This window comes from Eschrichtius robustus, chromosome 8 (assembly GCF_028021215.1).
Source record: "Eschrichtius robustus isolate mEscRob2 chromosome 8, mEscRob2.pri, whole genome shotgun sequence".
Classification (NCBI taxonomy): Eukaryota; Metazoa; Chordata; class Mammalia; order Artiodactyla; family Eschrichtiidae; genus Eschrichtius; species Eschrichtius robustus.
Genome location: NC_090831.1, coordinates 6,748,430 through 7,036,787, shown reverse-complemented (window position 1 = coordinate 7,036,787; position 288,358 = coordinate 6,748,430). Strand labels below are relative to the sequence as shown.

Here is a 288,358-nt window from a genome sequence, read left to right as displayed (position 1 = left end):
ATCTTTTTTTTGGGGGGGGGGGGTCTGTATACCAAAATGATCTAGAAGCAACAAACACCAGATCTTGTTTTTTCTTTTAATTGAAGTATAGTTGATTTACAATAATGTGTTAATTACTGCTGTACAGCAAAGTGATTCAGTTATACAATATATACATTATTTTTAAAACAGTTTTTTCCATTATGGTTTATCATAGGATATTGAATATAGTTCTCTGTGCTGTAGAGTAGGACCTTGTCGTTTATCCATTCTGTATATAAAAGCTTGCATCTGCTAATCCCAACCTCCCACACCATCCCTCCCCCACCCCCTCCCCCTTGGCAACCACCAGTTTGTTCTCTATATCCGTGATTCTGTTTCTGTTTCATAGATAGGTTCATTTGCGTTATATTTTAGATTCCACATTAAGTGATATCGTATGGTATTTGTCTTTCTCTTTCTGACTTAACTTCACTTAGTGTGATAATCTCTAGTTGCAAGAGCTTGTTTTCTAAATCCCATTTCTTACAAAAAGGAATCAGGACTCCTTGAAGAAATATCTGAAGCTAGGCCTGGGACTGGGGGAGTCTGAGGTGAGCCTGGGATATCATCTTGTTTTACCAGAAATCAAGGAAGAATTCAATGAAGGATAAATAGGGTCAAAGGACACAGGATTTGCTTTTCTGTATTTATTGTATACCTCAATAACACTTACCAAAAAAACCCAAAAAACCAACAAACACATGGTCTGGAAGAGGCTCCCACTGCCCCAGAATGGGTCAGTTTGTCAAAAAGAATAATGATGATAATAAATCATAACACTAAAAAATTGCATGAGTCCATATAAAATTCAAAAGCAAAAAGAAAGAAAAGGCAGAAGAAGGCAAGCTCTTACTTACAAATGGCAGCAAATAAATTTAGAAAGAATGGTAGAATTTTAAACAGCACCCGTAAGTGATCATTGATTGCTGATTGATCAGTGATCATTAGATAGATGATAAAACGATGAGATAAAATGTTGTGGGAACAGGATGTTATACACAAAAACCCTCATCCCACAGATTACTTACAGATTACTTAGGTTAATTACTAATTAGATAGGGGAAGTTGTGGTTTTAGAATTGAGAGGCTGGTTGGTTCCTTATCCAAGTGACCTAATTTAACAGCGCCAACAGTGAGAAAATCTGACATTTTGGAATTCCTGACGTGGTACAATAAGAAATATTCAATATCTTCTATTTATACTCTTACCAAAAGAATTTGGCTTGAATCTCATCACAAGGAAACCATCAGACAAATACAGAATGTGGTTAATTTAAGAATCTGGCCCAGATTCTTAAAAAACAGTCAATTATCATGAAAAGGAAGAAAAGGCAAGGGGTAAGTTTTAGACTAAAAGAAACTAACATTTAACAGCTTCGATGTGTGAACCAAATTGGATCTGGGGTGGGGCAGTACTTTAGATGACATCTTGGAGACCGTTGGGGAATCTGAAAATGATTTCTCTCTTAGAGGACATTATTGAATTATCTTTGTAGCTATGAGAATGGTATTGTGGTCATGCAGGAGAATGCCACTCTTAAGAGAAGAATGCTGAAGTGTTTAGGAGTGAAGTGACATAACATCTGCAACTTACTTTCAAATCATCCAGAAGTTTTATATACATACTTATGTACACATACAGATAGATACATACATATGGTTAATGAAAACCCGGCAAAACACTAACAGCAGATGGAGTTAGGCAACTGTATGCAGATGTTTGATGCTAGCTAGAGAAGATTGAAATGTTGAGCGCTACCGGGAAATACAACTAGTCCCACAGTTCTTGGGAAAACAAAGAAAACAAAGTAAAAGGTAAACTTTCCATGGGAGATGCTCTCAGGATACTTCCCGGGTCCCAGACTAGCCCCCTGTCCTGAGAACTCAGCTTCCCTGCAGGCGCCTCTACAGTGGGAACTTCCACCACCTTCTAGAGAAACTCCATCCCCAGCTCCAGCCATTGTCTTGGAGCCCTCACTTCAGGCCTTGGGCTCTCCAGGTTACAACCAGCAGTGGCTCTCAGACGCCCTGCCTCAGGGCTTGCTGTGAAGGCCTAGGAGGACACTCAGCCCCTGCCCAGGAGCAGTGGAGCTAATGCCCCTGGGGGCAACCCAAGCCTCAGGAAGGTGGAAACCTGTGGACAGATGTCCCCATCTTCCTGTGAGGCCTTTCTGAAGCATTTTCCCCCAGGCTCTTCAGAGGCTCCCAGGTGAATGAAGCGCCACTCGCCTCCAGCAAGTACAGCTCAAAATATAGCCTCTGTTGACTTTTCTCCCTTCCCTGCCTCTGCCCACTCACTTGCATCTGCTTCCTGAGATCCTCTTTCCAAATAAACCGCCTGCACCTATGAAATTGCATTTTGGGGAACCCAGACCAAGTTACCTACTCTGGGTGTTGGATTTATTTCCTCACCCACCGGCACATTCCTATCCCACTGGTACATTCTTATTGTATAATAACCACTTTAGCGTGCTTCCTAAAGTCTGATTTAATCAAACTATACCAATATCAAGTTGCAGAGGAGGAACTGTCAGTAAAACATTGCTAAAGCACATGGGCTTCAGCACTTTAGTCAAAGACCTTGAAGCTTTTCCCATTAGAGTAAAAGCCTTTCCATTATTCCCAGTCTTCCAACAGAAGATGATTTGCTTAAACACACACAGACACACACACACACACACACACCCCCCATATACACACACCCCGTATACACAATCTCCCAAGGCCAAACATTAATTTTCAGAGATTATTGTCAGAATTCATATTCGGGAAAATAAATCATTCCCTGAATACAAAATCAACTGCAAAGACCCAAATAAAGTTGCATCTGTTTTACAGCTACAAAGGAAGAAGATCACACTGTCACATTAAAGACTAAGTGCTAAGTTTTGGTGGTCTGAGCATCTGTATACCAAAGATGTCCATGGCCCCTTCCAAGGGAGGCTGCCCTTCATGAGAGGGAGGCCAGCTGACGAGATCAGGATAGATATTGGACTCAAGGAGACCATCCTTCCAAAGAAGATGTAAACTTGCTGAATTGCCCTCTGCCTGGAGGACAGGGATGACTCCTGGTTCCCCTCAGCCTCTAAATACCTGTGGGACTAAACCTCCAGCACCTGACTAGACCAGCTCCATCTCCCACAAGAGAGATTTGAAATAGACTCTCTGGATCCAGCCACGTACAAGGACAATGTCAGATCACTTCTAAGGCCATAGTTTGAATTTTATCTTACTCAACCCACCACTTCCCCCCAATCTGCAGGAAAAATTACTGATGCTTGAGATGTCTTTACATAAAACTTTTCAACCTATACTTACACTAAATAAATGGGTTAAACTGTAAATGTCCAAGAGAAGTAATAGTTTAACATATTCACACTAGATTGAAATCGCTCAGTTAAATAAGTACACGGATGGATGAATGCATCAGCTTTTTATCTTTTACTGAATTATATAAACATGGTTTCAAAGCAAAAAAGACCTTCCAAAGGACTAGTAGGCCTTGGCCTGGCGGTCAAAGATGAGCTATGCCATTCTGATTCCACTCCAGGGATGCTGAAACTGAGACACTGAAAATCTGACAGTTTCTGTGGATCATAAGACTGAGATTCATTTATCCTTGGGGGGTGAGGTGGCCATTTTTAGGCATTTGCCAGAGGAGGAAGCAGAGAAAACTGGGGAGGGGAGCACAGAGGCACAGAAAGAACCAACCAGAAGCAAGTAAATCCCTAAGACAGGGCAGAGAGAGCAGCCATGGTTTCTGGTTTCCCAATTTTCTTCTCTACTCCCTGTGAGTTCCACATGTGTATCCCTTTCTTTCCACCTATGTCAATGAGGCTGCTGTTTATTAATCCCACACTCTTCCTTTATACGCTTAGTGTGAATGCGTCTCTATTGATATCAGTAGGGTTTTCAAATAAATGTACTCACATGGATTGAATTCGGGTTCTCTTATGCATTAATTTATGACATCCAGAGATCCAGGTAGTCAAGGCAGGAACTTCAGCAAGACAGCTCGTTAGCTTAGTGATAACACCAAAGTGACATTCTCCCACACACCGAAGTGACATTCGTACATTGTTGAACCTGGAGTTACTTGTGAATCACTAAAACTGCAAATGATTAACTCGTGAATGCCAAGATTTCAGCATGTGTGTATATGTGTGTGCGCGCATGTATGTGTATATGTATTATGTCAGTGTTATATTACAGTAATCACTGGTGGTAGGATTTTGATCCACCAGATTTCTTAATTTTTTAAACTTTTGATGATTAGCATTTATTATTATTATATGTATTTTTAAAACAACAGCTATCTTATTCAAGAAAGAAAGTAGGGCTTCCCTGGTGGCGCAGTGGTTGAGAATCTGCCTACCAGTGCAGGGGATACGGGTTCGAGCCCTGGTCTGGGAAGATCCCACATGTGGCGGAGCAACTAGTCCCGTGAGCCACAAATACTGAGCCTGCGCATCTGGAGCCTGTGCTCCGCAGCAAGAGAGGCCGCGATAGTGAGAGGCCCGCGCACCGCGATGAAGAGTGGCCCCCGCTTGCCCCTCGCGCAGAAATGAAGACCCAACACAGCCAAAAATGCATAAATAAATTAATTAATTTTTTAAAAAAAAGGAAAGAAAGAAAGTAGATGGGACTTAATTGGAAAATCTATACGATTAATGCTTAGAACCTGGGTTGATTAAGAAAATGGGTAGCTGTAATTTATTTAAAATATCTATGATTTTACCCTGAAGTCTGCGTGCAATGCCACATGACAGCTTTCTTTCGTAAATGCCTATGTGCACGTAACCCTGGAGGGAACTGCAGGAGAGCAGAAACGGAGGAGAGGGTAGTGGCCAGGAGCAGACTTCCTGCACGAGCCCTCCCGGAGGGCATCCGCTTGCTGGCTCGGCGTACTCTAGCCAGCACTCTTAGACTTACACTGAAATGTTACGTAGCACAGCTAGCATAAAATAATGAAAATTAGCATCGCTCGACATTCTCTGTGATCTGCGGGGATCAGGAATTCTCCTCTATGAGCTCCGTGCTTGGTGATTTACTAAGAGCACAAAGGTAACAAGGCCTCCCTCTACTCCAGGTTGTGAAAAATTTCCTCTTCGTCTTCTGTTATGCTTTGTAAGTCTAGTCCAGAGGAAAATAATATTTTAGAATATTTTATTCTCAGGTCTGACTTTCTTGGCTAACAGATGTCCTGTTGGGCCCTTAGCCACCCGCTTCCTAGCTCTCCATCTGTGAACCCTTATACGCTGGCTTCGGTCACGGACCATCCCGATATTTGCTTTAGCAAGATGGTTTTGGATGAAGGAAACCCCACTAACTACTATTTTATATTGAATTTTCAAGCAACTTTCAAGTTCCGCAACTTTCAAGTTCCTCAACTTACATTTTTTCCTTCGGCCGAGGGTCTAAGAAAGGACAACAGAGCAAAGAGGAATGGACCTTCCTCTCCTTCGTAACAAGACCAGTAACTACTGGAACCCCAGGCCTCCCTCTTTCGGTCACTTTTGTTTCCTGGTAAAGCAAGAGGAGATGGAGCTGAGTTGGGGGTGCAGGACCCACAAACTATTCGTGCTGCTCAAAGAGTGTCTAGGGTTCTTAGATGTCTGCTGATTATGGGTTTCTGGAATTTGCCGCCAACACCTTTTTTTTTTGGGCTGTGTTGGGTCCTTGTTGCTGCGCGCGGGCTTCCTCTGGTTGCCGAGAACTGGGGTTACTCTTTGTTGCAGTGCACGGGCTTCTTATTGCGGTGGCTTCTGTTTGTTGTGGAGCAAGGGGTCTAGGCGCAAGGGTTTCAGTAGTTCTGGCACGTGGGCTCAGTAGTTGTGGCGCACAGGCTTCAGTAGCTGAGGCACGCGGGCTCTAGAGTGTAGTCTCAGTAGTTTTGGCTCACGGGCTCAGTAGTTGTGGCTCGTGGGCTCTAGAGCGCAGGCTCAGTAGTTGTGGCACACGGGCTTAGTTGCTCCGTGGCATGTGGGATCTTCCCGGACCAGGGATCGAACCCGTGTCCCCTGCATCGGCAGGCGGATTCTTAACCACTGCACCACCAGGGAAGTCCCTGCCAACACTTCTTGGAGCCAGAGTCTGCCAGCTGCTCTGGGCACTGAATTACTGCTGCCCCCCTCCACCCAAGTGCCCTGTGGAGGGTGTGCCTCCTAGCCCCACCCCACTGCTGGCCTCAGCGAAACCCTGGGGCCTGAGCGCTGCAGCTGAGTCTCCAGGCCGCGCTGTCTGCGCATGCTCACTCAGCAACCGCATGCAGGCTGAGGCCCCATGGCTCGGTTTCCCTCAGGAATATTTTTTATTTTAGAATTCTGAAGAGTACAGTTAACACAATCCTCATATCACATTAGCCGTTATGTGATGGCACAGAGTCAGATGTGCCCCCGCGGCCAGTGAGGGTCCCTGTGTCGTTTCCTCATCTTCCCAAGTGCTGACCAATCTGTTTATTCCACTGCTGTGGTCCTGCTTTCTGCCATTGCTGTGTGTTCATCTGAGTGGTTCTGATCCGTGTTGGTTGACAAAAGGCACTCTAGTGGTGTTGCTGTGTGTGCCCACCAGGTGCATGCCAGGGCCACTTGAAATGCAAGTGAAAATGTAAGTTTCATGGCACATTTGTGGAGCTACTGGAGTGATGAGTTAGCATAAAATCGGAAATATAGGATTGTTGGAAGTTGGACTTTTAACAAATTTTTATTTTATATTGGAGTATAGTTGATTAACAACGTTGTGTTAGTTTCAGGTGTACAGCAAAGTGGAAGTAGCTTCACTTTTGAGAGGGATTCTCATTCATCATACAACCTGTGAAGAAGTGACTGACAATTGTCTGGGTAGTAACCGGAAGAAGCTATGGGGATGTATGTCCTTACTGCAGGGGATTTCAAGTGAAGGAGATACTGGGGAAGCACCTATGCTCCAGTGACCAATTTAGTAAGCACTCTCACTTCCGGCAGAGCAGTGCCTGGCTTAAAGGGATGTTTCCTGTAGTCAGAGCACATCTGTTGTCTGTTCTGAACTGCCAGGAACGGCACATCACCTCTCGCTGATGACCCCGCCCACCAGGTCAGCACCACCTCACTCAGCAGGGCTCCACCCCCGCTGGCAGGCGCCTTAAGTGGTCTTCAAACCAGCGAACTTCCTGCCTTTCTAATCTCTTTCTGTCTTTCACGCTTCCATAAAAGGATTTTGAAAAATTCTCCATACCTTTAAGTTGATATCTAATACTTTTCAATTTAGGTTTAAATAGTTGCCAAGGAAGTAGTTTCCTAGGTACTGTAAATATTGACATGATTTATTGACTCTTTGACCCCTGAGTCAAATAAGTGTGTTGTTGATCTTCCAGTTGTGTGGTATCTTTTCATTATTTATTTCTAATTTATTTGCACTGTAGTCAAAGAATATTATCAGTCCTTTGACATTCCTTGAGATTTGCTGACTTTTCATACAGTAATTTTTCTTAAATGTTACAAATGTGATTGTAAAGAATATACCTTCAGGCAAATACATAGAGACAGAAAGTAGATTAGGAGTTGCCAGGGGCTGGGTGGAGGGAGGAGTAGATAATGACCACTAATGATTATAGGGTGTTTTGGGAGAGGTTATAAAAATGTTCTGGAATTAAATAATGGTGATGTTTGCACGATTTTGCGAATATACTAAAAGCTACTAAATTTATGCTTTATAAGGGTGGATTTTATGCCTGTGAATTATATTTCAATTAAAAATATATTTTCTTCAATTATGGATGTAAGCTTGTTATTTTTCAAATCTTCTATTACCTTCTGATTTCATGATCTATCAATATCTTTAAATTTGTGATCATCATGACACAAACACAAAAGAAACTTCGCTGATCACAGTTGCAGAATGCTAGTGAATCACCTCATTATTTTGAAAAGTGGTACATTGAAAATGATACATAAGGGAAGAAATCAAACATTTGACCTACTTTTCCTCTATGAACTATACCAATGGGTAACCAGAGAGTAGAAGAGGGTGGTTTCTTTCTGTGGATGTAGTTTAGCTAACAGATAAAGAAGGAAAGACTGAATCAGAATGTCACCTTTTCACAACCAGTGATGAATGAAGAGAACTAGGCTTTGAATATTTAAATAGTAAATGGCAGATAACTTCAGAGAGACAGAGAGAGACAGAAAAAGAGATGGAGAAAGAGATAACCTCCTGGAAGTAGACAGCACCCCCTGTGAAGAAGTTTTCCAGAAAAAGGTGGATCAAGTCCCCATTACCAGTTTGTAGGAAACACAGAGGACAGAGAAATAGGTTCAATGACATCTCAGGATTCAATCAGAAAAATCCATACTATGGTAAACTCTACAGGACAAATGACTTGGTTTCCTCAACAAGCAAATTGCAGGGAAAAAAATAATGTAGAAGGGGAAGTTATAGATTTAAGAGATATGTCAACCAATCCGAGGGTGTAGACCTTACTTGGATCCTATTAATTCAAATAAACCAAAAACAGATTTATGACGTTTATGAGATCAAGGGACATTTAAACATTGATTGGGTATTTGATGCTACTGGAAAATTAACTCTTTCTTAGGTATGAGATTGGTAATGTGGCTATGTTTAAAAAAGAGTTCTGATCATTCAGAGAGTCATACTGAACATTTCTAGATGAAATACTGTTAACGATTAGGATTTGCTTTAAAATAATATGAGAGAGGGGAAAGTGGATGTTGAAATAAGGTGGGCCATGAATTGATAATTGTTGTAGTTGAGCAGTGGGTCCATGGGTGTTCACTATATTATTCTCTCTACTTTGTATATGTTTAACCTTTTAAATAATATTTTTAAAAAATTAAAAAAAAATTTTTTTTTAAAAAAGTATTCATTTATTTATTTATGGCTGTGTTGGGTCTTCGTTTCTGTGCGAGGGCTTTCTCTAGTTGTGGCAAGCGGGGGCCGCTCTTCATCGCGGTGCGCGGGCCTCTCACTATCGCGGCCTCTCTTGCTGCGGAGCACAGGCTCCAGACGCGCAGGCTCAGAAATTGTGGCTCACGGGCCCAGCTGCTCCGCGGCACGTGGCATCTTCCCAGACCAGGGCTCGAACCCGTGTCCCCTGCATTGGCAGGCAGATTCTCAACCACTGCGCCACCAGGGAAACCCAAAGAAAATCAATTTTATGTAGGAGTCTTATTACTATTCTCTGGCCTGATCTTAAGTAAACTTAGTGCCCCTATGTCTCTCTTATAAAAAGGAAGATAATATTTACACCCACTTATCAAATATGACTATTGTGAATCTTAAAAAGTATTCATGTAATAATGGCCTAGAAGAGCTCTGAGCCATCTGGAGTAGGCCAGGCATGTGACTTCTGTATTTATTCAGACTTTTCTAACGAGTGACTAAAGATGACATCCGAGGAGCTGCGACTTGCCGTGGAGCTCTAGGCTGGAGTCCAGACCAGGCCCTGTGGGTGTGTACCTCTGAAGACCAGCGCGTGCCTGCTCTTCCTCGGGACAGCTGGCCTTGCTGTCCATGCCCCTGCCTCTCTCCCTGCCCAGCAAAACCAGACCGAGTTGAGGCCTGAAAAGATAGGTTTTCGAAGGCACTTCTGACCACAGAGTTTCAACCCGTTTCTTAGCTTTGAAAAGGCTAAGCCTGGGGGTAGGGTCAGCCCGGTTGGGAGAGCGAAGACATTAAAACAGCACCGCTCCTGGTCTCTCTCTCTCTCTCTCAGTTGTTTCCGGACTTCTCCAGTCTTCCTCGCAGTCTTTGTGTCTGACACGATGGCACGTAACTTTTAAGAAGGTGCCGCTGCCTGAGTGTCCCTCTCCCTGGTTTCGCTTCCGACCCGAACGGAATCAGCTCAGAATGCTGGTTCCATGGCACGCCTAACAGGTCCGACAGGACCCCTGGCACCTGAAGGACAGTCCTCTTGACTCCCTGGGAACCCATCCTTAGGGAACAGAATGAACGCGAGCACCGTGTGGGGAGTGAGAGGCTCTGCTTTCGCCCAGGATTAAAGGGTAGGGCGTGAGGAGGAAGGTGGCGCCAGGACACAGACCTCCTTGATTCTCATCGCGTTTGCTGCAGGTTCAGTGCCAGCTTTACGATGGGAAACTAGCTGCCCTGAGCCGAGAGGAGAGTCAGGAGGCACCGAGGGAGGGTGTCGGGGTCTCTCAGAACAGGAGTGCTGTCATTCCCTGCCTGGGTCTCTGGCTGCCCCGGAGGGGACCTGCTCTGCCGTCTGAGGAGGACCTTCTCTTCAGTATAAAGAGTAAGTGACCACAGCTGGCAACGGAGTCACCTAGAAGGACACCACTTTATGCAGGCACTTCCCATCCTTTCTGGAACAAGGAGGGACCTACTGAACCAGTGAATAAACACATTAAAATAATTCTTTTAGGAGGCTGAAGGTCCAATTTCAGACTGCTCCACAGTACAGCTGTCAGATTTAGTAATAAAAATACAGGGTGCCCAGTTGAATTTCAATTTTATATAGGCGATGCCTATCTTTGGTTTTTTTTAGCGTAAGTGTGTCTCATGCAATATTTGGGACATAAGTATACTAAACACTTGGCTGTTTATCTGATATTTAACTGAATGTCCTGTATCTTACCTGGCAACCGTACTCCACGCACAACGTTTTAGTTTTTTCACTTTTCAATTCAGTTGTGACCACGGGACAGAAGAGACAGTGGATGAGCCATAGCGGTTATTTTTTGGATTGATGAAAAGGGATGAGGTATAGTCTTGGTTAATAATGGGGGAAGCATTTTTCTTCTTGGAAATTTTTATTTTTTTTTATTTTTGGCTGTGTTGGGTCTTCGCTTCCGTGCGAGGGCTTTCTCCAGTTGCGGCGAGCGGGGGCCACTCCTCATCGCGGTGCGCGGGCCTCTCACCGTCGCGGCCTCTCTTGTTGCGGGAGCACAGGCTCCAGACGCGCACGCTCAGTAGTTGTGGCTCACGGGCCCAGCCGCTCTGCGGCATGTGGGATCTTCCCGGACCAGGGCTCGAACCCGTGTTCCCTGCATTGGCAGGCAGATTCTCAACCACTGCGCCACCAGGGAAGCCCCTCTTCTTGGAAATTTTTAAACTAAGTTTTCAAATTGACCTATTTTCATCTCCATTTCGTACACGTTGCCAGCTTGCCGCATTTTACCTGTTTATTTCATCCCTTGAAACGCCCTGAGCAATGTCTGCAGCGTAAGGAGTTCCCAGAGCCTCACAGAACGGGGTCGGCGCCATGGCGCTTGCAGTTCAGTTCAGCGGAAGTGCTGGAAACCTGCACTAAGAGTTCACGGAAGACGAGGCCTGGCCGGGCTACGTGAGCGGCGAGGTAGCGGCTCAGCATCCCTCCGCGTGCAGCCCCGCCCCGCGGCGCCGGCCGGAAGCGGGTCCCGGGGAGGCCCCGGCGCTGGCGCCGGAAACGCCCCTGCTCCCAGTTTCGGCATCGCGCAGACCCTCCGTCTCCCCGCCCGGACCCTGGCTGCTTACACGTGGAGACTGGAAGTCCGAGGTGTAGCAGGGCGGCGGTGGACATGGTGAGATGTAGGCAGCACCCGGCTCAGAACCCGGGGGGAGGCGTGGGGAGGGCGATTGTTCCAAGGACCACTGCTGGGGCCCCACTTCGCCCTGAAACAGGCCAGGGGTCTAGGAGCCTGGGGTCAGTGCGCTCGAGGCTGCTGCCGCTTGCCTGTCTCCCTCCCACACCTCAAACTCGCCTTTCCTAAGCTCACGCTAACATCTCCCACGCAATCTAGTTCTCACCCTGAAGTCTCTGTCAAGCGGAGGGGTCCCATATTGCACATGTCCTGGTGGTGTTACCTGCTGCTCCAGCCGGAGGTCATGCTGGAGCAGCCCATCCTCTCGCCCCTACGGCCAGTCGGTCTGAAGTCTTGAGGACTGGACCTCGGGAGACGTCCTCAGCTCACCCCGTCTACAGTTTCACTGTCTTAGCAGAGGTCCTCATTTCAGCTGCTCTGCACCTTCTCTGAGTTCATTACGCTGCTCCCTGCTGCACGGATTGTTCACATTTGCTTTCCTCTTCCCTTCTCTGTCTCTAACCGGTTTCTTTAAAGCCAGCCTTTAAAAGCCACCCTGAGGTTCGTTTCTTTAAGAAGCCACCCTTGGCCTCCCTCTCCAGTTACACCTGGTTGCGTCTGTGTGTGTCTCACTCCCGGCCACTCAACGTGAGCACAAGTTAACACAGTGTTCGACCCGGTGCACTGCACTCATTAATGTATTTGTCAGTCTCTCTAGATTCTAAACTCCTGGAAGACAGGCACTTTGTTTTTCTTTGCATTCCTTGCAGGTCTTAAGAGACACTGTACATTCCACATACCCCAAATGGAACTCTTCCTTCAAACCTGGTCTTCTTTTCATGTTTTCTATCAGTGGGTGCCATGCCATCCACTGGTAGCTTAAGTTAGAGTCATCCCTGACCCCATGCTCTGTCCATTTTCAAACCCATCATTAATTTCTTTTATTCTAGTTCTTACTTTTTTATTATTATTTATTATTTTTATTGAAGTATAGTTGATGTGCAATATTATGTAAGTTACAGGTGTACAATTTTTAAAGGTTACACTCTATTTATAGTTATTATAAAATATTGGCTATATTGCCTGTGTGGTTCAGTATATCCTTGTAGCTTATTTTATACATAATAATCTGTATCTCTTAATCCCCTACTCCTATATTGCCTCTTCCCCCGTCCCTCTCCCTACTGTTGACCACTAGTTTGTTCTCTATATCTGTGACTCTGCTTCTTTTTTGTTATATTCACTAGCTTTTTGTACTTCTTAGATTCCAGTATAAGTCATATCATACAGTATTTGTCTTTCTCTGTCTGACTTATTTCACTTAGCATAATGCCCTCCAGTTCCATCCAGGTTGCTGCAAATGGCAACATGTACGTTGTGTATGTATATGTGTGTGTGTGTGTGTGTGTGTGTGTGTGTGTGTATATATATGATGTGGTATATATACCACATCCATTCATTTGTTGATGGACACAGGTTGCTTTCATATCTTGGCAATTGTAAATAATGCTGCTATGAACACTGGGGTGCGTATATCATTTCTAATTAGTAGTTTGGGTTTTTTGGATATATACCTGAGTGGAATTTCTGGGTTTCTGGGTCATATGGTAGTTCTATTTTAAGTTTTTTGAGAGACCTCCATACTGTTTTCCACAGTGGCTGGAATTTACTTTCCCACCAACAATGAATGAGGATTCCCTTTTCTCCACATCCTCACCAACATGTGTTATTTGTGTTCTTTTTGATGATAGCCACTCTGATGGGTGTGAGGTGATATCTCATTGAGGTTTTGATTTGCATTTCTCTAATAATTAGGGATGTTGAGCATCTTTCCATGTTCCTGTTAGCCATCTGTATGTCTTCTTCGGAAAAATGTCTATTTAGGTCTTCTGCCATCTTTTAATTTTTTTTTTAAATTGATACTGAGTTGTATGAACTGTTTATATACGTTGGATATTAACCCCTTGTTGGTCATATCATTTGCAAACATTTTCTCCCATTCCATAGGTTGTCTTTTCAATTTGTTGATGGTTTCCTTTGCTGGGCAGAAGCTTTTAAGTTTAATTAGGTCCCATTTGTTTATTTTTGCCTTTATTTCTTTTGCCTTTGGATAGAGATGCAAAAAATATTGCTACGATTTATGTCAAAGAGTTTTCCGCCCACGTTCTCTTTTAGGCGTTTTATGGTTTCAGGTCTTACATTTAGGTCTTTAATACATTTTGAGTTTATTTTTGTATATGGTGTGAGGGAATGTTCTAATCTTATTTTTTTTAATGTAGCTGTCCAGTTTTTCCAGCACTACCTATTGAAGAGACTTTTTTCCATTGTATATTCTTGCCTCCTTTGTTGTAGATTAATTGACCATAGGTGTGTGGGTTTATTTCTGGGCTCTCTATTCTGTTCCACTGATCTATGTGTCTTTTTTTTGTGCCAGTACCATACGGTTTTGTTTACTTTAGATTTATAGTATAGTCTGAAGTCAGGACGCGTGATTCCTTCAGCTCTGTTCTTCTTTCTCAAGATTGTTTTGGCTCTTTGGGGTCCTTTGTGGTTCCATACACATTTTAGAATGATTTGTTCTAGTTCTGTGAAAAATGCCATTGGTAATTTGATAGGGATTGCATTGAATCCATAGATTGCATTGAGTAGTATGGTCATTTTAACAACACTGATTCTTCCAATCCAGAAACACAGTATATCTTTCCATCTGTTTGCGTCGTCTTTAATTTCTTTCATCAGTGTCTTGTAGTTTTCCGAGTACAGGTCTTTTACCCCCTTGAGTAGGTTTATTCCTAGGTATTTTACTCTTTTTTAATGCATCCATCATTAATTTCTTTTGATTCAGCTTCAAGAAGCTACATCTTGAATCTCTCCACATTTCTTCACCTTCCTTGTCACCACTTTAGTCTAAACCAGTGGTTCTCAACTATGTGTGACTTTCCTCCCCAAGGGACATTTGACAATGTTGGGACGTTTTTGATTGTCATGACTAAGGGAGGGTGCTACTGGCATCTAGTGGATGAAGGCCAGGGTTGCTGCTAAGCATCCTGCAACGCACAGGACAGTCCCACAGCAAAGAAGCATCTAGTGTAGAATGCCAGTGGTGCTGCTGCTGATGAGAAACTCAGCACTTCTTTTTTTTTTTTTTTTAATTAATTAATTTATTTATTTATTTTTGGCTGCGTTGGGTCTTCGTAGTGGGGGCTACTCTTTATTGCGGTGTGTGGGCTTCTCATTAAGGTGGCTTCTCTTGTCGCGGAGCTCAGGCTCTAGAGTGCAGGCTCAGTCGTTGTGGCGCGTGGGCTCTAGAGCGCAGGCTCAGTAGTTGTGGTGCGTGGGCTTAGTTGCTCCGCGGCACGTGGGATCTTCCCGGACCAGGGCTCGAACCCGTGTCCCCTGCATTGGCAGGCGGATTCTCAACCACTGCGCCACCAGGGAAGCCCTAACCCTGCACTCCTTGCCTGCCCCACTGAGCTAGCCTGATCGCTGACCCACGGCACCTGCCCTTCCACGCCTCTGACCTTTCTTCACATAATGGCATGCTGAACTTTAGGAATGCTAATTTGATCATATCACCATCCTGCTTAAAACTCTACTGGTTTACCAGTGCTTTTAGGGTAAATCTCAGAATTCTTAACAGGGTCCACCAGCTCTAGCTGGTGTGGTCTTTGCCCAGGTCGCTGGTCCCACTCTGTGCCTCCCCTCTCACTGCTTGTGCTCTGTGTGTGCTGCACTGGCCTTTTTCAGTGCCTTGAAGTCAAGGGCTCCTTCCCTCCTTAGGTCCTTGGCGCTTCCTATTCCCTTTTCTCTTACTTCACTTCACTATTCTTCCAACTCCTGCAGATTTCAGCTCAAATCTTACCTCACCAGGGGGGTTTTCCTTACTTCCCAGACTAGTTGTCGGGAACTAGATGTTCGGGAACACCTAAGTTGGGGAGCGGACTGCGTTTTCTTTTTGCAGCACTTATAATTAACTACTTTGTGTAATTGGTTGTTGAAAGTCTGGCTCTTCTGCTAATACGTAAGCTCCAAAGTTTGGGCTACATCCCAGAGCCTAATGTGGTGCTTGCACCTAGTAGGCCCACAAAAGAATATTAACGATTGGATGAAACTGTTGGTACCCACCTAGCACAGTTTCTGGCACATAGTAGGCACTTAGTACATACCTGATGAATTACTGGCTTCGTGAATGTCCTTGAATCTAAATGCTCTCCTGCTTTACTGGGCGAGGTTTTAGGAGTCTGTGTGCAGTTCCTGCCCTAGTAATTCAGGTCAAAGACACCATGCTCTTCTGAAACGTGTTTCTTCACTTTCCTTCAATTTCAGGTTTATTTACAACGACAAGTGAAAGTGCTGAAACCACTTACTCACCAGATTGCAGTGGTGACCCTCTAACCCTCTGACTTCAGAAAGTCAATTTAAAACTTCCCTGACTCATAAGGAGTAATTACCATTCTCATCCACGCTTCATTTTCCCAGACCATTTACACACAGTTTTATCAGACAGTTTTATTGGTAAGCATTCTTAGTGGTGTATCCAAAACAATGTGACTTCATTTGTTTAACAGATTCCTGTTTCCTGAAGCCCACAGAGAACGTGAGCTAAGAAGACATGGGGGGAGTCATACTCAGATGGGCTCCAGTTTAAAAGTGGGCAAACACAGACCATGAGAGAAGGGAGACTGAAGTATCACAGAGCTGGAAGAATAGTGTCTGGGGGGCTAGCACCCTAACCCCCAACTATGCTGAGGCTAGCCCAAAATGTTGAGGTCAAGAAAAAAAAAAACCAGTCTGAATATTAGGTTCAGAGCAGAAGACATCCGTAGTGTAAGGGTTAGTTGAGCAGAAGATGTAGACACGGCAGTTGACTAAGAGCTCTGAGCCTCAGTGTCTCCACCTGTAAGGGGGGGTGGGGATGATAGCACTTTGCACACGGGGTTGTTCTGAGTGTGACATGAACTAATAGTTCAGTGTCTGTGGTGCCTGGCAGGCGCTATGTTGGTATTTGCCATTGCTCTCAACTCAAATTTTGCATCTTAGTTCTCATCTGGGGCGTATTAACCTCAGATAGGAAGATTGTAACCGGAAGGCGGAAACTGAGTCCAGGGTGAATGTGGAAACTCTAAATCAAGGATCACAAATGCCACACCAAGAGGGGCCGGGAAGCCAATATGAAGGAGCAAGTGGGTCAGGTGGAGAGGCAAACTAGAAACACGTGCTACCCCAAGGCACCCGATGTACCATGTGGAAGTGAGGGCCCAGGGGTGTCATAGCTTCCAGATTTTCAAGAGAGGCCAGGAATCCTGATTTTATGTGATGTCTTCAGTGTTCAACATTGGCAACTAATTCAAAGTTTTTAAAACCTTGTTTGAGTGAATCACATACAGCTGTGGTCTGGATATGGCCAAGGTCTGCTGGTTGGTGAGCTCTCCTGAGAGATTATCTGGTTGTCCTATAGGTCTGAGCCAAAGGAACTTCAGAGCAGCTGAGCTCAGCAAGTCACAGGTATTTGGAGTATGTAAGAAGAACAAAGATGAAGAGGTGCTTCCATTTTCTCCAAGGGAAAGAAGGTACATCCTACATTCTATAGACTGTAGTCTTGTAGAATAGGTTAGCAAATGAATTGCTCGTCTATACTTGCACAAGCAAGAGGTGACTAGAATTTGGCAGTAGGTTCAATTAAAAACTATACTGAAGTAGCTTCATTTCCTTTTTTGATCCAGTTATAAAATTGAGAGATTGGCAAAGTGGTCAACGTTGCTACTGAAATCTAGCAAGGCATATAATTTTTTTTTAAATGTATTTATTTATTTACTTTTGGCTGTGTTGGGTCTTCGTTTCTGTGCGCGGGCTTTCTCTAGTTGCGGCAAGCGGGGGCCACTCTTCATCGCGGTGTGCGGGCCTCTCACTATCGTGGCCTCTCTTGTTGCGGAGCACAGGCTCCAGACGCGCAGGCTCAGTAGTTGTGGCTCACGGGCTTAGTCACTCCGCGGCATGTGGGATCTTCCCAGACCAGGGCTCGAACCCATTTCCCCTGCATTAGCAGGCAGATTCTCAACCACTGCGCCACCAGGGAAGCCTTGGCATATAATTTTTTAAAAAACATTATCCATTTGGATAAGAGGAAAATGCAGGTTAAATGCTAATGCAATTAGGTGTAAGCGCTGAGTACTGATACCTGATGCCTGATTATTTAAAGACATATCTTCCTATTTAATGGCCAAGTAACATCAGGAAAAAGTACAGGGGAAATTGCTCTCAGTGAAGTGAGATTTTAGAACGAAATGGAGAAAACTACATAGAAGGGGAATTCAAAGTGAAGAGGATGAGAGTGGTGTGGCTGCAGGTGGGTGTTGTGACCCTATCTCAGCCCGGTCCTCTTCTGCTCTTTCACTGGGGGCTTCAGTGATGGCACGGATATCTCATTTCCCAGTTTCTGCCTTCTCCGTTACTTGCAACTGTCTCCTGCTGGATTCATCCCCAGCACCACCCCCTTTCATCCCAGCCTCCAAACCAATCCTGTCCAGGCAGGTCCATCAGCAAGTTGTCACTCCTGGATTCAGGTCAGGAAGTGCTGTTCCTGCCCCCATGCCCTTGCTAGGCCTGGGTTTCCATTGTGCTTCTTGTACTGTTCTTGCTAGATCTACTTCCAGGGACCAAGCCTTTTCTTTGCACATTCCAAATAATTGTAGCCCTTCGGAGAGCTTCCCTGGACCATGGCTTTTTGCCAATCAGATTCTCAGTCCCTTCCATTGTAACCCCCCAGAACAGGATTTCACTATCTTCACTATCTTAGCACCAGTGGCCAGATTCAAGGCTAAGTTGGTTGTATCCTTTAGCTGGTCGTACCCTGCTTGCCCCTGCAGGCACAGCATTCTCTGCAGAGGCTCCTTCTACCCCTTTTACTCTCTCGATAAAGGTTATCTCAGGTCCTGGCTCCCTCTTTGATCTCACCTGCTCCAGGGTGCTGTAAGGAAGCATCATGTCTCATCCCAATCCTGCAATATGACACAAAGAAGGCACAGTTTTCACACTTGTAGATTACACTGAGCTGTGGAACAGAAATCAGGACTCAGAAAAATCTTGACAAGTAGATGTTAGGAAAAGTCCTGGTCTTGATCCATATACCCACTTGCTCAAATGCAGAATGTGGACTATGGAGTTTTGTGGCATCTCCTGTTAAATAGACTTTTGGATTTTTAGTGCCTGTCTTAAAATGTTGTCGCAGTGTGAGTCATCAGTTTGTGAAGTGACTGCCAAAAAAATCCACAAAAAACAGAAGCCCTAGAATGAGCTCAGACTGCATTAATAGAAGTCTAGAAGTTGGGAAGAGGAAAGTGATAGGCCATTTTACTCTGTGCTGGTCAGCCACACCTGGAGTAGTGTGTTCATTTCTGAAAGCCACATGTTTGGAAAACTGTAAATAATCTGGAACATAGACGCAAGAGTCGGGATGATGACGGGACTAAAAATGCACCCAAATGAGAATTTATCCAGGGACCAGAGAATGGCAGCCTTGTGCATATGCAAGATGGGAACCCGTGTCTCCAGGGTGATCCTGGAACCAAGAATCTTCAGTCTACAGAACTCAAAGAATAAACATGCTGCCACCAGAGCCTTTTATGAAGCGAGAAGTCCTTCCATGGCGGAAAAATCTGGCTTCCAGCAGCATGAGTAGCTTATATGGACTGATTCAAGACTAGCCAATCAGCTTCCAAGTTTGAAATTCCCCTAACTCCTTTGTCCCTAACTCCTTTGTCCCAACCCTGGATTGGGAGAGAGATTTGAGCCTTGCCTCCTGTCTCCTTGCTGGTCGACCTTGCAATAAAGCTCTTTCTTTTCTCAAAAGCCAGTACCACGATATTGTCTCCTATGCATGTCAGGCGGCGAGCCTTTGCTCCGTAACACTTGTAGAGTGAATAGCCTTGGAAAATAGAGAACTCGTGTCCTTCTGGAGCAGAGAGGAGGGTTTTGTTTGCTGTCTGGTATAATAATGTCTCCCTTCAAGGTAAAAGTCAGACAGGTTTGCTAGCAGCCTGTATAATAAATAAAAGATGAACAAACAAATAAAAGATTAATGAAATATTTTGGTTTCCTAAGCTTGGTGTTCCTCAGTCGTGGTACAGATGTCTAAGGCATTTGGACTTGTGACCCCTCTTGTGATTTTAGGTTGGTCTTTCTCATTCCAAGGATGTGTTTAGAGCTTTCCTCATGACTTTGGAAAGACAACACAGATAACTTCTTCCTTCTCTTTACTTTTTTTTCCTCTTTCCTCCTCCTCCTTGTCTGAATCTTTTTTCTCTTAAATTTTTAACAGCTTTATTGAAATATTATTCCCTTACCATAAATTCCTCCATGTAAAGTGTACAATCCAGTGGTTTTTAGTTTATTTACAGAGTTGTGCAACCATTACCACAGTTTAATTATAGAGCATTTTCGTCACTCCCGAAGGAAACCTTCTACCCGTTAGTAGTCACTCCTAATTCCACATCCCCCCACTAATCTCCTTCTGGCTCTGAAGATTTGCCTATTCTGTAGATTTAGTGTAAATGGGCTTATACATAAGGTAGTTGTTTGCATCTGGCTTCTTTCATGTGTTCAAGATTTATCCATGTTGTAGCACGTCAGTACACTATTCCTTTCTATTTATCCGCGTTGTAGCACATAAGTGCTTTTATTCCTTTTCATTGACAAATAATATTCCCCTGTATGGATCTAACACATATTATTCATACATTCATCAGTTTACAGACAATTTGGGTTGTTTCTGCCTTTTCTCTGTTATCAGTAATGCAGCTGTGAACATTCACCTGCAAGCCTTTGTGTGGACATATGCTTTTCATGTCTTTTGGGTGTATAACCAGGAGTGGAATTAACTGGATTGTATGGTAACTTTATGTTTAGCCTTTGAGAAACTGTTACACCGTTTTCCAAAGTGGCTGCTCAATTTTATATTCTCAGTAGCAGTGTATGGGGGTTTCAGTTTCTCCACATCTTCATCTACATTTGTTATTATCTATCTTTTTTGATTCCAACTGTCCTAGGAGGCGTGAAGTGGTTTTGTTTTGCATTTCCTTAAAGACTAAATGATGTTAAACATCTTTTCATGTGGCCTTGTATATATTCTTTGGAGAATTGTCTGTTCAAACCCTTTGTCCATTTTTGGTTGGGTTACTTACAACTCTTACTTGAGTTGTAAGAGTTCTTCATATATTCTGAATCAGAGTCCCTTCTTAGATAACACGATTTACAAATATTTTCTCCTTTTTTTGTGAGTTGTCTTTTTACTTTCTTGATTTTATCATTTGTGGCACAAAAGGTTTAATTCTGATGAAGTCTAATTTGTCTTTTTTTTCATCACACATTTCTGGTGGTATACCTAGGAAACCGTTGCCTAACCCAGGGTCATTTTCTTCTAAGAGTTTTATAGTTTTGTTCTTACATTGATGTTTATGATCCATTTAGAGTTAACTTTTGTGTATGGTGTAAGATAAGGGGTCCAAATTCATTCTTTTGTATGTGAATATCCAGTTGTCCCAGCAATATTTATTGGAAAGACTATTGTTTTCCATTTTATCTTGGCACCCTTATTGAAAATCAGTTGGCCATAAATGTAAAGGTTCATTTCTGACTCTTAATTCTATTCCATTGATTTATATTTCTATCCTTATGCTGGTATCACACTCTCTTGATTTCTGTAAACTTATAGTATAAGTTTTTGTTTTTGTTTTTGTTTTTCACACACCAACCTTCCCTTTATTTGAATTACTTCATTATCATTACTTTAGAGTTATGTACACTCATAAAAGTTCATTTATTCTGAGTTGAGAAGTCCATTTTATCATCATGTGTATTGTGCTTACATTTTAAAATCAGAAACAACTTCCCCAAGATAAAACTGATTCTTCATCTCTTTTGGTTTTACTATTCCAAAATAGATTAGGTGACTTGGGGTATTATTTTTACCCTATGTTGATTTGCCTACCTTGTAAAGGAGCAAGGAACTTTTCCTTCAACCCTTATTTTCCTAGTGATTTGTTTAAAATGAAAGGTAAATATGTGTTTGTGGGCATATAAGTGTGTGTGTGTACAATCATTTTTATATAGAGATTTATTATCTCTCAATTTATTTTGTACAAGAGGTTTGTCTCAGAAAATCAGTGTCTTCTTTTTTTTTTTCCACGATTCGTATCTTTAATACTCTCTGAGAGGCAAGTGAAAAGCAACAATGGATTTTTAAAAGGACCATGTCTGACACATGTCTGACAACACTGAGAGTGGGGGAGGAGGGAAGTTAACCAGCTAGCACAGTGCCTTGCATGTAGTAAGCACTGCAACATTTGTTAAATTGCAATGACTTGAAGTTGAAGATCATGATATATATATATATATTTTTTTAGATTTTTAGAAATTTCATGTAATGTCTGAAACATTTATATTAACATATTTCCATACAAATAACCCAATGAAAGTTTAGTATTAGTTGTTTTGTTTGTTTCTTTATACTGCAGGTTCTTATTAGGCATCAATTTTATACACATCAGTGTATACATGTCAATCCCAATCGCCCAATTCAGCACACCACCATCCCCACCCCACCGCAGTTTTCTCCCCTTGGTGTCCATATGTCCATTCTCTACATCTGTGTCTCAACTTCTGCCCTGCAAACCGGCTCATCTGTACCATTTTCTAGGTTCCACATACATGCATTAATATACGATATTTGTTTTTCTCTTTCTGACTTACTCCACTCTGTATGACAGTCTCTAGATCCATCCACTTCTCAACAAATGACTCAATTTCGTTCCTTTTTATGGCTGAGTAATATTCCATTGTATATATGTACCACAGCTTCTTTATCCATTCGTCTGTTGATGGGCATTTAGGTTGCTTCCATGACCTGGCTATTGTAAATAGTGCTGCAATGAACATTCGGGTGCATGTGTCTTTTTGAATTACGGTTTTCTCTGGGTATATGCCCAGTAGTGGGATTGCTGGGTCATATGGTAATTCTATTTTTAGTTTTTTAAGGAACCTCCATATTGTTCTCCATAGTGGCTGTATCAATTTACATTCCCACCACCAGTGCAAGAGGGTTCCCTTTTCTCCACACCCTCTCCAGCATTTGTTGTTTGTAGATTTTCTGATGATGCCCATTCTAACAGGAGTGAGGTGATACCTCATTGTAGTTTTGATTTGCATTTCTCTAATAATTAGTGATGTTGAGCAGCTTTTCATGTGCTTCTTGGCCATCTGTATGTCTTCTTTGGAGAAATGTCTATTTAGGTCTTCTGCCCATTTTTGGATTGGGGTGTTTGTTTCTTTAATATTGAGCTGAATGAGCTGCTTGTAAATTTTGGAGATTAATCCTTTGTCCGTTGATTCATTTGCAAATATTTTCTCCCATTCTGAGGGTTGTCTTTTCGTCTTGTTTATGGTTTCCTTTGCTGTGCAAAAGCTTTGAAGTTTCATTAGGTCCCATTTGTTTATTTTTGTTTTTATTTCCATTACTCTAGGAGGTGGATCAAAAAAGATCTTGCTGTGATTTATGTCAAAGAGTGTTCTTCCTATGTTTTCCTCCAGGAGTTTTATAGTGTCCAGTCTTATAGTTAGGTCTCTAATCCATTTTGAGTTTATTTTTGTGTATGGTGTTAGGGAGTATTCTAATTTCATTCTTTTACATGCAGCTGTCCAGTTTTCCCAGCACCACTTATTGAAGAGACTGTCTTTTCTCCATTGTATATCTTTGCCTCCTTTGTCATAGATTAGTTGACCATAGGTGCGTGGGTTAATCTCTGGGCTTTCTATCTTGTTCCATTGATCTATGTTTCTGTTTTGGTGCCAGTACCATATTGTCTTGATTACTGTAGCTTTGTAGTATAGTCTGAAGTCAGGGAGTCTGATTCCTCCAGCTCCATTTTTTTCCCTCAAGACTGCTTTGGCTATTCGGGGTCTTTTGTGTCTCCATACAAATTTTAAGATGATTTGTTCTAGCTCCGTAAAAAATGCCATTGGTAATTTGATAGGGATTGCATTGAATCTGTAGATTGCTTTGGGTAGTATACTCATTTTCACAATGTTGATTCTTCCAATCCAAGAACATGGTATATCTCTCCATCTGTTGGTATCATCTTTAATTTCTTTCATCAGTGTCTTATAGTTTTCTGCATACAGGTCTTTTGTCTCCCTAGGTAGGTTTATTCCTAGGTATTTTATTCTTTTTGTTGCAGTGGTAAATGGGAGTGTTTCCTTAATTTCTCTTTCAGATTTTTCATCATTAGTGTATAGGAATGCAAGAGATTTCTGTGCATTAATTTTGTATCCTGCAACGTTACCATATTCATTAATTAGCTCTAGCAGTTTTCTGGTGGCAGTTTTAGGATTCTCTATGTATAGTATCATGTCATCCGCAAACAGTGACAGTTTTACTTCTTCTTTTCCAATTTGTATTCCTTTTATTTCTTTTTCTTCTCTGATTGCCGTGGCTAGGACTTCCAGAACTATGTTGAATAATAGTGGTGAGAGTGGACATCCTTGTCTCGTTCCTGATCTTAGAGGAAATGCTTTCAGTTTTTCACCATTGAGAATGATGTTTGCTGTGGGTTTGTCATATATGGCCTTTATTATGTTGACGTAGGTTCCCTCTATGCCCACTTTCTGGAGAGTTTTTATCATAAATGGGTGTTGAATTTTGTCAAAAGCTTTTTCTGCATCTATTGAGATGATCATATGGTTTTTATTCTTCAATTTGTTAATATGGTGTATCACATTGATTGATTTGCGTATATTGAAGAATCCTTGCATCCCTGGGATAAATCCCACTTGATCGTGGTGTATGATCCTTTTAATGTGTTGTTGGATTCTGTTTGCTAGTATTTTGTCGAGGATTTTTGCATCTATATTCATCAGTGATATTGGTCTGTAATTTTCTTTTTTTGTAGTGTCTTTGTCTGGTTTTGGTATCAGGGTGATGGTGGCCTCATAGAATGAGTTTAGGAGTGTTCCTTCCTCTGCAATTTTTTGGAAGAGTTTGAGAAGGATAGGTGTTAGCTCTTCTCTAAATGTTTGATAGAATTCACCTGTGAAGCCATCTGGTCCTGGACTTTTGTTTGTTGGAGGATTTTTAATCACAGTTTCAATTTCATTACTTGTGATTGGTCTGTTCATATTTTCTATTTCTTCCTGATTCAGTCTTGGAAGGTTATACCTTTCTAAGAATTTGTCCATTTCTTCCAGGTTGTCCATTTTATTGGCATAAAGTTGCTTGTAGTAGTCTCTTAGGATGCTTTGTATTTCTGCGGTGTCTGTTGTAACTTCTCCTTTTTCATTTCTGATTTTATTGATTTGAGTCCTCTCCCTCTTTTTCTTGATGAGTCTGGCTAATGGCTTATCAATTTTGTTTATCTTCTCAAAGAACCAACTTTTAGTTTTATTGATCTTTGCTATTGTTTTCTTTGTTTCTATTTCATTTATTTCTGCTCTGATCTTTATGATTTCTTTCCTTCTGCTAACTTTGGGTTTTGTTTGTTCTTCTTTCTCTAGTTTCTTTAGGTGTAAGGTTAGATTGTTTACTTGAGATTTTTCTTGTTTCTTTAGGTAGGCTTGTATAGCTATAAACTTCCCTCTTAGAACTGCTTTCGCTGCATCCCATAGGTTTTGGGTTGTCGTGTTTTCATGGTCATTTGTCTCTAGGTATTTTTTTATTTCCTCTTTGATTTCTTCAGTGATCTCTTGGTTATTTAGTAACGTATTGTTTAGCCTCCATGTGTTTGTCTTTTTTACGTTTTTTCCCCTGTAATTCATTTCTAATCTCATAGCGTTGTGGTCAGAAAAGATGCTTGATATGATTTCAATTTTCTTAAATTTACTGAGGCTTGATTTGTGACCCAAGATGTGATCTATCCTGGAGAATGTTCTATGCGCACTTGAGAAGAACGTGTAATCTGCTGTTTTTGGATGGAATGTCCTATATATATCAATTAAATCTATCTGGTCTATTGTGTCATTTAAAGCTTCTGTTTCCTGATTTATTTTCATTTTGGATGATCTGTCCATTGGTGTAAGTGAGGTGTTAAAGTCCCCCACTATGATTGTGTTACTGTCAATTTCCTCTTTTATAGCTGTTAGCAGTTGCCTTATGTATTGAGGTGCTCCTATGTTGGGTGCATATATATTTATAATTGTTATATCTTCTTCTTGGATTGATCCCTTGATCATTTTGTAGTGTCCTTCCTTGTCTCTTGTAACATTCTTTAGTTTAAAGTCTATTTTATCTGATATGAGTATAGCTACTCCAGCTTTCTTTTGATTTCCATTTGCATGGAATATCTTTTTCCATCCCCTCACTTTCAGTCTGTATGTGTCCCTAGGTCTAAAGTGGGTCTCTTGTAGACAGCATATATATGGGTCTTGTTTTTGTATCCATTCAGCCAGTCTATGTCTTTTGGTTGGGGCATTTAATCCATTCACGTTTAAGGTAATTATCGATATGTATGTTCCTATGACCATTTTCTTAATTGTTTTGGGTTTGTTTTTGTAGGTCCTCTTCTTCTCTTGTGTTTCCCACTTAGAGAAGTTCCTTTAGCATTTGTTGTAGAGCTGGTTTGGTGGTGCTGAATTCTCTTAGCTTTTGCTTGTCTGTAAAGCTTTTGATTTCTCCATCAAATCTAAATGAGATCCTTGCCGGCTAGAGTAATCTTGGTTGTAGGTTCTTCCCTTTCATCACTCTAAATATATCATGCCACTCCCTTCTGGCTTGCAGAGTTTCTGCTGAGAAATCAGCTGTTAACCTTATGGGAGTTCCCTTGTATGTTATTTGTCGTTTTTCCCTTGCTGCTTTCAATAATTTTTCTTTGTCTTTAATTTTTGCCACTTTGATTACTATGTGTCTCGGCGTGTTTCTCCTTGGGTTTATCCTGTATGGGACTCTCTGCGCTTCCTGGACTTGGGTGGCTATTTCCTTTCCCATGTTAGGGAAGTTTTCGACTATAATCTCTTCAAATATTTTCTCTGGTCCTTTCTCTCTCTCTTCACCTTCTGGGACCCCTATAATGCGAATGTTGTTGCGTTTAATGTTGTCCCAGAGGTCTCTTAAGCTGTCTTCATTTCTTTTCATTCTTTTTTCTTTAGTCTGTTCTGCAGCAGTGAATTCCACCATTCTGTCTTCCAGGTCACTTATCCGTTCTTCTGCCTCAGTTATTCTGCTATTGATTCCTTCTAGTGTAGTTTTCATTTCAGTTATTGTATTGTTCGTCTCTGTTTGTTTGTTCTTTAATTCTTCTAGGTCTTTCTTAAACATTTCTTGCATCTTCTCGATCTTTGCCTCCATTCTTATTCCGAGGTCCTGGATCATCTTCACTATCATTATTCTGAATTCTTTTTCTGGAAGGTTGCCTATCTCCACTTCATTTAGTTGTTTTTCTGGGGTTTTTTCTTGTTCCTTCATCTGGTACATAGCCCTCTGCCTTTTCATCTTGTCTATCTTTCTGTAACTGTGGTTTTTGGTCCACAGGCTGCAGGATTGTAGTTTTTCTTGCTTCTGCTGTCTGCCCTCTGGCGGTTGAGGCTATCTAAGAGGCTTGATGGGAGGCTCTGGTGGTGGGTAGAGCTGACTGTTGCTGTGGCGGTCAGAGCTCAGTAAACTAGTATAAGTTTTGAAATTGGGAAATGTGACTCTTCCAACTTTGTTTTTCTTTTTCAAGATTTATTTTCGATAATTTTTGATCCCTTGAGTTTTCATATAAATTTAGAATCAGCTTATCAAAATTTCCAGCTAGGAATTTGATAGGGTTGACATTGAATCTGCAGATCAGTTTGGGGAGTGTGGCCATCTTAGAGTCTTCTAATCATGTACATGGGGATTTTTCTACTTATTTAGATCTTTACTATCTTTTAAAAACGTTTTACAATTTTTAGTGTACAATTCTTGCACTACTTTTAAAAATTTATTCTTAAATATTTTATTCTTTTTGGTACTACTATAAATGGAATTGTTTTCTGAATTTCATTTTTGGAATGACCATTGCTAGTGTATGGAAATGGGCTTTTGTGTATTAACCTTGCTGTGATGGTTAACTTTATGTGTCAACTTGGCTAGGTTTTGGTACTCAGTTGTTTGGTCAAACACCAGTCTGGATGTTGCTGTGAAGATATTTTTTAGATGTTATTAATATTTAAATCAGTAGACTTTGAGTAAAGTGGATTACCCTCCACCATGTGGACTGCCTCATCCAGTCAGTTGAACACCTGAAAGAAAAAGACTGAGGTTTCTCAAGGGGGAAGGAATTCTGCTTCCAGACTGCCTTGACTCAAGACTGCAACATTAACTCGTCCCTGCTGGCCTGTCTTGCAGATTTTGGACTTGTCAGTCCCCACAATCTTGTGAGTCAATTTCTCATAAATCTCAATCTTTCTCCTCTTTGTTCTGTCCTCTCTCTTCTCCCCTCTCCTCTCTTCTGCACCCTGCCGCCCACGTTGGTCTTGTTTCTCTTGAGAACTCTGACTAAATACATGTGTTGAACTCATTTATTAATAGTTTCTTAGTGGATTTATTAGGGTTTTCTATATACAAGATTATGTCATCTATAAATAGGGATTATACCCTTTCCTTTCCAGTCTCTATGACTTTTATTTCTTTTTCTTTCCTAATTGCCCTCCTAGCACCTCCAATACAGTGTTGAGTGGAAGTGGTGAGAGCAGACATCTTTGTCTTGTTCCTGATCTTAGGGGAAAACCATCTAGTCTTTCATCATTAAGTGTGATATTAACTGTTTTTTTCATAGATGGTCTTTATCAGGTTGAAGAAGTACCATCTATTCCTAGTTTGTTGGATATTTTTATCATGAAAGGGTGTTATATATTTTTCTTTTTTAAGTTTTATTTATTTATTTATTTATGGCTGTGTTGGGTCTTCGTTTCTGTGCGAGGGCTTTCTCCACTTGTGGCAAGCGGGGGCCACTCTTCCTCGTGGTGCGCGGGCCTCTCACTATCGTGGCCTCTCTTGTTGTGGAGCACAGGCTCCAGACGCGCAGGCTCAGCAGTTGTGGCTCACGGGCCTAGTTACTCCGCGGCATGTGGGATCTTCCCAGACCAGGGCTCGAACCCGTGTCCCCTGCATTGGCAGGCAGATTCTCAACCACTGCGCCACCAGGGAAGCCCCGAAACGGTGCTATATTTTGTCTAATGCTTTTTCTGAATCTATTGAGATGATCATGTGGACTTTGTCCTTCATTCTATTAATATGATCTATTATATTGAATGATTTTCATATGTTAAACTAACCTTGCATTGCTGTGACAAATTCCACTGGATCATTGTATATAATCCCTTTTAAATGTTGCTGGATTTGATTTGCGGTTGGTTAGCAATGTTGAGCATCTTTTCATGTGCCTGTTGGCCATTAGCCTTCCCTCTTTGGAAAAATGTCTATTCAGTTCTTTTGCCCATTTTTTAATTGTTTTTTTTTTTTGATGTTGAGTTGTAAGAGCTATTTATATATGTTGGATATTAACTCCTTATCGGTCATATCATTTGTTCTTTTTTCCTCAGGATGGCTTTGGAAATTCAGGGTCTTTTATGGTTTCATATAAATTTTAGGATTATTTATTTTAGTTCTGTGAAAAATGTCATATTTTGGTAGGGGCTGAGTTAAATCTGTAGATAGCTTTGTGTAAGTACACAGTAGTAATTTTAACAATATTAATTTTTCTATTCCAAGAGCACAGGATATCTTTCCATTTCTTTGTATCACGTTCAGTTTCCTTCATCACTGTTTGACAGTTTACAGAGTATAGGTCTTTCGCCTCCTTGGTTAAGTTTATTCCTAGGTATTTTATTCTTTTTGGTTTTTTTTTTTTTTTTACTTTTTGGTAGTTCATTATTATTGTATAGAAATGCAGCAAATTTCTGCATATTAGTCTTGTATCCTGCGACTTTGCTGATTTCATTTATTAATTTTAATTGTTTTTGGGTGGAAACTTTAGGGTTTTTAGATAAAGTATCATGTCATCTGCAAATAGTGACTGTTTTTTACCTCTACTCTTCCAATTTGGATGCCTTTTATTTCTTTTTCTTGTCTTATTGCTGTGGCTAGGACCTCCAATGCTATGTTAAATAGAAGTAGTGAGAGTGGGCATCCTTGTCTTGTTCCTGAATTTAGAGGAAAATCTTTCAGCTTTATTTTTTTAAAAAAAATTTATTTATTTATTTATTTGGCTGTGTCAGGTCTTAGTTGTGGCACTTCACGGGTCATAGTAAATGGGAGGTGGCAGCAGAATCTAGGACTAAGGGAGAGGCAGGTTCTGGGGAGGCCGTGGAGACTCCGGGAACGTCAGGGCTGCCTGGGCCCCGGGCGCGCTCTCCTCCGGGTCCTACCGCAGCCCGGCGCTCAGAGGGGGACGCAGCCCGCTGAGCCCACAGAGCTGCTGGGCGACCGGGCAGGGCCCTGAGCTGGCTCTGAGGCCCCAGGCCCTGCTCCTGACACCTGCTTGGCTCAGCCAAGCCTGGTCCCTGGGTCCTGCCATGTGGAACCAGCTCCAGCCCTTCTGCCCTGCTTGGCGGCTATCTAGAACGTTAAAAAAGTCGATAATACTCCTCTTCTTCGGAAAGGGAGCTGCAGGCGACGCTGTCAGTTGCTGTCCCATTGTCCTGGCTATGATTCTGTCAGGTCGTCCTTGTTCTCTGGTGGAACTGAAGGGACTGAAGCCCAGCGCAGGTTGGCGCCTTGGTGGAGGTACCAGGCACACGGTGGCACCACTAAGGCGCGGGCCGGGAGTGGCCTGAGGCCTGGCGGGGGATGGAGGGGGACTTTGGTCCTCAAGAGGGCCTCTGTCCTTCCTTCCCGCAAACCCACCCGCACGCGGGAAGGAAGGTCCGTGGCGTCCAGTGCACGAGCAGGTGTCCCTTGAGCCCTGTGCTGCTTTGAGTTCCTGTTTTCTGATCACGTGCTGCAGTGCAGTGCAGAGTCTTTGGACCAAGAAAGGACTGTTTCTTATCCTGGGCCCACCCATCGCTAGGAGCCCCCCACCCAGCTCAAGAACACCCAGGCCCTCCCCTGCGCCAGCCCTCAGACTCCCGGCCTGGGATTCTGGGATCCTGGGGTCCCTCCCTGAGTTGTAAGCGTCCTCCTCCCCCCAGTCCAGGCTTTGACTCTCCCTCCAGCGCCCCTCCTCCAGGCCACCAGGGGTCACGGCAGTCTGCGTGGGACTCTTGAGGTTGTGGCCTCCTGCAGAGTTTGGGATCTGATCCACACCCAGTGATCCGGTGAGGGTGGGGTGAGGGCTGTCAGGGTGGATGGTCTCCCTAAGCCAGCTGAGAACATTGTCGGGAGGTCAGGCATCTGGGCAGAGTTTCCCTCAGCTCCCTGAGGGGTGTGGGCACAGGGGTTCACATTGACAGCACAATACTTGTCTTCCAGTTCCACCCCATGGCCCAAAAGTGAGGGCAGCGGTGGGAATGTTTCTTGGGGGCTTCACAGGGTTAAACCCCTCTGTTACAAAGGCAAATCTGGGATGCGTGCAAGCGGCTTTGCTCTGTGGGTTCAAACCTTGTTCCAACTACCTTCTTATGGGTTGTGGAAACTTGGCAATTCCTTAAACCTCTTTAAAACTCAGTGCACTGGGTTGAAATCCATGTTCAGCGGAGCCTGAGAACATGCTCTTATTTGGAAATTAGGTCTTTGCAGATGTCATTAGCTAAGGTGAGGTCCTCCTGGATGAGATGGGCCCTAACCCAACGGCAGGTGTTCTGAGAAGAGGAGGGGGGTCAGGAGAGGTGCACCCAGAGGAGACACGGCAGGAGGCGGGGCATGGGGTGGGGTGGGTTAGGGGAGACAGGCAGGGCCTGGCGAGGTGCGTCCACAAGCCTGGGAACGCCAAGGACCGTAGGCGCCACCAAGAGCCAGGTGGAGGCTTGGAAGGGTCCTCCTTGAAGCCTTCAGTTGGAGCAGGCCCTGCCCACGCTGGGAGAGAACACCTTGCTCAGTTTGTGGTCGTTTCTTACAGCAGCACAGGAGAGGAATACACTGTTTCTTCAGATGCAGAGTGGAGATGACATCACCTCAGAGGCTGCCGGGAGATTGATGGATACGATGTCTAATGAATGGCTGTGTGGGCCCATCTGACAGCCAAGCCACAGCCCTGGACGGGCCCATGCTTTGGCTTCTTGCCAGGCATATAGTAACCCCTTGAAACAGTCATCACTTGGGCTGCTTCTTTGCTCTTGGGGGTCCTCGTGGTGACATCCTCCTGATCTTTGGGAATCCCCTCCCACCTCACCTCAGGTCACCTTCCCTGTGACCTTGTCATGCTTCACCCAGTTAGCAAATCCCTCTGGCTGACACCTTGATGGCAGCATTAGGGCGCTGTGTCCTGCTGCCCTAGCCACAGCCGAGGTTGCACCCTCCACCCCGTGGACTTCCTCCCATCTGCCCTCCCAAGTGACGCTAGTTTAATGGACTCAAGAACAGAGTGGCCTGTGGAAATTCCACGTACATTGTACTCTTGTTGTGAGGGCTGGAGGAGCCCCTGGGAGCAGTGCCCAGGGCCGGCACCTCTAGCGAGCAGCTGACGTCTGGTCGCAGAGCCAGGCCACAGCAGCTGAAGGGCTGTAGCAGCCTTGAAAAGTTTGCCTGCGTTCCAGTCCCACTGTGTCTTGTCATCCACATCTGAAACGAATTCCAGCATCTCAGCTCCAGCCTAATCCCCCTCACAGATTCCCACGCTGTCTCCTCAGAGCAGAAATCTATCCTGATAACTACTTATAAACAGTCTCAGCCCTCTGCTGCTTGCTCCCATCTCTGTCACTGGGCGGCAGGTGGACACCTTGTCCACATAATGTCTTCTGTTCTCTCTTTTTTTAAAATTAATTAATGTTTGGCTGCGCTGGGTCTTTGTTGTTGTGCGCAGGCTTTCTCTAGTTGCAGAGAGCGGGGGCTACTCTTGTTGCGGAGCACGGGCTCTAGGCGCGCAGGCTTCAGTAGTTGTGGCACGTGGGCTTCAGTCGTTGTGGCTCGCGGGCTCTAGAGCGCAGGCTCAGTAGTTGTGGTGCACTGGCTTAGTTGCTCCGCGGCATGTGGGATCTTCCCAGACCAGGGCTCGAACCCATGTCCCCTGTATTGGCAGGTGGATTCTTAACCACTGCGCCATCAGGGAAGCCCCACTTAATGTCTTCTGTTTCCCAACAGGCAGACCAATGCCAGACATAGGATGGAGATGATTCAAACCCAGGGCCTTTCAGTTGGGCTCTCAAGGCTGTGACTGAGGTGGTAATTGAGAACCGAATTCATCAGTTCACCAAGTGTTTATTCTTCACCTCCCATGTGCTAGGCAGAGCACATGTGTTGGAATTTTTAAAATAAGTGAGAATCTCCTCTGTTGCTTTCCTGGTGAGACCACCAAATCAACCTCCATTCCTCCCATTTCTGCTAGAAAGGGTCTGGGAGCTGCAATTCCAGGAAATCTGTGGATTACAAAATAGTTCTACTGCTGATCGTCTATAAAATCCCAGAAACTTCTCAGCTTTAGACTCACCGGCATGAGGCTTGGTGTATCGTAGAGGTGTTGTTTATGTCCATCCTATTTTAGGTGCTTTTAAAATATGCTTGCAAGTCCTTTGACACTCTTCCTAACAAGAGGTGGAGTCTTTTGTCTTAGTCTGCTCAGGCTGCTATAACAAAATACCATAGACCAGGAGCTTAAACAGCATTTATTTTCACAGTTCTGGAGACCGGAAGTCTGAGGTCAAGGTGCCAGTGTGTTTGGTTCTGGTTAGGGTCTTCTTCCTGGCTTGAAGATGCCCTCTTCTTGCTGTATCTTCACACGGCAGAGCCAGAGAGAGAGAGGGGACAAGCTCTCTGGCATCTCTTACCAAGGGCACTAATCCCACCATGGGGGCTCCACCCTCATGACCTCATATAAACTAAATCACCTCCCAAAGACCCCATCTCCAAATATCATTGGGGGTTAGGGCTTCAACATATGGATTTTGGCGGCGGGGGGGGGGGGGGGGACACAGTTCAGTCTGTAGCAACTTTATCTTGTGCCTTCGTGACTACGTTGATGATAAGATGTGGTGACGCTGCCCCACTCTCACTTCTCTTCAACACAGTATTGGAAGTCCGAGCCACAACAATCAGACAAGAAAAAGAAATAAGAGGTATCCAGAAGGGAAGAGGTAAAATTGTCACCATACGCAGATGACATGATAACTATATATAGAAAGCCCTAAGGACTCCACACAAAAACTACTAGACCCAGTAGGTGAATTCAGCAGAGTAGCAGGATACAAGATTAACGTTCAGAAGTTGGTTGCATTCCTTTACACTAACGATGAAATATCAGAAAAAGAATGTAAAAAAACAATACCTTTTAAAATCTCACCAAAAAATAGTACCTAGGAATAAACCTGACCAAGGAGGTGAAAGGCTTACACACTGAGAACTGTAAAACATTTCTAACGGAAATTAAAGAGGATTCAAAAAAAATGGAAAGCTATCCCATGCTCTTGGATTGGAAGAATTAATATTGTTTTAAAATTAATAAATTAATAAAATTAATTAAAATTGTTAAATACTAAGAATTAACATTGTTAAAATTTGGGGGTACTACCCAAAGCAATCTGCAGATTTAATGTGATCTCTATCAAGTTACTCAGGACATGTTTTACAGAACTAGAGCAAATAATCCAAAAATTTATAAAAGACCCAGAATTTTTAGAGCAATCCTGAGGAAAAAAAACAAAGCAGGAGGCATAACTCTCCCAGACTTCAGACAATACTACAAAGCTACAGTAATCAAAACACTGTGGTATTGGTACAAAAACAGGCATATGAGTCACTGGAACAGAATAGAGAGCCTAGAAATAAACCCACACACCTACAGTCAATTAATCTTTGACAAAGGAGGCAAGAATGTAAAATGGGTAAAAGACAGTCTCTTCAGCAAGTGGTGCTGGGAAAGTTGGACAGCTGCATGTAAATCAGTGAAGTCAGAACACACCCTCACACTGTGCACAAAAATAAACTCAAAATGGCTTAAAAACTTAAGTATAAGACATGACACCATACAACTCCTAGAGGAGAGCATAGGCAAAGCATTCTCTGACATAAATTGTACCCATGTTTTCTTAGGCCAGTCTCCCAAGGCAATAGAAATAAAAACAAAAATAAATGAATGGGACCTAATCAAACTTACAAGCTTTTGCGCAGCAAAGGAAATCATTAAAAAAAAAAAATCCACAAAAAAGCAACCTATGGAGTGGGAGAAAATATTTGCAAATGATGAGATAGACAAGGGTTTAATCTCCAAAATACATAAACAGCTCATACCATTCAACAACAAAAAAACAAACGACCCAATCAAAAAATGGGCGGAAGACCTTAATAGGCATTTCCGACGTACAGATGGCCAGTAGGCACGTGAAAAGATGCTCAACATCACTAATTATTAGAGAAATGCAAATCAAACAATGACGACGAGGTATCACCTCACACCGGTCAGAATGGCCATCATTAAAAAGTCTACAAATAACAAATGCTGGAGAGGGTGTGGAGAAAAGGGAGCCCTCCTACACTGCTGCTGGGAATGTTAGTTGGTGCAGCCACTATGGCAAACAGTATGGAGGTTCCTCAGAAAACTAAAAATAGAATTACCATATGATCTAGCAATCCCACTCCTGGGAATATACCCAGATAAAACTATAATTCAAAAAGATACATGCACTCCTATATTCATAGCAGCATTATTCACAATAGCCAAGACATGGAAACAACCTAACTGTCCATCGACAGATGAATGGATAAAGAAGATGTACATATATATAGTGGAATACTACTCAGCCATAAAAAGGAACAAAATAATGCCACTTGCAGCAACATGGATGAAACTAGAGATTATCATACTAAGTGATGTAAGTCAGAAAGAGAAAGACAAATACCATGTGATATCACTTACATGTGGAATCTAAAATATGGCACAAATGAACCTATCTACAAAACAGAAACAGAATCACGGACATAGAGAACAGACTTGTGGTTGCCAAGGGGGAGCGGTGGGAGGGAGAGGAATGGACTGGGAGTTTGGGGTTGGTAGATGCAAACCTATTACATTTAGAATGGATAAACAGCAGGGTCCTAATGTATAGCACAGGGAACGATATTCAGTATCGTGTGTGGTAAACCATATGGAAAAGAATGTTAAAAAAAAGAATGTCTCTATGTGTATAACTGAGTCACTTTGCTGTACAGCAGAGATTGGCACAGCATTGTAAACCAACTATATACTTCAATTAAAAAAAAAAAAGAAAAAAAGATGTGGTGACGCTGCATGACTTCCAAGGCTGGCTTAGAAAAGGTCCAGTAGCGTCTGATGGTTTCTTTTGTGAAGCTTACTTTTGGAACCGGCCACCATGCTGTGAGGAGGTCCAGGCCACATGGGAAGCCTGCATGTAGATGTTCCACCAACAGCCCTATACGAGATTCAGCTGATAGCCAGTGTCAACCATCGTGTGAAGCAGTCTTAAGAGAGGACTCCAGCCCAGCCACTGTCTGACTGTAACTACGTGAGAGTTCAGTAAGCACCGTCTAGATGAATTCCATCGATCCCAGACCAAGCATGATAATTACAATAAACGGTTATTGCGATTTATGCCACACAGCTATAGATAACCAGAGCAGCAATCCTCATTGGCTATTTGTTCAATTATTACCCTTCATGGGAATTCCGTGGCGATTCGGTGGTTAGGGCTCTGCACTTTCACTGCCGAGGACCCGTCTTCAATCCCTGGTCGGGGAACTAAGATCCTGCAAGCTGCGCAGCTTGGAAAAACAGCAAACAAACAAACAAAAAACAAAACCAAAAAACCAACCAAACAAAAACACACAAAAAAACAAACAAAAAACCCCCCCAAACATACTAAAAAAAGATTATTGCCCTTCAGAAGACCCTGACTTTAGTGTGCATGGTCCCAGCGCCCCTGCATACTGGGCTGCATTAGAACAAAGGTCCACAGTTTCCTGCCCACCCTTGCTGCACATATATTTAGCCCGGCTCTAGGAAGACGCTGAAGCTCTTTATCTACAGCAGTCGTCCTCAGCCAGAGCTGCATATCAGTCACCTGGAAAGATTTTAACGTTACCCATGCCCAGGCTACAGCCCAGACCAGTTAAATCAGAATCTTTGGGAATATGGCCCAGGAATCAATATTTTTTAAAGCTCCTCAGGTGATCTTCACATGCAGCCCAGCTGGAGACCCGTGGACGGCGTCAGTGAGGATCCAGGCCAGCTCCTCACAGAGCGTCGTGATGGCAGCTCACCCCCCAGCCCCCGCCCCAGGTCCCGGAGGGGTCCTGTCACTGTCACTGGGAAAGCAGGATAACTTGGGCCCAGGGATAAGGGATTAGTTTATTCTCCTCTATTTGACTTTCAGTGAAATAGATCATTCCGGACCTAGATTACTCTTTAACCTAATGCCCTGCCCTTCTCTTCTTATCAGAGCCCAGAGTCCAATTTCCTTCACAAAATGTCCTGATCATTCCAGGCCTATTAATTTTCTCTTTCTGCTTAACACATCACTCTAAAACTCAGCAGGTTAAAACAACAATAAACGTTTATTATTTCATACTATCTTGTGGGTCAGGAATTCAGGAGTGGCTTAGCTGGGTGGTTCTGACTTGGAGCCTGTCTCATGAAGAGTCATTGTGTCAGGAAGGCTTGACTGGCACTGGGGATCCACTTCCAAGACGGTGCACCCACGTGGCTGCGCTTGCTGTTGTCAGGAGGCCTGGGTTCCTCTCCACGGGGGCTCCTCTGTAGGGTTGCTTGAGTGTCCCTGTGACATGATGTGTCACATCAGTAATCCTGAGAGAGTGAGGAGAAAAGCCGTGATGTCTTTTATGACCCGGCCTCAAACCTCACAGCACCATTTGCACTGTCCTGTTGCAGGACACTTGTCCCAGGTTAGGCCTATGCATGGCAGGAGGCGCCCCAGGGAGGAGCTCCCATCAGACAGTGGGGATCTCTGGGAGTCAGCCCGGAAGCTCGCCATCACACCAGGCCCCAAACCCCTCTGCCTTCTTCCACTCTGCACCAGTGGTTCTCAAACCTGGATGAGCTCATCTGAGAAGCTTCTAAAAGTAAAGATTCTCAGATGCCACCTGAGATGTTTTGCTTCATTCAGGCCTAGAGATCTGTCTTTTCAGTCTTCCAAAGCAATTCCTGTGATCACGCTGGGAACTTATGGCCTGTTCGATGTGGGCACTTAGTTTTTCTGGTAGAGGCGGGCCCCTTTTAGATTTTGTTCCCACGAGCCAGGCCACAAGGAGGACCCTGCAATCCAGGAAAGGAGCCCCGTGTTAGTTCAGGAACCGCCTCTTTATGCGTCACTCCTTCCCTGGACGCTCCCGTTATCCTCACCCCTGCTGCACCGCTTGCCCAGCTGGCCACTTTCATGGACCCAGACCTTTAACTAGACCCTCATCCCTGGAGTAGAGTGTTTTTGAAGACCGAAAAAATGGCCTCGTGACCGCCCACACCACGGATGGCCCGTGTCCGTGGGAATGTGTGGGTGGGGTTTGAATATGTCCAACTCTCTCCAGCTGGGCAGTTCTTCAGGTGAGCCAGACACTCTGCATGTCCAGTCCTCGTCTGTATTTTAGAGCCCAGACTTTGGAGCCAGATTTCCTAGGTTCAAATCCTGCCTCTTCTACTTACTGTCTTGTGATTTTGGGCAAGTAATGACCGTTTCTGTGGCCCTGGTCCTGAGTGTAGTAGCTGGTGGGGATGTCCCTTGTCCCTGCTTATCTTTCACCACCCGTCCTGCCGCAGGGGCTGCGGCGCCCATGGCCTGGCGGCTGTCAGCACAAGAGCTTAGAGAGGGGCCCCAAGCTGGGCCCCTGGGGCTGGCAGGCCCTGGTAGGGAGGGGTTGGATTCGGGATTCATGAAGGAGTGAGTATGACCCGCTGATGAATCCCAGAGTACGTGGGAAAGAGGACTTAGTGAGGATTCCTGGGGTTTTGATTTGAAAATGCGAGCAGTGTCCGTGCCGTGTGCTGAAATGGGCATCTGCAAGTTTGAGGGGCGTTGGGAAGAGTGTTGTTTTGATTGTATGAATTTTTTTTTTTTTTTTTTAAATTTTTATTAGCCTTGTGAAAACAAGGCCTCAAAAAATTGACGAGGAACTCGCAATTGTTTCTCTCCACGGAAATCTTTAGTAAAAGGCGAAAGATCTATGCGTTCTGAAGAGAAACCAGAGTATGAGTGTATGAATTTTGAGACGCCTACTAGACATCTGAGTAAGCACTGAGATATTTGAGCTGGGATCTCAGGGAACATGTTGGGGCTGGAAATAGACATTTAGCAATTATGAGCATTTTGGTGTCACTGAAGCCATGGGACGGGCGAGCAGCTGCATATGGTAGAGAGAAGAGGCTCAGTGCAGAGGGCAAGGGGCCGGCGCCGGGGGAAGCAGCAGCTCAGGGGGGACATGCGTCCTAGAGAGAGAAGCTTCTAAAAGGAGGGAGATCCTAGAACATGCTGTACGTTTATGGTGATAATCCAGGAGACAAGGGTAAACGGCTGATGCCAGAGGGAGAGGAGATAACCACAGGAGAAAAGGCCTTGAGTTGACATGAGGGGCTGAGGTCCTGAGCACAAACGGAGGGCAGGGGTTGCTTTAGAAGGAGCAGGGTCAGCTCACCACCTGCCACGGGGCGGACAGGGAACTGGTGGTTCTCGGTGCAGGGAGTTTTTTTTAAAAAAATTATTTATTTATTTATTTATTTATTTATTTATTTATTTCTCTCTTTCTCTCTTTCTCTCTTTCTCTCTTCCTCCCTTCCTCCCTTCCTCCCTTCCTCCCTTCCTCCCTTCCTCCCTTCCTCTCTTTCTCTCTTTCTTCGCTGGGTCCTCGTTTCTGCGCGAGGGCCCTCTCCGGTTGCGGCCAGCGGGGGCCACTCTTCATCGCGCTGCGCGGGCCTCTCACCGTCGCGGCCTCTCTTGCTGCGGAGCACGGGCTCCAGGCGCGCAGGCTCAGTAGTTGCGGCTCACGGGCCCAGTCGCTCCGCGGCGTGTGGGATCCTCCCAGACCGGGGCTCGAACCCATGTCCCCGGTGCAGGGAGTTTTGCAGACAGGCTGTGGGAGATCGTTGCCTCTGTGTCCTCAGGGAAGCAGAAGGGGAAGCTGTGGGTGGAGAGTGAGGGGGGAGGGGGGGGGGCGGGGTGTGGGGTGTTCCAGCCAGGAGAAATCGTGAAATCACCTCCCGGGGAAGGGAGAGAGCAAAAGGATTCCAGAAACGTGCTGGGATCACTGGGCGAGGCAGGCCCCCGTCTCCTGCCCGGGATGGTTGTTGAAATGGAGCAGGACCCTGTGGTCCTTCCCCACCGTGTCCTCTGCCTGCCTGTTGTCCATATAAAAACTTTAGTCACAGAATACGTTTAATCAGAGAAGTGGGAGAATGCAGAAAGAAAGGACAACAGTCAAATGAGACCAAATAATAATAGCGTAATCATTAAGCAGAGTCAAGGACCTTTAGTTCCTCCTCAAGGGCTACAGACAATACTCTTGAGCCACATCCTGTGAGCTGTCTCATAGACACTGAAACCGCCACCAGGTGGAAGGAGTGAACTACACGATGACTAGACTGTAGCCGTGACATAAGCTGCCACGATTCTGAGAATCGGTCTCCCGGAAATGGGAACAAACCAAGCCTGGAACTGAAGACTAACTGTCCTTAAGGCAATCACGATGACGCTGGTCAGAGCACCGCAGGACCAATTTCAGGATGACTGTCAGAGCCGACTGTGCTGTTTCTATGTGTAGCCCCCTCCCTCCGCCTACACACCCCTGAAACTCTCCTGACAGTTGGTGTGGAGTTGGCCTTTGGACACGAGTCCGCCCTCCCCGCCAGCTGCGGGGCTCTGGAATGAAGCAGTCTTTCTTTCCACCGACCTTGCCTCTTGAGTACTGGCTGTCGAGGGACGCGCAGGCGGACCCCGCTTTCGGTAACATCGTGAAGGGGAAGAGGCAGCGGACGCCTGGGCGCGCGATGGATCTCACCTGCCGCCCAGCCCCTCTCCCTGATGGACGGCTGTGCTGCGGAGCAAGGGTGGAGCCGAGGCAGGGGGTTTCCTCCGCTCTGAAGGCCTGGGGAGAGAGCCGCAGGGTGGGAAAACCGGGCTGAGTATCCAGGGCAGACGGCCCCGTGGTGCTCAGAAGCAGCCGCCGAGATGGCAAGGAGAGGGGAGCGGCTGGGCGCTGTCCGTGGGCCCCAGCACTTCCCCTCGTCCGGGAAAGAGCTGCCCCGCCGGGTGCCTTCGTCCATGCTCAGCACAGGGCGAAGGTGGGCACGGCCAACACGGCCCTGCCCTCCCCGGGCTCGGAGCCCAGGGAGACTGTTTTCCACACTGTCCAGAGTGGCTGCTCTGCTGACCAGTCGTCAGGAGGGGGCCCCCGCCACCTGGCCTCGGATGCAGCTGAAGCATCTGGAATTGGAAGGCCCGCTTCATTCCGTGCCCACTCAGCGTCCAAACCGCGGGGCCAGGTGACTGAGCCCTGAGCCAGGACTTTGCCTGACCCCTCACTTTCTTCAGGGTTATGCGGCAGCCCTGACCTCCTCAGTGAGGAAACGGAGCTCCCGGCCAAAGTCCACCCTTTGGGTCTGTAGGCTCCACGGCCCAGCCGTGCTGGTCATCAGGGTCGTGGAGCTCCGAGCAGCTGCCCTGTCCTTCAGCACGTGGAGCTCAGCCTTACCGAGGCTTTGTCCAGAAAACCACAGGGTCAGGCCGGTGTCCTATCTACCCAGAGATCTTCCCGGTCCTCATCTTAGTCACCTCAGGACAACGAAGCAAATGCCACGGACCGGGGGCTTAACAACAGAAAGTTCTCCCTCCCCAGTTCCGGAGGCTGCGGAGTCCAGATTTAGGTGCTGGAGGATGTGATTTCTGATGAGGACTCCTTTCCGGGCTTGCAGACGGCTGCCTTCCCACCGTGCGCTCGCCAGAGATCTCTGGTGCCTCTTCCTCTTTGACGAGGACATTGGTTCCATGGGCTTTGGGCTCCACCCTTATTACCTCACTTAACCTTAATCGCCTCCTGAAAGGCTCTGTTTCCACTACAGCCACGTGAGGGATTAGGGCTTCACCATATGAATTTTGAGGGGGCACAGTGCTATCCAGAGCAATCCAAGGGCCCCGCCTGGACCTGGCGAGTCCCTTCCAGGGTCCCAAACCAGGCTGCAGCCAGGCACGTTCAGTGTGGCTCTACCAGGATTGCCCAGTCCCAGCTCTGGAAACAAAAAGAGCCAGTGAAGGTGGTTCCTGGTGGTTTGCACCCTGGAGGAGGAGTTTCTGACTCAGCGGCATCTGGACCAGCCTCCCTCTAGGGTCAGGGATTTTGCACCAGAGTGAGTGTGTGCTGCTACTCAGAGTGATGTGCTCGGGCCCGAGGGCCCAGGCCCCTGGTCCTGAGGCTGCGGCCCCTTTGGAGGAGAACAGGCTTATTTCTGCTCTCCTGGCTGTCCTGACACGCTGTAAGGTCACTGCCTCATCTTGGGCTCAGCTCTGGTGGGAGCCGCGCTTCTTGAAGGCTCTCTCTCCCTGATCCCTCCCGGGTCACACTGTTCAACGGGCACTGGGGAGGGGCAGGGGGCCCGCTGCTCAGTGTCTGTCCTAGTTTTAGGTATAGGCTCAGCCAGTTTCCCTTTGTTCTAGCTGGGAAGAGAGGTAGAAGCCCAAGTACAGTCTGCTTAGAAACTCAAGGGACTTCATTGACTCAGGGCGAGGAGTCATGCGCGTTTCCTCAGCAATGGCAGGCTTCTGGTCCTCGGCCCCTGCTGTCGGGGCCACTTCCTCTCACCTGCAGGTCTGCGTTGCACCTGTGAGGTGGCAGGGACGATGCCGTCCAGGGTCTCCTGGTCACAGGATTCCTGCAGCTCAGAATTTGGTAAGGAAGAGCTCTCGTCTCCCAATGTCCTCTTCCATCTCCCTGAATATTCTGATTGGCTTTGCTGGGATCGTACCTCCCCCTTAACCCCCCACAGTATCTGGAGGGATGGGGCAATGATCGGCCAGCCTGGTCACGGGCGAGGCTACAACCTTCCGTTCTTGGCTCCGACAGCATTACATATATCGAGCGCAGAAGTTTCTGTAAGAAAGCACGTGTGGCAGCGTCAGTACACCTCCACTGCACACCCCGAGGTGAAGGCATGGCGGGGTGTGTTGACCCACACAAGAGCACCAGGACGTGGTCACACCCGCTGCACTCAGGACGGCAGGGGTAGAGGGGGCCACTCTGCTCCCCTCCGCCTGGTTCTCAGAGTCTCCATTCAGAAGAGAGCTCAGCTTTGTTTCTCATCCTTTGTTCATCCTATTTCTCCTGGTCTCCGTGCCGCCTTTGGGTGTGGGTCAGCTCTGTCCTGAACAATGGGCCGTACAGGAGGAGGCTCCGGGCACCGCATCTCCCACACGCCAGAGGGCTGTGCTTGTGGGCTATGATCTTAGAGTGCTTACCACAGGCTGGCCTTCTGCCAATGCATTTTTTTTTTTTTTAATTATTAGCACCTTTAATTATTATTTATTTATTTTTTGGGCTGTGTTGGGTCTTCGTTTCTGTGCGAGGGCTTCCTCCAGCTGCGGCAGGCGGGGCCACTCTTCATCGCGGTGCGCGGGCCTCTCACTGTCGCGGCCTCTCTTGTTGCGGAGCACAGGCTCCAGACGCGCAGGCTCAGTAGTTGTGGCTCACGGGCCTAGTTGCTCCGCGGCATGTGGGATCTTCCCAGACCAGGGCTCGAACCCGTGTCCCCTGCATTAGCAGGCAGACTCTCAACCACTGCGCCACCAGGGAGGCCCCTGCCAATGCATTTTTGATTTCCTGGCATTCTTCCTTGATTTACCCTTTTTCTTTTCACATGTTCCCCATCATATCCCCCACCCCCTCCCCAGATTCTAGCCCACCCAGCAAAGGCAGCCCAGGTGGATGGCAGCTGGGGTGGCTTGGTTTGTTTGAAATCTCGTCCTTGACTTCATGGAGCTTGAGGAGAGGTTTTTTGGATTTTAAATATTTTTTGCTCTTTGGATGAAAACCCAGGGTCCCCCGAGTGTTCATCATATCCCCCCAAAAGAGGGATAGTGTATGTCTTCTTTGGAGAAATGTCTGTTTAGGTCTTCTGTCCAGTTTTGGATTGGGTTGTTTGTTTTTTTGATATTGAGCTCCATGAGCTGCTTGTAAATTTTGGAGATTAATCCTTTGTCAGTTGCTTCGTTTGCAAATATTTTCTCCCATTCTGAGGGTTGTCTTTTCGTTTTGTTTACGGTTTCCTTTGCTGTGCAAAACAAAATGGTTCTGAAGAACCTAGGGGCAGGACGGGAATAAAGATGCAGACGTAGAGAATGGACTTGAGGACACGGGGAGGGGGAAGGGTAAGCTGGGACGAAGTGAGAGAGTGGCATGGACATATATACACCACCAAATGTAAAATAGATAGCTATTGGGAAGCAGCTGCATAGCACTGGGAGATCAGCTTGGTGCTTTGTGACCACCTTAGAGGGGTGGGAGGGAGACACAAGAGGGAGGAGATATGGGGATATATGTTTATGTATAGCTGATTCACTTTGTTATAAAGCAGAAACTAACACACCATTGTAAAGCAATTATACTCCAATAAAGACGTTAAAAAAAAAAAGAGGAATAGTGTAATGCATGAATAGTGTTTGTGAAAATAATTTTAAGACTGTTGCAAGTTCAACAAGGTGATTATGGGAATGTGGCAATGAGTGATCGCCTTTAAGAATCATGGGGGGAAGGAATAAATGTTCTTCTGTCAACCACCTGGAGTGACAGTGATGCTGGGACAAAACACGGTCGAAGAGGTGCGCTGAGACAGGAGTGAGGGGCCGTGCTGGTCTCCCCGGGCGGGTGTGTGGTTCAGGCTCGGATGTCTGGGGGGCAGGCCGGCCCGCGGGGGCAGTGGTCTCAGCTCTGGCGCATGAGTGCAGGATTCTGAAGGCAGGCCCCCGCGTTAGCGCTCAGCTTCCAGAGTCCGTGAGACCCAGGGCGACACGGGGACAGTGGTGGCCGGGACTGCACTGGACAGCACGAGACAGACCCCGGAGGAACCGCCAGGAATACTTGGGCACGTTTTGAAGCGTGTTAATTTCTAAACGGAAGTGCCCCTGTGATGAGGGCCAGACACGTCTGACCATCATGTTGGTCATTCTCTGTTTTTCCCTGTTTAATCCTTCTCCTCTGGCATTCAGCTGTTTATCTTTCTGGCTTCCAAATTACGGCTTTGCTTCTGAAACTCTAGTTCGGTCTTTCCCAAACATGGTTAGTGGTAGGCTTTGGGAAAAGAAGCCAAACTTCTCTGGGCTCCAAGTGTCAGTTGATGAGCACGCAGCCTCAGGTGCCAATGAGAGGGTGACTTCTAGCTTCTGCTACATAGCGTCGTGGAAGTTATCATTGCACGGGCGGCTGTGAGTGCTTCCTGAGTATGTACGTGAAGACCACCCACGTGAAAACAGGCTAAGGCTATTTATGCAGAGCCGGCTGCAGCAAGGGCGGCGACCACCATCACCTGGTTGGTCAGAGACTCAAAGACAAGCAGAGGAGTGGGAAAGCTTCATGCTGGAAAAAAAAAGGGAGGTTTCAGGCGTGCCCTGGCTGGAGGCGGCTACTAGACGGGGACATCCTATGCGATTTGTGAGAGGGACATATTTGGCTTCCTCTGGTTGGTCCTAAGTTGGAAGTAGGGACAAAAGTATGCTGTCAGTCGTTCATCAGGTCCTGGGCATTTGGGGCTGAATGTTGCAGGGGTTACTGTTTGGCTTTCTGCGTTGTCACTAGAGACAGCAGGCTGATTCCTGTGGATGACTGTGGATGAGAGGTCGGTTCCCTGTGCGGGCTGCAGCAGGTGGGGGGTCAGAGCTCTATTCTTATATATGGTCTGGCCATTGTCTCTTTGTGTATTCTGCCTCTCAAGTGCTTGGACATAGTAATAGGCTTCTAAAAAGTAGCTGTTATTATTATCGTCACCTCCGTGGAGGGTGCCCAGATTGTTCACCTGGATGGTCTTAGAACCAGGTCCTGTTATGTCTGTGGCTTCTCTGAAGCGTGCCCGCCCTGGGCCATTTCCAGATCTGGCTGACCGGCTTTGTGGTCTGGGCTTTCTAAGGCAGCTCAGCTGGGGGTGTTGGCGGTGTGGTCAGAGCCATGGGTGCAAAGAGTTGCTGAATACACTGCTGGCCGCTTTTCCTAGAGGCTCAGGGTTCCACAACTGGTTTTACGGGCTTTGTGTTTTAGATTCTTTCATATTATAATCTTCCCCAGGCCAGCACGCGCGTCCTCTGCAGGGCGGCCACCGTAGGCATGCTTATGCTCTCTCCTGTCGCATTGCTTGATTTCTCTTTCCCCCTTTCTCCCCCTCCCTCATTTCCTTTGGTCTTTTCCCTTGAACTCTAGTTTTTCATTATTTTTTGATTATCCTTCTGATTGTTTCCTCATTTTCACAGCTTCCAAAATATTTCCAGACGGGGAAGTTATATTAGTTTTCCTATTGCTGCTGTAACAAATTCCCATAAACTTAGTGGCTCAAAACAACACAGATTTATTATCTCACAGTTCTGGAGGTGGGAAGTCTCCCTGAGCTAAAGCCAAGCGTCAGCAGGGCTGTGTTCCTTTGGAGGCTCTAGGGGAGAATCCATGTCCTCGATTTTTCTGGTTTCTGGAGGCACCTGTGTCCCCGCGGCCCCTTCCTGTGTTCAGAGCCCGTGGAACCTACCCCGGGAAGTCTGTCTTGTCTCCCTTTGGCTTTTGCTTCTGTTGTCACACCCCCTTCTCTGACCCTGACTCTTCTGCCTCCTTCTAAGGACCCTGTGAGTACAGTGAGGCCACCTGCATGATTCAGAATGAACCACCCCCGCCCCCTCACCAGATCCTTAAATTAACTTAACCACACCTGCAAAGTCGTTTTGCCATGTAAGGTAACACTCACTGGTTCTGGGGATTAGGACATGGACATGTGTTACAGGCTGAATTGTGTCCTCCAAAACACATATGTTGAAGCCCTAACCCGCAGTACCTCAGATCGTGACTGTTAATTAAGCTAACATGAAGTTTTTAGGGTGGCCCTAATGCAATCTGACTGATGCCCTTATAAGGGGAGGAGATCGGGACACAGACACACAGAGAGGGAAGGTGATGCAGAGATCCGGGGCGGGGAGAGGGGGAAAGACCGCCTCTGCAGCCAAGGGGAGGGGCCTCAGGAGAAACCTGCTCTGCTGACACCTTGATCTCGACCTCCAGCCTCCAGAACTGTGAGAAAATAAATTCTGTTGTGTAATCACCCACTCTGAGATACTGTCTGTGTCCCAGTCTGGGGTATGGAAGCCTTAGCAAACTAGGACAGCATCTTTGGGGGGCTATTATTCTGTCGGCCAGAGGTTTAGTCTAAATTTTGCCTAAGTTTAGTCTATTTTGGGAGCAGTAATATTTCTCATTTTACTCGAGACACATAAGAAACCAGAGGCCTACCTGCAGGTGATATGCCTCTCTCAATAACTGAAAGGCTCTGAGTTCAGAATCTGCCATGGACACTTTCAAAGACAGCTGAGCCAGCAGGAATGTTTGGTGAACAGGACCAGGGCTGAGTTAAGGGTTTTGAGCACTGGTAGTTTGTCCACAGCAAAGAAACTGCGGACCCAACTGGAGATGGTGGTAGAGAGGTAGCTGCGCGGGGACGCGGTAGGGACACAGCCCACCCGGCACACACTGTATGGGGTGTACTGCCTCAGAGAGTCTACGGACAGTAGTGCAAAGGACTGAAGTCCGCATGCTTTTTATAATCACCTCGGGTTGGAGATTCTACACAATGTCAGAGATAGGGCTCCTGCCCCCTGCTGTGGGGCTTGGGTGGGACCACCGTGGATATGATCACATGGTGTTAGAGCCGATTGGGAAGCAAGAACATGGAAGAAAAGAGGTTGTGTTACAGGATCACAAAAATATTTGTGTGGTTTTTTTTTTTTAATTAATTAATTAATTAATTAATTAATTTTTGTCTGTGTTGGGTCTTCGTTGCTGCACACGGGCTTTCTCTAGTTGCGGCGAGCGGGGGCTACTCTTCGTTGCGGTGCACGGTCTTCTCATTGTGGTGGCTTCTCTTGTTGCGGAGCGCAGGCTCTAGGCACGCGGGCTTCATTAGTTGTGGTGCATGGGCTTAGTTGCTCCGCAGCATGTGGGATCTTCCTGGACCAGGGCTCGAACCCATGTGCCCTGCATTGGCAGGTGGATTCTTAACCACTGTGCCACGAATGAAGTCCCTATATTTTAAATTATCTTACAGCAGTTAATGCAGGTCATTATTTAATGTATGACAAATACTTTCTGGATATCTTTACTGATAGTAACACTATTTGGGGAGTAGATGAGAATTTACCCAAATGTGGATGAGATTAGCACCTCTCTCCCTCTCTCTCTCTCCCCCTCCATAAATCAAAGGAAATAACAATCAAATGACATAAAATTTGATAATCTGGTCCACCTTCTTGTGTTATGGCACTCATTTCTGTGGGTCATGTAGATGTAAACTTTGAGTTCATTAATGAAGCATCTTAAGTTTTACTTCCCCTCATTTTTCTTAGGCTCCAAAGAGAGACTTAATTTTATGGGTACAGCTTGGCTTGGTTTTTAATTTATAGTCATGACATGATTATTTATATAGAAAAATCCTAAGGAATCTACAAAGTTACTAGAGCTGATAATAGATTGCAGGGTATATGGTTAATATACAAAAATCAACGGGTACTTAATATATAGCAGTACACAGTTAGAAAATGAAATTAAAAAAAAAACTATATACCATAACAACAGAAACATACAATACTCTGCAATAAATCAACAAAAACATGCAATACTTCTATAGTGAAAATTGCAAAATGGTGCTGAGATAAATTAAAGAAGACTTAAATGAAGGGAAAGATATACCCTGTTTGTGGGTTGGAAGAAAGTATTATTGAGATATCAATTCTCCCCAAATAGATATTCACTGCAATCTCAATCATAATCCCAGCAGGGCTTGTTGTAGAAGTTGACAAAATGAGTCTGAAATTTACATGGAAATGCAAAGGACCTAGAATATCCAAAGCCATCTTGAAAAAAAGAAAAGAACAAAATTGCAGGGCTTACATGGCCCAATTTCAAGACTCACTAATAAAGCCACAGTAATCAACACTGTGTGGTACAGGCGTGAGAACCCACAAACAGGCCAAAGGAGCACACGGGGAGCTGAGTACTGGGCCCACGCCTGTATGATCACAACGCGACTGGGGAACAGTGGTTCTTCTGGTCCTATATTCAGTGTTCTCAGGACAAGGAAGTGTGTGCTGGCTGAAAAAAGACCCTGATTTGTAGAATAAGATGCAGCACATGGTGATAGTGAAAGTTTAGAGCCGTTCACTCTATTCACCGATGGAACCATCCTTCTCCGTCCTCCTTCAGCCTGTGTAATAAGTAAGAATTATATGACAGATGGGAATCTGACATTCCAGGCTGGGTCAATTGTTAAGACAATTGATCCCATTTTCTCATGCATTTCTTATGTCATCTATGCATCCTACATGTTCTATGGCAGTCCTGAGTTCAAATAGTCTGTCCTGTGATTCTTACTGTTATACTTGTCAGATCGTTAGTCCTAATTTGAGGTTCAGAATATCAGTATGAGGTGGCGGCCTGGGTCCTTTCTTAGGTGGCACTGGTGCATGCAGTATCTTTCCTAGTGACCTGGAGCCAGAAGGAATGCTCCCATCACAGATGGTGATTATAGCACATGTATTAAACCCTCTTGTGCCTACTTACAGATAAGCACTTTGTATACATTGGGCAATTTAGTCCTAAAGCAACCCTAGTTGGTAGGATTATTTTGACTGCTAAGTTACTGACAACGATATAAACTAAAACTAGATTGAACTAATTCCTTCTGAAGAGACCAGAGACATAGGAGCCACTCAGACTGGAATTTTTTTTGTAGATTTTGATACAGGTTTACAAGTATCAAAATTCTGCAATTCTGAAATCCAAAACAGCTCTAAAAATTGAGCATTTTTAGTAAGAAATTTGGCAGCAAAATCGGACAGGCATTGTGAATCTCCCAGGAGGGAATAAAGCCCATGCAATCTTTTTTTCCCCTTGGAGCATCTCAAGGGAGTTTTATTTTGAGAAATCATGCCCTGAGATAATCTTGCTATTAGTTCAAGACCTCCTAATTTATTTTTTTGCATAAATTTGGATTTTCCTTTTCAGTTGCCGTCGATTCATTCTCTACTACCTAACTATGCCAGGTTGTTTTTTGGTTTTTGTTTTTTTAATAAATTTATTTATTTTATTTTTGGCTCTGTTGGGTCTTCGTTGCTGCGCGTGGGCTTCTCACTGTGGTGGCTTCTCTTGTTGCGGAGCACGGGCTCTAGGCGCATGGGCTTCAGTAGTTGTGGCATTCCGGCTCAGTAGCTGTGGCTCGCGGGCTCTAGAGCGCAGGCTCAGTAGTTGTGGTGCACAGGCTTAGTTGCTTCGCAGCATGTGGGATCTTCCCGGACCAGGACTCGAACCCGTGTCCCCTGCATTGGCAGGCGGATGGATTCTCAACCACTGCGCCACCAAGGAAGTCCTGCCAGGTTGTTATTTGATGGCTTCACAGCCTAATGATCACATCTGTGTGCGCAGTTCTTCAGGGTTGATGAGGCAGTTTTGTATTCATTTCTCCTCTGGTCCTCAGTAAACCCCTATTTTTCAGCAACGCAGGAGTGGAGACACAGGACCCAGCTGGAACGTGGCGGAAGCAGAGGTGGAGCCTGACTCTGGCCTCTGGCATCACCATGCCCCTTGTAGAGACTAACCCCAGTGCTGTCTCCAGGACAGCTTGTCAGTGACCCTCACCGGCAGTGGGTCTCAGGTTTTAGATAACGCACAACCCGCCCACTTGTAAGTGAAACAAGTAAAGGGCAGCAGTGGGCCAGCCGTGGCCGAGGGAGGGGAGTGGGACTGCGGGAAGGACTGGGGGTGTGCCGGCCGCACGTGAGCTGGACATCTCAGCAGCTCTGTCTCTGCCCCAGGTTCTCTCTGCTCTCGTACGAAGTTGAAAAGTCAAGATGAAGTAGGTGATGTTTTACTGACCAGAGGTTATGGTGGTTCAGGGACTTCTGTTGCTTCTATGCCAGGTTGTGAAAGGGTCCGGTTCCCAAACCTTGGATTGGCTCTCCTGCTCTCCAGGAACGTAGGAATGTGGAAGCACCGGCTCAAGCTCTTCATTCCAGAACAGACCCCCGAGGCCCAGGAGGGGCAATCACTTACACGATGTCAGTTAGTCAATCGGCAGAAGAGTTGGGGCTGGAATTCAGCTTCTTCACTGGAGAAGCGAGCGCTGTGAATCTCAGCATCCTTAGACTGCGGCCTGGATCCCTTGTGCTGCACTGCTGCGCTCCACCAGCAGAGGGCACCATTAGTCTGTGGGTGTTTTCAACAGCTTTGGTTTCTAGTTCAGGCATTATGGAGAATGCGTTAAGATTGAATACCATATAATATGGGGATACTGCCTTCACGGATTGTAAGAACTATTTGAAGACGCTGGCTTTTACAAAAGGATATGAAATGAAACATCACGATGTGCCCTAGTGCGGAGATAGATAGAGCCGGGGCAAGGGGGAGCTCTTTTGAAAACCAGATTTCGAGAAGCGTCAGTGTTGGCTGAGCTCCTCGGGGGTCACTGAACGTTCTGTCCTTGTCATCCAGGCACAACAGCTCACTGCCCTCTGTGCCGAGATAAAACAGGTGGAACATGCCGGGCTCACTCCCTCTCTAGAGCAATGCATCACATTAAAACAGGGCACTGCTTCCACGCAGCAACCAGGGCAGGGCAGCAGACAGCTGGGGTGAAACTCTGCCCTGCGCCTTCTAGCTTCTCGGTTTGGTGACAATGAGACCACCTTGCAGGGCTGTCACGGGAACAAGACGAGACTGCGTGCAGATGCCCAGCGCGACGCCCACAGCAGGGAGGACCGAGTGAAGGGGACCTGTGCTCAGGTGAGGGCCTTTAGGGCCTAGCTTGGGTTGGAGGCGGCCAGTCCCCTGGGGTGTTTGACAGATTATGGGAATGTGGTCTCGGAGTCAGGAGGCCCAGCGCCTGGACCGCGGGAGACCTGCTGGGCACAGTCTTGTGCTTGATCAGGAGGGCCCCCCATCAGCCGAGGGGGGCCAACAGGGCAGTGCAGGGGTCAGCGACCCGGCTCCAGAGCCCAGCAGCCGCCCTCGGGCTCTGTGTGGGGTGAGCACACAGAGGGAGCGAAGACCACTTCCCGTTCACACTGGGCCTCGGGACCAGAGGCGGACCTGCGGGTGGTGCTGTCGGTTGGGATCCTGTCACGGTGGAGATGGGCGATGAGGACCCGGATACCGAATGGGTCCCAAAGGGCACTGTTGGCAAAGGGGGCGTGGCTTCCATTAAAAACAAGGAATTCCATTCATCTTTTCATTTGAAAAGACATCTTAGTTTTAAGACGTCTTCAGTGTCTTTTCTAGGGACTCTGCCAGTATCAGGTAGTTGGATTGAAGTCTGATGACAGGTAGGCAAACTTTTGAAGCCACTGTTGATCTTCAAAAAAATTTTCGGATGGATAGAGGAATTGAAATGTGAAGTGTTCAAATGGTTACATTTCTAAGGTCACACTATTAGGTGAGGGTTCTTTTTTGAATATACATTTCAGGAAGCCTGAGCTGTCAGGGCAGCTGCCAGGAGAAGGTTTTCTACGGCAGCTCCTGAGGTCTTTGAGAAACGGCCCGGGGGTTGTGAGGACCCACAGTCAGGGTTCACAGGCATTTGATGTAAGATCCATGGACACGGGTGGGGCAATAAAAGCTGCTTTACCCTTGGGCGTGAGGGAGAATCTCTAGGAATACATGGAATTTCATGGATCTCATCCAGGAATACCAGCTTTTGAAAAGAACACTTAGGAAACATGATGGTGACACTTAGGTGCTATCAGCCCAACCCCAGTGGGCCTTAAGTTCTTTCACAGAAAGGACAGCAGACTGGAATACAAAGCTACCTTTCAAATGCCTGAGGTCACTTGAAGATTTGAAGCCTGGGTGGGAAAGCTCCCCTGTAACCCCCGTGGGGAAGTGGAGGAGATGCTGGGGGAGTCCTGAAAGGCGATTTCTTATCTGGGCCTCTTCAGTTCCTTCCTGCCGGCTTCTCAGAGCAGCCTTGCTTCTTTTTTTTTTCCAAAGTGAATCAGTTATACATATACATATATCCCCATATCTCCTCCCTCTTGCGGCTCCCTCCCTCCCACCCTCCCTATCCCACCCCTCTAGGTGGTCACAAAGCACCGAGCTGATCTCCCTGTGCTATGCGGCTACTTCCCACTAGCTATCTATTTTACGTTTGGTAGTGTGTATATGTCTATGCCACTCTCTCACTTCGTCCCAGCTTACCCTTCCCCCTCCCCATAGCCTCAAGTCCATTCTCTAGTAGGTCTGTGTCTTTATTCCCGTCTTGCCACTAGGTTCTTCATGACCTTTTTTTTTTTTTCCCCTTAGATTCCATATATATGTGTTAGCATACGGTATTTGTTTTTCTCTTTCTGACTTACTTCACTCTGTATGACAGACTCTAACTCCATCCACCTCACTACAAATAACTCCATTTCGTTTCCTTTTATGGCTGAGTAATATTCCATTGTATATATGTGCCACATCTTCTTTATCCATTCATCTGATGATGGACATTTAGGTTGCTTCCATGTCCTGGCTATTGTAAATAGAGCTGCAATGAACATTTTGGTACATGACTCTTTTTGAATTATGGTTTTCTCAGGGTATATGCCCGGTAGTGGGATTGCTGGGTCGTATGGTAGTTCTATTTTTAGTTTTTTAAGGAACCTCCATACTGTTCTCCATAGTGGCTGTATCAATTTACATTCCCACCAACAGTGCAAGAGGGTTCCCTTTTCTCCACACCCTCTCCAGCATTTATTGTTTCTAGATTTTTTGATGATGGCCATTCTGACCGGTGTGAGATGGTATCTCATTGTAGTTTTGATTTGCATTTCTCTAATGATTAATGACGTTGAGCATTCTTTCATGTGTTTGTTGGCAATCTGTATATCTTCTTTGGAGGAATGTCTATTTAGGTCTTCTGCCCATTTTTGGATTGGGTTGTTTGTTTTTTTGTTATTGAGCTGCATGAGCTGCTTGTAAATCTTGCTTCTTCATTATTATCATCATCATCGTCACCCAGGGAAGCAGCTGAAAGACCTCCCCTCCACCTGCCGTGTCCACCGTGGTCCCTCGTGTCCCTGCCCCTGCTCTCCCTTGCTTTCCCGAGGCAAAGACAGCCCCAGGGATTGCATTTCACCCCACCGCCTCCTCTGGCTGACTGTTAAGAGAGGGATGTTTGTGCTGAACTTTCAGGCCAGAGCAGCCCGGGACCTTGCAGCCTTTAGATGGACTTGGCCCTTGCTCTAAGGCAAATCCCTCAGACACACTGCAGACTTCCTCGTGTGGCTCCAAGGCCCTAGACACGCTTGTCTTGGATTTGTGATGAGGTTCCCGTGCTCCTTCCCTGCCTCTTCTCCTTCTGCACCCCTGGGGCCAACATCATTAGCTAATCAACGTGTCCTTTTTCACAAGCCTCAGACCCTTGAGGGCAGCTGCTTCCAGCTGATGAGCTGGCACCTGAACAGAGCCTTAGATCTTTCTAGACTTGCCTTTTACTGCACCCCATGTCCTCCCTTTGCTCTTAATTCCTGATTTGGGGCTTTGCCTTCCTAACTCCATTTTCTCGTGTTGTTATTTCCGCCTAGAATGCTCTCCCCACAGCCCAGCAATTCCTGCCCTCAGGCTGTGGGATGCCCGATGAACAACACAAACGCGCTTTCCTTTCTTCTCATAGGAAACTCGTGAGCATCCACGACAGACAGAAATGGACAACAGCTCTATAGGGTGATAGCAAAAGAAGACCCTACCCCAATTTCCCGGGGAACTTTGACTCACATCACTGTTAAGAAAGGCCAGTTAGGAAGTTAGTTCTGAATTGTGTGTCCTTCCCCGGCCCCCACCGCCCCGCGTCTCAGCACAGGAGGGAGGGGTGGAGAGTACGGGGGTTCATACCGCCGGCTGCCTGTAGCGGGACGGCGGCCACACCCACCAGGATGCCAGGCAGTAGCCCCCTCCGGTGCTCGGGAGCCCCGTGCCCGACCAGAAGGAACCTCCCAACACACGTGTGGACAACGTGGGCTGCAGACATGCTCCGTGCCCTGTTTTCATCACGGGGACCAGCCCTCGAGAGAGCTCTCCACTCAAGGATCTCTGCCTGCACGTGTCCAGCACCCTCTGCAAGAAAACCTACAGACTCTGGTGTTTCCAGCAGCTGTGCTTTGCTGCACCCTCCCAAAAAGCAGGATGTGCTGCTTCTCCCAAACAGGTCCGGCTCCACTCCGTGTCAACACTTACGGCGGTATAGAGAGTTTACATGGCAACCCCCTCGCTACAAAATCCTCTGCCTTTTCTCTTTTTCTCCCTCTTGGAGTCAGCAGCCTCATCTTCCCACCTAGAAGTCAGCGTGTCCGGGCCCCTCTGGCTGGGCTGGCTTCAGCCCTGTCTTCCCAGACTTCTTCACACCATCTCTTTACTTAATGTAGCGTGATCTCCATCATTTGTATCCTCATTTTCATCCCTTTGCTGATTTAAAAAGGATTCTCCTTGGAATTTACTCCCCGTACCAGATGCTGTTGGTACTATCCAAATGTCTGTTCTCCCATTTTTCTACAGTAAGTGAACTCAGGGTGTTTAGCGGGACACATGGCCACCACAACAGACCCCATCTCCCAGCGAGTGCGGCTCTGTGAGGACGGGGCACCAGGGGCTGTAGGCGAGCGTGGACACATCTTCTGTGAGGGGTCCTCCAAGACAGGAGGCACACCCTTTCCTGCCTTTGTCTCCTTTTTGCCTGGAATGTGGATGTTATGGCTGGAATTAGAACAGCAATCTGGGACGAAGAGTTAAAAGCTGTGTGCTGAGGACAGCAGGTGCCACGAAAGAGAAAAAACGGACCCCAACAGACGATTAAAACTTCTATTTAAATGAAAACAATTTTAAGTTTTCTTTTCAAAACAAAGTTTAATAATATGTATACATAGGAGAGACCCAGGAAAACTAACTCCTAAAATTTTCTTTATCGTATTTTTTCCTACATACGTTATGTTTACGATTGGAAAAAACCTTAAATTCCATGATTTGAGGCCTATTTAAAATTTTAGTTTCTCTCAAGACTTAAGAAAATAAATAAAATAATTGATAATTTGATTCTTAAAATATTCCACTGTTTTGATAAAAAAGGTTATTGGAGTATTGGCAGCAGAGGTCAGATTCGGACACCTCATTTGTCTCTAGATGTTCAGATCTTTAACTGAGCCTTCCGTTTAACTGCTCTCCTGTAAAATAGCTGCACTCTGAGACTTCCCTTGACAGCAACATGTGAGGAGCAAAGGAGACAGAAATTAGGGTGGAGGGGCGCAGGGGGTATTCCCAGAGGGAGAAGAAAGTCAGTTCTTTTCCATGGTCGTGCTTTTCCGAAAGCGGATAAAATGTTTTTGTCTGGGCAGAACGCAGTTGCTGGCTTTCTACTCATTCCTGATCAAACTTAGACAAAACAACGAGACAGGCCTGGGCCCAGCCCCTTGGACGGGGTTCAGAGTGCAGGCCAAGGGCTCCTGCCTGTGGGGGTGGGACTCGGGGTGGGAAGACAGACTCTCCTTGGCTGGCCTCCAAGTTCTGAGGCCTAAAGCATTTGGAACCATCTTGGGGGCGGGGGGGGGGGGACGACGGCTGCGGTCCTCGACGGTGCCGGCCAGCCCCCAGTTTCTACGATCTGCGGGCTCCTTTCACTTAGTGGGGTGAGGAGTGATCCCTCTGCCTCACCCTCCTCCCTTAACCTTAACCTTGGGTCACGGACTGAGAGGAGGCAGCTCTGCAATCATACTTGATCTGGTACAACCAGAGTAAAAGGCTCTTCCTAACCCAGCTTTTCTGGTGTTCTGAAATTCAGAGATGCAAAGCCTTAGCAAACCCAAAATATAATCAGGCCTCTATTACAAAAAAAACATGCAAGGTTCTAGTTCTCTGGCTCTCCTAGACCTTTTTTACCCAAGGAGGTTCTGTTCTTTTCACAGAACCATCTCTCTTCCCAGTCTCTCAAACTGAATGGTAACTATTATGTAATGTACAACCCACTGCGCTCACAGCTGGGTGCAGGGGCTCGGAACCCAGGAGAGACAGCTAAGCTAAGAGCTACACGCACACACCCAGGAGGGCCCGGCTAAGTGAGAGGTTTATTTGGCATGGGAGGGGGGTGTGTGCTGCTTCTGTGAGAACTTGAGAGAGAAGGTGGAGTGTGAGTTAAATCCTACAGGGTGGAGCGGGGTGAAGGTCATCCCAGGCAGAGCACAGCTTCTGGAGGCCGTGAGTGAGCAGGGATTGGAGTAGGAGATGGTGTGGGCGGCGCTGGTGGGAGGGATGGTGTCACACAGATCTAGATACCAGACGGGGGCTACTTCCTATAGGCAATATTCTGCATGCAGAGGGCAGTTTTGTATAATTTTGGAAGAAAAAAGTGATGGATGAGCTTGTGTGTGTCAGAAGAAAGAGCAAAATACAAAGGTGCTTTAGGAGTGACAGGACCCACATCCTGTCGGTGACGTGAGGAGACCACAGCGCAAGAGATGCTGAGGGAGAAGAGGGTGGGCGTGAGCTGGGGCAGCGCGTGCTGGCTGGTGAAGGTGAGGCAGGGCTGGGGGCCCCGTGGGAGGACGCAGCTTCCTGCCTGATTGTGCGCAGTGATTTCTGGAAGTGAACTGGACGGTCAGCCTCAGGGCAGTTCCCTAAGGAAAGAATCTAAAGTCCCATCGCAGGCTGCCCCTGTATCACAATCAGAGCAAGCCTTCCTGCAGGAGAGGGGTCAGGGCGATTTCCAGATTGACTGGACACCTCCAGGGTAGAGAACCCAGCACAGTGAAAGGAAAGAGCCTCATACAGCCCACGTTACTGTGAAATTTAGGAACTCACACGACGAAAGAAGATATTAATGGCTTCCAGAGTAAAATAAATACCAACAATAAGAACGAAATCCCACCACCCGGTGGCCGGATTCAAAATATTTAACACTTGGTATGGCCTGGGCACTGGCCCATCAGAATGGATGCCGCTGGAAGTAGCTCTCAAGTGGGGTCTTGCTCTACTGGGTATTAGCCCTTTAGCTGTTTGGATGGTGGAAAGGTCTAAAGGTCCAAGAGGAGAGTCTGCAGGATGCTGGGACATTGCGGGGCTAGGGCCGGGGCTGGGGGTCATAGGATGCTGACCGTGTACCAACTGGTGCAAAAGAATTTCTGTATTTTAGCAGCAGGTGTGGCTGTGTTTCGTGTGGCCCAGCTGACTCTCCGTCCTGCCTGCTTCCCACCCCACTCCAGCAAAGCAGGGAAACGAATCAAAATGGTACTCTCAATACTGATTCAGTGCCTTTGGGTATCTGAGAAACAAAAATTCAAACTAGAATTTTTTACTTAGCCGCATTATCTATCAAATACAAGTTATTTCCAGAATTGCAAGGGTTCAGGAAAGGTACCTGCAATGCAGTGATGGGTTCAGGTTTGGTGGGGCGTGAAGCCTGTACAATCTGGGGGGCCTCTCTTTCAGAAGAACATTAAAAATTAACTACTATATAATTAGATACAAAGTGAATAGTTATTTAGAGTCATACGAGAAATCACAACTAAATACAAAGATTAGCCTTAAATATTATAAAATCCAGAAAAAATTTGATTCACTGACTGATTTCTATTATACTTTGATCCTGTATTTTCCCTATACTTTTTGGGTGCTTCTTCATATGACAACAGTTTTATAGTATTTTTGTGGAGAGAGGAGAAGCATTCAGTCCTTTCTCTACTACGGTTGGTCAAAATTTGTTATTTCTTATCGATAGTATAGGAAACTCCGTGTTCATATTGGGATATGACCTCAGGGCCTGCAGGGGCGCGGCCTGTTGGGGAGAGAGGCGACACGGTGAGTGGGGTGGCTCGTGGAAGCCGTTCTTCTCTGGCTTGGCAAGAACCCAGCTCTGCGTGGGGATGGCGGTGCCGAAGCTCAGTGTGTTCCCCACTCAGCTTCCCCTCAGCCAGATTACAAACACGCGCTGGGGCCGCTTCACTGCCACCCAGCAATGTGGGGAATGTGACCAAGGGCAGGCGGGAGAGAGACGTTGCCTTAAACGGTTGCTGTTGAAGGGTCTGATTTTTGAAGAATTTATAAAAACACACAATCATGTGACTCTAAGGCAGAGGCCCTTCCTTTCCAGGCCCTTGGAAGAGGCTCATTAACAGCGCAGTAAATCCCCTTTAACTCCTCTGTGTCTGTCCTGGGAAACTACTGCAAGGCTGTACTCTAGCAAAAACAAGGAGCAAATAAAAAAAGGGAGCTGAGGGGTCTAGGAAACCGTGGGTCCAACTCAGGAGCGCTCTGAAGAGAGTTCCTGGGAGACAGCAATTCTCAGTCCTAGAAAGAGCACGTCTTCACAGATTTGGAAGAAGGGGGCTCCGGGAGTACTCGCATACATTTCTCCAAAACGCAGGCCGTGGATGTCGTGAAGATGCCCAAAGGGTTCCCTGAAAGGTCCCAGCCATAGATGGCCAGTCTATGCATATGCTCACAGCACTATGATAATGTACACTTTGCAGCAGACTTAGAAAAACACCATCTCCGACAGCTAGGAATCCTAATTTATAAATCAGAGCAGATGTATTTCCCATTTGACCTTGATTAATACATGAGCATTGGCGATGATGTTTTAAAAAAGAAATACCACCTGTCTATAATTAATGAAGAAAGAAATAGAGATGTAAGGATGCAACTTAAAAATTATAAAGGCCACAAATAGATAAATTGAACATACACCTATATTTCATATACATATGTATGTATGTAGTAGGTGAATGTGTTGTGGGGAAAGATACTGAGGGTGTAAGCAAACTAAACCATCGTTCAGCATAACAGCGGATAATGCGTAGAGCTGATAAATCCAGAAATAGCTCTGTGAGCTTGTTACTGGGAACTTCAGAGGCAACCGCAGAACCAAATCAGAAATGATTGAATCAGGTTGCTCTGGAGAGCAGGGCTGAGGGTAGGGGTGCAGGCAGGGACAAGTGGCTTTCTTTATCAGTGTCTCTCCTTAGTTGATGTTTAGAAAACGTGTACATGTTATTCTGATTGAAAATACATTTAAAACATTTGGAAAAGAGCTCAGGTTAGAAGGCTTACTTGAGTGGGGACCACGGGGCTCACGTACGTAACTGCACGGCACTGCCAGGCTTCCTTAGCTGTGCCGCCTTGTCGTAGGTGTGTGTGTCTTTGTCAGCTCAGGCTGCTATCGCAAAACACCACACTTGGGGGGCTGCAACAATAGACGTTTGTTTCTCACAGTTCTGGAGGCTGGAAATCCAAGATCAAGGTGCCAGCAGATTCGGTTCCCTGTGAGGCCTTCTACCTGGCTGGCAGATGGCTGCCTTCTGGCTGTGTGCTCACGTGTAGGGGAGAGGAAGCAAGCCCTCTGCTGTCTCTTCTTACAAGGGCACTAATCCCACCATGAGGGCCCCACCCTTATGACCTCATCTAAACCCAGTCATCTCCCAGAGGCCCCGTCCCCAAATGCTACCACATTCAGGGCTAGGGCTTCCACATATGAATTTGGAGTCCAAAGCCACATGCAAGTGGGAATGTTGACGTGCCACTGTTACAGGGTGTTAGGTTTGGATTTAGAAAGTGTTTGGGTTTGACCGAGGCCACATGGCAAGTTCATGGCAGAGCCTGGGTTCCCGTCTCCAGGGCTCTTGGCTGTGGAGAGATGCCCACACGGTGCAGTGGTGTCCATGGGGTCAGATAAGTCCGAACAGTGCTAAATAGCCCATCTCTCTCTCCCGGCGCCTTGCAGAGTTCCAATTCATTAGCAGTTTAATGTTTTTGAGGAATCGGCAAGAAAGAAAACACCTTTTCCCCAAGCATACTTTTTCCCAAGGTAGCAATTCTTCAGCTTTTTAATTTCAGGACTCCTTTTCATTCTTAAAAAGTACTAAGGGCTCCAAAAAGCTTTTGTTAATGTGGTTTAGATCTATCAATATTTATTGAAGAAGAAATTAGAGGTAGGAAACTTTAAAAGTATTTACTAATTCATTTAAAAATAATAATAAACCAAATACATGTTAACATAAATGAACAATTTTATGAAAAATAATATTTTCAGAAGAAAGTTTAGTGAGAAAAGTGGCTCTGTTTCATATTTTTACACACCTCTGTGATCTGTTGGAGTATGGTCTCATGGTGGAAATGTTTGCAGAAAATCCACAAAAAGGAGTATTTAAATATCCACTTTGGATAATTATGGGTCTTCTTTTTGATACTACACCAAAACTCAACAATAGTAGTTTCTTAAAGGTTAGTTGCCATGTGGAATTTGAAACATGTCAATTAAATTTTCATACTCTGTTACATTAAAATCCATTGTTCTATCTTGCAGTTTGGATAGATGTTTTATCTGTGTATTAATTTTGTCACATTTTGTGACATTAGCCATTTGGAAAATACTGGATCCTTGAGTTGTGAAATTTATCAAATGTTGACACATGTCATTATACAGTGCCGAAAAATCACATCTGTTAGTATCACCACTGATCTCGTTATAGAAGTTACTAGGTCATGGGAAACGGTCAAGCTCATGGTGGCAGATTCAAGTTTTCCAAATTCTAGTTTTTGTTAAAAAGCTTGAATTTTCTCATTGGCAACACTTACTCTCAGTTATTTCCTTGAAGCATCGGGCTTGGTTTGTCCATTTTTGAGAAAATGTCTGCCTAATACCCATGTGTGAATAACATATTTGTCTCTCAGTTGTTGTTTCAAGTAAAACTGGTGTCCGTGAGAAAGCTGACAAGCTCCGCCCACAAAACCCATCCAGCACCTGGGTCCTCGGTGCCCTGACCGTCACCCTTCAGCACACGGCACACTCGCCTTCTCATTTCATCTCACACAATAGTAAAAGGACATATATTAATGGGCCAAGATTTAATGAAATGAATAGTTTTTTTTTTAACCAATTTATCTAGAACATTCTTAAGAGAAACCGACATCACTTGTCGCTGGTGTTAACGTTTCTTTATTCATGACTGTGCGTGCCTGGCGGGGAGAGCGCATGGCTGCTGGCAGTTTGCAGCCGGTGCGTTGATGCGTGTGAAGACTCCAGCAGGCTTTAGGCGCACTGCGTTTGCACTCTCAGTGTGAGTGTCAACGCTGTGAGGTTTCCATCTTTATTTTGTATTTTGAGTTGGCGCTCTACTTTAACGAAGAGCTTTCACTTCTCCTTATTTATGTGTCTTACATGGCTATGGACTCATGAACTCCTATTGATTCAATGAGTTATAATCTGTTATGATCATCACTTATTTTGTTGTTCAAATTGTTATAGCTTTGGAAATCTCTTGAAACTCGTTCTCATCTGCTTCTTCCTGCCCCACACTCCCATCACACATGGTCTTAGTGTCCTGTGCCTGTCACCACTAGCCCTGAAACTGCAAGACCATGTGGACTCTGGGCCATGACAAGTTCTCCTCGCATTTCAGCTTGAAAGTGATGTCTTTTTCTCTGTCACTTACGGCATTTTTTCAGCCTTCAGCTTCACGTGGCCTTTGCCTGGAAGGGAATTAGTTTGTAATGGAGTCTTTTCATTTCAGGAGATACATCAATATTTATATTATTTTGGAATTTCAGCCCAGGTACTACTAAAAAGTTTGTTTCCACAGATTATTGACTCAACACGAGATCTGGATGCTTACCTAGAAGAGTTTCTTTTGCAGAGGTGACGTTTCTAAATTCTCCTTCGTATTGACATTAGACCGGGTGTTTATAATATATTAATGGCTATGTTGGCCAAACCAAATGAACCAGTCACTGTCTTCACAGAGTGTAAGTTGCGAAAGAGACATGGCAGATACACCTAAAGAGGGGAGCTTTTGGTTAATGCATTTTGTTCTTTTTTGTTTGTTTTTCTTTATTATTTAGTTTTCATTGACATCTGAACATGGACAAGGGTGAAGAAGTAATGACAAACTAGGAAAGTAACAGGTCCCGGCACCTGCGAGTACAGACAAGGTCCTGCTCCGGGCCCTTCACATGCACTACACCTGCCAGGTGTGTGCTGGTGGCTCCCGGCTTATGACGGTTTTCCATCACAAAGAGGAGCCCCCGCAGCACGGATAAAGCTGGACGGGCACTGGCACGGGGCCAAGGCCTGTGGCGCTGGCTGGCATCGGGCCGATGAGCCAGGCCGCCGAGCACAGGTGGCAACGCCGGGCCGTTCTGACCCGGGCGGCCCTCGGCCGGCACTGTCTGTCCCTCGTGCTCCAGGACAGCCGTGAGGACGCCACCGGGCCATCCGGGGAGCGGAGAGCGGTGCAATCGCTTCCGAAGGAGGAGCGGCCGGGCGGCCAGGGCAGCAGTGGCCGCGGGAGGCCGCTGCCATCCGCAGCGAATGGCCACAGCTCGTGCCGCGGCCGTCCGTGTCTGTTGGAAGCGAGGAGCGCGCGCTGAAATGCGTAACGAGCGGCTGCGAGCGCACGTCCCCCGTGGGGCTGCGTCAGGGTTCCAGCCCCCACGTGTGCCCGGCGATCTCTCCTCGCGGCCGCCCCGATGCACGTGCTTCTGGAAGGAGAGGAGGGCTGAGCGTGGCGGGGGGAGGGGCCGTGGGGAAAGCCTGAACTAGGGAGCCCGGGTGGGTGGGAAAAAAGGGCAAGAAGTTGTCTCTTCTGAGAAAGCTCCTCTTCACCCACAAACCCGCCCTTCGGCACCAGTCCCCGCGGCCTCTCGTGGGCCGCGGGCCTCAGGCTGGCGGCTGGAGGCCTTGGCCGGGGTCCAGGGAGGCTGAGCGGCCGCCAGCGGGCCTCCCTCGCCCGCTCTTCTCCACGGACAGAGCCACCTGGCTCTCCTGTCACCTCGTCGAGACGCTTTTGCCTTCAGGAAATCAGCTAAGGACACTCAGCCTTGGTCCAGAATCCCAGCTGGAGCCCTGGGCTTTGGTCTGGCACCCGCTGGAAGCCCGGGCTGAGCCCTGGCCCGCCTCCCAGGCCCGCGTCTGCGGCTCTGCCCGCTCCTGTGTGTCTGTGATGGCCAGACGACAGGGGAACAAGGGAGGGGAAGGGAAAGCAGGGCAGGCAGCCATCGCCTCTTATTCTTCTCAATTTTGACTCACTGTTCTGCTGTCATAACTTAGTTATCACTTTTCACCAGAATGTGAGTCATCCTGGAAGACATTTGTTTCCCGAAATTGACATTCAGATAGCTATATGTTCTTTCAACTTGTACATCTTCCGAACTTACAGGAAGAGAATCTCATTTTACATAATCCTGTACGTAACATTGGGGTCCCCTTACAGCGTATGGCTTCCTCATGTTTGGGAACAGGCATTCTATAAAATACTTACTTTGAATCGCTGAGAAAATAATTGTGCTTGTAGATTAAAAAGCCCGATTTTCTTGGAGATGAGTCCTTTAAAAATGATAGAGCACATTTCCATAGAATCATTGCACTTTTGTAGAAGCACCAAGTCTGCCTGGCGTTTATTTCACATAAGCTTGTAAGTCATGTTAATGGCTACTTTGAGGCTCTCACTGCCAAGAAAGTGGCTCCTGGGGTTATAACCCAAGCAGGCTTCCTTCCTTTTTCCAGAGAATATAAAACAAGGTAAGCAAAACAGTGCTTTCCCACCCTCTGTGTGAAGTCCTCAGCTCCTTCTTCCCTTGTACTTTTTAAAAAAAATTTATTTATTTTATTTTTGGCTGCGTTGGGTCTTCGTTGCTGCATGCAGACTTTCTCTAGTTGTGGTGAGCGGGGGCTACTCTTCCTTGTGGTGTGCGGTCTTCTCGTTGCGGTGGCTTCTCTTTGTTGCAGAGCACGGGCTCTAGGCGTGCAGGCTTCAGTAGTTGTGGCTTGCAGGCTCTAGAGTGCAAGCTCAGTAGTTGTGGTACTTGGACTTAGTTGCTCCACGGCATGTGGGATCTTCCCCGACCAGGGCTCGAACCTATGTCCCGTGCATTGGCAGGTGGATTCTTTTTTTTTTTTTAGCATCTTTATTGGAGTATAATTGCTTTACAATGGTGTGTTAGTTTCTGCTTTATAACAAAGTGAATCAGCTATACATAAACATGTATCTCCATATCTCCTCCCTCTTGTGTCTCCCTCCCACCCTCCCTATCCCACCCCTCTAGGTGGTCACAAAGCACCGAGCTGATCTCCCTGTGCTATGCAGCTGCTTCCCACTAGCTATCTGTTTTACATTTGGTAGTGTATATATGTCCATGCCACTCTCTCACTTTATCCCAGCTTACCCTTCCCCCTCCCCGTGTCCTCAAGTCCATTCTCTAGTAGGTCTGTGTCTTTATTCCCGTCCTGCCCCTAGGTTCTTCATGACCTTTTTTTTTTTTTTTTAGATTCCATATATATGTGTTAGCATACGGTATTTGTTTTCCTCTTTCTGACTTACTTCACTCTGTATGACAGACTCTAGGTCCATCCACCTCACTAGAAATAACTCAATTTCATTTCTTTTTATGGCTGAGTAATATTCCATTGTATATATATGCCACATCTTCTTTATCCATTCATCTGTCGATGGACACTTCGGTTGCTTCCATGTCCTGGCTATTGTAAATAGAGCTGGCAGGTGGATTCTTAACCACTGTGCCACCAGGGAAGTCCTTCCCTTGTACTTTTAAAGTGGGAGGACAGGAGAGACGCTGGCGTCCAGCACAGGGGCTGTGCTGAGACAGTTTGCGGACCCCATGAAGAGCGGAGCAGCTCTGTGCTTTGTCTCCCGGCAAGATTGTGCTGTGTTTGCACAGCATGCACTGTGTAGCAGGCCTCTGCTCGAATCCCGGCACTGACGTCCAGTAGCTGTGTGTCAAGTAATTGAATCCTTAAGAAAGTGACCTACTGTATTTCAGATGCAGTTTCCTCATCTGTGAAATGGGAACAACGTCACTGAGGTGCTGACTTTGGCAGGATGTATAAGACACAAGGCCGGCATCCAGGACAGGACAGAAGCGCAGTGAAGCTCCAAGATGCAGAGGAAGGTAACATCTGGATCCAGATTTCTTCTTCTGTACTTTGAACCCTCTCCAAAAACAGGTATCCACACTTGTTTGTTTTATTGTAGACAGACTGTCTGATCTTGGGACTTCAGAGGTGGTAGACCTTAAGGACCCTCTAACCCAGCCCCTCATTGTAGGGTGGATGCGGGTTCACGCAAGGTCACACCCAGCGGTGTGTAGCAGAGCCCAGGTGAGCCCCTCGGAGAAGGAGGGGAAGGTGTGTTCCTTGTCCATCCTGGAGATAAAACCACGCTCACTGATGAAATAGGTGCAGAGATTTCTTTTGCATTCTAATTTTAGCATCTGTAGAGTCAGCGTGAGCTCATACTTTTGAAGCTGCCTTAAAGCTCCTTTGTTACTGGAAAATGCATATGGATGGGTTGGACTCAGACAGGGGATTTTGTTGTTTTGTTGGGAAGAAAGGCAGTCTGAAGCTCCTATCACCTGCAGCTAGTCTTGGTCTACCTCCAACCCAGACTCGGGCTTGGTGAAGCACGTTAGTAAAGGGATGGGGCATCTCTGGCTGCTGAGAACACGTCGGGGAACGTGCAGGAGGAGCAGGCAGTACAGCGTAAACACTTCTCTCACCCTGGAGTTTGCCAGTAATGTTTCTGCTTTCTTGGATTTTTCCTAAGTTAAAGGATGCTAGAATTGTGGAGCCAGAGAGGACCGTGTGGTCCAGCTTCCTCCTTTCAGACACGGGCAGACTGTGTTCACAGAGGAAAACCCGCTCAAAGGCACACAGGGAATGGCTCGCAGGCTCCGGGCCAGACCAGAGCTTGTAGCTCCTGTTGCAGGTGACACTCCACACCTGCAGTGCCACCAGCGCTCACGTTTCTTGCTGAAGTTTGTTTATTAAGACCATATGGAAGGCGATTTGAGGCTGAAGTCACATGCATTCAAGATCAAGAGAAATGTGTCTCATCATGAGACCCGTGATGTGATAGGCTGTGATGACGTCATTTTAGAACCCACTAAATGCACTCTTCAGAAACAACATGACCGTTTCAGTTTTCTGCAGAGCAATTTACAACCAGAGGAGCAATGACATCATTTTTGACTTACAAAAATTGCTCCTGTCTCTCCTAGCAAACCTTATGCACGCAGCAGCCCTCACCTACCTGGCCGGGAAATACCCTGACGCTATGCAGTGTGATGGGATTAGCCATCACCAAGTCCGTCGTGGAGGACAGAAAGCCACTCAGGCTGAATGCAGGAGGAACAGGGCTGTACTTCTCATCAACTCTTGCCTGGATGTAAAAGGAACTACAGCACTGAAAATGAATTAACAAACACGAGCAATCTTACCAACATAATGTAGAATGGAAAAAGCAGCCCCAGGAGACCACCCAAATTAGAGCAGTAAAAATCAAGCAAAATGAGATAATATACTGTTTAGAAATTCATTCATTTGTGATCAGACTACTTCTTTAAAAAGCAAGAAGATGGTTAAAAACACAATTCCGGATGGTGCTTACATCTGAGAAGGCTGCAGGGGGATGTGATGGGAAAGACGCAAGAAATTGATGATGTTCTTATTTGTAAGTTGGGGAAAAGCCAGGGAGGGGTAAGATATTAAGCCAACTTCTGGACAGAACCTCTGACTTGGTAGCAGTCTTTACTAAGCAAGATGTCTTATTCCAACAATCTCAGACAGTTTACTAGCAAGAGGATGCTCTTTATTCTATATTGTTTAGGAATGAAAACTCCAAAATACATGAGGCCATGGGCACAGTGCCTCCTCGTTTCTTGTTCGGTAGTAAATGGTCATCATAACTACTCATGCTGTGTTCTGTTAGATGGAGTAAGTTGGGGAGACTAAGAGGTAGAGAGTGAAAGCTGAGCTGCAGTACTCAAGAGATGACAAAGTCACAAGAGGAAGTTTGTTTTTAAGTTTGTTTTTAGTGAATAAATGCATTAAGGTGCTTGACAAGATGGCTGTTGCACCTCCAGGCAGCAAGTCAGAATTCCAGGTGGGAAGTGGGCCCAGCCGGCTGGGGCCTGAAGCACAGACAATTTGCGGACTCTAGTGGATGGAGCACTCCTGTATGGAAAGAGGCAGGAATAACCCAGAGGGTACCCAAGTCTGGCACAACTGAGTAGAATTCAAACCCAAGTCAAGAGAATGGGAAGGGAGCCAAAGAAGGGAGGGTCCTTCTTCTTGACCTTTCCTCTAGAACCACAGACATAGAGAAGCACCTGGGCAGGGAGGTGGAGGGGGTGGGGCTGTCTGCCCCATCACAGGGATGGATGCAGAGGAGGCTGATGAGCAAGCAGAGGTGAGTAGGAGCCGTGAGGACCGTGTTAGCCCCTCTTCCCCAGGCTGCAGGCTCCCCTTCCAGCCATGTTGCCTCAACTGGGGTCAGCTTTGACAGGACCTGGTCACGTCCACCAAGGGCGGGGTGCTCTAGAGAGACTCACCCCCACCCCCAGGGTGGAGGCTGGACTTAGTTTTCCTCCTCTGAGTCTTGCTCTCAGAATTCCTGGAGTATACCTGGAGGCAGTTCTGGGTCACTGCGTGTCTCCTAAGTCCCAGCTTTCCTCTCTGATGCTGGCTGCGTCTGCCTGGGCCATGCAATCAGCTGTGCCTTGGTTTCTTGGCTGCCTTCTAGCTTCCTCCTGAGGCTGCTGCCTAGCCCTGCACTTCTTTGACCCACGTAGCTGGGCCCACACACCCTGTTCCAGTTTTCCTGTCCCTGCTCTATGGGTTGGACTCTGCTCTTCATTATCACCATTAGCTTTCCAGGGTTCTGCTCCACACTGGGTAGAACATGCTGGGTAACTGTAGGATTCCAACATCCCTGGCATCCCCAACATTCTGGGAACACATCCCAGCCATTGGGCACTCCCTACATCAAGCCTCCATTGCCACCTGGCCTGATGGAGTTGTGATGAGACTCCTGGTCACCGCCCTGTTGAATTTGTACCTTTCCCATTGTCCTGTTTCCCCACAGATTTCTCCTTGTTGTGTGCACTGGCTATTATCTATCTGACAGCATCTCCTCTCTCTTATTTTCTGCTATAGTAGCCCAGTTGTTTTGGTGGCAGAGATTCCTTGATCCTGGGAGGGTGAGCGACTACTCCAGCCCAAATGGATGAAACAAGATGGCCCTAGAAAGGTCTTGGCACTCTTGCTGCCCTCGGTCAGTGTTCTGACAGATGATATACAATCAAACATCTAGACTTTCTGATCCAAAGGCACTTATTTGACATTCCTGTTTACCTATTTACCCTTTCCCCACCTTCTTTCCTGGAATTGTGACTTGCCATCTGGAGGTATAGCAGCCATCCTGCAAACTAGGATGATAATGAAAGCCAACACCGTGAGGATCATTGTTGTTGGAAGGGAGAGTCTGGTGCTCCTTTTTGTTTGAGGCCTGGAAGTCTTGGAATTTAGGTTGTTTTCTGACAAAGGGGAAGACCTTCGACAGAGGGGAAGGTGTCTCCTGCTGAAAACGTGTGGTGGTCTGAAGCCTGCGCGGCTCCGGGGAAGGGGGACCCTGATGGGCTTGGCAGGCACTCGGGGTGTGGGGCACTTTTCCTCTGGCCCCCGGAGGAGAAGACACGGTCGTGTGGGTTGATTCTCTAGTCTGGAGGCGGCTCAGTACCACCCTGGCAGCCAACAGAATCCATGAGTTCTTCTCGGAAAGATGGCCCTGGCTATGGCAGAACCTGCCAAGATTTTTCAGAGCCCTCACTGCCACCGCCTCCTGCTGATTTGTATGGGGATGTGTTAGTCTGCCAGGAAAACCAGAGAAGCATTTTTAAGGCTTGTTAAGAATCCCATGAACCTCCTACCACTTAAGTCCCAGGGCTGCTCCTTGGGTTTCCAGGCTCTGTGGGTGGCGTGGGAGGTGTTTCATCACTGGGGCCATGAAGTCAGGACCAGGAAACCAAAAGCGGCAGGGCCACTCAGAATGTTTCCCTCACTTATCTCACCAAGTGCTGGGACTTTGGGTGCACTGGGAGGTTGCAGGGCGGATGTGAGCAGCCGGTGATGAGGGCAGTGGACCTGATGGGTGTGCCTTAGCCCCAGAAGTGCCAGCTGAGGAGCGTGCGGCTAAGGAAACTGCCTCATTGGGAGGATGTGTGGTCCAGCACCAGAGAGGGAGCTATGCTGTTGAAACTCATAAAGCTGAGGGTAAAAATACCCTGGAGACAGACAAAAATATGGGAAAACATTTTTATGTCCTTAGGGAAAAGGAAGACCTAAAATAAGATGCAACCATAAAGAAAAAATAAATTTGTATAAACAAAGTTAAAATTATGTTTACCAATGGTAATAGTTACCATATAAAATGTATGTGATTAGAAAATTGAAAATGAGAATCCAGGGTATGTAATGAACTCCTAAATGTCAATAAAAAGAAGACAGACAACCCAATAGAAAAAGGTCGCAAACAAAATTTGAATGTTTAATAAAATAAGAAAAATAAATATATATATTTTCTAATGTTTGTTTACCTTTATATGTTACCTTTATATGTTTTACTTACAATAAGCGTTTTATATACAGATATAAAAATTTAAAAATGCCCGTCGTCACTAGGAAAATGCAAAACCACAAACAAAGAAAGCAAAAACAAAAACAGGACTTCCCTGGTGGCACAGTGGTTAAGAATCCGCCTACCAATGCAGGGGACATGGGTTTGGTCCCTGGTCCAGGAAGATCCCACATGCCATGGAGCAACAGGGCTTGTGTGCCACAACTACTGAGCCTGCGCTCTAGAGCCTGCGAGACACAACTACCGAGCCTGCACGCCACAACTACTGAAGCCCGTGTGCCTAGAGCCAATGCTCCACAACAAGAGAAGCCACTGCAATGGGAAGACTGCGCACCACAATGAAGAGTAGCCCCCGCTTGCCGCAACTAGAGAAAGCCCACGCACAGCAATGAAGACCCAACGCAGCCAAAAAAAGAAAAGTAAAAAACAAAAACAAACCAGCTATTTAATGTTCACTGAATTGACACAAATGATAAAGTTTGATAATATTAAGAATTGGCAAGGATGTTAAGAAATAGGCCCCTCATATTCTTCTGGCAATTTGACAGTATGTATTTAAATTAAAATATCCCATGATCTGACAAAGCAATTCCCTGTTGCCGTACCCCTGAGAGAGCCTTGCAGAGGTGCACAGGAGGGCATATAAAATAATGTCCATTGCAAAATTGTTTGTAATAGTGAAAGACTGAGGGGCTTCCCTGGTGGTGCAGTGCTTGGGAGTCCGCCTGCCAATGCAGAGTACACAGGTTCGAGCCCTGGTCCAGGAAGATCCCACATGCTGCGGAGCAACTAAGCCCGTGCGCCACAACTACTGAGCCTGTGCTCTAGAGCCCGCGAGCCACAACTACTGAGCCCACGTGCCACAACTACTGAAGCCCATACACCTAGAGCCCGTGCTCCGCAACAAGAGAAGCCACTGCATTGAGAAGCCCGCGCACCGCAACGAAGAGTAGCCCCCGCTTGCCACAACTAGGGAAAGCCCGCACGCAGCAACAAAGACCCAACTCAGCCAAAAAAAAAAAAAAGTGAAAGACTGGAAACAAGCTACCAAAGGGCTATCAACAAAGGGACAGTGGCTTTAAAAAAAAAAACGGTATGGTTACACTATGGAGTACTATGCAATATTTAGATAGAATTGGCTGAATTTCTATGTCATCATGGAGAGAGTTTTCCAAAACATATTGCTGAGGGAAGAGAGCAAGCTACTGAATTATAAATAGAGGAACTACCCCTCCTCACCAAAAAAAAAAAAAAAAAAGAAAAAAAATCCATTTCCATCGGCAATATTTTACTCTTTTAAAAGAGGGATGAATTCATATTACCTGGGTATAGTATTAAAGGCTGTCTACCAGAATTGCAGCGTTTATTCAGGGACAGGAGTGCAGTGACACAGCAGTCACAGCCCTGTAGGGGCTGGTAAAAGGGAAACTCAGGAGGTTTCAGGGGTCCTTAGAATAAGTAAATACGCCCCCCCCACCGAGACAAGGGAGCCACCTGAAGAATCCACTGTGGCTGTCCTGGGAATTCCTGGGGGCCTTCAGATTTAGGTATTTTAAAATCATCTGTGTCATCACAGGAAAAGGGGGGACATGAGAAACAAGCTGTATGCTCTGGGGGAGAGCAGGGCCCTGTTAGCTTTGCTCCCATCACATTTCCAGGGTCCAGAACAGTTCCTGGCCCATGGTAGGTGCTCAGTAATGTTTGTTGAACAAATGAATGAATGAATGAATGACAACTTCCTAGTGGTAAGATCTGAACAAATAGTTTCGACCCGGCTAATACAGGATTTATTTAAAATGCACTTCCCTTTCCTTTGGGACGATCCTTTTATTTTTTTCAAAGGATGCTCTGCTTCTGTATCTCCTGCGTTCCAGTCTGTACTTTTTAGACTAAAGAATATCATCTTAGCTCCCACGTTGGTTGTTTTGTTTATTTGCTTGCCCTTTGTCAGGCTGTGTGGTTTCACCTTGGCTGTAACCGTTCAGGTTGTCAGAATGTCCTCTGGCAGCTGAGGGCGAGGCGTCCCCCTGTGTGGCTTCTGGCCAGCTTTCTGATGGTATGGCATTGCCGATGGCAATGGATTTTTTTTTTTTTTTTTTTTTTTGGTGAGGAGGGGTAGTTCCTCTTTTTATAATTGGGTAGCTTGCTCTTTTCCCTCAGAATATGGTTTGGAAACCTCTCTCCATTATGACATAGAAATTCAGCCAATTCTATCTAAATATTGCATAGTATTCCATAGTGTAACCATACCTTTTTCTGATGGTATGGTCCCACACGTGTGCGCGTGCACGCGCGTGTGTGTGTGCGCGTGCCTTCAACTTTACTTGCTGTGGGACACCAGCCTTAGTGTCTTCACAGCTCTCAACACCTTCCTTGGCACAGAGTAGAGCCATAAATTTTAGCTGCAATGAGCCAGTGTCCTTCATTGCTGGTGTATACTCTGTGGGCCTGTCACTCTCAGGGGGCCCAGAATGACCGTATCCCAGGGTTGCTTGCTTTGACTTTGTGTCTGGAGCCCAGGCAGTGTGCAGCTGACCCCCAGGAGACACCCCAGCTCTGTGGGCTCTGGTCCCAAACAAGGCTGATGTGATTTTTCCTATGTCCAAAACAGTAGTATAATGCAGCATTTTAAGTGTTTCTTCATCTGTAAAATGGGAAAATCATTTTTCTCTCTTAGTGTAGATATGCACTTAGCACAGCATCTGATCTATGTTAAAAATCAATATATATTACCAATGATTATTGTTTCTTTAGCTAATTCTTTCATTAGTCCAAGTATTAATTAGCACTTTACTAGTGTGTTCCTTTTGGTTAGTGTAATGGATGAAGCTTGGAATCCTCTTTTACTCTTGGATGTCAGCAGGCCTCTTTCAACTTGGGTACCTAGAGAGAATTTAGCTCTATAGGAAGAAATCTAAGCGATTATTGTCTTGATTCTCCCAAGGATGGTGCATAACTGCACAATTCTAGAAGGGCAGGGAGAAGTTTTTTGTTACATATAGTGGATTCCTTCATTAAGGCTAAATTCTTTTGTGGAACTGGGTTGAGACTGGCTTTGGGACGTGCTGCTTGAAGTGAATATATTTAAGGAAACTCTTCCTAACATCCCCCTGCTCCAACTCACTTTTTAAAACACATTCCAAATCTTTCTGTTGCCAGTTCCTGTAGCCAGTAAACTTAAAAATATGGTTCTGTTTCTTAAGCATTAAAAAGTTATGTATTGAAACTTTGACCTATAATGGCAAAGCCTTGGATACTTAGATCAGTATCTCATTTAAAGAAACAAGATCCAAACAGAAATTCCGGAGCATACTTGGATCTCACTTAAACTGTAGAGTACATGTGCTCTCACTAAAGTCTTCTATCCTGCCCGAGCCTCTTGCATCCTAAAGTGAAGAACGTTCTCTGTTATAGACTGAATGTTTGTGTCCCCCCGCCCCAATCCATACATTGAAAGCCTGACCTCCAGTTACGACGGTGTTTGGAGAAGGGGCCTCTGGGAGGTAGGGTTAGGTCAGGTAGTGAGGGTGGGGCCCTTGTGATGGGATTAGTGTCCTTATAAGAAGAGGCACCAGAGAACTCACTCTCTCCCTCTGTCTGCCTCATGAGGACACAGTGAGGAGACTGCTCTCTGCAAGGCCAAGAAGAGGCCTCTCTACCTTTGCTTTGATCTTGGATTTGTCAGCCCCAAGATCTGTGAGAAATAAATGTCTGCTGTTTAAGCCACTCAGTCTGTGGTGTGTTTTTATGGCAGCCCAAGCTGACTAAGACGCCCTCACTGTGGAGGGGCTCTGTCACCCCATCCTCAGTGATCCAGGAACCTGCGTGCTCAGCCCAACTCCCTGCTGGCCACATCCTCCCGCTGCCCGCAGCGCCCCAGCACTGCTTTCTCCTTCCGCTGACCTGTTCCCAGGAGACAGTGCCACAAGGATTTTGTTCTGGGGAGAGAGAGCAAGGAGAAGAGAAAACAAAACAAAAAATTGCTAAATGTTTTGTTGTGAGTGGAGGGAAGGGAACTGACATACATTAAATTTTATCCCAACACCACTGCCAAAGTAATATATATTCATTATAAAAGCCAAATAACACAGAAATATAGAAAATAAAAAGTGAAATTCCCTCCTTGCCACTTTATTATTCCACATACTGCTCCCTACTCACCACCCGTCTCCACCATTAATGGGCTGACACTAATATTTCCAGACGGTTTCCAGATTGTGTGCACACACACCCACATACACACACACTCAAAGGTAGGTATGTACACTAACATAAGCTTTTAAAAATAACAAAAATGTTATTCAGCAATTTGCTTTATTTCATTTAGAACTATATATCATGAAGATTTATCCTTTTCTTTGTTACAACTGCACAGAATTCCATACTATGGATGCTCCATGATTTATCTAATAATTTCCCTTTTGATGGATAAAAAGCATTAAAAAAATTTTTTTTTCTCTATTACAGATAATGTTTTAGTGAACACTTTCATTCCTCTATCTTTGTATAGTTGTTTGAATATTTGTCTTAGCTCAGACAGCCAAAACAAAACACCGCAGACTGGGGGCTTAAACAACAGACATGGATTTCACACAGTTCTGGAGGCTGGGAGTGTGAGATAAGGGGCCAGCGTGGTCAGGTTCTGGTGGGAACTCTTCCCGGTTTGCAGACGGCTGCCTTCTCGCCGTGTCATCATGTGGCAAAGAGCCACATGTGAGCTCTGGTCTCTCTCCTCTTGTAAGGACACTAATCCTGCTATGGGGTCTCAGCCTCCTGATCTCACTTAACCCTGACTACCTCCCAAAGGCCCCATCTCCAAATTCCAGAACGAGAGCTTCAACATGAATTTTGGGGGGGAGAGATGTTCAGTCAATAACAGTATTTTAATAGGGTTTATTTCTACAAGTGAAATTGCCGTATCAGAGGATATACACATTTAAACTTTTTATTGTCTTACAAAAAGTTTATGACACTTCATATTCCTACCAAAATGTGTGGTGAAAAGGGTTTATTGTTTCATTTTAATTGGCATTTTCTTGACTGTTAGTGAGGTTGAGTATATATTTTCATAAGTGTTATGAGTCATTTGTAATTTCTCCATGAATTGTCCATTTATACGCTGTCAAAGTTTTAGTAGGGTGTTTAACTATTTTTTTTGAGTCCATTGGAATTCTTCATATTTTAAGATATTAATCCCTGATATATCTCAGTTTTTTCTCCTTATATGAATTTTGATTTTTTTACTGCTATTTCTTTCTTTAAAAACTAAAAAAAAGGGGATTCCTGCCCCCAGCATGCACCTCCCCAGAAGGGTGCCCTGCCAACATCCCCAACAGATGTTTTCTGCATCCTCTGGGACCTGCAGGGTTGAGGATTCCCCAGAGTCGGCCCAGGTCCACGCAGTCCATCCTCTTTGGCTGCAGCAGCACGAAGTCTGTGGGGTTTTACAAGGCCAGGACCTGGCTGTGGATGTGGGAAGCCAGCCCGTCAGAACACAAGAAGTATTTAAAGCATGTGATGAAGATAACAAAGGCTATCTAAGCAGAGAGGTCTTTAAAGTTGCTGTTGTAATGCTGTTTGTGTACAAGCCCTCCAAGCCGTGTGGCTGACAGGGTCTTGGTGCTCTGGCTGGTTATCAGGCCCGAGCCTCTGAGGTGGGAGAGCCGAGTTCAGGATATTGGACCACCAGAGACCTCCTGACCCCACGTAATATCAATCAGCGAGAGCTCTCCCAGAGATCTCCGTCTCAATGCTAAGACCCAGCTCCACTCAATGACCAGCAAGCTACAGTGCTGGACACCCTATGCCAAACAACTAGCAAGACAGGAACACAACTCCACCCATTAGCAGAGAGGCTGCCGAAAAATCATACTAAGTTCACAGACACCCCAAAACACACCACCGGACACAGTCCGGCCCACCAGAAAGACAAGATCCAGCCTCATCCAACAGAACACAGGCACCAGTCCCCTCCACCAGGAAGCCTACACAACCCACTGAACCAACCTTACCCACTGGAGGCAGACACCAAAAACAACGGGAACTACGAAACTGCAGCCTGCAAAAAGAGACCCCAAACACAGTAAGTTAAGCAAAATGAGAAGACAGAGAAGCACGCAGCAGATGAAGAAGCAACGTAAAAACCTACCAGACCAAACAAATGAAGAGGAGATAGGCAGTCTACCTGAAAAATAATTCAGAGTAATGATAGTAAAGATGATCCAAAATCTTGGAAATAGAATGGGGAAAATATAAGAAACGTTTAACAAGGACCTAGAAGAACTAAAGTGCAAACAAACAATGATGAACAACACAATAAGTGAAAAAAAAATTCTCTAGAAGGAATCAATAGCAGAATAACTGAGGCAGAAGAATGGATAAGTGACCTGGAAGATGAAATAGTGGAAATAACTACCACAGAGCAGAATAAACAAAAAAAGAATGAAAAGAATTAAGGACAGTCTCAGAGACCTCTGGGACAACATTAAATGCACCAACATTTGGATTATAGAGGTCCCAGAAGAAGAAGAGAAAGAAAAAAGGGACTGAGAAAATATTTGAAGGGATTATAGTTGAAGACTTCCCTAATATGGGAAAGGAAATAGTCAATCAAGTCCAGGAAGCACAGAGAGTCCCATACAGGATAAATCCAAGGAGAAACGTGCCAAGACACATATTAATCAAACTATCAAAAAATAAATACAAAGAAAAAATATTAAAAGCAGCAAGGGCAAAGCAACAAATAATATACAAGGGAATCCCCATAAGGTTAACAGCTGCTCTTTCAGCAGAAACTCTGCAAGCCAGAAGAGAGTGGCAGGACATATTTAAAGTGATGAAAGGGAGAAACCTACAACCAAGATTACTGTACCCAGCAGGATCTCATTCAGATTCGACGGAGAAATTAAAACCTTTACAGACAAGCAAAAGCTAAGAGAATTCAGCACCACCACACCAGCTTTACAACAAACGCTAAAAGAACTTCTCTAGGCAGGAAACACAAGAGAAGGAAAAGACCTACAAAACCAAACCCAAAACAATTAAGAAAATGGTAATAGGAACATACATATCGATAATTACTTTAAACGTGAATGGATTAAATGCTCCAACCAAAAGACATAGTCTGGCTGAATGGATACAAAAACAAGACCCCTGTATATGCTGTCTACAAGAGACCCACTTTAGACCTAGGGGCACATACACACTGAAAGTGAGGGGATGGAAAAAGATATTCCATGCAAGTGGAAATCAAAAGAAAGCTGGAGTGGCAATTCTCATATCAGACAAAATAGACTTTAAAATAAAGACTATTACTAAAGAAAAAGAAGGACACTACATAATGATCAAGGGATCAATCCAAGAGGAAGATATAACAATTGTAAATATTTATTCACCCAACATAGGAGCACCTCAATACATAAGGCAAATGCTAACAGCCATAAAAGGGGAACTTGACAGTACCACAATAATAGTAGGGGACTTTAACACCCCACTTTCACCAATGGACAGATCAACCAAAATGAAAATAAATAAGGAAACACAAGCTTTAAATGATACATTGAACAAGATGGACTTAATTGATATTTATAGGACATTCCATCCAAAACCAACAGAATACACTTTCTTCTCAAGTGCTCATGGAACAGTCTCCAGGATAGATCATATCTTGGGTCACAAATCAAGCCTTCCTAATTTTACAAAAATTGAAATTGTATCAAGTATTTTTTCCAACCACAACGCTATGAGACTAGATATCAATTATAGGAAAAAAAATGTAAAAAATACAAACACATGGAGGCTAAACAATACGCTACTAAACAACCAAGAGATCACTGAAGAAATCAAAGAGCAAATCAAAAAATACCTAGAAACAAATGACAATGAAAACATGATGGCCCAAAACCTATGGGATGCAGCAAAAGCAGTTCTAAGAGGGAAGTTTATAGCAATACAATCCTACCTCAAGAAACAAGAAAAATCTCAAAAAAAAAAAACCCAACCTAACCTTACACCTAAAGCAATTAGAGAAAGAAGAACAAAAAACCCCCCAAGTTAGCAGAAGGAAAGAAATCATAAAGATCAGATCAGAAAGAAATGAAAAAGAAATGAAGGAAACAATAGCAAATATCAATAAAACTAAAAGCTGGTTCTTTTGAGAAGATAAAAAAATTGATAAACCATTAGCCAGACTCATCAAGAGAAAAAGGGAGAAGACTCAAATCAATAGAATTAGAAATGAAAAAGGAGAAGTAACCACTGACACTGCAGAAATACAAAGGATCATGAGAGATTACTACAAGCCACTATATGCCAATAAAGTGGACAACCTGGAAGAAATGGACAAATTCTTAGAAAAGCACAACCTTCTGAGACTGAACCAGGAAGGAATAGAAAATATAAAGAGACCAATCAAAAGCACTGAAATTGACATTGTGATTAAAAATCTTCCAACAAACAAAAGCCCAGGACCAGATGGCTTCACAGGCGAATTCTATCAAACATTTAGAGAAGAGCTAACACCTATCCTTCTCAAACTCTTCCAAAATATTGCAGAGGGAGGAACACTCCCCAACTCATTCTACGAGGCCACCATCACCCTGATACCAAAACCAGACAAAGATGTCACAAAGAAAGAAAACTACAGGCCAATATCACTGATGAACATAGATGCAAAAATCCTCAACAAAATGCTAGCAAACAGAAGCCAGCAGCACATTAAAAGGATCATACACCATGATCAAGTGGGGTTTATCCCAGGAATGCAAGGATTCTTCAATATCCGCAAATCAATCAATGTAATACACCATATTAACAAATTGAAGGATAAAAACCATATGATCATCTCAATAGATGCAGTAAAAGCTTTTGACAAAATTCAACACCCATTTATGATAAAAACTCTACAGAAAGTAGGCATAGAGGGAACTTACCTTAACATAATAAAGGCCATATATGACAAACCCACAGCCAACATCGTTCTCAATGGTGAAAAACTGAAACCATCTCCACTAAGATCAGGAACAAGACAAGGTTGCCCACTCTCACCACTACTATTCAACATAGTTTTGGAAGTTTTAGCCACAGCAATCAGAGACAAAAAAGAAATAAAAGGAATCCAAATCAGAAAAGAAGAAATAAAGCTGTCACTGTTTGCGGATGACATGATACTATACATAGAGAATCCTAAAGATGCTACCAGAAAACTACGAGAGCTAATCAATGAAATTGGTAAAGTTGCAGGATACAAAATTAATGCACAGAAATCTCTTGCATTCCTATACACTAATGATGAAAAATCTGAAAGAGAAATTAAGGAAACACTCCCATCTACGATTGCAACAAAAAGAATAGAATACCTAGGAATAAACCTACCTAAGGAGACAAAAGACCTTTATGCAGAAAACTGTAAGACATGGATGAAAGAAATTAAAGATGATACAAACAGATGGAGAGAGACACCATGTTCTTGGATTGGAAGAATCAACAGTGTGAAAATGACTCTACTACCCAAAGCACTTGGGTACAGATTCAGTGCAATCCCTATCAAACCACCAATGGCATTTTTCACAGAACTAGAACAAAAAATTTCACAAGTTCTATGGAAACACAAAAGACCCCGGATAGCCAAAGCAATCTTGAGAAAGAAAAAAGGAGTTGGAGGAATCAGGCTCCCTGACTTCAGACTATACTACAAAGCTACAGTAATCAAGACAATATGGTACTGGCACAAAAACAGAAATGTAGATCAATGGAACAGGATAGAAAGCCCAGAGATAAACCCACACACATATGGTCACCTTATCTTTGATAAAGGAGGCAAGAATATACAATGGAGAAAAGAAGGCCTCTTCAATAAGTGGTGCTCGGAAAACTGGACAGCTATATGTAAAAGAATGAAATTAGAACACTAACACCATACGCAAAAATAAACTCAAAATGTATTAAAGACCTAAATGTAAGGCCAGACACTATAAAACTCTTAGAGGATAACATAGGCAGAACACTCTACGACATAAATCACAGCAAGATCCTTTTGGACCCACCGCCTAGAGAAATGGAAATAAAAACCAAAACAAGCAGATGGGACCTAATGAAACTTAAAAGCTTTTGCACAGCAAATGAAACCATAAACAAGATGAAAAGACGCCCCTCAGAATGGGAGAAAATATTTGCAAATGAAGCAACTGACAAAGGATTAATCTCCAAAATATACAAGCAGCTCATGCAGTTCAATATCAAAAATCAAAGAACCCAATCCAAAAATGGGCAGGAGGCGTAAACAGACATTTCTCCAAAAAAGATACACAGATTGCCAACAAACACATGAAAGGCTGCTCAACACCACTAATCATTAGAGAAATGCAAATCAAAACTACAGTGAGATATCACCTCACACCGGTCAGAATGGCCATCATCAAAAAATCTACAAACAATAAATGCTGGAGAGGGTGTGGAGACAAGGGAACACTTTTGCACTGTTGGTGGGAATGTAAATTGATATAGCCACTATGGAGAACAGTATGGATGTTCCTTAAAAAACTAAAAATACAACTACCATACGACCCAGCAATCCCACTACTGGGCATATACCCTGAGAAAACCATAATTCAAAAAGAGTCATGTACCACAATGTTCATTGCAGCACTATTTACAATAGTCAGGACATGGAAGCAACCTAAGTGTCCATCGACAGATGAATGGATAAAGAAGGTGTGGCACATATATACGATGGAATATTACTCAGCCGTAAAAAGAAACGAAATTGAGTTATTTGTAATGAGGTGGATGGACCTAGAGTCTGTCATACAGAGTGAAGTAAGTCAGAAAGAGAAAAACAAATACCATATGCTAACACGTATATATGGAATCTAAATAAAAAATAAAAAATGGTTCTGAAGAACCTAGGGCAGGACGGGAATAAAGACACAGATGTAGAGAATTGACTTGAGGACATGGGGAGGGGGAAGGGTAAACTGTGATGAAGTGAGAGAGTGGCATGTACATATTCACACCACCAAATGTAAAATAGATAGCTAGTGGGAAGCGGCCGCATAGCACAGGGAGATCAGCTCAGTGCTTTGTGACCACCTAGAGGGGTGGGATAGTGGGGGTGGGAGGGAGATGCAAGAGGGAGGGGCTATGGGGATATATGTATACATATAGCTGATTCACTTTGTTATACAGCAGAAACTAGCAGAACGTTGTAAAGCAACTATACTCCAATAAAGATGTTAAAAAAAAAAAAACACCTAAAAAATATTTAGGTGGCCGTGTTGCCAGTCGTTTTCTTCATGGCTTTGGAGTTACGTTGTTATGCGTCAACATCACGTTTCCTGAGATTCAAGAATATCCACATACATTTTACCGAATACTTTGATTGTTTTGATTTTTTATCTTTAGATCTTTAGTCCATCTGGAATTTGAAATAGAGCTCTAATTAATTTTCTAATTAATTTATTTATAATTAAATGTATAAAAGTTTTCTCCAAAATCATTCATTGGGGAGCCTTTTATTCCTCCACTATCTGGAAATGTCATCACTATCACATGCTATACTTCCATGTACACGTCTGTTTCCAAAAATTCTAATTTTTTTCCATTAATTATTTCCTGTAGCTACATTGGTCCTATGCAGCTTTAATTATTTTAGTTTTATGTAGTGTATTTTTATATCATTGATATCACTACTCAATTGTTTTCCAAATGTTCCTGGCTACTGTCGTGCGTTTTCTTTTTTGGATTCCACGTTCTAAAACTTCTACTTCCCAAAATAATGATTGAAATTTTCAATTGACTTTATATAATAATTAGGAGAGAATTGGTATTTTTACAAGATTAAGTCCTCATAACCATGAATACAATATATCTTTTAAGTCTTCTTTTATGCCTCAGCAAAGTTCTGTAGTTTTTGTTTTCATACTGTTTTTGCACATTTAAGTTTATATCCAGCTGTTCTGTAGTTTTAGTGCTATTTTAAATGGGATTCTTTTCCATTACATTGTCTAATTAATGATTGATGGTATGTAGGATTAATGACACAGATGGCCACCCTACTGAGTTTTCTTTTTTTTTTTTTTTTAAACATCTTTATTGAAGTACAATTGCCTTACAATGGTGTGTTAACTTCTGCTTTATAACAAAGTGAATCAGTTATACATATACAATATGTTCCCATTTCTCTTCCCTCTTGCATCTCCCTCCCTCCCACCCTCCCCATCTGAGTTTTCTTATTTTGTTAATGTTTGTTAATAATGTTTTCAGCCAGTTGTTTGGGGTCAGCAAACTTCTTCTGTGAAGGGACAGATAGGAAATATTTTTGGCTTTGCAGGTCATAGGAGCCCTGTTGCAGCTACTCAAATCTGCCACTGCAGTGTGGAAGCAGCCGTAGGCAATAAAGGAATAGATGAGACCATGTTCCAATAAAACTTTATTTACAAAAACAGGCTGCTGGCTGGATTTGACTACTGGGCATGGGACAGGGTTTGCTGAATATTCTAAGGATGCAAATATATTGTATATGAATAATATGCTTTTCCTTGTCTCCAAAACAGTGGATTTCAGAAGAGTGTTGAATAATAGATATGATAAAAGTCACTTTTGTCTTGTTCTTATTTAAGGTGTTGGTATCTCACCATTAAGTTCAATGTTTCTTATTAAATTTTTGGTAGATATTTTTACCCAGTTAAAAGTGTTTTCATCTATTCCTAGGTTACTAAGAGATTTTACAGCAGTGTGATTGAATGTTAGCAAATGCCATGTATCTCTTAATATTCACATTTTCCCTATTACTTCTTCATGAATATAAACAAAATATCTTATAATGAACTGTCCTTGAATTCATGGAAGAAATGATTCCATTTCCTATATTTCATTAAGGATTTCTATATCTACATTCATAAATGAAGCCATAATTTTCTTTCTGTAATATTTCTTTGATTTTTTTTTTAGTACTGTTCTAACTTCTGTAGAATGAATTGGGAAACTTCCCATCTTTTTTTATGTTCTGAAATACTTTAAATGATATCAAAGTTAACTATTCTTTGCAGGTTTGCTGGAACACCCAGAAATTATTTGGGTGTAGTGAACTTTTTCAGTGACGGGCTCTGCCATTTCCATCTCCTCTGTTATTTGGTCCTCCCAGCACCTCTTTGTCCCTGATGGCTAAAGCCTGTGTGCTGCGTGGGATCCATTCCACTTAGACTTGCTCTTGTGGAAACTGGTCCGCTGAGTGGATGTGAGAGCAGAAGAAACCTGTCATAGGTTAAAATGTCTCCCCCATTTCTGCTTGAGTTCCGGAATGGTTAAATTATACAATAAGGAAAGACAGAGGAGAAGCAGAAAAGGCAGAAAAGGCAAGCTCTTTAGAGATAAAATAACTGGTAAGGAGAGGTCCTGAGCTGCTCCGGAGTAGAAAAGAGGGCGGGTACCCCTCCAACTTCTACTTCCACCCAGAGGGAGCAGGGCTGGCTTTTTTTTTTTTTAATTAATTAATTTATTTATGACTGTGTTGGGTCTTGGTTTCTGTGCGAGGGCTTTCTCTAGTTGCGGCAAGCGGGGGCCACTCTTCATCGCGGTGCGTGGGCCTCTCACTATCGCGGCCTCTCTTGTTGCGGGGCACAGGCTCCAGACGCGCAGGCTCAGTAGTTGTGGCTCACGGGCCTAGTCGCTCCGCGGCATGTGGGATCCTCCCAGACCAGGGCTCGAACCCGTGTCCCCTGCATTGGCAGGCAGACTCTCAACCACTGCGCCACCAGGGAAGCCCAGGGCTGGATTTTTTAAGGGCATCATTGGTTCAAGGAAAGAAGGGATTTTGCACTTTGGAAAATTTGATGGGCATTTAAGGCTCTTGGAAACCTTGGGCTTTCCACTCCCTGCTGAGTTGTCAGGTCCCCTTTGCTGGGGCCACACCAGCTTCAGCTCCAGGTGTTGGGGACCCTGGGTTGTAGCGTTCTCTAGCTCCCTCCGCCTCACCACCCTCGGACCCCTGGATACATCCTTTCCTGGGGGCGGGGTAGGAGGTAGGCAGAGCCCCCCTGCAGCCTGCCCTCTCTCTTCATGCTCAGGTGCTGGGACCCTAGGGATTCCTTGCCCAAGCGGCCCGGCCGACAGCACCTTCACGGTGCAGACCACCTGGAGAGGTGGGGGGCCGCCTGCTGTGCGTGGGGCTGAGCCACAGGTGAGACAGAGTGGCTCCCATCTGTCCTGCCCTGCGACCTGCACGTGTGATGTGCCTTGACGGGACAGCTTTGTGCTTGGGCTCATCAGGGCTAACTTTCAGGAATGGAGTAAAAGATGTAAAGGATGTATTTTTGTTTTCGTTAGAACCTAGTGTCCAGGTTTTCTAGCTCGGTGTCCAGGGCAGGAGGAAGAGGCTGCAGGCAGAACCAGTGGCGGGGCCTCAGCGTGGACCCGGCCGTCCTTGCACTGTTGAGTCTCCCAGGGCGCCATGCCTGCCTGGTGGGCCGGAGGGCGAGGCTCCTTCAAGGCACACATTTACAAACTACAAATGGATGCCCACGGGCTCTTTATTATATCTTGTTTACTGTGTTTTTGAGGCCAGGGCAAAAATTAGATGTGATCTTAACGGCTTTTCTACCCAAGTTTTTAAACGGCCTTTCCCGGGTGTGAAGGAAGGAACGGGATGGCCTGGAGGACGAGCCAGGATACGACACAACCTGGAGAACTGGCCTCAGGAGGACCTGCCCACGCCCTGAACAAGAGGAAAACCCAGGGAAGAACCGTCTACCCATCTTTTTCAGACCCTCCTATTCTTGGGAAAGCTTTTCTCTCCCCAGAGAGCTGTGATGACTTGGCCTTTGTGATTCCAAAGGCAGAATCCCTTCAAGCTGAAACCCCACGTGCGCTGAGCTTCAGCTAGGGTTCCGGGGCGGGGTGGGGGGAGAGCGGGGTGCTGCTGCGTTTGCCCTGAGGCGGGGATGGAAGCCACGACCTTCCCTTGGGGGCGACATTTCAGGCTCCAGGCAGCCGGGGCCCCAGCACTGTCCCTGTCTGCCTCACCCTTCTCTCCGTGAGGGTTCAGCCCTGATGGAAGGCTGGGAGTTCTAAGAGGCTCACCCCTCCCAGGGCACCGAGCACACCAGGGGCTGGGGGCTCTGGAGGCCAGGGAGGCCTGGGGGTCCCACAGCGACCCGGAGAGGTCCCTGGACCCGCTTCTGCTTCCGGAACCTGAAGTCCTGCTGCCACCTGAATGACAGATCCCCCTCAGCCTGTGTTGCACGTAGGTGATAAATGATCTTCGGGATGCACCACACCAAACAAAGCTGCGCCTCCCCTGGGAGTGATGGGCGTCTACGCGGCCAGCATTAGGGAGCTTGTGACACAGGGGGGGGCCTGGGCGGTGGCCTCGGGAGGGTGGGACGGCTCCAGGTGACTGCCGCCTCCTGCCTGGGTGCTCCCTCCCAACGCCCTCTGCCCCTTACGGCCAGTTCAGATGACAAACCTCCTCCGATTCCCTGAGCCGTTCAAGGATTTAATCTCAACACAGCCTCTTCCCTCAGCGCTGCTGGTTTCCTGCACGGGCGAGTGAGCAAACGGCTCAGGGCGGGCGGGCAGGTCTTCCCCGTGGTACGGGGGGTGACGGGGAGAGAGTGGGAGCAGCTGGGCCCGACGCCCTAGCACAAGGTTGTGGTTCGTGAACGTCTCTGACTTTCAGTGTTTATTACGGCAGAGTCACAACCACAAACTTCTGGTGTCCTGAGGAAACGCAACCTTGCTACGGACTCTTCCACAAGGAGGCCTGTCTCTTGGAGGACATCTGGGAAGGGGAGATCTTGGGAGGTGTGCCCTGCCCAGCACGGCATTGAGACGGCCCCACTCGCTGAAGCGTATCAGGCCCTACGGTGTGGACGGCGGAGCGGGGAGCCAGGGGACCAGAGGGCATACGGTAACTCTCCGCAATTTCTCCTCAGTTTTGCAGTTGTTGAAACTAAAACTGCTCTAAAAATAAAGTTTATTAATGAGCGTTAAAAAGTTGCCAGGAAAGAACATCCACAGTAGGTCAGATATGATTAATAACTAATATCAACACTGCATTAACAAGAATGCGATATTATTTTTTATAAGGTAAGTATGAGTAACGAACAGTGAATAGTATACATCTAATTTTTTAATACTCCATATACAATCAACATGTTTTGATCAACAGTGTAAACCATATAAAAGAAAACCTTGCTTTCCATTTGTACAAATATTGCTTTCATCATAGCAAAACTTTACAATGTTAAAACGTACCATATATAGAGGCTATAAAAAGTATTGCTTGTTTCAAAACGAAGTTATTGGTGTCCGAGGCTAATCAGTTACATCATCACCTCTAATATCAGTCATCAGATCCATAGCATGTCTTTGTTTCCAAGAGTTTATATTATACAGCAAGATTACTCTAGCCAAATTAAGTCAAAAGGGTTTCTTTTTTTAAAAAAAACAAGTAAACGCAGCTAAAAATGTGTAGTTTTATCTACCAGGTGATAGGGTGGGGATTTTTAGTACTTCTGCTGGCAATTCAGATAGGAATGTGTAATCTCGGAAGGCATACTGTGCTTGTGGAAGAGAAAATAGTACTAACTGCTTCAGTTTTTATCCCAGATATAATATATATAAAAAGAAAAAATAAGACGTGTTTCTTAAAGCAAGCATCCTCTCGTTGGCTCTGGTTTTTACAAACGCCATCCAACTACTCATGCAATCTCCTTGCCGGCTCCCTCTGCGGCTAACTGCTTCCTTTCTCCCTGGGCAATAAAGGATGCACAGCGGCTCCAGGCAGGGCAGCCAGCTGGTTGCACAAGCAGCAAGGGTGCTCACGATCAGCCCACTTTTAATGGAAGACATGGAAAACGGGGGTCTGTTCTGTATTTCCTCTTCATCGATTGGTTTGGCCCTCTCCCCTCTAGTGCTTGGGCACGTGCCCTGGACCCTCCCCGTCCATCCAGGTTCCTGACGCTCAGCGAGTGATGCTGGGTTTTTAAAAAAATTAATTTATTTAATTTATTTATTTTTGGCTGCGTTGGGTCTTCGTTGCTGCGCACAGGCTTTCTCTAGTTGCGGCGAGTGGGGGCTACTCTTCGTTGCAGTGCGCAGGTTTCTCATTGCGGTGGCTTCTCTTGTTGCCGAGCAGGGGCTCTAGGCTTGTGGGCTCAGCAGTTGTAGCTCGCGGGGTCTAGAGCGCAGGCTCAGTAGTTGTGGTGCACGGGCTTAGTTGCTCCGCGGCACGTGGGATCTTCCCGGACCAGGGCTCAAACCCGTGCCCCCTGCATTGGCAGGTGGATTCTTAACCACTGCACCACCAGGGAAGTCCAATGCTGGGGTCTTTGTGCTTGGACTTCTCTCAATCCTCAGGTGTCTACAACTGCAGAATCTGCCTGCAAGTCCACACACCTGTGGCTAATCCCTAGGCTGGTGGTTCTCAGCCTTGGCTGAACATCAGAATGATTTTAGGAGCGTTACGAAGTATAAATCCTGGGTTTTGCTGGCCTGAGGCACGGCTGGGCCTCAAGATTTTCAAAAGCTCCCCCCACGATTTCACTGTGCAGCCGGCGTTGACAGCCCCATCCCTAGGGTGCGGGAACGGCTTAGTTTGGAAGACCGTTGGTGGCATTCATCTAACATGCTAAACATTATTAGGGCTCTGCTGGTATTTCTAGTCTATATTGTAATCGCATATCAATTGTAAATACAAAAATAAAATACTTTGCATCAAAGTCAGATTGGGATAGATAAACCAACAAAGTGCTCCGCTATTGTTTTTCTCACATTTACAGGGTCCTGTTGGCAGATGGGTGGAGTATGGCATGCAGTTGAAGTTGTGTCAGTTGTAACAGTGATTCTTTCCCACTGAATTGCGCCAGAGTCAAATGAACCTCCTTCAGACCAAGAAACTATATGTGCTTTCCACCTTTTTCTCACTTTATAGATATAAAAACGAGTCTCCTCTTCATCAAGACGACCTAACCTAGCTCTGCAATGATGTTGTGCCTTTTTATGAGAAAGAAGAGAATTTTCTCTTGTTTCATTCAAATCCCTTTAAAAAAAATTTCAGTTTCAAATTTTGATTCTCTTGCAGTTTTTCTAAAGTAAGCTATTTCTTTTAGTAGAAAAGTGAGTTTTCCTATAAATATACCTTACAAAGTTCAGTGCTCAAAAAAGTTACAAAAATAGGCTTACATTTAAAAATCTTGTTGGAATGTGTCTTCAATAGTAAAAAATCTGTGCTCCTGATACAGCCGGTGTGATTGGTGAAAGAGGTAGGGGTTTCTATTCACTAAGGTTCTACAGCCCCAGCAAAGAAAAAACAAAGATCATTACATTGTAATAATGCGCTCGTCACCAGGAAAGAAATGCAGAATAGATGTTAAGGGCAATTTCAACAGCTGTCACTCTGGGTGAGCAGCTCATTCCCTGCAGCGGGAGATGGATTTCTCTAATACGTCTTAGAAAATGAAACTGTCCAGGGCTTTCTCAAGGCTCAGATTTGGGTATCTGCCACTTTCAGGATGAGTTAGCTGCTGGTGACAAGGAATTAGAGGCTTCTGGAATGGCCACCAGTGGCTGGGTCTGCAGGCACACCAGGGACCGCGGGGTCGTTTTGGCCCTGCCTCAGGAATCTCTTCCACACACACAGTTTCTCTGATTCTGCCCTGAGTTGCGGGCACGGTGTAGACGCCTAGGCTTGTACAAGGGAAGGTGACCTTAGAGATGAGGGTTTCAACTCTGGTTGCCCATTAGAACCACATGGGGAGCCCGTAGAATTCCCATTCAGTTGGTCCTTTTGAGCTCACAGGCCGTCCTGGCGGGCAGCAAGGGTGAGAACCGCGAGTCACTGAAACCCAACAGCCGCATCCTACACGCTGAGTGCGCCGTGAGCGGGAGGCTGTCAGCCCAAGGCTGAGTCTCCCCTGCAGAGCCTTTCCTTTACACGGCTGCTCCCCAAACTCTGGTGCTCGTCAGAGTCACCTGGGGGAGCTCTGAAGATCCCTGGGCCCAGGCTGCACCTGAGACAAATTCAGACCCTTTTTGGTTGGGACCCAGGAGACTCCCAAGGGCAGCCAGCCTGAGAACCACTATCGTTGTGCTTCTGCAGTTCACGGTTCATGTATGTCTGCAGTTTGGGCGGGGGAGGGCTAAAGCTCAAAAGTAAGAACTTTCAACAAATACCTAAGCCTTATCGTCAACTGGAATGCAACCTGCTGTCTCCGCCACTGTGCTCCTAGTTGTAAAATCAGTGACAACTTGGACCAGAGCAAACCTAGAGTTTGGAAGATTCATCTCTGTCTTCCTGAGGTGACAGAACAATTTTTCGTAGAGTGTGCCTACGGGGACTCCTTAAAGATTATGTGAGAAGATGTGTGTAAGGCCCACTGGACAGCTGACCCTGGAATGACTCAGGTTGGGGCGCTGACCCTCTGAGCAGTGGACCCGCCAGTAACTTTAGTAAGTCGGCGCTCTGGAGCCTCCGGTTCTTTATCTGAGGATTCAGCCAACGGGGGCTCGTGTAGAACTGTCACGTTCACTAGTGAAAAAATCCACGTCTAAGGGGACCCGCACCCATATGTTGTTCAAGGGTCAGCTGTAAATGTTAGCCTCTAACTCTTACTTCCCCCTGACCTGTTTCCAAAGGCCTGGTCTGGGGCTGGGCCATGGGGAAGGGTTCCAGGGACGGCTGGGGAGGAAACAGAGGACAGGCTCTCTGTGGGACCTCGGGGCCTGGTGTCAACTAGGAGGAACCAAAGGGGTGAGCGTTAAGCTTTGAGGTCCAGCCAGTCAGAGCCAAGACGTGGGAATCCTGGAGCCCTGGGAGCCGCCCTCCTGACTGCCCAGGGACCCCCGGGCTGGACTCAGGCTCTCTTGGGCTCTGAAGCATTTACAGGCCCCCCTGCACCTCCCTGGACAGACACAGTGAGACCATTTTGGGAAACACAATCTTTAAGAGAATTTAGCAACTACATTTTACGCAGGAAAACTGAAATACAAAGAAGAAAAAACTTGAATAGTTCTCGCTGTTTTATTATGTTAAAGTATTTCAAATTACAAAAATACTAGGATTTTACTGCTACAATTGGACCAGCATGTCGTGGTCCTCCCTCACCATCTGTTTCCTGACAAATAAGTGACAGCAGAATGTGAATCGTTCTGTTTCTCAGTGCTGGATAAATAGTGGGCTAAAGTATTTATGTTCTGAGGTGAATAAATAAAGTGGTTTACTGACAAGGACATAAAATTTCAGACTCTTAAGAGATGTTGTTTAATCTTTCCTCGAATCATTTTCAAATCCCCCGTGGGGACGGACCCGAAGGGCCCCTGGGGAACGTAACTGCCAGGCCGGAAGGGGCAGTGGGCCTGTAGACTGGCTGCATGAGTGGTTCCTGTGGCAGATGCTTTCGTGGGTGACACTCCCTCTGCTGGCAATGCACTTTCCATTTTCCAGTGGCTGACACCCTGGGGGGTCTTTTAACCCAACTCCACCACGGCTCCTCCAGGACCCGGTCCCCCCTTACGCCCTGCTTTGTGCTGTCACGGTGCTGGGCTGACATGTCATGTCTGGCATCTGTCATATCGTTTTAAGGCTGGTATCTGTGAGTCAATTTTCTTCGCTAAATTGTGAATTTCGTGGAATCACGGATTATGTTTTATTTATCTTCAGTACCTATGCCAGGCTGGTAAGGTGTTCAAGGGTATTTAGAACACGATGTGATGGAATTGAATATAGTTTATATTTCCATTGAGACAAAATAAAATACTTTGGTAACAAAAACTGGGGCCCTGATCCATCTGAGTCAATAAATAAAAGCTAAAGGAAAATCGTGGATGTGGGATGTGGGATGGGCGGCTGAAAATACTGTCTGAAGCATTTCTTCCTGGCTGCGGTGGATGCTAAGAGTGTTTATAACACTGTCTACAAAGAAGTGTGTTAACAGTCAGGGTGCGGGGACACAGCTGACAAAATGCTGGTGTCCTAAGCAGCAGGTCCTCCAATTACAGGGAGTTATTTTAAGGGGAAATTGTTTTCTTCTTCTCACATGCCTATAGATGGTATGAAGGCAGTTATCATCAAAGTCAAATTTCATATTTACCACCTGAATGCCACACGACACAAAATGCTGTCTCTAGTCTAAAACGTGCCAGCAGTGGTGAGGGTGAGACGTGTCTGCAGAGCTGCCCCAGAGCCTGGACCCTGCAGCTCACCAAGGGCGAGGAGGAGCTTCGGTGGGGGGCGGGGGGGCAGCTTACCAGTGAGGAGCAAAGTACCCTTGGAGTAAAAAACCCTTGAAGTGAAATAAAAAGAAAACTATCTTCCATGAGTAGCTTAAACAATTTTTTTTTTTGTCGGGGGGAGCTCAAAGTTTTAACCGCAGCTTCGTTTTTGCACTCTCCCGATACATGCCTGTCCCCCGACCCCCAAAGGACTTGACGTATTTCCTCTGGGACTCAAATTTGGGGGGTTTGTTCCTTTTTTGCACTGTCATTCCATCTCAATTAAAGGCAACTGGTCTGAATGCTGACGAATCAAATATGAGCTGATCTTGGTTACCGTCTCCTCCTGCTGACAGGGAAAGCATACTGAATTTCAAAACAATGGAATGGAAAAGAAACAAATCTAATACCTGTAATTAGAAAACACTGGTCAACCAATGGAGAGTTAAGTACCATGGAGACATTTATATAAAAGTAAGTCTGAGGAATTCTACCCCCTCTGTTTCTTCCTTGCCCAGGAAGAATTCAAAGTGGCTTATCCTCTTGCACCTGCCGTGATTTGATATAGTACCAATCGGGCCTGCTTAGGAGCCAGAGGACTGGTTCGTTATTCAACTGTCTTGCAATGGAAGAGTCTCCAAGCAGAGCCAAGGGAATCAAGTGTTCGCTGGAAGACTGACCCTTGCTTCTTGGTCACAGGTGGGCCTGGGTCAACTCAGTGCCACAGGTGCTACGAGCAAGATTTTCCCTCATTGGAAAAGTCCATTAAGAGCAAAATCAATGACAATTAAAACCGCAGAGGTCCCCAAGCAATAAAACTCCTTAAAACGTATTTAGTGTTTTTCAAATATACCTCATTGAAAGGTGAACTTCTGCCCAAACGGACAACATTCTTTCTGGATGCCTTTTGTGGAAGCCTCACAGTTTGAAGACAAAGGAATGTCCCTGCAATTCCCCAAAGTGCATCCGAGTCGGGGGCACTTGTTGGCTGAAAGATGGGCTGATCACGGCAGATGTGGCCAAACCAGTCCACGGGTCCAAGAGTGAATGTGAGTATGGCTGGCAGGATGGAGTAGCTGCCGTGGCTTGGTCCTGGGGGCTGAAGGGGCTGGAATTTTTAGGGCTGAGGCCGTCCTCCGTGGTCAGGCCCCGGTAAGGTCACTGCCTGCCGGCGCTGCCCTCAGGTATTCCGCATTTTCGGCGGCGGGACCCTTAAAGATGCCGTTTGACTTGGCGTCCTTGGGAAGGAAGGCCTGCTGGTAGTCAGGGTTGTCCAGGTTAATCTGGTGACCGCCTTTCTGCGCCCAGAGGGCAGGGCCGTCGAGCACACCGCTGGCGCAGGCGGGCTGGGCGGTGTTGAGATACTCAGGGTTGCCCACGGCACTGCTGTGGGAATTCTGGTAGTGAGGGTCTCTGCCTGGAGCCGGGTTTAGAGGCTGATTGTGATAGACGGGGTTCTGGACAGAGCCCGCGGGCCTTTTGGGAATCGACTGGTTTACGTATTCTGAAATTGAAAAGAAATCAGACGTAATCAGCAAAGCATCGTCCTAATAAGCAGGATTCCACGGCTCATTCCGAACCCGTGAATATTCTTCAATGAGGCAACGGATGACAGAAGCGGGGAAGCCTGGGGAGACGACTCTCTGGCTAAGATAAATTGTGTTCTTTTCTGTCCTTCTCAAAGCGATGGGCACGTTTATCTTTTGCTAATTTAAAGTTCTCAGAGGACAGCCTCCCTTGAGGGTGTGTGTGTGTGTGTGTGTGTGTGTGTGTGTGTGATGGTTGGGTCTGTCTGGGGATAAAGCTTAGATTAGGCAAATACACGTTTCACAGGCCAAGAACGGAGCCAGGAGAGAGAACAGAGATCAAATGTGTCACACACCCACCCACACATGCTCACACACTCACACATGTATATCTCTGCTGTTTGCTTCAAATTCTAGAAAATGTGCAGATTCATTCTAAAGACAACCTGGACACGCCTTGAGCCCCTCAGAGACCCGTGCGCCTGCCTAGCGGTTTCTGTTGATCGGCCTCTTCCTCCATCCATCGTGTCTGCACGCGTGCCACGGGCCCCACCTCTGGACCAGCTGGAAAGCAGCAGCTGGCCGGGGCGCCGGGGACGGAGGCCGAGGAGCATGACCGCTTCCAGGGCGAGGCACTCACCGGCCGCTGAAAGGAAGGCGTCATCGATGCTGTCCTCGGTCAAGGTGCCAGTGGGGTCTGAGCTGTACCGCTGCAAGAAGCTGTCTTCCTTGAGGGGGTAGCTCTGCTGGGAGGAGATTAGGCAAGGTTACTGCAGCCAGCGCCGCTCGCTTCGGCGGGGATCAGGACCCCCTGACAGTCAGCTCGTTAACCTGCAGATTCTGATTCAGCAGGTCTGGGAGAGGACCCGCTCCACCCACAGGTGGCCCGCAGACCACAGGGCAGGCGGCACGGCCCCGGCCGGGGCCGTCCAGCGGGGCTTTCCGCGATGACAGACATGTTCTGTAATCTGTGCTCTTCTGCGTGGCGGCTACTAAGCACAGGTGCGAGGAACTGAATTTTAGATTTTAACTTAATTAACGAAAATGTAAATTTAAGCAGCCGCATGTGGCTAGTGGCTGCTACATTGGTGAGTGTGGGTCTAATCAAGGCTTCACACGTCAAGCCACAGCGTCACCTGGAAGGTGGGCTCAAGTACAGACGGCCAGGCCCCTCCCCGCAGATCCTGAGTCAGGAGGTGTGGGGTGCTGGCCCGACAGTTTGCATTTCTAACAGACTGCCAGGTCCATGAACTGCATGCTGCTGCTGGTCTATCAACTGTATTTTCAATAGCGTTTTGATAAGCGATAGCTAATTGCTGGCCGTAGGGTAGGGATGAAACAATACAGGAAGGAAAATCACAGCTTTCTGGGTTAGGGTGGGCATTTTTCATGTCTAATAGAGCCATGGTACAGAGCTGTGATTTAATTCTGGTTTCTAGGAGCTGGTACCTACCCCGTTTCTATCAACGCAAGCCACAGTGGGAGTGCTGCTGGTGGCGCTCTGAAAAAGAATCGCAGCTGTTTATGGTGCACGTGGACGCTCACCCAGCCCCACTGAGAGCAGGACGGGGGGCCTCCGGGAGTGGGCACAGTTAAAGGGGCCTGATTTCGTCTTGACTCATTAGCTTTAGAAAAACCAGGTTTAGTTCTGATTTAACTCTGTTCCTTAGTGGACCAAAAAAGATTATGATCCAGTTGTTGCAAGGCAGTAAGATAAATAATAACACTGAATTGATTCATTCTGATTTTGGCTTTACCATCTGCTTAACGTTTACTTCTTTGTCTCTACCTGAGTTCCACAAGATGGGTATCATTTTTTTGCTAAAACTCAATCTGTTCAAACCAGGAGGCAGAGCCTGAGCAAGAGTGACTTTGGTACCAGGGAACTGAGGAGGGGCGTCCGGGAAGTGGTGGGGCTGTGGAAGAAGCCCTGCTGGGGGATGAGGTACTCATCGGCGTCCACGACATCCTCCATGTCCTCTTCGTCCATCAGGGTGCGGTAGAAGTTGGAGTCCGTAGGGCTTGGCAAATGCATCCTCTCGTCCCCCTGGCGCAGAGATTGTGAGACCATCAGAAAGGTCCGGCGAGCTGCCGTTCCACCCCCTGGCTATCGAGGCGGGTCTGCTGTCAGCAGGTGCTTGGGTGTTTGCCAGTTGGGTTCTAATACACTCGTCCCCCCTCCCCCTGCCCGGTTCTGGGAAGTACAGTTCCTCCTTCCATTTCCCCCGACCTGGAATTAAGACACTGAAAATTCCCTGATGTCTCAAAGTCCTCAAAGGAAATGCAAACTGCTCAGGAGGAAAAAGGAAGGGCCAAAGCCACAGCATTTACTGAGTGCTGTGCTGTGTACAATGAGAAATACACATTTGGTCTTCTTCCCTGCTCCTGGCACAGAGCTCCTAAACCCTTGGAATTCCCTATGTGTCTCTTATGTTAATGAGGAGACTTCTGGAAGCACCGAAAGATGGGGGCTGGTGGCCAGTGGAGCCAACCATGTGATTACACGGTCGGAACTTTCAGTCTCACCCCTAACCTCCAGGGAGGGCAGGGGGACTAGGGGTCGAATCCATTGCCAATGACCAATGATTTAATCATGCCTATGTAATGAAGCCTCCATAAAACCCCGAAAGGACAGGGCTCAGAGCTTCGGGGTGGTGAACCCCTGGAGATCCGGGGAGAGTGGTGCACCCAGACAGCACGGAAACTGCGCCCTTCCCCAATGCCTTGCCCTGTGCATCTCTTCCGTCTGGCTGGTCCTGAGTTATATCCTTCTATAGTAAACCAGTGATCCAGTAAGTAAAAAGATTTTCTGAGCTCTGAGAGCCACTCTAGCAAATTAATGGAACCCAAGGAGGGGGTTGTGGGAACCTTCCGCCAGATGGTCAGATGCCCAGGTAACAACCTGGACTTGGGACGGGCATCTGAACTGGGGCGGGGGGGGGGGGGGAAGCGGTCCTGGAGGACTGTGGGATCTGACGCCGTCTCCAGGTGGACAGTGTCAGATTGAGCTGAACTGAAGGACATCAGCTGGTGATGGAGAATCGCTTGCCTGGTGGTGTGGGGTCCCTCCCCTCCAACACACACACCCTGCGATTGCTGAGCAGAACCTTTAGGCGCTTTGCAAAGTATTTTGCATATATTATTTCACTGAATCTTTAAAGCAGCTCTGCGAGCTGAGTTTTGTTAACCTCACGTTGTAAGTACAGGGTCAGGGATCTGAAGCCAGGTTTGCCCGACACCAAAGCCCCGGTTCTCCATGAGAGCAACATAAGGCTTTGGCTAAGGGGACCATGAAATGACGGGGGCCGAGTGTGAGGGGCTCACAGGGATGGCAGATGGAGCTGGGGGCCCCATGGTGCGCTCCAATTAGTCCACAGCTTGGGCTGTGCTTCTTCTAACGCACTGAGGGTTAGTGGTGTGACCTGTGAGACGGGGAGGCTGTGTCGGCACCGGACGGAGCATAGTGACGTTTGATGCTTATTAGAGGGATTTTCCCAGTGGGTGTACAGACTGGGAGCTGGTACCTGGATGACAAGGTAGCGCTGGGGGTCTCGGGCCATTTTGGAGAATTCAATGATCAACTCACGGAACTTTGGGCGACTATCTGCATCAATCATCCAGCCTGGGGAAGGAAGGAGGAAAGTCAGTGCAATTAGAACCCTGAAAGAAGTGATAAAGATGGCATCGCTGAAAGAAAGCACTTACAGTGAGATTCTTTTAGACAAATAAATGAGGACGAAACCTAATCTTCGTGACAGGTTGTTCAGTCTTGGCAAACCAGCACTGATTACTGTTTAAAGACCCTGATGCCATCACATATTTGAGCCAGAATGGCAATAACATGCTCTAATTTTCTGCACCTCCCCTTCCAAGGGCCAGCATTCTGGTGTCATCGCCTTAAGTGACCCAGCAGCTGTACGATATGCACTGCTTTCTGTGAACTGCTCTGACTGCAGGGCGCCCTGGGTCCAGTCTCTCAGTAAAGTCCTCCCTTGACATGCACCCTCATCCATATTCACTCGGCAGTCTAGTAAGCTGGAAACCAGATTCGGTTTAGGGAAAATTAGGGACTTTCTTAAGAACCTCGGCGTTTGGGAACTCCACACCCTGGTGCTTTCACTGTATTACACACTCAAGCTATCACATGTGCACGTGACAGGGGTGCTTCAGTGCCTTTCCTGGGGGGGGGGGGATACTTCTGTCAACCATGCCAGTGCATTTGAGTACACAATGATCCAAGTCTAGATTAAACATGCTGGAGGAACAGCTATTGACTGGAAATCCTCATGATTCCTGAGGGTTCTTATTTATTTTCTATCAGCAGGATGTCAGGCTATTTTGGGCCAGACTGCTATGTGACCTTAGACAAATCATGTAACCTCTCTGGATCCCAGCTTCCGCAACCTAAAGCAAGGACGTTAAAACTGATTAACTCTGTGGTCTAAAGTTCAGAAAGGCTTAATATTTACATTAACTCTGTCACATTCCCTGTGCTCCCTTCTGTATAAATGCTCATCATACATGTAATGTTACCCCCAGAGCCTACTGAATTTGTGATTCTGATGGCATGGTAGTGTCACAGTCAAGCTACACACTCTTACTTGGATTAAAATGTTTACTTGCTACACTGCAGAAGTCCTCACATAAATCCACTATCTGAAAAGGTTGACGTCAAAGCAGAAATGCCGATTCTATTAACCTCTTGTGGTTACTCGTTGTTAGGCATTTAAAAAGTTTCTCTGGTAACAGGCTTCAAAAAGTGGGGCAGCTTTTTTTTCATTGAGCAACTCAGAGAGAAGAGTATTTTGGTGTAATGGCTTATGGAGGACTTTGATTTTACTCGTTTGCTTGTGAACATGGGCAAACGTCAGCTCACAGTGTTCAGTGCGTCAGGTAAGTGCTTTCAGAAGTGTCTGAGGGGGTGTTTACAGATGTGCCTGCCTACGGACTGTGACAGCATGTCTTCAGGGCGTCGAAGGCCTGGGGTGCTTGGCTCAGGGCAGCCCAGGGCCAGGTGCAGCCGGCCACTTACACTTGACCATGATCATGTAGACGTCGATGGTGCAGATGGGCGGCTGAGGCAGGCGTTCTCCCTTCTCCAGGACGGTTGAGATCTCACTCGCGGGGATCCCGTCGTAAGGCTTGGACCCAAAGGTCATCAACTCCCAAACGGTGACTCCTAAGAGGAAGAAGCGTTGCTGTATGAGTCAATAATAATCACAGCACCTTGTCTTTAGTCATCGTTGTTGACATACTGTGTCTAAGGTTTAAAAACCCATGTTTCTGTGGCCTTGGGCAATTTGCTTGATGCTGGAAGTCTCAGTTCAGCTCCCTGTAAAGGGGGGTGATGACAGCGTCTGCCTCATAGGACAGTTGTGAGGATCAAACAAGAGAACACAACTGCAATGTTCAGACAATCCCAGGCAAACAGTAAGTGGCCAATAAATAGTAAACTTTAGTAATAACAGCAAAGAGAATACCACCACTCTGAAACATAACGGATTACGGTCTGTGGAGCTGGAGTTACACACCCAGACATCATCGGCCGCAGATGACTTACCGGCAAGGTTATAAGCCTGTGTTTTTAAAGAATAAAAAAATTGGAAGAAAACCCCCCTGTGTTCCCTTTGATAAATATAAAAACCCCATACTTTTAATTTCAACATCAATCAATCATCGTGATTAAAAAAAATCCAAGCAGGAGTAATTTTAGAATTGGTGTTTTTTAAGACTGTTCCGAAGTTCTGATGGTCCTTCCATCTCCGTGCCTCCCTTGATGGGAGTTCTCTGCTCCAGAAACACACAAATGCCGTGGGGAGTATGCCCCCAGACCAGACAGGGAGGGACCAGACACAGGAACCCGGGGCCTTCCTGGTCTCCAGCTAGTCTAACCACCCCTTTTCTTGAGATTGGCTTCTAAATGCGTATCACCACACATCTGCTTAGATTTTCCAGAGGTCATTCCCAAACCAAATGACCTGAATTAACAGGCAAAATGCAAGGCTGAAGAATGAAGAAGAGCAGTGGTCCAGGGACAAGAAAATAGATTCTTCTGTCCTGCCCACCACGGAATCAATATTGACTTGATGAAAGAAAGAAAATCTCATGTCCAGATCTTTAAAGTCGATTGGTCCTGCTCTAACTAGGTTTAGACATTGCGTTTAAACACACACAATGAATTCCTGCGGGAAGGCAGCTTTTCAGGTTTCGGAACAAACGGTGAAAGAGGGCGGTGTGTGTACCTGGTTGTGGGGTATAAGTGGGGCTGGAAGGTGCTATGAGTTCTCTCTCTTTTCAACTCCTAAGTGGAACACGTAGGTCCCTAACTGACTAAAATATTTTGCCTTGACTGGAGCCTAGAGAGTGGAGTAACAGGATATGTTTTTAGACTAAAAACTCAGGTTCATGTTGTAACAGGTCCGGTGTACTGCCAGGACAGCAGATTGGAACCACTGACAACACGATTTCCACTGAGACGAAAGACACAGCCCCCGTGGTGATGCTGGCTTTCTGATGCCGGTTGTAATCATTCACAGGGATTAAGTCACTGAGCCGGACCACTCAAGATCACCACTGCGAGAGACCACTCTTGATCCTATTGATCACGGTTAGGGGTTCAGGTTTTATCTGGAACATATATGGAAAACCAAAGAAGGATGTTAAACAGAGAAGCGAACGTCTAATGTGGTTTAAAGATATATTTTCCTGCTGTTTGGAGAATAGATGAGTGGGTGCAAAACAAGCCCAGAGAAGACCCAGGAGGAGCCCCTGCTTGGTGTCCTTGGGGGTGGGGGGTGGGGGTGGCTTGGGCTGTGACAATGACAATGACAGCTCTGGGCAGGACCACAAATGGGAAAGCGGCGTTTCTTCCCATCCCTCTGGGGGAGTAGACATTTCTTGAACATGACTGAAAATAAGGCATCAGAATAGCTTTATTTCCTTATCTAGTTCATTCATCGTGAGCAGCTAGCTCACAGGTATAAATGAAAATTCACTTATTCTATTCACAGAGATCTCCGTCTCTGTAAAGCTTACGTTACAGCAGAAAAGACAAAGACCCATGAAATTTTTAAAAATGCATTTGGAATATTAGGAAGTTAATAATGCTCTGAAAGAAATGCTAAATGGACAATATCCTGAATGATTTTGTTTTTGTGATAGTGACTAAATTCCTCTCGGAGATTCTTTTTACTATTGCTCTCCCCAAATACGCGTTTCTATGGAGGTGGGTGACTCCTTCCCTTCACCTCCGTTGGGTTGATAGCTGGGATAGGCTGATAATGCATAGGTCAATGCAGATCAGGTGTTCTGCAACCTTTGGGCTGATTCTGGGTGACAGGGAGACTGCCTGCAGTAACATAGGCGGAAGCACCCCAGCACGGCAGCCAGTGGAAGTGCCTTCCTGAAAGGCAAGGCCCTTGCGGACCCAGGAAACGCTCTGTACAGAGGACGAGGCGAGAGCGTGGAAGGTGTGCCTGAGCTGTCCTCGTTGGAAGGAAGAAGAGTCAGACCCTGACGAGGCGGCCTTCACGAGAGCTGGAAACAGTAACTACCTCCCTTTCCTCATATTTCCCCACACACACACCCTCACAGTGCGTTTCATGAAGCCATTCTCTCTGATACACAAAGATGACCGCTCACTGTATGAAACCATAACCCCCGAGTCAGTCCATCATAAAACCACATTTCTCTACCGGGAAACTCTTCCCCACGAAACCTGATTTGTCATCTCCCTTTGGTTCACTTCAAATTCAGGGCAAGAGGTCACGTTTGGCTTGATTCTGGGGGACAGGCGTCTCCTAGGCTCCAGTTCTTTCCCTCCCGCTACCCGCTCTCCTGACACGCTCCTTGTTCTCTCCAGTGACACCCGGTACGGTAGTTCCACTCAATTTCCTTTCTCACATTTCCTAGTACAACAGACAGACGGCGATGATTATGGGGTTGTTAGTCACTGCCCTGGACGGCAGAGTGTATCATGTACATCGACAACGCGAGCCAGTGAAGCCTCAGCCCTGATTCATCAGCCTCAGAATTTCGACTCACCGTAGCTCCAGACATCACTCTGGTGGGTGTAAATTCGGTGTAAAATTGACTCCAAGGCCATCCACTTGATAGGCACCTTGGGATGATGAGAGAGAAAAGTAATAAGACAACAATTAGCTTCCCTCGGTTGAAAAAATGTAGATCACACTGGAATGCATTACAAGCAACAAAGGTGAGGAAGCTGGGCCACCCCCAGCCCAACCCGGGCCCAGTGTTCCTTCCCAGCCGGGGGAGAGGTTTTAGTCTGGTAGCGAACAGGGCCTCTGTCAGGCCCAGAGCTGAGGGCCTTGGGTGTGTGGGCTGTTCTGCCGAGCTGGGTGCACGTGCTGGCAGCTGGGGGCCCTGGCTGTGCCCTGCGTCCGTGGCTGTCTGCAGGGCTAGCTGCTTGGAGCCACGCGGGCCACAGTGAGAGCGAAGAGAGGATCAGCTGATCCAGAGCGTTCCGGAGGGCCTATCAGGAGACCCGCACCCCTCGCCGCTGGGAGAGCCCCCTGGAGAAGCCCTAGGCCCGTCCGAGGGGAAGAAGCCAATGCCGCCGCGGCCGGCGCCCCTCGGGAGCTGCTGGACCAACACGGGGCCCTTTCCGGGCTGCTCTCCCAGCTGCTCTTCTGAAGGGGCTTTACCCAGGAGTGGGAGGTTGAAACCCACCCTTGGCTAATGGTCACCTAGAGATGGAGCTGAACTCACGTTTACTGCCTTTGGCTTCTGGATGTGTCAGAAACACCTTTACGCACTTTCCCAGCAAATCCTGCTCCCCGGGCAGCTCTGGCTGCACGGCCAGAAGGGCCTGGCTAGACCCAGGTGCTGGTGGCAGCTGTGACCTCACCCAGAAGGTTCTGAGGACGGCCCTCCCATTTGTCAGCCTGCTGGCGGGGGAGTGCTTGCCCTTCTACAAGCCAGCTCCTTACTTTGCCCCCTTCTGCGTGGTACTCCTTCTCCTCGGCGCCCAGCAGTTTGGCCAGCCCGAAATCCGTGATCTTGACGTGCTGCGGCGTCTTCACCAGCACATTCCTGGCCGCCAGGTCTCGGTGCACCAAGCGCCGGTCTTCCAGGTAGTTCATGCCCTGCAACACGGGGCCACGCGGTGAGGGGTGGGTGCTCAGCGGGGATCAGGCAGAGGGCGGGCGCCCCGGCGCAGGGTGCGGTGTCACGTACGCAACAGCCTCTGAGCCGGAGCCTGTCTGCGGACCGACTGCCCTCCACGGACACAGTGACTTGCACCTGGTAACATCAGTGACCAGAGTCTATCTGCTCCACGGATGAAAAGGTGAAGAGATGAAGACATAACTAGCTGCTGACTTACTAACATCGCCATCCGGTTACTCAAGTTTCAAACTCAGTTGAACAAATAGAAGAGGCCAGTGACAGAGCAGGAGCCCCGCCGTCGGGCCGCGACCTGGTTAGACGCTGCACGCTGCTCCGGACGGCCGACCCCACCTGCCTGGCCTCGCCTTCCCCGCGCCAGCGTGTCTGGGGTGCCACCTCCCCAGGATCCAGGGCTCTCATCACGCTTTCCTGGACCATCTTACATGATTCACTACCAGTGAAGGTTTTGGTCCTGTTTTATTTTCTCTTTTTTAAATTGAAATCACATGGATATTGAATTTGCTTTTATTGATACAAGGTGCCACTCCCTACCCCCTCCCTGGCTGCCTCCATAACTGCTGTAATCAGAATCAAGGCTGGAAGAGAAAGAAAGACAGAATACTTGAGAAGTACCCAGCACAGTGCCCGACACATAGTGAATTCTCGGATGTACAGTCACCCCTTAGTACCCATGAGACTGGTTCCGGGAACCCCTCTCCCTGCCGCCCCCCTAACCAAAATCCGTAGATATTCAAGTCCCTTATAAAAAATGGAGCAAGTATTTGTTTGTAACCTACACACACCCTCTTGCATACTTTAAATCACCACTCGATTACTTATAACACCTCATACAATGTACACACTTGTAAACGTAATGTAAATGCTATGTAAACAGTTGCTTGTGCCCAGCCAATTCAACTTTTGTGTTTTGGAGCTTTCTGGAATTTTCTTCCCACATGTTTTTGATCCACGGTTGGCTGATTCTGCAGATGCAGAACCGCGGCTACGAAGGACTAACTGTGTGACCCCTCACCTCTAGCCCTTGTCCACTGCCCCCTTGGTGTCTTTGTCACCTGCCCTTTCTCCCCTGACAGGCGGGCTCACTTCCTGCCCCTACTCCTGGCTTGAAGCCTGCCCAGCTGGGCCAAGCTTCCCTTGGACCCTCGCAAGCTCTAACCCGTAGACATGAGCTTGGCAGCCCCTGCCCCTGTGCAGGGCCACACGGGCAGGCAGGAGAAGCCGGAGGGTCAAGTTCTGCACACGGCCTGTGTGGCTGGAACCACGTGTTCTCTTCCTTGCTCACAAAGGCACCTCTCCTCTCCCCAGCCAGGGAGGTGGACCACATTTCCAGCCTCCTTTACAGCTGACACTCATGAACTCTCCAGTGAAGGGCAGGCACCACAGACATGCTTACCGAAGGGCACAAAATGGAAATGAATGGGCAAAACCAACTCTGCGTTACCCTCGAGCTTTTTGCATGTAGCTCTCTTCATTTTAGTGCAAATGCAGGGAATACCTGCAGATAAGGATAGATCCCAAATTTTCTGGCAAATTCATTGCTTCCTTTTGCATAGATATTAGGTAAAAATTACTAATTAACTTGTCACATCAAAGCGAAGTTTACAAATTTTCCTTCTAGGGTTAAACTAGCCATCACAGGAAAAGAGGATCTTACAAAGACACTACCAGGAATTGGTCTTTGAGGGCTATTTTTGAGGCCTTTAATGTTTTTCTTCTCTTGGGGAAAAAAAAAAAAAAAGATTCCCATGTGTCCACTGTATTATCTAGAAAGCTCCTGAATGTTTAAGATGCCGTTTGATTTAAATGGTTCCTTTCTAAGATGTCTCAGGTGCCGGGAAATAAGGTTAATGGGCTCATGTCTATTCAAGAGGAAGTGGGCAGGTGCTTCCCTGGAATAGCACTTCCAGGTTAGGAATCATTCCTTAGGGATGGAGCGTGGAGCGGGAGAGAGAAGCAGGGCTTCCTGGCAGAGGAGGACTTCCTACTCCCTGGCACCTCCCCCCCTTCACGGGGCTCCTTTCAGCAGCATCCGTCTCCCCTGTGGTTCACTAAGCCCACAAGGAGGACTTCAGAGGGCATTTCCAGCTACATTTAACTATCGTCGTGAACTTTCTTTCTGCCTCTTTATATGCCTAACAGAGGATCTGGTGCACTGGATACATTTTTTACAAAAGCTTGTTGAAGATGAAGGAAGGAAGGGATGAATGAACGATAATAGCGGCCGACAGTTCCGAGCCCGGCATTTCAAACACACCTGTGAAGATGCCTCTCCCGGTGCTGGGAGGTCTGGTACCCACACAACAGCCTTGACAGCTGACCCAGGGGCCCAGAGCCTGGGCTGGTGCTGCTTCACAGACCAAGGGCTCTGAGGCCACCACTCGGACGGTGCCCTTAATTTCCTGCTGAGGCCTCCAAGTGAGACTTGTCTGCTGACCCAGAGACTGCTTTGGACGCCACACCCCCAGCATCTTGGCCCTGTGCCGCTGAGCGTGCCCAAGGGCAGGTGGATGGGAATCTAACAATGGAAGTAGCTCCACCCCTGCCCTCCCCCCCACCTCAGATTTTTTTTTAAAGGAGCAGAGCAACTGTGCAATAAACTGCAACGTTTTCTCGTAACACCAGCCTTCAGAGAAGGCTTGGGAAAAGGGCAGGAAAGAGCAGTACGTGTCTGGAGCACACAGCTAGAGGGATTTAAATCAGAGATAATTTCGGGACAAGATTAGACTCATTTGAACTTAGATAAAACTCTATTCCTTGGTCTCTGTCCCACACAATATGGCAGTTTGAAAGGCCATCTCGGTTACAGTTCTAGGCCCAGCAGAGTTATAGTTTAACCAGCACCAAAGATAAGAGCCCTGACATCGCTCGTGAACTCTCAGAATCCAAAAGAGACCCGCAGGAAGCGATATCAGCGTCAGCCTCGTGGGGCCTCTTGGAAACGCAGTTCCCTAATTCTTCTCTCTGAGAGCCTCACTTTAATTTAATGGAACATATTTATTTTGCTAGTTAACACAGGACGGCTAGGATGGATGCTGCAATACTGAGGTTAAAAGGGGATCTGAAGAGCCGCCCTGGGACCTGAATGCACAGGAGACACAGGATTGCTTCCACGAGGGTTTTAAAGACTTTCCTCGCACAACACCTGGGGGAGAAGAGAGGCCTGGGTTGGGTGTGACACGTACGGACCGTATTCCCAGGCACTGCAGCATCCTGCGACTCTTAGGAGGAGCCCAGAGCGAGAGGCAGGAACGAGCTGCATTTCTAGTGTATTTCTTAACCACCATGTGGGGAAGTGGTGGGTAGGGGGGACAGACGCTGACTTGGTGACCTCAGAGGTGGCAGAATAGGAAGCGGAGGGGTAGGCGGAGGGCTCCGGCAGAGTAAAGCAAGGCATGGCGTCCACACCACTGCACCTCTGCCCTCAGAAGAGGCAGGAAAGTGTCAGAATTTCCTGTCCCAGGCACCAACCTCCTGCTGTGTAGGGACAGGAGGCCTGCTAGGCTCACCAGCCTGTGGGCTCCACTCTGACCCGTGACATCACGTGCTGGGGAAAAGCACAGACTTGGGAGCAAGGAGCCCTGGGGTGGAATCTTGATTTTGCTACTTCCTAGCTTGAGACCTGGGCAAGTTACTTCAACACCCCTTGCCTCACTCTCCCCCATATGTACAACGGGCTACTCAGAGGATTAAATGAGTTAATCCACATGGAGCACTTAGGACGGTGCCCAGGGAGAGTCCTCCCTCGGCGCTGTGATTATCATTTCCTCCTAAATGCCAAATCCATCCTCTCTTCTCTACCCCTTTTGCCATGACCTTGAATTAGGCTGCTGCCACGTCCTGCTACACTTCCCAACAAAGTCTGATCATGAATAAATTCCCGCGTGGCGCCCTTCGCTTTCGTGATGAAGCCGCGCTTGCAGGTTCCTGCGGGGTCCCCCCTCCCCTCCGGCCCGCCCCTCATCCCTCGGCAGCCCTCAGTGTCTCTTGGTCACCTCTCACTGCTCCCTCAGATGGTCCCCAGGACGGGGACGGGCTCTCACTCGTGTCCACAGCACCACAGCCACGTCCAGGCTCCCAAGGGTGCAGGGCGGCCGCCTCACCACCGCCGTCCCCGCACCTGGCGCTCAGCTGGCCGACTGAGCCCGCTTTGCTGTCCCCGTGTGACTTGTACAGCAGCCTCTGGGAGTCTGGTCCCTCAGCTCTCCTGCTCTGACCCACTCATTTCCTGCTGCATTGTTACCTCTGTATGGATCTGTTTTCCTCACCTGTGTGCAAGTTTGGGGAGATAGGAAATTTTGTCTTCTTTATATACATATTTCACATGATACCTGACACTGACAGATATATGCTCAAGAAATCACCAAGTGAAATGACCAGAAGTTGATGAACATGCTTTAACAGTACAGCAACTTTTGGCTTTATAGTGACATACTGTAAAGTGATCATTTAGGTTGATTAAGTTCAACTGTAATCTTGTGGAACGATGTGAGAATAAATAAAAAAATAATTCAAATAACTGAAATATCTGGTAACCGGATCTGCTGTGGGGCTCTGTTCCCGTCTGCGGTCTTGTTGCCCAGGGTTTTACGCAGGTACCTGCTCTGCAGCTGAATCAGCTCTTAGGAAGCGCCTTCCTCTCCCATCGCGTGGATGGAGGCTGGAGGCTGGAGGCTGGAGGCTGGAGGCTGAATCACCACCCTCAGGCTGCACAGTTAGTCAGCGGGGTGGGGGCTGCCTGGAACCTCGCCTTCAGGAGTCCTGATCTGGAGCACAGGAAAGCCAGGCGGGGGGGTGGGGGGAGCAGACCTGGGCGCGAGGGCCAGAGCCACCTGGGCCCAGACAGGAGGCCGTGCACAGGGCAGTCAGTGTCTCCCCGCTGCCCCCGCAGGCTGCGCGAGGCTGACGGACAACGTCTCCTCTTCCGGCCCCTCTTCCAGCATGATTTTCATTCTCTCCCACCCCTGCTCATCCCTCACGACCAGGCCACAATTTGTCGATGTGGGTGTCATGACACGGCACCTAGACCCAGACACGAGGGGCCAGCACGCTCTGCTACGTCATCGGCAGGACCACCTTCCTCTCCTCACCTGGATGGGTCTTCTCTTCGCTGCTCTCGTGCCCTGAGAGCGCCTATAAATGTGTGAGCAGTGAAAACGCTGGGGCTTTTTCAGATGAGCTTAGACCAAACTAAGTATCCCGTCTACTTAAAAAATGGATCCTTCGAATGGAATGTTTTCTGAAGTTCATCCTTATTAAGTCGCATCTTACAGAGTGAACTAGGCGTAGTTCGGTGCTTCTGAAGTTGTGGTCGGTTTCCTTCTGACAGCATCCACCCACCCACCCCTCCACCCCAGCCCCCAGCTACCTTCAGATCTCACCAGGGCCTGGTCAAGTATCTGAAAGGTATATCGCCTCTCTAAAAACTCACTTCTGTGAGATCTTAATCCAGGTTAGGTGAAAGAAAGCTCTGTGGTCCCAAAGGTTTGTGAAAATGTTAAATCAATCACAGCCTAGAGAGCTGATTTATGCAGGACTCGGCAGTAATGTGCTCTGTGGTGCTCTAAGAGGAAAGAGCCTGGCACGGCAGCGGTGTTCTCTAAACTGAATTGATGACAGACAGCATCTTTTGGATTCCAACATTTTACTACGTTATTATCCCGTCTAATTATTTTGGGATTTACTAGCTGGTTTATGCAGCCAGGAAGAATGCACACACTTTCCGAAGCACCGAAGTTACTCCCCGTGAGTGACAGCCCCCTGCACCTTCCCGAGCCAGGAGCTCAGGAAGCGGTGATGAGGGAGCAGGTGACGTCTCCACGGCCTCCTGAGACTTGAGCCTAGAATCCACTCTCACCCTGTGTGGAACGGCACCTCTGCTTTCCCAGCCCCAGCAAGATTCCCCACTAGGCCGCCTCTGTTTTTTTTTCTTTTTTTCTTTTGCCCGTGATATAATTTTATCTGTCCTCCTAGCAGTTTAGCCAGGACAATAAACCTACGTAATGGTACCCAGGTCTCTGTGAATACTGGGAAACTTCCCAAGAGAGCCTGTGCCTTTGTGAATCAGGGAGGACATTTGTAAGTCAATAAATCCCACCTTGAAAACGCCAGCAAGTTTAGTTTCTGGTCAGCCACTAAGTGTTTCTGGGTAGTTTCACTTCTAACTTTTACAGAGAAAACTGTTCAATACTTAGGTAAACAGTCACTAACCCAAGAGCAAATTTCTCTCTTTACAGCTGAAGAAACCATTATTTTCCTTTCCCTGCAAGGACAGACACTGCATCGCCGCAGCTATTCAAGTACAGTGGCTTAGGTTTCTCTTGTGAAATAGAAAGCCGCTCCATCGCAGACAAATCTAACAGCTGCAACGTGAACCGACTTTGGATGAGAGCGAACCTAAACGAAGTTCAACAGGCAGAGCAGTGGATCGAAATAACAAGGTGAAATTCTGAGTACTATTATATAGAGCACTATCTTGGAAAACTTGCAGGCCCTGGAAACTCAACTCAGGGACTTTGGAAACTCATGGCTGACCAGGGCCCGGGCAGAGCTGAACTCGCCCTGTGGTGGGCACTGCCGTGGTCAGGTGTTTGTTTCTTCCTCGTGCTGGCAGAAGACTGATATTTGGGGTCAAATAAACTTCCATCTATGCAGACACTTGTGAGCAGGCAGATCTGAATGTAGGGTTTCCAAGGAGAGAAGGGGAAAAGCTCACGAACGAGAGAGGGACCGGAAATAGGAGACGCTGCTCTACGGAGAGAAAGTCGATATAGAACTAGAATAAGACAATGTTTCAGCTTAGATTTTCGTCACTAATCTAACTTAAATTAGTTGAAATATGGGGAAAAAAACCAGAGAGGTGAGCATGGGGTGCCTGCTGGGGCCCGAGTGGGCACCCCAAAGAGGCTATCCAGCACCGTTCTCGCTGCCGGGAAGACAGATGGCAGAGGCCCTTCTGCGGCCACAGAGAGACAACTCGCCTAAGAAAAGCCAGAATTGAGATGTGAATCCCCCAGAGTCACAAGCCCGGTTCCGTACCGGGCAGAACTTGCCAAGGCTATGTGTCGCATCACATAAGAAGTCACTTTTGTGGAGCTGCCAACTGACACAAGATAATCAGAATGCTAAATACCCGGGCACCCTCTGGTGAGCTGGGCCTCATCACCCAGGCAGGTGTGCAGAGTTCTGGATGCCCTGGCCTGACAGGGGCAGCAGCCAGGGCCTGGCTCTGACAGAGCTCACCTCCCAGTTTCAAGTTAAACAAGTAAATAAACCAGGTCTTCGCAGGTAGCAAGATGTGTTTTTAAAAAATAAAGCGAGTTAAGCAAGGTGATAGAGGCTGCCTGGGGTGGAGGGGGATAGCTTTGGTGATTCTCCTGCCTTAGCTAATCAGGGAAGAGACTAAGGAAGAATTTCTGGGGACAGGAGTCAGGACACGAGTAAACCTCCAGGAAAAATGCCATATTCAGCGAGACCTACTTGGGGCTAACGACCTCCGCCCCGACACCAGCCTCTGTTCTGGGCTGAAAAGCATCCTCCCAGATCTCATGCCTACCCAGCACCCCAGAATGTGACCTTCTTTAGACACAGGGTTTTGCAGATCTAATCGGTTAAAGACCTTGAGATGAAGTCATCCTGGATTTAGGAATGACTGGTGTCTGCTAAGAGAGAGGGTGATCTGGACTCACGCCTATAGAGCAGGAGGCCACGTGAAGACTGGGGCAGAGGTGGGAGGGACCTGGAGCCCCCAGACGGGGGGAGGGAGGAAGGATTCTCCCCTAGAGCCTTGGGAGGGGCACGGCCCTTCTGACACCTTGATTTTGAACTTCTGACCTCCAGAACTATGAGAGAGTGAGCTTCTGTTGTGGTAAGCCACTAAGTTTGTCGCTCCTTTTGGTGGCAGCCCTAGGAAACTAACACGGTCAGACACAGAAATAGCCAGGCTTTTCATGAGACCACAGCACGTGAGGCACGCAGGCTCTACCAGGACCACTGCCTAGCAGCGGCCACGTGACTCCTCTGCCCTGTGACGGGGGTTACGGCCGTGAGAGCGCCGAGAGCACCACGCGATGGGCGGGGGTCCGAGAGGCGCGCCCGCACTGCCGGGTGCCGGAGCCTCCGGGGCTGGGGCTGAGACAGCGACCCCGGCGGGCGGGCACTGGAATTAGAGGGCAGAGGCAGCCTCCCACTGCCAGCCTCACCCTGCACCGCTGACCCCAGAGGAGCCCGCTCTGGAGCGAGCGTCTCGGGTGGCTGCTGGCTGAGCAGAGCCCAGAACACGTTTTCGTCTGTCTGAAGTCACCTTCTACGCCTGCTGGGGGTCGAGCGAGCAAGTCCGGAGCATGCTCAGGAGTAAATCTGCAGGACCGACGGTGCTGCCGCCCTGGGTGAGGCGAGCAACCAGGACCTGGATGGGGCCCGGGGCACGAGGGGCGCCCTGTCCTCCCTGGTTCCTGCACGCTCCCAACACCCGCCCCGGGGCTGAGGGCGGGGCCTGGCCACAGATTCCATTCGTTCCACTGAGTGAAAGGTATACCCACTGTCAGCAGGAACAGAATTTAGCAAGTTGGTTTGCAGATAACTGATGCACTACTGGCATCGAGAGAGAGAGATCTGGGGCTTCCCTGGTGGCGCAGTGGTTGAGAATCTGCCTGCCAATGCAGGGGACACGGGTTCGAGCCCTGGTCTGGGAAGATCCCACATGCCGCGGAGCAACTAGGCCCGTGAGCCACAACTACTGAGCCTGCGCGTCTGGAGCCTGTGCTCCGCAGCAAGAGAGGCCGCGACAGTGAGAGGCCCGCGCATCGCGATGAGGAGTGGCCCCCGCTCGCCGCAACTGGAGAAAGCCCTCGCACAGAAACGAAGACCCAACACAGCCATAAATAAATAAAAATAAATAAGTAAATTAAAAAAAAAAATCCGTTCACTGCAGACGTCATCTGTAAAAAAAAAAAAAAAAAGAGAGAGAGAGATCTGAAATGGAAGAACAGTCCTTGTGAGGCCATCTGAGCAGCTAAATACCCGGCTCATCGCTCTGCTCCTGGCCTCAGCTCCACCTGGCCGCTGTCTGCCCCCTCGGCCCCTCCCTCGCTCCAGATCTAGCCTGTCGACAGGGGGACGCGTACAGAGCCCCATGAAGCAGCAGAAACATCTATTCACCTCCTGCCACCGCACGTCAGAGCCAGCACCTGTCTGTCCGCCTGGCCACTCTGTCACCTGACAGCCCTGGCCTGGTTTGCTGGCCTTGTGATCAAGTCCTGCCTGGGTGAAAGCCACACCTCCTCCTCTGCTACAAATTACCACAGTATTCAACAAAAAGAATGCCAGGGAAATGAGAACACCAATGTCAAGCATACTGAGAGCCCCCCGTACAGAGAAAATTGTGCAAATGTAGCTGAATAATTAGATTTTCAGTGTGCAGTGGGACAGGCACCGATCTGATGCAAAAGACAATTGATTCAATTTAATCCAAACTAAAGACGCGTGCATGCCATGTACACACGTGTGCACACACACACACACGCTCTTTTGGCACGCTCTGCACTGTCCTAGGATGGAGAACGTAATTGGTGACTTCCTGGTTGTCTTTATTTCCCCTTTGCCGCCGGTCTCCGGGGCTCTCCCCAGGGACCGCATCATCCCGGGGGGCGAGGGCGGAGCGGCAAGCGACGGCAGCCGCCAGTCCAGCCTCGTGGCCCTGCCGGCCCTCCCCGCAGAGCGGGTGCCTGCTCCGAGCGCCCTCGTCTGACTTACCTTTGCGATCTGCACGCACCAGTTGAGCAGGTGCTGGGAGCCGATGTTGTCCTTGTGTTCACGGACATAATCCAGCAGGCAGCCGAAGGGCATGAGCTGCGTGACGAGCTGCACCGTGGACGTCAGGCAGATGCCCAGGAGGCGGCACACGTGAGGGTTGTCCACACTGGCCATCACGTAGGCTTCCTGGGGGCAGAGGAGGAGAGGGCGCATCAGAAAGGCTCCCCACCGTGGCTAACGGAACGGGCAGGCTTTTTTGTCCCTTTCCGGGTACAGAAGTCGAACGTGATTTTGAGTTTGGAAACGCGCGCGTGTGGAGGACAAGGGGGCCCGTGAAACGTCTAGCGCAGTGGACGTTCCCGCAGGCTCTCTTGCACGCGAGGCTGTGGCGTGGCCAGGTGCTTGATGGGAGACGGCGTCCTCTGAGTGCACGTGCGGATTCTGCGACACACAGAGGCCCAGGCAGCGCTCGCCATCGGCAAAGCGCTGGGTGACAATGAGACCTGATGTCTCCAAGTTTGGGTGTTGCTGAGTCCTTACGAAGACCTCCATCTCAAAGCCAAAGATGCCGCCGCTTCAAATGGTGTCAGGGCCGGTGGGAACCCGTGCTTGGGGCCCACACCCTGGTGAAGACTTGCCCGCTGACTCCGGAACCCCGGCCGTGGGCACTGTGGTGGGAGATGCTGAGAGCTCTGGGGGGTCGGGAGAGGGAGGGGGACCTCACATCTCCACAGAGCGCCGGGGGCAGAGAGGGGGAGCCCCCCCCCCCCCCAGCACTGCCGGGGCCACGGGCACCAATGCCACGCACGGCAGAGAAGCCCTTTCGGCTCTGAACCGGATGGAGGACGTCACACCTACAGCCCTCGCAGACTCCGCTGGCGGCCCAGGATTCACTTCTGAAAAGGGGGTCTGTGTCGCCCCGCCTCAGCCTTGGGAAGGGAAATCCATGCTGTTCTGCAGAACCCACTCCCCCCAGGCCCGCCCCTGCTAATGGGGTGGGAGCCTGACACAGACCCACAGCCATGGACTTTATTTGAACCCTTCTGCTATCCTTGGGCGGAGGAAGCTGATTTCATTTACAACCATGCACACAACTGGGCCTGGCTTTTGTCTGACTAAGAATCAGGGACTCCTCAATTTCCACCAATAAACTCCATCTCTTTCCCTTTGGAATGCAAAGGGGGGGGGGGACATTTTATTCAGATCACCTGATCTCCAACAGAAAGTTCCGAGGCGCCTTTCCCCATCTGACCGCTGCTGTGCTCGGGGTGTGGGCCCTCTGTGCAGAAGGGAACACAGCCTGAGCCAGGTGAAGGCACGCGAGGGGAATGCTGGGGGATGCACCGCAGGAGCCAGAGGTGACAGTGGTGACAGACAGGTGGAGGGGCACGTACACATATCCCTAAACACAAACGTGACGGCACCAGTTTCTGGCCTGAACCCCTCCACCGGCCTCACTGTTCCTGGGAAGCCCACCAGGCCTTGCAAAGCCTCTCCTCCCACAGACCCCCGGTCCTCCTGCCCTCTGTTCCCCACCTCTGCTCGCCTGTACCTGGGAGGGCCTTTGTCTGGAATGCCCTTCCACCTCTCCTTTCCCTGGCTGACCCCTCCTCAGAGGGCCTCCCTGAACCCCAATCTAAGTTGAACTCTCCTGGCATCTTGCAGTTTTTCCCTTGGGCGAGCAGGCTGAGTACGGCCTGCAAACTTGCCAGAGATGCCAATCCTTGAGCCTTGCCCGGGCAGGTGTGCCATGAGAGATGCACGGAGCTGGGGCTTGTTTATCACCTCACCTCCCCAACACCTGCTCCTGCTGCGTCGTTCCCGTGGTGCCCAACACATCTCTAGGCACAGAGCTGCCTCAGGAACACCACGGCTGAAAGACACTGAAATCATACGACACAGAGACCATGCCACATCCACTACGGAAAGCAACCCACAGCTCTGACATCCGCTGCAGAAGCACCGTCCGTCTGGACGCTGCCCTAAGCGGAGACGCCCTGCTCTCATGAGCAGTCGGCCTTTCTCCTCGTCTGTGTTGTAAACGCAGCATCACAACAGCAGAGCAGGTGTTTAATACTATGGACCTTCTGACAGCTCTTCACCTCTGAGAAGGGCTACTGATAAAAAGTTAGAACTGGAAAAGGCCTGCAAATGGTTTCTTCTCAAGCCATTATTTGTCTGAAGAGGAAACTGAGGCCCAGTGAATGACAACCAGAGACCACATTTCTTATGTCAGGGCAGGGCCCACACCCGGATCTCCCCCGACCCGGGCCCTCCTGGTCCTCTCCCGCTTACCCCACGCGCCGTGAGGCCTTGTTGAGTGCTCCGGCAGATGGGCTACCAGAAAGCTCTAGACCTTATGACACAGAAAGAGCACGTATATAAATCTGTTTTGCATTCTCGTTCCGTTGCCTGCCTTAAATTTAAACTGCAAAGTCTATGGAAACATCAGAAGGCCATGCGATCGCCAGAAAAGGACAAATCACGTCTCTCCGCCAGTCTGGGAAACTGTACAACCATAACACCAAAGAAATCCTCTGGCTGTTCTTATTTTCTTAAGATCTGGTTGAGACTTGGAAACATGTTGTATTCATTTTAGAGGGGAGAAAAATCTGCAGATCAGAGCAGTCTGAGTGGCCCATCTGCTGTGGGCCGTGAGGAGTTGACCTGGGGCTCAGGGAGCAGAGCATGGGCGTGGGTGTCCGGCCACACAGAGCCTGGAGCCCTGCCAGGTCCCCGCTCCTATGAAAATCCGGTACAGCCACAGATTTCTGCACCCCGAAGCCCAGGCACAATGGGGATGCCGTCTGGTCGTGTGTCCTGTTCAGTGTGTGCAGGAGCTAACGTGAGCTTTGTTCTTAGCTTTGTTTTTCTTGGAATCTCAAAGGTGCACCGTGACCTACGGCAAGAACGCTTGGTATTGCCCAGCCATCTCTGATCGGCCACCCCCGCCGGGCGTGCAGACTGGCAGGCAGAGCCCACGCTCGGAGGCTCCCATGGCTGAGGTCAGAGTCACGTGGCAGGAGGGCCTCTGAGGCTCGGTGACCTTGAAAGTCTATTATTTTGTCCAACCGTTGAAATTTGGGGGGCCTTCCTTCTTGCCGTCTCCCTCATCTGTGAACTAGTTTACGTTCACAAAGATTGGGGAAAAAAGGATTCCACTAGACTTTAAACTCCTTCAGGAGAGGCAGACGCTTCACTTTAAGAATATTTCTGAAAGTGTCCCAGTAACTAAGCCACCACTGACCGCAGCGTGCGCCAGGGCTAGAGGGTGTGTGCGTGTGCTGTACCTCAGTGCTGGCCTGGGCAGGGGAATAAGAGCACGGGTTGCTGGAGCCATTTACAAGTGCGTGTGAGTGTTTCAAAGCCCACGCTCAGCCCCCTGGGCTGCCTGTTACAGAATTAACTCGCCCTTTAACTCACTGATGAAACTGGCCCTCAAATCACTGGCTTTCCCTTCCCTCAGGGGCTCCCCTCGGCGCCCACGCTGCGAGGACAGGCTCCCTGTGCGCGCGGGGCAGACGGAGCTTCGGGAAAAGCAGGCGGAAAGCCTCGGGCTGCCATCCCGCTGGTTACAGCCACAGGACGGGTGTTAGAGCAGAAAAAAGAAACCAGGGGCGGGACGCAGGGAGAGAAGGAGAGCAGGACAGAGACAGCACGAGAGGCGAAATGGGACTTTAAACTTCTTTTTTTTTTACCTTGTCTGTCTTTCCTTTCTCTATCTTCCACCCCAACTCTGGCCCACGAAAGCAGATTTCCTCCAGTTTTAGGGGTCCTGGAGGGCCCTTCTCAGTGAAGCTACTTCCTTCCCAAAGTATAGCTACTGTCTTCAAAATCGCCCTTACTCTGCATAGTGAATATTGTTAAAATTCACATCTCAACACCATTTTGTGAAAGTTATTAGAATGTCTTAAATGAGTAACAAATGAATTAAGGAAGCAAATTCTGCAAAAAGATTTTCTTTTTAACAGCGTAGGAGAAGGACCTAGAGGTTGAAAGTGAAGAGACTTCACAAATCACTTGTTTGCTGTACTTCTTGTGGTTATGGAAATAGGAGTCGACCCTACGTTAACAGGCTGTACATTAATCTGTAAACTGTTAAAATGAAAGATAACTTTGCTTGGTGAGCTATCATCAGCGTGTTAGACTTTCTGTTGCACTGTGTTAATACATCATCCTTCATGTAGAAAATACTGGGCTGGGACTTTCCTGCTGCGATGAAAGGAGAGGAGGCTGCCTGGAGAAAATGGGGTTGGAGAGAGTGCGCTCCTGGGACGCTCACCGTTTGAACGCTTTTTTAAAAAGGCCCATGTTTGCTTTGCTTACTGTATATTCTGTGGGTTAGATCCAAGAGTGGGGAAATGTTATATCTGACCTTTGTCCTTCGTGGCTGTAACACGAACTAAGTTCTCTAGATTTTTGACTCAGTAAAGGCAGTCGTTTTCCTTTTCCATTGACTGTTTCCCTAATTCACCACTGAGCCCCTCCAGCTCCTCTTTCACTGGCTCTGCTTTGGGACAACAGCAAGAGAAACCCACATCCACCCCAGCAAGCGGAGGCCAGCGCTGTTAGCCCGGGACCCCGAGGGTGCGTCCACCGGAGCTTCCTGGGCTTCTACCTGCAGAGGGTTCTGCCCAGCTCCAGGCTGGCCCCTCCTGCATCCAGCCCCTTTCTAAGACTGTGCAGCTCCCTCATTGGCTAGTGAGGGTCCAGGGAAGGTGGAAAAAGTTCAAGAGAGTCGCAAGTAAAAACATGTAACAATAATCTTGTGGAGTATTTCAAAGACTCCATAAAGTAGCAATCAGCGGATGCTGGAAATAACATTTAAATTACTTTGAGAAAAAGTACAGAAGGTGAGCAACAGATTATAGAGTTCATAGAGCATCATATTGTTAATCCTAGGCACCTTTACAAAGCCATTTCAAAGATGAGCTAGTTGGTGGAAGAAAACGAACATGCATTTCAGAGTCAGAAGTAACCACGTGCTGGAAACCTACTCCAGCCACGCGACCCTGAGCACCAGGGCTGCCTCATGCCTCCGTTTCTTCACCGAAGGCTTGGGGGGCACAACACCTAGAGCAGCACAGGCCCGCCAGGGGCGGTCACTGAGACGGCAGGGGTAAAGCCACTAGCACGGGGACGGCCCCTGGTGGATGCCCGGGGACCGCAGGCTTCCATACTTTTGGGGGCCAATAAGAGAATGGAAGAGTGAGTCTTCTCTACGAGAGAGAATTATACCGACTATAGCCAGAAGGAAAAAAAGACAAGAAAAGTGACCATTTAGAATGCGGTGATGACAAAGTCTAAAACAGAGCAATGTGCTGCCAATCACGAAAAAAGGTGGCTTCTGGCTTCCAGGCGTGCAGACAGCTAGAGAATAAAGCAGAAACTCACATCAAGAATTTCCTTGTTGGCTTTTGGAGATGTGGCTTCTCTTAATTCCTTGATAGCCACAGGAATTTTAACCTTCTCGCCTTCTGGGATCCAGAGTCCCTGTGACAAAGAGAGGGGAAGACATTGGCTGGCCATCATCATACACGTAAGCTGCGGCTCCTAGGCCGGCTGGGCATCGTTAGTGACCCCACCCCCAAAGGGCGAGGGGCTCGAGCACAGCCCTGCACCCAAGGCCACCGGTGCTGGGAGTCACGATAGCTCAGCAGCTCTTTAGCTATCGTGTTCCAGAAATCAGAGTGGTTAGACAAAACCCCTAAGCTCGTACCGGTTACACAGTCAGTGTGAGTCATTTTGTCCAGAATTCTGAGATTCTGGGTCTAGGCCTAACTGAAATCAGACTATGCAATAGGGATGTAGGAAAAAGAAATGAACAGGAAGCTGTTCTGAGCTGGGCTTTATTCAGATGCTGCTGGGCCGTGACAGGCAACCCTCTTTCAGACTGACTTGTGCCACCCACCCCTCGGAAAGCTCACGCCGTCCTCCTGAAAATGTCTGTCCCTGTGTACAGATCTCACCGGACCACTTACTTGTCACTGTGATCATAAAAGATTTCCTCTAGACAACTTGAGAAAAACAATGGAATTTCCTAAACCCTCAGTGACACAAAGAGCACGTGACCACGATAAAGACCACAGCGGAAGGCGCCTGGTACTCGCGGGGGTGGGGGGGGGGCTCACCTTGTACACCGTGCCGAATGCTCCGGAGCCCAGCACCTTGACCTTTTTTAATTCCGTCTCCTTTAAGATCCTCAAGAGAGCTTGGTTGGGAGCTTCTCCGCTGGGCGTCAGAGGCTCGACAAGCTGTGAGAGACAAGAGGAAGAGACGATGCCCGCCGGGCCGGGGAGAGGGGTGGCAGGTCCAGACACCAGGGGACAGAACTCGCGGCTCTCACTCCGGAGACAGGGACGCCTGTTCTAAGGAACTTGGTGAGACACTCGGAAGGAACAGGGACTGACCACCCTCCCCCCCCCCCCCCCCTCAAAAAACGGCATCCTTGAACAGAACAGCTCCTTTGCAATAAGTGCAATTTCTATTTCTGTGTCCGGGCCGAGAACACTTGGGGAAGGACAGTGTTCTGTGGTGGTCACTCTGCTAACCGGTCGCGCCCCTCACAGCCATGATGCTGCAGCTGCGGTGGGTCCCTCTTCCCAGGGCCTCTGGCTTCTGACACGTTGTCAGACACGGATGCCGGCTGAGGAATCACGGACAACACGGTCACAGACGTGGCTCCAAAGGGAGCGGCCGCTGGTGTGGACAATGGCATTTTCCAAAGTAACACCTCGTGAGTTCACAGTTCTGCGCCTTGGCCGGCCCGAGCGCCCGCCCCACGTGGGCAGCGGGCGCCCCGGCGTGGTAACCGGCCGTGGGACTTACCCTAGACACAGCTGCATTCCCCTGGATACAAGTACTAACATGTGCATGTAGTTGCTTAGAACCGGACATTCAGAGATTCTTCCGACTCTTTCCTCGCGATAAATAGAGCACAGTAATACATCTTTAAAACGCAACCTTCGGGCTGCCGCGCCTGCCCGCCCCCTCGCGCTGGGCGCTCACCTCGCGCTCCTGCAGCAGCCGGCGCAGCGTGCGCTTGCGGACGATGCGGCGCCTGCGCAGAAAGAGGCCGACGCCCAGGGCCAGCACCAGCGCCAGCAGCAGGGCGCCCACGATCCCGGTGGCGATGGACGGAATCCTGGGCCTGGAACGAGGTGGACACGCAAGAGGGTGAGGTTTGTCACGGTGGCATTTCACATAGTTCCCGTATGTTCTGATAGCATGACGTCATTTAGGGCTAGCTCAGAAAGTGGGATACGGCGCAGCCAGCTCGTAAAGGAGAAAGGAGGGCGGACTTCGAGCCCCAGGGCGGGGTTTCCAACTTCCTTCAGTATAGGAGCCTGCTTTGTCGCATGTTTTACACTGAGGTACCACTTGGACTTATCCCTATAGCGATCATACTTTCATCGGCTGATTAAGAAAACACATCATTTAAAAAGTAACTCAAGAGTTCAGTCATGCTTTTCATATGAACTTGTGTGGCTCCCCGGAGTGTCTCCACGCGTTTGAGGCACGCCCTCCGCACGTGACACTTGCGATGTCTGCTGGCCAGGCTGGAAGGAGGGACCCTTTCAAACTTGTGGAGACTTCCCGAGGGGTCCGGGGCTTTCAAGAGCTGTATGCATGAGTGTGGAGGGGGTGAGGAAGTGACAGGATTTCCACACGGACAGCAGAGCTGTCATGGATGAGTGATGTCATCCTGCAGCCCCCCCACCCCCCACCCCCCACCCCATAGAGCTCGGGACCAGCAAACACCCAAAACTCGGGTTCTAAAGCTCACGGGGAAAGAACCGTCTGAATTAGTAGATTCTGAATTTAGAATCTTCATAAAGCTTTTTTTCTCCAGCACCTGTGCCATCTAAGCTTCTGGCAAACTTCATATTTTCAGGTAGAAATGTTAACGAATATCAAAGATTAATCAGCACCGTTTGCACCTAAAAAAATGTGCCATAGTTCTTACGGATTTCTCATTAAGTGGGTCAAAGGTACTTCACGTAAATAGTATATATGACACTTTCTTCTTAGCAAGTGCAAAAGTCATCTCCTGAGTTATACCATCTTCCTAATTAATGCAGTTTGAATTAATGGGTTTTTACCATTATGAAGGGGACGTTGAAAGATGTCAGGAATAATTTGTACAGAGTATGTGTTCCATGGGAAGTAGGGGGAGTGAAAAGAGAAGAAAAAAATTAAAAGGGTAAATATAACGAAGAATGGTCGTTGATTGGTTTCAGGGTGGGGATGTGACGGAAAACCTCATTACTAAGATGCTGACTGACGCACAAAGAGAGGACGGAGCTTGCTGGTGTCCTCGTGGCTCAAGTGAAGAGGGGCGTAAAAGGAAATCTTTATCTTTGAGAAACTGCCCCATTTGTCTTTAATGTCTCACTTGATAGTAGGAGGGATCAGTTATCTTGGCTAATTCTTCGGCAAGAGACTGAGCTGACTGGCTCAGCTGGCACTGAGGAAGGTTGTTGAGGGGAGGAATTTTGTAAACATTACTGGAGATGGCAGAGGTTCCTGGATGTTTGGCTGGTGTTTGGGGATATCTGGTCAGTGTCTTGTGTATAATTCTGATTCTTCGATAGACATTATTAATGGATAATATCACTCTTTCCTGATGAGTCTGAACAGGAGGTCCCAATTCTGCTTTTCTCTGTGCAGCATTTCAGGCAGTGACGGCAAAGTGATCACAACTGAAATGCTGAAGGAAGTCCTGTGTTTAGAAAAGGAAGTAAGGGGAGAAATTCTCCCAAGCTGGAGCTCTGTCATTGGACAGAAAGGTCATTCAAACGCAGGTTTGTGGTAGGGCCAGCTGGGTCAGCGAGGAAAGAGAAGAGAAGCTGGAGGAGGAGAAGGATCCAGCAACCCTGGTGACCTAGGGGGCAGGACTGCATGTGAAGCGCTGGGCAGAGAGGCTGGCTCTGCGTGGAGGAGGCCCAGCACTCCTGTCCTGCCCTCCCCCTCCCCCCCCCCCCCCCCCCCGGCCCCAGAGCACAGCCAGCAGCGTGGGCAGGGTGAGCTCTGCTAGGGATGCCCAGGCTGGCGCAGGGTGAAGTGAGAACCGGCCAAGGCAGAGGGCAGTCGGAAAAGAGGGAAAGCATTACCCTCGCCCATAGCGCTCTTGGTCATTTCTGATCAGGTCATCCCATACAAAGTGTCACACTTACCCATTCACTGCACAGCCTTGAAGACCTGGCCCAGCACAGCTGTAGGAATTGAAAGAGAAATACACATTTCGATCATTTTACTCCTTTAGCACTTTTTCTTGGAGAGTTTTTATTAAATCATAAGGCAATGTGTGTTAAATTACTTTCAAATCATTACAATCGCAGTGTGTCTCAACAGTGCTTAAGCATTTGTTTATTATGCATTTATTCATTTGTTCATTCACTCAGCAAGTATTTTTGAGTGTCTGCTTTGTGATAGGGATTGTTCTAGCATTGAACAAAGTAGACATTTCTGGTCTTCATTATTGACATGTTTTCACGGCTTCCATTTGCCAGAGGTTCAGCTGGCCCACAGCTGGCTCTAGAACATCAATGTGGGCAGGAGGTACAGGGAGCTGAGACCAGAACCATTTCCTGGGGCACACTGATTAAGGAGCGGGGCGGGGGGGGGGGGGGGCAGACGAGTGACGACATGCATCTCAGGGGGCAGGGAAACGGGGACGATGATTTCAGACGCAGAAAGCCAGGGGCTGGCTCCATCCGCTTCCACACAACTGCGATGTTGTACGTCAAGCAGGGACACCATTTGTCCTAACGTGACCCCTCAGCAGCTGGGTTCCCGTTCTGTGGGGCACCACCATCTGTTATTTTGATTACAGGATGATGGTTGAAAAGGCAGACTAAGTTGGCTTTGAAGGACAGCAACGTTTGTCAATAAAAACGTCAACAGGAAAATAAAATATTCCAATTAAATGGGGAAGACTGATGTTCACGGCCTGGGGAAAGACGAAGAAGCCTGGTTCAGGTATGTGAAGAGGCCCGGTGCTTGTTGGATGCGCACTGTCAACTGGTTCTAATCATTTTCTGTCTCATTCCAAGGGCTCTGATCTCTATACTCTACTCCTCTTGGTTTTGAGGGTCTGAGACCTCTTTTCCGTGGTGTCAGACAACGCAGTCTCGGCCCTGCAAGCCTCGGGCCTTCATCCCTACACCCGAGACAGGCTTCTTCAGGCAGTGGAACACACGAGGAGTTCTCCTTTTTTCACAATCCTTTATCTCCTAGGATAATTGTCAGAGACAACATTCGCTAATGGATAAAAATTGGTAAACTTAACCCCTCCTCAAAATATCCCTCCTCACTAGTGTTTTTATATTTCCCCATAATGCCTGTTTGGTTTCCAGACCGTAATAGAATGGGAACTCTACGCATAGTGGTGCAAACTGGAATTGCAAACTTTGGACAAGAAGCAGGGTTTCTTGCAGCCTCTGAAAGTGCTGCTGGGAAACATATGGGGTTTCTAGCAAGAAGCTGTGGACAAGGGAGACGCTCATAGGGAGAGCTCGGCCAGTTTACATTTGCAGAGATGATGGACATGGGTAGTGACTGGATAGGTGCCCTAAGAGGGAACCATCTGAGTATCAAAGGATTAAGAGGTCCTTGGGAAAGCTGATGGTGTGCCCTGCATAATTCTGCAGAAATGATTGTCAGATATCAAGCAAAAGAGGCCATATCATGCTATCATTTAATTTTGTCAGAAAAATTATTCCTTGTCTCCCACTTGATTTATCATTTTTTTGTTACATGTAATTAAAATAGGCAAAATTTCGTGTTATTTCGTTTAATTAATTGGCATAAAATTTCAAAGAAACCTTCCCCTGATGACTTACTAAAAAATGTGGTTCCATTTAAAAGTGGATTTGCAGACTTCCCTGGCGGCGCAGTGGTTTAGAATCCGCCTGCCAATGCAGGGGACACGGGTTCGAGCCCTGGTCCGGGAAGATCCCACATGCCGCGGAGCAGCTAAGCCCGTGCGCCACAACTACTGAGCCTGCGCTCTAGAGCCTGCGAGCCACAACTACTGAAGCCTGCATGCCTAGAGCCTGTGCTCTGCAACAAGAGAAGCCACAGCAATTGGAAGCCTGTGCACCGCAACGAAGAGTAGCCCCCGCTCACCGCAACTAGAGAAAGCCCGCGCCCAGCAGCGAAGACCCAACACAGCCTAAATAAATAAATAAATAAATAAATAAATAAATAAATAAATAAAAGTGGATTTGCTTCAAGTTTGCTGACCCATTCCCTGGGGTAAGCAGACCTGCCCTGTGGGAATGGCACGGCTTCTGGAAGCAAGCATGCGCCTGCAACCTGGGCTCTGTCACTGCTGGCTGATGAGCCGTGGTGACCCCAGAGCCTTTCTAAGTGTTTCCTTAACAGTGCAAATGGGGAAAGCAGCGCGTTCGCTCTTAGTCATCGTTGAGACTATGTGTTTCATGATGCTGTGCACATCGCAGATACACAGTACAAGAAATGTTTTTTATTTCCCCTCACCCCATCAATATTTCTCCATATTTAAAAAATTAAATCCATTTTTAGTACGTAATTCCTTTGGGAGAAGATAGAGATAGTAATAACAAGATTACGGAAAACTATATATTTTCCTACCAATGCTATATGCTCACAGACATACACACATATAGAAACACATTTATTTCCCAAAGATAGAAAAAACAGGAAAAATATATTTATTTGATATAGGTAATATAATTCTACTTTAGAGAATCTGCTCCGAAATTGCTTATTTTGGGGAATATGAAAAAAATAGACTAAGTGAAAAACTAGCAAATTACAGTTTATACTATGTTTTGTAGAGTTTGCAGAGTGGTCAATATAACCAGTGTGCTGGTATACCCAAAGGGAAAAATATGAAAAATCTTGAAATTCCTACCAAGGAGGTATTTGGTAAAGTTCAGAATTCATTCTGGATTTAAAAAAAGAGTTTAAAAGTAGGAATAGATAACTGTTTCTTTAACAAGATAATAAGAATCTCACACTAATAGCAAATATTGTTCTTAATGGTGATTTATTACAGCCATGCCCACCACCATCAGATATAAAATTCTGATCTCCACTACCATTGTATCTGATATTATTCTAGAAATTCTGGCCCTTGTAATATGATTTGAAACTTTTGGAAAAGAGATACAGATACCATTACTGGAGATGATATAATTGTTTTCCTGGAAAATCCAAGACCATGAACTAAAACCCTAATTTCAAAGGAAGTTCAGTAGAGACCACCAATACGAGATGAATATACAGCTCGGCCAAAAAAAATCAAAAGCTATCTTATATATTAGATATAATAAATGAGAAGATATACTAGAAAACAAGGTCCATTTCACAGTAGCAAAAATAAATACAAAATGTTTAGGCAGAACATGAAAGAACACAACTAAAACTTTACTGAAATATAAAAAAGAATATCTGAATGTATGAAGAAATTATCATTTCCTGACTGGGAATACAAAATATTGTAAAAATGTTAGCCCTACTCAAATTAATTAATTGGCTTTAGTGGGGTTTGTGTGTGTGTGTGTGTTAAACTTGGTAAAATATTCCAGGTCACTTGCAACACACCAATGGCTTAGACTAAGATTAGAGGGAGAAGACAGTCACATGCAAACCACACAGGAAATGCCCAGGCTTCCTACATGTTAGCTGGGGAATCAGCTGCCTGGGACTGAAACTCTTGGACCAACGGGGTCATGGAATGATGGAGCCCTTCCATTTACCCTCATGATGGCTGAAACTCAAGAAGGAAGGTGAAACAATGGAAGTTGACCAGGGTACCAGTCATTCCCAAATCACTTGTCTCCAGGCCCAGGCTCTTCCATATAAATGCAGTTAAAATAGGTTTTTTGGAAAAACTTAGGATGTACTCGGAAAATTTTCAAGACTCCTGATGTTTGGAAGTCTAGCTGGAAGGTTCTGCACCCCTTCAGAACACTAACCATCACTGTCACGGTCATGATTACCACCGTCACTACCAGCAGCACAGGCACCATTACCTCCTTCACCAGCATTATAACCGCCACCATCGTCATTGCCACCTCGCCACCAGCTCCGCACCGCCATCTGTGCAATCACTGATTGAGTGCTCGTGTGGTCCGTGCGCTATTTTAATTACAGTACACGTATTCACTCAAGATCTCAAAAATCCTGTGAGCAATGCAGTCTTATTATCCTAATTTACAGGTGAGGAAAGTGAAGCACAGAGAGGTTAAGACACTTCCCCAAGTCCACACAGCTAGTAAGAGATGGCTCCAGAGAAGAGTAACGGTGCCAAATAAAGTTGAGGATTATGAGAGAGAGAAGGGAATGTGAAATATATGGGACAACTTCTCCTTCTGATTTCTAGTATAGTCCAATTTCATTGTCAAATTTATCATTTTAGTAAATAAGATATATACGTTCTGAGTGCTTCTGCTAATTACAGTCAAAATAGTTTTAATTTCCCTATTAACAGCTTAGCAATCAACTAGCTAAAAGAAAAGCATCTTTAGGCAACATTCCAGGCAATGTTATCTTCTATTAATTGTAAACCAATAAAAGATTCCCACAGGAATCCCAGTCATCTGGAAAGATATATATATATATATATATATATATATATATATATATATAGAAACCTTTGGGGACGGGGCAGGACCTCTGCTCTCGTTCCCCCTGTCCCTTATTCTTCTTGTTGGGACATGCTGGCACCGCAGAACAGGGCCCTGGCACGAGACACACCTGGAGAGGCTGAGAGGCTCTCCCGCCAGCACCATGATCTGCCCACGAGCGTATCATTGCTGCTGCCGTGGCCGTGGGACCAGAACACTGGAGGAACTGACTCAAATACAAACCTGTGTACTTGACTGACTGGAAAGTCTGGAGACACTTTCAATCTACGAATTTGCAAGATGGGAAGCACCCTGTTCTTCTGCCTTTTCCTTTGCAGACCCAGAGCTTTCTGCACTCACCCGTAGGTGCAGCTGGGGTGGCACAGGTGACACATGTGATTGGCATCTGCATACTTCCAGATCAGGGTGCTGTTTTCTCCTGTGACTCCAGCAGGGCAGGTCTTGACGCAGTGAGGGCCGTCGATGTTGTGGGCACACTTTACACAGCTGCCTGGCCCCTGCACCGAGGTGGAAAAACCATTTCATAAATCAAACATTTACTTATGTCTCTCTCTTTTTCAGAATGAAGTAACTTTTTACTTAAAATGCTTATCATGAAAAAAATCAAACGACGTGGAAGTTCTTAAAGTGGACAAGCTCTTATGTGACTTGCCTGATGTGACCACTGTTAACAGCTGAGAATAAAGCCTTCTTGACTTTAAACGTGTATTTTATATACATACATATATATATATAAAACATAAAAGAAACTGTACTATGTGCTTTATTACATTTTACTTAATAAACTGTGGGCATCTTTCCTTGTCAAAGCATTCTTGATTGGCCTACATGTATATTTATATCATTATCGGTCAGATGGACTTCCTTGTGAATCGTGTTTGGAGTTGAGGGGGGCCTCAGTGGGAAGCTGTACTCGCCAAAGGCCCAGATGAGAAAACCCACAACTACATTTCTCCAGCGTTGAGAAGGTGGCACGTGTAAATGCAGTGTTGGCTGCATAATTAACTGTGCAACATGCTAAATTTGATTCTGTTGGTCGAATGTGAATGCGTCAGTAAAACCCACAGAAATGAATGCATTGGGGCTGCTTGGGTTGTGTCCACACACTTCACAAAGGGCTGAAATAACGTGGGTAGGGGAGGGTCTGCCTGTTGGCTCAGTGCTCTCATGTCTCAAAGACTGAGTATTCCCAGAGCCAGAACAATCAGATGACTAAGTCGGTCAACATCACCAGTTATTTTATTTCACTGATGAAAATGTAACCGAACACCAACCTAAAAACCAGTGGTTTCCTTTGTAACCAGCCATTTTGGCAGCCTGTACCTCAAAACTGAGCCTTACCGTCTTCTGTCTGATTTAAAGAACTCTGAAAAATGTTTTCCGTTACTAGATTTAGATATGGCTGTTGAAATTCAAATCCAAACAGAGCTCCTCATATAAATAATACTGAGAATTAACAACATGAGCACTCTGGTGTGAGAGGGACCTGCATTCTCACACTCTGTAAAAGATTATTACTGAACGTGTAGATGTGAAACTGAACTTTGAAAACCTTTCCTTTGCGATTAAAGAACACTTCAAATAACGATAAACTCATGTCAAATAAGAATTTGGTGATGTCTGATTAAGACGATAAAGCAATGATGACAGATGTCAGGGACACTGAAGGCTGCCTGTGGGTGTGCCCCGTCCACAGGGCGCCCTGCTCTGTGGTGTGAGGACGGGCGTCACCACGTGCATCTGGGGTTGGACAGAGAAGGGGAATGCCCGTGCCAGGCAGGGTGTGTGCTGACTTCCCCTCGGTCACAGCCCCCCGACGGCTGTGAGGTGGCACGGCCTCAGGTGTGGGCGGGGAGTGCGCTGGATGTGTGTCCCCGCAGGCACAGGGTGACGGGGGTGAGGGTCAGCCTCGCGGGCTACGGCTGACGTGTAGGGGGTGACATCAAACATGCTCCTTACGTGTCCCGTGCAGGTCACGTTCATGGCCTGGGGCAGGCATTCCGGATGGCACTGCACGCACTCGGAGTTCTCAACGAACTCCCTGGGCTCTCTGACGGGAGAAGACGGGAAACTGGTCAGTGCCGTCCCTGGAGACCCTGCTGCAGGATGCTGTCTGGCTTCACCTGTCTGAGAGCTCAGATGACACAAATCACCTCTCTTAGAAAGTCAAAACAGTTTTAGGTAAAAGTCGAATGGCCGGGAATCTAGGACTATACTGTAATGTAATAAACTGATTCTTGTCAGCGGAATCTTTGGTCATCTTCTCCTGGAACAAAAAACATCAGCTTCCGTTATAATCAAAACATCTTCCCTACATTTTTTCTCCAGGCACAGTTTTTTGAATATTAGATAAGCAAGGCGCCACATGGGGAAAAAAAAAGAAGAAAACAGTCCTTAAGATATCAGTCCTTAAGATAGAAGATACCCCCTCCAATATCAGATTCATGGATATTTAAATTAAGCTGCAAAGAAATGGTATCTAGACTAATGCCTGGGAAAAGGAAAGACGGCTCTTAAAAGTTTCCTCAATGGGTTATTCCTAAAAACAGCAAGTAGGGAACACAGGTGGGAAAAATTTTGCTTGTACTATTTTAACCATTCCTCAAACTTAGATTAACGTTAAGCGACAAGCTGATGTTTGATTGAAAAGACACTGTAGTTGTGGCAGCTGTTAAGACGACTGGTAATTAACTAGGCAGTGAACAAGGAGTGTTTACACCCAAAGACGTGGTCCGTTGAGTCCTCTCAGGCAGACGGCATCAATTAAACCAAATACGCCGCGGGACTTTTTCCCTGTGCTTCTTCTCTGGGTTACCACACCTACTGCAGGAGCCAGCCTTGCAAGTGGAGGAGGTGCCGCTGGACACTGGGGTTCTCTAATGGGCAGACCTGGGCGCCACCGCCGTGGCTATTTTAATCACCTTGTCGCTTCAAAGAGAAGTCAGCACTGAAGACATGAGAGCTTAGTGTCTGTTTGCAGCTGTAAGGACTGCACCAATATTTCTTACTTGTTGAAACAATACTATCAATTATGCAAATTACTCTGTTAGGCTAATGAGCCTATCAGCTAAAGAGTCCTACAGAATTGAACTTGGTCTTCTCATCCTGCTTCCAAGTATTTCTGATCTGAGCTGTAGCCCAAGCCCTGATAGTGAAACAGAAAGGAAGATTTCCTAGAGCCATCTGTAACTCCTATGTTCTTCTCTATCATGAAATTTCTCTTGTTCTTTAAATTAAAAAAAAAAAATTGCCTCTGCCAGTCTCTATCCTTCCGTTTCACTTTCCTATTAATTTACTTTAGTCATTATTTGTGGTCATTCAAAGCCTTACTCAATATCAAAATTCCTATAGCATCAACAGACTGTACTTTTTATTGATTGCAATAAATTCAACAAATGTTATACAACTGTTTATTTCTTTGTCCATGGGTATATTTGAAGTTATTTGCACTGTTCAGTGTGTCTTGAACATAAACAAAAATTAACCAGGAGCTGTGTTTTGACACAGCAGGAATGCTGTGCTACAGTGGCCATGGTCTTGGCCATCTGAACCATGGAAGACTGTTGTGTTTGTCTTGGGAACTTTGTGCAGCTAGGAAAAATATAAGATATTTCCAGATAAAGAGAGACTCTATAAATTGGATTGGATTAAGTAATGAAATAGGTTTACTTCCCTTTGTGATTAACAGTTGTCAACAAACAAACAAAAACAAAGGAAAAGGAAAAAAAGGAAAATAATCTGACTGATTAACTATAAACCTATAAAACCAAAGTCTTATTTTTTTTAATCAAAACATAGGGATTGGGGCTTCCCTGGTGGCGCAGTGGTTGAGAGTCTGCCTGCCAATGCAGGGGACACGGGTTCGAGCCCTGGTCCGGGAAGATCCCACATGCCGTGGAGCAAGTAAGCCCGTGAGCCACAACTACTGAGCCTGCGCGTCTGGAGCCTGTGCTCCGCAAAAGGAGAGGCCGCGATAGTGAGAGGCTCGCGCACCGCGATGAAGAGTGGCCCCCGCTTGCCACAACTAGAGAAAGCCCTCGCACAGAAACGAAGACCCAACACAGCCAAAAATAAATAAATAAATAAATTAAAAAACAAAACAAAAAACCATAGGGATTAAAAAACAAAGCCTCTTACCCCTTTAGAATGTTGCACTTCTCCACACACTCCTTGCCACGGCTGAAGTTTCGGCAAGACACGCAGTCTTTGGGTTTCGGGCCCCAGCAGCCCTCTGACGAGCACAGCGGGTTACAGACGTGGCCCGTGGCCTCTGCGAAGACAGGGTGAGCCACACGGGTCAGCCAAGGAACAGTGGCCAAGGGTGGGTGAGGTGCTCAAACACATGCTGGGCCCCCTGGAAGAAGCAGTGACGCAAAAAAGGGCTTCCGGAGGCCCACTGCAAGTCCCCTTTGCCCTGCTGGGGGCTGAGTGTACCTGGATGAAACACTCAGAGCTGCCGGAACAGCACGGGAAGCGTGTGGTTCCTTGCCGTGTGCAAGGCACACAGAATTTCACCAATTCTCTCAACTGCACTATGGTGTGGGAATCATTATTACCTCCATTTCATGGATGAGGAAGCCAAAGCCCAAAGATTTACGTAAACTGACGAAGGTCTCAAAGCTAGGAAGGGCTCGAGCCACGATGTGAACTCAGGTCTGCTTCTGCTGGTGGCCAGGGTCTCAGCACAGGCTACGGTGCAGGCCCCGCTTCAAAAGCTGACTATGGCTCTAAACTCAGAACTGGAAATGCCCGTGTGAAATACTCATCCCATTCCGGTGTGTGTGTGTGTGTGTGTGCGTGCACGTGTGTGTCTAGCTATAGTCACTGGGGATGAAATGAGAAGGGAGCAACACACAGCTAAAATGCAATATAATTGGGGGAAGAGGGGCGGGTCGGGATGGTGGGATGAATTGACGTGTATACACTAATATGTATAAAATAGATAACTAATAAGAACCTACTGTATAAGAAATAAATAAAATTAAATTTAAAAAATGCAATATAATTAATACTACATTTAGTTCTGTAAATTACCAGTAATTGATAGCCTAGACTTCAAGGCAAGCTCATCCTATGAAATGAGAATGATCTAGAAACAATTCTGATGAACTTCACAATTAAGAATATACAGATTTCTTTTAATTTGCTTCTTTACAAAAGTAAAAAGTAATTTTAATGTTTGGGAATGGTTCTTCAATATTCTAAATCAAAATAAATGACCCGCTGGAACCATCTCCACAATCGACCAAAGTGATGACTCACTGCACTCTTTTTCACTCCTGTTGTTTATAATTTTGGTTTTCTGATTTGAGGTCCCAAAGAGTTTTTTCCAGTTTATTGTATCTGCGTAGCACAACTTTCGGTTTCCTGAAATGATCACATCTCCATCACTTATCTCCTTGAGGGAGCGTAATCCCAAGGACATTATATCCAGGCCAACAACCGCAAGAGAAAACTGACCACTAAGTTGGAGAGAAGAAAAACAATGTCGTGAAAAATTATGAAAACACAGTATCACTAAAAACTTTGCTTTTCTGTACCACTTTAGATTTACCACAAACTGCCTTCCACGGGTTGTAAGTCATGTTGTGGAAGGTATGTATTGCAACTTTGGAAAACTGCAAGTGCTTTTTAAAGCTAGTTCAGGGAAAAGCTAGTTCCTTGTTCATTTAGTATCTCTAATCCCAGTGGCAGACTAGGGGCTGAATAAATGTCTTCATGTCATTATTTGATTTGCTGCATTTTAATTTTGCCTGGGAATTGAGAACATGTTCTAACTTCTCAAATATCCAAATACACTTAAAAAATCATAGGTTCATCTTTCCATCCATCCGTCTACCCATCCGTCCATCTATCCATCCACCCATCCATTTATTGAACAAACATTTAAGGTAATATGTGACTAATTCTATTCTAATTCTAGGTTAAGTGTGTGTTTCCTATTCTCAAAAAACCTTTTGTCTAGTGATGACACAATCATATGAGTAGATAATTTTAACCCAGCAGGGGTACCACGGAGGCAAAGAGTAGGGGTCTAAACAAGTGTGGGGAGGGGGTCTCCCGGAAGTGGTGATGCCTGATTGTCAGGACCTTGGGAGCAGGAACTATGACATTTTCTTTGCTACCCAACCCTGTGCTAGGATCCTACGGGGTGATCAGTACGTGTTCATCAAGTGACCAGATGGAAGTTATTCCGACTAAAGGGAAGGAAGTCCTGAACCACCTGGAGGAGCACGTGACAGGCACTGAGAACCATGAACTACTGCTGGAGGTGGGGGGGGGGGGTGCCTGGGAGGGAGGAAGAGGCCAGAGCATGGACCACCTTAGACACCACGTGGAGGTTTTTGTCTGCAAATGATGGGAAACCACAGGAAGGAGATTTGCATTTTTAGGAAGCTCACTGGACACCAGGACGTGGAATGGGCCAGTTGAGACAGTACAGTAGAGAGAGATAATGAAGGCGTGAGATGACAGAAGTCAAAGCATAATTTGGAGACTCCTTCTTCTCCTTGTTTCTTCTTCTCTCCCCACCCTTTCCTCCCTCTGTCCTCCCACAGCCTGGCTCCTGTGTATTAGACCTGCGTCCCTGCTGTTAGGAATCCCCCCAAACTGTGTCCAGGGGAGGCAAGCCAGCAGGGACAAAGCTGAGGTCTTCCCTGCAGGGCAGGTTTGGCTTTGCTGAGAACCAGGGGTCACACTGCCCCAGGAGGGACGGTGCATCATTGGGCTTCTCAGCAAATGTGGAAAGGAAAAAAGTCATCTTTATCTTGTTTAAATCCCTAAAACTAAGCTGAGAGGTACATGCTAGTCACCCAAGAAAACTGACCTAAATCTCTCATCTCTGTATGAACTTTGGGCAAAAGAAGTACTCCTGAGAACTCAGAGCACAGGGGCCTTTCTGGGAAGTGATATGAGCTGCATCAGAGATGCAAAGCCAAGACGGTTTTTGGAGAGTGAGGCTTATTTTACATGTACTGTCGTCTGACTTTCTTTAATATTGCACAATATTATGTAGCCCTCTTAGGGGTCAATTATGGGAAAGAGTTCTCAGAACCAGACGGTTTCCAAGGCAGGTTTTAACAAGAGAGTCCCAAACTTCCCCTCACCACAAAACTCATCATTACCCTTATTACGTTAAAGGCGCTTGTGTGTATGTGTGTGTGTGTGTGTGTGTGTGTGTGTGTATTTCACTGTTGGAGCTGGAAAAGTGGAAATCCTGAAAGAAACACTCAATGTTAAAAAGCCTCTCAGGTCCCCTGAAATGACTTGCTGAAAAGGATGTGTGACCTCAGCGCTGTTCTTGCCAAAAATGCAAAACCTCAGCTGAATCAGGAGAAAACACTGGCTATCCTACAAGATGCCTGACCAATACATTTTGAAAGGGTCAAGGCCATGAAAGACAAGGAAGACAGAGGAACTGTCACCGACTGCAGGGACCAAGGAGACGTGACAGCCGCATGCAGTGTGGGCTGACAGAACACACAAGGCGTTCATGGAAAAACTGGCGAGATCCCAGAAAGTCTGCAGTTCAGTTACTGCTGATTTCTTTACTTGATTCTTGTGCCACGCTGATGTAGGGTGTCACCATCGGGGCAGCCGGGTGAAGGATGTGTGGGAACTCTCTGTACTGTCTCTGTAGCACTTCTCTAAGTCTTATTTCAAGAACAAAAAATAAGGGTCTACCAGGCCTTGGCTGGGGTCAACTTACTGTTGCTTCGTCCTGCCACGTATGATTTCCAGGTTCTCAAAAGCATGGAGGCCAGTCCTGTTTGCAGGCCAGGCCTGAATCAGCAAAAACCCTATAAGGCAGAAGGAAGGTTCAGACACACACCACTTAGAAATTTCTATTTTGTATGAGACATTATTGTAGGATTTTCAGGAGCGTGTCCATGAGCAGGGGAGGTGAACGTCCTTCCAGTCGTCTTCCCGAGCACACGCACGCACGCGTCGGTGTGCACCAGGCACGCTGCCCCTGGGCCACCGCCCGACTCTCACCCCGCAGGCTGTGCTCCAAGGGCCAGACCCCAAGCAGGCCGCCGCGCTCAATGACAGCGGCCAGTGCTGAGCTGTAGCGCCACAAGGAGCCTGACATGTTATCCTTATTTAGTTCCAATTCTCCAAACAACCTTGCTATTTAGTCTGATTATTTCTTTTTTAGGGATGGAAGAAGTGGAGCTCTGACGGGTCCCGGGCCCAGGTCTGCCGGTGGCGGAGCAGGATGTGAAGTGCATCTCCAGGCCCGGGAGCCGGCTGTCCGCTCGCCGCTGCCCCCCTCCCTCTACCCACCACGTCCTGGGCTGGTCCTCGGACGGCTGGCCTGGGCTGGGCAGTGAGAGATCAGACATGTTCACACCACGTCATGAATGACCTAACTCTTTGCTTAAAGAGCTCACCTCTCGAGTGCAGGGGAAACTGCATTTTTGAAAAATATCGAGGAACTAATTACTCATTAATGGTAGAACTTCAAAATAAATGTTTTTATGCCAAAGGAGAAGAAAATACTGCTAAAAGTTCTCTTTGTAAAACACTGATTTCCTGTTAATGTTCATATGATATGTTAGCGGCACACACCTGTTATTTCCTTTACAGTTTTTAGAATGTCCAGTTCCTTTGGGTCCAGGGGTGGAGTACGTGTGAAGGAATCACTGAAACAAGTAACAGGACGATCAGTAACAACCTGCCGCTGAACAAAGCTGATTTCCTTTTCTTCTATTATATCAGTAACTTAATCTTTACTTACCCCCTAAATGCTACTGGCAGGATATGAAGGTCTCCACTGATCGAGGTGCAATTTCTGAAGTGTTTAATATTTGTAGCATTTATGGAAAGTGTATCTTTAAACTCACCAATTCCTATTCCGTTACAAACTGTAAAGATAAGGGAGGTGTTTATTCCACTCGCATTTGTTGAATTAAGAATAGCTAGTGTTCCACAGGCAGAGGGGAGCAGGCAGGAAACTGCAGCCGTGGGAACTACTGCCGCCATGCTGTCATGCATTCACTCAGCAAACACTGCTAGGCCTGCTAGGGCCCAGGGACCACGGCAGGGTTGGGGCTGCAGTGGTTACAGGAGACGCCATGGCTGTCCTCGAGGAACCTGCTTTCTCCTCCTCATTTTCCCCACTTGGGCCAGAGTACAGTTGCTCCTGAGGACTCCAGCTTCCTCTCCATGGCAGTGTGCCCTACGCTGTGTATGCTCACCCGCGTGCCCCTACTATCCCTCAACGCCTCCCCTCGCCTAACTGGGCCTGCGGCTTGGTCTTCTAACTGAAAGAAACAATATGCATAGATTTTTTTTTTAAATGAAAAGAGCAAAATGCATTCATCTGAGAAAACCTTGAAACACAGAATAAAGAGGAACAAAATGACAAGCAATTCTACTATGTACCTTTGATATTTTAGAAAATTTCCTTCTAGCTATCCCCCATGGTTATGTCACACTAGATATGTAGCTGTTTTTTTTTGTTTTTTCCACTTGTTATGCTGTGAACATTTGTCCTGTCATTAAAACCATTCACAAACATGGTTTTTAATGGCCGTCTGATGTTACATCATAAGAAATACTGGAATAACTCTTATCAGATAAATTACTTTTCTTCCACAGTGTTTACTTAAGCCATGTGCTTTGATCTGTGTCCTATTGTGACGTCAGTTCCTGCTGCCTTTTTCCACACTCTGAGCCCACTTATTAATTTACATTCACTCCCGAATTTCCATCTCAAATGCCAGCTCCCTCGAAAGCCCATTTATCTGTTGTGGTTCTACTTCTAGAATTCACAGTGCAATCTTTGGTACCTCTCTTTTCGACTGTATCTCACTTTGAAGAATAATCATGGAAAATCTCATTGTTCAGGATGAGGTCCTCCCCTGGCCTCACCCAGGCCTCCCTGGGGACAAGGTCCCTCCCGTCACTCCGTCCGTCTCCCTCTGCTCTACTCTGTCCGGAGTCCCTGCTGCTTGGGTTGCCACCTGGCAGTGGGGCCTGTCCCATCAGCCCCCCTGGACCTCCAGGCTCGCCCTGCGCTGCATCTGCCTCCTGTGGGTTTGGGAATGTGAGGGCGAGGCTGGTTTAGTATTCCAAGGCTCTGGCTGACAACAGAGTGAGGCAGCTTTGTCAAAACAAGCCCCGAGGCAGATGCCTGCCAACGGGGACATGCCGTTTAATTACGGGTTCGGAAGAGAATTCCACATGTTTGAAAGAATATCCATTCTCTCTCTGTTCAGGTGTGATGGTGATGGTGGGGTTACCTGAATTCCTAAATTTGGAGATAAATTACACATTCACCCCTAGACCGATCAGATTTGGAGAAGTTGTGGACCACCAACACACGCATTTTCCAAACTTTGTTTTCCTGGCGTCGCCCTATACCCGAAGGGATCTGAGTTGGTCACTACTCCAGGATATGAACTGGGGGTGGGTAGAAAATAGAGCATAATGATTACAGGAGAATCGAAATGTTTGTTGAACACAAAACTAACAGAACAAAGACAAAAATAATCTCTGATTTTATTGATCCATTTGAGGATGCTGATAGTAACCCTCTCTCTCTTCAGGGGCTTAACTCTTCTACTTCCTGTGCCAGGCACTGCCCCAGGTTCTTATTTTCTTCCTTCCACGTCCCCTCTGCCGGGAGGTCTCCTGGAGCCAAAGGATACTCATCTCTCAGGGCCCCGACACCCCTGCCACACAGGAGCTACAAGGCCAGGTGGCCAGAGACCCGCTGGGAGCTCGTGGGTCTGTAAAGCGGGGATCGTAATGGCACAGACCCCCTAGAGGGGCTGGAGGGACTTGACGACGTGGAGCACGGAGGCTGAGTTTGCCCCGTGAAAGAACACACGTGCCATGTAAGAGCACAGAGGTGGTAATCAGTTTCAGCTGAAATCACAGATGCTTCTTAGGGAAGGTGGCATCTGAGTTCAAGATAAGCAGTTACTCATTGAGGCATTTTTTTTGTAACAGCAAAACAGTGGAAACAATCTCAATGACCGTATACAGGGAGACTGGCTGGATAAATTATGGTAGAGGGGATAGGATATAGGGGGTTATGGATAGGGTTCGGGGAGTGCCCGGCAGCTGTAAAGTAGGATGAGGAAGATTCATATGAAGTTATCTGGAGTGATCTCCAGCGTATGCTAAGTTTAAGTGGCAAGGTACAAAGAGTGTGGATGCGTCTTCTGTGGAAGTGGAAGACGTGGTCTAGGCCTGCCACGTGCCCAAAGGACCCAGGTGCCAACTGGGAAGGCTCCCATGGGCCACATGGGAGAAAGTCTGGACATCAAAGTGAATAATGACAGGAGGGGTTACCATAAACTGAATAAAAAAAGGATTCAATGACCTCACATGGGTACTAAAAAGGCTATTTTAGAAAAGAATGTCAACTAATAAATATAGAAGAAATGATAGAAACAGGAAATCACTCCTTTATAACCACCAAGAAATCTGACTGACGCTACTTCAAGCAAATCATCAAATTTGTCATCGTGGTAACGGGATGAAATGGCTGTGCCACCTGGTGGGGCGCAATGAGTGGAAATGCTCCTGCCCACCTGAGTCCCGCCCGGAGGAAAACCGTGCCCAGGCCAGACGAGGGACGTCCTGCAAAACACCCGGCCTCAACTCTGCACAACATCGGGGAAAAGGGGGCTGAGAAATGGTCCTGAATTAACGAAGAGCATGGAAGCCACAGCCCTCAGCTGGACTCTGGATCGAAAAGCAGCTAAAAAGGACATATTGGGACAGTGGGGGAGTTGAAATTAAACTGAAAACTAGAATTGCATTGAATCGATGTTAAACTCCGGATGAGAGTGAAGCCGTCTTTTGTTACTTAGGGGAATGTCCCGTGTGTAGGAAAGCGTGCTGGCGAATGTAGGGTGAAGTGTTATAACACCTGTGATTGTCACAGGGCTCAGAAAACACACACACACACACAGACACAGACACAAACAGAGTGAGAGCAATGTGGCGATTACTGAAAATTGGTAAAGTTAAGTGCAGGGCATACGGGTGTTCATTACACCATTCTTGCAACGTTTCTGGGTGTTGTTTGAAAAATTTCAAGATAAAAGATAAAGTACAGGATAAGCAGGGATAAATTGGCATTGAGGACACCCAGGAACAGGGCAGAGCGTACAGGAAGGGACGCATCTCCGAGCCTGGAGACCCCCTCACGTCTCGCCTGAGCGTGATGCCGAAGGCCTGGGGGCAGGGACCAGAGAGAATCCCTCCCCCGCACTGGGCGGCTTCCCACCTTTGCCACAAGGTCCGTCGCACTTTTTACACTTGCGGACGCCGTCCTCCTCCACCTCCTGGCTGTCCGAGCTGCAGGCGCGGACGCACGAGCCGTGGTCCGTCACCACGTAGTTACCTGGGCGACAGTGAAAGGAAGGTGACGAGAGCGGCGCCAGGTGTTCCTGGGCCTCACGGCCCTCCATGACGGGCTGATCCTCTGGTTTTGTTTACTTTAAGGACAAAGAATGAAAGGCTGCGAACAGAGAGGGGTGCGGGGTTCACGGGCTCTCGGGGCCTCCCCGCCAGGCGCGGGGCGGCGAGGAGCCGGGCTGCCCGGGGCGCTGCCCGCCCGCTGGTCACAATGCTCCCTCCCTCCCTCCCTGCAGCCTGTGTTCCCGTAGGGTCTCCCTTCAGGACTTGTGGTTGAAGCTTGACTATTTATTAGAAAATGGGAAGCTACACAAAGACCACGCTTCCGCCGGGGCTGCCCTTGTCCCCTCCGGCCACCGCGGGGGGCGGTGCCCACGCTCGGCACCAGCCCCGACGCCGGTCGCTGTCTCGGCTGCCCTCACCGGCGCAAACACGTGTTTGTGTTAATAACCTATTAACACAAATATTAGTCTATACTTTTCAGGAACTCTGTGGGTTCCTTGTGACTTTCCCAAGTGGATCCTCAAACCTATTTGCTGGGCATCTGTCATTTTCCTTCTGAAAACTGTCTACTTTTGTTCTCTGAGGCTCTGAGTGGTTTCCTGTGGACTTCAAACTCTGCCTGTTAAGCTGTCTCTCAGAGAGTCTACCTGTGTCACGACTGTGGCGAATTTTTCTTAGCTCGTCATTTACCTTACAGTGGTTTATTATTCTAGTTGTGTGTTCTTTTTTCTGTTCCAAATTTATAAAATTTCATGTTCACAGATCTGGTAGGGCAAACTTCCCCCTCATAGTTGTTCTTAAACATTTTTTTTTTTCCTTAACCTTCCCTCTTGGAAATCAAGATTGGTTTCTAAAACAATTTAATTAGACAATTCTACACCTCCTCTACCACGAAATAATTCATGTTGCCAATTCCCTAAATACCAGAGCCATCTGTAAAGCCCCAATAGAAATAAGCAAAACCCAAGCCCAAATGATTAAACAAAACCGACTGACAAGCAAAAACCCCTCTGCAGTATTCCTAAGGGCACAACCTTCACCAGATTTTTAACCACTAAAGAAGGCAGGTCTTCTAACTACTCTCTCACTTGGGCCTTTTAAATACCTGCAAAGAGCTAAACGGGAAAATGGCCCAGTGGTCATGGGTTTGTGCCAATCAGACGATGGGATATTCTGGGCGACCACAGCTGGGGCTCAGGACACAAGAACTGACCCGAGGTCAGAGCAGCAGCCGTCCCCTCACCTGCCTGACGCTGAGGCGAACACAGGGACCCAAGAACGCGTGAGCGGGGGACGCGGGGATGCCAGCAGGAGATAGAACAGGTAACGGGGTGCCTGACAACGAAAGGGTCTCCACGAGGGGCACTCACGGGGGCACTTCCTGACACAGGTGGCGCCGAAGCTGTACTTCCCCAGCGGGTTGACTTTCATCTCGTAGGTGGTGGGGTCGTACAGCATGAGTGGCGGGCATGTGTCCTTGCACGTGGCTTCGTCCCGGAACCTGCGGCAGACCTGTCAGGGGAGGGGGGGCGGCTGTTAAGACTCCGTGCGGGGAGCCGCGGCCACGGTTCTCTGCGTCCAGGCGTTTGGTCAGAGCACACACGTCTAGCAAAATACTCTCGGTACAGTCAGAAAGACCCTTCTCTTAAAAGCATGGGTTTTCTTAAATCCACTGTCCCAGCTGTCAGAGTTTACGGATTATGATGAGGGAAAAACACGTCTCCGTTAACTTTCAAAACGAGGCAGGAGTACACACCTGAGAGTAGTTAACTCTACGGTGAAATTATTCTTCAGCTTAACTTACGTCAGGTTTCCCTCCTCAACAACACTTGAGGACACATTTTAGAATTTATTGCCAAATGCAGAGAACCTGGACTCGGGGGTGTCGTGCAGAGGGGACCAGACCACGCACAGAGGGGTCCTGACCAACGGCCTCGGGGCGTCTCCTTCCAGCCGCACATCAGGACCGGCCCAGACCAGCCGAGTCCAAAGCCTGGGGGCCTGTCCAGCCTCTGGAACTTTAGCCCCCCTGTCCCTGAAAACCAGACTCTTCTGGATCCCATCCAAGGTGAGTCTCCCAGTCTGGAGCTCGCTCAGCTCTGACTTCGGGACCCCGTCTGTCCGCCCTGGTGTCTCGGGACTCACAAGGTGCCCATAATCAGATGTGTGGCACCCATGGCCCACGGGGACACTAGGTCTCGCTTGAGCTTTCTGCAGCAACAGGGACAACAGCGAGGGCATGGGGACCCCACGGGGGGCGAGGAGGCGGGGGGTGGGTGTGGAGGAATGTGCAGGAGGCCTCTGAGCCGAGGTGGAAGGAGCAGAGGCTTTAGGGGCGAAAGGCACAAATGGAGCCCCAGCTGTCCTGCCACTCGGGATCTGTGTGGCCCCTTACCTTCGCCGTACACATTTTAGGCGTCCCTGCGGCATCAACGCCCTAGGTTTGCAATGAGAATCGAGTGGAACGATAAGCATGAGACGAGGCTGGTGCTGGCCACAAGAGACATTAGGGGCCCATAACACACAGTTCGTGTTTTGGTTCAGTCTATGCCCAGGGCCTGGGTATGGACGCCACACACACTGTGCCGTTTAGACCACTTAACAGGTAGGTACTTTATTCTCCACCACTGTCAGACAAGGAAACAGAGGCACGGAGAGGTCACGTAAGTTGCCCAAGGTCACCAAGTAAGTGGTGAAGGAAGGCAGGACACTAAAAGATGCTTTGTCACCCCTGCGGCTACAGACGTCAGTCAGTACGTTTCAATCACAGGAAGGCTCTCTGAATCTCGGGCCAGAGAAGCTGCTGGGGTGGGTATTACCAGGCAGTCGCTCTCCCGCGGCCCCGTACAGCCGGCGGCACACTGGCTGTGGCAGCAGTCGCTGGGGGACCTGCCGCGGCAGCGCCCGGAACACTGCTGGGCACAGATGACTTTGGTCACTGGAAAGAAGCAGAGGCCACCCGTGAGCTGAAGGGCCCGGGAGGGAGGAAGGATGCCTTCCCCGGGACCTCGCAGAGCACTTGCAAACAGCGGATGAAAGATGGATCAAGTTGGTGATTCTGCGGCTTAAGTTCCCAAACATTCACATTCTGCTCAATTCAACTGAGTCTTGATCTTTCTTACTGTACTTTTTTTTTTTTTTTTCCTACTTGTTTCTCATCACTTAGGAGAACTGACTCAGATCAACTCTGGACTTTCAGACTGCTAAATTAGATACCGATGAGAATTGAGTTTGGGGGGGGGGGTAACGGAAAGCATGTACAAAGAGCATGACGTCTGCCAGAAAGTAGCGTTTAAAAGGACATAACAGTCGCATCACAATTAGACTTAAAGTTTTCAAGCTGACACGTCCCTAGATTCCTTGGCCGTTCATGCTCCCGAACTAGGATTCCCGCAGCAAAACCCCCTTGAAGGAGAAGCTACTCTTGCTTCTCTGGAGGTGGGTACTCAGGAGAGGGAGAGGCAGGAGAGGAGAGGATGCGAGAGGTGCCATGACTCAGGTAACACAGACAAGCCCCCATTCCCAGGAAAACCTGCCAAACATATTGTTCAGAGAGAATGGCTGGTACACGGGTGGCCCACTTGCACTGACTTACGACAGGCTGGAGTGCCAACAATAGCCCGCGCTGCACTAACTGCACATGGGGAGATTTGCAAGACTGTCATTCACATAACTGCTAACATCTGGCCTTAAAATCAACAATGCTTTCGGAGTCTTCAAAGGGAAAACAAATGCAAGTGTAAGGGGAGAAGATGGCCAGTGCAACTCTGCTCCCCGACTCACTTTTCTGGCAGTTCTCCTTCCCCGCACCCCAGCAGCTTCCATTAAGACAGGCTGGATCACACTTTGGGCCTAAAATATAAAAGTAATGGTTAAATTCATATTTCAAGGAAAGGGAACAAGAAACGGATGGCCCCTTCTCAAGCCCCTAGGCAAAGCCACATCCTAGAAACAAGGAAGTGCTTTCAAATGTCTTATTCTCTGTTTGTTCAACTGGTTGGTTTGTAAGATGATTTAAAAAAGACTCTCATGAGAAAAAAAAAAGAACCAGGTACTGCTTTTATTTACATTTCAGTCGTGGAAACTGAGGAGGAGAGCGATTATTGACTTGTCAAAGGCCATGAAAACTGGGATTTAAATGGACTCATGGGTCCAGGTTTCAAATCTGCTTAGGCTTGGAGAATTGTCCAGCATCTCCCACAATGATGTTAAGGATGCCTCATCTGGGGGGATGGGTATGCACCAACCACATTCGTGCCGTGTCCAATCCTCTGTGATCCCAGGAGTTGGGGTCCTGTAAATAAATACTGCTACACTCCACGCCAAAGAGAGAGAGGCCTGGATGCCACACAAAGGGTAGGACGTGCATGTTCTGTGTCACCTGGTTGATTATCTAAAACTTCAGCTATTACTTTGCAAGTTACTGTCTGAAACTATCTGTAATTGATCAATCCATTCGTGCAGTTTTTGTAAATGATTGACTATAAATGACAGCTACTAAGGGTTTTAATCTCATCAGCTGTGTTTTGTTTTCATCGGCATTAACAAATCTGAAGACCGAGTGTTCTATATACAGACATAGAGAAGAGATGACCACCAAATTTGTTAGAAAGAGATCAGCCATGCCGATCACTTCCATTGCAAAGACACAGTAACCAAGGGACTTAACGTGTGTCCCAAAGTCTCCCACAGTCAGGAAGAATTCAGTCTCTGGGAGAATTTCGGTTTCAAACAGAAGAGCTGACGGTTTGCCAAGTGATTGTTGGACCAGGGCACCCCTTCAATAAGACCGACAAGGCTTACAATCGCTCGCAGGGGCGAAAGGCATTAGTGCAATGCTGGCACTTCTCAGAATCCTGAAGGATGGCAGGAGGAGCCCCAGATGGACGGTGTGGGTTGTACATTGTGAAGAGAGGCAGATGAAGACGAAGACAGAAAGAGAGAAAGAAACTAAGAGGAAAGAGCAAAAGTAACACATAGATATGTTCAAAGTGGCTGTGTCTGGACAATGATATCACGATATCTTTCGTTTTTACCCGATACTTCCCCATATTTTCCGAATTTCTATTATAAGCATATAGTATGTTCATAGAAGAAAATATTTAAAATAAAAACGTTTAATGGCATCTTTCTGTAACACAGGAAAACATCTGCCAATCAAGGAATTCAAAGTCTGCTTATGATTCTATTCTTAACCTTTAGTGACAAAAAAAGAATTAGACATTATTTAAAATACGGATAATAGAACAAAGCAAGAAGAAGAAGTGAGAATTATCCAGAGGTAATCAATATAGGCATATAAGTATATCTACATATAAGAATTAATATCACACTACACACTGTATTATAACTTAAAAAATAACTGATAAAACGTTACGACAATTTTTCCATGCCTTTAAATATCCTTCTGGGACTCCCCTGGTGGCGCAGTGGTTAAGAATCCGCCTGCCAATGCAGGGTACATGGGTTCGATCCCTGGTCTGGGAAGATCCCACATGCCACAGAGCAACTAAGCCCGTGCGCCACAACTACTGAGCCTGTGCACTACAGACTGAGAGCCACAACTACTGAAGCCCGTGCGCCACAACTACCGAAGCCCGCGCGCCTAGAGCCCGTGCTCCGCAACAAGAGAAGCCACCGCGATGAGAAGCCCACGCACCGCAACGAGAGTAGCCCCTGCTCGCCGCAACTAGAGAAGGCCTGTGCGCAGCAACGAAGACCCAAAGCAGCCAAAAATAGATAAATAAATTAAAAAAAAAAAGTAAATATCTTTCTACCTAACATGAATTTTTAATGGCATGGCTGGACCACAATTTATTTAACCAATCTCTTCTTTTTAGATACATAAGTTGCTTTCAAAATTTATTATAAACAAGGCTGTAAGGAACATTCTTGAACAAAAATATTTTTCTACATCACTTAATTTCCAATGTGACTAACCTAATATCCCTAGATCCTTTAAAAAAAACCCTTAATAGTTCTGTCACTTTGATATTTTTCCCTTAGTAGTGAAATCATTCCAGAACAATTTATTGAATAATGAATTCTTTTCTTATTTGCTTGCAACGTCATTTCTTTATGGACATTTGATTCAGTTAGGCTTATTCTTATTATCTTATTCTTATTTGTATATGTCTACTCTTAAACCAATACCATATTGGTTTAGAGTTCATAGCTTTGTAATATTTGAATCTTGTTATTGCATAAACCTGTCCACCATTCTTCTTTCCCAACACTTTCTTGCCAGGTGTTTCCCACAGCTGTGGTGTGAGAGGGCAGATGTGCCGCTTTGGGTTGCCTGATCTGGTCCATGGCAAACCCATATTAGGCTCACAGCCTTTCCATGTCCGTTTTTCTTGTTATAAATATACACACTTTAACCTCCCCCACTGTCCATCAGAGAGCTGAGGAAAGGCTAACCTCGATCTCTGGATAATATAAAATTTTGCATTGTAAAAGAAGGCTTTTGGTTTCTTGCAAACATAGTAGGTATCATGCTGAATGTCTGTTGGAATAATACATTTACAAAACCAAAGGGCTCAATACCCATGTTCACAGCAGCATTTTATTCACAACTGTCAAAAGGTGGAAGCAACTCAAGCAACTCAAGTGTTCATCGACAGATGAATGAATAAACAAATGGAATAGTATTCAGCCATATTAGGAAGGAAGTTCTGACACATGCTATAACTTGGATGGCTCTTCAAGAAGAGCCACTGTGCTCAGTGAAAGAAGCCAGTCACAAGAGGACAAATACTATGTGATTCCACTCATACGGGGCACCTAAAGTCGTCCAATTCATAGAGACAGAAAGTAGGATGGTGGATGCAGGGGCTGGGAGTGGGGAGTTAGTGTTCAATGGGGACAGAGTTTCAGTATGGCAAGACGCAAAGAAATAAATGGTGGTGATGGCTGCACAACGATGTGAATGTACTTAATGCTACTGAACTTGAACTGCACACTTAAAAATGCTTAAGATGGGGACTTCCCTGGTGGCACAGAGGTAAAGAACCCGCCTTCCAATGCAGGGGACGTGGGTTCTACTCCTGGTCAGAGAACTAGATCCCACATGCATGCCGCAACTAAGAGTTCGCATGCCACAACTAAGGAGCCTGTGAGCCGCAACTAAGGAGCACACGTGCCGCAACTAAAGGAGCCAGTGAGCCGCAACTGAGGAGCCCGCCTGCCACAACTAAGACCAGCACAACCAAGATAAATAAATAAAATAAAGAAAATTAAAGAAAAAAAGTTCACCACAAAAATACACAAAAGGAAAAAAGGTCCTTATTTAAAAAAAACAATGATTAAGATGGTAAATTTTATGTTAAGGGTATTTTATCATAATCAATCAATCAAATCAGAGAAAAAAACAAAAAACAAAGCAGCTCCAGTTGATTTTTAAGATCCATATCAGCTCCAAATTCTTTTTTTTTTTTTTTTTTTAAGATTTATTAATTGACCGATTGATTGCTATGCTATGTTGGGTCTTTGTTTCTGTGCGAGGGCTTTCTCTAGTTGCGGAGAGCGGGGGCCACTCTTCATCGCGGTGCGCGGGCCTCTCACTATCGTGGCCTCTCTTGTTGCGGAGCACAGGCTCCAGACGCGCAGGCTCAGTAGTTGTGGCTCACGGGCCCAGTTGCTCCGCGGCATGTGGGATCTTCCCAGACCAGGGCTCGAACCCGTGTCCCCTGCATTGGCAGGCGACTCTCAACCACTGCGCCACCAGGGAAGCCCTCAGCTCCAAATTCTGAGACCAAAAAAACCCCCAAGAAACAAAAACAAAAAAACACCCCTGCATCCACTGCATAGTTGTAGGGAAACAGAGAAGCAGGAAACGATGATGGCTTCTTATTTTCAAGACCGGAAGGTCAGGGAGATCAGGAAGGCAGCCGGCTAAGCGGAGCTCAGGGTCCTCAGTTTCCCACTGCCAACAGCGCTCATGGGGCAGCCCTGACCTGCAGCCTGGCCCCGGCCAGCCTCTCCCTTGCATGGGCTGCTTTACTGACGAATGGCAGGGACTAGGTAACGGGCACCAGTTAAAGATGGACAAACGCGTCCCCATATGCTTCCCAATTTTGCTGGGGGCTCCATGTGGGAGTGCCCAGGCCCATCAGCAGGAGGGCAGGGTTCAGCCCCAAAGCTTTCCAGAGGGCCTGGCGCTACTTTGAGCCTCGGCAGCAAGTCAGAAGCTCACAAAAGTCTAGTCAGTCCCCTCACACAAGATGTGAGAAGCCCCCTCGCCAGGGCTGACATGACGGGCTCTTCTTAACGCCACATGAGGGCTTAGCTGTGCTGGGTAGGGGGGGTGGGGGTGGGGTGGGTGATCTGCCAGCAGGGGAGCCGTCACCATGAAAAACAGACTTTTTTCCCCCCTCTGTCTTCCGGTGAGCATATCATCTGTTTACTATCAGTATTTACTTTTGTATTAGATTAATGTAACGTAGTGTTAGCTCTGCCTTCTCTGATCCCCACCCCAGCCCCACAGCTCTGCCCACCTTAGGAGCTGCAGGTTGGGGGCAGGGGTCCCTGTGGAACACTTACATTTGCTCAGCTGGTTCTGAAATTCAATCGACATATTGCTTAGAAAGTCGGTGTGGACGATGTCCCTCCACTGGACGGTCTCCATGTTGCAGAGCACGGGGTTGTTGCTGAATCGCACGGCGCCTTGCAGGATCTCTGCGTGAGGAAGGAACCCCCATGAGCAAATGTGCCGTCCCTCCTCAATTCTCCTGAGGTAGGCATGCGTCTCTTCACATTCTGCCTCCTGCTAAAAGACGGCCACCTGCAAGCGAGACTCCCCTTGGAACTTCACTGGGGGGCCGTGGAAAATGACCTGATGGATTCCTCTGTGGAAGAGTCAGGGTTCCCCCCTGCACTGGGTCTTTGAACCATGAATGATCAGAATTTTGAAATACGGGGAGGAAAGAAGATAACGCCTTAGTCACTTAGCATAAATGACACGTGTACAGTGAGTCGGTGGTTCCCGGGGGGGCTGGTCTGGGCTGGACCGGAATGACCGTGTGATGACGACGTGAAAGGGCAGATGCGATAGGAAGGGCGGGTGGAAGGGAGGATGGTGTGAGGGGCTTTGGGAGCATTTCACTGGAGAAAAGGGGGTGGGAGTGAGGTGCAGCAGGAGGATATGTACATGTGAGGAAGAGACGGGACGGGCACCGGGAATGCCAAGGTGTAAAACTGTTCAACTGTTCAAAGGAAGAGCTGGGAAGACATGAAAAGTCAGGGGTGATAAGAAAAGTCAAGCCTGAGCAGAGGACAAGTGTTTCCTCCGTGACATTTGTGTAAACATTTCCTGAATGACTTGTGTACACAGCGCACAGCAGCAAGAGCTGCGGGGTCAGCGGAGACGAGTGATTTCTGTTGGTCCCTTTCTAAGAGGCGACATGCGTGGGAGACACGTCACACAGTTAATGACCTCACGTCCACAGAGGACCACGACTCACAACGGGGCTGGGGCCAGCTGGGTTATACGCGTGACCTGAGCTAATCCTCGCACGGTCCTCTGACTGTAACTCAAATCTACATACGTAGCTAATGCCCAGCATCCCACAGCGGGAAAAGGACGTGGCAGAGGAAGGGTTCTCCCTGGGAAGCTCTCTGAGGCTGATGGAAAGGATGACATTTCCTGAAGGCTGACGGGAGCACGTGGAGGAACCCGAGGGAGGGCGGGCGCCGGGGCGGCGGCGGGGGCCACAGAGGCAGGCTGGGGGGTCGGAAAGGGAGCTTTGGACGCGAAGTCAGAGACGGCAGCAGGACACCCAAGTGAAAACGTTCACCAGGAGGGAGCCAGAGTCAAGGGATAAACTGATGAGAGGTCAGCACTGGAGACGCAGAAGAGAGACGTCAGGGCAGCGGGACCCTCGGGACGACAGACCAGGGGCCGGGAGAGCGCCAGCGGGGAGGCGGAGGGCCCGACAGAAGCCGTGGGCAGCAGAGGCCCACGTTAGTTATCAATAACAGTGTGTAATTCTCGCCCAGTAATCCACATTAGAGGATTATTTAATAACATTAAATAATCGGGATTGACACTACCCCAATACCAAGCGAAGAAACGGCTGCCCAGCGCTTTATCTGGAGCAATTCACTGAGTCTTCTCAGCCATCCTCGGAAGTCTGTTACCATCGTTCATCCCCATGTTTGAAGACACAGAGAACACGCTCCCGGGTGCCTGGATGGTGAGCGATGGAGCCGGGGCTGGAACCCGACCGTCCGCTCCCACCCGCCTCTGCCTGTCGCCACGAGACAGTGACAGCGTGAGGCAGGATGGGCGTCCAGGCGGGCCGAGCACAACCGAGCACGGACAGCACGACCCAGCGCCGGGGCTGCGCCCAGCAGGTGAGGGGGTGGGAAGCCCTAAGGCCGCCTCCTGAATGCAGAGCCCAGGAGCCAACCTGGAGAGCAGATGTCAGGCTCCATGGGGCTTGGACGCTCAGCCATCCCAGCACCGCGGCCTGGGACCAGGCCCCTCCCCGCCCAGCACCCTCACCCTGTCGTGCATCCTCTGCTCTCATCCCCCATTTGGGGTCGGCCCCCTCGCTCGTCAGAGCTGCGTGGAAGATGCGAGGGCTCTGGGGGCACAGACTGGGTGGCCATCCCCGGCCATCTTTTTGCTCATGTGGGACTTCAGGAGGGTTACTTTGCCACCATTTCTTTATCTGTAAAGTGGCAGAGCTACCACTTGCTTTCAAGGAAGGTTGTGGGCATTAAATGAAGTTACCAATTTAACACGGCTGGCACTGCACCTGCCGCATGGTGAGGGCACGATCACTGTTACCTTCAATTTTTAAAAATCAACTTGACGTCTTTTCTTCATCTTCTGTAGTTTCCTCTCATAGAACTCACACAAGCGCCCTACTCACAAGAATTCAGACTTCTCCTGTAATACCTTTATTCCCTATCCTTAACTTAAAAATGGCTTTCCGGATAACAGCATTAATCTGGAAAATGTCTCAGATAAGGGTTGATTTTTTTAACGTTATGTCCCTTATACCTGAGGTCCAGGTAGTGAGACTGGCAGACTGCCTAAGCATTCCAGCTCCGGTCACCTGGTCATACTCTCTTTTTTCCAGAACCTTTACCACTTTTTACGAACTCTCTGGATACTTTTCCATGAACCAGGGAGAACTGGTACTTGGCTTAAATCTTCCCTTCCCACCCCACCATCTACTATCTCCTTAGCAACTTCCACCTGCTGTATCTTGCCCATGGCTGGCACGCAAATACATCTGCGTCTGATGAATAAAAGTCTTCTCTGAATGGAATTCAGAAAAGCACCAAGTCTGCTGAGTACCATCCGAGGTCACTCTCTGCCTTTACAGCCTCCCCATTCCCTGGCCTCTCACCCTGTAAGTTTCTCATGGGCAACTCCCTCAGTCCGGTTTTATTTGCACCGTAGTTGGATAAGACTGCTAAGGCATGGGTGTTTTCATAGAGCACATTTCCTCTGATGATCTGCAGCTTTTCCAAAGGAATCTTCTCCACTGTGTTGAGGGCAATGAGTACATAGCCAGCAACCTCCTGGATGGTCTAAGGAGATAGAACATAAACGTATTATTTCTCTTTTGAGGAACTCATGAATGCAAGATCTGAAATGGGTCCAGAGAGCCCAGGACACCTAGCTGGACAGGAGTGGTTGACAGATGCGAAGCATGTAGGTGATTACCACTGGATCCCATGGGAGGTGACAGAATTTACAATGATTCCTGCATTTTTGCCTCTTGAGCTTGATAATAATAACAAAGGACCATGTGTATTACTTAGGAATGCTGTGACTTTCATTTTGCTTGCTGTTCAACACACTGAGATGAAAATGGAAATGTTTTATTAATTTATTTTCTATCTATCTTGCAGGTTTTCCTATTAAAAAAAAGACAAAAAACCCCAGAAGAAAACCAATCAAATCCTAAGTTTACACCAAACTCAGAAGCCTTCAGGGCTGATTCCCATTGGCTCATTAGAGGCTACTGTGACACATCTGGGAATTTTGTGAATGAGTTGCTAAACTCTTGGTAGCTGGAAATCAACCATGGTGGGGGTATTTATACCAAGGAAATAGTCAAATGCTACAAAGCAGGAGTTTTTTTCTTTTTTTCTTTTTTTTCTAAAGAGCCAGTATGTCAGGATACCATGGCTGAAGTGACGGTTAAAAGATTAGTGTCCACAATGATAGCGGAATGCCGGACTAATCTGTTTCTCTTTGTTGTTCTTTTATAGCTGTAACTTGACACTAGCTGGTAAAGTGGACTTCTCATAAAACTTGCATGTGTAGGTCCCTAGGACTTATAATTGCCACAGCAAAAGTAAATGCACTGCCAGTTAAATTCTGCCAAGGCCTTTATCTACTTATATTTACTTCTACTATATTTGGGTAAGAATCAAATTCATTGAACTAACCTTTAGGAAAGAAAGGTTGTAACTACTTTGCATGTAGGTAATTTCCAAATTTCCAAGGACCACCTCACAGTTATTGAACATCCTCTGGAGGCTCACAAAGTGGTCTTCAAAAGTGCCCAACTGGGTGAGCTTGTTACTTGTCCCTTGGCAAACTGGAAACAAGAGGAGAAAAGGTATCACATGAAATGCCAAGTAGAAGAGCAAAACTAAAATAAAACGATATTCGCAATCTTCAACTAACTGCACACTTCAGTGACTTACGACAGAAATTCTGATCGAAGGCCACTCAGGACAACTGTGACGAAAAATGTTTAAAAGTTTATATAAGGTGCAGTTCATAATAAGGACTAGTTCATCTCTGTAATGCATGGAATTGTGTAAAACTGTTAAAAGTTCAAGGGGAAATAGATGGGAATTCTATGAAAATCTTTAAGATAAAACAGTCTATAAGAGCTTTAGTGAACAAAAAATACATATCATAATATGCAACTCAGCATTACAATGATGAGTTAACAACTATATAATGAACTTTTTACTTTGCAAAAAATAGCATGTCACATAATTATGTGCTCAAAGAATATTTACAAACATATTTTCTGACCATAACACTGTACAACCTAAAATCAATGACAAGAGTGTAAATTAAAACCCACTGGCTGGAGATGAAAAGTATTCTAAACGAATGCACCAAAGAATAAAATCAAATACTATATAACATTTAGAAAATGACGACATGAAAACATATATTTAAAAAACACACTCAGCTCCTGAGAAACCAACATGCCTCTGTGTTTGCCCACACTCCAAGGAGCCCACCCACCCAGGCGCAGGTGCAAGGGTTTCGCATCCCCTGCCGGGATGCGGCCTTGGCACGGTTAACTCCCTGATGTTTTCAGGTATCAAACTTAATAATAAGAAAACATTTAAAATTAGGGGACAAAGTTTGAGTATGAAAATACATTTGCTAGTCTATCTTTAACAGCAAAGGAGAGGATTATAATAAAGCCATGTTTATAAACCTAGCTCTTTGAACAACATGTACAGGCAAGCATAAGAAAACAAAGAGGTTCGGGGCTTTGGAAGCAGGGAGCTGTTAAGGGACTGTACTTTGAACCCAAATTATCATAAGTGAAGAAATATGGCCCCTGGCTTTGGAGGTTAGATTCAGACCAGGCCAGGCTCTTCCACGGATGCAATCTGCAACCAGGTGGTTGAGGACAGTACCAAGGCCAGAGTCAATATGCAGGGACTTCCTTCAGGAACTCTTGCCGAGTCTGCACTTCTCTTTGATAGGTCCTTTGTCCCCTCCCCACAGAAGTGTTCTGAAGAGGATCACCGTCTGCTCTTGCATTTTAGCGCCATGGCAGCGAGCACACGTTCAGATACCACACAATCAGTGCAAAGCATTTACACCAACAGTAAATATGAAGCAACCCTTACTTCCTCTTTAACTGTGTGGGGATTTCCCTCTTCTCCCCTTGTGTGGTCTCATTCAAATCTGGTGGTAGAGAGAACATTCACACGGGAACTGCGACGGCCCACAAGACAGAGCCCTCCCCGGCACTGGCTCCAGGGCACAGTGATTCCATCACTCTTCCAACCATAACACGGGACGGACCCAACATCTCTGGCTGCTTTCACCCAGGAGTGTGGACCGCTCTGACGGCAACCTCAAGTTGGAACCGCTGTACACAGTTGGCTGCAATGCATGTGGACGGGGCCAGACTGATTTCCCAATTCTAAGGTCCTTAAAGATGCCACCACCAATGGAGGTACAGGGTTTTGACGATAAAGGGTGACCTTTCCGTCGGCACACCTTGGAACAAAAGCTGCCTTCCAGCTGACAGACCATGGTCTCTAAATTTCAGCCTAACTGGTCAGCTCTGGTCTAGGGAGCCCCAAGTATTGATCATGCCCTTCACACCAGCCAGGTGACCAGTACTGACTAGAACGGGGTGTTGGAGCACATTTCTGAAGCGTTTCTTCTGTACACAGAAGGATGAAAACAATCACAGCTACTTTCATTTTAAAGGATCAGGGGTACTAGCTTGTAAATTTCTCTTGGCTGAACCAAAGAATTTTTATTATTAAGTCACGCAAAAGTGACTTTCATCAGTAGAAAAGGAAAACATGCCATGTCAGTTTAGCCTGCTATAGAAGAAAATAATTGCAAAAAGACTGTACTTGTGTTGTCATTCACTCGTTCAAAAAGTGCTGAATGAGTATTTATTTGATGAATACCTACTATGACCCTTCACTGTTTACAATTAGTATGAATTACTTTTACATTCATAAAAGATCCTGTATCTGGAAGACAATAGCAACATTACACATTATTGACATGAAGGTTAATTTGTAAAACATTTTGAGAAGCAACTGGACAACCTGTGTAAACAAATAAATATGCTTAAATTCCATGTCATGATGAGTCCACTTTGGAAAACCTATTTTGAGGAAATAGACCTAAACTGTCAGGCAAGATGTTGATTTATTTTTTAATAATGGCAAAAAATTGTCCAACTGTCCAACATGTTTATCCTAGAGAAAAAGCAGTTGACACACTATTTGATTCAGCTTAAGGCAAGTCCATCTTGAGTTCTATTCTGGGGTTAATTACTAAAGTATCAAAAGAAAATTTTACAAGGCTGTTTCTTCTGAGGCTTCCCCTGTCACATGCCCAAAAAGAGACAGCAAATCTAGAGTGAGGATGGGAATGGCCTGGCCTAGGTTTCTTGACTGAACAAAGTGTAATCTTGGTTCCATCTTTATACCAAATATCTCATGTTATGTAATATAAAGCGGTGAGAAAATTTAAATGTGAGGCTGTTGAATCAGTAATATTAAAAAGTAAAAATCACTAACTAGTGAGGCAGATTTAAGACAAAACTGCAAGAGTGAGAGCCCTTAGCTCAGCCAGGAGAAAGTTTCTTGGTCAGCCCTTCTTCCTTATGCAACACTGAACGACTTCCCCGAGCTCTACGCCACGCTTTCCTCAAGTACAGACTTGGTGAAAACAATCCTGGCCTCCCAGAATTGTTCTGAGGATTGAATGAACACAAAGGCTTCAACTTTCTTTTGTTACAGCTAACTACTGGGAACTGTGACAGGTGTTTGACATAAGGTGCCTCTGGACAGGCATTGGGGACCTCTGTGGACGTGTCCTCGTCCTAAGGTGCTGTCTGAACTGGGCATGTTTGGATCTGCCGATTGGCTTACTCAAATACTGCGCATTAAACAGTTACTTTATTCTTTGTCTGAAGAATATTTATCCAATCGTAAGAAGAAAGAAAAAGAAATACATTGTACTTTAAGGATTTCATTAAAATATGCATTTAGGCATATTTAAGCAATTTATTCAAAGAGAAATTTAGTATTACCTTAGGGCTATGAAGTCGAAAACCAGACAATTAAAAGTGTTTGTGTCAAGCTCCGTACAGCATACTAGGGATTTGCTCTCCCTCCTGCGAATGTGAAGACAAATCCTACTGAACCAAGAGCAGCAGGGCCTGCAAAGCACTTAGCTTTTCACCTTCACAGTTTATTACGACGATTCATAAATGGACAGAAGAGCTAAAAGAATTGTACTGTGAACATCCTTAAAGTAGCATTTTACTACGTTTACTTTATCATGTATCTATCCATCTCATTTTTTGGATGCATTTTAAAGTAAGGTACAGATATCAGTACCCTTCACCCTGACATGCCACTGATTACAGTTCAAGATGAGTAGACAGCCGTTGTTGAGGTAACGTCACAAACTGTGAGATAATCAGTCTTAAGTGTAGCATTGATGAGTTTCAACAAATGCATGCATCCGTGTAACTTGTTACCCCTGGAACATCACGGTTACCCTAGGAGCTCCCTCACGGCCCCGCCCAGACAATCCCTGCCCCAGACACCACACAGCGCGATTTGTTTTCACTTAGAATAGTTCTGCCTGTCTGGGGACCTCGTGCTCCTGGAATCACCCAGCACCGTCCTTTGGTGTCAGGTCCCCCGCACAGCAGGCGTTTCTGAGATTCATCCTGGTGCTGGGCTTCACGTGGCTTCCAGGGAGTCTTATGGGAAGTTATCTACGTATTACACTTGGACAGTAAGGGCTGATCCAGAGTGAGGCTGTTCTTTTTCTCAAGAACCGCCCCCCCCCCCCCAAAATTATCTTAACTGAAAATAAAACAATCTGCCTCCTTTAAGTCTTGAGATACCCCTGATGTGAGGGGGAGAGCCTGTGGCCTTCCTGTGTCATTGTGGGAGTGGGCCCTTCTCTTTGCCCACAAGCCTGGGCAAATCTGTATGGCTGATTAAGACACAACAACATGAAAACAGGTTTCTCCAGGTTTCTCCAAATCCACTTAGACACTTGTGGAATTGCCTAAGTAAACTCATAATTGTTTTAATTTGTTTTCTCTACACTTCAACGGCAACCAAAGTCACTGGGTTCTTGCCAATCTATCCCCTTCTCCGAAGTTGTCTGTTTTGATTGTTACCCCGTTTTCCACAGAGCACCTCATTTTGAAGCAGAAATCACATTGCACTGCTCTTGGTTTGAACGAGCCAGGTTTCCCAGTATCATCAGAACACGGGACGGGCCCCTGCCCGTGGCCTCCCCACCTCCTCTCAGGCTCCCTCCCCCGTCCACTGGCCCAGCCACATACGTTCTCCCCCGACACACACCCCCGCCGCCGTTTCTCCCCGGCGCCAGGTTCCTGCTCCCTTCAGGGCTGTTCCATCTGCTTGGAAGGCTCTTCCCTTTCTCCCCAGCTCTTTGCATCTTTGTCTCCCTTTTTATCACTGAGATTCCAACTCACTGGACATGATATCCCTTCAGAAAAGCCCGTCTGGAACCAGAACAGCTGAAGTCCCCACCATTGCATTCTATCACATTTTCCTGATTTCTTTTCTTCTTAGCATTTATCACTACTTAAAATTATTATTTGTTTATGCAAATACACACACAGAATGGGGAGAGGTGGAATATGTACAGATATATCTCGCTGGACTGACCGCTGGGATGTGAATACACATGTTGCGTTTACATTTTAGACGTGGAAGCAATGGGTCAATGGTGGCCATGTGACCAAAGTCTTGGATGACTTGACATGGGTCCCTCTGCCTTTCCTGTTTCCGTGTGTCTGGTGGTGGAGGAGGAGGAGGCTGCAGGATGTCTCAGAAGAGCGCCAGTGCTCACAACTTTCCGGAGGGTTATCGTAAAATCTTTCTAGGCTAGGTAACATCTTTGATTAAGCTTTAAAAGCCAGAGGAAGATTCTGCCCACTTTCATCCCGAAAAGGTTTAAGGAAATCTCAAATAAGATATTTACATAATGGATTTAAAAATAAATAAGGAAAAGCTACTCAGAGTTTGCTAGAGGTTTCATCGTATCAGGATTTATCATTTCTTTTGCCTTACTGAAACTGTATTATGGTGGCAATTTCAAAATGTGTATGTATATACATTTCAACTATCCAAAAATGCACAGAAATATGACAGGAAGAAAATACACCAAATGCTGTTAACAATAGTCTTTTATGAATAGTGGGATTCTGGGTGTTTTTCTTATTTCCTCCTTATAGTTTCTCCATTTTTCAAATTTTCTATAGTGACCATATATTTCTTTATAATAAAACATTATCGAGGAGATAATTTACAAAAATCTGTGTTGAACAAGGCCAAAAGAAGGACATTTTTAATAAAATACACTTCACAAAAATGGAGAAATGATTTTCAAAGTTTTGCATGTTAAACGGCTTTATGAAAGTGGTTTAAAAATTAGAAATAACTGAATGAAGTACTATATATAGAAAGTGTTAGAAGGGCGAGTAAACTGCAGCTTATGCACGTCAGTGTTGTTCAGAACAGCTGCATATGGCAGCCCCTGGGAAACGCCATGCATTGCACACACATGGTTTCTCCTCCGATGAGGACAGAACTGAAGAGTTCCCAAGTTCCATTTTCTTCCTGATCTATCAATACATTTTTCCATTTCAGGGAGCAGACAGTAAGTTTATTCTATAGAAAAATGTTATAAATTGTGGTTACGGCACCAGACTAGCCTGTGAAACTTATTTAATCCACACAACAGTTTGTAGGAAACTAGATCTACAGTTCAGTTATAATGAAATAATTGGGAAAATAATAAGAGTAAATACAAAATAGTGTTTAAATTTTCACTGTTGTTTAATCAAAGGTTTTGTGGAAGGGGAAAAGTCTCATTATAATTTTGAAAAAGATTTTTCTTTATTTTCCAAAACTTTATATTTTATCAGTAGTTCCTTATTTTATCATATTTGATTTCATAACTAATAAATAGTTCTCAGTTTGTAGGCATCCAAAGATTGTTGTCGAACTGAATTTCAATCTACACTGCAACTTGTAATACGCACATGTAGTACTCAAAAAGTCCACTTAAATACTTGATAATCTGCCATGTGCATTATAATATGCCTACTGGACTAAACATGCCAAGCCTCGGCACGTCCAACACGCTTGCAAACTCAGGTAACTCTAATTAAGTTAACAAGCAGAAGACTTTAAAATTACACCTATTTTATTTTTGAGTCGGGGCACAGAATACCAAAACTGGTTGATTTCCTTCCCCATGATTCTCCTCCTAGCCATTAAAATAAGCTCAAGCCCAGTTTATGACTTTTAAAAAATATACTGCGTTAGGACACCTGTGCATATTGTAGCCACTTTCTTGGGAGTTAACTGAAGTTTATGAATCCCGGGAAGGCCAGTTCTGGGAGGGATTGTGGAAGGTTTCCAGGGACCGCATCAAACATCTGCCCTATCAGTGTGAAGATTGTGATGTATCGTTATGGGATGATCTCCAGCCAGTTATCGCAACTCTCTGGGTCTCGGTGTTCTCACTGGTTAAAATCAGACCAGCTTGATGCATTTGACAGGGTAGTTGTGGGAAGTAGTGAGATCGTGGACATGAACGTGCTTCATAAATCACAAATCTCTCTAAATACAAATCATGTCTGACACTACGGCTTCACCATAGCAGTATTCACAGTAGCCAAAACACTGCAGTCTATTTCTGCCTATGTGTCTTCAAGGATACCAGCAAACTATCCCCCCGCTTACCCGCCCAGGATTTCTTTCTTTTTTTTTTTTTTTTTTAAGATTTTTAGAAATATCATGTAATGTCTGAAACATTTATATTAACATATTTCCATACAAGGATTAAGAAAGGATTTCTTTCTTAAATGCACTCAACAGAATTTGATGAGTTGTGTTGAAATTTGGGATGCTTTAAAATTCTGAAATTAAAGACATCACTTTTCATTTTTATAGGATGCTGTCCAGTCCAGAGAATGGTCCTGACAACGGAAATGAAAAATCTTGAATCACAGGGCTGGCCATCAACTCCATTTGTGTAGGTAGTTGAATGGCTGGTAGATCAGAAATGAATTTTACCTATTTTGGACCATCAGGAATGGATTTGGACCGGAGAAGATTTCAGAAAGCCATACTGATCTTTTATTCATTCAGTCCAATAAATCTCTTTCGAGTACTTGGCAACACGTTCTGTCTCTGGTCATCTGTATTTTAAATACACGGACATGTACTGAATGAAAATTCATGGATAGATGAATGATACATATCAGATTATACATCAGAATCTATATCAGGTAACACAGAACTAGACCTCTATGGGACTGGAGTGTTCCTTGATTGAATGTTGAACGCTGAGCAGGGTGCACTGAGGAAAGGACAGAATGCTGGATTTGGTTTAAAATCTCTCTGTGTGAAAATATACCAAGAGTGAATTTAGTGAGTCTGGCTGTTCCTTTCTAGATATATTGTGAGTAAGCGCCTCCTCCCGACCCGGGTTCTGTTCTTCTAATCTCCTAGCTGGGGACTATTGCTTACTCATGCTCAGGGCTCTCTCTCTGCACACAGGCATACTTCTGAAGTGAGTAATGCCACTTCCCTTCCAAAGGTCCGCTGGCCAAACCACTGCTTGGATGCTTTGCCTGCACTGCGATTTTGGTGCTTCTGACCTATTTCTTCAGAGCCCTGTTGCGTTCTCAGGTGATGACTTCAGCCCGACCGGTGTGGGGCAGCACAGAGTCCACGATAAGATTAGTACTTGACACTGCACAGTTGCAATGACAGTCTGCAAAGCTCTCCCTCAAGAAGGCGACCGCGGAGACCTGCCTGTCACCTGGATGAGGAAGGGCTGGTTACCCTCTCTCACCGCCGAAGCACCCACTGGAATGGGATGGTCTGCCCATCTGAAAGCTACGAGACTTGAAAGAACAGGGCAGGACAGGGGGCGGGCCGGGGTGGTAAAGGGGACACAGATGGTTAGCACAGAGGAAAGCCCAGAGGAGGGCTGGTTAAGGAAGTGGGAAATGTGAAATCCCAGACGGGGTTGGTGTCAAAGACCACTGCTTGAAACTAGGGTCAAAGTCTGACTTATTAGGACTGCCTGCTGTCCCTCCCCACCTTTCACCTCTGACTCGGCCTGACCCTCTTCGGCAGAGACCTGGTGAGCTGAAGGCAGCAGGAAGGTTGTGGCGAGCTCACAATCGGTGTCATTCCCAGCAAGATGGCGCGGAGGTACAGCGGGGCAAGGCTGACACGTCCCCGCCCGACTCACATCCCTTCTGCTTTCCATTCTGCTCAGGCCTGCACGACTCCCTCTAATGACAAAGGCTGGGTAACACGCCCCACAGTGGGAGCTGCCCCTCTGGAACTCATCCCAGCCCGGCCTAGGAGCGCCCTGGCCTGGGGAGCCATCATCACCTTGGGGGTCGCTGGCCACCGCGTGAGGGTTTGTTCCCTCTTGCTCTGTGGTCTGCACCAGGGCCACGAGGGCTGTCTGTTCTTCTGATCATTCACTTCTTCAACTAAAACATATTTCATATTTTAATAAAATGGTTCTACAGCCGTTGCCAGGAATGAATCCGAAGTGCTCACTGCCCTGAAGAAATGTATTCGTCCTTTGGGGAGATGACTTTACTTATGAAATAGTCACAGGACATCCCACAGCCAAGCGGTGCAGAGACGCTAAAGGAACCCAGGTCGGCAAGAGGAGAAGTTGCCGACCGCGAGCTACCCGGGAACGCTCCCCGCACTCCTCACCGTCAAGCAAATGAGGCCACGCTACCCCACGTTCCCATAAAGAGCAGGCTGCCTACAAGTGCCAGCTGTTGGGCTTGGTGACTTCACTGTACCCAGTCACACCATTTGCTACACGAAGAAAATAAAGTTTCTTCCATCTCTCCTTCCCCCCCTGCATTCCCCTCCTCTGGGCCACCTGGGGATACAAGTGATCCTTCCTGGGTTCTTGATAGTTATCTCTAAGAATCACTTCTCCATGCATTCTTCTTATTGAAGGAAATTCTGGAAAAGATTTGTAATTTGCAAGGAAATAAAAGATTTCCAATCCACAATGGGGCGTAAGGACCTTTCTGGCAAGTATTTACTTCCCTGCAGAAGCACTGTGTTTGGGTGCTATGCGGTTGTGCATGCCTACCCTCCACCCCAAGATGGTTTGAATGTCCTTTTAAATGTTTTCATCTATTATCACTCATGTTTTAAAGAAATCAGCCTCTAGTGCACAATGGTGTTTCAAGGTCACCTCTCTAAACATACACACATTTAAGTTGGTTTACTCATGAGCGTTAGAAAAAAACCCAAACACACAAATAGCCACTACCCCCCACCAAAACGAAAAACAAAAAACAAAAACCCAAAGCAAATGACAACAACAAAAATCCAAACAAGGGAGTAATCACTAAGACACCGGGAGAGGCCATGACACCAGTGTTTTCTTCTGAAAACCAAGATGCTCCCAGCACCCCTCCCTTTGCTCCCTGGGCAGCACGGGCCACCGTAAGGCTAGGTCTAGTTCCTCAGCTGCCCCGTGGTGTTTGGGATCCGCCCGGCCTTTGCCGTGTGAAGACTTCCAAAGGCGGCCTTTGCAGAACCGCAGGAAAGCCCAGAGGAGACGACACGCAGGAGGTCACAGAGGACCTCTGACACTCCTGCGGGGGAACCCACAGGAACGAGGAGCAGGGGAAGGAAGCAGAGGTGCAGAAGGAGGCCGGTCTACGGGGGTGCTGCTTGGGAAAGCGTGGATTGTTGGGGGGAGTGTGGAGGGGACAAAGCTAGCACGGCTGAGAATTCTAGGCCGCTTCTCGAGTCTGAGCTTGCACTGTGCTGCTTCACGCTGGATTCGCTCTCTGCGGGGGAGTCATTGTATCCTTTTTGCTGCTGGGAACAAATCAGAAGCAGTGAAAGGAGAAAAGTAATCTCCCTAAAAAGGTGATGGGCTTGATTTCACCCACCAGCAGAGTCTGCCGCTTGCTTTTTTTTTTTTTAAAGTTACTGAAACATGTCAGGTCCTCAGCACAACTATTTGAACCAGTGCTTCATACTCAGGTCATGAAGGATTTGAAAAGTCAGAAAAGGGGCAAGTTAAACACCACCGCCTCCCCCCCCCCCCCACCCCCGCCCCCACCGCCACCGCTGCCATTCTGACTACAGAACAATAGCATGCGACTTTTACAATGACTTGTCAAAGACCAATGGCCTTGGAGCCACAGGGACTGGATAAGAACTCTGGCCCCACCGCTACGGAGGTCACTTCTCCATCACATTGAGGCTCCTTTTCTTCACCTATAAAATAGGGACTCTTGGGAGGATTCAGTGACACATGGTAGGCTCAGTAAATATTACTACGACTTGAATCTGAGTTAAATCTGGACTGGGTCCAGTCGAATGAATTGTTTCCTTCCTTCCAAGCACTCCCAGAGGCTGACCCCTCTGCCCTCTGCTCACGTGGCTGTCTGTGGCCTGGTGAGCAGCCGTGGCTCCTGTACTGAGGGAAGGAGCAGTGACCTTCCTGACCACAGCTAACCGGCCACGGGGACGAGCCCAGGGCTTGAAAGCGGGGGCATCTGGGCCTGTATCTGACCAGGGGGTCTGTGCCCGGCACTGAAGGCTGAGGAGGCCACACCTACTGTGTGCCTTTTAGAAGAATTCCCTGAGGAGAGCTCCAGCTTTCTGCTCAGAACATTCTCTCCTGTTGTTATTTTTCATTTAGAAGAAAGCCTCGCCTGACCCTTTGTGGTGGTTTTGTAAGTGCGGTTGGATTTGTGTGCTGTGTGTATGCACATGTTTTTAATTAACGCTTGTTTTAAAAGGAACAATTTTTTCACTTACTCCTACTTAATTTAAATATTCCTTTTAAGTTTCATTTTAAAATGGTCCCAGCGGTGGAGGCCTGCAGCCTCTCTTTCCTTGGTTTGCAGTTTGACCCAAAGCCCACCCCAATTCCTGGGCTCAGTGACTAGGAAATACTGACTCAGAAATCACTAAAAACTTCCAAGTTAACTAAGAAGAAGCCTGAGCCAACTTTCTGCCACAGAAGAATCTTGATTTTGCTCAGATACTACTGTTTCTAGAACATATAAGCTCTCCACGAGGAGCTAGCAATTCAAGGTAATAGTTTTCCTACAGAACCATCTGCTATTAGATGGGTCACGTGCCTGGAAAAATGCATGAACAAGTGATGCCAACCAGAGCTGCCTCTCACCCTGCAGGTCTGAGTCCAGAAAATACAGTCTGAAGCATCCTGTATGCTGGTCCAGAGCAGGGGCTGGCAAACTTTTTCTGAAAACAGCCAGAGTAAATATTTCTGGGTTTGCGGATGACAGGGCCTCTGTCCCAACCCTCAATCCTGCTGTGGCCCAAAGACAGCCACAGACAACAAGCAGTGCCAGCCAGGCCCCACCGTGCACCAATAAAACTTTATTTGCAAAACAGGCAGCAGCTGGATTTGGCCCCTGGGCTGTACTTTGCCGATCTCTGCTTTAGAGGAAGGCCTGACAGAAGGTGGGGAAGCACGTGATTAGAATTCCCTCTATTCTGTACTTTCTAGAAGATAAACCTGGTTAAAGTGAGTCATTTTGCTCCAAGGCCAAACTCCAGAAGGGTTTTCTTAGGGTTAAGCTCTTCCTATTTTATCCTCAGCTAAATAGAGGAATTGAAGATATACGGTACTAAGAACTTATAAGGAAGTGCGGGGCTGGAAGCTGTCATTTAAGTGTTTGGGGCAGTGAGGTTACGGTTCTGTGCGAAGCTACGTCATCTACTCTTAGAACCGGACATCAGCAAGAGGGAGGGGATATGGGGATAGATGCATATGTAGAGCTGATTCACTTTGTTGGTTTTTTTTTTTAATAAATTTATTTATTTTTGGCTGAATTGGGTTTTTGTTGCTGTGCACGGGCTTTCTCTAGTTGTGGCGAGCTGGGGCTACTCTTCGTTGCGGTGTGTGGGCTTCTCATTGTGGTGGCTTCTCTTGTTGCGGAGCACGGGCTCTAGGCGCGCGGGCTTCAGGAGTTGTGCCTCGCGGGCTCTAGAGCGCAGGCTCAGTAGTTGTGGCGCACGGGCTTAGTTGCTCCGCGACATGTGGGATCTTCCCGGACCAGGGCTCGAACCCGTGTCCCCTGCATTGGCAGGCGGATTCTTAACCACTGCGCCACCAGGGAAGCCCTGATTCACTTTGTTATACAGCAGAAACTAACACACCATTGTAAAGCAACTATACTCCAATAAAGATGTTAAAAAAAAAAAAAAAAAAAAAAAGAACTGGACATCCAACTCCATATCCAGGAATCCTGGCTTTCCATATTCACGACAAATGGTTATCAAGCGCTGCTGGGCCTTCCGCGTGACTAAGAGTTTTAATCTTGCTAAGAGTTTGCGTAGCAGCCCACTCCTGACTTACAGCTCTATCCCAGAATTATTCCTTACACTGATGTGAAGCTAGACCCATGATAATTTCCTCTGACTTAACACAGATGCAACCGGCCCTGCAGATACTGAAGACAACAGCAGTCTCTCACTGCTGTTCTCACCGCAGTGCTTTCCCCACCCCGACTCCACCTCCGAAGCGCTCTTGGGAGTTCCACGTGTGTGGTCTCCCTTCACAGCTACACCCTCCAGACAGGCTGCCCCATCAGCCTCCTCCTCCTGGTTCCTCAGCCCCGGCTGCCTCTCATGGATGTGCACTTGCTCATACTTGGGTGGTGAAAGCGTTCTGTTGTTTCACAGCACATCCTGTCTCTTTAAAGAATAATATGTCACCTGAGAACGACAGCAAACATGCTGTTTCCTTTGGCTTCCCTTTAGCTTATTACACTGAGAAATTCAGCAAGCAATAAGGGATGAATAAATACCGCTAAATTACTAAAATATCTGTACTAACACCATATATGAGTTTTCAGCAGACTTGATTCACTTCTTTAAGTTTAATCACTAAAATGGCAGTTGAGCAATGAAAATGGAATCGCCACTGCATCTATTAATAGTAGGGCTGACCGTAAATTCCTCTCAGGCTTGGATGAGGAAGTATTTTTCCTCGCTCGGGTCTCTCTTAGGTTTTACTTTCTATTACAGCCTCCTGGCCTAATGGAATTGGATTTGCTACTGACTGCAGGTACAGAATTCTGTTGTTGAAAGCCCACTTTCTGACTGAATGTATTTGGGATTTAACCAGAGAGACGTCTTCCAAAAACATGATGGTCTGTTAGAATAACAGACAAGAAAACTTATCATTGCCATCCTTGCTGCGTTCGTTATTAATTATTACCCAAGGGAATACATAAAAATAACTCACACAGGGGATTCACAAAACATACTTCATGTCTTCTCTTGAAAAAATTCCTACCTTGGACTTCTCTCTTCTGCTTTTCTCTTGCTCACAGAAGACACTTTGTAATTCTCTTCCTTGCTCGGCTTTCTAAAATAGCCTTCATTTAAGCTCAATGACCAAGGTGAAAATGCTGCACCATGAAAATAATTCTAGGCCAAAGAATCCTGGAGTGGGGTTTCCTTATCTGTTAGTGGGAAACTATTTGGATTTTTTCCCCTTGGGGATAATCGGAGACTAATCTCCAGGAGCCACATATGCGGCTTTTGATCGTTGTTAGTGTCTTTCAAAATGCAGGTACCGTAAGTGAAGTTACAAGGCTTCACCAAGATGGCCTCCACCTATGTGCTTGTGACTCTTAAGTCTAAGAGAGTCCTGGAGGTTAAGGGAGAGCAGTGGAGTGATGGGGCTGGAGCCAAGTACCTGGGTCTAGAAAAACCACCGCAAGTGAAAGCTGCTGACCCGCGCTATATGTCTTAAGTACCAAATTCAGGCTCAACAATTCACTCCAGGAGATGGGAAAACTTTTTTTCATTTGTTCTTGTGCCAGCCCCGGATTCTTGGGCTGTCCCATTCAATCCGACAGAACATGCTGACAGAGATAAAGTCATTCCTGGCAACCTGGGGCCCTGCAGGTCCCTGCAAGGCCAGTGCTGTGTGAGGATGGTGTCCAAGGTCTTTTAAAATGGCCGGGGGGCCTAGGTGCAATGGACATATTTCAGTAAGTTGGTAATGTGTAACCTAAAGTACTTTTTTGGTTTGTTTATTTTTTGCTTTTTAAGCTGACTATCTGGTTACTGAGGCCAGTAACCAGAGAAGTGAAAAACTGTAAGTGTGTGCTTTATGTTTTGAGGACTCATCATTAAGCTGTTTATTCTGGCACATTGTCAAATCTGCAGAAAGGGGCTGGTGGCAGCAGAAGGGGTTACCCAGTGGGGCTGTAGGAATGCCTCCAGTGGACCACTTTCTACCCTGTGGAATGGCCATGCAAACCAGACTTTTCTCCTTGAAGCCGAGAAAGTTTCCTACACAAACATTTCTTTGTAAGCTCAATTAACTTTTACAATAATTTGTGCTTTTAGTTTAAGAACTACAGATGTTGTGTGGGTGTTGGTGAGGGGGTGGGAATGAGAGGGTAAAGGAGCAAGGATATAGATCCTCCCCCTTTGGAAAATGCCGTAACACTTCCTTTCATGGAAAAAGCACATCAGGTTTCAGAATTACTAAAAAATTTGAATCGTTTGTAGGACGATGAGAGAAAGCCATAGCTCTTTGGTTTGGGGGAGGCCAGACTGGGCCACCTCCCAGCGTCCCGCCCTCCTAATGAGACCCAGATCTTTGTGGCATGATTATCTGGAATTGTAATTTTTATGTGGGAAACAGTCCAAAAGTTGGGGTAGCAGAACCTAGCCATTCATCAAATGCTAGCTCAATTTGCAAAAGACATACAAAACCAAAAATATTAAATAGCAATTGGGAGCAAGTATTAATGTGCTAAGGGACAGGGGAACTCTTATTAACTAGATAATAATTTAATTTTCACTGGGGAATGGTTTTTACCACTAGAAATACACATGCATTCCCCCCCCCCCTTAAGTCTAGTCACTTCTTATTTAGTGTTGATTTTAGGTTAAAAGGGGGTGTTTGGGTGTTACTGGATGTTTGTGGCTGTTTCATAGGACAATTCCTAAGTCAATTTTATACCCCAAGTCCCACAATACTTTACATATAATGAATGTTATATTCACTATACCCTCATCCACTTACAAATAGAATTACATTTACAAAACGCTTTATACTTCACACTTGCAAATAATCTCAACTTTCTAATTCATCTCTACCTAATACTTAAGCTATTAAAGAAAATCAACCTAATAAGGAAACTACTGAGAATCTAGCCCACTAGGATGAAAGCCCCTTGTGACCACCACACCCCGCTTTGTGAGGGCAGCGCGGGGACCGCTTCCCTCCAGCGTGTGTACGGCAGATGCCCGCTGGACACCTGACCACCGTGTGCAGGGACCAGCGCAGAGGTTGCCTGTGGTGAATGCTCCTGTCTGAGTGCGAGGATTCCAGCTCCGATGCCTGCCTTTGAGCCAGCTCTGAGGGGACCCGTGGGGTCACCCCAGGCAAATCACTCCTGGCTCAGCCTCGCTTTCCCTCCTCTGTAAAATGGGGGTAAAAGTGCCACCCTCTTGGGGTCGGTGTGAGGACGAAATCGTTAGCATCTGCAAGACCGTGTCTGCTCACGGAGGCCATCGCTGTTACCACTGTCACTGCAGCATCCGTGTGTGTCAGGCACACGTGAGGTCCGGGCACACGGCTGAGATAGGTCTGGCACTGTTCCTGCCTCGTGAAGCTTGCACTCCAGTGGGGAGACAGACAGCTACCAAATCATGGATCAGTTCGGTGCTGCAGCGTGGCTGGGAGCGTGGCTGGGGGAGGGTGTAGAGGGTCGACCCTGACGCAGTCAGAGCGGCCCTGGCAGGATTCCCTGAGCTACGGCCATACAGCTGAGCTCTTAAGGACAAGAGGAGCTTGGCCAAGTGCGGGGAAGGGCTCGGGGGGCTTTCTTGCAGCAGGAGCTGCGATTGGGGAAGGCTCCCTGGCAGGACGTGAGTCTAGCAGAGATGCAGCCCAGAGAGCCAGCGAAAGGGGAGGCAGGGGGGCCGCCGAAGGGCTTGCTGCTGAGGACTTTCCGTTCCATTTTAAAGGCACGAGAAGCCACCGACAGGTTTCAAACAAGGAGGAACGTGCTCAGATTTGTGTTTAAAAAATACCTGCTGTGGGAGATCAGCTCGGTGCTTTGTGACCACCTAGAGGGGTGGGATAGGGAGGGTGGGAGGGAGGGAGACGCAAGAGGGAGGGGATACGGGGATGTATGTAAATGTAGAGCTGATTCACTTTGTTATACAGCGGCAACTAGCAAAACAATGTAAAGCAATTATACTCCAATAAAGATGTTAAAAAAAGAAAAAGCTGCTGCTTTTTGGAGCAGGACCTAGATGGTGCCCCGAAGAGGGCGTGTCCGTACGAGGTCCTGTGGGAGGGGATGCTCTGGGCCAACATCCTGGTGTTGCAAGATGCCCCACTGGGGAAACTACATAAAAGGTTGCACGGGGCTTCTCGGTGCCAGTTCTTACAACATGTGAGTTTCCACTTTTCCCAAAACAAGAAGTTTAATTGCGTTACTTTTTCAGAAGCACAAGCTGTAAGGCAGAAGTCTGGCAGGAACTGTCATCCTTAGAATGTGTCAGCTGTCGGAAGAGCCAAAGCCCTAGGCTGGAACCCAGTGCTGGGGGCAATGAGCCTGGCTTCTGGCGGTGCCCTGGTGACAGCGGACTCTTCACCTCTAAGTGCGATATCAATAGCTTGTAATTTTCAAACGCTGTGATTTTTTTCTTGTAAAGAGGAAAGCCATTATTTTTATTAAAAGACTACCATATCTTTTTTTTTTTTTTTAATTGGGTATAGCTGCTTTACAATGTTGTGTTAGTTTCTGCTGTACAGTGAAGTGAATCAGCAACATGTATACATAGATCCCCTCTTTTTTGGATTTCCTTCCCACTTAGGTCACCACAGAGCATTCAGTAGAGTTCCTGTGCTACACAAGCATGCGGTCTCTACGGGGCACAAGAATTATGTTTCTCTATGCCATGTCGCACCTTTGTAAAATTAAATAATCCCCCTCTTCTAACTTAAACAAAAGGCCCTACTGTCCCGTGGAGAAGGGCCCAGAAGATCTCCAGAGCAGTGTGGGGAGACCAGTTAGGCAGCTACAGAACAGTCTAGAGCCTCAAGATGCAGAGTGGGGTCTGCAGACTGGCAGCGTTGGCCTCGCCTGGGAGAGCCTGTTAGAAATGAAGAGTCCTGGGCCCATCGCAGACTCACAGAATCAGAATGTGCATCTTAACCAGGTCTCTAGGAGACGCCCCTGCACTGAGCTTTCCGAGCCCGGCACTAGCATGGTGGCAGGGTCACGGGCAACCCCGACAGGTGTTAAGGAGTTTGACTCCACAGAACTGGGGAGAGCTTGTTACAGAAGCACAGAAGAGGCCTTTCCAAGTAAATATCTGGACTGTTTGAGCTCGTCATGGCAGTAAGGAAAAACGAAAGGCCTAGATAATAGGGAAAGACCTTGAGTTCAGTCCAGACCGGGCGAGAGGGGCTGCCCGCCTCGCCTGGGGCCTAGTCTCCCTGCTCGGGCTGCAGATGACAGCGGTGCATCCTAGGGACAAGCAGGTGGTGATGGCTCCCGACCGTCAGCCAGGTGCACTGCCCACAAGGCTCCATCCTTTGAGTTAGTTACGCCGAGTCCAAACCTGCATATCATGACAATGCAGACTTCAAAAAAGTCCCCAGATCCATGGTATTCACACAGGACCCCCTATAGCTTTCTAACTGGAGGCCGCAACCAAAGGATATCCTGAACAACATCGTAATTGTAGAGCTTAAATTCGCAATTTTGAGATTCTGTAAACACCAACAATGTCAAACAAGTCTCCAGAGCCCGGGTCCACACTTTATGTGGGGTTCAACCTCCATCGTGAATAACTGAGTCAATCTAAGGCCTACATGTGCCTATACAAAAACCTGGTAGAGATTTGAAACATACTGATTTCAATAAAACATGCTGAAACAAAGCTTTTAGATTTGATTGAAGTAGTATGGAATGTCACAGGGCCATTTTGTGCCAATAGCACAGGGGGAAAATATCGACAAGTCTGGACATTTTAAAACCATGACTGATCTAGAGCAGAGTTTTCCTGTAACTGAAGCTATCGCTTTCCTGTTCACGTCCCTATTCCTTTATGCACCCTCTCTAACTAGGCTTTAGAAACACACACACACACACACACACACACACACACACACACACACACACACACAGAGCTTTAATTCTGTGTTTGAGCTGGGAAAGTTGAGTTGCTCTAGTCTTTCATTACATTTCCCCCCATATTTTGATCCCTCTCTGTCTTATCCTATAGGCTTTCCTTCTCAGAAACTGCATCTTAGATTTAAACTGACACTGACACTTACACTAGTGAGACACTGCAGCTCTAAAGCTCCTCTTACAAAGCCTCATGAAATGAAGCACATGATAAAGATGGGATGAAGCACTTCAAGACGGTGCCAGCAGTCGTCTGTTACATAAGTAACCTCTGAAAACACTTTACATGGAGGTACACTTCAAGTATGAAGAAATGCATTTTCCCACAGACTCTATTCTAAACAGAAAGTAAAAACCAAAAACCTTAAGAGGATATATCCTTTCTGGGCATATAATCTTGAGCAGAAATATGAAGTATTTTTAGTTAAGTTTTCTTCACGTTTGTTTATCAAGGGAATGATTATGCTGATTACTGTAAGTGCATTTTGAATGTTAATTTCTTAATTGCTTGCATAGATATTTGTGTGCAAAAAATACCTCTTTTACCCCTTGGCTTTCACCACGGCGTCACCATCATTCCACAAATTCACCTGAGACTTACTAGGTCACACCAAGAAGGGTCTGTAGCCGCACATCACATTTTTTCCATACAAGAAATTTAAGACACAGCCTGGTAGAATTGGAGGAACCAGGTGGGTCATTTTCAATATCTTCTATAGGAAGCCTGTAGATTAAAAAGGAATTCGTGACCTAGTCTTGTGACTTCTTTCCTGATCAGAGGCCATCACTCTAAAACAACCCAGCATGTGGATTATGTTAATGTGATCTTTGCAGCGAAGGTGTGCTACTGTAAACTATTAATTAATTAACCAGTCAATTCATCTGTCACCATATACTGAACACAAGGCACTTGTGCACTGGCCCCTGCCCTGAAGGAACTCCGCCCGTGGCAGAGACAGGACGCGACATGCTGGAAAGAAGTTACGGCAACTGCTCAGGCTGCTAATTCTCAGCTAAGCGAGGATAGAGGGGACCTTTAAAAAAAAAAGCTTCCTAAAGGAGCTGCTGCTTGAGTGTATTGTGAAGAGTAGCTTTTCGTTGTGCAGAGGAACAAGGGGGAGACAGAACAGAGGAACAGAACATGAGAAGACTTGGAGGAGGTGGGAAGAAGCAGGGAGACACAGGTCCATCCGCTGAGCGAGCCGGCATCCTGATGCCAGCCCGGAACAGCGGCTGCAGAAGTGAGCCGGGCACTGATTAGGAGGAAGGAGCACACAAAGGGCTGGCAGTGGGGGGAGGGCTTGTGGCTGGCAGGCAGGCAAGCAGGCAGGCAGGCAGGCAGGCAGGGGCCGCGATCACCAGATCACCGTGCGCGCTGCCAGAGGGCAGGGAGGACGGGTGCCACAAGGGAGGCTGAGGGCTGGGAGCAAAGGAGGCCAGTGAGAGGTGTGGGTGTTGGGGTCTCCGAGGGCTCTTAGGGAGGAGATTCCCATACTGCTTATTTCACAGAGTACCTAAGTAAATTGATATCGTTTCTTTCAGAAAGTGGGCTCAGGTCCACCCTCTAAATCTTTTGGGGATGGACTCTAAGGGTCTGAATTGACTTTAAAAAAATCTAACAGTGTTATCTATTTAATTTTTAAAAATTGTATCGTGTTAAGACACTTAACGTGAGACCTATCCTCCAAACCGGTTTTAAGCGCACGATACAGCGTGACTCGATGGGATCGGACAGCAAGGAGCCCCCTGCACAGAACAGACCCCGACAAATACACTTGTTAGACGGCTGAATTAATTACAGCGCACACTCGATTGCATCACTGAAATACCTTTTTAGTCTGGTGAAGGGGAAGGCCTTCTAATATGAAGTTCAATTAAATGACGTTATCCAGGAAAGCTTGGTAATCTAAAACAAAAGATATGGAAGCAACCTAAATGTCCATCGACAGATGAATGGATAAAGAAGATGTGGCACATATATACAATGGAATATTACTCAGCCATAAAAAGAAATGAAATGGAGGTATTTGTAATGAGGTGGATGGAGTTAGAGTCTGTCATACAGAGTGAAGTAAGTCAGAAAGAGAAAAACAAATACAGTATGCTAACACATATATACGGAATCTAAGGGAAAAAAAAAAAAAAGGCCATGAAGAACCTAGTGGCAAGACGGCAATAAAGACACAGACCTACTAGAGAATGGACTTGAGGATATGGGGAGGGGGTGGGGTGAGATGTGACAGGGTAAGAGAGTGTCATGGACATATATACACTACCAAATGTAAAATAGATAACTAGTGGGAAGCAGCCGCATAGCACAGGGAGATCAGCTCGGTGCTTTGTGACCACCTAGAGGGGTGGGATGGGGAGGGTGGGAGGGAGGGAGATGCAAGAGGGAAGAGAAATGGGAACATATTGTATATGTATAACTGATTCACTTTGTTATAAAGCAGAATTTAACACACCATTGTAAGGCAATTATACTTCAATAAAGATGTTTAAAAAAAAAAAAAAAAAAAAAAAAAAAAAAAACAAAAGATAAAAACCACCCATTATGCTGCAGAGTGGTGTATTTCTAGTCTGTTTTTAATGGTGATTCTCTGAACGGAATTCAGATAGAGAAAGAAAGTAATAGGGGTGGTGGCCGGGCTGGGGAATGGAGCGAAAGACAGAGCAGCAGAAAGCATGGCCCAGCCGGCTGGCTACGGGGACCAGTGCAATCTGTAGAAGGGCAGGATCTTCTGTTCTCCTTGTCATGGAAAATGCCAAGATGTCCAAGACATTCCTCTAATGGCCAAGCCACTACCTGACAGGAAGGGATGGCACGGTGCCATGGAGAGGACACGCCCTACCTGCCCTGCTCCGGTGCGGGGAGGAGAAGTCCCGTCTGCTTTTTACCTCCTCTGCTGAAACAGCTTCTGAACGCCAGTGGCAAGGACAGCAGGACAGCCCCGTCCTCGGGTGCCTGATGGAAGAAGCTCACCTCTTCTCTGGTATCAGACCTTCATCCCCAAATCTACTCACGGCTGTGCACTCAGAGGTCTGGATTGCATGGGCTTTCCAAAGAGGACAGCGTGAAGAATTTCTGCTTTGACGTTCAGCTGGGGGCTTCCTTACCCTGAACGGTCTGAGACATTTCCCTATGTTGTAACACTTGGATCGGGTTCATGGAATCGTCCCCACTTTCAAAACAGATGACCTTCTCACTAGAAGATTCACTTATCTCTTTCCCCTCAGCCCCGTAAACCAGTCCAGCAAAGTCCTAACTTGCAACAAACAGGCAATTCACTCTACCAGACAACACAGTTATCTAATCTCCCAAAAATGACACCTGGCAAGTTTCTAACCATAATGCCATTTGACTCGTTTCCATCAACATTTCTTCCGACAAGCAATATTAATAATGCCTTTTAAGTCTGAAGGCTCCATAACCAGTGGAAAATAAAATAATAACAACTGGCTTCCTGACAAGCAGCCTCTGTTCCGAATGAGTGTTTGAAGATTGCCAGCGGAGTTCCCAGGAGAACGAACGAGCCCTTGCGTCATTCATCAAACGTTCACTGGCCCCAAATGCGTGCCAGGCCCTGTGCTTGTTACTGGAGGGGTGAACGGTCTTCGCCCTCACGGAGCTGACAGTCTGGGAAGAAAGACCGACACTAAACACAGGTGGGGATTCCTGACACCACTACTGATTTGCAGGGCAATGAGTAGATGCCTTTCCAGAGGGGTCGTAGCCACATCAATGTCCTCATGGAGGTCATGCATTCTTTTCTCTATCAATGTGAACAACTTTCAGATGAAAGAGTGGAAGCGGTTATTTGTCCAAGGAAGCAAGCACTTCCTTTTGCCATTAATCAAGTTGCCCAACACCCCTGCGGGCCCCTAACCTGGGAGATGCAGCCGCTGCAGCGCGCTGTCACACAAGGCGGGAGGACGGAGAGACACAACAACGCGAGGGAAAAACCCAGAACGCAAGCCTGCTCCGGCCAGGTGGACGGCCTGGGGCCCATCCAGGCTCATACGAAAGAAAAAGCGTCCCCAGTCATATCTAGCCACCCGATTAGAGCACTGACCTCAGCCATAATCAGACTCCAGGAGCTCAGGACACCGCTTCTCAAGCCCTGGAGGGCCTATGAATTACCTGAGATTTTGTTAAAATATACCACCAACAAGGAGAGATGAAGGAGACGGGAGAGCTGGGCCAGGGCGGTCCCCCAGGCCATGAGGCAAAAGCAGACACCACGTTGTCCAAAGCTGCAAAAGCTCGGAGCAGGTAAGAGGAAAGGCACGGACCAGATCTCAACTACAGAGCAGTCTCCGAACCTTTCCCAGATGAGTTTCAGTGGCGTGGTGAGAACACACGGATTATATTCTGAGGAAATGCACACACTGGCTAGGAGGAGAAAATGCACAGTGACAGTTTCTTCTCACATTTGCTGAGGTAAGACCATCTCTGACTACATTGCAATTTGAAATTCTAGTTTCCAAGGATTAAACATTTGTTGGAGATATACAACTTTAGAGCCAACATTACTTCCATATATTTTCCCCAACTTTACTCAGGCATAATTAACAAATAAAAAGTATATCTATTTAGGATGTACAATGTGATGATTTAATAACACACATGTTATGAAATGATTGCCATAATTAAGTTAATACATCCATCACCTCACAGAGTTACCGTGTGTGTGTGTGTGTGTGGTGACAACACTTCAGATCTACTCTCTTAGCAAATTTCAAGCACACAAGACTGTATTATTATCTATAGTCACCATGCATTTTTAAACACCCCAAAGGCTGCGTTGGGATCAGACACTTAGGTCATATCCTATCCTATCAAAGAAAGGGAGAGTCTGAGGTTGAATTCTGAGCCTGTAATCTCACTGTGTTACATGTCATGGGAAAGGACTTGCAGACCGTCACACAGACTGTGCATGCAGAGAACAGAGTATTAGAGAAGTATTCGCATTAGAGAAGGCTTTCAAAAGGCCTGCATTTCACAGCATTCATATTCTTATCAGATTAGACAACATTATGAAATTAAGGTCTTAATAATGATACCTTTCTTGCAGTAATAAATGTAGTAACACTTTAATTGTAAAATGAGCAGTGGGGAAGGGGCAAGTGTTTGCAGGCTTACCTGAACTCCCCATGGACCTCTATTCTTTTCTCCATGCCTTTGGACCAAAGGTAGGATTTGTCAAAAATAAAAATAAAAACATTTTTGGAGTGTATTTTTAAACTCTAGCTTTCCAGTAAGAATCTGTAAAGTGAAACCACCAATTTTCCTGCCAGTTTGGCACCGAGAGCACATTTATGGGGACGATTTGGGCCTTCTGATCTGCCACTTCAGTGTCCCGCCACCCCTGGAGCCTTCCCGAGGGACCAGCTCACACCGCTGACCCCAGGGCTGTGAGTGACTGCCTGACTTGCCGTGTGCCGGTGGATGCGAACTTTCTGCGGCGCAGGCACTGTGTCCGCTGGACTTGCTGCGGTCGCGTCACTGACACCTGGTCGGGGGAGGGTGGCAGCTGATACAAGGCTGACCCAGTGGGAAGCAGCTTCCCCAGCAGCGGGCGGACCTGCTGGGCCCACCCTGCTCTAGCATTTCTGCTGAAAACCTGCAGGGGGAACTTCCTTCTAAGTATTTTATGAAGACAAATAAAGGACTCATTAATAAAATACTTAACGTGTGCTGGAGACTTGCGAAGCTCTCAACGACGTGAGAGCGCACGTGCGGTTCCAACGTGGATTTACAGACGTGAAGGCTGGGGGGAGCGTCAGCCCATTTCCTTGGTGTCCGTCAAGGGCATCCTACAAGACGCCCGTGGACCAGTCTGAGAAGGCGGCCCACGGACGGTACCTGCTGCGGAGGGTCTGGGCGACTCCACAGAGCTCCTTTCCTTAGGACAGGGCCGTGACCCGGACGCACGTGTCCCCTCACTCAGTGCCCGGTCTCCAGGGTCGCCCTGGCTTTCCTAGGACCAAATGTTCCTCCACGCAGCAACCACGGCCAAAAGGCCTTCCGTTTTGACAAGCTGCCTTGTTTGATTCTTGCAGCTTAACTGTAACATGCTTCTTCTTAATTGTGGAAGTTAAGAGAGGACGGGTTTTCCCAGAGGAGGAAATGCCCCTCCCTTCTAGAATGTTACATCTTTCTTTGGGTGCCACGAATCTCTCTTCCACTCACACATTCATTCAATAAACATTTACTGATCTAAAATGGGGGCAAGGAAACCTTTAACCACACCTCTCTCGCACTTTATAAACCATTGGAATCAAAAGAGCAAATACATTTCCTTTCGAATTTGCTGAATAGTTGTCATTGGTATGAGAGGTGTTAGATTTATTGTGAACAAGATAGAAGTTATATTAACTGCATATGTCAGAAGTTATTTTCATTTTCATTACGGCTTAAATACAGATTTACGCTGTATTGACTAGAGGCACCAAACAGTGTGGGACCAGCACTAGTTCTGGCATCAGAGGGTCTGAGTTCTAGAAGCATCCAGGCCACAACCACCTGTAGGGTCTCGAGAGAGTCATTCTACCTCCTGAGGCTTAGTTACGGTTTAATGGAGTGAACTGTTGGGCTGGAGGATTTCCACGCTTTTTTTTTTTTGGCTGTTCTGTGCGGCATGTGGGATCTTAGTTCCCTGACCAGGGATCAAACCCCTGTCCCCTGCTTTGGAAGCACGGAGTCTTAACCACTGGACGGCCAGGGAAGTCCCCACGTTCTCTTTTAAGTGTCATCCTCTAGGATTTAGGGAATGGCCCTGGGAAAAGTGTGAAAATTCATATCGTCTAGGGAGAGAACAAAGCAAAGAGACCACATGTCAGCTCATGGCCCTTGGCCAGAGTTGACTGTGGCCCATGGCCTTACACAACCCTCACGCTTTGCTGAAGAATACAAGCTTTTCTGTAGCAAATGTGAATTTTTAAAAAATCTGCAGGGAGTGGGGTATAAACAACTAACCATGATTGAATGTGGTGCCTCAGGCCTTTTCTGTTTTCTGACATTATGTCATTTAATCTTCACTTAATCCTGTCCTTTATTCCAATTTTACGAAAGGAGAAACCGAAGTTTAAAGATAAGCTACTCAGTTGACAAAGGGAGAAGCAATATTCAAGCCCATCTCTGCCTTATAGCCTGTTCCAGGTCCCATGCTGCCTCCTTGGCATAAAGGCTATATTTATAAATTTAAGAAAATTAATTAATTTTAAGAAGGTTAATGAATACTGACTTTCACCATTAGATTTCCAGGAGCACAGTCATCAGAATAGTTAAAATAAGAAAATCAGACAACATAAGCATCGGGGCAGATCCAGAGCACCTGAAACTTTCAAACACTGCAGGTGGAGTATGGTTTGCTAAAACCACTTCGGAAATTTTTTTTGTAATATCTATTAAAGTAGAGCAAACCCACACCCGACGACCCAGCAATTCCCCTCCTAGGTACCCAACAGAAATGCAGAGGAGTGCACCCAGAAACACGTGTGATAGTATTCACTGTCTCATAACTGCAAAAAAGAGAATAACTCAAACGCCCGTCAATGGTAGATGGACAAATGCAGTGTAGAATTCTCTCATAATGGACTACACAGCTGCGAAGGAGAGAAATACAACTCCATAGAACAACATGGACAATTCTGAACACATAGTGTTGAGTGAAAGGAACCAGACCCACCAGAGTACTTGCTGGATGATTCCATTTATACAAAATTCAAGAATAGGCAAAACCAATCTATGGTATTAGCATTAAGATAGTGGTGACCATGCCCCAGAAGGAGACACAAGAGGCTTGTTATCCTGATCTGGGTGCTGGTTACAAAGGGGGGTTTGGTTTGTGAAATTCATCGAATCGCACCCCTTTGATCTGTGCACTTTTCTGACTCTACGTGATACAAGAATTGAAATTTTCCTTGAAAGAATTCTGGGACTGCTGCTCCCTATAAGAAAAGCTGCCTGGGTTGAACAGAATCCCCCGTCAGGAATCAGGCTTTCCGAAGGGGCCATGCATGGGGCTGGCAGAACACACGAACAGGAGATGCCCGCGGGGGCCAGGACAGTGCGGTGAGCTCAGGACCCTTCACGGCCTCTCACCAAGTCACCTGCAAAAGAGGAGAGCTGCCAGGGCTGCAGTTCTGAGCACAGTGTGGGCACAGAGATCTCTCACCTACCCTGGGTCAGAAGCAGAGAGGGCCTGGACGTTCCCCGCACTTGAGATTAGGGATCCACCTGCACGGAGAGGCGTTTAAACAAAGAACACGCATGGTTCTCTCAAATCCATGCCGTCAAGTCTCCCTTTTCCCAGGGCAATCTCTCCTTTCTAGCACGATTAAGCTGTATTTTCAAGTGTCAAACAAGTAAGGTTATAACAATAACCATGGACCCACACACTCTGCCCCCTCTTCCAAATTGAGGAAGCTAATAAAACACCCTGAACCCTGACTTGCGGACACTTCTTTCCAACTTCAGACGCTTATCTGTGTTTTGGGACCCTGTGCATCTTCCTACACACACCTGCTGTCATTTAAAACGTAAAATTTTAACAATACATGATTGCCCTGAGGATTATGAAGTTTACTGAGGTCAATCTCCATTCCAGTTATGCAGTCCAGGGGTCAACCAGTCCAAGTACCCAGCAACGACACCGGCATGTCGTTGTGCAAATGGAGTTACATGGAACAGGGAAGGGCACACAGGAAGTTCTCCATGTAACGGACAGAATTGATGTAAATACATTCCCGGGTCTGATTAGCAGTAGCCTGAGCGTCTGAAGGGAACCTGTGGGTGGGGAGTGAAACCTTGAGGAACCCGTGTCCCGCGGTCCCAGGGGCCCCTGTGCCAGGCCTGAGGGATTCCCAACAGCCTCCACCTCCGAGAAGGCTTCCAGGAAGCCCTTCAGATTTACAGATCTGTGAGTCACTCTGCAATCCTGTGACTGATTACAGGATCTATTTTTAAAAGGCAGAAGCGTTAAAGTCTTAGGTAATGATAAATATAACTTCTTCAATGTGATACAGGACAATACACATTTATTAAACAGAATTCATAAAAATAGCAACCACTGAATATGTACTCTGTGTGGGCACCGTGCGTGGTGTTTCTGCAGTTATCCTGGTAGGTAAGATCCTGCTTCACAACAAGCCTATCGTGGCGTTAAGAGATCATGCCTGTCAAGAGCCTGATGCACTTTTATTGTACTTTTGTCTAAGTAGAGTCTTGGTGATATTTTAACTTAGGGCATTTTTTGAAATCATCTTCGGTTTTCAGGTAAACTTAAAGAATAATAAATAAAAGGCTGCAATGTTTCATTATTTCTATGAAACTTCCTTCTCTCAAAAGCTGATATTTACATAGCTTGTAACAATGTATTTCATCCTTTTTGAAAGGCCAGGAAAAACCCCCCAGAAACACACATATTAAGACTTCGAGTCTATTGGACATGGTGCCACAGAAGAGAATGAATTCTCCAATTACATCAAATCCAATGGTTCCTTATGATAAAAATTAGAAATGGACATTTTTAAAAATAGTATTTGTTTAAAAAATTGCTGAATGTCCAATATTAAGAAACTATTATAAATAAATGATTGCACATAGATATAAAATTGAGTGCTCTAAAAATGAAACATCTTTTTAAAACATTAAATGCCACAGAAAAATCTCAGGATATACTGTTAATGAGTAAAAAACACTTGTACATATTAATCTGTTAACAATGGTTGTCTCTGGACGACAATGTTTTTATTTACTACATGGCCATTTTCCAGGACGGCCATGTCTTACTTTTTAGATGGAAGACACGGTATTAAGTGCTGAGAGAAAGGGAAGCACCATTCTCGGTGTCTCTGGGGGGGCACTTCTCCCCCCCACTCCGGGAACCTTCAAACCCCCGCCCCCAAGAAAGGGCCCAGACCTGGGAAACAGTGAGTCGGGTGAGCCTGGGCCAGCAGCGTTTCTTCAAAGCTCCCCAGGTGGCCACAGGCTACCACAGTAAGGCATGTGTCCTGCTTTCTAGAGGTCTGCGGGCCTTTGGGTGGGACTTGAACTCCTATCAAAACATTCCAGAGCCCATACACAGCCCTGCTTCTTACCAATTCACCTTGGGGTCTCTGTCGCAGATAAATTGCTTGTATCAGAATTGAAGTTCTGTGAATATACGGGGCTAGAATGTTGAACAAAAGCTGGATTTCTGAGGTATGTTTTTGGATCAATAGTGAACCTAATTAAAGCTTTCAATGAATTTCCCCTTATTGACTCCTCATTGGAGGACATCCATTGAAAAAATATTGGGAATGTGGAAAGAAGGTGATTTACTTGTCTACAGGGCAAAAACATAACGTTTCTACACATCCAAGACTTCTCACACTTTCAGAGGAAAAAGGAGACCAAAAGGACCCCCTTGCCAACACCCAGGAGAGCAAGAGCTGGGCACACATCTCGCTGTGCACTTCACCTGGAAGACGAGCGACTGCCTGGATGCCAGGGGACTTGACTAGGAAGTGTTTTCATGGGATGAACGCGTTTACCGAGCACTCCCTGTGCAGGAGGCCCACACGCTATCTTATTCAGTCACCACGACCATCACACAGGGTGAACAGTACTATCGGACTGGGTCACTAGTAGTCAGAATGCTTAGGGAATGAGCTGGCCCAGTTCACTGAACTCTCCACGTAACTGAAGCTGAGTGACAAACCTGACTCGCGCGAACCTTTCCGTGTGCGAGGGAATCACTGTTCTGCCCGCCCAGGCGCTTCTCTTAGCGCTTTGGCTCCAGGGTCTGGTCCAGTTATCCCCTCATTTCACTCGCAAAAGTGTGCTAGTTTGGAGGGAAAAATTGTATGGACATCCTGAACCTACAGGGCATAATTTTATCTTCCTTTGATGACTGCCCCAGGATCACCAGGATAAAATGATACCTATCTTTAGAAGATGGGACCGGAACCCAGGGACTTGGGCAGCAGTTCCTGCGTGACTGTCAGGCTGTGCGTCTGATGAAAAGCACACAGGACTGAAGGTCAGGAGACGGATTCCAGGGCTGGCTCTGCCACGAAGTGCCCGGGCGACCCGGGCCGGTTACAAAAGCCCTCTGGACAGCAATTTCATAGCCTAACAAGGATCGTCGTGATGTCACATTTGAGACAGTACTTTGCAGCCCCTCTTTCTTGTTTTTCAACTCTAGTAGCAAGCCTCGTAGGAAGACCCCCTCTCACCTTTCATGGGAGGTGACCGAGGCCCAGGTGGGCTTTCTGATTCGGATCCGTGCAGCCCTTCCTTCCTCAACGCTTCCCCATCTGCGCAGAGCCTGCCACGGAGCCCCACGGGGCTCATTCTGAGGCCACGTCCAGACGATGCTAAAGGCCTTGATTGAAAGTGACAACCCCCAGCTAATCGTCTGTTTGTTTTGACTGCGAATTATGGGTTTGAGCAATGGCCCCCTCCCACCAGCTGCCTGGTCACCAGGCTGTCGTGTCCCCATAGTTGGCCCAAGATTCTGTTGCCCGCCGTGACCACGGGACCAGGGAGGACACAGAGCGGCGGCCGTCAGAATGTCCCCAAGATCGTGTTGATGTCACCATGAATATCCATGAGATGCAGACGGGTGGAACACTCACTTTGTGTGGGTTTTTTCATATATCTTTGGGAGGTCACTGTGGCACACAGGTTAAAGGCTTGCTGTTATTGCGGTGGGCTTTTTCCAGCCTGAAAAGGAGGAGGTAAAGGGCAGCTGCCCTTTTGCCCACGAATCCTGTGCACTGCTCAGCGGAGGGCTTTCAGGTAAGGCTGGGGTTGGCAGCGGTCACGGAAGAGTCCAGCTCTAGCTCTGCCAGGCCTTAGCGCGAGCTGTCAAGCCACCCCTCCAACCCCATCCCCCCAAGCCCCTGCACCCCTTAACAGCAGCTCTGGGGTGCCCTCAGGCGGAGGGAGACGATGTGGACAAAAGCACTTAGCACAATGCCTGGCACAGGGGAACTATGATTGGGGTACACCTTTCACTTTTTCCCTGTTTTAAAAACCTTTCCGGGCTTCCCTGGTGGCGCAGTGGTTGAGAGTCTGCCTGCCGATGCAGGGGACACGGGTTCGAGCCCTGGTCTGGGAGGATCCCACGTGCCGCGGAGCAACTAGGCCCGTGAGCCACAACTACTGAGCCTGCGCGTCTGGAGCCTGTGCTCCGCAACAAGAGAGGCCGCGATAGTGAGAGGCCCGAGCACCACGATGAAGAGTGGCCCCCGCTTGCCGCAACTGGAGAAAGCCCTCGCACAGAAACGAAGACCCAACACAGCCAAAAATAAAATAAATAAATAAAAAGAATTAAAAAAAAAAAAACAACCTTTCCTTTTAGTGGCACCATCCTAAGCCCTCCTAAATGTGGCATTTCCACGGTGTTTACCTGGTGGGCCACTGACGTAAGAGGCCAGGCCCCTCCCCAGGGTAACACTCCTCTATTTGATCTTATCTTATTTAACTGAACACATTTACTCTTGAGGTGAGGCCAGCACACCTAACGGTTCAAATCAAGGAACTCATCTCTATAGGATTTTATTCAATCTGGATAGTAACAATATTTTTAGTGCTTTTTAGACCACATTTTAGGCAATTTTAAACCTAAGACATTCACTGCTGCATTTTATTCAAGAAGGCTGGTAGGTCCTCCTGGGAGCCTGTCTGAATCCGTGGAAACAGCAGGCTCAGGAAACGGAAATCCAAGTCTAATAAGAAAAAGGTGTGAGGTAAGAAAAAACAGCCAAGGAAGCAGGAAGAAACCTGACTCACTGGGCAGCTGCCCCAAACCCGTTACTGGGGGTTGAAATCATACCCTGGTTGATTGAGCCCAAACCACAAAGTGTCTAACGAACGAAGCACAGCACTGCAGCTCTGGTCACTTTGCTGTTGGACGGTTGGAGCTGGAGGACCTGGCCGGCCAGCTCAGGGGTGCTCGCATTTGGTACCTAACCCAGCTGGCAGGAATCTTGGGAAGAGTACGGGCAGCTGTCTGCTAGCATTCAGCAAGTCCAAATCCAATTGCTATGGTTTCTGAATCAGTTCCTGGGATATAAATGGAAGGGGGAAAAGGGGCAATGATGTTTCCAAGAATAAAAGCAGTGTAAGTCTGGAAACTCCCCAAAACTCTACTCACTGGGAGGAAGCTTTTCTGAAGGCACTTGAATCCCCTTCAGTTCTGCACACTGCCAATGGAAAATGAAATCACTCCCTTCTTGGCTCTGAAACGGTTCTCTAGCTACTTCACACCTGGGCCCAAGATCTGCCAGGGGCCAGCTGGTCATTGTGCAGAGTCTGGTGGCTGATGGCCAGAAAGAGGCAAGAGAAAGGAAAGCGGAGCTAAAATTGGTCCCAAATACAGTCTGAAAAGCAGTATTTGAAATTCGACTTCCGGGTGTGAACAGGAAGCAACATGGAAATGCAGTAATTACAGGACTGAGAGTGGCCTCAGTCCCTGATTCTGTTCATGCACATACAGTCTCTTATGAATATCTTAGGTTATGGATACATGTTAATTGAGCTCTCTCTCTCTATATATAACTAAATAATCTTAAGACACTTAAGATTTAAGACAAAGGCCTATAAATGATTGAGGGCGGTGCTGATGCAAGCCTTGGTTTGTGCCCAATCTCTGCTGCCTTTCCCCTGGTGGGGCTGGGAGGGCTGCCCCAGCGGCCGGGCTGTCCCTGCAAGGCTGGACGGGCTTGGCTGCAGGGACACAGACACACACTTCTGTGCTATCACCTAATGGGGATTAGTGGGGATGGATTCGCAGAGCCATCTCTCTCTCTATCGAGACCCCTTGTCTCTCTCTGGAAATTCTCATGAGATTCGTAGAAAATCTTCTCTCCTACCCTCTTCCCCCACAGACACTTACAGTGATAATATCACACCTCTTGATATCTGTTTACATTGTTACACCTCTCAATTTCTTCTATCTTTTTACACCCCCTAACATACTTCCACATTTGGTTATCTAGGTGACCTTGTTCTCAGCGGAGGGCTAGCTTGCCGGAGTTCCTGCAAGGAAAATACACAACCAGCCTTGGAGGAGTACCCAGGTTTTCTCTTCCTTCAGAAGTTCACTGGAGAACAAGTTCGGTACTCATTCAAAAAGAGAATGTTTTTATATGCCTGTTTTTGTTTGTTGAAATACCAAAGGCTTCTTTGTCATGCAAATAAACACACATCCACAGTCCTAGGCTCAACAGATTAATAGAATCTATCCTTTGAGACAAAAGTTTACACCTAAGCCAAGAGGAAGAATCACTTTAAGGTCTGAAAAGGATTTAAGTCCTTCTGCAAAGGTAATTTTCTGACTAACAATGACTCATATGGGAAAGAGAGGAAGGCTTTGCATTACTGCGTCAGGACCTGTCTCATCTTGCTCTCTGCTTGGTCTCCGGCCATAGGATCCCTTGTAACCAAGCACTGTGCTTTGTGCCTTGTACCAGCCCTTGGTTTTTTTGAAGACGGCCATGAGGCCACAACCTCAAGGCAGAAATCAGCCTGAAGTTACTGTTATCTGGGAACACAGTGCGATGCCCGAAGATCTTTCACTCCTCTAGATATTCCTTACGATTCTCCCGACACGGATGTAAGTCTCCCAGTGTAACTACAGTAAAATTTGATCCTTGGGAAGAATATGAGTCCTTGAGGATACCTTTTGTTTGGATTACCTCCATATATTTTATGTTGAAAGAGACTTTAAATAACATTGCAGATCCCATAATTTCATCCTCTGTGTATATTAATATATTCCCTTTCTAACTTCCAAGGCTGTGGAATTTACTTGCCTAATAAGGCAGCCTGTTCTTCATTTGGGCCTTTACTGTTTATCTTATTAAATGCTACCCTTCATCCTTCTTCCCTTCTAGTCACTCTCTATCACAGTACCCTATTTTTTTTTTCAACGATCATTGACCAGTATCATTAATTTCCTTTTTCTTTTGTAAGTTTACTTCTGCATTTTCTGTTTTCCGAACTAAAATGTAAGCTCCACGAGAGCAGGCAACTGGCCAGGCCTGTGATCCTGCCGCCAGGGTGCTCTGTACATCCTTTCTAAGCCTACAGAAGCCGCGCTTGGAGTCTGGCCCCGGCCCCGCCCACCCCCAGCCCCGCCTCCCTGCAGGTGGAGTCCGTTCCTGCCCTGGAGAAAAGCTCCTTGAAGATTTGAGGATGGCTGTCCTGTCTGCAGCCCCCTCCCCATCTCTCCTGTCAGGACTAAATAGCCTCAGCTCTTTCAACTATTATTCATGAATCCCGGGCAGGCTACGTTTCCTCAGTCTTAGCCTAGTTTCGCACCTTCTTAAAACGTAACACTTAAAACTCTCACAAACCTTTGACCAGATTTCACTTCCAGGAATTATCCAACAGAGACTTACCTAAGTGCATAAAAATGTATGAACAAGGATGCAACCTCTTCTAGAAATAAGCCAAATATCCAACAATAGGGGCACATTCTAATCCTGGTATACAGGATGGCTATTAAAAGAATGCATCCACCTGGAATCTGCTCAAGTTGTAGTATGAAGTTAAAAAGAAAAAAGGAACTTTTAGAACATGATTACAAACATGAGTTACGCACTCTAAATTATAGGTTAGAGCATGGATATGATTCTATTTTTGTTGAAAATTCATTACGTATACCCACCTCTCTCTCTCTCTATATATATACACATACGTATATACATATATACATACACACACACATATATATGTCTCCATACACACACGTATATGCTATATGAAAGGCAAAATTTGGGGGAAAGCTATAAACTTGTTATTTCTCAGTTGTGTGGGGATAGGTTTATGGGGATTTTTACTTTATGTCTTATATTTCTATAATTTTTGAAGTTTTAAAAATATATATGTATACATAATTATAAGGTTACTTGGAGTATCAGAAAAGCAAAATGTTACTCCAGGAGAGGTCTGGCGAGGGAAGCAGGCCAGCACCAGTTCCTCGTTTGCTCTGAACACCAGCCATCCTTCCATTAATTCATAAGAGGTGCTCAAGGTGTGTTTTGGAATGCAGAGGGTAAGTCTGCACGAAGCTTGCAGGCAACCACAACTCCTGGTCTGTCCACCTCCCGGCCCGCACTTCTCAGAAGAGTCTACACATAGTCATTTCCTATCGCTCGTGGCTTTTCTAGGCTCCTACATGAAAAATAGACTAGCTCAGGGTCAGAGAATTTTGTACTTGGAATGAGTCATAGTACAGCTAAGAATCACCTTTCAGAAGTTCTGCCAACTTAAAAAGAATAGAACTTTTGTTTCAACTTCATCTTTCAAGGATAACGCCTGAAGAGGAAATACAGAGCTTTGTAAGAAACCCAGTGGGATCCAGTAAAAAGATGTTTCATTTACACAGCAGTGGAGTTGTTTTCCAGTTATTCTTTGCTTATTGACATTTTTATGCATAGTGTAACACAGTGTAACCGTTTGCATGGATTTTAAATATTTTTCTTAGTTTGCAAATCATTTATTTTGCAAGTACGCCTGTCTTTTCAGTAGTTTGTTTCAGATAACGGGGGGGGGGGGGATCTAGTGAGTGGGCAAATTCTCTCCAGATAACGCATAGGCACTTGTGCAAAAATCATCCCACAATTTCATATGCAAACACTGTTCTATCTCCAAATCTGTGGCCTCCGGAATTTGGAAGTCAAATGTACTCTGGACAAGCGGAATTCACTCCTGTGCTTTATGATGCACTCAGTCTGGCAGGACATGGCTGGGACATTACAAGATGCTGAAAAAGTAGGAACTCTGATATTTCTCACTCGCTGCAGCATTCACTCCTCACATGTTCCCTTTCTTTTGGGTTATAATGCCAATATTTCACATGAAATTCATTAAACATGAACACCTGAAATAGTAAGAGATTTTTTTATATCACTTAACTCTGTAGGTGCTACTGAAAACAAAACCAAACAAAGAAACTGGAAAAGAGTCTATATCACTAATTAACAAGACCTAATGGGCATTTTCCTTCACTGAGGAATCATATTCTTCTAGTGATCATTTGCTTGTCATGTAGCTTGCCAACGGAAATAGGAAAAAAAATATACACCAAGTATCAGGAACAAAAAATGGGGAGAAAGAGGAAGTGACAGACGGGAGGAAAGACATTTGTTACAACATGAACTATTTTGTGTAAACAATGAGAATGCCTGGGCTTTAATAAACCAGATGCTGCCAGATTATGCTTAATATATATTTTTTCTGACAAAGCAGACTTACTTTTCCTGTATTGTAATTTTACTTAGAAAAACACAAGGTTGGAAATACATATGCATGTTTTATATGCAAATACATTATACATATATTTAACATGTTCATGATGAAAACGAATTCAGGAACATCTGAGTTAGAACTGAAGACAATTGCATGGTTAATAGGGTAATGTCTTGACTCCTAGACTTTTAACAAGATCTCTAAACACCACTTTTTAAAAACTGATTGTAAAATATGCATTTTACAACGCAGGTGTTGAGGAATAATTGATACACTGCTGCATTAAGGATACGTATTGATAGGATGCAACAAAATTCCAGAGTTTGGGGAAAACGTCTTAGAATTAAAGTCTGGAAAGTCACTTTGTATTAATCAAGTCTAGACTTTCACATGAGATGATTAATTTGAAAGGTTTTACTTTAAGTCTTTGATAAAAGGTAAAATTTCCCTCAGGCCTGTGGGCTGTGGAGTACACAGTCCATCCCTGGACGTGCAGAGTGATGTTTAAAGGAAACAGGACTGAGTACTGATACACAACCACTGGACCATTTGGTGCCCAAAGAAATGAGATCGACTTCAAGTTAGGAGCAGGGCAAAACTCATCATGGAATACAGAGATACAGGTGCAAATAAGAAGGGAAAAGATGGGCATGGCCCACTGGCGGGACATCTAGGCAGGACGACACTCCTGGTGACTCCTGACTCAGGGCCAGAAGTGCTCTAGCACATCCCTGAACTGAGAGTGGGCGTGAACAAACAGTGAGCCCCCGACCAGTGCTGGGAGGGGATGAGTAAGCATCTATGTTTATCTTCACTATCCAGCCACGTACTACCAGAGTTACCCGCGTCTCTGGGCTCCGCATCTGGACACAAAGCTTCTACCTACTCTTCAGAATGGCCGTGGCCCTGGCTTTCTACTGAAGTGGTCCAGCTCGGCCCTGACCTGGGTCTCTGGATCTCCTGGGGCCTCTATGTACTACCTCAAATACCTCCTTTAACGAAGTCCTGAATTTTGTTGTTATCAGGAAAGAGCTAAGAAATTCATGTGACAGCCTTCTTATTTCATGCTTAAAACTTTTATTACTTATTCTCACCATCCTACTTCTTTCAGAGGAAAGAATAAAAATAACTAGTTCTTAAAAACCCACTCATCAAATGAACATTTATTTTAAATTGTCTTATCTATCAAATAGATCTTTCTATCAAAACAGCTAAATTAAAAGTTTATACATTTGGGGGCTTCCCTGGTGGCGCAGTGGTTGGGAATCTGCCTGCCAATGCAGGGGACACGGGTTCGAGCCCGGGTCTAGGAAGATCCCACATGCCGCGGAGCAACTAAGCCTGTGAGCCACAACTACTGAGCCTGCGCGTCTGGAGCCTGTGCTCCGCAACAAGAGAGGCCGCGATAGTGAGAGGCCCGCGCACCGCGATGAAGAGTGGCCCCCGTTTGCCACAACTAGAGAAAGCCCTCGCACAGAAACGAAGACCCAACACAGCCAAAAATAAATATAAAAACAAACAAACAAATAAATAAATAAATAAAAGATTACTATTAAAAAAAAAAGTTTATACATTTGGAATAACCTTAAATATAAATGAACTTTAGAGTAAAATCAGGATTCCTTTTCTATGCATGGGTTCTGCGTTCTAACGTGGGTGAACCTATGCTCTGTGATTTACCTGGATGTTGTCAGCCCCTTTAGAGACAGGTACAGGTGGTCCAGCTCTGCGCCCAGGGCTCCGAGGGCCCCTCATGCTGTGACCGTGCCTTATTCACTACATGTACCACTCATGCAGGAGCTGTTTTCATGGTGAAAAGGAGAGAAACAATTCATGTCTACATGTAGGCACTGAAACTACTAGACCCGGATTCTCCCTTCCCCCACCCCCCCCCACCGCCAACTTTATCGAGGAATAACTGGCAAATCTAACTGCATACATTTCAAGAGTATGATGTGATGCTTCATATACATATGCATTGAGAAATGATTACCAAGATCAAGATCACCTCCGATAGTTAAACTCTTTTTTTGTCTGTGTGATGAAAGCACCTAAGATCCACTCTCAGCAAATCTCAAGTATACAATACCGTGTTACTAACTGCAGTTACCAAGCCGCACGTTAGATCCTCTGAACAAATTCCTCTTAAGACTGAAAGTCTGTACCTACATCTCCCCATTTCCCCCTCCCTCTGACCCAATTTCTCTTTCATGATAGAAGGCATGTCTAACACTCTGTTTTACAAATAAGTTATAGAGTAAATCCCTCTCTTGTAACAACAGGAAACTGACTGACAAAACCACTTAGAATGAGATTAAAAAAAAAGTGAAACAGCAAGTGAACTAGTTCCCCCTCTAGTACCTGAAGCAGTGAAGGCACACCCTTTCCTTGGTTTCCCGAAGTACATGGAGCCACACTGTAATCGAATGTGTTATTCCTGCCTAAGTGTTTGACATCGGGGGAGACAGCTAAAAATGAGCGATAAGGGGAAGGATGCAACAACTGCAAGATCATAACAATAATTTAAAATACCGATTATACTCCAAATCCTCAAATCAAGAGCAAACATCCATTGTACAATTCATTTTTAAAGGGGCATCATTGTAGTATAAATTGACCATATTAACCCAAAAAAAGTTGTTATTAATCATTACTACTATCTCTATCATGGAAAAGTTTACTAACCCAAATTCCCTTTCCCCCCCTGCCCCCCGCCACTTTTCTTCCATTTGAGTAGCTTTCTGAGAGCAGCTGATCTGCCTTAGATCAAATGAAGCCAAAGCATAAACAATAAATTGATTCTAAATCACCTTCCCTGCCAGGCTGCCCACTTCCTACTTCACTGGAAAGCAACAGAAAAAAACAAAAATAAAAACAACACAAAACAAAAACTCAAAAAAACAAACTCCACGGGGTCACTAACATGGGTTTTGAATGGAAGGAGTCAGTGCTCCCGCAGAGTTGCTGGGCTGAGCCCTGCCTCACCATGGGGCGGGAGCTGGGAGGAGAAGGCAGACGGGCCCACTTGGCTGCGATTCAACACACCCAGCATCTTCGCCCTGAGAATACAAAGTGGTGCTAACCACCGTGGATCACGTAGCATATACCGGGTACCGAGTACCATGCACATCCTTGGAATTCTTAAGATAACTACCTCCATAACTGGCCCTAGTTTTTCTTAATTTATAGATGAGAAAAACGAGACTCAAGAAAATGACCTTGCCAAGGTCACAGAGCATGTAGGCAGCTGGGGTGGGATTTAAACCCAGCCTGTCTCAGCATCCTACGTGACTTCAAAACTCCGTCTACCCAGATGTCACTCATCCACGGCAGCCATGCAGAAAAGCTGGAACCCATGTGCGTGGGCTTCAGTCCAGCTTGGCAGGTCGTCACCTCCGTGGCCTTGGTATATTTACCTAGACTCTCTAGGCCTCAGTTTTCTCCTGCTGAATTGCTTACAGTGCTTTTTGCCACAAAGGGTTGTTAATGAGACCCTGAAGCTCACATGCCAGTGCCTATCACACAGTAAGCATTTGATACACATTTCCTATTCCTATTAGCTACAGATGTTCTTTTATCCTCAGCACGTCCATGGGTGCTTCTGGGTGGGCATAAGCACTACAGATCCTATAAATTGGGTTTTGATTCAGGCAGAGATTAACACTGCTGTTTTTAATATGAGCACAGGCACTTCTACCCTCGGGCATGAAAAAATAAAAATAAAACAATGTAATGCAAGTAATAAATTTTTAGAAACTATATCATTCAAGAAAAATTAATTTTCGTGAATTGAAAGATGTGAACTTCCCATACATTATCCTTTATTCTTGTAACCAGAGATGACAAAACTTGTATGGATAGCTCCCAATCAAGAGACAGGTTCCAGAATATTTATAGGTTTCCTGCAGGACATTATTCTACAGATTCTTGTGTTTGGAAGAACGTAGTCTGATGTCTAAACTTCCTTGACAATATTCCTGGCTCAGATTCAGACACCACCATCCACTGGTACCTTGTTCTTCCCAAAGCGCGCTACCTACACAGCTCTGTCTGTACAAACTTTCTTCCTTAGATTGAGCTTCAGGTGAAATATGCCAGCTTTCACTCCCTCTCTTAATGTGACACTACAGGTTCGTGAATGTCCAGTTAATTTTGCAAGGGTATCTTTACAAAAACGCATTAGAGAGTGTTAGGAATGTAGAGACATTTTAAGGCATATTAAAATTATGAAGTGCAATGAGGCCATCTAGTTAACTAAACCATAATATTAATTAGCAAAGATGTGGTGGCTGATAGGATTTCATGGATTCCCATTGGGTAAACAGAGCCTGCTGACAGAGTGTTGATTTCTAAGCGGATGAGGGTAGCGGAGTTAACCACGTACAACTCAGCCTTGGTCAACATCTGTGCCACGATCCAGTAAATAAAGCCATAGAAATCACTATGAAACACCGGGATTTGGAACTGTATGTGCCGGGTGGCAGGATCGGATCCCAGGTGTCAAGAAGCTAGAATGAAGGAGTGTTGATAACAGCGTTAATTTTAAAAGGGGCAAATGACAAGTGCTTTACTTAGGTTCCCAAACCCCGACATACCAGGATAGCAAGCAGCAGCTGGGAGAGGGCAGGAGGGCTGGGAGAGGGCAGGAGGGCTGGGAGAGGGCAGGAGGTCGGGGGGCTGCTTGGGAAGCATGGGGTCCCTTGGGCAAGTGACAAAGTGTGACAGGAGCCATCAGCTGGCTGCAGGGAGGGGGCTTCTCAGCCTCGGGAAGAGGACACTCAGCTGTCTTTAAACTGGGGGGTTGGCACGAGGAAAGAAGGCGTCACATGTGGTGTCGGAGGGCCAGAAGAAAGGTGAGGCGGGGACACAGATAATGTACTAATGACAAAAATTTTTTAAAAAATGATTAGAGCTGCTGAAAAAGGCGGAACACAGATTGTCTCGGGTAGTGGTGAGGTCCCTGCCCTTGGCAGGGTTCACGGACTTCAGGCCCCGGGCAGCCCTCCCGGACCTGAGGCCCAAGCCGCTCAGGCTGCTGCTTCCTGTCGCGTGTCCCGCAAGTCCAGGACCCCAAGGACTCCGCGCTCTAAGAGGGCGGAAGCCGCGATTCCCCTCCTGGGCCTCGCGCACCGCAGCTGTGAGCAGGGTCACCGCGGTGCACAGCTGTGGTGGCTCTGAGACAATTTAGAAAGCAGACAGCTGGGGGGGAGGGGAGGTCCTGTAGGCTCGGCTCTCTTGGGGGCCCGCCCACCGAACCCGGGGGAGCTGGCCAGATGGAATCAACACCACTGTTTACACGGAACATCCTGGCTCGGAGGGGATGGGGCGCGCACGGCACAGCTGTGATTGGAGCCCTTCGCGACGGGCAGCCCACGGTGCAGGGAGCGGGGCCTTCTCAAAGCACTTGACGTAGTTAACATTAGCAAACAGGCCCGCGGCAGCTTGGTGAAGGCCTGTGATCTTCTAGTGCTTTCCTTTCTCGAGGAGCACGGGAGGGTGCTCAAGGCTCCGCTCGAGGAGCATGTCCCCCGGGGGAAGGGCTGGAGGTGCTGCAAGGCTGGCTGGCCATGCACGCTGGCCACCGAGGCCACAATGAAAGCCCACTTCTTTTTGACAAACCTGGCTTGCACGGAGAGCTCCTAGACCCAGCGGCTCTCAGAAAAATTTTAAAAGAAAAGATTAAAATCATAAGCAGCCCACCTTGTAACACAGGCAGACCCCGGAGATACTGCAGGTTCCGTTCCAGACCATGCAATAAAGCGAATATGGCAGTAAAGTAAGTCACACAAGTGTTTTGGTTTCCCAGTGCACATAAAAGTTATGTTTACACTACACTGTAGTCTAGTGGGTGTGCAATATAGCATTATGTCTAAAAAGTGTACATTAAATGTACATTAAAAATGTACCTAATTAAAGAGTACTTATTGGTAAAAATGTTACCCATCATCTTACAATGCAGGGTTGCCACAAATCTTCAATTTGTAAAAAACGCAGTATCTCTGAAGTGCAATGAAGCAAACTGCAATAAAACAAGGTCTGCCCGAATCTGTAAACACTGGTGCATTTAATGCATCAGTTCCATCTCTGAGATTTTAAACAAATCATTAGCCTATTTTCTTCTATCAGAAACATCCCAGCTGGGACTTCCCTGGTGGCACAGTGGTTAAGAATCTGCCTGCGAATGCAGGGGACACGGGTTCGATCCCTGGTCCGGGAAGATCCCACGTGCCGCAGAGCAACTAAGCCCAGGCACCACAACTACTGAGCCCACGTGTCGCAACTGCTGAAGCCCGCGCACCTAGAGCCCGTGCTCTGCAACAAGAGAAGCCACCGCAATGAGAAGCCCTCGCACCGCAACGAAGAGTAGCCCCCACTCGCCGCAACTAGAGAAAGCCCGCGTGGCAACGAAGACCCAGTGCAGCCAAAAATAAATAAATTTTTAAAAATGTATATTTTTATATATATATATATATACACACATTTTATGTTTCTTTTATATATATAAAAGAAACATCCCAGTTATTGAGAATGGAGATCCTTTGTTTAATTTTTTTTTAAATTCCACATCTGTTCACAGAAGTTGGCAGAAGACACTGGGAGAAATTGTGAAATCCGTGCTTTCTCATGAATCAGATCCTGGGAGGGGGCACACAGAGCTGTCAGCAGAGGACGTCTCCCACCCTGGCATGCCTTGGTGCAGGCACAGCCTGGTGAGACTGCCCTCGGGGGAGAGCCACAGCTGGTGACAGCGGGGCACCCCTCCAGAAGGTGGCTTTGGCAGCAGCAGGTCTTGCAGTGGCTGATCAGAGCCCTCAAGGCTGCTAAGTGCAAAGTGCTCTTTTCCTACCTCGCGCCTGAATTCCTCCCGTGCCTCTGGGACCAAGTGTCCTGCTCAGCTATTCCAAGCAATTATTTCATCTCTTCACAGAAAGGAACGTTGCCCTCATGCTCAAGGCTTGTACCATCACAATGACTTCCAATTCTGAAAGTCAAATGGTGGTCTTTAATGCTTAAAAGAATGTAGCATTAAAAAAAAATATCACCCATCCCACGGCCCCAAACAAAAAAAGAGTCATATGGGACCGCCCTACCCTAGAACGGGCATCTGTTAGCTCATCTGAAATGTCTGTGTAATTGATGAGATGTGGGGAAGTTTCACCACAATCTTCACAGCGTGCCGGGGATGGGATTGCGATACACTGATTTCCAGAGAATAAATCAACAGAGGGATACAGAGGAAGCCACATATATGCACATGAGCTGAACCGGTTGGAGAGAACCCCGGGGTATTTCTCGAATGATTTCCATTTCCTCTTTGAGGCCACGGGAGAGAGGAGTGAGAAGGGGAGAAGACAGGCACTTGAGAAGGGGCTGGAGGGCCGCGTGCTTTGGGGGCCTTTCTCGGGCCCTCTCACCCGCTCCCCCTGGAGACGGCAGCTCCTGGGGCAGCCATTGCTGCCTGGCAATCAGAAGACTGCGATTTCAGAGGAATCAAATCACTTAATAATTCGGCTCACAGACAACACCTCCACACATTTTATGGTTTATTTATTCACATATTATTTCAATACCTTGTTGAATCTTTTTATCAAGTGAGAAAACTGAAGTTTCAAATCACAGAAGGATGATAGCTTGGAGGGCCAGGTTTGCCTGCCCTTGTTTAAAATAATTCAATTATTTCATTTTTATATTGTTGGAGGAACATGTTCTTTGAAGCATAACTGGCTTATTATAGATAAGCAAACAGGAAAAAAAGACAAAACCAATGATCTTCATACGGTATTTGTATTTTCAGAATTCTTTCCATGCATAGCGGGTAGGTAAGGAATTTATTTATAAAAATGGGACTCTACTACACATAATTTTTCACTTGCCTTTTTTCATTTAATAGACTGCCAAGTATTTTATTTTAATAAATATTTATCTACAAAATACTTGTTACTGGCAGAGTATTTCATCATATAGCGTCAAGTTACATATGTAACGGGGTCCTCCACTGTTGGAGCCCATGCATGTTTTCAGGTCTGCCGCCGCGCTCGCCGTAGGTGAACAGGAGAGCTCCCTCCCCTGGTCCCAGCCGGGTCACAAATTGGTTATTCAAAGAAACACAGGTTGTTTAGGTGTGGAAAAAAAAAATCAACGAGCTTTCCATTTCTAATAAGGCTATCTACACCCTCGTTTTTTAAAGTAAAGGGGATTCTTTGTTTCAGCAACTACACCATCAAGGCATAGGGCAGCTCTGGGGTCTATCCTGGAAGAAACGCCAATTTTAAATACATTACAGTAGTTATTACGGTGAGGCATGATTTGAGAATATTTTCTCATCACATTTTTAATTATTTTCAAGCTTCCTATAAAAATGGATACTTTTCTATTTAGGAGAAATAATAGAATCAATACCATTTTTGAAGTTTGGGGCAAGATCAAGGGTACAGAAGAGTATAGGGCTAAAAAATTTTTCTGAGGTGCTTAGGTGCACACAAATACATCACTTCCTTTTTTTTTCACAAATGGGATTGTCCTATGGGTGCTGTGGGCAAAGTACAGACCCCATCTTGGCCATCGCTCACCAGACACACTGTGATCTACTGCAATCTGTTTCCTGCTGGGCAGTATCCCCCAGGTGGCCCCAGAGGTGGACACAGGGTTTGTGGGCCCTGAGACTTACGCATATAAAATTAGGTACAAAGTGCAAGTGAATACTTGGAATGAAAAATCACAAGATGCTTTCCTTATGTAAATTTCCTAAAACATTAAGACCCTGCCAGCATACTGCTAGGACCACCCAGGGCCTTGGAAGGAGCTTCAGTTTCATTAGCTTTACAGTAAATTCCCTCTAGGTGATTTACTTATCCATTTGTTCTTTGATGGATATTTGGGCTGGTCAGTTTTATTCTGTTTTGTTGTGTTATTAAAACAATACTGGGTGGGAGGTGTGAGAGGGAGCTTTGCCAGCTGAGGTCATTCTCACAGTGGCTGTGCTGCCTTCCTTCCCCGGTGGATCTGAGAGCCCTCAGGCCATCAGGAAAGGAGCAAGGTGGAGGCTTCGGTTCTGCATTCCAGGAAAGTGGCTCAAGCCCCCTAGGGAGAGTCTGGCTCTGTAGATCTGGGCGGCACACAGAAGTCTGCGTTTTGACAAACGTCCTCAGGAGTTTCTTTGCATGCTAACATTCTAGAACCAGTTATTCAAGCTCCAGAAAGAGCACAGGCTCGGCCTTGGGAAAGTCACACTCTCTCTTGCTTCCCTTTCTTTATCGGGCAAAGGAGGAATGATAATATGCATCTGGAGGGTTGGTGAGGGGCTGGGGTAATGAATTCACATTACATTCATTCCATTCCATTAGCTCCATTGCACAAGCGTGGCACAGGGCAGCTTTATTAACATCTAATCTAGGCAGAACCTCCAGTAACTTCAGGAAGGGAGCCATCAAGAAACACTGCCACCCCAGTGCTCTGCCTGGCCCCAGCAAGGACACAGATACCATTCACAGCCACTCCAGAGCGGGTGGGCAAGAACGCGGCACAGACCCTGTCACCAGTGCGAGGGAAAGGAGAGGTCTCTTTTTCCAAGGGAACCTATACATTCCTAGTCGACAAAGGTGAAAGTGGAAGCTGAATAAGGAGCAGCTGGGCCTGGAACACCTGATCAATCAATTTATGTCCGAGTGGGAAAAATATTTTGGTTTTCTGGTCCCTGAGATCATGACGCTTCACATGTTCCTGCAAGTAAAATATCCATAAATAGAATTCTTTTTAAGTAACAGGTGATCTCTGTCATCTAATTCCCATTGCTTGATAGAATTTTTTATAAATGAACAGAAAAACTGAGCATGAATGGCAAAGACAGCTTATACCCCCATGACACGGTTTAGGCTTTCGTCCACTGGCGTGCCGGAGTTAACTCAAAAACAGATCTCCGTACACATGGGTATATTTTACAAGATTCTGAATTGTTACCAAGAACTTTGGTCAATACAACTACATAACTGGAAGATCAACTACAAGTTTAAAGTCTTCATTTTATCAAGGATTTGCAAAGGAAATTTTCTCTAAATTAGCAGAAAAAAAACAGGGCTTCAAACTGCAGGAGGAATGACAATGATTGTGACAATGCTTGCGCAGCTGATCACAGCAGACGTGTCTGGTCAGCTCATCCAAACCCGTCTCTTCACTTGGCAGGTAGCGGGCTGGGGCACTTTCAAATGCGGCCCACAGACGTATATCAGAGACACAGAGGCAGTGTCCCGAGAACAGGGGGAGGAACTGCGCTCCAGACAGGCATGTTTCCAAACCAGTGATGGTAAGTTACCTGCATACAGGTTTTAGTCTTCACCAAAACTGCAAAGGAAGGTTGCCCTATAACATCTGGAAACAGGATGACGAGAGACTGGGGACCGGAAGGAACACGAGAACTTAACCAGTAGAGAAGAGGGGCGACATTCTTTTTTTTTTTTTTTTTTTAAATTCACGTTCTTTTTATTTATTTATTTATTTATGACTGTGTTGGGTCTTCGTTTCTGTGCGAGGGCTTTCTCTAGTTGCGGCAAGCGGGGGCCACTCTTCATCGCGGTGCGCGGGCCTCTCACCATCGCGGCCTCTCTTGTTGCGGAGCACGGGCTCCAGACGCGCAGGCTCAGTAGTTGTGGCTCACGGGCCCAGTTGCTCCGCGGCATGTGGGATCTTCCCGGACCAGGGCTCGAACCCGTGTCCCCTGCATTGGCAGGCAGATTCTCAACCACTGCGCCACCAGGGAAGCCCGCGACATTCTTATAAGAGGGGACGAGGCTTCATTATGAAACAATAAAATAGCATGAGGTGTTTGTGCAACCCTAGCTGCTCTTTTTTTTTTTTTTTACAAACCAGAGAACAGGCAGACCTTGGAGGTATTTTGGGTTTGGTTCCAGACCACCGCAATAAAGTGAAAATCGCAATAAAGCGAGTCACACAGATTTTTTTGGTTTCCCAGTGCATATAAAGGTTATGTTTACACTATACCATAATCTTTTAAGTGTTCGATAACGTTATGTGTAAAAGAGCAATGGGGCTTCCCTGGTGGCACGGTGGTTGAGAATCTGCCTGCCAATGCAGAGGACACGGGTTCGAGCCCCGGTCTGGGAAGATCCCACATGCCGTGGAGCAACTGGGCCCGTGAGCCACAATTACTGAGCTTGCGCATCTGGAGCCTGTGCTCTGCAACCGGAGAGGCCGCGATAGCAAGAGGCCCGCGCACCGCGATGAAGAGCGGCCCCCGCTTGCCGCAACTAGAGAAGGCCCTCGCACAGAAACGAAGACCCAACACAGCCATAAATAAAAATAAATAAATAAAAGAGCAATGTACACACCTTAATTTAAAAATACTTTATTGCTAAAAAATGCTAACCATCATCTGAGCCTGAGATCTTTTTGCAATAATAGCATCAAAGTTCACTAATCACAGATCACCATAACAAATACAATAATGAAAAAGTTTGAAATATTGCAAGAATTACCAGAACTGACAGAGAGACACAGAGTTAGCAAATGCTGTTGGAAAAATGGCACCGAAAGACTTGTTTGATGTGGGGTTGCCACAGACCTTAAATTTGGAAAAAAAAAAAAAATGCAGTGTCTCGGAAGCATGATAGAGCAAAGCACTGTAAAACAAGCATTAAATTTCGGTTTCTGATATTAGGCTTCAAGATTTCTGAGGTGAAACAGCTCCAATGCCATGGGAGTAGGTAGGAAAGGTGATTTGGAGGTGTAGATCTCCGGGGTTCTGAATGTCATCCTCAAGGGCACCGAGTGATAAACCTCAAGGATGAGGAAGTGGGTACCTAAGATTGTCCCACTGAGAGCAGCTGAGAGCTCTGAGATGCCGCGCACCCCTCTTTGCACCTCGGTACCCGAAATATGAGTTACGGTGCAGCGACTGGGGAGCCCTTCAGAGGAGAGCCAGGGGCAGTGGTCAGTGAATATGTCCAAGATTTAATGTGGGCCTGGGCGGCACAGACACAGGGAAATGGATTGGGGAGGGGCTGCTTTAGCAGTCAGAGCAGGAGAGGGGGAGACGACAGGCAGCTGGGGGGCATGGACCAGGGGATGCGTACAGAGCAGGTAAAGGCCCCCGCCAGCAGCATTTGTTAGCATTTAAATGTCACATATGAAGAAAGTGAGCCCCAAAGGTAAGGTTCAGGTCGACAACAAGCAAGGGAGCGAAGGATAAGCCTGGTCATGGTACCAAGAGGTGTAGTCAATCCACGGAGCAAGTGAACCAACCAGGGAGACGAACGGGCTGTGCCTGCTTCGTGCCTGAGCGCCCAACCATCGGCAAACACTCGGCAGACCCCTGAGAGAAACCTGCTGAATAAATGAGCGAGTGAACGGGTCCTTCAGTAGCCGTCACTGACGGTACCTCAGGGTGTGCTGACACGTTTTCTTAACCCAACGTTACTGTAAACCGTTCAGAAACGGAACTGCTGTACAGTAATCAGACAGCTGCAGTCAATAAGAAGAAACTTACGGATGCACAAGTTCACCCTTCAATACTTGCTGGGGAGACAAATTCCGTCCCCCATGATTTTCTAGAAAGGAGTCACAGGTGAATTCTGATCGACAGAGCCAGCACTGCTATGAAATAGAACCCAAAGTTGCCAAACCTAGAAGACACAGGTGGGAAGCTTGCATCTACAAACAAGAAAATTAAAGGGAAAGAACTTACTGACCAAATCATTGGGTCAGATATTCAGTAAGTCATGGTAAGGTTTTAAAAAAATATTATTTGCAAATCAATCATTCTGGGGCAGCACAGGTGTCTGAAAGCTCTTCAGATGATTCCAGTGAGCAGCCAGCGTTGAGAACCACGGAGCTGAGGGCTGTTGAGGGGAAGAGCACAGCTGCCTGACCCCGGACCGCCTTCCACTGGGCTCCACTGAAGTAGCCGATGTGTGTACTCCTGGCTGCCGGATGTTACGTGGGCCCAGGATTTAAACAAGGTTGCCTGGGTGTGCGTGTGTATTTTAATTATGAGGGTAGAGGCAATAAGTAATTATTTTGTTTTCACAATGCCCTGCTGTCGATCTAGCCTTTGGTGCTCTTGTCACAGTTCTTTTGACTTTTTCTTCCCGCAGACATTGCTGGGTTTCTTATCACATTTATCCTCAGTCCCTTTGAGGTAAGCTGCATACTTATAATCATTTCTTGCTATCAGACCATACAGGACTAAGAGTTTAAAAAAAGACATTAGGGCTTCCCTGGTGGCGCAGTGGTTGGGAGTCCGCCTGCCAATGCAGGGGACACGGGTTCGAGCCCTGGTCTGGGAAGATCCCACATGCCGCGGAGCAACTAGGCCCGTGAGCCACAACTACTGAGCCTGCGCGTCTGGAGCCTGTGCTCCGCAACAAGAGAGGCCGCGATAGTGAGAGGCCCGCGCACCGCGATGAAGAGTGGCCCCCGCTTGCCGCAACTAGAGAAAGCCCTCGCACAGAAACGAAGACCCGACACAGCCAAAATTAAAAAAAAAAAAAAAAAAAAAAAAAAAAAACATTAAAAAATATTTGAATATGTGTATAGTGTGAGTGAGGGAAACTTTCATGGAGAAAAGGCTTAGGTGGAGGCCGGGATTCACTTCTGTGCTTTCTCACCTCAAACGGAGTCTCCATCTCCCCCTCTATAAAAAGGAGAGAATGAGCGTCACTTTCTCCTCCTTAACTAGGAGCCTTACCTGTGTGTGTGTGTGTGCGTGTGTGTGTGCGTGTGCGTGTGTGTGTGCGTGTGCGTGCGCGCGTGTGTGTGTGCGTGCGTGTGTGCGTGTGTGTGTGCTCCCGCACGTGCCTGCGGGACCCTGTGGTCACTGCACAAATCGGGAAGCTGCCCTGCGCTGGGGCCAGTGCGCTGAGCAGGGTGGTCACCGCCAGGTGGCCGCTGCACCCGCCGGGAGACGGGAGAGGACAGGGCAGTGATGCCGCCGGCCTTCTCCTCCTCTAGGGCACAGGAAATTGAGTCTAGGGAGGTGAAGTGATCTGACCTTTTGAATTCTGCATGATGGAGGGAAAAGTGGATACCAGACAAGACCAGAGACAGCACGTGCCCGTGGCTGGTGGGGTCAGTGCAGGCGGGCACTGAGCACCACGAAGGGCGCAGAGGCAGGAACAGACAGTCAGGAGCGGGCCCCTGGCTGCGCCCCCGGGAACCCACGCTGTGTCTGTATCACCGTCTCTTTAGGGGACCCGGCTCTCCCAGCTCCCTGCTCCCTCCGGCCCTGGGGCTGCTCCCTGCCGCACCCTGACTTTTCATCCAGGAAAGGGTGGTAGGAGCTCCGGGCAGACCTGCTGGTGAGGGCTTTCCTGCCAGGATATCTGCTCTGTGGGTGACACAGGGGAACGTCAGTGATTTCAAGCAGAGGAACAGAAGGCAGAGCGAGTGAGAAGGGCCACTGTGAGGCCTAAACAAGATGTTTTCTCAAAAGTGGTGATGGCTCCGTAGGTGCCACCAGGAACTGAAAAACAACACATTCAGTTCCACAAGGTGACTTCTAAGGCTCCTCTGTAGATTTTACTGAATCATAAGCAAAAGAAAATACAAACTTGAGTTTTAAAATACTATTTTTTCCTTTCCCTGTGAAATCTATCCCATACCAACATAAAGAGTGGATGTAGCCCCAAGATCATCCTGTGTTCACCGCTGACTTTCCTGTTTAGCTGGAGGCAGCTCTAAGTTTCCAAGGTGACGAATTCCTTCCCCCAGCATTTCCCAAGGGAATGCACCCTCGAGGGCACAGCGATGGGCTGGAGAGACCATGCCCTCCGTGCCACAAGCCTGGGCACCAGAAGTTACAAAAGAATAAGAGGATCAAGCAGTATCCTCAGGGAAATGACCATCTTTTGGTACACGTTTGCAAGGCATTTCAACGGGAAAAGGATAAAGGACAATTCAGAATTATTGGGACACTGAGCCTTAATTTGAGGAAAGGGGAGTGAAAGAACCATTGAAGGAGGAGGCCCAGAGCCCCCTCTCCAAGTCCCTAAAAGCCTTCAGAGCAACTTCCCAAGTCTGGATGTCCCCACAGAACTCTGTCTTTTGCTCAACTGAAGTCAGAGTCATGAATCTGCATTACTATGAGTCATGGTTTTGAATGATCCAAAATGCCTTTGCTAAGTTGCTGGGACCTTTCTAATATTTCAAGGATAACTACATATCTGCTAAAGAGCAGGGTCTGTCTAGAGCCTGCAAAATAAACGCCCGTGAACATGTAGTGCTGAGCAATTATGATGGCCAGAAACAACCTAAAGCACTATGCGTTCCTTCTTTTACCCTCTTCCAAAACCAATCTGAGATAGCTGCATGGATGCAAAGTCTTAGCGTATCTAGCATTAGTGAGAGATGAAGTGAGAAAGAAAATTGCTAGAATGCTCTGGAGTAGCTTACTCTTCCTATTTTCATTATGGACTCTTAGTAGAAAACTATGACCTAGATGTTGGTCACCGACTTAAGGAGTCTCCAAGCACTGCTCTATTGACTGCCCCCAAACTAGATGCTTGAAAACCTCTCTCTGACTGGACCTCCTGATGTGACAGGCTAGCCTGTCCTGTACGATCATCTGGACAGTAGGAGGGCCACGTCCATGAGGCCCTTTTGCCATGCTCAGGAAGAGCCCTAGGCAAACCTCCCAGAATTGGTGCTGGCACAAGGCAGCTGCCTCTCATGACCGACCAAGAGCTCTCTCTCCCGAGGATGCAGTGCTGGATGCTGGGTTAGGACAATTCATTCTCCTCCTCACCAGTCAATGGAAACTCGCTTCTAAGGTTAACTTCCAAAAGAAAAATGTTATCGCCAGATGTCATCCTGTCGAGCAGCCCCTCCTGAAGACAAACTTTCCTTTGTAATGGGGAAAACATACAAGCCTACGCAATGCATTGCATCTGTACAATAGTTTCATTTTTTATATGTTATGCGCATCTCACACTGGCTGTACTGTTAAGTTCTTGGTGGATGCACTTCCTGTCCTGGTTCTGCCATCATCTGCGATACAGCTGACGTTTTATGAAGACAACTGCTCCGTGTCCGTCGGCACCTCCCATGCTTCCTTGGCCACTCCCTGGGCCACCAGGAACAGTCACAGCGTGACCGGGAAGACCAACACCGCCACCAGGAGTGGACTGGCCTCAAATGTTGAGCCTTAAACCACACCGCCTAAGAGAAACTTAGGTTAATCCTTGGATAACAGATGCAAAAACTCTCCTATGTTTAAAAGAAAAAACTTTAAAAACAAAACCCCAGTCTCTAGCGAAAGTTTCCATCAAAATTAGAGTAGATATAAATACAGTTTCCTCCTTGAAAAAAATCATTTTTTCATTATTGATTGTCCACACATATAAGTAGAAATTACTGTTTCCAGAAGAGAAAATTGTGTAATACCATGAAAGGACGAGGAACAGTAGTGCAGAGGCGCTGCACAATCTGGGTGAGAAATGCTCTTGTTTCTGTTTATCATTAACTAGGACTAAGACCTGAAAATGAGTCGTGGAAAGAGAATATGGATTTGGCTACTACAGTCATCTGTGGGATTTATTACTAACTGTAAACTACAGTTTTTGGTTATAAATTGGCCAAGCTAGTGATTCCAAAACTAAGTGGAGTAAAAAATGACCAATACAACCACCAACACAAAGGCGATTTCATTTAAAAAGCCTGGACACATGACCTCTATAATTTCAAACATGGAAAGTAGAACTAAAAGGGTAGAAGGTAAATCTGTTCTCACAGGACACGACCAACAGAAGTGCCCTGAAGGCTTGCCCATTGCGAGGAGTTGACAGGCACGCATGCTGGAGGGGACCCCTGGGACCATCTAGCTCATCTTCTTTTTCCGAGATGTCAGTTGAGGAAATTAAGACACACATAAGGTAAATAATTTTTCAAAGTCCCATTTTAGTTTAGATTCTTTTGACTAAAATTAAAACATGTGAAAATGTTGGGCAAGTTAGAAAGATGGGACACATCAAAGTAACCAATTAAGGGACTTCCCTGGCGGCACAGTGGTTAAGAACCCGCCTGCCAATGCAGGGGACACGGGTTCGAGCCCTGGTCCGGGAAGATCCCACATGCCACGGAGCAACTAAGCCCGTGAGCCACAACTACTGAGCCTGTGCTCTAGAGCCCGTGAGCCACAACTACTGAGCCTGCACGCCACAACTACTGAAGCCCATGAGCCTAGCGCCTGTGCTCCGCAACAAGAAAAGCCACCATCCCGCAACTCGCCACAACTAGAGAAAGCCCGTGTGCAGCAATGAAGGCCCAACACAGCCAAAAATAAAAAGATAAGTAAATAAATTTTTTAAAAAAGTAACCGATTAAGTGAACTTTGTCCATTACAGGTTTTCACATATGTGTGCAGGCTGGACTCAGTCCTCTAACTGGTCATTTGTAGAAATGCTAGCAACAGAAGCCCTCCAAATTCCTAATCTCTGATCCCTCTCTACACTCACAGATCTTTAGCAACCTCATGAAAACCACATTTATGATCTGCAAATTGCTGGAGATGCACCACCAGCTGGCCCTGCCCGGTGGCTGACGCCAGCGCAGGCAGCTGTTATTAGCCTGGCACAGGGATGACGTGACCTGCTCGTCACTATGCCTGGTGACATTTGCTAGGACAGCTTCTTGTGAACCGGTGAAAAAGGTATATAAACTTGATTCCATAAACGTATTCCACATGATACACAATTTGAACACTTTCTTCAGAACCAATTATACTGTAATAAATATAGAAAAAACAGCAGTCCTCGGGGATGAAAAACGGGATCATTTATGCGCTGCGATCGCGGGGGTAGGTGAAGTGTGAGTGTGCCGGGCTCTCGGGCTGGCCTGGATTTGCAAGTGCCCCCGACTACGGGGGTAGCAAGGACACTGGAGCCTCCGCGGGGCACACTGCACCGCAGGGCTGCAGTGAGGTCGGGCTGATGCTCTTGATGCAGACCTTGCTGCAGCAATTAAGGTGACTGCTCCACGACAGGGAGCACCTAATCTCGGCCTCCAGGGCATTTCCTGGCCTCCTCAAATACATCTGCAGAACTCAGCATCTACTGGAATTGTCAGGCCAAATGCAAAGTGAAGCAAGGGACAGTTTACGATATTTCACCCACAATACTGTGTTTCAGGCCATTCTGTTCCCAGCACAGCAGGAATCATGGGCACAGTGGGAGAACAGAGGCAGCTTAGTCATTAAGGGTGTGTGTTGTACGTGTTGTTTTGCCAAACTTCAGTCATGGGTGTGCACACCAAGTTAGGACTGGGTCTTGCCACCTGTGTACAGCTCTGCAGAAGGCCGAGGGACCTTGTCTAAGGCAAGCTCTGATAGAGTTCAAGTACCACTCACGGACTCCCGCTGGCCACTACTCAGGGCCACATTTAGAACACAGTCCGGGCTCTGTTGACCAACAGCTTGAGCATTCCTTGAACTGTTCCACTCTCCTTGGGATGACATAAAATTCGCGGTTTTAGGGGTGCATAATGAAGGATGGTGTGGTGAAATGACATTATTTCTTGGTGTGATGTGACTGGCTTTAAAATTTTTCAGAAATGCAAGGATAGATGGTGAAATAATCTTGATGATTTGGGGCTCTGGATGTGTATTACAACTTCTGTGTATAATGGAAATTTTTAAAACAATTTATTGAAAAATCCACTGAATGGTCCTCCCCTTCTAGCTGTCTTCTGGAAAACCCCTTCCTGTGTGTAGAGAAAAACTGTGTAAACTTGTTCACTACAGCCCTCACCGTTCTGGCTAACAAACCCAAAGCAATCTAAATGCCCACCAGCAGCGGCAGGTCACCCTGAGGACGAGGAACAGTTACACAGATCATACAGATTGCAATTTGGAAAGCTCTCAGTTAAAGTGAAGTTTAAAAAAAAAAAAGAGCAAGTAGCAAAACAATTTGCATCATATCAACTCATTGTATAAAACTATAAACCAAACCTAAAGTATTTTTATTTGTGCATATGTTTGTATGTAGAATACAGAGAACAAATTCTGGAAGGCACCTCCCAAACTCTGGCCAGTGGAAGTGGGGTCTGGGAGGTGGAGAGCAAGACTCCCTCTATTCTCTGACTTTCTGCGACCACTGAACTTTTTACAAGGAGAAGGCGTTTTCGTATCAAGGAATTAAAATACAGCCAAACAAACAAATGGAGACAGATAAGAATGGTGGAGGGAGGGAAGAGGAAGGATGGTGGAATGCAGGAAGGCACGCTGGCAAACCTCCGGAGCTTGCTGTCTTCACATTCAAAGGGACGGGAGTGAGGTGGGCAGAGGCCTTTCATTCCAGAAGGAAAACAGTGTCAGCATTAAAAAAAAAAAAAGGGGGCTGAAAACAGGGTTGCGCCCCATTGGCAGAATGAAGGAGGCTTTCATCGGGGCTGAGAGGGAGGGTGACCGCCCCTGGTAATCACAGGAGTCATAACTGTGGAGGTCGCCCAGGTGCGCCCCTGTCATTTGTACTGTAATGACCTTAACCAAGTCATGTGCCAGGCATTTAGTTTGCAAGTGCAGATGCCCAGCAGTTGACTTCTAAATTACTCTAAAATTACCCCCGTAATCTGAACAACCACAAGTGTGGCCAGGGCTCCATCCAGGGAGAGTGCACATACTCAGGGCACACTGGTCGAGAAGTTAAATGTTCTTGAAGGCACCTGTGTTCTGACTCACGAAGACGTCCTAGGAACATTGCTGGCATCTGTTTTGCAGTTTTACAGATTGGATTTCAGGTTCTTTCATGGGGTCCTTTGTGCCAAGGGGGCCTGCCCTGATGGATCCCACCTTCAGAGCAGGGCAGGGGAAGGTGAGTGCAGAGTCTGAAACCAGGTTTTCTTCTCCGCGGAGGTGGCCACCTCATTCCCTTCTCGGTACCTCGGGCTTTGTGGGGCTGTTCATCCAGACGGGAGAGGAATGGGCACCGAGCAGGTGTGGCAGATATCAAGGATGTGGGAGCGGGTGCACTTTCACTCCCTGCGTTATGCCAGGATCTGAGGAAGGAGATCCCTGTTTCCATGTATCACCTCCCCCGTGGGCCCATCTCGAGCAGCTACGGACATACACACCCAGAGTTACTACTGTGGGTTCCTTTCCGCGGCCTGTGCTGCACAGAGGGAGGAGTGCCTTTGGGAGGGGCAGCTGCACACCAGGTGCTGGAATGTTCCCCGCTCACCTTGCATGGGTTCCTGTAAGCCTTGACTCATGGCCAGGCCTTCCCACATCCTGGGTGAGAGCACGGCCCACGGGGCTGGGTCTCAGCTGGGGGCGTGGGCGCTCAGGCACTGATGAACCCGAAAGGGGAGCTTCCGACTTGTCCCGACAGCACAAAGCGCAGGTAAGAAAAGGCTGCTTAATCCTCCTTCAAAGTCTGTTCTTGTCATTCATGCTCCTAATAAAAATAAAAAATCTTTGGTGCCAATGAGACGCATTTTGCCACATATTTGAAATGCTTTACGTGCTTCAGGCGCAAACCACCTTTCGTTAAAGCGTGCGCTCTGCCTCTTTTGGGTGCAGAGAATAAGGCTTAGAATGAGCATTCCGGAGACCCACCGTCCCCTCCCTCCGCAGGCCTAGGAATACGCATTTTTAAAAGTGCCCCGGCTCGGGCTGATCGACTCTCTAAGGAATGACGGGTTCAGTAAGGGGATTGTGAGCCCAACGCTGAGAGCACAGACTAGAAGAGATAACCGAGAAACTTCTTCCAACGAGCACGGAGGAGGGTGAGCCTGGAGCGCGCTGCTGGGCAGCAGGGCGTCCGGGTGCCCGTGGTCCGTCTCAATAGCTCGCTCGCGGCAGCGGGGGAAATACTTTTCCTTGTTTCAAGTGGGCAGTGCAAGTAGTGAAAGCCTAAGTAAACTCTGGCCATTAGATAATGGGCCATTATAACTCTGGACAACTTCCTGAATGGCTCTAAAAAATGAGTTTCTCATTTCCTGCCCGGAGAAAAGAGAAATATTAGGACAGCATTGTGTACACAGAACGCGAGCCTGCAGCGGGGCACGGACGGAGAGGGGCCAGAGGGGACAGAGTTGGGGGGGAGACTGGGGTCGATTCACGGCTTAGAAGGGGAGACAAAAAGAAAGGAAAGACTTCAGTTCTCTCGTGGGCCATCCATCCCCCAGCTCATGCCCTGCTCGGCCGGCCAGCGGCTGCCGCCTCCCCCTCTGGGCTGTGCGGGCCTTCGGGCCTCCTGGCGGGAGCAGAGGCCAGTGGCCCCTGTGCCTCGGAGGCTGGCCCCGGGGACTGCGAGCTGCACGGCTGTCCAGTGGGCCAGGCAGGGGCTCCTCGGAATTAACTAGGCAGAGACGGGGAGAGAGGGGAAAGCAGAAAGAAAAGAAGTCACCCTGCAGCTCACATTAAAACAGAAAATTCTGCTATCGTTGGTTTTGTTCCAAGACGCTGCCAGGAAAGAACTTGCTCACAGAGAAGCCGTAGTTTCACTTTTCCCATGCTCTGGTGAAACGTCTTTCCAGCGCTCTTTCTTCCTCCACGGGAGCCAAATAATCTCACTTTTTTGGATTACCACAGACCGTCATTTTTTTTTTTTTCTGGTGAATCTTACAACCTGTAATGACTGGTTTTAAGACATTAAGAAACGTTCTGAGTTGGAAGCCCTGGCTCCATACTGACCAGCTGTGTGAACGAGAGCAAGTTATTCAGTCTCTGAGCTTCAGTTTCCTCACCTGTGAAGTGGAGATACTGAAGCAGGAAAATCGTGAGGCAATATAGACATTAGATAATTCATAATAATTACCCAGCACAGGGCCTGGTACCTGGTAAACAGCAGCTACCATAATACTATCAATACTGGTTTTAAACTATGTGTGAGACGCACAAGGAGTTAGCAGTGGAAGAGGGTCACCTTCCCCAGGGGCAGGGGGCACGTCCCTACGCAGCCCTGCACGTTGTCAGACTCAGGGCAGCACGTTCAGTGGACAAAACATGGAGCCCAAAACACGTGAGCTCGGCCATCGCATCTGCCACTGTGTCACCAGGGGCACCTGTGAGAATCAAGGACACGCTGGATAAAGAACCCAGCACCGTGCCAGGAGACACAGGGACCCTGGGTGTCAATTCTTCTCCCTGTCTGATGCTTAGCAGATCACATTTAGCAGAATTTCACCACACTATTGACGTTATGGTATGGTTAAAATGAAAATTCTACATGTTCAAGGATTCTTGTCTAGTTATTTCAGAAGTAATTTTCAGAAAGTAGAAGTATTTATAAAGCACCAACTATATACTTTATTCTTTCTATGTTGCTCTATTAGGTTTTCACGGACTCCTTTAGAGACAGAATCATCCCCATTTTATAGGAAAGAAAATGGCTCAGTGCGACAGAGCAGATGCCTACGGGTCCAGGAGCACATGGTGACCTGGGACCTGAAACCAGAGCTCACCTGACCCCAGGGCCCACCGGCTTTCCATTCCGCCACGCCACCCCATGGAAAAGCAGACACACGCAGAAGACTTAAAGAAGATGGAAATGACACTGAATTTTTGCAATATTAAAAGAATTTGCATGAATACAGCGGAAAGGGGCAACTGAATGCCAACTCTGATGCCTCAGGTAAGACATACCTGCAGCAGTTTTTCAAGGTGGTATGTATTCTTTATATGATTAAATACGGAATACCTGTATGGATGTTTTTTATTCTAGGCAGCTGTCCACTTAGGCACCGGAAACTTCTCAAGGCTTCTGGTGTCCTGATTTTCTGGTGCTAGTTGACCCTTTGAGGGTCTAGAGAAGTGATGGGGAGGACACACCCTCCTGGGACTGGAGCATGCCCTTCAGTAGATCATTCCGATGGAAATGGGCCTTTGCCACAGTTACTTCCCTGTTTCCTGAGTGTCCGCAATGTGTGTGATTGCTGAAGACTATGGCCAGGGCTGTGCTCCTCTGGAATTCAGACAAGCAACTGAACTGGGGAGCCGGGAAGGAATGTGGCAGGCGAGTGCTGGGCTGGGATAGATGTTTCAGGATGTCTCATCGTGCCTTTCCAAAGGCCAAAAGCCAGTATGTCAAATTCCTCTTCCCAATAATAGCCCTTCACATATTTGAAGATAACTATTACATCCTCCCTTAGTTTTCTCCCAAACAAGCAGGCCCAGGCCATCGTCATCTGTCCTTGTGACTTTTCTGAGTGCCTTCCCCACCCTTTGGCCCATTTCAATTTGCAAACATCCCTCCCAAGTGCAGCCCTGGAGCTGAGCACTTCCAATCAACATAAGCTTATCCAGTTTCATGTCCCTTGCTTATTCCTTAACACAACTTGATCCAAATGCATGCTGGATATCACTCCTGTGATTAGGTTTTAAGTCAGAGGCAAAGGGATCTTGCAGATGTCATTAAGGCCCCAGATCAAAAGGGAGAGAATCTATGTGGGCCTGACTTGATCAGGTGACAGCTCTCAACAAATGTCCCTCCTGGCAGAGACACTGTGGTCATGAAGAAGCAAACAGTCCTGCTGTGAATGGGCAGGCAGCTGCTAGGGCCCAAGGGCCTCAGTCCTACAACCTCCAGGAAGTGTATTCTGCCAACGACTGGGATGAGCATGGAGGAGGGCTGGGAGCGCCAGGACGATGCATGTGTATTGTTTTAAGCCACAGCACTTGCAGTAATTTGTTACAACATCCCAGGTGGGGCTGTTATTTCCTTGTGGTAAACTAAGCCTCACCTTCAATGGGTGCATCTGTTAAGCCAGCTTTCCTCCATCCTGTGTCTTTGCAGTTGGCCCTGCCTTGACCTCGCTGTTAATGAATTCCCTAATGCTGTTCCATTCATTGTGGTTCGTGTTTTAGGGTCCTGATCTTGCCAACCCATATATTCGAATCCCTCCTCATTTCTTGTATTAGAAAAGCCTGGGTACTTACTGAACCTGGACAATCATTCCCAGCATGTCGCCTACTGACTCGTGTGAGTAATATACAGAGACAGTGGATTTCATTTCACCAAAGACTTCTCAGTATACTTAACTAACGGCTGTCTGCATTATAGTTCATATTTATTTATTTTTTAAAATTTTTTATTGAAGTATACTTGATTTACAATATTGTGTTACTTTCAGGTGTAGAGCAAAGTGATTCAGTAATACATATATATGTATATATCTATATTTGTTTTTTTATTCTTTTCCATTACAGTTTATTACAAGTTACTGAATACAGTTCTCTGTGCTATATAGTAAATCCTTGTTGTTTATCTATTTGACATATGGTAGTGTGCATCTGTTAATCCCATACTCCCAATTTATCCCTCCCCTCTCTTCCCCTTTGGTAACCATGTTTGTTTTCTGTGTCTATGTTTCTGTTTTGTAAATAAGTTCATTTGTACTATTTTTAAGATTCCACATACACGTGATATCATATGATATTTGTCTTTCTCTGTCTGACCTACTTCACTTAGTATGATAATCTCATTTGTTGCTGCAAATGGCATTATTTCACTCTTTTTTTTTTTAATTTTTATTTATTTATTTGTTTATTTATTTATGGCTGTGTTGGGTCTTCGTTTCTGTGCGAGGGCTTTCTCTAGTTGCGGCAAGCGGGGGCCACTCTTCATCGCAGTGTGCGGGCCTCTCACTATCGCGGCCTCTCTTGTTGCGGAGCACAGGCTCCAGATGCGCAGGCTCAGTAGTTGTGGCTTACGGGCCCAGTTGCTCCGCGGCATGTGGGATCTTCCCAGACCAGGGCTCGAACCCGTGTCCCCTGCATTGGCGGGCAGATTCTCAACCACTGCGCCACCAGGGAAGCCCTATTTCACTCTTTTTATGGCTAATATTCCATTGTGTGTGTATATATATACATATATATATGTATATATATACACCACATCATCTTCTTTATCCATTCATCTGTTGATGGGCACTTAGATTGCTTCCATGTGTTGGCTATTGTAAATAGAGCTGCTATGAACATTGGGGTGCATGTATCTTTTCAAATTAGTTTTCGTCTTTTCTGGATATATGCTCAGGACTGGGATTGCTGGATCATACGGTAACTCTACTTTTAGTTTTTTGAGGAACCTCCATACTGTTCTCCATAGTGGCTGCACCAATTTACATCCCCACCAGCAGCGTAGGAGGGTTCCCTTCTTTCCACGCCCTCTCCAGCATTTATTACTTGTAGACTTTTTGATGACGGCCATTCTGACCAGTAAGAGGTGATACCTCATTGTAGTTTTGATTTGCATTTCTCTAATAATTAGCGATGCTGAGTATCTTTTTATGTGCCTATTGGCTATCGGTATATTTTCTTTGGAGAAGTGTCTATTTAGGTCTTTTGCCCATTTTATGATTGGGTTGTTTGTTTTTTTGTTATTGAGTTGTATGAGCTGTTTGTATATTTTGGAAATTAAGCCCCTGTCAGTCACATTGTTTGCAAACATTTTCTCCATTCTGAAGGCTGTCTTTTCGTTTTGTTTATGGTTTCCTTTGCTGTGCAAAAGCTGATAAGTCTGATTAGGTCCCATTTGTTTATTTTTGCTCTTATTTCTATTGCCTTGGGAGACTGACTTAAGAAAACATTGTTAAGATTTATTTAAGAGAATGTCTTACCTATGTTCTCTTCTAGGAGTTTTACGGTGGCATGTCTTATATTTAAGTCTTTAAGCCATTTTGAATTTATTTTTGTGTATGGTGTGAGGGTGTGTTCTAACTTCATTGATTTACATGCAGCTGTCGAACTTTCCCAACACCACTTGCTGAAGAGACTGTCTTTTCTCCATTGTATATTCTTGCCTCCTTTGTCGAAAATTAATTGACCGTAGGTGTATGGGTTTATTTCTGGGCTCTCTATTCTGTTCCATTGATCCATATGTCTGTTTTTGTGCCAATACCATGCCGTTCTGATTACTGTAGCTCTGTAGTATTGTCTGAAGTCCGGGAGGGTTATGCCTCCTGCTTTGTTCATTTTCCTCAGGATTGCTTTCGCAATTCTGGGTCTTTTGTGGTTCCATATACATTTTAGAATTATTTATTCTAGTTCTGTGAAAAATATCATGGGTAATTTGATGGGGATCACATTAAATCTGTAGATTGCTTTGGGTAGTATGGCCATTTTAACAATACTAATTCAATCCAAGAGCATGGGATATTTTTCCATTTCCTTGAATCATCTTTGATTTCCTTTATCAATGTTTTATAGTTCTCAATGTATAAGTCTTTCAGAAACCTCCTTGGTTTATTCCTAGGTATTTTATTTTTTTGACACAATTTTAAACAGGTTTGTTTTTTTTTTAACTTTCTCTTTCTGATATTTCATTGTCAGTGTAAAGAACTGCAATAGATTTATGTGTATTAATCTTGTATCCTGCTACCTTCCTGAAACCATTTATCAGTTCTAATAGTTTTTGTGTGGTTTTCTATATAGAGTATATAGAAATCTACATATAATGACAATCGTACCTCTCCCCTTCCGTGGCCACACTCCAGACCCTTTGGGCTGTCTCCGAGTGGCCAAACCAAGTCCTCTCCCTGCGTCTGTCCACTGAAGCCAGTTGCAGCACACACCAGCATGTGCCCATCTCGGGCTGGGAAGTGCAGCGATGTGGCCAGGACCGTCTGTCCTGGTCTCTCTCTACCCTGTGGGGCCACAGGCCAGCTCCCACACTCTCCTCTCCAGCCTCTGAAGCTCCCCATCTGTCCAGGCTGACCTCCTGGCTGGTGAGGGCGGTTCCCAGGGTGAGGGAACCTTTCCTCTTTCACGGCTTCCTCCCAGGGGTGCGGGTCCCCTCCCGATTCCTCCTCTTCTCCTTTTTCCCTTCATCCTACCTCGTTACATGGGGATCTTTCTTGCAGCTTTGGTTGTATGAGATCTTCTGCAAGCTTTCAGTAGGTATTCTGTGAGAACTGTTCCACATGTAGATGTATTTCTGATGTATCTGTGGGAGGAGGTGAGCTCAACATCCCTCTACTCCGCCATCTTGATCTCCTCTTCACATATTTTTAAAACACAAGTTTGATGAATGAGTTGCAATTTTCGAAGGGCAAAAAAGGATTCCCTTTCCTCAGTCTTTGTTGTCATCTGTAGACCCACCAGAGATCTCCACTCAGCCTAGCTGTAATTTAAAACTTGGGATTTCTATAGTGTCTCACCATATCACTCTTTTTGTTATACTGCAGGTAAGTTGTCATTCCCCTGCAAGAGTGACCTACTGTGTGTCATCCTCATATTGTATTCACCAAAGAAAGCTTTCAGCGAGGGTTCTAGACCATTGGCCAAGGTATCTGCTACAGTCCTTCTGGACTATGGGGAGGGCTCAGTGGAGTGAGTCACGAAGAAAATCCAAAGGAAGCCCTTCACTGGAGTTCAAGGCTGACTGACTGCAGACTAAGGAAGCGAACACAATGTTTTCAATGCATTTCAGAGATCATATGCTTCAAGCTGTCTGCGACACTGACATTGCAGTGGTTACGACCACGAAGGGCAAAGTCTCCCAGTGGAATACGTAGATGACTGTGTGCTGTGATTTGAACTGTTCAGTAAGAGGTGCCCGCGTCCTGACCTCCGGTATCTGTGATGTGACCTTATTTGGAAATAAGGTCTTTAAAGATGTAATCAAGTTAAAATGAGGTCACACCTGACTGGGGTGGGTCCTAATCCAATGACTGGTGGCAGAAAGGAGAAAAGGAAAATGGGGAATAATGTAAGGTAATGTATCTTCTATCCATGTGTGAGGTTCAAAGACTATCTTTCTACTCATGGAAGTACCAAGAACGACCCAAGTTCCTGATGCCAAAACAGTTCTAATCCAGATTCTGCCGCTTTGTAACTAGCTTTAAACAACTTTGGGTTAATCACTTATCTACTAATGGCCTCAGTTTCCCGTTCTGTACATGAGAGTCATGCCCTAGATGCTATTTCAAACTGTGGGTCTCAACTCAGCAGTGTTCTGAAATCATCTTAGTGGGTTAAGACCAGCATAGCAGAGAAGAAAAAGAAATAGAATGGAAAGAAAAGAAAATGGACAGTTTCAGAGTGATATTATAAAGACGGTATTATTTCACGAAACTTCATATATAGTCATGTGTAAATGTCATAATTTTTAAAATGAATTTCTCAGTTTGGTAATGTTTGAAAGCCATTGAACCAAATGTTATCTTGACACCTTTCCTGTGCCAACTTTTTGTGAGTCTATGACTGGCTTCAAAATCTCCTATAGAATAAATAAGAAAACACTGACAGCATGTTCTGAAGAGAGGAAAAGAGCTGGAAGTTTAAAAAGAAAGAAAATTCACTACTCCAAAATGATCTCTTTGCCCATTCTCTTCCCAGCAACACCAAGGAGTTGTGCAGAAACAGCCACTGTTACCCTAGGTTGGTGGGTAACTTGGTGACGGCCTGCTCGCCAAGGGGAGGCTTTGCCCACGGGGAATTTAGAGGCTGCCCACCCCCTCCCCCGCTCTGCACCGTGGCCAAGGGCAGGTGCGCTCCGGCACTGCAGCTCGAGTTCACCCACACCCCAGCTTCCTGGGGACCTGGCCTCTGTTGGGGTTCTGCAACACACAGCAAAGAAGAAAGCAGAGCCAGGCTAAATACGTCTGCTTCCTACCAGCAGCAGGAATGACCAAGAAAAAGCTGCACATCCTCTGCCAGCACTGCATTCTCCTCCTGCTCTTTGCCGTGGACGAGGAAAGAGACTGTCCACAAAATCGAATGTCCGGGGTATGTGCCTGCCTCAGGCTCACACTACGTCAAAAAATAACGTTGCCTCTGCTGCCGGAAGTCCACAGTTGATAACCGTCCTGTTAATCATTTCCACTCCCTATCTGCAAGGAGCCCCACCAAAAGCACGTTTCAAAACGCTTTCTGTTCAAATTGCTTTTGTTTTACGTTAGGAAAAATTCCACCTGAAAAACTGTTTGACATAAACGTGGTAACCATATACTTTTTTTTTTTAAATTTATTTTTTTAACATCTTTATTGGCGTATAATTGCTTTACAATGGTGTGTTAGTTGCTGCTGTATAACAAAGTGAATCAGCTATACATATACATATATCCCCATATCCCCTCCCTCTGGCATCTCCCTCCCACCCTCCCTATCCCACCCCTCTAGGTGGTCACAAAGCACCGAGCTGATCTCCCTGTGCGACGCGGCTGCTTCCCACTAGCTATCAGCTTTACATTTGGGTAACCATGTACTTTTTTTCAAGCATTTAAAGTCCAGGATTGAGCTTTCATGCTTTGCAGCGCACCTTTTGTGGGCGTTTTTCTAAGTGTCTGGTGGCTGGGTTGTGGGGAGGTCTTGTCATCAATCACCAGCACCCCAACCTCTGGGTCACCCTGAGGTCACAGTGCCACAGGGAAGAATGTCCCCTGTTTGTCCCCACCATGTCCACGATGCAGTGACCGGCACTTATTATCAAAACAAAAAGAAACAAGAACTCCTGATTATTACAGCTGTGTAATATGTCTTGAAATAGGGTAGCGTCTTTTCTACAGATGGTGCAGGAGCAACTAGACTTCAGGGGCAAAAGAATGAACGGCGACCTAAAGCTCACATTTTATATTCAAAATGGATCAAAGATTTAAGTCTAAAATGCAAAACTATGAAACTTTTATAAGATAACGTAAGAGAAAACCCTCAGGATTTGGGCTTTGGTGCGGAATTCTCAGATATGACACCAAACGCATGATCCATAAAAAGAAACGCATCACCTGCACTTCATAACGAGAACGTTCTGCTCAGCAAAGACCCTTCTAAGGGGTTGGAAAGACAAGCTACGGACTGGGGGTAAACATTGCAAACCACATATCTGACAGAGGACTCATAAAGAGAACATAGGAAGAGCTCTCAAAATCTACAAATGTTCACTTCTGGCAACAGCCTGTCACTCAGGGCAGGAAAGAGTGAAGAACCCCTACGTGCCGATCTTATTTTCTCTCCTCCCTTTTGAAACCAAAACTGAACATAAATACTTGGTACCTGGAGGTGGAGGAGAGTCTGGTGCCCTGTGCTTGTTACCACGCTCTAGGCCATACAAGGATGTAGGGCTGCACGAAACAGCAGAGCTCCTGAACCTTTTTCTTACTCCATGTCTCTGCGGAGGACGCCCAGGTGATGGAGGGGATACTCTGGGACCCAGAGACCTAGTGCTGCCCGCGGCTGCCCACGCCTCCGTCCTTCTGGGCAGAGCCCCGCACCGTGGACCCATCACGGCTTCCAGGCTCTCACCACGTCAGCCACGTTGGCAGTTCCTTAATCCGACAGGTTCAGCAACTGCAGCATCAGTGTGGTCTCCAAGCTGACAGGTAGAGATAAACATTTTCTACAGGTGGGAAGACATGTAACAGCGCGTAAGAACGGTTCTCCTCAGGGGGTTGGGACCAGATGAAGGAAGGAGGAAGCTTACAGACTCTTTGCACACTTAGGTATTGTTTGACTTAGTACGATCAGCATAGAGTCTAAGCGTTAAGGAAAATAAAGCAAAAGAAAAGTATTTCTCTAAAAGTGCGGCACCTCTGGAGAAGCGGGGTACCTAAAGTATGGCTGTGAGAAGGGACCTTTCTGGCACTGTTGTGGGCTTTAGGGAGCTACACCGGCGTGGAGGGCAGGCCCTCATCCGCCCTCCCACCCCTGGTCCCACAGCTGTCAAGCTGCCCCCCCTTCCCCTCCCCCCGTGCCCACAGGCGAGGGGACACCCCGGGACTGGAACATACCACGGGGGAAGGGTAAACACTCCAGAGTTTCTAGGAAGCCAGGAGGAACATATGAAGCCTATTCTAGGCTGTTCTCCCGCCCAGGGAGGAAAGGCAGGCCCGCTGTGTACTTTACCCCAAGAGAGGCAGCTAAGGTGCCCGCCCCGCTCTCTCCGTCACCCACAGCATCCTGGCTCACCACCCATCGCCTTTAACTGGTGAAACACTGCGTTCCTGTGAAGCTCCGTGAGCCAAACCAAGCAGAGCCCGAGGGCGTCAGAGCCTGTTCTGCAGCCCCCAGCCCAGGAGAGAACGTCCAGCTCTCTGTCACTGCCTATGGGGAGGGGGAAGGGTAAGCTGGGACAAAGTGAGAGAGTGGCATGGGCATATATACACTACCAAACGTAAAATAGATAGCTAGTGGGAAGCAGCCGCGTAGCACAGGGAGATCAGCTCGGTGCTTTGTGACCACCTAGAGGGGTGGGATAGGGAGGGTGGGAGGGAGGGAGACGCAAGAGGGAACAGATATGGGAACACATGTATATGTATAACTGGTTCACTTTGTTATAAAGCAGAAATGAACACACCATTGTAAAGCAATTATACTCCAATAAAGAGGTTAAGAAAAAAGAAAAGAAAAGAAAAGCTGACGGTGCACCCAGAATAGCACCTCTCCAAGCCTTCTTTTGCAAGAGCATTTCACTAAATCTAGCACCCGAGAGCCCCTGCGGCCTCACAGGAGGTTTCCACTCCTGCCCAGGGACGTGGGTTCCTGCTCTGGCCTGTTTCTGGCACTCTGGCAGACCTGGATCTTTTAGTCTACACGCTGCCCAGCCTGGCTTCCCCTGGGTTGGTTCCACTCGGGAGTCAACATTTCTGTCATTTAATTACATCACAATCACGCATCATCGATCTAGATATCAGACTGGGAAGTGTGCAGTAGGGCACATGACACATACATGCTTTTTTCACTGTTACAGAAAGAGAAGGAAGCCAAAGTTTTACTTTCCAAGTAAATACCAAGAGTGAGATTAGAAAATTAAGCAATGAAATTGTTCGACAGCTTCTGTTGTGCAAAATATTTAGTTATTTACTATTTTAACCACCCAGGAAAATAATTTCACAGTCTTAATGTGATCTTTTACACTGAACTTTTACTCAACGATTATCAAGGAATTTCTATGTGGCCAAGGTCCTATGCCAGGCACACTGATACCGTTTTTAAAAATAACCACATCTAGCACAGAATATTAAACTGCCAACTTCCACCTAGCTTTACAAAGAATGAAGATTTGATCCAAATACCTTCTTTGGAATCTTTGAGTCTAAATAATAATCTGTAATTGATCTCACCAAGACACTGAATGACTTAGCCACTCCTCTATTGCTACATGGGTGTTTGTTCAACAACCGTGCAGACATTGGTACCAACACAGATTTTTGCACAGTTTTCATTCTGCCTTTATATGTCCTGTGATGGTAGTGAACTCGGTTTTCAAACACCAAAGCAGAGAAGGTTCAGGACTTTGGTTGCTAGTCAATTTCCCTCATTCTCTGTTTTATTCATCATATATTTATTGACATCTTACATGGCAATGCCAATGATGGGGTGGCATTACAAAGGTCCAAAACAAATGAAGGGGTGCCCAGAGCTCCACGGGTGTTATGTTCTAGTAGGGGAGGGACAATGCATGCCCAAGTAACTCTTCCTCAAGGGTGAATGAGCTGTATCCTCTACAAGTGAAATACAAAGGAGAAGAAACTATTTCCTTGCAGGGGAGACTGTTGGAAGAAGCAGGGATCAAGCAGTAAACAGGTCTTATTGAGATGAGCTCTGAAAAATTGATATAGATGAAAAAGGTGAACGTGCGTGTGTGTGTGTGTGTGTGTGTGTGTGTTTGCTTGGTTGTTCTTGGCTGGTGTGTGTGAAAACAGGTGAACTAGATGAGAGAAATAAAAAGGAGAATTAGTCTCTCGACATTAATTGTGTTCCGAAGTCCAGGCCACATAACATACTGGAAATTTCAATCATCAAAGTGAATAAGCACAGGGGTTATTGGGATTCTCTGTAACCGATGCATCCAGCTTTTACTGGGATCCCTGAGTCTTGATAACAAAACTGTCTTGTAGTGCCCCTCAGACTGAAGGAACTTACAGGTCTTTCTTAACGTTTTACGGATATTTAACATGTGTTACCATTTCGGTTATTTATTCAACCATGATGAAAATCATATTTCAATTAGAATTTTAGCTAGGTATGCCACCTGAAAAACTAATAAAGCTCACACAGAGTTTGGATTGTGATACCTTTCAAGCTGATGAAACACCGCTAATAGAATGTCATGATAAACAGTAGCAGTACCTTACTTAAATGAGATGTTCTAACAGCAAACACGCCATTCATTTCTAGTTAGTAATGGATAACTGCTAGGCTGGACAAGTGAACAAGGACAATTAATCGAGCTAAACAGTGTTGACATTTCCAGGTTACTGGAAATTACCGTGCGGTGCGCTTGTCTGTCTTTCTAAAGCCCTGCCCTGCAGAGCTACTCTGTCACAGTCGCACCACTGAAAGCAGCCCCTCTGATTCAATGGTCTTCTTAGCTCAGCAAACTCTGATCCGGAGAGTTCATTTGCATGGATTTTTGTGCAATCCTATTTACAAACCAACTGAAAAAAAAAAAGAAAAAAGGGTTCCAATCCCGGAGTACATCGTGTAGCTCGGCGCTTGCCAGCCAAGGCAGCTGCGGCGCACTTGCGATGGGCCCGAGCTCCCGCCTCGCCTCCCCGCTGCCTCTGGCCCTGCCCTGGGGCGTCCCTGTCAGAGGAGCCCGCGTTTCAGGGAGCCCGTTTGTAAGCAAGTTCAAGAAGATGTGTTCCCAAGATCTGGGAGGGTCACGGCTATGTATCAGCTGCAACGCGAGCGTGACCGAATCTGGGGAAAAATTCAGATTGCCAAATGCGTTGTTCCAAGATACACGGGTTTCTTTTTTGCTTGTGTTATTGTCGTTGCTAAGTCCACTCCCCCGTGAGCACGGTCTGAAAACTGTTTCTATCCCAAAAGCCCTGAGGCGAGAACTTCTGCCACGGTGCTTACAACTCAGTTGACAGAATGACCTCCAGGAGAAGGGCTGAGCGAAAGGAATGTGGCTGTAGGTGCCGAGGAAGCGTGGGCGAGGAAGGCCAGGTCGTCAGAGGTGGTGTCCCGGCTGGTGAAGTTGGCACTGGTTCCTTTGAGCTTTGTCTTCAGCGTGCCAAGCACGAGCCCGCAGGCTGGAGCTACCTGACCCTGCTCGAGCAGCGGGCTGACCATGCAGCCACCTGGGCACCCCTGACCCCCACTCAGTGACTTCCAAATGTTCTGTAAGAGTCTGAAGAGGGTGACAAAGGAACTTCACTAGTATTGTGAAATGTCTTCTTGAGGTTGTTCTTCTATCGGTTTTCCATTAGCATAACTCTCAGAATCTTCACCAAAGTTGTGAGATTCAAATTCTGGATGGAAAGGTGTTGTTGAAATACTCTTCGGAAGAGAGCTCTTTATTTGGTAATTAGAGTGATAGGTTAGCTACCTTAAGAAAATATAAGCTCGATTTTGACAGCCAACAAGCTTACTCATTGATTACAAATTTCTTTTGACTTCAATGAATGGGTCAATTTGTAGTCATAGTAGTTTATAACATGAAAATATGCATTCCTAAATATTAGATAGTCTTTAGTAATATTATACATCTGTTGGGCCCCAGGGCAGGCCACCCCAAAACATGCCTCAAAGGCATATTGATTAGTTTGAATTAAAGTTACTTAACAAACAGCTGGTGGGAAAAAAGGTATAAAACCCCACACTCTGACACGTGGGAAATAAATAATCTCCCATGTGACGGTGTCCTTCCTGTACCAAGAGGATAGAGGGCATACTTAGCACCGGATTTGGGGAAATCAAGGCTAAGAAAGCCGTATAAACAAACTCTGGCCACTTCTTCATTAGGCTGCTGCCCCAAGCACAAGCCCCTTTGTTTGTTAAATCTTCACAAGTGTTTCTTAGTCTAAAAATGATATAAAAACAGTCTGCTCTGGTCACTTCAGTGGTCCCATTTCTATGAGACCTTCATGCATATGAATTAAATTGGTTTTTTCCTCCTGTTAATCTGTCTTGTATCAATGTAATTATTAGACCAGCCTAAAGAACTCAAGAGGGGTAGGGAGAAATTATCACCTCCCTCATACATCCTAGGTAAGAACATCATGTATTTGGGGAACAGGCAAGAAGATGTTTAAAATAATTAGATATTTAAGAAAAAATCCATATGTGTCTCAAAAATAATTTTGAAAAGACTTTGAGTGGCCTTTCACACTGAGTGAAAGAATATGTCGATGCTCAACATCACTAATCATTAGAGAAATGCAAATCAAAACTACAATGAGGTATCACCTCACACCGGTCAGAAGGGCCATCATCAAAAAATCTATAAACAATAAATGCTGGAGAGGGTGTGGAGAAAAGGGAACCCTCTTGCACTGTTGGTGGGAATGTAAATTGATACAGCCACTATGGAGAACAGTATGGAGGTTCCTTAAAAAACTAAAAATAGAACTACCTTATGACCCAGCAATCCCACTACTGGGCATATACCCTGAGAAAACCATAATTCAAAAAGAGTCATGTACCACAATGTTCACTGCAGCTCTATTTACAATAGCCAGGACATGGAAGCAACCTAAGTGTCCATCGACAGATGAATGGATAAAGAAGATGTGGTACATCTATACAATGGAATACTACTCAGCCATAAAAAGAAATGAAACTGAGTTATTTGTAGTGAGGTGGATGGACCTAACCTAGAGATTGTCATACAGAGTGAAGTAAGTCAGAAAGAGAAAAACAAATACCGTATGCTAACACACATATATGGAATCTAAAAAAAAAAAAGGTTCTGAAGAACCTAGGGGCAGGACAGGAATAAAGATGTAGACGTAGAGAATGGACTTGAGGACACGGGGAGAGGGAAGGGTAAGCTGGGATGAAGTGAAGAGAGTGGCATGAACATATATACACTACCAAATGTAAAATAGATAGCTAGTGGGAAGCAGCCGCATAGTACAGGGAGATCAGCTCAGTGCTCTGTGACCACCGAGAGGGGTGGGATAGGGAGGGTGGGAGGGAGACGCAAGAGGGAGGAGATATGGGGATATATGTATATGTATAGCTGATTCACTTTGTTATAAAGCAGAAACTAACACGCCATCGTAAAGCAATTATACTCCAATAAAGATGTTAAAAAAAAATATGTCACTACTTACACTTTGTTTCTATTCTATAAACACAAACCAGACAAGGGGAATCAGCTGTAAACCAGGGCTCTAGTTTGATGACATCCTCATAACTTTCAGCTCTAACTGAGACCACCAGGATGTAAACGCAGCAAGGTATTAAAGTCATGAAGTAATTGGTTAGCCAGGAGGAGACTCAAAATGGGATCTCACAGTGAACACGTGGTCCTACAGAAGTTTTTTTGTGGATCTGGATGGCGACTCATGGTCAAAACAGATATTCTGAAACATTTTCAGCATGCCTCAGAGCAAGTGGGCAGGGCGGGGAGCCAGCCTCTTGGTTTTCTCTTGGGGTTAATAGTGAGCACCTTAGACTGAGCCAGGGCCCCTCAGGAGGAGCAGAGCCGGTGCCCCTGGCGGACCCGCAGGGAACCAGAGACAGCATGTGCCAGGGACTGCCGGCCACGCCCAGTGCTGCAGGAGCCCCGCCCACATCCAGTGGCTCCGCCCACTTGCCTCTCCAGGCCAGGCGAAGGGTGTGGCTTACACTCACTCTCGCTCAGAAAGAGCTAGTTTAACTCAATCTAAGACATGATTATTTCCATTCTAAAGGGGAAAAGATGCAAACAGTATTTTAACCATAATTTGCCTAAAAGTTATTCCTTGTGGAAGATACACATCCCAGTAAGTACACAGTCTTCAAAGAAAAATATGTTATAATTGCTTGACTAAGTGAGAGTAGACAACATATTTGCCTTTTAAAAACCATTTTGGGGGCTTCCCTGGTGGCGCAGTGGTTGAGAATCTGCCTGCCAATGCAGGGGACACGGGTTCGAGCCCTGGTCTGGGAGGATCCCACATGCCACGGAGCAGCTGGGCCCGTGAGCCACAATTACTGAGCCTGCGCGTCTGGAGCCTGTGCTCAGCAACAAGAGAGGCCACGATGGTGAGAGGCCCGCGCACCGCGATGAAGAGTGGCCCCCACTTGCCGCAACCGGGGAAAGCCCTCACACAGAAACGAAGACCCAATACAGCCATAAGTAAATAAATAAATAAACCCAAAGTTAAAAAAAAAAAAAGCCGTGTACTCATGGATTGAGTATAATCACGTTTAAAAAAAAAAAAAAAATCATTTTGGCCACCCCACGCCAGGGTGGTGGGACTTTAGTTCAGTCCCCAGGGACTGAACCTGGGCCTTCGGTAGTGACATCGCAGAGTCCTAACCACTGGACCGCCAGGGCCACCTCCCCCCCGTTTTTTTTTAAATGAAGCTGATAACATCTGAAGAGGTGGGGAAAACCAAATCTGATGTAGGTGTGCCTGTCTCTCTCATTAACAGGGATGTGGTTCAGATGATTCTAGAAAGTATTCTAATTTCTGCTCCTTGGTTTCCTCGTGGGAAAAATGGGACAAAGTGGATATGAATGCTCTTAAACAGCAGCTAAGAGCCCATAATGTTACGTGAATTCAAAACTGAGTTCACACTTGAACATTATGGAATAATACACATTTCACGTCCCCACAGGCCACATACAAAGTGTGAGCTGCACTCAAAGTCGCAGTGGGGAGTTTGGGGTGATACACGTGTATACATCACTGCGGCATCTACACTGCACACCCCTTCCGTCGGTGGTACGTGCCTCACCCGCTCACTGTGCTAAAGTTTTCCAGTGAGTCTTTGATTTTATTCTCACAAAAAATCCTAGTAGGAAGGCACTACACGCACAGCTTTCCACAGACGAGGGAGCAGGCTGAGTGGGAGACCCAGGAGGCTGATGGGGACGACGGCACCCAGCACCACTCAGGCTGCCCAGGACTGAATCAGCCCTTCACTGATCCTGGACTCTCCGAACTGAGGGAATTCCTTCAGTTTTTGGAAAAATCATAGATCATTAAGTGGTTAAATGACAGAAAAAAGACTGACAGGTTGGGAGGACAATGATGACAAGGTGATCAGGGAGTGATCCTACAGAGCAAAGCCTGAGTGCTTACGTACAAGTAGTGAGGCGTTAACATGAGAAGTTTTAGTCTGACTGTTGGGGAACTTTCCAGATGGTGAATTAAACTGAACTGTAGCCATGTGCCTAAAAAAATTAATGAAAGTCCTAGGTATATGACATTTCAGAAGCTGGCAAATTCACAAGTAAAGAAAACAGGTTCACTTGGAGATGTCAGGTGACTCCTGACATCTTTTCACCTGTGCTGTCATCTTTCAAGGACCTCTTTAAGGAGACAAAACAGCACATTGTGAAAAGCATTTATCAGTATTTATCTAAACACACCCAAGCAATTTGACTACGGTGCATCCATGAGTCATAAAAAGGCTGAACAACCGTTCCTGGTCCTATTAGTGGAAACAATTAATGGGCAAGTGTGCTGACAGGAAGCTGTCCTTATGTAGTTGGTGCCTTTGCATAGAAAAGTCACTTCCTTAAAAAGGGAAACCAGCACCACTAATGATAGTGGTCAATACACCACGTGCCGGGCTGCATGTGCTGAACTCTGTACAAAGTTCCCTGAGGAAGTCACTCCCAAATTACTTTGCTAGTAATAGCTATGACACCTGGACTGATGTTCTGTAAAGTAACAGTTAAGTAGGCACTGGAACTTTATAAAGCATACCCATTTCACTTTCCTGGAGGTCACGTACCAAGGGAGAGCTGCACTCAATGTCATGGTCAAGGAGGTGCTGGCACTGGTGCACACCTGGCGGAATCCCTACTGTGGGGATAGCGCTAATCCCAGCACCGGCTGCAGGAGTCTTTCAGCTTTCTCTACACTGTTTTCTCTGTGCTACTTTCTGGCCCAGTCCAAGAGAAAAGTGTGCTGCAATACTGGCTCTATTCTGTTTATGTTGCTAAGTTACTGAATATTTTGCCTTGCCTTGCCCAGAAAACCATGTCAATTGTCTCTCAAGAGATAAGCTACATTCTGGAACATCTCTGTGTGTGACCTGAATGTGCCATGAGTATATGTGTAAGATAAATTTTGTTTTCTCTTTCTCTTTCAACTACAATTTGGAGAGAATCCTGTGATTCTATACTGATTTGAAATGTAGACTGCAAACATACTAGTATTTAAGCAGAAATATATCTCTTTAGAGTTCTTGTGAGCTACACGTGAGCACACACAGACATGCACACACAGGCACATGGGTAAGAGTGGTTAGAAGGGAAGGAGGGTCACAGTCTGAGAGAGATGAAGAGACCCAAGAAGCCACAGAGTTGCCAGGGCTCTGCCAACACACATGGGCGGCTTGTGAGGAGACAGTCATCGGGCCCTGGTTTAACGGACACCCTCAGGCTCTCCGGTTTCAATTCTCCTTTCAAACAAAACATTCTGAGAGAACGTTTCATCTGTTTCTTGAAGAGTCTGAATTTTTAAAAATAGGCAAAACACAATTCTAAGTAACAGAAGCAAAAGGAAGTATATATTCAAAACAACTGTTTCTTTCCTCTTGCCCCCAAAAGCCTTAACCCCAAAACATACAAAGTCAATTTTGGAAAGTGCATCGTGTATAAGTTCTCCACTGCAGCACACAACTAGTGGGGTGGGACAGCCTCTTCACCTCCTGCTTGTGAACAGGACACAAGACTCCCGGTTCCTTCCTGGCCACGCGGGAAGCTGCCTACACAGCGTTGGCTCTGCTTCGATGGTCAGCGTCAGGGGATCCTTCTGGATCTCACAGCAAAGGCCGAGGCACAGACGGGATGACAGGCCCGGCATCTACCTCTGGGGCCCGTCTCCACTTTGCCTCCTGCTTGAACTCGGCACAGACCTCACCTGCTCCAAGCGAGTGAAACATCCAGCGGGATGTGTACACCCACGTTGCCATGGAATAAAGCAAAACTTTATAAAGCTGGGATTAAATAGGATTCTTCTGGGCCGAAAGCCCATCAGCTTTGTTCATTCCTTTTTCTCTTCTCCACTTCCTTGCCCTTCTGCGGGACTGGCGTGGGGGAATGAGAAGAATGCAACACTGATCAACGATCCTACCAAGACAGGAGGTCACCCAAGCCACAGTCTGTGTGATTTCTTCCTGCACGTTTGTTTATTTGCTTCTAAAATCAGCACTCGCTGTGAATTACGACATAAACTGGAAGACTGGAGGATCATTTGCCAGTGACCATCTGCACAGGCCTCAACTCTCTCATCTGTAAAAGCGGAGCACTGAACTGGAGACTGAAAAGTCCTGTTCTAATTCCAGCACCTCATCATTTTTTAAAATGCTGTTGCCGGGACTTCCCTGGTGGTCCAGCGGTTAAGACGCCATGCTCCCAATGCAGGGGGGTCTGGGGTTAGATCCCTGGTCGGGGAACTAAGATCCCACATACCGCTACTAAGCCCACGCGCCACAACTACTGAGCCCATGTGCTCTAGACCCCGCGTGCCGCAACTACAGAAACCTGCGCACCACGACTAGAGAAGCCTGCGTGCCGCAACAAAGAGCCCATGCGGCCAAGATAAATAAATTAATTAATTAAAAAAAAATAACAAAATGCTTTTGCCACTTTCTTGCATGTGGGTATGTGTGCACGTATGTATTTAAATCCCAGATCTCTAAATGGAAATTAGGTAAGAAGTTCAACACTTTGGTTCTTTTCCCACTCCAGTTATGGTGGTCCTTTCCAAAATGGATAAGCTTGCTATATTTCAAGCAGTGGAGGTTTTGCTGAGGCAGGAAAGTTGGTGATTCTTACGATCACCTAGATGAGAATAAGTCAGTCAGTGATATCAGGAGACTCAGAGAGCACAACTTCAGGGGTCAAAACCTACGCCTGTCTGACCAGAAATAAAAGAAGGTGCTATGCACTGAAAAGGTGGGGAAAACTGGGGCTTCATTACTCAGAAAAGAAGACATTGGACTTCCCTGGTGGCGCAGTGGTTGAGAATCTGCCTGCCAATGCAGGGGGACACGGGTTTGAGCCCTGGTCTGGGAAGATCCCACATGCCGCGGAGCAACTAGGCCCGTGAGCCACAACTACTGAGCCTGCGCGTCTGGAGCCTGTGCTCCTCAACAAGAGAGGCCGCGATAGTGAGAGGCCTGCACACCGCGATGAAGAGTGGTCCCCACTTGCCACAACTAGAGAAAGCCCTCGCACAGAAACGAAGACCCAGCATAGCCAAAAATAAATAAATAAATAAAAATAAAAATAAAAATACATTACAGTAATATTAAAAAAAAAAAAAGACACAGTGTATTCCCTTTCATTTTTCTTAGATGCAGCCTGGGACAGGGGAGAAATGTCACATTCAGAGAAAGGTGGGATAAGGCATGTAGTGTTATTCTCCTTTTAAAATAATTTTAAGAACCTATTTTTCTAAATATATTTGTGTCCTGTCTGTGCTTTTCAAGCGTGATATTTGAAAAATAATGCAGCCTGCATTGCTCTCTATTAGAACTAAAAAGAAGCTCAGGTAATATCTCCGTTTGGTACATGATGTATTTCTGGAAACTCTTCTGAAAGTAGACTATCTGAAACTTAAGCAACAAGATTCTGTGTGTGTGTGTGTGTGTGTCGGGGTTGTGGGGGAGGTTGGTGGGGAGAGAAAGAGAGAGAGAGAGAATGCGTATTTGCGTGTGTAATCGAACCCCTGTGATTGGTGTAGGTAGCAGGTAGATCAGTTTGGGGCACACGCCCTGTAAGGATTTTCTCCTCAAACCCTAGGCAAGTCTTTTCAGGCATCTTCCTGGGTTCAGTGCATCTACCCGACCCCACTGTCGGTGGTCTAATATTTAAACTCTAGTCAGCAATGTCACAGGCCGGTGGGTGCTCATCACAGTATTGTGACCTAGAAGGTCTCTGATCCTTGAGAGGAGGACAAAGTGAGTAGGGAGTGTGGTCTTGGTGGGTAGAGTACCTGTTGGGCTCTGTGGCACCCAGGACTGAGCAAGACCTAGGTCTGACGAGTCTGCCCAGTCAGGCCTGTGGGAACCCCAGGGGGGAGTCAGGATGGGCGGAGCGAGGGGTTCTTTTAGACCTGGCACCACCCACTGTCTCTTCTTCCAAGGCTGTTTATTATTCGTTCAACAAATACTTATTGGACACATATGTGTAGCAGAGCAGAGCCATGACAAGGGCTAAAATAGGTGGTTATAAGTGACTTCATTTTGCAGCTGAACACATGGAACTCCAGGGCCACCAGCGTACATTTTTCTCTTCACGTGCTCAGCAGTGTCAGGAGTGTCATGTGTCTTAATTATCTGATTTTAGAAGAAATATTAACTGCAGAGCTCTCACGGGTTTCTTTGCCTTTCCTGAAATGAGAACTCCATTAGAAAAATACAGTAAAAATAAGCTTCATACATTCATCTCTGTAATCAGTCTGGAACTGAATGTCTCAAAACTGCTTCATAAGAGACTGTAGTCTCACGACCTTTCTCTAAAGAAACAGTAGCAAAAAGAAGTGGCTACTGTTCCCAAAGGGCCCTGGAAGTTCCGTAACAAAGCCAGACCTCTTCTCTCGGAACACATGTCCTAACGCTCTTCCCCTGGGGCTCCGCCCCAGCCCTGCTCATCTGCTCACCTCCATACGTTTCTAACACGAGCGTGGAGGTGAGCTTCTCTCTTCCCTCAGCTCTTCCAAGTTTGCTCCTAGATGTTGACAGAATACTGCCTCCTGGCCGAAGGCACTGACACGTTGACTCTCACCGTGCACTGTGGTCACGGCTTTGGTGAGGGCTGGCAGGAGGAGGGGACGGTAACCACCCAGGGCAAGTCCCCAGGGAGTGTCCAGGTACTTGACCATCACTGTGCCGGGCAATCTTTGCTTTGACCTCGTTTGGTGTCTCACTGCAGACTATCTGTGAAGAAAACCATTGTGTAATCTGGACGTGCTGCTACCAGAAATAACCAGAAACACCATCCCCAAGGAAAGCTGAGGGAGCAGGAAACGAGATAAAAAAGAGAAGGGGTCTGACATCGATTGTTTTGAATCTTGTCTTTGTATCCTTCTCTATTTTCAGAAAAAAAATTTCAGTATCGAGCCTGAAGTCTATGAGGACTATGTGAGACAGTTCCACCCAAAACTATTAGAACTAATAGATGAATCCAGCAAGAATGCAGGATACAAGGTTAATATACAGAAATCTGCTGCATTTTTATGCACTAACAATGAAAGAGAAAGTGTAAAAACAAACCTGTTTAAAATAACATCAAAAAATAAAATAAAATACCTAGGAAAAAACTTAACCAAGGAGGTGAAAAACCTATACACTAAAAACTACAAAACACTGATGAAGGAAACTGAACATGAGTCAAAGAAATAGAAATATATCCCATGTTCTTAGATTGAAAGAATCAATATTATTAAAATGGCCATACTACCCAAGGCAATCTGCAATTTAATGTTCTCCCTATCAAAATATGCAGGACATTTTTTCACAGAAATAGAATAAATAACCGTAAAATTTATATAGACCCATAAAAGACCCCAAGTTGCCAAAGCAATCCTGAGAAAAAAGAACAAAGCTGGAGGTATAAACCTCCCAGACCTCAGACTATACTACAAAGCTACAGTAATCGAAGCAGCATGGTAGTAGCATAAAAACAGACACATAGATCAATGGAATAGAATAGACAGCCCAGAAATAAACCCACACACCTACGGTCAATTAATCTATGACAAAGGAGGCAAGAATACACAATGGAGAAAAGACAGTCTCTCCAACAAGTACTGCTTGGAAAACTAGACAGCTACATGTAAAACAGTGGAATTAGAACATTCCTTCATACAAAAATAAACTTAAAATACTTTAAGGACCTAAATGTAAGAGGTGACACCATAATACTCCTAGAAGAGAACACAGGCAAAACACTCTTTAACATAAACTGTAGCAATATTTTCTGAGATCAGTCTCCCAAGGCACAAAAAACTAAAAGCAAAAATAAACAAATGGGACCTAATTAAACTTAAAAACCTTTGCCAGAAAAGGAAACCATCAACAAAACAAAAAGACAACCTACAGAATGGGAGAAAATATTTGCACATGATGTGACTGACAAAGGGCTAGTATCCAAAATTGTACAAACAGCTCATACAATTCAATATCAAAAAAACAATCTAATAAAAATGGGCAGAAGACCTGAATAGATATCTTTCGAAAGAAGACATACCGATGGCCAACAGGCACAGGAAAAGATGCTCAACATCGCTAGTTATTAGAGAAATGCAAATCAAAACCACAATGAGGTATCACCTCACACCAGTCAGAATGGCTATCATCAAAAAGTCTACAAATAATAAATGCTGGAGAGACGTGGAGAAAAGGGAACTCTCTTATATTGCTGGTGGGAATGTAAATTGGTACATCCACTATAGAGAACAGTATGGAGGTTCCTTAAAAAACTAAAAATAGAACTACCATATGATCTAGCAATCCCACTCCTGGGCATATATCCAGAAAAGGCAAAAACTCTAATTTGAAAAGACGCATGCACCCCAATGTTCATGGCAGCACTATATACAATAGCCAAGACATGGAAACTACCCAAGTGCCAATCAACAGATGATTGATTTAATACACACACACACACACAAACACAATGAAATATTACTCGGCCATAAATATTCATGAAGTACTGCCATTTGCGGCAACATGGATGGACCTAGAGAATATTATACTTAGTGAAATCAGTCAGACAGAGAAAGACAAATACTATATGATATCACTTACATGTGGAATCTAAAAAATAATACAAATGAATGTATATACAAAACGGAAACAGACTAACAGATATAGAGAACAAACTTATGGTTACAAAAGGGGAGAGGGAGGGATGGACAAATTAGGAGTGTGGTATTAACCGATACAAACTTCTATACATAAAATAGATAAGCAACAAGGATACACTGTATAGTGCAGGGAATTATACCCATTATCTTGTAAAAACCTATAATGGAATATAATCTGAAAAAAAGTAACTGAATCACTATGCTGTATATCTGAAACTAACAGAATAGTGTAAATCAACTTTACTTCAATATAAAATTTTAAAGAAAAGAATATGTGAGACAGAACAATGGTGCTGATTGAGGATTTCTGTCTGTGGAAAATTATTATTGTTCTGATATTTCAAAACAAAAGCCAAGGCAAAACAATGACTGTTCTTCTGACTATAGAGCAATGAGGGATCCTCACTTTAAGTTTTGAACGTCATGGACCAGTAACTAACCTTTCAGGGACTCTTATCGTTATTTTGCTTGCTTGTTAAGGCATTTATTTGCTTTAGTGTACATTTTCCATTCAGATGGCTTCCTCTAATACATGTGATACTTTGAAATAACTTGCTTGTGGGTTCCATTTCTCTCCTCATTCGTGTCCCTAATTAATCTTGAAAGCATTTTGGATACAACAGCATTTTCCACCTCCAGCTTTTTAAATTCGGACCCTCCTCATCTACTCTGATGCCACAGAACTGTACTTACCTGATGCGCCCCCTGCGCCAGGCACTGAGTAGGTGCCGAGTTATCCTCACCTCACAGCATCCCGCAGCAGGGCTGCAGGAGAGAGACCCCGAGGGGTACAGAGCCGGCCTAAGATCCCGTGGTCAGCAGGCGGCGGAGCTGAGCCCAAGCGGGCGCTGTCACCCTGCAGCCACGTGGGGCTCACCATGCTGCTCCAGGAACTGCCAACTCAATCTCGAGTTCTGTCATTTCAACTCTACGTGAACATGTTAATTATTTTTAAGTTTCAGAAGTTTCTGCGTGAAACTTCTGAAACTTAAAAATAAGTTTCTGCGTGCGCGTGAAATCATGTATTTTTTCTTGCTGTATCATTTTCCAAGCTTAGGAACGGCGCGCACGTCATTCGTCTTTGCTGGGGTCCATTTCAAAGAAGAGGAACGTGCCACCGACCCCAGGAGCAGCCGGAACAACCTGCCGGGCACAGTTTATCTTACCTTCCTAATATCAGTCTAAAAAATCAAAGTTTTTTTGACCCGCCCTTTTTTTTTTTGTGATTCAGCAAACCAAACTTGACAGTGAAAAGAGATGCCTCCATGTGGTCGTGAAGATAGTCCGCTATCGTGCGTTCTGATCTAATCTCTTGCAGAATCTGGGTTCTCTTCCCGCAGACGCGCCCCAGCGCTCGCCGCGTCCGGGCACCGCCGGGCACCCCCTGCCTTGGCCACCTGCCACCCACCCACCGCGTCCAGGCTCCTCCACCAGAACAGTCTCTGTGTTGAAAAGGGGCTGCGAAAGTCTGAAAATAATGGAGGCATGGCGATAACTCGTTTTCTATCAAATGCCACAATATTTTAACCACAGTGTTACAATATTGTGATTCTTCAGTTATCAATTCTGTGATTTTCTAAAACTTGGGCTGTTAATTCTCCAAAGTCAAACTAGATTACGGTGATTCGCCAATTTTATTTTATATTTCTGAAGGTAAGAACACCACCTAACGAAAAGTAAAGGAGTCTCTCCAAATCGAAGGAATGTGTTAACTTGCAAAAAAGGGAAGCAAGAAAGGAGCCAGCCTCCACAGGGCGGTTCTCCACACGCTCATGGGGACATTTCAGCACCTTATTCAGATGTCCCGTCTGCACTGAACTTCAGTCATGTAGCCACAGCTAGGAAAACACAGGCTAGAAACGATCTCCAGCTTTTTGGAACAGTTCATCTTTTTCATAATCCATGATAGGAACAGACTTCCGGAACCCCTCTCCAGAGTTACAGAGGAATGCGGCAGCAGAGAATAGTTTGGGAATGACAGAGGCTATATGACTCAACTTCATTCTGTAGGAAAATTAGTTCACTTACTCTGTGTCCCCAGTGCCTTCACCCCTGCCATGAATATCAGAACATGTTAGTGGAGAGAGGTGGTGAAATAACAGTCCATGTGCCCTACACCACAGCACCCTTCTGGTGACGCTTCATCTAACCTCTGGTTTGATTTGCAGACCTCTCTCCAGCCGGAGTTAACCTGTTGACAACACGATTCATGCTGCCGCGATCCCAAGCTATTTCTTGTTCCTTTTGCAACAGGAACCTTTTAATGAATACTTTCAAAAATGGGAAACTGGTTGTCCGTTTTTAATGACTTTCCAGCCCTTGCTCTGTACTTTTGATCTTAAAATAAAACTGATCTTTTAAAGGCTACACGTGTGTTAGTATCACCTAGATACTTCTGGTGAGTAAGTTACTCTCCCGGATAATAAATGAGAGGCTTTTGAAAGTGCATTAACTCTTCAGACTCGCCCAGGGCAGCTCGCTTGCACGGGGAATTTCCACACAGCACATGAGTCATTAGCAAAGGTTACTCCTCATGCACCCCTCTCCTCCCTAGGGAGTTACTTAGAACATCTGAGTATTCATACAGGAAAAGCCCAGAATGCAGCAAGAATCTCCAGGAAGCTAAGGAATTCCAGAATTACATTTCTGAGACAGTAGACGGGAAAATCCTCATCTGGTCCCCCATCTATTAAGGATCAAGCAATCTCCAAAAAAATGTCATCACCTTCCAGATAACTCAGGTTGACCTCTGTAAGCCTTGAGAATGCTTATTTCAATGCTTTTGGATAAATATTTGTAAAACATTGGCTCTAAGCCTTCCAATGTCACCATATTTGGTTTGTGGTGCAGCGTGTTAGGTGACCCCCTCTGTAGACAATGCTGGGACACACCAACCTCTTTGGCCTCTGGCCTGTGTGGGCTGTTTGCTGTCACACAGATGACCTGCCCACTAGGCTTATGTCTCCTTTTCATGTCCTTTATTCATTGACTTTTTCTTTGTTCTAGAGGTGTTATGAGAAGTTCTAAATTCAGAAGTCTAAGATCAATGAGAAATTCTATCCTCGTGATGTTAGCAGCCTTTACCTTGCTATGTAATTGCTACACTAGTTTTTCTTGCTGCTGTCAAACTTTTTAAATCCCTTGTGGGCATGTAAGAGCTTCTGGTTTCTAATTAGGTTTAAGTTGTCCCTAAAATAAGAGCAAATAGCCACGGAGTGAGAATTTGAAGGACCGAATGAGGGAAAAACAGTACGTAAACATCAGTGGGATCACTCTAAGATCTCTGTTTGGTTTGCATCTATTTATGTGTTTTTGTCTGTAAAGTGGACCTTTGAACAACCCAGGTTTGAACTGTGCAGGTCCACTTACACACAGGTTTCTGTCAATGGTAAATACTACAGCACCAGACGATCTGCTGTTGGCTGAAGCCACGGATACCGAGGGCCGACTGTAAAGTTATACTCACATTTTCCACCGCGCGGGGGTCAGGGACCCTAACCCCCGTGTTGCTCAAAAAAGGGAAAATGGACTCTGAGAACGTGAGGGGCCCTTTCTGGACGTCTGGATTCTAATATGTTCTCCTAACAGAGCAATACAGGCTGCTCTGTGAAAAATATCCAGTTCTGGATTTTTGAAATTACAACCGACAGACACTACGTTAAATTATTTTCCATTAAATTGGCTTACTGGTGGAGAAGAATAATTGACACAATTATTATGAATTGGAATTACTTCTACTTGACAGTCAAACAGGCCTGTGAATAATACACACGACCTACTATTAAACGTTCATTCTATATCGATAGGTTCGCACGTAAGCCTGCATGCATTTTTAAATTAAACTCTGAATATTAAAGACGCTGTTTGAAGAAATATATTGTTATACATCAAAACCTGATGTTTACTTGTGCTTTGCAGTTTTCCTTTAGTCCAGGGAAGATCATTCTTTTAAAAGAAAAAAAAAAAAATCTCCTATTATGTTCGGGCAAATAAACCCAAAACACCTGGTACAATTTGATGGTTTCTTGTGCATCACACATCGTGAAGCACTGCTGAAACAAGAAGGTTGATGGGAACTGCCTTTCCATTAGCAGTGAAGGACAGTGGCGTTCAGATGACAAAAACGTACTAAAACCTCTATTTTCCATGTTAGGTTTTCACTCCCTGAGGGCTGCATGTAGAGGTGAAAGGCAAGGAAAACAAGAAAAACGTGCAGCACCAAGCAAAGAAGCCCAAGAACTCCTGTGCTGGCTGATTCAGCCTTATTTCTCAGTTGAAGAAGAGAGCAGTTGGAATTTACATCCCAGGACAAGCTGAGAAGTCCCTCCAGTCCTGGGGGCACCGCTCTGCTTGCTCTACGTCACCCTCATGGAGAGCGTGTCTCACGAACCATCCCACCCACTGCCGTGCTCCCCTCGCTGCCAGACCCAGCCCTTCAAAGAGCACCCATTGCCGGGCTCACGATGCACTTCTGTTGGCCAGGCCGATGCCACGTGCGGCCCAGATGGTCCCAAGATGGCCCCATCTCTGAGTAAGCTCTGTGTGCGCTGATGGTAAAATACTTTGGGGGGATCTCATGGGAAGAGAACTTTTCCCGTTAAGTGTAGGTTTAGTATTCATGAAAAAACGTCTATTTTTTGTTCATTCTATTTCCTCCCCCACGCCTGGTCTTTTCATCTTAAACACACACTGGATCCGTCCACAACTCTACTGCTGTCCAGAGAATTCCACACCTTTCCAACTGCATCGGCCCATGTGGGTCCACCTAAATTATGAACCAAAGTGAAACAAAGCCTGGACCTTAATGACTTCACCAGGGAAGATCAAGGAGGAAAAGCGGGGGAGAGAAAATCTGCCAAAGGCAGAAAAGTTTGGAGATGAGAGGAGGCGACTGGACCAGTTTGATGAGGCCGGTCGTTCTGGCTTCCGGGCATAGATTTCCTAATTTCTCTTATGTTTGAAACTTGACCCCATCTGTTCTTTCCATCTGACCCTGAGTGATGAGAATGGAGATGCAGTGTGGTGTGGAGAAGCAGAGCGACCTTGGCAGCAGACAGCTCAGGGCTCGGGCTTGGCCCTGTGGGTTTGGAGTGGTCACTCCACCTCTCTGGTCCTCACCGGTGAAAAGGAGCCATGATGTTTCTCTTGCAGGCTGAGTTTAAGCACACAGGCTTAAAGCACGGTGCCTAGCATGGGGCAAGCAACCACAGCATGGTAAGATTCATCTCATACGAGCAGTACGGGCTCCGTTAACTTGGTATTAAAAGTACATTTGTCAAGTTCAGAGCACAGCTTTACATTAAGTAGCTCTTCAATGATGCCACAAGTCAGTTCCTGATTATTTCCAAAGAACTGTGAAGGAAAGAAAGCTACTGGGAAATAATACTGAATAATAATAATATTGTATATAATACTGTGACGAATACTGAATAATACTGTTTGCCTGCCTATCAAATGTGATCCAAATGGCACAAATACAGTGGAGAGGAACACCACAAAATTATACTCAGAAACCCATGTACACTTTTCCATGCAAATAAGCAGTGATGAAAGAGAAAATATGACCGTTGAAGCAATAGGTAGAAATGATCAACAGTCAATTATCGTAACTTATTTCTAGGGTCATTTCTATGATCTTAAGTAAAGGGTTAAGAAAGGGTACCTGGGGTGTGGAGTCCTTTTCTCTCCTGTTCCACCCTTTCATGGCCACCTATTACTCCCACTTTAATTCAGATGCTTTGGAAGCCAGAACTCATGCCTCTTTCTCACACAGTGAACCACAAATCCCCCGCCTGTCTTTGAAGATCAATCTTAATTCAAAAAGGAAGTTTCCTTTTCCACCATGTCTTGGGAGCTGCTAGAGCTGGGACCTAGTTCTAGAACAGTCCTTCGCTCCCCCATTATTCCACTTCCGGCTTTTAGCCTCGGGCTCGCTCATTCTTAAAGGCTAGATTTCTTACTTTTCACATCTCCCCAGCATCAGTCCCTCTCCTGGTTCATGGGGTTTTTTTAGTTCCTCCTCCGGGGCCCTAAATTCCCCTGAAGCTGAGATTAGAGTCCCATAACCCTCAGCAATTAGATGCCCAGCCCCTGGTCCGCCCAGAGTGACAGTACGCACCACGTGCTTGAGCTTGTGAGGACCAGTCGGTCCAAGCCCCGCATCTCCAGCAGTCGTACCCACATAGAGACAGGGGTGTCTGTGAGGCTTAAACAGATTCACTTTTTAGGTGCTGCACAAACTGTCAATCAAGGTACAAAATGCTTTGTAGGTCAAGGAGATTAGATCATAGTTGGTCTACCTTTTACAGTCTCTTGGCTAAGCTCATTTGTCTTGGTTCCAACAATCCACATATGGGCAATGACCTTTCACACAGAGAGATGTGTATATTTATAGGGATTTTTATATATGACATCCTTTGAGACCCACGTAGGGAGAAGTGTGCCTCTCACAGCAAATCTGGGATGTGAAACGTTGTCTCATCAGAGCAAAGAAATCCGTGCAGTGTGAGTACCACAGTGAGGGGAGGGGAGAGCTCTGTTATAAAAAACATCCACGGTTGTTTCCCCCGCTCTGTGGTTCAGAATCTGCACGGACATGGGAGAATTGTACTGATAAAGACACAACCCGGGTTACGTATATCGGGGCTAATTGGAAGCAGCTGAGAACAGTGGGAAGCAAACTCTCCACATTTGGATGCTGATCTCCTTAGTGTGGGTGGGCGAGTTGCTAAAGGCCCTGCAGCCTTCCCAGGGGTGGGACCTTCAAGCTAAACAGCAACACATGGAAGACAGAATCCCATCCAAACAAGAGACCTACATGTCCAGTCCCACGGGGCCTACTAAATATCACGAACGAAATCCACTGGATTCATGTTAAGTGATTCAGAGTGGGCTGTGTTGTTTTTAGACCCAAATGTTGCTGGTGGAAACACAGTCAGGAGCAGCGTGCATGGGTTCCTGGGCTGTAGTTTCCGTCTTGTTTAAAGAGCAAGGAGTGTCTCCCAATGTTTTGTTCACCTTCTTTAGGGTTACTTTAAAAGACTGACATGTGGCAGAAGTTAGAGTAGAGTAGATTTGGCCATGTCTGCTTAACATCATCGAAAAAGACAGTAATTTGCTGGGCTCCCACTCCATGCTCATCATTCGGAAGGCTCACATGGTCACGTGGTTGGTAACAGGCAGAGCTGGACCGAGACCATGTCTCTCCAGCTCCAAGGCCAGGTTCCTTCTTCAGGCCACGCAGCATCCCGAGTCCTCAAACCTGCTCATCTACTATTCAGAGGGAACTGCACTGTTACATTGGGAACAAGCCCAAATAACCTTCTAAACTATGGTGTCTATCATAACCTTCTATGGCTCCCAAAACACAAGATGAAAAGTTCTACAATGTCTTCCTGAAATGGAGACAAAGTAATGAGAAGCTCACTGTGGCCCTGCTCATGGGGGGATGGTATTAGGTCTTGGGTTCTTGAAACAGTCTGGCACTCCCCTACAAAAACGGACAGAAAAGATACTAAGGAAAGGTCTATTTAAAAAAATGTGTGTGCCTCATCATCAGAAAATCTACAAGCAACAAATGCTGGAGAGGGTGTGGAGAAAAGGGAACCCTCTTGCACCGTTGGTGGGAATGAAAGTTGATACAGCCACTGTGGAGAACAGTATGTGGTTCCTTAAAAAACTAAAAACAGAACTACCATATGACCCAGCAATCCCACTACTGGGCATATACCCAGAGAAAACCATAATTCAAAAAGAGTCATGTACCCAATGTTCATTGCAACTCCATTTACAATAGCCGGGACATGTAAGCAACCTAAGTGTCCATCAACAGACGAATGGATAAAGAAGATGTGGTACATATACACAATGGAATATTACTCAGCCATCAAAAGGAACAAAATTGGTCATCTGTAGAGACGTGGATGCACCTAGAGACTGTCACAGAGAGTGAAGTAAGTCAGAAAGAGAAAAACAAATATCGTATATTAATGCATATATGTAGAATCTAGAAAAAGGGTGCAGATGAACCAGTTTGCAAGGCAGCAGCAATAGAGACACAGATGTAGAGAACAAACGTATGGACACCAAGGGGGGAAAGCGGCGGGGGTGGTGGTGGTGGGATGAATTGGGAGATTGGGATTGACATGTATAGAGTGATGTGTATAAAATAGATAACTAATAAGAACGTGCTATATAAAAAACATTAAATTAAATTTAAAAAGGTGTGCCTCATTACATTATTTTGTAGAATGTGGGACTTTGAAAAATCAGCATCACACCGTGAAATTCAAAAATTTACCATGAGACTGCAGTGATTTCACTTTCTGAACTACACCCGAAGGAAATAATCCAAAAGAGAAAAATAATTTTGTGTAAAACTACTGAGGCACTAATAAAAAAAGAAATATCAAGAAACCACACAAACTGGCCCAGTAAAAGAATGGTTGAACAAACTAGAATACATAAATTTAATGAAATAAAATCATATGACTTTAAATGGCAATTCTGTGATTAAGAGTAATAAAATTGCTCACTGGGAAAGGTAAGAAAACTTAGAATGACAGAAATAAATTAGAATTAGGCTGTTCTTCTGTGGGGTGGAAGCAGCCCCTGCATGTCCCCCTCAGAACCCCCTGTGTGCTCGGGACAGGCGGGGAACCCACCTCAGCCTGCACCCCTGAGCCACCAGCGGGCACCCAGCACAGGCTCCTGGAGGCCCAGTAACACCTGGACCAGAGCGCGGACCTCCGTGCTTCCAGCTCAACTTCCGCCCAGGCGTTCTCCGGGTCAAGAACGTGCCCGGTGTCCCCTCAGCGCATCTCTGTGAAAACACTGTTTTCTCATAATGATGATGTAATGGATAAGAAATCTTGTGAAACTCTGATTATTCATGCAAATATTTATTCAACAAATATTTATGGAGCACCACTATAGGTCATGTAATTTCACATGATCAGAATGTGGTAAGCATAGAGTAACACAAAGCATAGGAATAAATACATTTAGCAAAAGGTCAAGTGATTGCCACAAGTTCTGGAAAGGGAAGGGTGAACAGGTGGAGCACAGAGGATTTTTAGGGCAGTGGAACTATTCTGTCTGACACTGTAATGGTTGAGCCATGTCCTTATACATTTGTACAAACCCACAGAATGCTCAACACCAAGAGTGAACGCTAGTAAACTGTGAACTTCAGTTAATAATAATATATCGTCTCTTGTGTTTCCTGCCTAGAGAAGTTCCTTTAGCATTGGTTGTAAAGCTGGTTTGGTGTGCTGAATTCTCTTAGCTTTTGCTTGTCTGTGAAGCTTTGGATTTCTCTGTCGAATCTGAATGAGATCCTTGCTAGGTAGAATAATCTTGGTTGTAGGTTTTTTCCCTTTCAACACTTTAAATATATCCTGCTACTCCTTTCTGGCCTGCAGAGTTTCTGCTGAAAAATCTACTGATAACATGATGGAGATTCCCTTGTATGTTATTCGTCGCTTTTCCCTTGCTGCTTTTAATATTTTTCTTTGAATTTAATTTTTGTTAGTTTGATTAATGTGTGTCTTCGTGGGTTTCTCCTAGGGTTTCTCCTGTATGGGACTCTCTGCACTTCCTGGACTTGAGTGACTATTTCCTTTCCCATGTTAGAGAAGTTTTCCACTATGATCTCTTCAAATATCTTCTCATACCCTTTCACTTTCTCTTCTTCTAGGACCCCTATAATTTGAATGCTGGTGTGTTTAATGTTGTCCCAGAGGTCTCTGAGGCTGTCCTCAATTCTTTTCATTCTTTTCTCTTTATTCTGCTCCTTGGCAGTGATTTCCATCATTCTGTCTTCCAGCTCACTTATTCGTTCCTCTGCCTCAGTTATTCTGCTATTGATTCCTTCTAGTGTATTTCTCATTTCAGTTACTGTGTTGTTCATCATTGTTGGTTTGTTCTTTAGTTCTTCTAGGTCTTTGTTAAACATTTCTTGTATTTTCTCAATCTGTGCCTCCACTCTATTTCTGAGATTTTGGATCATCTTTACTATCATTACTCTAAATTCTTTTTCAGGTAAGTTGTCTATTTCCTCTTCATTTATTTGGTCTTGTAGGTTTTTACCTTGATCCTTCATTTGTAACCCAAAACAATTAACAAAATGGTAATAGGAATATCCATAACGATAATTACCTTGAATGTAAATGGATTAAATGCTCTAACCAAAAGACGCAGACTGGCTGAATGGATACAAAAACAAGACCCATATATATGCTGTCTACAAGAGACAGCATATATATATATGCTGCATATATAAGACTCGCCTCAGACCTAGGGACACATGCAGACTGAAAGTAAGGGGATGGAAAAAAGATATTCCATGCAAATGGAAATCAAAAGAAAGCTGGAGTAGAAATACTCATATCAGATAAAATACACTTTAGAATAAAGACTGTTACAAGAGATAAGGACACTACATAATGATCAAGGGATCAATCCAAGAAGAACATATAACAATTATAAATATTTATGCACCCAACATAGGAGCACCTCAATACATAAGGCAGATGCTAACAGCCATAAAAGGGGAAATCGACAGTAACACAATAATAGTGGGGGACTTTAACACCCCACTTACACCAATGGACAGATCATCCAGACAGAAAATAAATAAGGAAACACAAGCTTTAAATGACATAATAGGCCAGATAGATTTAACTGATATTTATAGGACATTCCACTGGAAAGCAACAGAATACACTTTCTTCGCAAGTGCACCTGGAACACTCTCCAGGATAGACCACATCTTGGGTCACAGATCAAGACTCAGAAAATTTAGGAAACTGAAATCGTATCAAGCATCATTTCTGACCACAGTGTTATGGGATTAGAAATCAATTACAGGAAAAAAAACCCACAAACACATGGAGGCTAAACAGTGTGCAGCTAAATAACCAAAAGATCACTGAAAAAATGAAAGAGGAAATTAAAAAATACATAGAAACAAATGACAATGAAAACACGATGATCCAAAACCTATGGGACACAGCAAAAGCAGTTCTAAGAGGGAAGTTTACAGCAATTCAATCTCACCGCAAGAAATAAGAAAAATCTCAAATAAACGATCTAACCTTACACCTAAAGCGACTAGAGAAAGAAGAACAAAGAAAACCCAAAGTTAGCAGAAGGAAAGAAATCATAAAGATCAAAGCAGAAAGAAATGAAATAGAAACAAAGAAAACAAGAGCAAAGATCAACAAAACTAAGAGTTGGTTCTTTGAGAAGATAAACAAAATTGACAAACCTTTAGCCAGACTCATCAAGAAAAAAAGGAAGAGGACTCAAATCAATAAAATTAGAAATGAAAAAGGAGAAGTTACAACGGACACTGCAGAAATACAAAGAGACTAAGAGAATCTCTCATAAGAGACTACTACAAGCAACTATATGCCAATAAAATGGACAACCCGGAAGAAATGGACAAATTCTTGGAAAGGTACAACTTTCCAAGACTGAATCAGGAAGAATTAGAAAATATAAACAGACCAATCACAAGCAATGAAATTGAAACTATAATTTAAAATCTTCCAACAAACAAAAGTCTAGGACCAGATGGCTTCACAGGAGAATTCTATCAAGCATTTAAATAAGAGCTAACACCCATCCTTCTCAAACTCTTCCAAAAAATAGCAGAGGGAGGAACACTCCCAAACTCGTCCTACGAGACCACCATGACCCTGATACCAAAACCAGACAAAGATATCACAAAAAAAGAAAATTACAGACCAAAATCACTGATGAACATAGACGCAAAAATCTTCAACAAAATACTAGCAAACAGAATCCAAAAACACATTAAAAGGATCTTACACCATGATCCAGTGGAATTTATACCAGGAATGCAAGGATTCTTTAATATATGCAAATCAATCAATGTGATACACCATATTAACAAATTAAAGAATAAAAACCATACGATCATCTCAGTAGATGCAGAAAAAGCTTTCGACAAAACTCAACACCCATTTATGATAAAAACTCTCCAGAAAGTGGGCATAGAGGGAAACTACCTCAACATAATAAAGGCCATATATGACAAACCCACAGCAAACATCATTCTCAATGGTGAAAAACTGAAAGCATTTCCTCTAAGATCAGGAACAAGACAAGGATGTCCACTCGGGCCACTCTTATTCAACATAGTTTTGGAAGTCCTAGCCACAGCAATCAGAGAAGAAAAAGAAACAAAGGAATCCAAATTGGAAAAGAAGAAGTAAAACTGTCACTGTTTGCAGATGACATGATACTATACATAGAAAATCCTAAAGATGCCACCAGAAAACTGCTAGAACTAATCAGTGAATTTGGTAAAGTTGCAGGATGCAAAATTAATGCACAGAAATCTCTCACATTCCTATACACTAACAACAAAAGATCAGAAAGGGAAATTAAGGAAACAATCCCATTTACTCTCGCAACAAAAAGAATAAAATACCTAGGAATAAACCTACCTAAGGAGGCAAAAGACCTGTACTCAGAAAACTATAAAACACTGATGAAAGAAATCAAAGATGACATAAACAGATGGAGAAATATATCATGCTCTTGGATTGGAAGAATCAGTATTGTGAAAATGACTATACTACCCAAAGCGGTCTACAGATTCAATGCAATCCCTATCAAATTACCAATGGCATTCTTCACAGAATTAGAACAAAAAATCTTGCAATTTGTATGGAAACACATAAAACCTCAAATAGCCAAAGCAATCTTGAGAAGAAAAACGGAGCTGGAGGAATCAGGCTCCCCAACTTCAGACTATACTACAAAGCTACAGTAATTGAGACAGTATGGTACTGGCACAAAACCAGAAATACAGATCAGTGGTACAGGATAGAAAGCCCAGAGATAAACCCATGCACCTATGGTCACCTGATCTATAACAAAGGAGGCAAAAATACACAATGTAGAAAAGACAGCCTCTTCAATAAGCAGTGCTGGGCAAACTGGACAGGTACATGTAAAAGAATGAAATCAGAACCCTACCCAACACCATATCGATACCGCGAACACCTGAGGATGGCTGTTATCACCACGAGTCCTTCCATCAAGCTGAACTACTCATGCATGGTTTCTAACTCTCCTCTTGGCTACACTCCACTCTACAAACTCCCACTCGCCATGGTCCCTTTAAGATGTGCCCTGAATCAGCCAGCAGAGTCTACTCACGCCTGCCCAGCACCTGGCACTGGACCATCACCTCGTGGGGTCAGGACCCTGCGCTTCCACCAACATGCTGCTGAATCCACACCGCACTGCTGTTGGCTCACACTTAACCTGAGCCAACGAAAACACCCCATCCTCTTCACACTTACATAACTGGTGCTTTGTCATTCTGCCAGTCATTCAACAAATAGTGCCTTCAAGAAAAAAATGTCCAAAAGCGGACAATTTTCCATAAGATGATTGGGCAACAAACAGACTAAGGAAACACATGGACTTTTGACCTACAAGTGAACCCGAAATTACATTTTTCCATGTTAAAAGTTAACTATATTATTATCAGTTAGTTGTTAAAGGCAAAGCAGCCACGCAGAGTCCCAGTGTCACGTGGGAGGGGGGCACTGCAGACGATGAGGTGAAGTCCCATCACGTCCCACCCTCACGCTCAGACGCGTGTGTTTGGAGAGGCACAGAGTATACTGCTGAGAAAGAGTCAGATCCTGACTGTCACCAGTTTGAAAATCAGCGGAAAGCACATCTTTCAGTTCAAAATGTTATTCTTAGAAGTTATGTAAGCAGCACTCGTAGCTGCTTTACTGACTCTGACACATCAGACAAGCTCCTTAGTTTTCCAGGTATTACCCTACACATAAATACAGGATGACCTACTGTTTTACTTAAATAGTGGAAACACTCATGAGTTTTCCTTAAACTCTTAAGCTACCAATGTTGCTTACAAGATGCCTTTATTCCCTCTGCCCTCACCCATCTGGTTTTCCATGTTTTGTGACTATTTTTCAGGAGCCAAGGGTCTAACTCACCTTTTGTATTCCCTTCTTAACCAACAAACTGTCACAGAATCATGCAATTATTAAGAGCAAACTCAAGCTCAGAGCTGGAGAAACCCAATGTTTTCTTACACTGAGGCTCCCAGAAGCACCCTGGTTCATTCAGGCATGTTCAGCTCTGTGCTTATAAGCCCTGTGAACACACAAAGCTCAAGAACTGACCTCGAGTAGGTGGACGTCTACTTGACAAGAAAACAGTGAACAAAAGAGTAAGTCACTCAAACTCAGAAGAGTTCACAATGCAGACGATGCGGTTCAGCATAGATGACACTGATCCTGGTGTGTGTGTGTGTGTGTGTGTCTGTGTGTGTGTGTGTGTCTGTGTGTGTGTCTGTGTGTGTGTCTGTGAGCGGGAGGGAGGAATTGCTAGGGGAAGAGGAGGGAAAGCAGGGGAGAGAAGAAGTTGCACAGCTAAATGTGGTTACTTCAAGGACAGACCCGCAGGTCATGCGCTTATGAGGAAAACAGTCACGTGTCATATGCAACCATAGTAACCAGTTCCTAAATAATGTCCCTGGGCTGGATGAGTTAATGCACAAGTGTAAATGTGTACACTGAGTCCAGATATGTTCAATTTTGAACATCAGATAGAAGGATCACCTAACAGAGTTAGGGAGCTCGTGACCTGATGCGATTAGCATTTTAGCACATTTCAGAACAATTCTAGCTAAACCATATGGAGAACTTTCACAAGACACCGATGAGGTCCACTCCAGGCCAATTACAGCAGAATACCAGGGACTGGGGCCAGTGCTGGGCTTTTTTAAGGCTCCCCAGGCGATTCCAATGTGCAGCCAAGGTTTCAAACCAGTTTTAGAGATGGCTCTGGCAGCCGTGACGAGAAGCTCTAAGAAAGAGCAAGGGAGGGAGGCAAGGAGGCAGCAATGACACTGTCCTCACGGGAGATGGTGAGGACCAACCCAAGAGGTCGGCGTGGGGACCAAGGACAGGATGGATGCAGTGGGGAATATGGGGACGTCTAGGACGGCTCTGGTGTGTGACTCTGGTGCACGTGTCAACAGAAGCTGAAGCGGTTGTGGGGCTGCCAGTGCAACCTCCAAGGGGCTCTACACACACGTGCGCAGACGTGAGGCCCAGCCATGGTGAAGGCTCTGCATCCGGGTTCGGCAGGGGCCTTTAACTGTGAGCACGGAGAAGAGCACCGAGGACAAGGAGGGCGGGAGGGACAAGGATGGAGACGGCATGAAAAGAAAGGCAACGCTGCCCTGAGGACCTGCCACCACGGCAGGGGTGTGAGAGCAGAGGTGCTTGGCTTCCTACTGCGCCCAGGGTTTTGGCCACCAGGTGCTCCAGACTTTCCCAAGCAGACGTCACACATCCGGGCTCGCTGTCAAGCTGTGATTGAGACTAAGGGCCCCCATTTGGGGAACGAAGGACATCAGTGTGTGAAACAGCCTCGTTGACCCATCCAGAGCGGTTGTGCTGGGGAGCTGGGTCCCCGCAGGAGGCCCGGGCACAGGCAGGCACGAGGCTCTGGGCCTGGTCAAGGCAGCCCGGCCCGCCAGCCCCGCGCCCCTCCCGTCCGGGCAAACACCCTTCCTGCCAGATGGTTCCCGACGTCAGCTGTCTTCCACGCAACGCCACCTGGTCCCGCACACACCAACGGAAGGACGACCTGGGGGGGAGACTTGCTCAAGTTTCATCAAAGGTGAAACCTGAGAAACTTGCTCAAGGTCAGCGAAGGTCGAGGTGGGGGGAAACTGGATGGCCAGGTTCCTGCTCCAGGCTGGGCGCTCGGCCCAGGAGCCGCCCGATCCGGGCCAGGCGGTCTGAGGGAGGGAAGCGTGGAGCGCCAGGCCTTCAGACCTTCCAGAAAGGGCGGGTGCGAGTGCGGGCAGAGAACAGACGGGGAACACGCAGCCCGGTGGGCAGGCTCTCCTCTTCCAGGGTGGGCAAGGCCCCATGCCGCGGCACTCGGCACCCATTGACGGGTGTGGAGATTGTCCACCGAGGGGGAGGGAGGGCACCTGCCTCTTCCACAAATTGAGGGAAATGAAAACTTTTCCTCAGAGACTGAAGAAATCATCAATGTCCCTTAGGAACTGGGTTGGTCTGCTTCCAACAAAACCAGCTTATTGCAAAGCAGATCAGTTAAGAGCTCAATCGATCAATCAATAAAAAACCAAAGAGTGCGAGCCCATGTGAATCACCTGAAGGAACGGCCAGGCATCAGGTGTCCACAGAGATGCGGTCCCTGCCCACCCCAGATCGCCTGGGACACAGGGGCGGCTGGGCTGGGACAGGAGCCTCTCGGATTTGCCAACCTTTGCATTTTTTTTTTTTTTTTTTAACATCTTTATTGGAGTATAATTGCCTTACAATGGTGTATTAGCTTCTGCTTTATAACAAAGTGAATCAGTTATACATATACATATGTTCCCATATCTCTTCCCTCTTGCATCTCCCTCCCTCCCACCCTCCCTATCCCACCCCTCTAGGTGGTCACAAAGCACCGAGCTGATCTCCCTGTGCTATGCGGCTGCTTCCCACTAGCTATCTATTTTACATTTGGTAGTGTATATATGTCCATGACACTCTCTTACCCTGTCACATCTCACCCCACCCCCTCCCCATAGCCTCAAGTCCATTCTCTAGTAGGTCTGTGTCTTTATTCCCGTCTTGCCCTTATGTTCTTCACGACTTTTTTTTTTTCTTAGATTCCATATATATGTGTTAGCATACTGTATTTGTTTTTCTCTTTCTGACTTACTTCACTCTGTATGACAGACTCTAGGTCCATCCACCTCACTACAAATAACTCAATTCGTTTCTTTTTATGGCTGAGTAATATTCCATTGTATATATGTGCCACATCTTCTTTATCCATTCATCTGTTGGTGGACACTTAGGTTGCTTCCATGTCCTGGTTATTGTAAATAAAGCTGCAATGAACATTTTGGTACATGACTCTTTTTGAATTATGGTCTTCTCAGGGTATATGCCCAGTAGTGGGATTGCTGAGTCGTACGGTAGTTCTATTTTTAGTTTTTTAAGGAACCTCCATACTGTTCTCCATAGTGGCTGTATCAATTTACATTCCCACCAACAGTGTAGGAGGGTTCCCTTTTCTCCACACCCTCTCCAGCATTTACTGCTTGTAGATTTTTTGATGATGGCCATTCTGACCGGTGTGAGATCCTTTGCATTTTAACTGTAACTTGCTTTTTGGCCCCGGGGCAGCTAGCAAACGACTGTATAACCCATGGTTCTCCCAGGGCTTCCGCCGGCCTCCCCCCGCAGGGGCTGCAGCTCCGCTCTCGCCCTGCCGCCGCCGGGGAAAGCAGCACCGTCTGTAAGGGCAAGCAGTGTGAGCCGAGCTTTGAATGAAACAGGCAGCGCTCTGCGATCACGTGGGAAACCCCGGGAGGAGAAAGCGTGGCCAGGCGGGAGGCGGCTCTGGCGACCGCAGGCCGGGACGTTTCGGGGACTCCCGGGCCGCAGAGCAGCTTGGCAAGCTGCGCACGCGCCGGCCCACCAGGCACCGCCTCGCAGCCGGGCCGCGCGGTGCTGGGCTCATTTCTAGGGACGCCTCCGTACTTGCCGGGGTCGGAGGTCTCCCAGCCCCCAGCGCCGAGGGCTGAGTTCCTCCAGGCGCCGGGCCGTGAAGTCTTATTTACTCCAACACTTAGTTATGACAGTGAAACATGTCAGGGAACCACAGGGATTTTCCCTAGATAAGCAGAACCCGTATTAAACTGGTAATAATTAGAATAGTCTGCTCTGAGGAATGTGCGCCGGGCTGCATTCTCTCCCTGACCTAAGAAAGCTCAAATAACATACTTCTCCTCAAAACCGTATCCCAAAAATGCCTGCAGGGCACTGTTTGCACAGTTGGAGGAGGGCCTCTCCTGGTGCTGGGAACCCACGTTTTCTTGTATTGGCTCCTCTCCCAGTCCCCACGTGGCGCTGTCCTCAGGGTCGCCGGGAGCTGAGCGGCTTGGGTGCAGCGGGCTCCAGGGGTCAGAGCCCACGCTCGCCCCGGCCGGCCCTTCCTCCAGGACGGCCCCCCGCCGGCCTCCGTCGCATGGCAGCCACTGCATCCCCACCGGGAGCCGTGGACTCGCCCCTTTCCACACGGCCTGCCCGGCATCTGCACCTTGGCCACTGACGTCGTCAGCCCTCGCGTGTGCAAGAGCCCGGCCAGCATCCCCCGCTACCAGCCTGGGCGGCCAGGGGCACCTCTCTACCTGGTGGCACCTTCCCTTGTTCCATCACAGAGCCACATACCTGGGCGGGACAGACCCCCCGAGGTTTCTGGGGAGAGCAGCATTTAGCCTGCTTTCAGTGGAGCACGGCCTGCATGGGACAGGATTACTCATTATCGTTATTATTATTATTATTACTACTACTACTGACTGATTGATTACTGAAACTATTGAAAGAAGTCTAAGTTTTGAAGAATAGAAAGGGTTTAAATGTGAGGGTCCAGGCCAGGCCATCAGAGACCAAGGTGCACGATCAAGGCTGTGGACACCACATCGCTCCCCCAGAACCCATTTCTCAACACAATGAATGAATGATGAATAAACTGTGCCTGAGGAAGGACGGTGTGTAAGTCTCTTTTGCAAGGCTCGGAGCTGTTTCTCGTCGTCAGTGGGCAGGCGCTGGCTCAGTGCCTGTCTGTGTCGTCTCCCGAGACACCCCAGCAAGGGGAAACTTCATCGTATTACAGGAGAGAAAACTAAGGCCCAGGGAGGACACGGGACTTGAGCAAACCTACTCAGCTAAAGCAAGCGCTGCGGAGCTGGGATTCAGGTTTTTTTCGCTCTCAGTGCATTCTGTGTCAGTCAACGTACAGTGGTGCTGGGCTCTGTGAGTACACAGGTGAAGGAAGCAGGTGAGAGCTCTGCCCTCGTGGTCCAGCTGGAGACACATTTAAAGAGTAAACAAATACTCCACAAGGTGAGAAGGAGGTTACAATGGAAGATCCGGAACGAGCTGTCCAGGCAGCGGGAACAGCTTGTGCAGAGGCCCCGGGGGAGTAAGAGCTTCAGTTTGAGAAACTAGGCAGTGGCCAGTGAGGCTGGAGCCGGGGGACAGTGGGTTAACATGACACTGGGGAACAGGTGGGGACATGTGCATGAGCGCAGCTCTCCAAAAGCACCCTTTAACCTTGGACACGCAGACTTCAGAGGGTCGTGACCCTAACTGGACCAAAGAAGGCTGAGCCTCATCTTTGTGTAAAGGCTTCCTAGGGCTGTGCCTGCCCCACAGGTCACTCTCTGGGGACCAGATACACTCACGCAAAGAGCTGTGACCTGGGTAGCATCAGCAATCTGCAAAGGAATGACTTAGCAGGGCTCTCCTGAGGGTCAGGAGCTGTCACACGGCTCAAGGGACATTTCCAGCAAGTTAGGCACTTAGGGAAGACCAGGATTTCCAAACTGAACCAGACGGAGTGCCCACCCTCTAGAGGCTCAGATCCTACAGGTGACACAGACACACAGACACACACAGGAGGAGGGAAGGGGAGCAGGCTTGTGCCGAACCCCAGGCAGAGGCCAGGACACTTGAGCTCTTTGGATTTTGGGGTTTGGATTTTTTTTTGAAAGAGGAAACAAGATTTCAGCAGGTAGAGATGTTGAGACCACATTCTAGATGGAGGGCAGAGTATGGACACAGGCAGAGGGCTATGGAGATGCAAGGCCCAGCCACAGTGATGGGTCAGACAACCCAGGGCAGGGCTGGCAGGAGAAAACTACAGGAGACCCTGGCCTTTACCCCACGGGCACAGGGAGCTGGGGAATACTTTAAGCTGGGGAGTGACTTTATCAGATTTGGGCTTTAGAAGAGAACAGTTGGCACCCATGTTCATAGCAGCATTATTCCCAACAGCCAAAAGGTGGAAGCAATCCAAGTGTCAACTGATGAATGAATGGATGAACAAAATGTAAATATGTACAATAAACTATTATTAGCCTTAAAAAGGAGAATTCTGCAATATGCTATGACATGGACGAACCTTAAAGATACGCTAAGTGAAATAAGCCAGTCACAAAAAGCCAAATATTGTATGATTACACTTATATGAGACTTCTAGGGTAGCCAAATTCATAGACACAGAAAGCAGAATGGTGGTTGCCAGGGGCTGGGGAAAGGGAAGAATGAAGAGTTGTTTACTGGGGACAGAGTTTCAGTTTTGCAAGATGAATAGAGTTCTGGGGATGGATGGTGGCGATGATTGCACAGCAATGTGAATGTAGTTAATGCCAGTGAACTGCACATTTAAAAACGGTTATGGTGGTAAATGTTGTGTTATGTATGTTTTGTCACAGTTAGAAATAGTTGGAGAGAGAGAGAGGGAGCAGGGTGGACCTGATCACGCCTGGACCCCCTAGGCGTGGCCCACGACTGGGGAGGTTGTCCATCACTCGCCCGCAGTGACAGCTGGGTCGCGGTGGGAGCAGGTGAAGGGGCGATTCAAGCAGCATTTTCAGAGGCCGTGTGGGAGTCTGTGGACGTGAGGGCGTGTGGGAATTCTGCAGGTAAGACGGGCAGATTCCCACTCGGGCTGACTTAGAATCTGCCACCACGATGCACGTAAGCAAGGGGTTTGCGCTCCTCTGAGCTTGTGGACACACAGTCCTGATTTTGTTTGAGTTTATCATTCCATATGTGAAAGAGCCCCCGGCTCCCTGCGGGCCTGTTCCTGAGATGGCCCTGCCGGACCCCATCCCGTCGGTTCCACGCCGTGCAGAGCCTTGCACCTGCGACCCCGGGAAAGGCCACGAGGGATGGCCAGGGGCCCGCGGCCAGGCTGCCAGGGGAAGGTCTGCAGGAGGACGAGTGAGGCAAGGAGAACAGCTAGCTAATCCCCAACTGTCAAACGTGACCTGTGGGTCAAGTATCAGATTTCCTTCCCCAGAGCTCTCTAAGGGTTGACAGGTCTGCCCGTGCAGCGGTGGCCTGTGGTGTGTCCTGTGAAACAGCGACAAGGGGCTGAGCGCTCACGGGTCCACGGGCCGGGAGGGAGTGGTGGGTCCAGGTTTTCCCTAATAGAAGATACATTAAAATTATTCTCTCTTCGGGCCTCCCACAGGGGGTTGTGAAGCTGGGATGGAACTTTCTATACACGTATCAATGATCATCCCCACGTATTGCTACAATCAGTAAAGATCGTATTAAAGTGTATTGAGATAATGCGGATGGAATTCATACTTAGCTAACTTGGGTAGAAAAAGTCATGGAATATTGTATTGCATCAACGGCATCAAAATACTTCATGTGGCTAAAGCATACATACTAAAAGTAAATAACACTTCCACTTATTTTAAAGGGTTGAAAATATTATTTTAAAATAGCATTTTGAGTTTCGAGTTCTATCTTCAGTGTACTGTAGGACACTTGTGTTCCCAGTTATTAAAGCACAGCCACTCCAGGCATCTGTCCCATTTCAACATCTTCTTGGTGAGAATTAAGCTAGCTGGTTTCTGTTTCCTGTTAACCTTCTAGCCTGGCTTTCTTCCTTCTGGTGTTACAGAAGCAACTGAGGTTGAAAGATCCGGGTAGGTTCCAACGCTCCATTAACTGGTCACATGGTCCTCCGACCATGCTACCTATGGACACCAGTGCCTCAGACAGCACCCAGTTCTATAAAAGCTCTGAAAGCATGAGTGGTTCTGTCTACACACCTCCACCGATCATTCACAGGGAATTAAAATATTGACACAGCACTTTTTTTCTAATACAAGAATTTCAAACTGCTTCTCAGACTTACTATTCTTGGTGAATTGCGAGCGTGTGTGTGGATAATAGTTGGGACTTGTTGAATATCTCTCATATCACAAGCATAACCACGCTTGCTTACTTTTAACACCATGGGGGGGGGGTGAGGCGAATAAGTCTTAAACATAAACACTCGTAACAGAGTACTTTCGTTTTTAAAAAAATATTAAATATAGATTAAATTTTCCGGAACGGTATGCTGTTTAAAACTGACACAGTAAGCATTTGGAAAGGTGTGATATGACTCCTGTAAAATTTAATCTCAGAGAACAATTTTAAGCATTGGATCAATTAGAGCACAAGTCATCTCACACAGGTCAGAATGGCCATCATCAAAAAATCTACAAGCAATAAATGCTGGAGAGGGTGTGGAGAAAAGGGAACCCTCTTGCACTGTTGGTGGGAATGTAAATTGATACAGCCACTATGGAGAACAGTATGGAGGTTCCTTAAAAAACTAAAAATAGAACTACCATACGACCCAGCAATCCCACTACTGGGCATATACCCTGAGAAAACCATAATTCAAAAAGAGTCATGTATCACAATGTTCATTGCAGCTCTATTTACAATAGCCAGGACATGCAAGCAACCTAAGTGTCCATCGACAGATGAATGGATAAAGAAGATGTGGCACATATATACAATGGAATACTACTCTGCCATAAAAAGGAACGAAACTGAGTTATTTGTAGTGAGGTGGACAGACCTACAGTCTGTCATACAGAGTGAAGTAAGTCAGAAAGAGAAAAACAAATACCGTATGCTAACACATATATATGGAATCTAAAAAAAAAAAAAAAAAAAAAGAAAATGGTCAGAAGAACCTAGGGGCAAGACAGGAATAAAGATGCAGACCTACTAGAGAATGGACTTGAGGATACGGAGAGGGGGAAGGGTAAGCTGGGACAAAGTGAGAGAGTGGCATGGACTTATATACACTACCAAATGTAAAATAGCTAGCTAGTGGGAAGCAACCGCATAGCACAGGGAGATCAGCTCCCCGTGCTTTGTGACCACCTAGAGGGGTGGGATAGGGAGGGTGTGAGGGAGGGAGACGCAAGAGGGAGGAGATATGGGGATATATGTATATGTATAACTGATTCACTTTGTTATAAAGCAGAAACTGACACACCATTGTTAAGCAATTATACTCTAATAAAGATGTTAAAAAAAAAAAAAAAAGACGACACCCCCTACTGTGACACCATTCAGAGGATAAGGGGCCTCCAAGGACAAGGATAACAAAAACTTGTTTGGGGTTGATTTTCAATACAGGGTCACCCTTTGTATGTTCCACAGACACTGCATCAACAGCCAGGCTATAACCAGCGTCAGCAAAACACTCGTGGGAAAGATTTACCTGTAGTGGCTCCAACTTCAGGCAACAAAGGTCTGATGATTTTATTTCCACGTTATAGTACAATCCAAACACCCAGCTCATAAAAACAATGATTCCCTTCTTGGTGTGGATCCTTACAAAGTATTCTGAAAGCAGGGCAGACAACCAGGGTTACTTGGTGTCTGCACCAAAAATCAGAGTGGAAAGTCTGGGAAATACTAACAGAAAAAGGAGAGCCTTGCTGGGCCGTGGTTTACTGTGTATTAATGGCTTGTTCACACCATTTGTGCTAATAGTCTGGATTTCCTTTAACTAAGAGACAGCTTGTATTTGATGTATATAGCTCCTTCCTGAGAATCACCGGCATTTTATGCTATAGAGACATTCAAAAGAAGAAAATCTGTTCCCGGTCATTTAGTTTACTTTTCTCCTTGTATGAATTCTGGATCAGCTGCTACCATATTTCACCTGTGCCCCAGATGGCACCGAGTTATTGCTGTGAGTGCCTACCTACTCGGCATGCAGTGTCCCATTCGGTGCTCTGACAGAGGTGGAGACTCTACCCTCAGTCCCAAGCGAGGACTCTGACGCGGGATCGTGCCCACGGTCCCACGGCCACTTTGAGCCCACTCTGTCTATAAAGAGATGCCTTTAACCACTGTCTTCGATTGGCTCCATGAAAGTCTGGTAACCAAGAAAACACAGACCAAACCACTTTAAAAGCATCATGGAAGGTCCTATCGTGCCAGGGAAGATGCACGTGCACATCTCCAAAGGTAAATTACAGCGATGTCCGAGGTCACGCAAAGGCCATCGGGCAGTCCCAGCTGTGTTTACCTAAACTTCACCAACTTCATCAGCACTTGTAACTCAAATTCCACGCATGGCCCTGGAGCCGGCTCACACAGCTTAACAAGGCACACGGCTGTCACCTACTACTCACACGCTGGCCCAGAGAAGCCATGTGTCATTACAAAAAATTATTTTAAATACCCCTCATTACTGCTGGAAAACCAGTGGACGAGGCTAGAGCAGGAAGGCCTAAAATAGTTCGGATCAGCTTCCAAATCCATCAGCATCCTGATCCCTGCGTATTAGCAAAATACGCATTGAGAACATCCCCATAATAAATGATTATTTAATTACAATGCACATAGATAGTTGTACTAATACATGTTACGTACTAAGAAACAGAAAATGATGAGATAAAAATTAAATAGAAGTTTCTGCTCCTCATTGGACTATTTTCCTAGCTAATGAATATGTTAATGAATTTTTATTTGACTGATTATTTTCTAGCCCTGTGATAATATGCATAATATGTATTCAGATGATTTTTTTTTAACCCTTCTTTCACCTCACAGTTACCTTTTTTGTGTGTGTAGTGAGAAAGTTTAAGATTCACTCTCTTAGTACATTTCTAGTAGACAATAGAATATTATTAACTATAGTCACCATGCTGTACACTAGATCCTCAGAACTTATTCATCTTATAACTGAAAGCCTGTACCCTTTCACCAGCATCTCCCCACTTTCCCCTCCCCGCAGCTCCTGGCAACCACCATTCTCCTCTCTGGTCCTACGAACTCAGTGTTTGGTTTTTTTTTTTTTTTTTGATCCCACACATAAGTGAGATCATGCAGCATTTGTCTTTCCCGGTCTGGCCTATTTCACTTAGGATAATGTCCTCTAAGTTCACCCATGTTGTTGCAAATGTCAGGCTTGCCTTCTTTTTTAATTGCTGAATAATATTCCACTGTATCACATTTTCTTCATCCATTCATTCATCGATGGACATTTAGATTGTTTCCACATCCTAGCTCTCGTCAATAATGCTGCTATGAACACAAGGGTGCGGATATCTCTTTGAGATACTGATTTAGTTTTCTTTGGGTATACATCCAGGAGTGGAATTGCTGGATCATGTTACAGTTCTATTTTTAGTTTTTTGAGGAACCTCCATAGTGTTTTCCATAGTGGCTGCACCAATTCACATTCCCACCAGCAGTGCACGAGGGTTCCCTTTTTTCCACATTCTTGCCAACACTTGTTACTTCCTGTCCTTTTGATAATAGCCATTCTGACAGGTATGAGGTGATACTCGTTGTGGTTTCAATTTGCATTTCTATGTACCTGTCAGCCATTTGTATATCTTCTTTGGAAAAATATCTATTTGGGTCCATTTTTAAAGTGGATTACTTGTTTTTTTGCTTTTGAGTTAGTTGTATGAATTCCTTATATATTTTGGAAATTAACCCTTTATCAGACATATGGTTGCACACAGACTTCTTTCACCCCAATTCTAATCTTTTAAAAGCAGCAAGCCAGATCAAGGACACAAATACATTTTTTCATTTAAAAAACATTTGGATTGACTATATTAGGTTTTTTCTTTTCAGGCCTTTTTATAAAGAAGTTTTTCTGTATACCAACAACTCCAATAACGCATAATCCTCTAAACTGACATCTGCAGTAACCAGATGTTGGAGATCCCCCGACCAGAGCTGGCCTTGCTGCTATGACTTAGGCAGCCATCTACCAGGCCTGGGGTTGGGACCATGAAGCTGCAAAGGCCTTCCCTGCAGCCAGGAGGGTCCGAGCTGGTGCTCGTGCCTGGCTGCATGACTCCCACTAGCCTGCAGTCTCCGGCCGGGTCGCCTCCTGCCTGTATGGCTGTGTTCTTTTTACTTTACAGTTTCGCGGGAATGGCCCTATTTTTGCAACTCTCATGTCTCAGCTACTTTCAGGAAATAGACTAATGATAAATACATATAAATTTAAGGCAAACCTTTTGTAACTTTTTCCTTATTTTATTGATCTAAACAAGGCGTTCTTTCAATATTGTTTGAGAAACCAAAAATAAGAAAGGTATTAATCAGAGGTTGACACACTAGTAAAAGAGCAATTACTTTTTCCCCCTTCACTCTTTCTAGAGAAGCACAGTTACCGGCGATTTCTTCCAGCCAAAGGCAATCAGTAAGCAGCAGTCTCACATTTCCAGGGGGACCGTTTCAGCCTGCCTTCCCTGAAAACATTGTTCAGGTGAAAGGACCCTTTTCATTAAGAGAGTGTTTTTGAAACTGTCTCAGTCTGGGGTGTGTCTTACAGGTGGGGTGTGTCTTACAGGTGTTCTTTGAAAAGGATTCTGCGGTCAAATAAACTTGAGTGACCACGGGTCATGACAACATCAGACAGGCCTCCTTACTGCAGGAGTCCTTACCAGAGTCCTACCCAGAGTCCTTAACATCAAATGTGCACAGGAAGTGGCCTGGTACATGCAGGGCCTTCCACTCAAAACTTCTTTCCAAGAACTATTAACACTAACATGTGTCTAAGGAACAAAGCCGGGAACCATAGACTAAAGAAGCACCAGGCCACGTGCTGCCCTTGAAAGGAGAGCCGTAAGCAAGGTCAGTGATGCTTTCTCAGTGGACCCTCTCAGGAGCAAGGGACAAGATCGCCCTTCATTTACTGGGGGCAGATTGATGCTTAAAGAGGGCCTCCCCTTGGCCAGAGCAGAACAGTCAGAGAGCAAATTAAGTTCACAGTGGCTTAGATGCTTATTCTTTTCAATCTATTCGGGCCAACCCTTCTGAGAGATAAAGCCTACCAATCTGAAAATTCAGGCCCACACCGGGAGGGCTCGGGTGGAGGAGACCGGAAGCTACGGCCAAGTTGTGACAAAACCTGCCGCATCGTCCTGGGACCCTGGCCGCCCACAGTACCCACGGCACCGCCCAATACTGTCATTCGAACCGCATACGTCACTTACAACTTTCTCGTAGCCACAGTAATTAAAAAGTAAAAAGAAACAGCTGAAATACATTTTAATAATGTATTTTATTTCATGCAGTATACCCCAAATATTTGTTTCAATGTGTACTTAATTTTAAAAAGTGTTAAGATTTTTCACATACTTTTTCTTGTCCTGACTTAGTACAAGGAAAAGTATGTGAAAAATCTTAGTTTTAAAATTTTGAAAAATCCAGTACATGCTTTAGACACATGGCACATCTTAGTTCGGACAAGCCACATTTCAAGCACCCAAAAGCCACTGAATGGGGCTCATGGTGACCTTACTGGATGGCAAAGGTCTAGAAACCACATTAATAACCACAGGGGCGGCAGCAGCAATAAAATAGTTAATTTTTGTCGAGCACTTTCTACATGGCAGGCACTTTTCATGCACCACTTCCTTGAATTCTCATCATGGCCCTAAGCCCTAGCTGCCATTGTGTTGGTGTTTGGCAGGTGAGGAAACTGAGGCACAAAGAGGTGCCTCTCAAGGTCACACAGTCACTAAGCGATGGTGCTGACTCTGGGGCCGCAGGACCCTCTGTGGACATGGTCCGGAGTCCTCCCTTTGGGCCATTTCCCTTAAACTCGGCAGGTACCTTAGCTACCGTGAGGTCTGACCCCTTTTTACAGATGGGAAAACTGGGGTCAATTATTGGGAAAAAACATATAATACAGAAATTCAAATTAAGTTCAATCAGTTATGTAGCTGGGTGTAGTCACACTAAATTTGATTAAATGTGTCTAATTTATAAAAAACTATCAGTTTTGTTCTCTAAAATTTATTAATTTATTCAGAGAGCGACACTTGTATTACATTCATATAGAGCAAGAACTAATATATATAATAAACATTTTTAAAAAGTCTTACATTTGAAAATATCTATTTCATTGTTTTAGAACGAATAGTTATGTCGAGGCCTTCAGCCCCATTCTATTTATTCTTTGATTTTTCTCAACTAGGGTGATGCAGATTTGGGGGAGCTCGAAGCCTAAGCAATCCTGGAGGCTCTTTTTAAGAAAGCTGGGAGCAGGAGCGGGAGGGTGCCCAAGGCAGCACTGTCTGCTGAGTGGGTGTTTTCCTGGGGGTCTGTATTAGCACATAACCCACAGGGCCCTGCAAACCATGCCCGTGAAAGCAACCTTTCCACTTGGCAATCGTAGAATCTCTGTGGACCTCAAGTTCCTTTCTCTGTGAAGTGAGAGCTGGACCAAGAGCCCGTCAGTTCTGAACTCATTCGTTCACTCAACAGATACTTATGGAGCCCCTGTTGTATGCCAGGCACTATTACAGGCATGACTTTAAAGTTCAAGAAATTATTGTGTTTTATGACACACATGAATTATGGGGTGGGGGGGGGAGTGTTACTGAACTTGAGCTCACAGCCAGATGTGCTTTCAAGTTGGCTTCCAACTCCAACAGGACCCTTGGTCACCTGCCCTGCCCAAATGCCCAGGGAACACCCCACAGGTGTGTGGCCCTGTTCCAAGACTCTAGTAACTCCCTTTAGGCACGGCCAAGAGCACGGTGACTTAGCCCTTTCGGGAGTCTCAGGCAGCTGGTGGGCCAGCACCCCGATACCGACGCAGTGACCCCTGCCTGGCAGAAGGTTTCCTCCCCCTCTGCTAGGCCATTAGGTGTCGTGATCTAAAACCTCAGCGCACACAGCCTCACTTGCAAGTACCATAAAGCAGAAACAGGCATGCATTCACTGCGCATTGTGTAATTCAAACTCTTAAACGCATTTCATCCTCGGGCAGGCTGCTATCAGAGAAAGGCTATTTCAGAATGGAACAGCTGCCTTCTCTCCATGACAAAGCTGGGCTAGAACAAGCTGGGTTTTCTTCTGGTTCTGGGGAGTGGCGTGGGGAGAGATTTCTTCACCTAATGGCGCTCTTGCACTGCCAGGAGGGGGACAAAAGAAGGAAAAAGAAAAAGCACGTGTTTTCTGTTCGATTTCTGTTGTTTCGACAACAAGGATAGAGCCAATTTCTGACTCCAGGACCTCACGGATTCCTTCCTAAGCAAGTTTATGGGTGGGTATAATGAAGGCGTCTTCACGTGACTCCTGCTTTCACTCGCTAGGCTTTCAGGTTGGACAGGCTTTTGCAGGTGGAGGTGGGATGCTGGCTCGAGTGCAACCGTCAGGAACGCCAGACTCCAAGCCGGCTGCTGCACCGCGGGCGCACAGAAAACCCAGGCGAAGGCAGAATCAGCTCCAAAGCCAGGAGGAATAAAGCCCGTGAGTGTATGCTGGTGTGATATGAAAAAGAGGGATGAGTAAGAGCTGAATACGGTTGGCTTGGCCTAGCCCAGGGTTTCCCCACCTCGGCACCACTAACGTTTTGGGCTGGGGACTGTCCTTCATGGCGGGGTCTGGCCCTGGCCTCTGCCCACTAGATGCCTATAACACACCCCAGTGTGAAAACCAACAACTGCTTCAGACATTGCCAAATGTTCCCTGAAGGGGACTGAGGGTTGCAGGGAGCAAAACCGTTCCCGGTAGAGAACCACTGGTCTGGATCTGCATATTGCTGAAATCTGTTAACTTGATTTGCAGCTTAAGTCCTAAGTTTGAAGGTAACACCTTGTGTATAGTAGTCAGTCATTAAATGGCAGTTTGAAGGATAGACACCATTTGATTTGAAACAGGTACTCCTAAAGGATGCCAGCTTATCATATTTGACATTTAAATGTGATAGTCTATTTTAAAAACAACAAAAGGAAGTTCGCAGACAGCTTCTACTTCCCAGTAAAGTCACTGACGACGCTAATTTCCATTTCCAGAGGTAAATGGGAAGGAAGAAAGAACTATTTGTGAAACGTGTACATGCAAAGTCAAGACCAATGCGCCTCCCCAGACTCATGTGTGGCAGCAAAGTTTGACCTGCTATCATTATTTTGTTTACATAGTTCTTCTGATTCCCTCTATTTTATGTCTTCCGGTTTGAAGATTCAAAAATTTATCTGGTTGATGGTTCAAAATTTTATAATTTCCTCATACACTTACATAGAGTAAATTACATGAACCGCCTTTGTAAAGGAGACTCTCACCCACATCCACGCTACATGGAAATATAAAATGAAACAGAGGAATCCTGCACTGAGTGTAAGAAAGCATATGACACTTGGGATATGAGTCACAGAATTCAATGAACTTTGCTTTCCCTGTCCTTGAAATTCAATTTTATTTCATTGAAGCCCCTCATGTAGTACCTGTGGTCTTCTCATCAGTGTACCAACTCTGGGCAGATCCAGACACACAGACAGACAGGACATGACTTCTGCCTCTTGTCAGTAATAAATAACCACTAGCCACTTGACTTTCACAACACTCTGGCGTGAAGCAAACTCACTGTTCATAATGTTTCTTGGGTTACAGTTAATAGCTATTTCCAAAATAAATGAAAGTCAAACTTATTTTTCTTGGATGTAATATTTAAGAGTTGTCATGGTTATGACCTTTTAATATGCACTTAAAGTCACCTTATCGTATTCCATGCAAAAATAATTAGTTTTCTTTTAATTGCTAAGGGAGCTTTGAAGATCAGATATTACTCTAAACTGCCTGCCAATTTCTACTAATTTTAATTAAAAAAAAAATCTATGCCCCTGAGTTCTTTGGATGATGGTGAATACGGCAGATAAATCTCAGACCCTTCTATATGAAGAGGTCTAATCATGAATGCATGAAGTTAAGATATGTTTTTCCTTGATAACTCAATTTTAATCCAACTACTAATTCCTTAAAAATACTTTTAAACCAATGTATGTTCTTTACTTTAGAGATGAATGCTCTGAAAAGTAAAATAAGAAAACACTTGGCACTCTCCTTCAGACGTGCTTGTTTTTCTATGTACTCCAAATTAAGTATAAAGAAGGCCAGTGAGAAATTTTACGAATTGAGATCACTATAATCTAATCATTTGCTGGTTTAAAAAGTCCTCCCCCGTTTTTAAAAAATACATTCGTGCTTCTTAGTGAAAAAAGATGTGTTCAGATTTCAGAAGTTTACTTGAAATGCAATCGTACCCTAGATATGTTCAATGCATTGCAGCCAGTATTTATTTACTGCTCACTATGTACCTGGCATGGTGCTGGGAGTTATGGGCTGAATGAACCAGAAGCTGCTTGTCACACGGAGCTGACAATCTAGTGAGAAATTTGTACCAGAACATAAATAATCTAGAATGTCATAAAAGAAGTGCAGAGTACCTCAGGCTCACTCTATGGTTTTATATGTAACTTCTTCCATCATCAGTGTCTGACTCCATGGGTGTAGTTATGACACTTCCCACCACAGAGGCCCAGGCTAATTTACTAAGGCGTCCACCATGGTGGACGGTGCAGAATGGCCTTGTGAACTCCTGAAGGACATGCAGTTGCTGGTCACTGAATGTAGATTTCCAAACAGAACCACAAATATTCTTTCTCACATAGCTAATTTCATTCCTGGATGAATAACAAACATCTTCTGATATAGATGCAATGCAAATAAAATTATCACCTGATAATTTTAGAAGTTTACAGTGGAATTCTAAACGTTCCAATGACCTCCTACCTAGTTAATAGCGTAAAGTATATACAAAGGTTACCGAATTTCTCATGCTCCCATAAACAAGATCAGATAAACATCCAGTGCCTATTTAATGTTAACCTGGTATTTTCTGGGAAAAGGCATGCTGTCCCTAAAACACAGTTGTTCAAAAAACATGTTTTATAAGTAGACACTGAAAAACAAAAACAAAGAAACATCTCCCTCCAGTTATGTAGTGATCTGATGGGGAAACGCAGAGCAAAGAAGAGTGAGGAAAGCACTTTTAAACATTACTTTGTAATAGTTCAAACCAGCCTTGAAATAAAAATAGCAATGCGTAAGTAAAAGGCATCGCAAAGGTCTGATTCACCCACTTTGTATTTACCAAAGCTTTTCCCTGATGGAGCACATTGTCACAGCACACAGAGGATGTAACCACGCAGATCTTCCGAGCTCACCGTCTTCTTAAGCATCTCTGGATCCTACTTGACTGCGGGTCTCAGGATTAATATTTCTCTGAAGAAATGCAGTATATACATATACAGTAGTTCTGTGCAGAAATCTTACAGGCTATATAGATACAGAGGCATAATCCGTCTTTTATACTTCCCTAGGGGACTCATTCCTCCCACCTCCACGTGGCCAGATTCCAAGCTTGATGCAGAAAGGCATCCTTACAACACAACTTTTTGATAAGCAGCTTTCTTTGCTGTAACAAGAGCCAGTGGCGACAAAGCTGGATCTACCCTATAGAAAACTTGTTTAAAAACACCCTGTGACCCTCAGGGAGCCCTGAATTTCTGCTTCACTCTCAGTGTATTAGTTAAGAGGACAGTCACGTGTCAGAGCTTAATCAGTTGGTCTAAGAAAGAGAAAGGTATCAGCTGGGAGCAAACCCACAGAGGACCCATCTCTTTCCTTCGTTCTCAGTAGTTTAGGGACAGTTCCTTGCTCCCAGGCCTTGGGGGGCTCATGTCAGGCAGTGCTTCCTTTGCAACCATTGTGACAGCACGACAGAGTATGGAAAAGACATGGGATGTGCAGAATTTATTTCTTAAATATCTACACACTCAAGCATTCCTAGACTCTCTCTATAAACGAACACCTCAGTACTAACCCCACAAATGACTGCTCGGTCTCCGACCACCCCCGGGACAGAGGGGCTCTGCCTCAACCAAGCACATTCCTCTCTGGACAGAGCTGAAATGACTTGTGCCTCCGTGGGCCTCTGCTGTCCCTTCTCATCCGTGCTCTCTCTTCTCCCTGTCAACCTGAGGAGGCAGGTGTGGCCCCTAAAAGTTCCTCTCCTTCCCATTACATATCCTCGGTTGTTATAACTGTTCTTCAGGCTTCCACACGCTCCTGCTGTCACTACTGCCCCTCACACCTGTTTTCTAGGTTCCCCTTAAAGCGTGGCGTGTACAAACAGAACTTCTGATACTTGGTGTAGGTCTGCTACCCAGCATCGGCCGAGTGTTTGGCGATCAGGTCCCTAGTACAGGACGTTGAACAAGACACCTACTTGTTCGTTCCTCTCAGCTTCCTTCATTTATAGTGAGGTTTCTCACATTTAATACTGTATGGGCCTTTTTTTACAGAAAAACAATTTCCACTGGACCCCAATTGGAGAAACACTGAAATTATAAAAATTCCATCCACACACCTCTGCTTCTGGCCACTTCTGGGTAACTGGTACTAGACTGTCCTCCTGCTATAAACAACCAGAAAACTGAGTGAAATAGTTGAGGCAACTGTTGTCAGGCAGTAGCCACTGGTCAGTGCAAGCCTGAACGACAGAAGAGAAGGGAAACGCATGGTAAATGGGTGGGTCAGTATAAAATAACGGCTTTCCTTTTCTCCTCTTAATTTCCTTAATATACAAGTGACCGTTAAGATATCACTGGAGGGTGAGGTTTACCTACACACATGCGTACCATCGGGTTGTGATTTACTGCTACAAAATGGTTCAGTCTGCACATAAGTTCAAAGGAATGTAGATTATCCTCAAAATGAATAGACAAGATTTAAAAATCTCATAAAGTCCACAGGCACTTCCCCCAAAGGGTACATCTGTGGCCCCCAAGTTTGAGAAAGCAACTTTAGAGCAGCTTCATAATTGCCGCCACTACTTACTGAGCTCAAGACAGAGGGCGGGTTTGCTCCCCAGGAGCCCCAGGCGGGGACGCACAGTGGGCTCAACGTTGTCATAGGGACCAGCGCACCTGCGCTGTGATGGGTTTGCTCAGCCGTCTTCCTGCGAACGGTCATGCTGTTCACAGCCCCCTCCCTCCCTCTGGAGGAAGGTTCACTGTTTAGGAAAAGGCTGCAGGCACGTGTGTTTCCTCCAGTTTCCTGACTGTCACTTTCACACTGCTGCCTGCTCTGTCCTTAGTCTGACACCGGGGCGGTGGCCCCCATGGTACCCGGACTTCCCAGGGTCTCCCCGCCTGTGCGTGCTCTTTCCTAAAGCCAACCCACCTGAATCCAGGTTCTCCGTTCACAACCACCCTCCTGGCCCATCTCAGGCCCCGTCTGTAAAATCCCTTACAGGTTGCCACATGAAAGGACGGCCACGTGCACGGTGCTGGACCCAGCACTGAAATGCTGCAGACAGCCTGGCCGACTCCCTCCCTGCAGCCGGTCCCTGACGGCTCCTTGCCCCAACTTCCCATCAAGTGTCAAAATATCCATCTTAGAATCGGCATTCAGAACTGAGATAGGTCTTTTAAGGAAAGTATTAACAAGTGTTTTGACCAGGAAAAAGACGTCAGCATCTTTCTGGCAGCTTCACCAAAGGATTGAAATTTTACCTCTTACAACTACTAAGCTTATGGGAAACAATTTTAGATGTCAACTTAGAAACGTGAAAAGAGTTCAGAGGTTTTCTGAACCAGTTCGGTTCTGTGAACACAGAAGCTGGGGCTTGTAATCTACTGGATCACCCTGACAAAGAGATCAAAAAGGGAAATGAGACTATTTTTTAAAATAATTAATTAATTAGTTAATTTTTGGCTGCATTGGGTCTTTGTTGCTGCGCGTGGGCTTTCTCTAGTTGTGGCGAGCAGGGGCTACTCTTTGCTGCGGTGCATGTGCTTCCCATCACAGTGGCTTCTCTTGTTGTGGAGCACGGGCTCTAGGCGCTCGGGCTTCAGTAGTTGTGGCACGTGGGCTCAGTAGTTGTGGCTCGCGGGCTCTAGAGCGCGGGCTCAGTAATTGGGGCGCACGTGCTTAGCTGCTCCGCGGCATGAGGGATCTTCCCGGACCAGGGCTCGAACCCGTGTCCCCTGCACTGGCAGGCTGATTCTTAACCACTGCGCCACCAGGGAAGTCCCCGAAATGAGGCTATTCTTGCATGATTATTCAAACAAGATAAAGTGTGTCAAAGGCTCTGAGAAAGCTGTGAGGGGCTCTGAAAGCTACGTCCTGATTCACAGCCACACACCAGCAGCCCAGCGAACCCATTCAGGTTTCCTGCGACTGCCACTCCAGTTCTGAAGAACTCACAAACGACATGAGACCAAATTCTCACTTTCGGAAACTTGACGGAAGGAATGGGCTTCTGGACTGCAGGCTCGTTTGGGCAGAGACTACATTTTCTGACTATGGAACCCGGCCCCAGCAGCTTTTTGGTATACAATATATGCAGTAAACATTTAATGCATGCCTATTGAGTTGAACTGAACTGAAAAGTTGGAAATGAAACGTGAATATGATTCTGCTAAATTATACCGATCTATTAAGATAAAGCGCCCCTGCTATACTGCGAGCACAGTTTACGGCTGTGCAATGGAATAGGTGTAAGAACCAGGGCTCGGCATGCTTGGAGATCTGGGAATCTCTAGAGACTCCCACAAGAGGATCTGCGGTATGGGAATGCGTTTGTTATGTACACTGGGAGCTGTCTTTACCATGGGATTGGTTTTCTCTTCTCTTTCCCTGTGTGGGTCTAAATATAGCTCCATGAGACCCTGACACTGGGAGGTAACAGACAGGGAAGGAAGATGTGGTTACCCTCCAATGACACTGTCTTTCTGTGAGGATTCTGCAGTTGGTGAGTACCTGTTAAAAGAGGCTTTCTCCTGGGGTGGGGGGGGATTTTATATATGTGTAAGAAGAAGGAGTATGCCACTCTGATGCTATCCTTTTCCAACCCTACATTTAAAATGATTTGTAATTAACTTAAAGTGAAGTAACAGGAAGAGCAGTCTCACTTTGAGTTGAAGAGATCTTTTTGCTATTTATACCAAAAGAAAGAACAGATGCAATGCCTTGACTTGGAAGTCCAATACTGTCTTTGAGATCCTGAATTTTCTAATAAAATCTTGGCTTTCCCTATAGGTTTTTTATCTTCTCTACCTAGTGACTGTGAGGCCAGTATTTTAAACTTAGTACAGTATAACGTACATGTAGAAAAGTGTACAAATCAAAAATATGCAGGTCCATGAATCCCTCACTGAGTGATTCCATCTGTGGAATCAGCATCTGAATCAAGAAACATGATTATCACCAGCGATCCAGAAGACCCTCATCTAGGGCACCGATAATTAAAGAAGGCAAAATAGACCAAACAGAGGAAAATAAACATGGGATGGACGTAACGGTACACACACAAAAACCCAACCACTTATGATCTGAACACAATATAAACTTGGCAAATTAACCCAAAAACTAGAAGAGAATGTTTGGCTTGTCCAATCAATCAAGCAAGAAAGCAATCTATCTCTCTATCTCTCTCTCTGTTTCTCTGTTTGTCTGTCTGTCTGTCTATGTTCTCCCTCCATCCCTTATTCCATTTCCTTCCTCATGCCTCCATGGCTTCCAAATTTAAAGACCAAAAATTTTCTTAAAAAAAAAAAATTCGGGCTTCCCTGGTGGTGCAGTGGTTGCGAATCTGCCTGCCAATGCAGGGGACATGGGTTCGAGCCCTGGTCTGGGAGGATCCCACATGCCGCGGAGCAACTGGGCCCGTGAGCCACAACTACTGAGCCTGCGCGTCTGGAGCCTGTGCTCCGCGACAAGAGAGGCCGCGATAGTGAGAGGCCCGCGCACCGCGATGAGGAATGGCCCCCACTTGCCGCAACTGGAGAAGGCCCTCACACAGAAACGAAGACCCAACACAGCCAAAAATAAATTAAAAAAAAAAAATTAACTTCTAAATAGTACTGTGAAGGCTATGAGTTCTGTATTATCACCTTACTAGCTAATTAAAATAGTGAGCATTTAGCCTAGCTTATATTAGATAAAGACATCAAACTAAATATTTAAAACTTTGCTAAGATGTTCCACTGGGGGCAGTTGGGGGTGGGTGTGTGCAGAGGACCTCCCTGTGCCTATTTTGCAACTTCCCGTGAATCTGTAATTCTTGAAAAATAAAAAGTTAACAACAAAAAGCTTTGCTGTTGCAGCAAACCACCATTCATATTTACATAAGGTGGTCAGTGTTTTATTTTTAGTCTAAGGACTACAACAATTTCAAGTCTTCCGAACACCTCTATTAAGTTAAAAAAAAAATTATTGAGAAAAAAATAAGATCCAAACACTAAGTTCAGACAAATACCTACTTTAAAGTGTCTTTTTTTAAAAAATTTATTTATTTAATTTACTTATTTTTGGCTGCATTGGGTCTTCATTGCTGTGCGTGGGCTTTCTCTAGCTGTGGAGAGCGGGGGCTACTCTTTGTTGTGGTGCGCGGGCTTCTCATTGCAGTGGCTTCTCTTGTTGCAGAGCTCGGGCTCTAGGTGCGTGGGCTTCAGTAGTTGTGGCACATGGGCTTCAGTAGTTGTGGCTCACGGGCTCAGTAGTTGTGGCTCGCGGGCTCTAGAGTGCAGGCTCAGTAGTTGTGGCGCATGGGCTTAGTTACTCCACGGCATGTGGGATCTTCCCGGACCAGGGCTCGAACCCGTGTCCCCTGCATTGGCAGGCGGATTCCTAACCACTGTGCCACCAGGGAGGCCCTAAAGTGTGTTTTGAAAGTGAAGAACTTATTCTCTCAAACGTTATCTAGGGAAGGTACAGCAGTTTACTTCCTTAATCCTAACCTTCCTAACTGCACATTTTCTTTTCTCCCATGTTTTAGAAAAAAAAAAAAAAAAGAGCTAACCATAAAGTTAATTTTCTAAGAAAATAAATGTTTGTTTCCCAAAGGCTTACGTGTCAGGAGCGCTCACTGATTCCCTGTGTGTCCTGCCTGTTTTCAAATGGCCCGCTCACAGGCAAGCCACATCTCCACGACTGTGCCGTGTGCCTCCAAAAAGCTCAAGGATGGCGAGACCTGGCACGAAGGTTAGAACGCCCTTCAACCCAGTTGTAAATCAAGCGTCTCATAAATCTTCTCACTGTTTAAAGCAGCTACGCTGTTAACAATGCCTATGAGATAAATTATCGTCTTTGGACCGTTAAGCTTTTCCATTTTTGGTGTTTCTTGCAGCAAAAGCAATTTATTTTTACTCACAGATTTAAAACAACTTTAAAAATAACTTTTATATGCTGCTGCTAGGAAATAGCAAGTCTCTAGCATGTTCATTCATGACCAATCTGTTATCTTGCAAATTCAAAAACAATGATAAATAAAATGATAGAGAACTGGTATATTTTCCTGGTTCCACAAGAGCACCTGCAGGCCTTAGTACAAACCTGGTGAAGAACCGGAAAGCGAAGGAAGCTCTGAGGCTGGTGCCCCAGATGAAGGCAGCGGCCCCTGGGCAGGACATTTGCAGAAGCTCGGGACCCACCACACGTGCACTAAGCACTACCTGAAACAGCTTAATTTCAGAGCAAATGATAATTGAAAGGGGGAACACAGACCCATTTTTTTCTTTCTTTAGAAACTGAACTGTGGCTGAAAGGGCCAAGGGCTCCCGGCAGGGCATCTGTCCAGGGGACCATGAAGACAGAAAGGCTGGGGAAACGTGTGTGGCCATCAGTGCCATGGGCGCTGCAGTGATGAAAGGAGGGTCAGCAGGCAAAACAGACGAGAAATGGGCCTTCACAGTGGCGGTAATAAACGTGCTAACGCGAAAACAGCACAGGAATAAATCATCAGGTTGTACAATGAAATCAGGAGCATTCTGAAAACTGGCCCAGGGCTGTACAGGAACAAAACAGCAACAATGCTCTTCCGAGGGAAACTGAGACCCTGAGTGGGGCCACTGAGCCTTCCCTGCCTGGACCCCATGGCCTCCTGAGGACCCCGAGCCATGGTGGGCATCTGGGGCAGAGACCTGCAGCTGCTGAGGACACCAGCTCCCGGGCAGGGGCCAGGGCCACGCTGCCTGGGCGGATGAGCTCCGTGAGTGGTGTGACGTTGCCCCACCCCAGGTTGCCCATCTACAACAGGGATCATAAAGGTCGTGGTGAGGGTCAGAGGTCAGAGTGCAAGTCAGCAGCACTTCACACAGTGATAACAGTGGGCTCTTCCGGAACGGACTCCATCCTCTAAACAAACCATCTCCTTTCATCCTCTGGGCAGCCCCAGGAGATAAGCACCATTACTGTCTCCATTCTACAGATGAGGAAAACAGGACTCACGGGGTCACTCAACTTGGCCAACGTGCCCAGCAACCAAGGGGAGACTGATGCAGACCCCACACCGTCCTGTGAGTGTGCAGGATGTAGAGCCTCCGTAAGTAACTTTTGTCCAGGAAAAGAACCACACAGCAGATCTAGAGGTTTTCTGATATATCCCTTGTTTTGTATATTTATATTTTAGTCCCATATACACATTTTATTTTTCCTGCTTACAAAAAATTTAACATCAGATGATAGCGATACGAACATTATTATTGCCTTTTCTAGAATGAAAAAGTCATCCGTCAAATGTTGGTGATGATTACTCCTAGAATCGCTGGTCGAATGCATTCTTTAGCTTATTATCGTAACGTTTAGATTGGAAAAATTACTCATAGACATGATCATTTTGGACACAGAACCAGTGAAATTCACAAACATCCACCTAATGGAAGCCTTTGTTTTGGGGGCAGTTACTCCAAGAGCCCTGAACGATTGGCACGTGTGGCTTTTTCGACCTCTGGTTTGGTGAGTCCTCTTCACCCCACAAATGTAGTCAATTCTTGGCTGAGGAAGTGTCCTCTTTCCTTGTTTGAGTCAAGAAACCCCAGAACATTTTCCCCATTTAATAATGACCTTTTAATAAATGACATACACATTCCACTTTACAGCGCCCAAAATATAAACGTATACACATTCTTCAGGAGAATCAATTCTATACCAACCAGTGGGCACAGCAAACTGATAAGTGACCAGAAGCATCTGCGGCAAAATGACACCAACAACAGAGCGAGGACAGTCACAGGCGGCCAGAGGGCAGTGGTCGCACGTCTCTGGAGGTGGCACACACGTACCGACCTGCAAACAGCCCAGCCGCGTGTGTCAGGATGCACACGATTCCCACCTGTCAGGGCCAGCCAAGCCACACCAGGAGGCAGAGGTGTGTGCACGCAGAGCTCTACGCAGAACGAAACTTCACCGATCAAACGCTGGGGAAACTCATCTGTAGACACGCTCTTCCCCCGAGACCACACTCAGCTTCCAGCTCACCGCATGAAGTCATCTCCTCAGACAGAGACGGACTTCATCGTCCCACCCTCTCCCCATCTCTTGAGAGACGCTGCTGAGTTGGCATTTTGATGGCTCATTTCAAAACCATTGGGTGTTAATTAATTATCATCTGTTACTTTTAAAGCTCCTTTTAAACTCAGCCTGGGCCTTTTCTGGCTCGACGGAACACCTCGTGAACAGGACATGTGACGGTCATGAGATCAGGACTGCATACTGTTACTACATTATGTGGTACCCAGTGGTTCTCTCTTAATTAAAAAGCAACCTTGTACATAGTGTCCAGAAGTCACCCAGCCTGTGAAACTTCAACAAACATGCACTCGGCATCCCTGCGCTCACCACCGTTGCATTGCACTGTGGTTGCCACCTCGGTCTACCTCTCCCTTGTCACCTAGATGAGAGGATGCAAGCCTAGAAGGGGAATAAAGTCCAACCTCTCCCCAAAATGAAGTCCAAGGAAGAAAGAAAAACTGCAACAGAAGAATGCACTCCTGAGAACTGTCCCCACCGTGGCATCAAACACCCCATTCTCATTGGCTCCTAGGATGGTTCAGACTTTGAATTTTTGACTACTTATTTCCCTGGCTATAGTTTGAATGTTTTGTTTTTGCAACTGGGCAACATTATGACTATTTAGTAGCTGTTGCTCAACAACCTAAAAACCTAGCTTTTCTAGCCAAGACTTTAAGGACAATCCCTATGTCACGAGGGAACATGGATTCAGATACCCACCCAAGTCCTCCGTCAACCTGGGGCTTTCTCACTTAATGCCCTCCCCCAGCCAGGGACATCATTAAATTTGCATTTAAACAAGAGAAAGTCTCTGGAGGCCGAAAGTGAAGTGAAAATCTGAGCAACTCATCTGACTGACTCTTTACGTCGTCCCGTTTCACCAAATTGCTTAACTGTCTGTTCTGCCTTGGCTGGGCAGACTTTGCTGATTGAAGGTGAAATGGCATAGCTTTTGCCCAAGTAACTTCTGCAAGACTTAGAAGCTCAGTTACTAAAGTGGCCCTGAGATCAATATACTAGCTGCCTGTTCACTGTAAGGATTTGTGCCACCTCAGGCTGCAAAAAATCACGTTCTCAGTGACAGCCCCTACATCTGAGTACACAGGCTGCAACTGCAGATCAGTTAGTCAGACTACAGGGACTTCCCTGGTGGTCCAGTGAGTAAGAATCCGCACTCCCAATGCAGGGGGCCTGGGTCCGATCCCTGGTCAGGGAACTAGATCTCACATGCGTGCCGCAACTAAACACGCTGCAACGAAGATCCCGTGTGCTGCAACTAAGACCCGGCACAGCCTAAATAAATAAATAAATATTAAAAAGTAAAAAAAAATTATTCAGCTTACATACAGAACTTTTCCCTATTTCACTCGATAATTATGAAATATAAACATGCTCTTGGGGAATTTCTGCTGGAGTACTAAAAGTTTCCACTATGTTAGGAATAAACAATAACTGAAAAAAGCTCCTTCCTTTGTAATGGAGGAGAATGAACAGTGTATCTGGAGATTCTTTGAGGAAAGGTGTCTCTCCATCAATGAGGGGCCCACCCACTGTCATGTTCCTTGTTCCATCCATTTAACCGACAAAGCTCCTCAAAGTGGGACAACTTCACTTTTGTAATAAATTCTCCTCAAAGTCCACACTTCCAAGGATGATACTTGCCAGAATGGCTTTGTCTAAAGGGTGTGACGTAGACGTGAGCATCCCTGGAAAGCACACTGTTTGTTAAGTGTGTCTCTTTTCATCATAGCTGTTTACACACCCTAATGAACTGAAGTATGTGCTTCATTTAAATCACAGCATATGATTCTTTGCACAACTGTGTAAGTAAATTAGCACACTTTGCCACATGCATTGTGAACTGACCCAACTGCTACACCAAGGTGCTTTCTCCCCTCATTTTTTCTTCAAGTATTTACAGGTCTGGCAAATTTACATAAGCTTATGACTCTTTAAAATAAAGTTATACTTTTAATTTCTAAAGTAAATGTCTTCAAGGCTCATAAATTCAATGCCTGTATCTTATGAAACAGGCTATTACAACACATATATAAGACACAACTCTCAAAAAATACTTCGTAACAAGAGGAAAAGTGGGAAAGGAACAATACAGAGCAGGAATTCTGAGGGACATTAAAAGTAATAAAAGTAATAGATGTATAACAGAAATGTTGAGGAATTCTCTCTGTTAGTTTTTTGATTCACAAACAGGACTAAAAATGATAGGAAGCATCAACAGCGAAGAACCAGGGACATCTCAGAGGAGGGGTAAGGAGAGCGTGCGGGACATCTGACACGGGTGACAGCGTGTCACCCGTGTCAGATGCGTCACAGGTGTCAGATGCGTCACCCGTGTCAGATGCGTCACAGGTGTCAGATGCATCACCCGTGTGACACGTCACAGGTGTCATATGTGTCACCCATGTCAGATGCATCACCCATGTCAGATGTCACCCATGTCAGATGTCACAGGTGTCAGGTGTGTCACCCGTGTGACATGTGTCACAGGTGTCAGATGTGTCACCCGTGTCAGGTGTGTCACAGGTGTCAGATGCATCACCCGTGTGACACGTGTCACAGGTGTCATATGTGTCACCCATGTCAGATGCATCACCCATGTCAGATGTGTCAAAGGTGTCAGATGTGTCACCCATGTGACATGTGTCACAGGTGTCAGATGCGTCACCCGTGTCAGATGTGTCACAGGTGTCAGATGTGTCACCCGTGTGACATGTGTCACAGGTGTCAGATGCGTCACCCGTGTGACACGTGTCACAGGTGTCATATGTGTCACCCATGTCAGATGCATCACCCATGTCAGATGTGTCAAAGGTGTCAGTTGTGTCACCCGTTAGATGTGTCGGATGCATCACCCGTGTCAGATGTCACCCGTGTCAGATGTGTCACAGGTGTCAGATGTGTCACCCGTGTGACATGTGTCACAGGTGTCAGATGTGTCACCCATGTCAGATGTGTCAACCATGTCAGATGAGTCACCCGTGTCATGTGTCACCCATGTCACCCATGCCAGATGTGTCACCCGTGTCAGATGCATCACCCATGTCAGATGTGTGACCCGTGTTAGATGCGTCACCTGTGTCAGATTTGTCACACGTGTCGGGAGACAGCGCGTGTTGTGAAGCAGGAAAAGCTCTCGGCACCTAAGTGTTGACTAGCCCAGTAACCATGGGCAAACTGCAGAACCCCTGTGAGCCTGGGTCCCGCACCTTCAAATGTGGATAATTATCTCCATCCCATTGGGTTGTTGGGAGCCTGGGAAAGATGGATATTAGGGCATTTTGTAAACTGTGAAGTGCTGTATAAATGCAAGGTGTTATTATTATTATGACATCAATGTTTTAGCATCTAAATTATAGGGACAATACATTTATTATCGACATGTTTAAATATATACCTTGCATGCATTTAGATTTGCTTTTAATTTCATAGACAGTTCCAGCTGGCAGGAGGCTCAGAACCATCTGGTTTAGTTGTTTTTTGGAAGTTGAAACTAGGAAGGTAGATTCTAATCTGTTTTCTCTTCCTATTGTAACTAACAACAGATTACTGGGGAAAAAATACATTAAGCTACATACTAAGGAAAACTTTAGCAACACCACTTTTAAGGAATGATACAAGAATATGCTTATTTGTACAAAAAATAATCATAAATACTGAATGTCTTTGATACTTTCTAACTTAAAAAAATTACATAGTATATTATTGCAGTCACTCGTCAAAGTTTTTCACTGCAATCTTTTGTCGAAATTTTCTTTCTCTGCAAACGCTTATTCATAACAGCTTCCAAAAAGAAAGAAAGAGAGAAAGGAAGGAGGAAAGGAAGGACGCAAAGAAGGCAAGGAAGGGAGGACAGATTAAGGTAATACATTATTCTCACTCATAAATATGTTCCATGCATGAAGTCTATTAAAGTATCAGGAAATGGCAAGAGAAAGATATCAGGAAGTAACTATAAGGAAAGGTTTCTGATTCTCTATTAACTCTGTAGCAAATCAAAGCCAACAAAAAGTTCTGAAATGCATTGTATTTAAAAATCAATACCTTAAATACCAACAGGTGATACAATAATGCTTCGACTAGACTACCACCTTTTGCTTTTCTGTCATTCACCTGGACTTAATCAAAAGTAGTGGGGTGTTTTTTTTCTCTTCTTGTGAAAGAGGTGATAATTTTTTAACTTTCTAATATTATGTTAAAGTATACTTTAGTTAAAAAAAAAAGAAAGGATCTTAGAAGTTAGTACTAGAAGAAACTTACAATAGTTTAATTTATCTTGTTCAGCACAATTTTAGCCATCTACTCTAGCTTATGATGCATACGAATGAACTAAGAGATACCGTGTAAATGCAGAAAGGGTATGGCAATAAAATCTCCCTACAGACTTCAGGTATTCCACATTTGCTGGTAAATAAGTAAAACCAGGTTTGTGATACAAAAAAATTTTTTTGCAAAACTTTCTGAAATCCCATTTACAATTTTAAGAGATTTCTGGGAACACTTGCCTGTCCTTAAGGACTTGCACAGATTCAATAAATGATTTGTTTTTATTCCAGACACTAAAGTAGAGATGAATTTATGAGTGAGGGCAAAGAAACTACAACATGCAGTTTTTCACATACATTCAGTTTGTCAAACTGGAGAGACTATATGCAATGCATCAGTTTTCTCCAAAACTTAGAGTAAAAGAAAGGAACTTCTGCAAGTGGTCATAATGATAGCATGTGCAAAGGCCTACAACTGCTAAGGCCATCATGACATCATACACCATGTGCAGGCCTGCATGTCTACAGTAGTAAAACCTTCAGGTATCACATTTCTGCGATTAAAATAAAATCCTTCATAAATGCTCTTAAAACAACTGCTAAGTAAACAGTGGTCTAGAACCACTTCCATATTTCCTTCCACTTAAAGGCAGGAATGAGTGCACAAGGGAGCATCTGCAGTCATTAATCCCCTGTTACAAATCCGCCTGGTTGTTTCCAAATGACCTCTGCAAATAAACAGGTAAACCTGTGCAATTTTCAACAGTGAATCAGGAAATAGATGTCTTCTAATTCATAAGTGATAGTGGCTCGATTAACTTGAGAGATTTTCTGAGTTCAATGTGATTCAACATGTATTTATTGTGTCTAGAATCATGCAGACTTTTGTTGCCATTTTCTCCTTGCTTTCTGTAGTAGGAGTTAAATAAAGGATCGGACGAAGTCATTTTTCTTATTCACAACAAGTTTCAGGGACAAATCTTGCTATTGGGGAGAATGTTAAAACTATGAACTATAATCCAGATGCTAGTTCAATCCTTCGTATCTGGTTAATTTTTAAGAAGATGACCAAATGACCATTTTATTTTTTAAATATAAAATGTGTCAGCTCTCGGGCATTTTACTTTTGACATGGTAAGTTTCCTTATGCTCATTTAGAAAAGGAAGCAGGAAATGCTAAAGCCTTCACCTGTGCCTTTACGAAGTGGCCAGCCATGGCGGGGCTGCTGCAGGACTACCAGTCACAGTATCATCTCCCTCTTTTCCCTTCGCATGGAGACCAGGCAAAACCTCATTCTCTGAGGTCCAGCTAAATGTCCTCTTTCTGAGACGCTGCCGCTGTCCCAGAGATAGATGCAGCCCCTTTTCTGGGCTCCCACCGAAACCCCCATCACATCTATCACGAGACGTTGTGCTACACGTGTCCCTCCCCCCGCTCAGCCCTGCAAACTCTGCATCCAGTAAGGCCGAGCACAATTCCCGCTTTCCTCTAGTGTGTACCCAGAACCCAGCTCGAGGCCTGCGGGCAGCATGTTAGCAGTTCTCGAACCCTGGCCCCAACCCCCAGTGCCTTATTCAGAGGTCCGGGCTGGGGATTCAGGAATGTGCATTTCTCTTAAGTTCAAGGTGCTACTACTGCTGTCTTGGGACATACTCTGAGAGCCACTGTAGTAGACTTCTCATGTATCAGTTCATGAAAAACATGCAACTCTGAGACTCATTTATTAATGAAATATAAACCAGCCCCTCACTCTTGAGGAAGCCCATGTAATGAGTAAAACACGGGAATCAGAGAACAAAGACAACATTTCTTCTCTGCCACAAGCTATACACACCACTTACTCCACTCATCACAACCCCCCAGGGAGTTTTAAAAAGTATGTGCCGGTGTTCCATCCTCCAGAAATTTGGACTGGACTGGCCTAGGGTGCAGCAAGGCATCCTGTTTTTCAGAAGCTTCTTGGTGATTCTAAGGAATGTTCAAAGTGGAAAGCCTGCTGTTTTTTAAAAAAAAGGAGTCACCTCCTGGTCTTTTCGGTTCAGTCACTAATGTACAAAACCAAGTAATCCGATGCTGTCCTAAATAAGACACGGCGGATTCCCATCTGAGGACGTGCACAGCAGTACACCAATACAGTTCCCAGCGTACTTCGATGCATGGTACATTATTCATCGGTTGCCGATAACTGCACCTCATCAGGCTGCTCACCACAGCAGCCGAGTCCGAAAAGCAGCTGGTGATCTACAACCTGGCCAGGCTCAGTATGGATGGCGGCAGTGCAGTGAGCATAAAACAGGCTGGGGCGAGTTGTCCTACGGCCAAAGACAACGCCTGCCATTGAAACGTCTAATAGAACAACAATTCAAGGCCACACTGCTCTCTTGGGCTCCAGACCTGTACGCTCTACTGCCTCCTGGACTTTTCCGTCTGAGCGCTGCAAATCCCACCAATCGACTCCATCCCTCCTGGAGCGTTTGCAGCCTCCGTGAATGGATTTACATTTGTCCAGGCTTCCTGTGTGGCATCCTGGGGTTCTCCATTTCTCATACTCGTTACACACAATTATCAATCAGCTCTACCTCCAGATCTGCCCGAGTCTCTTGTTCTGCAACCTCACTGGTCCTGAGACATCATTTCACCCGCAGGAGTCACCCATCTCCCTAGTGCTACTGTTGCCCCTATAATCCATCCCCCACAATCCTGCTGGAGTCATCTTTCCGAAACACCAAACACATCACGCCAGTTCCTAGCTTCGAACTCCACAGTGCCCCTCCCTTCACACACAGCTCCCCATGAACTGCAGGCTCGTCAACTCTCCCTTCTCCTCCCATCACACTGAATAACGAGTGCTCTTCGGGACTTTGCTACTCTTGGCACTTCTCTCGGAATGCCCTTCACGTCATACGTCATAGTCTCTGGGGAAATACCCATAGCTCTCTGCAGGCTCAAATGAGTAATCCCTTCCATTTGGGGCTATACCTGGCCCCCTCTCCAGGTAGAATTCAAAGCAAGGACTAAATACCAGAAGACTTCTTTATCCTGCATGGAATTCTATCATCGCTTCTGTGACATTTTCACACTTGTTATCTATAGATCTCTCTTCCCATACTGGACTTCTAGACACTTAAGGGCAAGTATCAAGTCAGATTCATTCCTAGAGTTCAAAATGTGGATGGAACAGCACACACTGTCACCATGGCTTGAACATAAAGAAAAAAAATGCAAATAAAAGCCAAGGCTGTAATACACAGTAATACTCATCCTTTTATTTGAAGGAAGAACAATAGTGGTTAACTTATGTAATAATAATTAAATAAACTAAATTAAATGAACTAATTCAAGGCCATGTTTGCTGGCCCCCTAGTAACAGGTGCAATTGTGGCTATAACAAGAACTATGTACAAGGCATTCTCACCTAACCATTAGTCCACTAAATTGCAATTTGAGACTCTTGATAATGACAAGTTCCAGATATAGCCAGAAGAGATACTTGGACTCTGGGTTTTTCCATGAGAAACCACCAAAATGGGATATAATGTGGGGCAAAGAAGGAAACTCTACCCCACACTCAAGCTTTCACAGACGACTTTCTTAAGCAAGCTGCTGAAATTTGGTAGGAGTAAAGTTTATTTTAAGCATATGCAACTCACAGATGCTCAGTCAGCAGGGTCAGACATTTGATCTTATACTTCAGCGTCTTCAGAGATTAAAACGTCAAATCCAGTTCTTAGCTCCTAATGAGGCTAAGTAAACAAGCCACCACTGCTCGCCGGCCCCAGCTACCCCTCCTGCACCAGCTGGCTCAGGGAACTTTCTAGACAACTGAATCGAGTGTTTCTATCTAAGCCTGTTGTAAGGAAGCTGGACCTGATGACTCTGAAAACGTGAAAATTTCAGTCAAACCGGTTATTTGGCATTAAGTCTCAAAGCCTGGATCCTTGCCCGAATTCAAGCTCACCTGCTTACGCCCATGGGCTGGATGGCAGACTATCCTTAGATGCTGTGCAAAGAGACAACTGTAGGAATTTTCTCAAAAAAGACAAGCTTTTAGAAGGGAGATGAAAAAGAAGGTATGGGCAGAAGCTCCGATGCAAATGGGAATGACCTACGAGAACAAGCTAAGATGTAAGTTCTGTTCCATGGGTGTTGATGGTTCAGAAATAAACCAGTAATAATTAACTGAGACCAAAAATGTTTCTTATCATAATTTCGAATGTCCACAAGTGACAGAAGAAAACGAAAATGGGATTTGTTCAGTAGAAATCGGAGGGGCATAATGTAATTTTTAAATTGTGTCTACAAGGAAACAACACATGGGTGAGCCATGTTCTAGAACTTGGACCTTTTCTCAAAACATACCTCTATTAGTAAAACCGTAAGCCCGTTTCTACTATACTAAGTCCAAATGAAAACACAAACACACACACAAGCACAACTTTCACAGCAAGCCACAGGGCGAGTGCAAGCCGATTTCTTAGGTGTCCTTCAACAAGCCGTGCGTCCGCAACGCTCTGATTCTGCCCCCGTATCAGGGCTTGGGGCACCAGCATGGGGCTATCTTCTCTTAGACACCATGATCATCAATTTAATGTTAGAGCTGGCTTGCCACTCCTGTCAAGAAAGTTTCAGACACTAGCTGCTGGTCCTGGAGCTTTGATCAAAGGAAAAACAAAGAGTATTTTCTTTTTAAACAGGGCAGAATTCTTCCTCTTTACTGACACTACCTCTAAAAACATTTAAAAACATGTTAGTGCCATCACATGGACCAAGTCTAATTACATAGCACAATGTATTCTGGCAATCAGCTTCTTCAAACTTCAGAATAAGTTTTTGAAAATCTATGGACTATAAAACTAAACATATGAAGCCTGAAATGGCAGTCCAAAGCCGATGGGAGCTATCAGCCTGTTACTGCTAGACGGAGCTACCCGGGTGTGGACAGATGACAGACACACAGACGCTGGTTTCCTTTTCAGATCTGAAAAGCAATCTACTAATACTTAATTAGTGGCCCAAAGAACCACTCTGGAAGCAACAACAGAAACCATTAAGATTACCCCTGCCCCTTTGAATTCATAATGTCTGGCACATTCTGTGCACTCCATAAACATTCGCTGAATTGAGAAATGAGGACTCAAGAAGCTGGAGCTGGCAAGGGACATGTCCACCTTTACACAGAGCGGGAATAAGGACACAGGCTCCTGGACTCCGGGCCAGTACTGAGTGGGAGTCCTCTGGTCTCCTTAGAGGAATGAGGGTTCGCTCTGGATACAATTTGGAATCCCCGAGTTTGTCCTCTTCAATACAGCCCAGACCTACTGAACCAAGGATGTCCTCAGAGGAGGGGCCAGGCAGGCTGGCTTGGCTGGGAATACCACCCAGGATCATTTCCGGAGTAGCTCCTTCACCTTTCCGTTTTGCAAGAGCAAGGGGCTTGCTCAACATCCCTCCAGCAATCTCCATGGTCACGGCTCACTTGGTGATGGAGCTCCTCCACAAAAGGTGCCCCCTGAGTACCGGGAGCAGGAGTCCAGACCACGGGCCGGGCGGGTTCCCCATCCCCAGTCCTCCTCCTCCCTTGCCAGCTTCCTACATCACACACACCCACAGGGCTCCCCCAAAACCAGAACTCACACAAGACAGCACAGGCAGGGGCGGGGGGAAGCTCTGGGGCCAGAAGGCCTGACTTTGAATCCAGGTTCTGCCTCTTGCTAGCTGTGGGGAAGTCACTTCTCTGTACCTCAGTTTCCCCATATATAATGAGAGGACCCACCTCGTATGGTTGATGTAAGGATTAAGAGGACACTTAAAACGGTGTCTGACAGGACCAAGTGCAGTAAGAACAAAAGACACCGTATCTTAGAACCAAACAAATCTCTCTAAAATGAGTAAATTTTCTAGAACAAAACTGACCACATTTGATTGATATGGGTCTTTCACACTTTTTGTTAATAATCTGCCCCTTACACTTTGGTCTTTTTATGTTACTTTAACCCAATGACGTTTGCTCACCTACTCTCACTATTCTATTCAGGAGGATTCTGTTTTAAACAAACACGGGACTAACAGGCAAATTCAGTGGTAGTTATATATTTCTTAGAAACAAATCTCCAAGCACTAACAGTAGTGTTCAAAGGGGTTAACAGCGAGGAGCTGGGAACATTTCTGCAGTGAGAAAAGTGATGATTTGGAGACACTCCAAGAGTTTAATTTAAAATAAGGATGGGGTCCCCTTGCCACCTGCCTAAAAGAACCCTACTGTCAACTGATTCAGGAGCAGGACCACAGCCTCCTGGGTTCACAGCATGGAGTAGGGGAGCCCGTCAGACTAGGAGGAGGAGAAGCTTTCAGTGAAAAGACTAATCCCTTATTACTGAAATCACCCCCACATCCTCTTTCCCGTACTTTTGCAAGACTGTTAAAACTCCAGATGTTCCAAAAGAGCTTTTTAAATTGGCAGGTAATCTCTCCAGAGATTTTACCTCTATTGCCAGTGATTCCCAAACCCAGCTGCCCAACAAAAGTACCGGAAGAGCTTTTTAAAATACAGATGCCAGATCTCACCCCAGACCAGAGAAATGAGAAAGTCTGCGGGTGGGAGCCAGACGTCATTTTTTTGTTTTGTTTTGTTTTGTTTTAAAGTCCAAGTGATTCTAATTTGCAGCAAAGTTTGGGAACCACTGCTTTATGCCTTAGCGCTCCCACAGCAAAGGCGCTCAGCCCCAAACCCAACTCCCTGTGCCAATGACATCAACAGCAAGTACAGACCTGACTCTCGGAACCCGGGCTGCTCGATCTTGAAATTGTGCAATTAAACCTTCTGAGGCATGTTTCTCGTGTCAAGTGGGTTTATGGTCGGTAGTCACGAAGCCAGACTCGCTCATGTTAGGTCTGGACAGGGCACACGTGAACCATGGACATCAATCCATTTTTTTTTTTTTTTTTTTTAGTTAAGTTTAATATTTTGGTTGGCCTAATGTCAAATTCTTCAAAAAGCTAGAAGACACATCCCAAAGAGAAAAATCTCTGGATTTTAAGGAGGAAAGCTTGCTGTGAGTCCTGTTTTGAAACCGCGGGGCCCCGGCCAGGATGGGTTCCGCCCCTGGGGCGTTCGCACCAGGACCCGGCTGTCGCGCCGGGGCCGGTCCCACCGCTCTGTCCACTCCACCGCGCAGCCCGGACACGCGGCCCAAAGGCTGCAGGTGGGGGCGAGTCTCGGCAGTCCCGGGAAGCCACCACTCACGAGAGCCCACCGTCTGGGAGGGCGCGGACGGCCGGGGGCCGCTCGCGGCGGCAGGGGGGCCGCGGACGGGCCGTGCCGAAGGGAGGGGCGGCCCTCCCAGCCGCGCAGCACAGGTGGCTGGTGTCCGGGACGAGCTCCCGGGCCTCCGGGTCAAGGGTGCGCCGGGAGGAGGGCTCGCGGCGTCAGAGAGCCGGCCCGGGGGCGGGGCGCGGGTGCGGAGGGCCGCTCCCGTTCCGGAGGTCCGAGGGGGCGAGATGGACCCCGCGCCTCTCCTCGGCCCCCGGGCCCGGGCTGACTGCTGACGCACGTGCCGGGACGCACCCGCCCCGCACCAAGCGCTCGCCGGGGCGTCCACCCGGCGGAGGGCAGGACAGCGGACGGGAAAACCGCGCTCCGGGCTCCTCGGCCCGCCGCGCCTCGCGCCCGAGGTGCCCCGCCGCCCGGAACCGAGCCGCGCGTTCCTCGGCGGCCCGGCAGAAGCGCGGCCGCCCAGGACGGGAAGGACAGCGGCGCGGGCAGCCTTACCTTTCTTCTCCAACAGCGCCGGACTCGCCTGGAAGTGCGCGGCCAGCAGCGCCAGGAGCACGGCGCGGCCCGCCTCGGAGCGTCGCATCGCGCCGGGCTCCGCACTCGGTCGGGACGCAGCGGCGGCCGTGCACGGGGCGCGGGACTCGGCGGCGCGGGGCGGACGGGGCTCGCGCGGGGCCGCGGGCGTGCGCACCGAGCCGGGGCGGAGGCTGCGCGCTGCGCCGGCCGCCAGGATGTCTAGCTCTCTGGGGCGGGGGCGGGGGCGCTGGGAGGCCGAGCCGAAGGAGGAGGGACCGGGAGGAGGGGCGGACGGCGCGCCTCGCGGAGGAGGAACCGGCGGGAGGAGCGTCGGCCGGCAGGACAGGGGGAGGCGGACAGCGGCGGCCCCGGGAGCCCGGCGCCCGGGAAGGGGGCGTGCGGAGCCGAGCGAGGCCTCGGGAGTTCACTGCGGAGCCGGGCGTTCCCCGCGCTGTCCCTCGGGACGGGTCCTCGCGGACTTGCCTGCGGTCTCGTTCATCCAGCCTACTGCGAGCCACTTATGTGCCAGGGTTCCCGTTTCCCTTCTTCCTCCCTCCAACTTGCGGAGCAAACTTGTTCTAGCTCCGGGCAAACTGGCCGAGCCTTAGGCCAAGGCCGGATGATGGTACTTAGGGGGAAACCACCGATTTATTCTGGCCCCCAACTCCTCTGAGCACCCCGGGATCCCAGTGGGGGGGGGGGTCAGCGGCGGTCTGGCCTCCAAGAAGGTAGTTAGCCGCGCCCGCGTGGATGCGGTGGGTGCCTGGCCTCTGAGATGCGCTCTCAAGTCCGAGGGTCCTTCGGATCCCGTCAGGCACCCTCGAAGTCGTCTGAAATGAGGGCACCCAACTCCTGACACAGAGACTAGCCTTGGAAAAATGTGTATTGAACGAGTGCATGGGCACCGAAGGAGCCCGCAGCATTTCATGTGCCAGGAGTACTTGAAAAGCAAATACATGCAGTAAATCACTTCAAAAAGTCAAGCGCTGAGAATAAAGGCTCAGCACAAACACTAGCTAGGTGCCCCTCTGCCCAGAGACAACCACGCTGTAACTCAAGCAGGAGAAAAGCCAGGGAAACCCACTAAGGACTCGGCTAGAAGAAATTAGCCTTTCTCAGGCTGCAGGAACTTTTTAGCTAAATTCCTTCAGCAAAGGCCGCCTTACCGTACTGCTCCAACTCCTACAGGACAGATGTCTTCCGCCTGTCTACAGCCGGATTCCCTCTCCTCACCAGGTCCACTGTGACATTCAGGCGGTTCAGCTCTGGTCTCCCTGCTGTTTAAGCAGGAATCACAAACCTACAGTAAGCGGAGTTAAAGCAGGACCTTTCCTATGGTTGGAGGAGCAGAACTTTACATCTTTCCTTCCCAGGCAGCAAGTCCATGGAACCTGGGACTTCTTTAAATTTAGAGTCATCTGTGTTTGTTTCTTTGTTTTAATGAATCAGGACGACCACTGAGCCTGCTGAACTCATCCAGCCCCTGGATGAAGGGGGCTGTGTACGTTCTGCAGTCTGTGGCTTCGGTCCCCTCCACACACTCCAAACAAGGACTTAAAGTGGTTTGTAAAGAAACAACCTCAGGAAAGGACAACCTGCTAGAGAAGGACACCAAGGCACACAGCAGTGGGGGCACAGAATGCAGCAAAGGGTGCGTCTCGTAGCAGAGATCTGCTCACAGAAATTCTGTGCATTTACTCAACAAGGGCCACAGACTGGGCCCTAAGCCATTGTCAAGGAAACGTTTGTGTGGTAGCACGAATATACTGTCCATTAAAACACCAAGCTATTCAAGCTACATCAAATATTTAAGACTGCACAGGGATTTCTCCCATGACTCTCCCAAAAGGAGAGAGCAACTACCTTCATAGTGCATCGTTCCATACGACCTGATGGCATCTCAAGAAGCAGAGCCTTGTGAGAAAGAACAATTACATGAAGAGGCAGGGTGACACTTCAGGCACACGAACCAATACGGGATTGGTCCCAGTGACTGGAGAGGAACGGGAAAGCTCAGCATCCTCTTGGGACATGTATGTGAAGGTTCAGTTTCTCCTCTGAGCTTGTGATGTGAGGGGTGACATTCAGGATGATTTTATGCTCTTTGACAGGTACGTGGAGTGGAGTGTATTCATGAATGTGTTACTTGTTAAGAAAAAAACTGTGTGGCTGATCTAACAGAAATGACATCCTCTTGAGAGAACGGAGCTTTGCCCAGACTGGGCCCTGTAGACAGGATGCTCGGGCACCCAGCCTCTGCAAGAAGTGATCCCACGTCACATCCCGGGCCATATCCCAAGCAAAAGCTGCCCCTACCACTACCACAGGAATAGCAGGAGCAGCCTTGACTCCACTGTATTAAGTACTGCTCAGAAATTAGCTTATCTGACCACCCATGAGCTAGGTTACGCTTTTGTCTGCCTTTTATAGCAAGATGATGCCGTGGCTGGGAAAGGTTAAGTAAATAACTTGCCCAAAGTCCCAAAGCATCCTTGCTAGTCATGAGGCCAGCCTTGAACTCAAACCCTGGCCACGTCCTTCATCACTCTCATACTGCCACTTTTCCAGACCTGAGACACATGGAGACTTCAGGCCCCCAAATTCTATTTCAGAAGATCTTGGAAACTTTTTAGAGAAGGTACAACCAAAAATTTCTGCTTGGCCCCAAATTTCCTACATAAAGCATCCGTGCTCACCAAGTATGCACTGAGACTGTAGTACATCCCACATTAAATCTTCTGTGGTCCATCCATTTTCATAACACAGGCTGTTCATTACTTTGCCAGCGATAGATCAGAAATTTTTTCCTCTCCTCCAATGAGCAGTTCTCCTCTTTGAAGAAGTTTCTGAGTATTTTAAATAAGACTTTAATCCTTTCTGGAAGGAACATGGCAGTGAATCCCCTGAAACCACACACCCTGTGGAAGGGGAGGAGAAGCCAGGGTTATTTGGCAGGGTGACAGTGGGAGGGCTTCAAATATTTTAAGTTCCATTTTAGGCAAAAGGCATTTGACCACCTGTTTTCTCTGGCCTTTGAGGTCAAAGCAGGAATTGAAGAGGATGAAACACCAGAGTGGCAGATTTCAGAATTAAAAAAAATATCTTTTGTAAACTACTGGAGTTATCTAAAAGTGGGTTGAGCTGCCTCCAAGTGGAAAGTGTTTCTCCATCCATAGAGAGGTTTGTGTGCAGAAAGAGCGCGAAGGGAAGCTGTGAATTAAGGGCTGAACCAGATCGTTTCCAATCCTAAAATTCTCTAAGAACGTGCATGTCTAAAACAGGTTCCCATTTCAATGTACGCGCACTCAACAGCTCTTCTAAAGATATATTTTAAGAAGACACAAGAATTGTCACTGGGGAGGAGAGCTAGGTAGCTGGGGGTCAGGAGTTAGAGGGAGACTTGTTTTTCAAATGTCTGTCCTTTTACACACTTACAATTTTACACTGTGAGCAGACATTACCTGTTTCTGAGAGGTAAGAGTCAGTGCACTCAGAAACCCTGCCGAGGTTCCTGGGCGGTGCTGGTGGCAGGCTTTCCGGGTTTCCTCTCTCTTTGAGTCGAGTTATTTGCATTTGACTCTGAGTTGAGACCTATCTCTGGCAGAATAGAAAAAAGCAGCTTCTTTTTCGGGGATCATATGCTGACACCAAAGTGCTGAGGCCTTCATTTATCATTAGTATTCTTAGTAGTATTATATGTTATTAGTATTCTTCCTTATCTCTAGGGTTGAGGGTTACGTAATGCTCAAAAAGCAGGATCGCGTTTTGAATGCTAGTTTCTGGCGTTGTTGCGATGTTTGTTAATTACTTTGCGCAGGGATCTTGTAGGAGGTTTCTGGACTCTGTACAATGCCTTGCCCATGTTAAGGGTTTAAAACTGACACTAAATATTTTGTCCAGGGTGTCACCACTTGTCTCAGGGAATAGTTATAACTAGAAACACTAGCCTGGAGGTTTCAACTGGTGGCCGGCAGACCAAGTTCAGGATACAGATGTGGTTTTGTGGGGCTTATTTAATATTTCCTCTAATTGAATTAATAGCAGCATTTAAAAATCAGGAGATTTCGTATATAAAATGTGAATTTTGTGTTTCTTTTGAAAAATGGAAAGTGCTCGCCAACTGGGTGTGCTTTCATGCGAGCTGGCATTTGGCGGGGTGATAACTGTCCCCTTCGGAAAGGACACTGGGTCGCCAGCTCACACCGACACCACCGAGCCTGACCCACCAGTTTATGGGGCCTGCGTGGCTACTATAGGCATGAGCGTTTGCAGCCTCAGCCTTCCTGGTTAAATAGTGCCACTGCCACTTTTTAGGTGTGGTTTCCTCTCACCTCTCCCTTCCTTTCTCTCTCCAACTCATTCTGGCTCATCTCCTGTGTGTGCATATCTATTTGTTGAGAGATTTTGGTCCAGAGGTCATGATGCATTGAATACCGTGATAGACCTTACTTTAAATTAGTGTATTTCAAATATGGACTAATGTAAAAGGACAGATGTTTATCACAGCTCATGATTATACCCTATCATTATTATGGTTGACATTCTTGAGGCATAGAATTTAATTTACCCAATTAAAAACTGCTGGGGAGAAATGCAGCCCTGTCGTAGAGCCGAGAAAGAAGGCTCTACCTCTCGGTGATGGGACGTGTGTGATGAGCACAAGCAGACCCTGAGCTGGTGATGGAGGAAAAGCCCAGGGAAGGACGTGGAGGATTCGGAGGTCAGCAAGTTTTGTCTGACTGGTCTGTCTATAGTAAACGGTAACAAATGACAGAATGTGTGCTTTCTTAGGAAACAACTAAAGAGACTAACGAGAGAGAATGGTATCAGTTTATCTTTCTTCACAAAGAGTATAGACGCAGAGAAATTTTTTGAAAGTCTTAAAGTGTTCTCTCATGTTTTAGTTGAGATTTCCCCCCCACCCCCAACTTTCAAACAAATTGACACTGTGTACAAAGAGTTCAAAATGGCCAGGAAAACTACTTCCTTTAGGTTGTTGTCTCTAAGTAAGAGAAGTACTTTGAAAGGGAGCAGATCACTTTTGAGAAAGTCCCCAGAAGTTAGATTCAAAGTGGCATTTTAGGTGGTGGTAGATCTAGAGGGTCTGCAAGGGGGAGAATATTGTAGGGTAAAAATGATTACCAGGGCTAGAGAAATCCAAGGTAAATTGCTTTTCTATTTCTGCAGTTGAAAATCAGAAATTCTTGCACGTGTTAATTTTGTAGAACTGAGCCACAAGAAAGCCTGAGGTTGAAACTTAGAGGTGAGCGGGACCTTGGAGATATGGCCCTGCCATTTTCTAGGTGACAGGTAAGCACCTTGTCTGAAAGAATTGTTTCAGGGAGAGAGAAAGGAATAATAAAAAATACTTTGTTAATAAAATAAAACACATAGACGTTTTCAGGGTTGTTAGCAATTTTATTAAAATTCAGAGTTGGAATAAGTGGCATTT

The 288,358-nt window shown here is 46.3% G+C and overlaps 1 protein-coding gene and 1 non-coding gene across 5 annotated transcripts; both read right to left on the bottom strand.

The window, feature by feature from the left end:
- Window positions 1-38,674: 38,674 nt before the first annotated feature.
- LOC137768949 (U5 spliceosomal RNA) lies at window positions 38,675-38,790 on the bottom strand. The gene has a single exon (XR_011074869.1). It is a non-coding gene; the product is annotated as a U5 spliceosomal RNA (small nuclear RNA).
- Window positions 38,791-90,257: 51,467 nt separating this feature from the next.
- Window positions 90,258-283,030, bottom strand: EGFR (epidermal growth factor receptor). Of its 4 annotated transcripts, none has more exons than XM_068550233.1 (28): window positions 282,886-283,030; window positions 150,322-150,473; window positions 149,271-149,454; window positions 146,452-146,586; window positions 141,694-141,762; window positions 140,730-140,848; window positions 139,281-139,422; window positions 137,777-137,893; window positions 134,270-134,396; window positions 134,101-134,174; window positions 133,238-133,328; window positions 130,792-130,991; window positions 129,667-129,799; window positions 127,489-127,579; window positions 125,869-126,026; window positions 121,069-121,107; window positions 118,901-119,042; window positions 118,024-118,146; window positions 117,287-117,385; window positions 111,893-112,078; window positions 101,944-102,099; window positions 101,036-101,111; window positions 98,025-98,171; window positions 96,517-96,614; window positions 94,872-95,039; window positions 94,446-94,493; window positions 93,633-93,738; window positions 90,258-92,970 (listed from the first exon to the last, which is right to left on the bottom strand). In XM_068550233.1, the coding sequence occupies exons 1-28, from the start codon at window positions 282,971-282,973 to the stop codon at window positions 92,609-92,611; spliced, it is 3,630 nt and encodes a 1,209-aa protein (XP_068406334.1). In that variant the 5' UTR covers window positions 282,974-283,030; the 3' UTR covers window positions 90,258-92,608. The 4 variants fall into 4 exon arrangements, with proteins under 4 accessions (XP_068406334.1, XP_068406335.1, XP_068406337.1 ...); XM_068550234.1 differs by having other exon boundaries at window positions 93,633-93,735; XM_068550236.1 differs by lacking the exon at window positions 94,446-94,493.
- Window positions 283,031-288,358: the final 5,328 nt, after the last annotated feature.

Excerpts from the sequence above, each read along its gene's own strand:
- EGFR (XM_068550233.1), bottom strand. The coding sequence starts at position 282,973 with ATGCGACGCTCCGAGGCGGGCCGCGCCGTGCTCCTGGCGCTGCTGGCC. Across the intron at positions 146,587-149,270 it reads GCCCATGAGAAACTTACAGG|AGATCCTGCAAGGCGCCGTG; the intron begins GTGAGAGGCCAG and ends TTCCTCACGCAG. Across the intron at positions 96,615-98,024 it reads CTACATGATCATGGTCAAGT|GCTGGATGATTGATGCAGAT; the intron begins GTAAGTGGCCGG and ends TTCCTTCCCCAG.